The sequence below is a fragment of the Rattus norvegicus genome, chromosome 10, assembly GCF_021556685.1.
Source record: "Rattus norvegicus strain SHRSP/BbbUtx chromosome 10, alternate assembly SHRSP_T2T, whole genome shotgun sequence".
Lineage (NCBI taxonomy): Eukaryota > Metazoa > Chordata > Mammalia > Rodentia > Muridae > Rattus > Rattus norvegicus.
Genome location: NC_141543.1, coordinates 53,149,879 through 53,424,528, shown reverse-complemented (window position 1 = coordinate 53,424,528; position 274,650 = coordinate 53,149,879). Strand labels below are relative to the sequence as shown.

General features: G+C 45.8%; 8 protein-coding genes, 2 long non-coding RNA genes, 5 other non-coding genes and 3 pseudogenes across 32 annotated transcripts; 7 read left to right on the top strand and 11 right to left on the bottom strand.

Annotated features, from left to right (window-relative positions):
* The first annotated feature begins 15,443 nt into the window (after positions 1 to 15,443).
* Zfp286a (zinc finger protein 286A) lies at positions 15,444 to 26,153 on the top strand. 5 transcript variants are annotated; one of them, XM_087573625.1, is made up of 6 exons: positions 15,444 to 15,498; positions 15,785 to 15,950; positions 16,865 to 16,936; positions 19,546 to 19,656; positions 20,759 to 20,851; positions 23,676 to 26,153. In XM_087573625.1, exons 2-6 carry the CDS (start codon positions 15,896 to 15,898, stop codon positions 24,887 to 24,889), a joined length of 1,545 nt encoding a protein of 514 aa, XP_087429751.1. In that variant the 5' UTR covers positions 15,444 to 15,498; positions 15,785 to 15,895; the 3' UTR covers positions 24,890 to 26,153.
* A 2,198-nt stretch (positions 26,154 to 28,351) lies between these two features.
* LOC120095403 (small nucleolar RNA SNORA67) lies at positions 28,352 to 28,485 on the bottom strand (annotated as a pseudogene).
* Positions 28,486 to 41,466: 12,981 nt separating this feature from the next.
* Positions 41,467 to 41,572, top strand: LOC120095502 (U6 spliceosomal RNA). Its single transcript, XR_015632523.1, has one exon. It is a non-coding gene; the product is annotated as a U6 spliceosomal RNA (small nuclear RNA).
* Positions 41,573 to 45,056: 3,484 nt separating this feature from the next.
* Positions 45,057 to 45,128, top strand: Trnaw-cca3 (transfer RNA tryptophan (anticodon CCA) 3). The gene has a single exon. It is a non-coding gene; the product is annotated as a tRNA-Trp (tRNA).
* A 15,921-nt stretch (positions 45,129 to 61,049) lies between these two features.
* On the top strand, positions 61,050 to 79,431 carry Zfp287 (zinc finger protein 287). Of its 6 annotated transcripts, XR_015630557.1 has the most exons (7): positions 61,050 to 61,278; positions 62,315 to 62,894; positions 63,545 to 63,636; positions 65,750 to 65,876; positions 66,237 to 66,323; positions 74,763 to 77,352; positions 78,173 to 79,431. XR_015630557.1 is itself a non-coding variant. In XM_087571820.1 (6 exons), the coding sequence occupies exons 2-6, from the start codon at positions 62,492 to 62,494 to the stop codon at positions 76,364 to 76,366; spliced, it is 2,313 nt and encodes a 770-aa protein (XP_087427946.1). In that variant the 5' UTR covers positions 61,050 to 61,278; positions 62,315 to 62,491; the 3' UTR covers positions 76,367 to 79,431.
* Positions 79,432 to 116,278: 36,847 nt separating this feature from the next.
* Mmgt2 (membrane magnesium transporter 2) lies at positions 116,279 to 133,412 on the bottom strand. Its single transcript, NM_001013967.2, is given in 3 exon segments — positions 116,279 to 118,048; positions 119,555 to 119,737; positions 133,286 to 133,412. A coding segment is annotated over 1 exon segment (375 nt). The 5' UTR covers positions 117,873 to 118,048; positions 119,555 to 119,737; positions 133,286 to 133,412; the 3' UTR covers positions 116,279 to 117,497.
* Positions 133,413 to 133,556: 144 nt separating this feature from the next.
* On the top strand, positions 133,557 to 178,209 carry Lrrc75a (leucine rich repeat containing 75A). The gene is given in 4 exon segments (NM_001398992.1): positions 133,557 to 133,935; positions 163,426 to 163,554; positions 173,684 to 173,799; positions 176,792 to 178,209. Coding segments are annotated over 4 exon segments (1,017 nt in total). The 5' UTR covers positions 133,557 to 133,689; the 3' UTR covers positions 177,318 to 178,209.
* Positions 178,210 to 178,280: 71 nt separating this feature from the next.
* On the bottom strand, positions 178,281 to 180,205 carry LOC148002909 (uncharacterized). The gene is made up of 5 exons (XR_015631704.1): positions 180,059 to 180,205; positions 179,811 to 179,855; positions 179,272 to 179,320; positions 178,617 to 178,678; positions 178,281 to 178,423 (listed from the first exon to the last, which is right to left on the bottom strand). It is a non-coding gene; the product is annotated as an uncharacterized LOC148002909 (long non-coding RNA).
* Snord65 (small nucleolar RNA, C/D box 65) lies at positions 178,493 to 178,564 on the bottom strand. The gene has a single exon (XR_015632494.1). It is a non-coding gene; the product is annotated as a small nucleolar RNA SNORD65 (small nucleolar RNA).
* Positions 179,396 to 179,467, bottom strand: Snord49a (small nucleolar RNA, C/D box 49A). Its single transcript, XR_015632466.1, has one exon. It is a non-coding gene; the product is annotated as a small nucleolar RNA SNORD49 (small nucleolar RNA).
* Snord49b (small nucleolar RNA, C/D box 49B) lies at positions 179,939 to 180,009 on the bottom strand. Its single transcript, XR_015632465.1, has one exon. It is a non-coding gene; the product is annotated as a small nucleolar RNA SNORD49 (small nucleolar RNA).
* A 2,482-nt stretch (positions 180,206 to 182,687) lies between the features above and the next one.
* Positions 182,688 to 203,973, bottom strand: Trpv2 (transient receptor potential cation channel, subfamily V, member 2). 3 transcript variants are annotated; one of them, NM_017207.3, is given in 15 exon segments: positions 182,688 to 182,885; positions 184,543 to 184,622; positions 185,467 to 185,594; positions 186,988 to 187,316; positions 188,082 to 188,148; positions 189,556 to 189,721; positions 190,285 to 190,355; positions 191,983 to 192,081; positions 192,650 to 192,805; positions 193,050 to 193,223; positions 195,155 to 195,453; positions 196,596 to 196,886; positions 198,506 to 198,639; positions 200,984 to 201,306; positions 203,684 to 203,973. In NM_017207.3, coding segments are annotated over 14 exon segments (2,286 nt in total). In that variant the 5' UTR covers positions 201,187 to 201,306; positions 203,684 to 203,973; the 3' UTR covers positions 182,688 to 182,796.
* Positions 203,974 to 204,684: 711 nt separating this feature from the next.
* LOC120095429 (small nucleolar RNA SNORA29) lies at positions 204,685 to 204,814 on the bottom strand (annotated as a pseudogene).
* An 11,878-nt stretch (positions 204,815 to 216,692) lies between these two features.
* LOC120095326 (thymosin beta-4-like) lies at positions 216,693 to 216,898 on the bottom strand. Its single transcript, XM_087574976.1, has one exon. It carries the CDS (start codon positions 216,862 to 216,864, stop codon positions 216,730 to 216,732), a length of 135 nt encoding a protein of 44 aa, XP_087431102.1. The 5' UTR covers positions 216,865 to 216,898; the 3' UTR covers positions 216,693 to 216,729.
* Positions 216,899 to 227,018: 10,120 nt separating this feature from the next.
* Ubb (ubiquitin B) lies at positions 227,019 to 228,724 on the bottom strand. 2 transcript variants are annotated; one of them, NM_138895.3, is given in 2 exon segments: positions 227,019 to 228,091; positions 228,632 to 228,724. In NM_138895.3, a coding segment is annotated over 1 exon segment (918 nt). In that variant the 5' UTR covers positions 228,086 to 228,091; positions 228,632 to 228,724; the 3' UTR covers positions 227,019 to 227,167.
* A 495-nt stretch (positions 228,725 to 229,219) lies between these two features.
* Cenpv (centromere protein V) lies at positions 229,220 to 261,689 on the top strand. 6 transcript variants are annotated; one of them, XR_015630938.1, is made up of 6 exons: positions 247,756 to 248,129; positions 250,528 to 250,626; positions 252,618 to 252,796; positions 252,889 to 252,958; positions 259,271 to 259,385; positions 261,350 to 261,689. XR_015630938.1 is itself a non-coding variant. In XM_087573799.1 (5 exons), the coding sequence occupies exons 1-5, from the start codon at positions 230,164 to 230,166 to the stop codon at positions 261,472 to 261,474; spliced, it is 435 nt and encodes a 144-aa protein (XP_087429925.1). In that variant the 5' UTR covers positions 229,220 to 230,163; the 3' UTR covers positions 261,475 to 261,689.
* Positions 239,201 to 239,803, bottom strand: Tmed4-ps1 (transmembrane p24 trafficking protein 4, pseudogene 1; annotated as a pseudogene).
* Positions 253,043 to 256,514, top strand: LOC148002908 (uncharacterized). The gene is made up of 2 exons (XR_015631703.1): positions 253,043 to 254,653; positions 254,772 to 256,514. It is a non-coding gene; the product is annotated as an uncharacterized LOC148002908 (long non-coding RNA).
* Positions 261,690 to 274,650: the final 12,961 nt, after the last annotated feature.

Genomic DNA, 274,650 nt, shown 5'->3' with positions numbered 1-274,650 from the left:
GCACACATTACAGAAACAGTGGGTAGAAAATCTAGAGTTAGCAGTGTGAAGTGACCAGAGTCCCTATCCCAGTAACGCTAGCTGTGTGACCTTGCCGTGTTCATCCTAGTTGTGTGTGCACCCATACATCATTTTGTTCATCTGCCAAATGGGAATACAGTTTTCACTGTAACCTCCTTACACTGGGGTTTGTGAGAAAACGACAATGAAGACATTAAAATGCTGAATGAATTCATAGGCTCATAACATTATGGTCATAATCCCAGCAGAACTTGAAGAGCTGAAGCCTTCTTCAAGTGAGAAGCAGATCAAAGATTGGTCACTTGCCTCTCACATTTACTGAAACTCTAATTCTCCAGGTCACAGAAACCTGTGAAAATAATCAAGATCGCATGTACCATAAATACTCATGCTTCATGGCTTCTCTCCCCACATACTAAGGCAACCAACCAAGAATGAGGTAGGGTAGAACTGTTACATGAATTATTAGGGTTAAAATCTTGGCCCTGACAGCCCTAACAAACTAGTTAAGGCACTTAGACAAGGTTTCCTCCTGGTTAACTTTCTCCTCCTGTCAAAATTAGAGCCAGCCCGCCTGTCTGAGAAAATTCTGCCTAAGAAACTTAGGTTCCAAGAGTGAGCTTTGTGTGTTTTCTTATGCGCAGGTTTTTGTAACAATGTTTATCTTTAACATCCTGTAGACTGCAACAATTCACACAAGATGCTCTCAGAACAGCTTCCTTAAGCAATGGCACCACTGCCAACAAGCTATGAGGAGTCAGCCTTCTTATCTACAAGGCCAAGGACCTGTGTATCTAAGCAATATACGAGCTGCCCCCCCCCTTTTATCCATAAAACTTCCTTTCACCTGGACTTCGTTGAATGTGCCCACAGATTACTATGGTATAAGCGTTGTCCTCAAAGTGTTATTTGTGAGACCAGAAAATAAGAAAAATATTCCTTGAAGGTTAGGGGTTCTGCTTGCAGTTGAGATTGCTAAGAATAGCTTCCTATTTGACCTCGGTTGGTTCTTGCGAGTTTTCTATGTGTAAGTAAAAAGTTCCTATTTGTCCTATGCAGGCTATGGTTCCTGTTTGGAACTAAAGAATAAATCTCCTGTTTGCCCTGTGGTAAGGCCTTGCAAATTAAGGTTTCTGTTTGTAATGAAAAATAAGTTTCTGTTTCTCAGATCTGGTATAAACTGCTTGGGATCCCATTCACATGATGCAATCCTCGCTTACCTTTGTTCTTTCTTCTCCTTTGTATCTTTTTAACAATACATAATGGCCAACTGCTTCATCCCTGTCAACATCTTATCACTCATATAAATGGGACCTCAAGAAGCCATCAGGGGCGCTGCTCTCTCAAATCCTGACTTAGGATAAGGCAGCTGAATCACCAGCCCCAGTTGCACCCCAAAATGCAGCTTGCTTTAATTGGACAAATGTGGGGGGGGGGTTCTCTTCAAATTCTCAGGTTTAACATATTCCCAGATAAATACCATTCATTATCTTGGATAATTCCTTTGACTGGTATTTAAGTTGATCTTTTTATTTCTTCAGCCTTTGCATTTGAATCACAGATAGCCCAAAACATCCTAATAAGGAATAACTGTGCAAAGCCCACATTCTGAGAGTAACCAAGTTCTTTTGCCATAAAATCTTTACCTGAAGCTTCACCCCTGTAGTGTCATTTGTCTTATTCAGGAGGAAGTGGCATATGCCAGGAAGCCCAGGTCATAAAGCTTGTACAAACACGCCTGCATTTCCACCCAGTGGCTCCTCAGCACATGGCCCTCTCCACTTAGACACAGTTTCTGCTGGTCCCATTCGATGATCCTTCGTACCCAGCCCCACCTCTCCTTCATGCCTGGCTTTCAAAGTTTTCTGCCTCCCTCGCTGGACTAAATCCTTCTTATTCACTTTGGAAAAAATGATTCAGGCTTCCTGTCCTCTGGTGTGACATTCTGAACAGGTTCCAGCACTGGAAATATAACCCGCTCTGTTCTGTGTCCCTGTAACCTCTCAGGGAATGGTAATTGACCTTACTATGGCTACGTTGGTTGTAACTGCCATCTTGTCCACTAGGCGACCCTGGCAGGCTGTCTAAAGCCTTTAAGATAAATGGAGCTATTGTTAGCTGAGCTTTTCCTGCTGGCTACTGTACCTACTTTCTTAACTGATAGTTGATGTGTTAGCAGTTTTTCAAAGAAAGCCACGGTACACTTCAGTTGCCCATAGGCCCCTTTTGTCTTCATATGCCATTTACTTGCCTCGGGTGTGGAGATCTCTTGTATTTCTAAGATATACTTTGGACCACAGATCTTATAAACTGTATTTCATGCAGTGCTGGGCTTGGTTCTTCTTGAGGCAGCAGAGGGGGAAGACCGTCAGCAGAGGGTAAGACTTTGTCTTACGAGATACTTAGGGTTGCTGTTTAGTAAGTTTACTTATCTAAGTCTAAGTTACTATGTTACTGTAGCTGATGTACTTATCTATGTCTAAGTCACTGTGCTCTGCTACTGTAACTAACCCGCCTTCTGTGTTCCTCTGAGGCCAGAAACTGCAGCCTTTGGCACTTAGCACTTCATTCTAAAACAGCAGGAGATAAAGTAGAGGATTAATTGCTGGAACCTTTTCCCTTTTGTCCCTATGCCTCTTGTTTGTCAGGCTAGGGGGAAGTTTGGAGCAATAAACTTCTATTGAACCAAGAGAAGTGAATAGTGCTTGCAGAAGGAAAGTTTTACATAGGCAAATATGCATAAACTTATATACGTTCATATATGGATTTGTGGATGCATATTTATCATTTCTACTCAATCAATTGGGTCCAGCTTACATTCATGCTCACAATTACATTCTTACACATACACATGCATATATTCTCACAATTACACACTTACACACACATCCATACTTACACATGCATATGGAGCAAAGGACCGGTACAGAAAGAACTCACTCATTCTGGATGAAAAATGAGCTCCAATCTTCATTGCATAGTGAAAGAAAAAGCTTCTACCCTTTTAACGCTAAATGAATTAAACCCAAGTTTATAAGAAACAAGACATGTTCCTTTTAATAAGACTAAGCCTGCCTTGCTATTAAGAAATGACCTGTTCTGTCCCATGATAAGGAAAAGCCTGCCTGCTCCTTCTGCTTTCTTCAGCTTCTTCTTTTTTCCTCTTTCCTTCTGCATTCTGCACATTGCTCTCTTATGTTACCTATAATCTCTAAGTTATTCCACTCTGCATTTCTTCTCAGCCCAGATCTTTTTAGCTCAGTTCTCCTTAGCTCAATTCACCTTCGCTCAGTCCTCTCCAGCTCAGTCCTCTTGTATATCTTCTCAACACTTAAACATCTTTCAGAATACATGATCACATGTTACAAAGTTCATCACAATTCACATAAAAAGTCAAATCATCAAATTGAAATAGAAGTTTACAATAGAGAATGTTTACATGCATATCCATCAGGAATAATTATCTGGCTAAACATCCATCACCTGTCATAGCTCCACAGGTTCACTGAAGGTTTAAAACCATAACTAAGTTATTAGTGAAGTTTTGTATAGATAAACCCAGTCAATATTTTATCCTCTGTCCTAGCACCTATAATAAATTGTTAGTTCTCTTTTTATAACCTTTGGTTAATTGTTTTACAACCTCTTGGAATGTGCTCTGAGTAGGAGAAAGTCTGGTTACTATCTAAGAGCAATTAACTGGTGACACCTGGGAGACTGGCAGAGTTCTCGCTGCAGTTTTGACTATCAGAAAAAGACTTAATAGCAATCCCAATGTAAAAGAGCTTAATAAGCACTGATATAATTTTAGGAATTCTTATAAGATCATTATTGGTTGGGTAATGGTGGTAGAGCTCAGTGGTAGAGCGCTTGCCTAGCAAGTGCAAGGTCCTGGGTTCAGTCCCCAGCTCCAAAAAAAGAAAAAAAAAGAAAAGAAAAGAAAAGAAAAAATCATTATTAAGACTTAAGAATTCATCTATTTGTCTTTATAGCATCACTACGAGACAGTACATCTTTGTAGATCTGTAGAGATCTGCTCCAAAGGGGTGTGCTATTACTTAATGATTGTTGTATGTGTTTAATAATAACAGGAAAAGCATTTTATTAGCAGAAATCTTTCCTAAAACGAATCCCTTACAACCTTGCTTAATAAGGGCAAACCTGTCGCAGATTATATAATAATCTGAGGCTGGCCATCTCAGGATGATCACCTGTTATTAGCTTGTCCCAGTATGACTCCCTACAGTATAGTTCCGGATTTATCTCCATTTCCTTCAATCTGCTGGCCCCTTTGCCTTTGGGAGGTGATTCTTACACTCTATGCAGAGAGTGTTAGCTGCTAAGGGAGGCAGACACCTTTAGGGATAGACTGACTACTTTATTATCAGCTAAAAGTTCATGAGGAAAAAAAAATAAGCATGCCCCAGGCACTCCTGTCCCCGGGATTTGAACCTTTCAAACCTCAGCTCCATGACCTTGAACTAAGCAGCATGCCCCAAGTCTGCTACCACCTTCCTAAATCATGACCTGAGGCTGAGTGGGCTCAGCAATGATGGCAGGGTCCCTCAATGTCTTATGTCTAGACTTGTGGATACTCATGCAAACAACTTTGGGGACCCAAATAAACGTATTATAATTCACATTAGGCCAAGCCCACTATAAAGACCCTCACCCCATCCTTGTGATTATGAAAGGATAGCTATTGTTACACCCAACACACACACGCACACGCACATGTGCACGAATGCACTCCAGTGTCAACCCAAGACATCCAATGTGGTAGTCACATCAGCCAAAGATGGTGGTGCCCACATGGAGGACGCCAACCGAAACTGGCAGCACCCATGAAGAGGCACTGGATTGACCAAGCACCACCTCTTCCCTAGACTTTCTCATGCTGCTAGCACTCTCCTCACCCATCTCCACATCTTCCTTCCTTCCTCCCTCCCTCCCTTCCTCTCCTCCTCTCACATTTCTTGGGGCACACAGTAATGGCTGACTAGGTTCAGAGACATGGAAGGTAGTAAGCTGGCATCTCAGAGACACATCTGTACTCCACCATAGGTTCCTAGTAGTAGGGAGAGGCTGCATTTGCCCCATGAACAGAAGCACCAAGATAGTGAAGGCCATAAGGGCCCCATGTCTAGTAGTTTTGTGGGTTTCTCTTGACTAGGGCCCCAAGACTCACTCCCAACCCTCTGGAGCCAACATCCAGTGGAGAATGGGATTCAGAATTTGAGGGGTTCTGCCTCCACGGGCCTAGGGGCCTAGAACAGGGACATAGGCAATAGGGCAGCCTGAGGGGTACCTGGGCCCTGCAATGGGAAACGTGGGCTGGGTAATGATGGTCTGCCCTTCCCAGCATTCATAGTTGATTCTGCTCTGCACTTCCTGACTGCCATCAAGTGTAATCAACATTTCCTTCTGGGTCCTAATGTCCTGGATGCTCCCATACTCTTCTTGCTCCTTTTCTATAGATTGTCTTATCCTGGAGATATGGATTTAACATCAACAGGTAGTCAGATGTTCTTCTGAGCAGAGGGGAAGAGATCCTTTGCAATTTAACTCAGATGGCAATTGGGATAGACTTGGGCCATTTGGGTACGGCAGCTCTTCTCCAAACCTAGTGACTCAGGCCCTTTAGAAATTCTGATGAGAAGAACCTTCCTTCCCTGAGGCAGAAGAAATGGCATCAGAGATCCCAAAACAAGGACTTCCAACCCAGTGTTTTGAGACTTGGACCCAGGAGAGACAACCTGGGTGATTGGTTTAAGTTCTAGCTGTAGGATGAGTGTGGGTCCAAAAGGGCTGGGAGGCTCAAATAAGGGTTTCTGCTTTTCAGGGTATGTTCAGGTCCTTCACCCACAAGGCTTGCAACAGGTCTTCCTGGGAACTCTGCCCATGGGTGAGAGGGATGCCTTTGGATGTCTTCCCACGACAGAGACTCTTGATTTCCTGTCTCTCCCTTTAGGATTCCCACAGGTAATTCACCATTAGTCCCTTTGAACACCCCACTATGCCTGGGAAGTTAACACTGTGCCAAGCATAAACAGTAGAGTGGTGGAGGGTCTCGTTGCAGGGATAAAACACTGTATCAAGAAAACTGTTGATAATGACAAAATCGGGGAGGTTAGTCAAAGAATAAGCTTTAGCCTAGGGATCTAGAGAAAAGTAACCCAGTATTTTTGGCTATAACATAAGTTGGGTAGTGGTAAAAGAGTGGAATGCTCTAACGCTGTCCTGGACCTATTTTGTAGAGGGGGAAAAAGTGGTCTGTGGTGGTTTATATTCTGGCCGTCATGGCCCACCACTAGGATGGGGGATTAGGCCAATGAAGATCAAAGGAGACACCTCTGATTTCCTCCCTGACCTCAGCTTGTATCAAACCCCATATCCCAAATATCTTTCCCACTCCCTAGAACCCTAACCTACCTTCTATATTCTCTCAATCACACCAAATCCTTCAGAGAGATGCACATAGAGGCAGAAGTTGACCTTGGATGTCTTCCCTAGTCACTTTCCATTTCAGTCTACTGAGACTCGGACCCTCACAGAACCCAGAGCTCTCCAATCCTGCCTCAGCCTCCCAGGTGCTGGACTACAGGTGAGCTGCCAAGCCCACCCAGCTTTGCGTGTGTGCTGAGGTCCAAACCCAGGCCCTCATGCTTGAGCAGCAAGTGTGTCTCATCTCCAGCGCCTAACTCCAGCTTTTGCTAGCCCTGAGTACTTGCTTCTCCACTAAGGAGAAAAGGGGTGGCTAGGAGGAAAGTGGAAAACATGCATACAGTCTCCTGGTCATGTGACCAGAGCACAAACCCTCCCACATATGTAACCCACTGACAAGGACTGTCACCCAACAGGGACAGGCATAAGAAGATAAAGGAGAGGCTCCTCACAGGGTTGGAAAACTTCTAACAAAATAGTACAAATTCTGTGGCCATTTCATTTTATACAGCTTTTATTGTAAACTAAACATACTAATCTTTACATGTCTAATTCAAGGTGTGGGGTACGCGTGTACGTGTGTTCATACGAGTGTAAGTATCTTAGGATGACTTGACTTACAGTTGTAACATGAGGATTGAGGGCTATTGCCTTCTCTTCCTGTGCTCTCCTCTTTTTAAAAAAAATGTAAAAATTAAGGAATAAGTTTTTCAAGGCTCTTATTCCAGCCAATTTATAAACAAAGAAGGTGGCATGGCCATTTAAAGTCCAAGCTGTTGCTGTCGGCTCAGCTGCCCTTGTGGTGGTCAGGTTAGGTGCTGTGTCTTTGAGATTTACGCTTTCTACTTTGATTCTGTTAAGTCTTTGGAAGTCCAGTTTTAGAATTAAAGATTGATTAATGGTGCCAAGCAATAATCAGATTATCAGTGTAACTTTAAAACTGATAAATGACGATCTCAAATTCACAAAAGCTTTTCATTTCATTTTATTTTAATTTTTTAAAATTTTGTGTGTATGTGTTTCCCCTGTCCACCCCATCCATGCAGTGCCCACAGAGCCCTGAAGAGGGAGCCAGATACTCTGGAACTGAAGTTCTAGACCATTGTTTGCAGCCATGTGCTAGGACTCAAATCAGACGCTTTGCAATATCAAATCAATAAGTGCTCTTAACCACTGAGCCATCTCTCCAGCCCCTAAAATCTATACATATATATGACTCTATGGATATATGTGGTCTACATGTGCTTATGTTTGTAGATTGTTTACATGGCACCAAATTGGCTTAAAAATCAATTGCCACATGCATTGAAATGGTTAATTAATTTTAGTTTATAGTGTAGCCAGAGTTTTAAGACTAAAGTCCTGGAATCTGATAGCCCCAGGTCCATCTCCAGGGTACTTGTATGCATTTTAAATTTAAAACAGAAATGTTTAAGACAGAAGATGAGCAGAATATAGAATTGGGCAATCTTGGTCAGGGTGTTGTCTGGTTAATCCTTGTCTCAGTTCTGGGTCTGAAACATGGTCCAAGAAATTTCTATCACTTGAGAAGATGAACTGGTTCTCAGGAAGTCACTATTCTTGTTCCAGGGCATGGTTGTGCAGGTACAAATCATTGTTTTTATCTCTCCTAGTATCCAAAACAATTCAGTTAAGATAATGACTCATTTCTGCACTTCACTTGCAAAGAGAGACAGAGCTCAGGGAGAAGAGATGGCGCAGAATGAAGCCAGTGATGACTTTCATCCTGCCCTTTGGTTGTACCCAAAGGAAAAATAAGTGCTTTTTAACAAAAATATGTCTAAGAAATGTCATCATAGCACGTAAATACCAGATGGTTAGTAGTTGGTTTAAAGTATCAGTAAGGGGCAGGGAGGGAAGGAAGGAATGAGAGAGAGACAGAGACAGAGACAGAGAGACAAAGACAGAGACAGACAGAGAGTGCTACTACCATGCTTTGCTGGATTCTGGACACAGTTCCTGTGTTTTCATTGGAATGTGGTTATTTTAATAAAAAGAGATGCTTTCTAATTACAAATAAGACAAAAGGAAACATCAAGTAAAAAAAGCAGACAAAATTATTGGTTTGGAATATTTTGATACAAAAGATTCAAGAAGGGCAATGAGAAATCACTTTAGATGGTAGCTTTGTCCTTAAAACAAAGGATTGTTACTAAATGGGAATAATAGAAAAAAAAAAAGAAACCCAGAATGTGTAAGCACATTTACAGAGGTCCAGATAAGTCACAGAGAAGATCTGTGAAAGGTAAAATTTACAGATATATGCATATGATCACATTTACTACAATTAAAAGTCATTATTTTTTCCTATGACCACATATTTATAGTTAGATATCTATTTCATCAGCCAGTTTGCTCCTGATAATAGGGTCAAGCTGCAAACTGCAACTTTTAGAGTTCCTGACAACAGAGATAAAACAAAGATAATTCAAAAGACCCGTGGGGAATGATATAAACCCAGAACAAGACCCACTTATATCCTTAGTTCTGGAAAACTTGTTTCCTCAGGTAGATTATAACCACCTCAGAGAATCCTCAAGCTGAAGGAAGAGAATTCTAAACAGACAATGCTTGTCACGTCTCTGGGAAGCCAGGAAACTAGAAATGAACTGCTCAAGGTAAGGCCAAAAGGAACAGGGCTTCCCCTCTACAAAGAATCACCATAAGGAATGATGTTGCACTTCTGAAGAGAAAATATGTCTCTGCTCCCTTGATTGCCTTTGAAGATTGATGCTCTAGCAAGCTGAGCAGAGAAGGCCATCAGGGCACTTCAGGCAACTCTTGACATGATGTAATATGAACGAAAAATGCTAATTTCTTTATAATGTTGGAACTTCATTTCCTGCTCTGACTGATAGCCTGCAGCCCCTTACAAAATAAGGAAGTACAGTAAGCAGTGTGGACAGCAATGTGCTAAAACGTAAGATGCTATTGTATCAACCCCAGACTTGGGAAGCGCCCACACCTGGCTCAAACACAAAGCATAACCCTGGGAGTCCTTACCCAAAAGATACTAATTCAGTCATGTACGTCTTTGGGGGAGTCATTAATCCTTTCCGAGGATAGTGTCCCCAGTCCTTAATCACCTTCCACTATTTCCCTACTAAAAAGCTCCACTGTCCCTGAAAAAGCTTAACACTAGGGGGGTTACTCCAGCCTTGGGGGACACCATAACACCATGAGGAGGAGCATCATTTATGTCTACTGCTGTGTTGGGACTCCTCCTCTGTGGTGTACATGTCACTGAGTGATTTTTCCATTTTTTGTTTTGTTTTGTTTTGTTTTTAGTTCATGAAAATTCAACCCTCCAACTCCCAAACTCCCTGCCCAAAGAGCTTGAACCTCTCCAGACTTTTGTGTTCTCGTTTGTAAATAAAAGGCTACATGTTTGAAGTCCCTTTGCTTCTATGGTTGGACATGATGCCCTGTAGACTATTGTGATATGAGAATTGTCCGTATCAAGGATTATTCTGTATACAATTAAATTGGTGTTACTGGAATCGATTCCTAGAGCCATACACAGGAACCTTCTACGGATGACTCCAGATAAGCTGGTCATACTGTGATACAAATGCACACAGCCACTTGCCCCCCAGAATGTTTTATAAAAGTGTTGCTGGTTCCAGTCCAGCACTTCGACTGGGGGCAGGAGGTGGGAGTTTCTGGGACAGGCTGCCAGTTTCCACCCTAACTCCTAAAAAGAAATAGCTACAAGTTCAGCTTCCAGGAAAGAGAAAAGAAAGCAACAGAATAGGAAGAGGAAAGACAGGAAACAAGTAGGCAGCTATTTGAAGAAAAATGGACAAGTTTAAGAGTTTAACCCCATATTTTGATGTCTGGCCATCAACAGCATCCAAGTTTTCATCCTTTTCTTCCCATTTCTCCTACCAGAAGTCGGATGCTTAAGAAAACCCAAGCCTGAAGCTGCAGCCCAGTGACATATACGTGGACAAGGCTCTAAGGTCGATCCTTGCAGTGCCCAGATAAATAATAAGTAAACGCTGGCAGGAAACATAAATCCTCAAGCCTGTCCATGATGCGCTCTCAGCCTGCCCCTACGCCAGCCACTAAAAGCACACACCCAAACCTACTCTTCGTTCCTGGCATTCTGGGACAGTTTATGTATCCACACTCTCCTTAGAAGTCCTCTGTACAGGCAAACAATAAACTTTCCAATTCTCTTGGTGTGTAGCGTCACTAGTCCTGCTGTTTGGTTTATTGGGGATGGGGGTTTTCTCCTCTTTTTTGAAGCTTACACAAAATGGAACAAAGTAAAGCCACTATAGCTGACCACGGGATGAGATGTGCTGTAGGGAATGACTATGTATTCAGACAACGATCTACAGGAAGGTAGTGTTGGGACAAATGATTAGCCATAAGCATCAGCTCTGGCTGGAAACAGCATAATCTCCAGCAGCACACAAAGCTCAATTCTGGACAAGTGCAATTCTTTGGCTTATTCTTGAGCACTGGGGGGAGAACGATGCCTGGTAACACCAGTCATTTTCAGGTACAGATTTAAAAGATGCACATATACACACCGGAAAAGATTGATGCTTAGGGTCATTTGACTATCCCAGAGTTCAGGGGTTTTTTTCATTTGGATATGTGACATCCTGGATGCTAATACTTTGCAGGGGAAAGTGGGGCCACCCCAAAATAAAAAAGCATCACAATTACAACCACTTAGGATAGGAATCTTTCATATTTAACTAAATAAAGTCTGAATGCATTCTTGTATACTTAGGGTGATTCTCTGTGGTGTGAAGTCTGCGATAGACTTAGGACTGAACTACACGTGCACGCTCTGCCACACTCGTGACCGTGGGAAGGTTTCTCTCCAGTGCGGATGCTCTGGTGCACAGTAAGATAACCACCTCTACTGAAGGCCTGCCAGCACTCCCAGCACCGAAGAGTTTCTGCCCAGTCTGAACACGCTGATGTTGAGAACAGGATGAACTCTAGCTGGAGGTTTTCCCACAATCTTTACACCTCTCAGGTTTCTCCCCAGTGTGGACTTTGCCATGTTTTTATGTGAGTTGAGCTCTGACTGGAGATTTTACCACGCTCTTTGCATTTGTAGGGTTTCTCTCCAGTATGAGTCCTGGGGTGTTGAATCGGGGCTTATTGGTCACTCAAGGTTTTTACACAGTCATTACAAATAGAAGGGTTTCTCTTCTATCCGGTGTGGATTCTCTGATGTTGGTAGAGGTGTGACCTCTGCCTAAAGACCTGTTTCACTCATTGCGTGTGTGGGATTTCTCTGCTGTGTGAACAATCGATGGACGATAAAGGAGGAACTGTGATTGAAGGTTTTCCCACGTTCACAGCATTCACGCTGTGATTTTACGTTGGAATTAGTCTTTCCAATGCAACCCAACTGGTGTTCAGTATGCCATGGATGAATTGTGACCTATAAAGGAAGAGTCATTACCAGAAGTTTTTCTATATTTGCCACACTGGGAAAGTGTCCCTTCATTTGGACTCTGTTCATCAGTGAGGAGTGTATTCTGAACTATAGTTCTTTCATGCAGATTATATTCTTCCTCATTGTGAATATTTTGTGAATCCCAGCTACAGACTTTTCTACATTGATAGGACTTCTCTCTAATGTCGGTTTTCTGAGGCTGTGTGTAGTGGCCGTTAAGGCCTTCACATGATTCTATTGCAATTTTTTTCCTCTAATGAACTAGAGCAGTGCTTCTCAACTTGTGGGTCGTGACCATCAGAAAACACTTATTTCTGATGGTCTTAAGAACCCCAGCCATAAGTTTATTTTGCTACTATTTCATAACTGTGATTTTGCTACTAAGCAGTATCTGTTCCTAATATTGAACATGAGCTGAATAGTCATTAAATGTCTTACCACATTACAATATTTTATTACATTACACTGAATAACTTTTTCATTTGTATTCTTTTTATCTTTTTAATACACCTTGCTTGTAGGACAGAGTCAGACTTCACACCAACATGTCTGCCAGATCTGGGATGTGTGGCTTACTGTCCACTACAGAAGGTCTCTCTTTAAAAAAAGTGTTTCCTGAGTCTCTTAGGTTCCTTGTTTGGTTACTGAAAGGTAATCATGTCCCCCGGCCTGTGACACTGGGGGTCCCTGCATCAGCCTTTCTCTCTTTCTCCATATCTATTCCTTCACAGGATTTTTTTTTTCAGACAAGATAGTGCCTTCTTTGATGTCAACTCTCCATTCTCCAGATCTGTGGGGAAAGAAGTAAAACAACGTCCCCTGTGCCAGGAAGAAACCGCTGGCAAGGAGAGGAGATGACAGTGCTTTCAATATTATTAGTCACAAAAATAAGGCAGTCAAAAGGTCCTTTATGACAGGCACTGTTATATGTTAAGATTAAACAACAAAATATATACATGTATTCTTTTCAAATCTATAGCCTATTGGAGAACATGAATATTAACCGGATAATTTCAACATGATGGATCTACAAGGTGCTGGGGAGATTCCAACTGGTGACTGAACAGATGGGACATGGGCATGGTGCTTGTTTGTACCCTCTGATCCCCTGCAGATTTCCCTGGATTTTAATATCCAGCCCCTCCTCCCTTATGTTAACTTTACCACACCTGAGGTCATGCTTTAGAAATTGCCTCTTCTCTCCTACTCCCACAGTCTCCCAAAAACTTGCCTTGACTAGTCCTTAGGTTGCCACCCAAGTCAATTATATTATTTTCCCTTGTTACCATGAATGTTGTACATTTTCCAGAGATTGACTATAGCTTCCAAACATTTGCACGCGCGCACGCGCGCGCACACACACACACACACACACACACGCACAAATATATACACACACATGCTCGTATACATGCATACATACATGCATACAAGGCTTAAAGGGAGTAAACATTCAAGAGACTGCAAAATGTGTTAAGATGGACAGAGTAATATATCTATAAATAGTATTTCATCTTTATTACATAAACCACATGTGACACACTGTCTTAGGGTTTCTATTGCTGCGACCAAACACAAGGACCAAAAAGCAAGTTGGGGAGGAAAGGGTTTGTCTGTTTGTTTGTTTTGCTTACACTTCCATATCACTATTCATCATCAAAGGAAATCAACACTGGAACTCCAACAAGGCAGGAACCTAGAGGCAGGAGCTTATGCAGAGACCATGGAGGAGTGATGTTTACTGACTTACTCAGCCTGCTTCCTTGTAGAATCCAGGACCACAAGCCCAGGGATGGAACACCCACAATGGGCTGGGCCCTCCCCCATCAATCACTAATTAAGAAAGGACTAAATTTAATATTCTCTGGAAGGAGTGGTCAAAGGGCTTGTGAATTTGGAAACCTTCCTGTAACCACTTGAGGAACATCCCAGGACATTCCTCCTGTCCCCAGATAACCTCCGTGGTATTAGACAAATTAGTGGGTTTTCAAGCTGAACCCCAAATTCCAGACATAGGTAGCTGTTGAAAAGGGCCTAAGTCTTGATAGCTGGTGGGTTTATGAGGCCCTAATCATGGGATTTGGATGGGAAGGCTTCCTCAAAATTGTGCAACCTCTCAGCTTTCATCCGTACCAGCAGCCAAGGACAAATAGCCCTCCTTGCCTCAGCCACAATACATCCCTTGTTCATGCTCCAAAGAAGTAAACGGAGTTGTAAGGAATTTTTGACAATAATCCCAACAGAGGACAGATTCTAAGAGAAAAGTCAGGGTTTGGGATTTTTCAGAGAAAGGGAGTTAAGAGTTTTACAGCTATACAGATCTAAAGTGGAAAAGGAGACATTGATTACCAAGGGCCATCGCCTCCCTCTGAGTCTCTCTCTCCCAAGGGAAAGACAGAGGCTGGATCTAACTCGTCTGGAGCACAGTGAGACCTCCAGTAGGAAGCCACTGGGGATGAAGGAAGTGGAGGAAATGGGATGTCTTCATATGGAGGATCATATGACAGTCACAGAGGGGGAAATGGTGGAGCAGGAAGGAAGATAGAGCATGAAGGCGCAAGGACAGACATGCGGAAGAGGGTACAGAGCATGGTGGAAACAGAGAAATGAACGAATTAGAGAGTTGAACGTAACAATAGGATCTGGTGATTAGGTGGTGAGACGAGTATATTCTGGTTCTGTCTTATGTAAATGATGCAAATGCACACACTGAAGTGAGGCTCTTTGGACACTGGGAGTTTAAAGTGGCTGGGCTGTTTCCACAATTGGAGTAACCTAACTACAGTCCCTTGAGAATCCACCTTTTTTTTTTTTTTTTTGTAAGATTTATTCATTTATTTATGTATAAGTACACTGTAGCTGTCTTCAGATACACCAGAAGAGGGCATCGGATCTCTTTACAGATGGTTATGAGCCACCATGTGGTTCCTGGGAATTGAACTCAGAACCTCTGGAAGAGTAGTCGGGTGCTCTTAACCGCTGAGCCATCTCTCCAGCCCGAGTCCAACTTTTTTGACAAATGAACTTTTTTTTCCTTGCAAAGAAGTTACAGCTTAAGTGTGTGGAAACTGGCTCGTTATTTTCAGCTCTGCTCACACAATTTTACAATTGCAAAATAGATTGAACACAAGACAATTGGGCTGAATGGGAGTACTTACTACCTGGATCTTGATCTACAAATACAACTTTTCCATAGTTTGAAGACAAAGGATGATTTGGGGGAAGGACAAAACCATGGCTAAAAGCCATATACTCATGCCTATGGTAAAGAATTTGGGGCTGAAGCTACATAGGCGCAATTGTGCAGACAAAGGTGCAGAGAAAGACACTGTGTCACACACGTCCCAACCTTCCGGTACTGCGGGACACCACCCACGATGCACCCCTTTTCTCTCGCGAGAGGGAGGGATCCTGCTGTACCGCTGAGCCACTCTTGGTCCCCACCTGCCAAGAAACGGGGGTCTGGCAACGCGCAGTTGCTTCTGGGAGTTGTAGTTCCTAGCCTTGCCCCGCAGAATGTCACGCATGCGCGACTCAGAGCTAACCCGAGAAGTTCGTAGCCTTTGTCAGGCCTGGGATGGGAGGTGAGTTGCTTGGTGGGATGCTGCGGTCCTCCGTTTACCTCTAGGGTGATCCAGTGGTCGTTCTCTGCCAGGTGGGACTGGAGTTCGTAGTTCTTGAGCTTCGTCCCCTTCCCTCCCCGCCCCACGCGCCATCCGGGATCCCAGTGCAGACTGGAGAGCTCGACGGATCTGCAGGGGTTGTCTGCGCCCGCTGCCTCTCTGGCACTCAGTTCCCTAGAGGACAGCTCCAGGGGCCAGGAACAGACTGGTGAGGACTCAGATTCTGGATGCTTTCCCTGGTTTCCAGGTCCCACGTGATCTGAGAGACGCTCTCCACAGAGCCCAAGAGGGAAGAAGTCCTTCGAGGCTCCGTGGACTGCTGACTGCGCGAACCAGAGAAGAGCAGAACCTTGGGGACATGGAAAAGGTGGTGACCATGGAGACGGATTTGGCTGAAGTGCCCCAGAAAAGAGGTAAAATTGCTGATGGGTTGGTGTGCATCATGGAAGAGTGGAATTCTTCTTTTAAAGGGAAAACCCGCCGTTGTCGTGGGTTAAGTGGAAAAGACCGAGACTTGTCAACGCTGTCTTGATGGGTGGGCTCTGAGAATTACAGGGCTTACGGTGGGGGGTCAGTCCCCATTCCACTCAAGTGTGCTTCACAGTGGACCCACCAATGAGGACATTGTCACAACGTAGTCACAAGTTCTTCCAAATTACTGTCCCATCCTTGTTTCCATCGTAGATACAATAACTCAGCTTTGTAGTTGACAAATATATATTTTTTTTCCATCAGTATCCCACTTTATCCATAGTTACTGTGTGGGGTGTTTCAATACAGATCACTCATAACCTCCTTCACAGGTACAGAAGTTAGGAGCTGACTTCAGTACTAGGAGACCAGTGGATCTTGAACTTCAGTCTGTAACATACTGTGTCAAATTCCCTCGAGGGGTATTTTTCAGGTTGCTAGATGTCACCTCAAACTCAACCAGTCAGAATTTGGAAGTGAGAACTAGCACTCTCCCTCTTAAGGAAGCTTTAAAAAGATTTAAAAAACAAAACAAAAACCAAAGGGGGGAAAAAAACCACTGAGTCTACTTTAGGTAGATTATAATGGGAGCTTACTTATTCTAGTTGGCAGACCAGAGACTTTTGCTTGTGGGGGTGCATCATGAGTGGAGGAATTGAACTCAAACCCAGAGGAGCAACGTGCCTGAGCCTATTTTACAGTACTGGAAAGTAGCAGTTTGTTTTGGATTCCCTGAAGTCTTTGTTAACAGGGAGCACATCTGGTGTGATGAAGAGGTTTAGATTATAATCTGAGTAGAGAGACAGGTCTAGACCCAGTCACTACCACTTTCTCGCCCTTAGCACTCTCTTCCCAGGATTCTCTCCTTTCCCAAGAGAAGAGTGCAGAAGGAGACGTGGCTGCTCTGAGACTCACAGCCAGACCCCAGGTAAGTCTCCATGAATTACTGAGATCAAATCCCACCTTGTGTCTTAGAGCGCAGACGCACTCCCTTTTTGATGTGGCATTTCTTTGTCCACAGAGCCCATCTAGAGACCTGAGTTCTAATTCTAAGAAACTAATGGACTCAGTAGGAAATATTTTCTACTTACCCATAGTACCTCTCTTCTCCATCTAGTATTTCTTGTCTCTCTCCAGGCAGGTAAGCCACATTTCTCTTCTTTCCCCGACTCTGCTAAATTCTGTATTTGGTCATATGGAAAGCTATTTTAATATAAACTTCTCAAAACGTGCATTTCTCTAAGCAGCACACATGTGTCTGTCAGTAGGAACTTAAGAGAACAACTTAAATGATGACGAGATGAGAATGATATTAACACTCAGTTAAAACTTGGATATGGAATGGTCGGTGGCTTACTAATTACAGAGTTCATACTGCATTCTGCAGCCCAAAGATCCCTCGTCAGCCTCTTCTCGATAGAATGTTTGTAAAAATGACTTTTGGAATTTCTCAACTGCCCTGTGAGTCTTGCAGACTTTATTAACCCAAGAGGCTTGCATGCCATCTGAAGATACCCATTTTACGATGGCTTGTGCAAACAGATGACCAGACTAACTGAAAGTCCAGGTTTGTCTGGGTAAAGGATTCAGACAGTAACATGGAGAGCTAGCATGTCCATCTTGTCAACCTTTTTCTAAAACTCTGTGAGTGTTGCCCTTAGTCGTTTGTTTGTTTGTTTGTTTGTTTGTTTGTTTGTTTGTTTGCACCATCATCAAATGAATGTAGACTTACATCACTCAGGTTTTTTTTTTCTTTTTTTTTTTTTTTTTTTTTTTTTCGGAGCTGGGGACCGAACCCAGGGCCCTGCACTTGCTAGGCAAGCGCTCTACCACTGAGCTAAATCCCCAGCCCCTTACATCACTCAGGTTAAAGGTTAGGTGTTCTGCTGCCAAGATTAATTCTAGCAGCATATAAAGGCCATTTTCTACACCATTTGGTGTCGGTCAGGAGCAGTTGTTCACGGAGTATAGCTGTGCACACGCCTGTAGACACATTCCACCTGTGGCTCCAAGATGGATTCAGTTCTCCCTGATGCCTCCGGGCTTGAGTTGCCCAGCACAGAGGGACAGAACAATCAGGGTGCAGATACCAAAGAAGAGCGAGTAATCTACTACTGCTTTCTTCTATTCCTATGTGGAAATTTACTAAAATCTGCTCTGTTGGGTTTATGCAAATGTTTCCTGAGTGTTTAAACAGAAGGTGCTTTATGTCCAAGTAGACATTTGTTACTTTGTTTCAGCAAACTGGGAATTTTGTTCCCATTCCCTATGGCTTTACTTAACCGGGTGCTTCAGTCCCAGCATGTATAAAACCAACCCCTTTGGTTGTTGTCCTTGTTGCTGTTATTGCTGCTGCTGCTGTTGTTGTTGTTACAGAGATCTACCCTTACCGCATTTTCCTCATGAGCACTTTTGAACTACATCCGTAACCTTAATCAGCATATCACATATTTCTAATTTAATGGCCCTTTACGTTGAATTAATTACAAATTTCAGAGTATTTGCTGCTCACCGCCAGTTCTTTCATTCTATGACCGCTCCGTCGTTAACCCCTGTGTTGTAATTCTCTTGAAGACAATGCCATGGGGTTTTTTATTTGTTTATTAAGGACTTATAGGGGAACTATGCAGACATTCTCTTTGTTTCTCACTACGTATACCTTAAATTTTTTTACATGAAACTGGTAGTTTCTCAGTGATGCAAACATAGTCTTATTTCACATTGAGTCTCACCTGGTACTCAGTGAAAGTGCATAGACGATTGGGGATCTAAACACTATTAGAAAACCTACCACTTCCCTTGTTGAGTGTATCTTGGCTTTCTGCTTTATGTCCATTAGGAACAGAATGAAAAGAAGGAGTATTGTAGGTATTAGTCAGGGTTCCCTAGAAGAACAGATCTGATAGAATGAATCTACATAAAGGAGATTTACTAGAGTGGCTGAGAGACTGTGGTTCAGCTAGTCTGGCCGCAGCTGTCTCCTGACAGAAAGTCCAAGAATCCAGTAGTTGTCCAGTCTGTGAGGATAGACTCATGGTCTGAACGGCTGGTCTTCAGTATATGTCAGGATCCCAAAGAGGTAGGCTCTGGTACCAGTGAAGGAATGCCGCGGCAGCCGGATACTTAGCTTGCCAGTGAGAATGAGAGTAAGTAGGCAAAAGCGAAAGCTTGCATTTCTTTTTTTTTTTTTTTTTTTTTTTTTGGTTCTTTTTTTCGGAGCTGGGGACCGAACCCAGGGCCTTGCGCTTCCTAGGCAAGCGCTCTACCACTGAGCTAAATTCCCAACCCCAAAGCTTGCATTTCTTATGTCTTTTATATCATCTGCCACGAGAAAGTGTGGTCCAGAGTTAGGGGCGTCTACTCATGTGAAGAGATATGGATTTAAGGTGGAGTTTCCTGTCTCAAATCCCTCACAGGGTGCCCAGCTGCTTGGATTTGCAGTTAATTCCTGATGTAGTCAAGTTGACAACCAAGAACAGCCACCACAGGTGTCAACTAAAGGATGATGGAAATAAAGTATATTTGTGTCTTAGGAAGCCGTGACATTCAAGGACGTGGCCATGGACTTCACACCTGAGGAATGGGGGAAACTGGATCCTGTACACAGGGACGTGATGCTGGAGAACTACAGGAACCTGGTCTCACTTTGTAAGAACAGCTTCTTCCCACGGCTCTGAAATCCACTCATGGGGCTGTCATTAACGTCATTGAGTGTGAATTGCAGTAATAAGCCATCACTTGTCATTCAGTAGTGTTAAAGTATTTCTTTTTAGCATAGAGGAAGGAGATGTTTCACTTCGCTGGATGCTGAGGACTGGCTCTGAGCCTTGCGTGTACCAAGCATACACGCTGAGCTGCATCCCCCTCCCATTCTGTTCTAGATTCTTGGCAAAATGTTTAGATTTCTGTGAATCAAGGTTCAGATAACCACCTAATGTACACCAGCTTCAGGGGAGGGACTTGGGGAAGCAAAGGTGTCATTGGAATTTGGGGTATTCATTGTTCATAGTCAATTGGCTTCTCTGTGCCCTGTCTTAATTATTAACTAGCGTCCTCCTAGGTGGCCGAGGTGGCCCTCAGCGCTCCGGGCATAGCTTATTCCTGCAGGTAGAGAGCTGAACAAATGAAGGAGACACTTTCATTTTGAAAATTCAACAAATAGGCATATACCCATCAGAGACACAGGTCAGAAAGAGGGAGTGCTTGTGGCCCGTTTCGTATCCTGAGTGTACATCACTCTGTGCGTGCATGCGTGCGAGTGTACGTGCACTTTATTTGAGGGTGGAAGAGACTATGGTGGCTTCTGTCAAACCCTCATGTAATAAATCCTTCAAGAGATTCTAGTAATTGGAAAAGAAAGGGGGAAAAATTAGAAGACAAAAAGCGGCACTCGCAGTCACAGATTGGGGAAGCCACTGAAGACCTCTATAATTCATACTCTTTCCTGAAGCGAAGATTGATCTGCAGTGCTGTTCTATAATCGTCCCCTTGGACAGTAAGGAGACTGAAAGGCTTGTCTTCCTTTACAACACACAAATTCGTCCTTACAAACTCCATTGAGCCTTGCACCAGTCTTAGACTCTTGCAGATATTTTGAGTCCCAATGAGAGGTCCTTCCTCTCTCACCCCAGATGGCCTTCCAACATCCTGTCTTCTCTGTAATGGAAGGGCATGGGTCTGAATTCCAGGAGAGATCTGTGTGTCTCGTTCATTTTCCTCTCTTCCTTCCCTTTCCTTCTTAATAATCAAGGGCTTCCCATTTCCAAACCTGATGACTGCGATTCGGAAGATGGGAAAGAACTGTTGAAGCTCGAGAGAAAGTCTCCCAAGTGCAGCGACTCAGGTAGGTGAAGTAAATGGGGCTTCGGATGCGTCAGGAGTGAACAAGTGGTGCTTATCAGAGCTTAAGCGATCATTAGAAAAGCCTGTGCACTTTGATGGCCAAAATACTTGAAATTCTGGTGCTTTTACACATATGTCAAAATAAAATAACCATCACCAAAATTAAATGTTTTCTTTCACTCTCCGCTCCTTTCCTTTTTCTTTCTTCTTTTTTTTTTTTGCAACAGTAAAATACATAAAAGCATTATGTTTCTATGAATTTTTACAAGTTGGACACATTCACGTAACTACTGCCTAAATCAAGAAAGCACTCGTCTCCTGAGAAGCACTGGGTGTTCAAGTGTTCAATCACCTCTCCCCAAGGGTGACCTTGGTTCAGCTGGTAATACCGATGGTTAGCTCTGATGTCTGCTGAGCCTTATTTAAATGGAATCACTGTGTGTTCTCAGAGTCCGGCTTCCTTCCTGAACTTTCCCGTCAAGCTGCAGCCATGTTACGGCACGTTGCTAAGATGAGCTCACTCTCCATGCCTCCTGCCTTTTCAGTATCCCAGTTTCCCCATTCTCCAGCAGACAGGCATTTGGAGAGTGTGCACTATTGATTATATGGACACTGCTTCTATATACATTCTTCCACATGCCTTTTGATGGACGTGTGTGTGTGTGTGTGTGTGTGTGTGTGTGTGTGCGCGCGCGCGCGCGCACAAAATGTAGACATTACCAAAGAGATTTATGAAATCTTTCCAAATATCCTTCTGCTGAGAGAAGTTGCAACTTGTAGTTTTTCCACTTGTTTATCAACAATTAATACTAACTGTGTTTATTTTAGCCATCCCTACGGATATATTATGTCTTTTACTTTTTAAGAAATTAAAATTTTAGGGATTCAGACAAAGGCCTCATTCTCCCATTCTCTAGAAGTAACCTCTTTGTCTCGAAGTTGGTGTGAGTCACTCTTTTATTTGCATGTACAGGTATATGCATGCACACGCATATATACATTAACATGTATATTTTATTGTTACAGTTTTTTCTGTGATCATCTTTAAGCTCTACCATTTCACTTTGTTATCAATCTATATTAATATGTAATGAATTGTACATTTTTTTCCTTTCAAACAAGGCAGAGTGTGGAGGAAGAGTATGAGTAAGCTGGACGGTTTGTTCTTACCTTCTGGCCATTAGCAGAGCTCATGACTGTCTTTTATTACTTGGGTTCCTCTTGAGGACTGACCTTAAAGTAGATGACTGGAAGATGGGCCTCAAAGTGCCCCCTACCTGTTTATTGAGCACCAGTTGACTCAGTCACTCATGTCCGTCTTGTAAAGAAGCACCACTTCTTATTCATTTGTGTTCTCCGAGTGCTAGGTCTGAACCGTGTGAGCATTCGTGATTATTGCCGACTCAGGGTTTCCTGATCTGTTGGAGCTGATTTAGACCCCAGTGCTTGAGAGTGGTGAAGTTACAAAACGAGGAGGAATAGAGTCTTCCAGATTGTAGTATATTTAATAGCCCCAAAGTTAGTATATTAAACTTTCAAACTTCAAAGTCAGAGTTACTGATATTTTTCACTCCTAGGGTTGGAACCCAAAGCCTTGTACAGGCGCGGCAAGCACTCTGCCCTTGAGCTCATCCCTCGCTCTTACCGATTTTCTAAGATTTCATTTCAGGGGCCGGAGAGATGGCTCAGAAGTTAAGGATACAAAATGTTCTTGTTGAAGACCTGAGTTTCTCAACACCCACGTCAGGCAGCTTACAACTGCCTACGACTCCAGGGGATCGAAGGCCTCTGGCCACTGTAGGCATCTGACTCACACATACATACCTGCACATAGACACAGATACACACATACATGCACACAGAGACACACAATTAGAATAATATTTTAAAAACATTTTGCTTTACATGTATGAGTGTGGGCCTGGAGAGAGTATTGGATCCCCTAGAACTGAAATTGCAGAGTGTTCTGAACCTTCCTGTGGATCCTGGGGATTGAACCTGGGTCCTCTACCATAGCAGCAAGTGCCCTTAACCACTGAGCCATCTCTGCAGCCCAGCTCTTACTATTTTACGTTTACCTGTTGTGAATTGTTTTGTCTTACCAGTATCAGAAAGATAGATAATCTGAATTTTATTAGGAAAGAATTTTATCAGAAAGATAATCTGAATTTTATTAGGAAAGACTCCAGTTTCATCATGCGGTTATTTATTTTTGTAAATGGCGTGCAGTGTGCCTTTTCCGTGCTCAGAGTCTATAACCCAACATCACTTACTGAGCGATCTTTTGCCAGTGGTTTGTGATGCTACCTTTAGGTGAGCCCAGTTCCCTTATAGATATTTGAATTTCTTCCTAGGCGTATTTGTCCATATTTCAGCACCATACTATTTTAATTACTATACTATTATAGTATTATACTATTATACTACATCTTAGTAAATTCTGCATACTTAGCAATACATATATGTATGTCATTTCCTTGGTATTTACTATAGCAGCAGAAGACATTCTATACAATGTGATTTTCCCATCCAGCTCTAATGTACTCACTGCCTGCTCCTTTGCTGACACTTTTGTTTCACCCCCTTCCCTCCTATGTTCGATTTCTGATCGCCTTTCCCCCCTCCGATTCTTCTGACTAGAGCCTTTTCATCTTCATACTTACTTCCCTCGATTTCTTCCCGTTTTTGACAACCCATCCAATAAGAGTGTCAGATCTGCTAACCCCACAAAGGTTTACTTTCATCTCCGCTGTTACCTGCTGTAGGACTGTGTTACTGTTAAGCACAGAAAACAAAGAGCATTTGCATTTGCAATGTCTTTTCAGACGTGGAAACCAGACCCGAGAGCAAGGAGTCAACCTCAGTGCTAGACTTTCCCAAAGAAGAATCAGACAAACGGACACAAAAAACTGCTTTCGACCCCCATGTGGAAACTGCTCTTGAGAGTGAGCATTGGTTGGAGCCGCAGCAAGGGAATCGGGAGAAGCACCCAAGACAAGCGTCCACTCACCCGAACTCCCTCCCTGAAGAAGGAGATAGTGAATGTGATGTATATTGGAGAAATTTCAGTCAGAAACCTTGCCTTATGACTGATGACAGAGATCTGGAAGGATCCTGTGACTTCCACACGCTTGAGGAAAGACTGAAGCAGAAATCAAAGTTCATGAAAAAGCAGAGACCTTATAAAGACAAAAAGCCTCATAAATGTGATGACTGTGGTGAACTCTTCACTTACCATTCAGTACTGATCCGACACCAGAGAGTCCACACTGGAGAGAAACCCTATTCCTGCAGTGAGTGCGGGAAGTCCTTTAGCCACAGAGCCAATTTAACTAAACACCAGAGAACCCACACCAGAGTTCTCTTCGAGTGTGGTGAGTGCAAGAAAACCTTCATAGAAAGTTCAGCCCTCGCGGTACACCAGAGAATTCACATCGGGGAGAGACCTTATGAATGCGGCGAGTGCGGGAAAGGCTTTAACCGAAGTACACACCTTGCCCAACATCAGCTGATTCACACTGGTGTGAAGCCTTACGAGTGTAACGAGTGCGACAAAGCCTTCATTCATTCATCAGCTCTCATTAAGCATCAAAGAACTCATACTGGAGAGAAGCCCTATAAATGTCAAGAGTGTGGGAAAGCCTTCAGCCACTGCTCGTCTCTTACGAAGCACCAGAGAGTTCACACGGGAGAGAAGCCATATGAGTGTAGCGAGTGTGGGAAGACTTTTAGTCAGAGCACTCACCTTGTTCAGCACCAGAGAATTCACACTGGGGAGAAGCCCTACGAGTGCCACGAATGTGGGAAAACATTCAGCCGGAGCTCAAATTTTGCGAAGCATCAAAGAATTCACGTTGGAAAGAAACCCTATAAGTGTGGAGAATGCGGGAAAGCCTTCATTCATTCATCAGCTCTTATTCAACACCAGAGAACTCACACTGGAGAGAAGCCTTTTAGGTGTAATGAGTGTGGGAAAAGCTTCAAGTGCAGCTCATCCCTCATCCGACATCAAAGAACCCACACTGAAGAGCAGTCCTGAAGAGGTGCCGAGTGTTACGGGAAAGTTGGCTACGTCGCTGGGTTTAATATTTGAATGTTGAAATAGAAGGACCACAATGTGACCCTGGGGAGTGTCTGTGTGTATGATTTCCCTTGTCCGGTATATAACTTTAGAACAGCAGATGAAGAATCCCTTATACTCATTGGCTTGATAATAGTGAAAAGCCCTGGCTATAATTCTCAAAATGTTTCTTCTCGGTTTTCCAAATGCCCAATTTTAAATTCAAGAAATGCTTGGGAGACGGTAATACTGTGAACATCACGAAATCTAGTTTCCCTGTGCTTAGTCACAGCAGGGTATGCTGAAGCCTTCCCTTTAGTAAGGAAATCTTTTCTTTTGTAGATTAGGCTTGAGACACACATTCTTATCCTCAGGAAGATACACAGTTGTTACTCTCAATGCAAAGACAGACAAACCTACCACATCATTTCCTTCAAACTAAATGAAGGTGGAGAGATGAGAACAGCTTAGGATTCCATCCCCCACCAAGAGCGTCTAATTTGATGGATATAGATTCTAGGTTGGGTGTACATGAACTGTATTGGTCACTGATTCACATAAATGGCATTGTTATCCTTTTGTTTGGAAAATTCTCCGGTTCCTTGGGATCTACCCTACAGTACCTAGCAGATCAGAGTCTCCCCTTTCCTTTTGTGTGCCAAAGTCCTCTTTTCTCATCTTTGTCACTCATGGAGCTCTTGGCTTTTGGTAAGCAGGTCATCAAGGAGAGTTCCTTCTGATACATTATTAAGCTTCTGGTGCACTATCCTCTGTGACTTTTAGAAAGTCCTCTGGGTGTGTTGCAGTTTGACCATGTGAAAAGTTGATGGGGGTCAATGTATTATTTGGTTTAGGGTCCCAGGCAAGAGAATGCTGAGGTGACTGTGTGGTACCCCGGCTTCCTCTCCAGCATAGAAAGAAGCTCTCAGGGCAGCCCTGACGTGACCTGCCCAAGGATAAACATCTTTTTCTCCGACCTATCTGGCCTTCATGCTTACATTATTTTATTACTCTTATCATCCATACATTAGTTGGTCTTTACCCCTGGCCTCTTAAGTAAACATGCCATGAAATCATAATGACCTATTACTGTAATTTACAGATGTGACCAAAAGCCATTGAGAAGATGGGAAACACAAAAACAAAGTAACTATGAGTAAAACAACACACAGTGCCAGGTTTTTAATTATTCTATTCTGTATTGTAGGTTATATATATAAGAATAAAATTATAGGAAAAGTAATCACAGGTTTTTAGCTTTTTGCCTTCCTATACCATTCTAATTTATGTTCCTGCCCTCTGTCTGTTGCTGTGAAGAGACACTCTGACCATGGCAGCTCTTATACAGGAAAACATTTAATTGGGTCTGGCTTACATTTCAGAGGTTTAGTCCATTTTCGTCATGGCGGGAAGCATAGCTGCATGCAGGCAGACATGGTGCTGAAGGAGCTGAGAGTGCTATATCTGGGTATATAGCAGGAAAAGTGAGCAAGCCATTAGGCTTGGCTCGAGCTTCTGAAATCTCAAAGCCCATTCCCTAGTGATACACTTCCTCCCAACAAGGCCACACCTATTCCAACAAGCCTACACTTCCTAATAATGCCACTCCCTATGAGTCTAGTGGGGCCATTTTCATTGAGACCACCCCACCCCCCGTTGTTCATTTCGGTAGACTGAGTTCTATGACTAAAGCGAGCCAGGGAGCTGGCTTAAAGAAGCAGTGGTCATGCAAAGCACTGCCTGATGGGTGGATGGAGTGTGAATTCAGGAGTGATGGAAATCACGGGAAATAAGAATAAAGGGACTCTTCATAAAGACCTTTTGGAATGAACAGAAACTCACTTAAGTCAAGTGGAAAGGCTTAGGATCTGTCTTAGTCGGGGTTTCTACTGCTGTGGTGAAACACCATGCCCAAAAGCAAGTAGGGGAAGAAAGGGTTTAATTAGCTTATACTGCTACGTCATAGTCTATCACTGGAGGAAATCAAGACAAGGAACTCAGAACAGGAACCTGGAGGCAGGAGCTGATGCAGGGAATATGGAGGGACGCTACTCACTGGCTTGTTTGCCATGTCTTGCTCAGCCTGCTTTCTTACAGACACCAGGACCACCTGCCCAGTGATGGCCACCGCCCACAATGAGTTGGACCCTTCACCATCAATCACTAATTCAGAAAATGCTATACAGCTGGATCTTCATGGAGGCATTTTCTCCATTGAGGTTCCCTCCTTTTAGACAACTCTAACTTGTGTCAATTTGACAAAACTAGCCAGTACAGGGTTTGAAGTCTGACTAGGAGAATGGCTGAGCCAGGGAGAGCTGATCAACCCTTTCATTACTTTAGTTGGCATGTTTAAGAGCAGGATTTGACAAACACGGCATGGGATTCTTGACCAAGTCTGGCCATCACCTATTTGTATAAATTGTACTGGAGCCCAACTGCACTGAGCGTTTACATCAAAATTGAGTAGCTACTTAGAGATCGTGTCTGCTGTATCCAATTTTATAAACATGTAGCTTGAGGACAACAGATCTGTACCTCATGACCCAAGAGAAAATTCTAACTCAGGCTTGAAACTTTGAGCTAGAGATCAAGGCACCAGGATGTTTAGGTGTGATGGGGGACTACTTCCTTTTTAACAGAACGTACCTCATCCACACAGGTTGAGGTAAGAGCTATAGTCTCTCCAGATGCTTCTAAACACAGTGATCCCTGTCATGAGAAGTCTACAGGCTTGATCTGATCACCTCCCAAATACCAACATCCCAGTGATAAAAGTTTCAAGTTTTTGACTTTTGAAAGGACATATTTGGTGCATTACAGATCATCTCCTAACTCCTGTAATATTTGCTGTTTAGCCTTGTGATAGATCACCCGTGTCAAGGAGACAGGAAGAAGGATAAAACCATAAGAAATCAGATGGAGTAGAGAAGTTGTAATGAACTTTCCCTTCACTAGGGAATGAACCCAGTCTACCCTCTTAGGCCAGATTGATAAGCAGGGTGGAGCAAATGAATTCACTGCAAATACCCAGGAGCTCAATAGTCCCTCTCAATCTACTTAATTTTTTTTCTTTTTGCCTCAAAATCAAGATGTTCATCCCTTGACTCCCTTCCCTCCCCCTCCAGCTGATCCTCAGTGCCCCCATGACTGAAGCCTGTGCTAGGGCCAGATAGTAGGACAGATCCTCAAATGAAGTCAGCAACATGGAAATGTAGAAAGTCTCAATGTCTCAAAGAGTCCTCTGTCCTCTTCTGTCACCATGTTATTAGCCACACACACCAACCAACTCAACCTATTCTGTGGACATAGTTTTCCCTGTCGGTGGGAAGGTCCGTAAGTGATGCTAAGGAGACCTGCTGCCCAGCATTGCCTCTGGCCTAGGTCAAGACAGAGAATATAGTTATCAAAGGACACTACCTATCCTGACTAAGTAGGCATACATGAAGGCAGCCAAAGGAAGGCAAAGGAAACAAGTATTCCTCGTTCACCAGTGACCTCAGGCCTTTCTCCAACTTGCTATAATCCTGAAAGGGACACACCATCATCCCTTTGGAGAGAGAATCACCTTGGACAATCTACTTGATTTTTAAGGTTACAGGATATTGGGAACAGTAGAATGGGAAAATTTGAGAAATGACATGCTGAAGTATTCCTGGCCTTAGAATGTTAACCGTATATCTCTAAGAGAATTTTGTCAGTTAAGACCATTTTAGTATCCTCAAAGCTTAGACAGAACAATTCAACTGGAGGCTAGAAATCTTATGAAATAAGACCAATGCGAGTTTTTCAGAGTTGAGTCTGATTTCTCCCACCCCCACTTAGCAAATATATGTTCTCAAAAAACTACATTATGTAAAAAGTAAGGTGGCAATGCCTACAAAGGACCTGACACACATTAAGCAACCCAACCACCCATGGCCTCCCATGTGCTCATGTGTGCTCTCAAACATTTATTCACTCAAACCACATTTATGATGTTTTTAAAATACATACTTTAATGAAGCAGCTATACATCCTTCAGAAAGAATTACTTATATACTTCTTACCAGCCTCGGTTTACAGACATCGATATGACAGTGCTGTTCTCTGGCCCCTCCTACATTTTTGCTTCCACTCTCACTCCCCTCGAGACGCTGCAGAAACTGCCGTTTTCCTCCTGAATATCATTGAGCAGGATCCACCTTACGGTTTGAGACTAGAATCTGCAGCTTAATTCACCCCAAGGGATTTGCTTTAAGTTAGTTCCTTGTGGAACTCCAGCCCTTTGTATTTCACTATTTGTCCTTTTTTTTTATGTCTTATACTCAACATAATTACATGTTTGTATTTGAATATGAATTTTGGTAGTTTTAATTATTTCCTATGAACTGAATTTGACTGCTCTAATGGCCTGTCAATAAAGATGTGTGTGTGTGTGTGTGTGTGTGTGTAATTTTAAAATATTGCACATAAGCTTCTGAATACACACAACACACACACACATAATGAGTATGCTTTTAAATGTTAAGAAAGGACTGAGCATGGCAATGCATGCCTTTAATCTCAGCACTCAGGAGGCAGAGGCAAGCGGATCTCTGTGTTCAAGGACAGCCTGGTCTACAGAGTTCCAAACAGCCAGTGCTACAGAGAAACCCTGTCCTGAAAATAACAAAAATAGTAAATAATAAAATGTAAAGAAAGACCAACACTTGTATATCATTCAGGAAACCATTACACTTGCAACTGTTTATCTGAACTTCGCAACTTCTGGAGGCGTCAGCTCGGAATATCCCTCAACAGCCCGCATATCTGTGAGACGATCAGAGGGTAAGGGGGAGGAGTTTCTACCAAGTATTACTTGATTCCTCGGACCAGATACAGTACCGCTCACTTAGGATGGGTAACAGGGAAAGGAGAAGGATGTCTGGAAACCCAGCACAAGTGGGTGTTAGATGGTAAGATGATCTAGGGGATTGTCTGATGGCCCAGTCTGTAAAGTACCACACAAGCATGAAGACCGAAGTCAGTCCCCAGCACTTGGGTACATAAAAAGTCAAGTGGGTTGGGTCGGGGAGCACCCCATAGAAACAGGAGGAGGGAGGAGAAATAGGAGATTTCCAGAAAGGGGATAATACTTGAATAAAGAAAATATTTATTTACTTGAATAAAGTAAATAAAGAAAATATTCAATAAAAAAAAAAGCCCAGTGTGACGATAAGCACCTATAGTCTCCATGCTGGGGAGGTGGAGGTAGAGCAGGGGATTCCTGGAGTTTGTTGGACAGCCAGTCTAGGCACATCAGGGGACTCCATGTTCAGTGAGAGACCCTATCTCAGAAAACAAGGTGGAGAATGACTGAGGAAGACACTTGATGTCGTTCTTTGGCCTCCACACAAATGTGGATATGTACCTACACTGGTGTGCGCGCGCGCGCGCACACACACACACACACACACACACACATAAATTTTAGTGATTTTTTTTTAAATCACATTTTATTTGGGGAAGCCAATATCACCCTAGCTTTCCAGTCTCCTAATCTTTTAAGGGACACAGGTAAAGGGCACTTGTAGTGGGTTTGTTCTAATGCTGCTTATATTCTTATGTTAATTTGGGTCCCCAGAATAGAGCCACTTGTAAGAAAATGAGGGACCCCCCCCCCGCCCCCGTCCCTCAGTTGCTTCTGATTGGTAAAGTTGCCAACAGCCAATGGCTGGGCAGGGCAGAGGCGGGACTTTTAGGATTCCTAGGCTAGGGACTGAGAGAGAGGGAGAAGGAAATCTGCCAGGCCTGTAGGAGAGAGAGAGAGGAGAGATGCTACACCAGAAAAGGTGCAGAACAGGGAGGCATAACTGCCATGTAGAAGCAGGGAGAGTGCAGCCCAAGAGGGCTGCCCAACTGGATCCTGGATCCTGGGCAGCTACGGTAAAATACAGAATGTAGTGATGACCCTGGGTTATCTGAGGGAGGTGGATTAGCCACGTGGAGGTTAAGAAGTGGTCCATAGGAAGCCCAATCCAGGCCCAGTCTCTCCCTCCCTCTCCCTCTCCCTCTCCCTCTCCCTCTCCCTCTCCCTCTCCCTCTCCCTCTCCCTCTCCCTCTCCCTCTCCCTCTCCCTCTCCCTCTCCCTCCCTCCCTCCCTCCCTCCCTCCCTCCCTTCCTCCTGCCTTTGGATCCGGATGCAGAACTCTCAGCTACTCTCCAGCACCATGTCTGTCTGCATGACACCATGCTCTCTGCCATGATGACAATGGACCAAAGATCTGAACCCGCGAAGATCCTGTTGTCACTGGAAGTCAATCATCTGCTAGATGCGTCTATTGAGCCGTTTTCTAAATAATAAGACAGGGAACCCAGCCTAAATCATGCCTGGAAATCAAGTGAGAGTCCACTAATTACCAAATGGATGCTTGCGTGGGAAAGAGAGACAGAGGTCTGAAAAGAGACTCAGAAAGCCCGAAGGCTCCACAGAAGTCCAGAAGACATTCCCAGGCTGCACACCACACCGCATGAAGAGGCCCCATCTGTGATAATCTCCTTTCACTGTATGCTGAGCACTTGGCGTGTGTTACTGCATCTAATGTGCATAAGCACTCTGACAGCAAGGCCTCATTAGTCTGATCTTAAACCACAGACCTAAGACTCCAAGCATTTATCCTGTCTTGTCAAGGTCACACACCAGGCATATTTGTCTGCCTCAACTCTTCTCGTTGAAGGTACCATGGAGGTGCCCCAGTGACACACTTGTTCTTCTAGACCTCCATCAAACACTATCCCACTAGTGGTGGCTTCTTTTCAAGAAGAAGAAGAAGAGGAAGAGGAGGAGGAGGAGGAGAAAGAAGAGGAGGAGGAGAAGGGAGAGGAGGAGGAGGAGGAGAAAGAAGAGGAGGAGGAGAAGGGAGAGGAGGAGGAGGAGGGAGAGGAGGAGGAGGAGGAGGAGGAGGAGGAGGAAGAAGAAGAAGAAGAAGAAGAAGAAGAAGAAGAAGAAGAAGAAGAAGAAGAAGAAGAAGAGGTCCATATAGACTGTGTGTGTGTGTGTGTGTGTGTGTGTGTGTGTGTGTGTGTGTGTGTGTGTCTTTTATTTGGGAACCCAGAACACTGGGGCAGTAGCGGGAACCTGCTGCCGGGTTTTGTTTAATTCGTTTAATTCTACAGCACTGCCTTTTCTCCTGCAGTTAACACAGGGACTCCTGTCAAACCCATAGTTGCTACTGCAGTCAACTTTCCTGATGAACATTAAGTCCAAATGGATCCACCAGGAAAACTACCATAAAATCAAACCAACAGAAAGGGAGTTGGGGAGACTACAAACTGGAAGATGTATGCCCTCCAACACTTGTGTAAAACACAGGAAGGAACAAAAGCCACACAGGACTCAGCCAGCATTCTCTGGAAAAATAAGGAACTTTCAGGATGCAGAGCCTTGCTGGATGACATACAATAGTGGGACAGCCTTTGAGAGTTTATAGTGTGAACCACTTCCTCTTCACTCTCTTGGCTTTCTGTGCAGTGCAAACTGTAAGCAGCCAGTTGCCTGCTCTGGCTACCTCAACCATACCTTCCTTACCATAATAGACTCCCTCTCTGGAACTGTAAGCCAAAATAAACCCTTCCACAAGTCACTTTTGGTCCTGGTATTTTATCACAGCAGCTGCTGCCATGATAAAGTCTCTTTGGCCAACTCCTACTGGGGTTGTCAACCTCTGGTATTGGATTTTTACCCAACCACTTTTATGGGTAAGAAGTCCCCTTTCTACCCATACAGAGTATGACCTTTAACCGTTATCTGCTGTCTTTATTGCTCCCTACCCCCACCCCAGATGTTTTTACATCTTTAAGACACTCAAAGGTTAACACATAAAGAAGCCTTTTTATAGAGAGCTGGCAAGATCTCTGCAGGCTCACCATAATCAATTATCCATTATCCATTATCAAGTATCAGCTGACCTTGGGCAGTAACAGAGATAGTAAAAAAAGAAACATTAGCAAGGTTCAATGCAGGACGAAAATATCCCATCACTTTATCACCTGTTGTATCAAAAGAGCAAAGTCAGGTATAGTGGCACCGTTGGTGATCTTACCTCATCCAGCCCTCCATAAATCACAAGTATTTTCCTTTTCTCCACCTGGCTTCATCCTTGTATGCTTTTGTTCCTATGGACTCAGTGTGCCCTTTCCCACCTCAGATAGTCTCTGAGCTGGCATGACTAAAGCCTAAAGATTACATTCTAGCTTGCGTGCCTGCTACTGGGGCCAGCTTCCTAGTTCTGAAAGGCTTCAGGTTAGCTCTGCGGTGCTCATTTTTCCGTGGACCACACCTGCTTGCTGAAAGTGCCCCAGGAGAGCCAAACAATCCCATCCTTCGTACCCTCCCAGGACAGGATTGACCATCTTTTAACCTGTGTTGCTTGATCAGCTATGTCCTCTGTGAACGCCTCAGGTTTTAAAACTTCCAGAAGCTCAAAAGCACATCATTCATTCGGCTTTCTGGTTTTTCTCTGAGCTCCAAGGTGACACAAATCTTACTGTATTTGCCATTGAGTAACCCAGACAGGCCCCTTTTCTCATTTTGCCCTTCCCTTAACTTCTCTAAATTGCTTTATTGTTTTTATAAGTTCAATTTAGAAGTCAGTCTAGGTCACTTAGATCCACCAAAGCCTATCCTACAACAGAAAGATTGTATCCCATCATATGGCTTAGCAAAGCCAATGAAACCACAGACTAAGTCCAAGGTCTCTGATGAATCAACCTCTGAAATCCCTGGTAAACACACAAATCCATGCACAAATGAAGTTTTCCCAGCACCATTTGTTATAGATGCTATCTTTCCTCCAATTGTATCTATGATCTAGCATAGAGAAAGGCCCATGAGCTGTGATATATATATATATATATATATATATATATATATATATATATATATCAAGGTATTTGGACAGAATGTTCTATAGATGTCTGATAGGTTCAGTTGATCTATGATGTCATTGAATTCCCATATTTCTCAGTTTAGGATAGTAGAGTCTTGTAATCACCTACTACTATTGTTCTGGGTCAATCTGTGACAGCTGGTCGTATTTATTTTATAAAGCTGAGTGCAGCTGTGCTTGTGGCATACAGGGTTAGAGTAGTAATGTCCTCTTGGTGAGTTGTCCCTAATCAGTATGAGCTGATTGTTGTCTTTTCTCACTAACTTTTGTTTGAAGGCTGTTTTGAAAGCCATTAGAACAACTGCTCCTCCTTATATCCCTGTGCCATGTGCTTGGAATATCTTTCCATCCTTCCACCCTAAGGTGGTCATTCTCTTTTACGGCAAAGAACATTTATTAGAAGCAACAAATGCATGGTTCCTGCTTTTTGACCCAATCCCAAGTCTGTGTCTTTTTAATTGTGGAATTTAGACCATTTTACAGTTGTTGTCTCTGAGATCTTGAAAACATCCTTGCAGGCCCTGATTTCTTTTAAAGTTTGTGTTGATCAATCTACTGCTATTCTGATGGGCCTACCTCTGTGTGTGACTTAATGTTTCTTTATTGCCATTTTAAATACATCTTCTCGGGCTGGAGAGATGGCTCAGTGGTTAAGAGCACTGACTGCTCTTCCAGAGGTCCTGAGTTCAAATCCCAGCAACCACATGGTGGCTTGCAACCATCTATAAACTAAATACATCTTCTCTGTCTGGTATATTCAGTGTTTTAGTTTAATATGTTGTAAGGAGGTTCTTTTCTGGTGTTGTCCACTTGGTGTCATAAATGACTTCTGTGTCTGGATTGAGATCTCTTTGCCTAACCATAATATTAATATGGTTCTTTTGAGAATGTTTATTTTTATGTTTTTAGAATAAGAGTCTTCTTCTACAACCCTTCCCCTAATCATTAACTATAACTCTGAGTATGCTCCACTCATTGCTTAATCCCCCAACACACTCAGCTGCTTGTCCCCCAACAGTTATTGAGGCTAAAGGGACTGACTGACATTGATGAGGTACAGCACTCACACGGTGGTAATGCCCAGCAGCTGTGGTTGCTCCAGCAGTTAAGATCTTACTCAGGGAATATAACATAGCATATACACTCACCAGGTGGCCTGGACGTCCGGACTGAGGAACTATTTTCTGAACTATGCACTTCAACTCTACCCCAACTAAGTCCTGCATGGATATTGCAAATGCTTTAACTGAGGAAACGTGGCTGATGATAGACTTTAAAAGAAATAAATCAAGGTGGGAAGAGTAGATGGGAGGGGAAGCGCATAAAGACACAATATGACTACATTGGGAAAAGGTACAAAAGTCTAGTGACACCCGCACCCCAAGATCATCTTCAGGATCCTGGCTCTGTTTAAGTTTAAACAGAGAATGGTCCTGGTTGTAGTCCCTGAGCGGTGTGCCAAAATGGCAGCACCTGTGAAAACAGTCGCAACTCCTCTCCTGCCTCACCCTGTAGCTATCACAGGAGCTGCCCAGGTGGTGGCACCTCCTCTCCAGCTCCTCCTAACAGCTCAGCAGTGTGGCCTGTGACCAGGAAGATCCTTCCTCCTAACACTTGGGCCCAATGCAGGAAAGGAAGGGGGAATGAAAAAAAAGCTACCAATCCCTGAACAGAAAAACCCACCAATCCCTGAGCTTCCCAAACTCAGGACTTGAAATCCTACCAATCCACAATCTGAAAGTCTCTACCACAAAAAGCTCTGTCCCCCACCCCAGCTGTTCAAGCCTTGTTTTTTGTTCAACTCCATGCTGTCCACTCCCAAGAGCAGAGGCAGCCACCCCTGGATTTGTCCCTCTTCTCCCTGGACTCATCCTTCCAATAAATCTCTATCGTGAGATTTGCTGTCTGGTGACACTCTCTTATCAGAAGACACCAAGAAGCAATGAAGAGAGTAAGGGAAGAATGGGGAAAGTGGAGCAAGGCTGAGACTCCTGAGCCGGGGTTATCCTCTCCTGGGAGCTGCATTGCCTCTGCTGAGGAGGCTTCCTCTCAGAGCTGTGTGGTTCCTGGGCCGGATGTCTCAGGATGCCCTTTCACTGGGATACCTTTTCCCCTCAGAGCTATGTGGCTCCTGGGCTTCTGAGTTCCAGGATACCCTTCCATCGGGGCAGGAATACTTAAAACATTGGCCAAGGTGTGGTCCTGCCCATTATCAAAGATCCAGTCTCTTGTAGATGGTGGATGGGTATGTTGTCAGAAGTGAGTGAAATCTCTTTCCTGGATGTAAGTTTCCCTGCTAGCTGGCACCAGACCCCTTGAGCATAATTTCATTCCTGTCAGAAAAATTAAGGAACCAAAAAATGACAGTGTAGATAGTAGGTATCGCCAATTTTTCGATCAAGACGTTCAACAACTCTTCTGGCTTCTGAGACTTTAAGTTATAGGTGGCCTCTCTGCTGTCTGGGTGCCTTTTCCTAAGGTCACTTCTGTGGTCTTGCCTAGTGCTAGACCCGATCGGCCGTGTCCTTTAGACACACATTTTCTAATGTGGTTGTATTTCTTAGATCGCACAGAAGGTTGATAATCATCAGTAAACTAATTGTTCTTAATCTCGAGGATGGTTGAGTGAAGATTCTCGGTGCTGAAGTGCGCGGGTTGCGCAGGTGCACTTGTCTGCCCGCCAGGGCGGCCTTGCAGTGCGGTTGTCGGTTGGGTTTCCGCCCTGCTCAACGAGCGCCCTCTGCGGGGCACGCAGCGGCCGCCAGGTACTTCTGCCTGGGTGCAGGCTGGGTGCGAGTTCCCTTCGTGGGAGCCGGCTCTGGCTGCACGCAGGGCTTGGCCAATCGCGAGCTAGCTTAGCAGATCCGCCCACCACAGAGGCGAGCCTACCGGGCCACCGAAACTGAATGCTGTAGGTTTCACCTGAACCCTCCAGTAAGTAAAACGGAGCTTCGGAGCTGCAGCGCTGCCAAGACCCCAGCACTGCCAGGCCAGAGCCGCGTCGGAGAGGAGGGTGGATAATCCAAGACCAATCTCACCCGAGATGGCTTAGCCTAAGAGCTGCGCTGCATTCCTTCACCGGGCTGGCTGGTTTTAAGACATTTGTCATTCCCTGGCACGATCGTGGAAAAGAATAATGCGCATTGGTTGGAATAATGTGTAGTGATTGGGACACGCTGGACTGGTCCCAGGTACTGTACGTTCTCAGACAGAGCGCGCACCCATCCTTGGTTATTTTTAAATCCGCTGACATGAACCACAAGCGAGGTTTCTCCTTAAGTCTGTTGATAAATGTGCAGTAAATGGAAGAAACGCTTGTAGTTTCTAAAAGGGTTTACCTAATACCCTAATACTATATGTTGGGGACACAAAGGGTAGATGTTCAATCAAACTCAGGTAGGCGAAGACAGAGTGCAGACCTGCAACATTCCAGTTCTCCAGGATTACTGAAGTGTAGTTTTAGTCCATCCGCCTTGTTTGTACAATCTTTAACCCAGCTGTGCCATTTTTTTCCTGGGAACTTCAGCACACAAACAGGCTGGACACTGTCTAGCTGTGTGGCTCGTGCCTCGGTTAAAAGGGGAATAAGATGCTTGCTGTAAGGTGATTAGCACTGGCCACTTATTTTTGCTCTGAGTCAGCTTTAGAGAACTTCTAAAAATTTTGTATATTGGAACAATAATGCCCACCAGATTAATGTAAAGATTAAATGAGAATGTATTTTCAAAGTTGTGTGTGCAATGTCAGACCTACCAGCAGTGGCTACATTTAATAATCTTATGAACCCCAGATCTCCAGGGGGGAAAAAGTTGGATCTGATGTGGCAGGGGCTCTCCCTGTGTCCCCTCAGAGGTCCTCCTGTGACCCCTCACAGAGGTCCCTTGTGTCCCCTCGGAGGTCCTCCTGTGACCCCTCAAGGGAGTCCTGTGTCAGGGTTCCAGCTTGGTAGGTCTGAAGTTCCTAAGGTGGGACTGATTTGCACTGTTTCTCTTCCCTTCATGCCTCCGGGCAGGACAGCCACCCTTTCAGAAAGCAGATCACAGAAGCAAAGATGGCTGCTGTGAGGTTTGCACTTGGACCCCTGGTAAGTCAGGGTCTGCTGGTTCCGGTCTGCTGTGTTGGCTGGAGGGCATGGCTACTATCTGGAATCTTGAAGCTTCTCTGCCTCACCCACACTCAGTTGGAGAATGAGACCAGAGTCAAACTTTTTGACCCATAAAAAATGGGGTCATCACAACAAAAATTATAAAAGGGTGTACTATATGTTGGGGACACAAAGGTCCACGTACCCACAGAGCACTAGGGAACCAGGAATGTTAAACACACTGGGACGTCTCCTCAATGGAGGAGATTAAAACCTGTTTTCCCACCCAGAAGTCTTGGAGTGGTTATTGTCGACATCTGGTGACCTTTTTGCTATTTGTGGTGACCTGATTTCTCCATGTTCTAATAATCAAAATGTATGGTGTTTTCAACAATGGGGTCTTACTGTCAAGTTTTTTGGGGCAACCAAGAGCAGTGGCAATAGCATACATTGTTAGGAGGGTGTCTCCAGGGCCCTCAGACAACAACTCAAAGAGATACCTCACACCTGGCACAGGGATTCTTATTAGCAACCTGTTCAAGGAGCATTGTCCCCTATGTAGGATAATTCTAGTTAAACTCATCTCAGTGCATATGTATAAATATATGTATATATTTACATAGATGCATATGAAGATATATGCATATATATACATACATAGAGAAAGATGTTATAAAATGGAAGGTTTTTATATGTAGCTTGTTTTTCTTTTTTTTTTTTAATTTTTTTTTTTCCGGAGCTGGGGACCGATCCCAGGGCCTTGCGCTTCCTAGGCAAGCGCTCTACCACTGAGCCAAATCCCCAACCCCGCTTGTTTTTTGAGATAGGGTCTCTCACTGAATCTGTAGCTAAACAACTGGGTTGGTTGGCTTGCTAGTGAGCCCTAGGGACCCTCTTATCTCTGCCTCACTGTCCCAGCACTGGGACTGCACACAGGCCATCTTCTTTACATGGACTCTGGGGATCAGAACTCAAGTTTCCATTCTCACACAGCAACTACTTAATCCTTGAGCCTCCTTGGCCTTTGAATGTTTTTTCTTAAGTGTGTGTGTGTGTGTGTGTGTGTGTGTGTGTGTGTGTGTGTGTTTTCCTGCATGTATGTTTATGCACATTGAATGTCAGCACCTCAAGAAGGGTGGAAGAGAGTATTGAATTCCCCTGGAACTGGAGTTACATATGGTTGTAAGCTTCCTTGTGGGCTGTAGGTCCTCTGGAAAAGCAACTGTAAATGTAACTTTTATTCCCATGATATCATCCATCTGCTAACCTAGGTCTAGTCCTGGAAGCTTCTAGCCTCTGTACCATCTTATGTAGGCTTAGAATGTTTTCAGCCTCTGAGACTCACTGCTGAATAAACTCATCCTTTCTTGTTCTTTCTGAACTCTGTGGGCTGGTTTAACAAAAGATCCACCAGAGAGGAGCTCAGCTAACAGAGAACAGTGAAGCATTCAAACAGTGCCCAAGAAGAAACTTGTGAGCTGTGTTGAATAACTATAGGGAAATTGTTGGTAGAAACGGATTAGATTCCCTACACTGAATTAAAAGTTCTAAATATGAATGTTAGAATTTAATTGTATTCTTAGAAGTTCTAAGAAAAGTCACACTAGATTAAAAATAGACAACTGAAAAAGAGTTCCTCCATGGTTCATACTTCATACAGACTAAAGTCTTTATATATTTCACCTGTGTTTCGATGGGTTCGCCTTTTCTTACAAATCTAGAGTTGCCTCGTGTATTTTTTTCTGTATGGCTCTTTTGTTGTGTGTAGCAAATGTTTCTCTTAATTTAACATTAGTTTTTATATTTTCTTTTTTTATCATATGGAAATTTATTTTCAATTTTAAAAAGTTAAATTTACATTGGCTGTACCTTTGACTCCATGAAATCTCAATTATACAATATTAAATATATTTTCAAAAGAGAACAAAGAGAGATACAAAACATCAGAGATATGTAACAATAAAATAAATAGTTATGAACAAATTCTAGTCAAGTTATATTTGTATTTTCATGTAGTAAAGTCACAACATTTTAATTTTTATAGTGAAATATTTTATCTTCTTAGGCTCATGACTTTTTTTATTAGATGGGCTACTGTCGGCGCCAGCACCGACACGGTACCGAGAATCGGGCGAAAGCCTGAGGGATGAAAGAAGCACACACACACAGGTTATTCGTGTCAAGCCAGAAGAGGAAGAGAGCTTCTGGTTTCTTTATTGACCAAACTATATATCCAAAGAACACCACTTAGCAGGTATCTGTCAAGCACAGTGGGGAACCCTGGCTGAGACTTCAAAACAAAGGACCGACTATGTGGCCTGAATAAATTAGGGAAATAACCAGGAAGGCCAGCCTAATTCTGACTCAGGTGAGAAGTACCTGGCCAGACTGCTCCCAGTAGGGGACAAAAGGCTTCCACATGCAAGGGCAGGGCTCAGCAGGGGTCAAACCTTGCTAGAGACCCAGAAGGGTCTTGTTCAGGCTGACAACATTTTGTGAATGTAAACTTCTTGTGCCGAAAATATCAGGGAGAGGCTTTTGATGCTACAATCTAAGACTAAGGCCAGACAGTGACAAAGCAACCAGGCCCAAATCCAATACGGCTCCCACAGGCTACCTTTGGTCCCTAAGTGATACATAATCTAAATTTTGTTTGGAAATGTTTGATAACTTAGTGTTTACATTTAAGTCTTTAACGCATCTAGACTGAATGTCTCCTAAATGGGATTCCATATGACTGTGGCCTATGAGAAGATTTTAACCTAATTAGCAGTCAGGGGAAGTGCAAATATAAGCTAATGAACTGCAACTTCTGCTTCTAGAGTTGGCAAAACTTGGCCTTTCTTTGGGGGTAGGCTTTAGGGAAGCCATGTGCTCTTACTTAAAGACTGTGCAGCATACGCTTCCACTAGCAACCCAGCAATTACGGTCTAGTTAAATTACCCATTCTCACCTGGGACCCTGATCCTTAGAAATAAAGCATCACCAGGCTTAAGATTACAAATAGGTAAAGATCTTTGTTGTTGAACCATTGTTTTGGTAAGGCAGAAAAGAAGTCAGAATTAGAAGTGGCCAATTAAAAGGATAATTCAGAACAGTAGAAGTAACTTTTAATATACAGATAGGCTAACTTCAAGATTTCCCCCCTAATTTTTATGAATAATGTCTTGTTATAATAAATGTATGCACAAATTTAATTTTGGTTAAATTATCACATGTACTCACACAAGTGATTACATGAAAACATATGCAGAAGAAGGCATGTCAGGCCATAAGTATTAGTGACCTTGAGGGGAGACAGAAAAGGAGAAAGGACCAACAAACAGGTGAAGGGACTATAAACATAGGAAAACGTGAATGCCGCAAACATAACACGTATGTTATAAACTAACCGTGATGTTGGTACTTCTGTGAATTTTTGAGACAGATGAATGGTCTTTAAAACCTTAGTGGTTACAGAGTAACCCGACTGTAAGGTATTACTTAACTTTTCTGTGGTTTTCTGCACCTTTAAAGTGCTCTCTGCAATGAACATGTGATGTTTACATAAGAAAACAACTCTCGTGCTGGCTTCGGCAGCACATATACTAAAACTGGAACGATACAGAGAAGACCAGCATGGCCCCTGCGCAAGGATGACACGAAATTCGTGAAGCGCTCCTTATTTTTGAAGGCAGAGATATGGCAAACAGGAATGGCGATTTGGGGTACATGGGGTGTTCAGCAAAGACCAAAGATGAAGTGAGAGAGGTTTTTGAGGTGGCCACGCAAGCTAGATGCAGGAAGAGAAAGTCTGAGCGCCTCATCTTGAAAAGCCTCGTGACACGCAGCCTCACGCGGTTAATTTGAAGTGCTCTTTATTAATCTTAGTGTGTGATAACTGGCCTTTTCATGTATCTGTAATTTACCTAAGACGACAAATGAGAAGTCATCTTGCTACTAGTATTTAGAAGCCAATCCTGATTATTAATAATATCCAACCTGTCTGACCAGCCAGGGTCCTTCCATCACTGCTCTAACACCCTCTCTGCACTCCACCTGACACCAGGTGCTAATTCAAAGAATTTTAACTTCTTCCTTCTTTCTAGAAAGAGAAACAGTTGGTAACTTTCGTGAACTAGGCTGTAACTACTTTATAACTAACATGTCTGTCAGCTGCAAGGAACTCTGGTGAGTCGCTACCTCAGAGCTTTACTCCTTAACAGATTCCATTGGCAGAGCCCTGGGGTGAGCACCCAGTGTTTGGAAACTTGATCAGCCAGAAAGGCCCAAGTTCACGCAGCTGTGACAGAGTTACAGTTCTGAACAGGTAAGACTGATTATTAGCAAACACAAGGCACAGCCTCTCCCAGGGAAGGAAGGGTCTGCAAAAGAGAGAGAGGTGAACAGCATTCTTACAGGAGTTGGCAAAGGGCTTGGGTAAGGGAGGTTGATACAGCAGTAAAGGGGACCTTAGTCCAGATCTAGCAAAGTTTGTTCAGAGATGTTCCAGCAGTCAGTAATTATGAAACACACACCTGTTTGCACACATAATCATTCACATCTGCACACGCACATGTTAAAGTATGATATACATACACACAAGCATGTAGCTAAGGAAAGCCAAGTATCTCACTGTCAAAGAGAAATCATAGTCCAGGAAAAACGGAATCAAGCTGCACTGTAATGAGGACACCTCATACCCAGATACACCGTAATCCATCAACCGGAAACAGCATTCTCTGGAGAAATGGAGTGCAAATAATGTGCCATAGGGCTGGGGCAGGGAGAGCACAGAATGAGATTGGAAGGTCCTGTCCTATTAGCAAGTGTCAACCGGTTAGAGGAGCCCTTCCCAGACGCCACTGCGTTGCCTGCTGACTGACAGCACTGTGCCTCCCACTCCTGACCAGCAAAGCAGGAGAGGTAGCGTAGGAACTCTGGGGGCCATTGCTTGAGCAAAGTAGACTCCTGCAAGCCAACCCAGGCAAAGCACCCAGGAACAAGTGGCTTTAAAAGCTGCTTGCACGGGGGTTGGGGATTTAGCTCAGTGGTAGAGCGCTTGCCTAGCAAGCGCAAGGCCCTGGGTTCAGTCCTCAGCTCCAAAAAAAAGAAAAAAAAAAAGCTGCTTGCACAAATGCACCCTTCGCCTACAGAAGGAATCAGCATTGGGGGCCAGGCACTGTGGCAGTCCTTGAAATGAGATGGTCCCACATGTCCACTAAACTTTGGTTCACAGTCTGGCCTTCCACTGTCCACTGTGAGAGGCCACTCAAGACTTGAAAGTCACTTTTTCTTCCAGAGTGCCGCCAGTGGTGCCATGTGGGAGGCAAGGAAGGCCAGATCCATTGGCCTTTTGGAAGACACTTTCTGTTGTTAATGTGTTACAACTTAAACACTTTCTGTTAAATGTGTTACAAGCATGGCATAGGGCATCCTCCTGTGTGGGAAAACTGCTTTAGAGTCTATTCCAATGGGAAACATTTTGCACACACAATCCAAAAACTTCTATTCTTCTTCACTCTCATTGGTAGTTCTGAATATTAGGGTATGTCTCCTGACAGGATCAAAAACTACTAACATACGTATATACAATTTCAAGTGGAAAAATTGGAGGCAGGAATCAAGTACGGGTTGCTTTGCATTTTCCTTTGTCTGTGCAAGTCAGTGTTTTACTGAGCCAACTTTAACAGCTCAACTTTAAGACCATTGTAAACAAACCTTCCTGGACTACCAGCATTTACATCAGAAAAGGGAAATAAAGTTTCTTATGGGCAGCAGCAAGCAGGTGTTTGTGGCATTTTAACCACACAGTGAACTCCATCTGCTGGCTGCTTTTCTGGATTGTCTACAAGTGAGCACAGTTGCTAATGTCTGTCTTTCCTGCATTGAGATGATGAGATTTTACTGCTGTGGCATCAGAAATGCAGAAGATACTCACCCCTAAGAAGAAGAATGTTCAGGATTGGGGTAAGCTTTTGTATCCGTCTCTGTTGCCAAAGGGAATACATTAGTAGATGTTAATGAGAAGAGACAGCATGTAGTTAAAGGCAGATTAAACTGTGTTGAGGTGTACTTGGGTTAAATGCTCAAAGACTAAATCGCTTACTGTGCAGGAAACTTAAAGTGTAACTTTAGAATAGAAAAGGATATCAAGAACACAAAACACATCGAGAACGTTTTTTAGGCAGAAGGTTGTAGTGTATCAGAAGTACAAGGGCCCACCTGAAGGATTTATAATGGCTGAAGTTAAAAACATTTTAACAACAAAACAAAGAACAACATTATATAAATTAACAATATCCATGTGTCTGTATGGTGCAAACAAATAATTAAGTACATGTGTAAATAAGAAAAACCAGCTTTCTCTCAAAGGAGTAATACAACAGGAAGTGTAGATGAAAATCACCATTAGTCAAACGTGGATACTGCGATCAGTGGCTGCAAGGGTGAGAAGAAATATGTATGCATGGTTGGTAGTATGCCTCATCCCTGGGCATATTGTTTTATTATTTTAAAAGGAAGAATAGCTTTACAATGAAGAAACTCGTCGGCCCTCTTATAGATCTAAGTATAGAACCTATTAACAGCGTGCAGCCGCTTCCCCTTGGATGCTGAAAAGGGCGCCATTCCGTTAAGGGATGAGGAGGGGACGGTGTGAAGAAAAAGAGACGGATAGTAAACCTCCCGAAGATTAAAAGTGAGCTGCGTATCACATAAAACCACCGCGTTTATGGGTGCACCTGTGATGATAAACCAGCAGGTCCGGAGAAGAGGCAGCGCCTGGCGCCTGGCGGGCAAGGCTCTGGCTGACTGCAGGGCTGGCTCCGCCCCTTCATCTGGCTGCTGGCGTCGGAACCCTATGGGCGGTGTGTGTGGTTGCTAGTTTTTATGATGCTAGCCTTTCCCATGATGTCCAATTTTCAATACGTGTAAGTTTTATAGTTAGAGAAGGAAGGGGGGGAGGAATGCACAATTCCGTTCTTGAGCATGTGAGTATGACCTAGGGGTGGGTTTTTCTTCCTCCCCGCCCTGGGGACAGGACCCGCCTGAGGGCTGGGCTCGCCCGCTACGTAGCTTTGGGAACTCCGCGCGCCAACGGTCCAGGAGAAGGAGCAGAGGAAGTTGCCAGGATGCTGGAGCCTTAGAAAATCAAAATTCATTCTGTATCAGCGACCTCGTGGCGCAATGGTAGCGCGTCTGACTCCAGATCAGAAGGTTGCGTGTTCAAATCACGTCGGGGTCATGAATACCTGTTTTCCCATGTGAGCTAGAAGGGCCAAAGCCCTGGCATTTTCAAATATACAGACATGACTTACCCAATTCTTCTCTATGCTGACAAGAAACTCGGCCATTTATATGAAAATCGCCCCAGCATTGAGATCAGAAATTAAGCAAAGAGCCAAATCAATCAGATGATCAAATGGAAGCTGGAAATGTAAGCTCGCTGTAGTTTATACCAGCGTGCTTGTATAAGAATATTTAAATATGTAGAGGAACAATAGAATGAAGAATTCCGTTTTAAACCCTCAGAGTTTTGTTTGGTTGGCTGATTAATTTTGATCCAGGTGTTGGAGACTTCGCTACAGGACTTCACACTCCATTTTTAAGCCGAGGTTGGGGTGACCAAAAATTTTCGCTGAAGTCCTTTGCTCACACACTTCAAGCTCTGGAGGACAGCAGAGACTTAAAACCCAGGAATGAGAGAAATTAAAATTCTTATAAATGAATTGTTTCACTCAGCTGGTTTAGGAAGGTTTTCCGGAATATTTCGAATGCTGCTGGTTTCTTTTACCGTTCTAAGTAGCAGAATTTAAATGGATTCTAAGCCATGGTCTCCCTGATGAAGACAGGAAATGCCTGGACACTCATTCATAGCTCCTTCTTGTTTAACTCACTGCCCAACACGAACTCTAAAGTCATTAGATTCTTCAACCTTTCAAATTTTTATAGTCAAGGAATCTCTTTTTTAGCATTATATCCTAAGAATCAATTCTGTGAAAACACTTTATTTTAAATGTCTACTGTTCAAGGTTGTAAATTGATAAACGTTCCCCTTCCCATATGAATAAATAAGGTTTTAAAAGATCTACCTGTCAGGTAATACTCTATCCTTGCAACATCCTTATCATTACAAAGGCAGAATTTGCTGGGAACTTCTGTGTGTGAGTGCGTGTGGGCACGCGTGTGTGTAGATTTTTCAGTGATCAATTTTAAACACTAACTCATCTTATTTAAAATTAGCAAGAATTTGTCTTCCCATTATACAAAGATCAAAATAATCATACTTTTTATAAAAACCAATGCAAAAGTGTTTTTCTGAAAAAGAAAAAAGGGGAAGAAAAAGAAAACAATTTTTTTAGTGTGTGTGTGTGTGTGTGTGTGTGTGTGTGTACTGACACAAATTAGTGAGCTTCATCACAATAAGGGGTTAACTTCATTAAAAAACAACGACAACAGCAATAATGTATTTAGTCATAGCCACGGAGGCTAAAAGTCCAAACCGTATAGTAGGAGCTTTGAGAAAGGCTCCAAGGCCTGCGATAGAATCCTATGTGGGAGAAAGAGTCCAGTCTTGAGCACTAAGATCAGAGAGAGAGCAAGAGAGACAGGCTTACTCCTTTCATGACAACTATCCAGGGCTTGTAGGACAATTTCCCATCTCCAGTGACTAGTGAACCTCATCATGGCCACTTCTAAGGTGCTGCCCCCTCGGAACACACCAAGCAGAGGAAGAGGTACCCCAGGCAGGAACACTTTTCAAATGACTCCCTCATATCTCTGAGTCAGTGCAGCCACCTCAGCAGGTGTCCATTTAGTGGATAGTCTTATATTTCTTTGTTACAAAGGATCTTTACCTTCCAGATTTTCTTGAAGAAAAAAAGCTAATGAGTATTTCCAAGTCTTAAGGTTTGGAACATGGTCTGTAGAGGGCCAACTTGCAGTCTGGCACCGCCCTCTAGTGGCTACATGAGAAAAATGACATGAACCCTGGGTGTGCCAATCGCTTTAATAATAAACAGAGCCAGCATATGGGTCCATCTTATCCAGGCCTGTAAGATTCGATGATTTAGAAATGTCTTCTAGAAGAAGCTTCTGTTTGTGCACATCACACTCTGAAAGATGGGGCTGCTTCCAAAGTAGTCTATCAGAGTGAACATTTAAGAACCGGAGTCAAGGCCTGGATCACATGATTGGCAGAGCCTGAGCCCAGAAACTCTTGAGATTGCCTGTGTGTGATCATGCTTTGTAATGCTTGTCGCATTCTGCTCTAGGCAGGCGATAAACCAATCTCCCAGGTGCAAGGTATCCCTGGAGCCACTCGTGCCGCTAGCAGGAGGCTACAGCCCACTGTTCTGTTTTTCCAGAAAAAGCTCAAAAAAAAAAAAAAAGAAAATCAAAATAAACAAGCAAAAGGCAGAAGGAAGGAAGGAAGAAACAAACAAAGAAACAAATAAAAGCCACAAACACATAGCACTGAGCTCATTTTGTGTTAGCCAGTTAATTTCTCCTGGGCACAGTACCCAGTGATGCTTCCCTGAAGAATACTGGTTGTCCCTTTGCCAGTGGATGTTGATTGTATATAACTTCCCAGCTAAAAAGTGAGTCCTGTCAATGTCTCCCTCTCCATGCTAGCACATGGTCTAGCTTGAACCTGTGTGTGCTGTCTTTGTGAGCTCATATGTGCATCGGCCCTGCTGTATCGGGAAAGATTGTTACGCTGTCTTGCTCTCCGACCAGAGGATGCCTGGAGATCTGCCCTGGCTGCATTGAGATAGAGGATCCAGAGGAAGGAACCGCCACAATCCCATGCCGCCTGACGCACGCTGAACGAGGGATTGATTAGGAGACTGCCTGTGAGCCCCTCTGCAACTTGCTTCTGAGTCAGGTACCCCGTGTGCGTGTGTGTTGTGGAGTGATGCTTGTCATCGTAGTGAATAAACTTTGAGATTGAAGTTTCTGGACTGCCTCTCCTTCCCAGCCTTAAGCTGGGCATGACTGGCGTAGTCGACAGGATTCCACCTTCAAGGTGGGATCCCAAGAAGGAAACTGGACCCTCTAAGAACCATGCTAGTCCTGATTATTTTAAATTCCACCAAATTGGCAGCAAGCCTCTGGTCGTACAAAATTAATCGCAGCCCAGGAACAGAGCTAGGCAGAGCTCTAAGGGAGGTAGTGAAAGAAAGGACCACCCCACCACCCCCAAAGCCAAGTGCTGCTGAAGCTAGGAAGAACCAAGGGGAGGGATCCCATCACTAGACCACACCACCTTAATGCCAACTGCTCCCTACTTAGTAGGAAGAGCAGAAGGAAACCCACGAGAGACTGGCTTGTGGGCCAAACACCTGCTGAGAAGGGCGGATAGATTATTGGAAAAAGTAATAAGAAACCCACTCCAAATTAACTTCGGGTAGAGTATAAAAAAATAAACTATTGGGGGTTGGGAATTTAGCTCAGTGGTAGAGCGCTTGCCTAGCAAGTGCAAGGCCCTGGGTTCAGTCCCCAGCTCCGAAAAAAAAGAAAAAAAAATAAACTATTAAAGTGCACATATATTAACACCAGAATGAAGAAACTATTTAGTGGCTTCAAAGTCATGAAAGTGAGCCCAGATGCCACGGATCCCACAGAGAGGAAATGGCTTGGAACAAAGAATAAGGTCAAAGGAAAGCTGGGTTGAAGAAAGTGAAGATTGGGGCGCCTCTAACAAATCCACAAGGAGTAGACCACTGCTAGGGCATGCAGCTGGTAAAGAAGTTCCTGCTGTACTGAGGAGAACCATATTGTTCATCGTTACAGACTAATGTGCAAAGAGCTGACCGCTCAGGTAAGAATGGGGGTGAACAATCCCTTTAAAGATGCTCTCCTAACCCAGGGCCCAGGCAAGCCAGCCACATCCCCCCCAGTGACATCTCCCAAGGTTAACACACCTACAAGATTCACAGGACTTGGTAACAATGAGGAGGAGCAGCTCGAGCAACAAATAGAAATGAGGCCATGCACTCCTCAAGAACTAAGTCAGTTGAGACAAGAGCGTGCCCGGAATGGAATGAAGGCTGCATCCCATATGATAAAGCTCTGGGGGAAAGGTGCAGACTCAGTCATGCTGTCAGAATTAGAGATGAGGAAAATTGAGGACACAGTAGAGAATCCAGCAGTGCGTGAACTTTAGAGTAAGTCCTGGACACTGCTTGAGGCTCTGTATTGCGTCTCCTGGGCTGGATAACGGCACTGGAGGTAACTTCCATCGTTAGACCTTACGCAATTTGAAGCAGCAGCAAAATGGAACACTTTCCAAGAGGCCCTTCAGCTAGTGAGAAAACTAGGAGTACTGTGGTTCATACATGATGAAGTAGCTATACCACAGGCTGCCGCATTTACACCACAATTCAAAAGAATTTTCATTAAGGAGGTACCACCACACGTGAGAATTAATTTGGCAGGACCACTTCAAAGTTGCAGAACCGTCTCTAAGGTAATTGGATACAGGGAGTTAGACCAAGAAAAAGTAGTAACACTAAATATAAGGAGAAAGCCATTTAAATTAAGGAGAACAGCCAGATTTTTCACACCACTCACAAACATTAGACCCTTTGGCAGAAAACCTGGAATGCCGTTTATAACCAGAGCCCCACAGAGGTGTACAGCAAATAGGAATTTTGGAAGGAAGAAATGTAAGCCTTTTTTAGGGAACAGAGGGCCACCACAAAGGTGGCCACCAGTACGAAGAAACGGTCAGTGCCCAATTTTGAGAGAGCAAACACATATATCTTTTAACAGGAATCAAGTCAGGTGCCAATAAGACTATATATTACGTTGCCCCTAAGAATTAAGAATAAAACGATGTTAGATGGCTAATTGACACAGGCAATAATGTTAATATATAATAATATATTATATATTATAATAGCTTACTCTCTGCCCCTTCTTTCCCCCTCCCTCTCTCTCTCTATCTCTCTCTCTCTCTCTCTCTGCCTCCACTCCCTTCCCAACTCCTCTTTCCATGCCCTAAATAAACTATTCTATACTAATATATAAACACTATTATGCACGGGGTGGCAGGAGAATCCATAGTACCAGTATATAAGATAGAATTAATGGTGTCTGACAAAATAATTCCCTTGGGTTTTGCATGTTGCAGTGCACCAGAAAGTATTTTAGGCTTCCCAACAATTTTTAAATTTTTTCCTGATTTTCTAATTTTAAAAAGATTGCCAAAGTAAAACGTAATCTAGCAGAAGTAAAAATAGAACCTATAAGACTACCAACAAGTAGACCCTCGTTTATGCCACAATACCTAACTCAGGAGGAAGTGGGGAAATATCCAAAGCCGTTGAAACCCTACTAAAGGAAGGAGTGATTAAACCAACTCAGTTTCCATTTCAACAGTCCAATCTGGCCAGTTTTAAAACCAAATGGTAAATGAGGAATGGCAGTAGGTTATAGGAGAATTAATGAATCGTCCTCTAAACTACCAGGACGATTACCAGATGTAGAAGATATTTTCATGAGAATTAAGAAACCAGCACTGGTGTGGAGAGATGGCTCAGTGGTTTAGAGCACTGACTGCTTTTCCAGAGGTCCTGAGTTCAATTCCCAGCAACCACATGGTGGCTCACAGCCATCCGTAATGGGCTCTGATGCCCTCTTCTGGTGTGTCTGAAGACAGCTACAGTGTACTCACATACATATAAAATAAATAAATATTTAAAAAGAAAAGAAAGAAAGCACCACCAAAATGGCTGGCAGCTATAGATCTGTCAGACATGTTCCTTGGCATACCCCTGCATCCGCAAAGCAGAGGATACATCACATTCACTTGGCAAGGAAGACAGTGCCAAGTTTTTTAGACTACACAAGGACACATAAACAACCTAATAATTGCCCATAATGTTCTCAGACAGTCACTGGATAAGGTCATGCCAGTACCTAACTGTACTATATATGTGTTATGTTGATGACCTTTCAATAATAAGACAAGAAAAGGAAAAAACAGTAGACCAAACCAAAGTATCGAGAGATGATGGTTGGTCTGTCAATAGGGATAAGGATCGGGACCAGTTACAAAGGTCATGATCTTGGGTATAATGTGGTCCACTACAAGACTAGAAATACCTACAGAAGTCATAAGTAAATTAGAACAGCTTAAAACACCAACTAATCAAACAGAGGTAGAACATCTCATAGGACAATTTTGATGTTGGAGACAACACCCACCATGCTTATGACTCATTCTGCAACCTTTGTAGAATATTACGAGGAAAGTAAACTATTTTATTTGGGATAAACCCCAAGAACAAGCTGTGAAAACAGTGCTAGAATATATAAAGGAATACTCTAAGCTACAATACATCCAACCAGATGATCTAGTATATCATGGTTTAAATATGCTTAGCCCAGGGAGTGGCACTATTTGGAGGTGTGGCCTTGATGGAATGGATGTGTCACTGTGGACGTAGGCTTTAAGACCCTCATTCTAGTCTCCCATTAGCAGCCTTCAGATGAAGGTGTTGAATTCTCAGCTCCTCCTGCACCATGCCTGCCTGGATGCTGCCACACTCTTGCCTTGATGATAATGGACTGAACCTCTGAACCTGTAAGCCAGCCCCAATTAAATGTTGTCCTTATAAGAGTTGCCTTGGTCATGGGGTCTGTTCGTAGCAGTAAAACCATAACTTAGACTTAGTATCTTTAGACATAGTGTACGTAAAACAGTATGGACACTGGAATATCTTTCCCCCAAAAAATGGTAGAGAATGGCCAGTAGGCTTCTGTTGTAAAAGCTTCCCATGATCGGAAAACGAATTCTCTCTATTTGAGAAAATAATTTGAACAGCATGCAAGGTCTTAAAATTTTTGCCACAACATGCTGCAGAACAAGCAAGTAATACTCAGGACCACCATCCTGATCCTAGACTGGATCAAGGCACCAGAGGAAGCATGGGCTGGTCTACCCATGGAAGGGAAAGTCCTACAGTGGAAATGGTATTCAGTGGAGCTCCTTCACTCTGGTACCCCGTCTGCAAAGGGGTCAGTGCCAAAGGCATCAGAGTTGATGCTTCAGACTGACGGCCCTATGACTCCACATGGATTAGCAATCATCCCAAGTGCCTCCCCAGAAACAAGCACCACCATGACACTGGGGACAGGGGATTACCAGCCTTCCCTGGTTAATGCCTGGTTTATGGATGGTTTCACAACCAGTAAAAAGAGCAAGGTCTGACGATGTAGAATCAACCATACAGCCCACAACCACAATAAATCCTCACAAACCAATGGATGGGACATACTGCTTGAATATACCTGTTCAACCCTCGCCCCTGTTATCGGGGATGCTGCCTTTGTCCAAGCTGTGTGGAAACAGATGCCCCAAATGCTTGAAAGCAAAATTAGATGAAACCTTTAAGATAGGAATGGAGCATAACAGATTGGCTAGGTGTAGCAGAATTCCCTAATTTACCCTGATATGGCAACCTAACGCCATACAATGAACCATCCTGGGACTACGCTATTAGAACTAAAAAATTCACCGACCTAAAACAAGGGTGGGAAACAATGACATGGGGCATACATTATAGACAGCCATGAGGGCTTACTGATCCCAGCCAGGGACAGCAGTGACACCCCGGAGAAAACCCAATCTTGCACATATAGTATACTACAACACGTATGTGCTACCTGGTAAGGAGTAGGAGACAACACGGCAAAGACACAGACCCCCAGTAGAGCTTATAGTTGTCTGAGCAAAACTTCAATAGCACAGAAAAGTTCGGATGAAACATTAAGAACAAAATAAGGGGGGCTGGGGATTTAGCTCAGTGGTAGAGCACTTGCCTAGGAAGCACAAGGCCCTGGGTTCGGTCCCCAGCTCCGAAAAAAAGAACCAAAAAAAAAAAAAAAAAGAACAAAATAAGGCCTTCAGCGATATCATATAATTGATAAATAGAATATCTCAGTACTATCTGGATACCAATAAGGGCGATACCATTCAAGCTTGATACTTACAATAAAACTGACACATAGAGAATAGCAAACATAGCAGGATCCTAGCAAAGCGTTACCCTTCTATAGGAGGACTTAATGGGCAATCACATAGTCCTCATGCTTGCTGATGAGCACCAAGGTAATGAGACCTTTTGGGACACAGGTAATAGAATGAAGTCCTATAGTGAGTTGAGATCAATCTGTGATATAGTACTAGACACCCAAAGGCTAGATTTCCCAATACCGTGGGACATTAAAGTAAATGATAGTACAAAAACTATACCAGACAAAAATGTTACCATATTTCCAGAGACACAGCAAATACCAGCCTTCAGATTTTCAGGGTGGACACAGGTGCAATATGTTAAACCACATATTATCCTACAAAACGTACAAATGGTAGGCACACCACGGGAATTAAAGGATTAGAGATTATTGTACTCCATTCCAGCGATACAGAATCAGACAGTGCAATGGCGGAAAACTTGGGATTTAGATACGAAGGGTGTTTCAAAAATTAAACATGATAGCTTATCATATTATTTTCATTATTAACTCCCCAATCCACAATATAAAGAATGGATGATGTTGGATTGGACAGCCCACAAACCTAAGGCAAACCTAAGTGTAAAAAACCCACAAACCTAAGTGTAAAAAAAATATGATTGGGGAACCATGGGATATAATTTATTATTTTCCCATGACCAGGAAATTGTGACACAATTCAGAACACTCAAATATACCATGTATGGTAGACAGAGGTAACATAAAATGTAATTATACTTTGCAGATCAAATTTAAAAGAACCCACTATCCTACAGGATAAATTATTCCACCACCAGGTAAACCAAAACTGAAACAGCTCCGTTTATTGAACCAGACACGGCATTGCCAGCACAAGTCATCCTCTTGCCAAGAATTAGGCCCATCCAGTTAAAAATTAATTTAGTGACACCACGATGGCCCAAAACATATTGATCGGATAGATTTTCTTATGAGCTACAATATTTCACACTGAATAAATTTGGAATAAACCCCCCTACAAGCATTAGCAGTGGGAGCTTTTGTGGCTGGAGCAATCCTAGGAGGATGAAGGAGTGTAGCAGCGGCCATTGTTCAACGTATTAAAGCGAACTCTATCATATAAAAAAAAAATCAATGCAGACACAGTCAAAGCATTACATGCAGCATGGCAGCCAACTGATGCATTACACATGATAGTTAATGCCATGGAAACTGAGACACTGGTATTCCAGGAAGCATACAGCCAGGAATACAATACGAGCTTAAATCTCATTACTGCTAATCATAACCTGATTATGTGCCAAATTTATAAATCTAACGTAGGAAGTATAACTAGAGAGTTAGACGTGTTGCTTACAACAGGAATGGACAGACGAGCCCCGGAATTTCAAACTATTCTGGGCCCTGAAAGAATGTCTTGGGGTTGGGGATTTAGCTCAGCGGTAGAGCACTTGCCTAGCAAGCGCAAGGCCCTGGGTTCGGTCCCCAGCTCCGAAAAAAAGAAAAAGAAAAAAAAAAGAATGTCTTGCTGTGCTGAAGGCCTGTGCAAACTAAACTTAGCACAAATGTATTCAGATGACGCACATGGATACATGAGTAAAATAACCACAACCTTATGTAGTGTATAAAACACCATATACGCAGGAGGAAACCTGGGTAATAACAAACGGCCACTTTTTTTCATATGGATACATGTTAATAACACACCAACACACATCCCCTTGGAATAAACTTACAGACTAGGACCCGACACATTTTTATCTCCACGTGTACTCATAAGAAAAATGGAAGAAACAGCGTTGGCATATTCCACTGCGCCTCAGACTGTACAAACCCTGGGTGACTATAAATTCTTGGTATGCACCAATAATGAAACTATAGCTAGATGCAGTTATTTAAGTGAAACAACCATGCGTGGTAATCACGTAGAATGGAATATAACTAGAGGGTGATATCTGGTGCTTAATTGTTCACAGACGGTAGTATACGGTCAGACAAGAATAACCATAGTAAACCACCAATGAAAATATTACTTCTCATCTGATGCACAATTTGACTTAGAATTGAAGAAAGACCACATGGATAAATTTCTTAAAATCGTTAGAGGAATTGATGAGATAGAAGAGTACAGTGAGAAACAACTACGGAGCATACAGCAAACACTCCTGAACCAAGAAAAATTATTGGTGCATAAGACAGCAGAATTACACACTACTGGCCTACCCAGAGCAAACACCTACATTCATAGAGACTGGAATAAGGAATTGAAAAGGTACGGCATATGGGACCAGTTAGCTAGAATTGTTCATTTTGATGTTGTCTGTTACCCTGTACATAATTGGGTTCATTAGTAGAAAGATATTAGCCCAAAAGATCAGGATACCCAAGAAACAACTCACAGACCATATGAAGCTCAAAAAGAAGGAAGAACAAAATGTGTATGCTTCAGTCCTTCTTAGAAGGGAGAACAAGGGCTGGAGAGATGGCTCAGCGGTTAAGAGCACCCAACTGCTCTTCCAGAGGTCATGAGCTCAATTCCCAGCAACCACATGGTGGCTCACAACCATCTGTAAAGAGATCCGATTCTCTCTTCTGGTATATCTGAAGACAGCTACAGTGTACTTATATATAATAAAAATGAATAAATCTTTAAAAAAAAAAGAAGGGAGAACAAAATACTCATGGGAGGAAACACAGGGACAGAAAGTGGATCAGGGACTGAAGGAAAGGTCATCCAGAGATTGCCCCACCTGGGGATCCATCCCATATGCAGCCACCAAACCCAGTCACTATTGCTGATACCAAGAAGGGCAAGCTTAGAGGAGTTTGATAAGACACAGAAAAGACCTCCCATATTCGTGGGTTGAAAGAATTAATACTGTGAAAATGACCATCCTAACGAAATCAACCAACAGACTTAAAGCAACATCCATCAAAATTCCAGGGCCATACTCCACAAAAACAGAAAAGGCAGTCTTAAAATTCATATAGAGTATCACATGTGGTGGTGATACACCTTTAATCCCAGCACTCAGGAATCAGAGGCAGGGGGATCTCTATGAGATCCAAGACAGACAGCTTGGTCTACACAGCAAGTTCCAGGATATCCAGAGCTACATGGTGAGACCCCATTTTAAAAAAGAAAATCATTTGGAAACAACACCCTGAACAGTAAGGAAAATGCTAGCAGTATCATGCTATCTGATTGTGAGCTAACTGCAAAGCCATAGCAGAAACAGCACAGGATTAACACAGCAACAGACAGGTAGGCCCATGTACTAGAACAGAGCATGCAGGTACAAGTCCACACAGCTACAGACACGCGATTTTCTTTAAATTAAAATATAGTTAAAACATTTCCCCCCTTCCTTTCCTCACTCCAACCCCTCTCCTTTCACTCCCCACTCCCTTCCAAATACATGGCCTTTTTTTTCCTAATTGCAGTTGTTACTCTGCTTGCACTCATGTGTGTGTGTGTGTGTGTGTGTGTGTGTGTGTGTGTGTGTGTGTGTGTGTGTGTGAATCCTGCTGAGTTCTTGTAGTGTTGCTTGTATGTATATGTTCCAAGGTTAACTGCTTGGTATTTGATCACCAATGAAAGGGGCCCATCCCTGGGTAAGACTAATTCCTCCCTAAGCATTCCCTAACTGTATTTTCGTTGTTGTTGTTGTTGTTGTTGTTGTTGTTGTTGTTGTTGTTGTTGTTTGGGGCTTTGGGGTTTTTTGTTTTTGTTTTGTTTTATCAAAGGTGAGAACCCATGAAATTTCTTTGTTCTAGACGTGTCCATTGGTGCTGTCCTTTTTTCCGGCCTTGTATAAGCAGCAAGTTTGCTGAAACACTGTGTGAAGCTTCTCACCCAGATTTCCTGATCTCTGTTCCATCAGTCTTTCCACTGCCTCTTGCTGTAAGGTTCCCTGAGCCCAGGGTTAGGAGTTGTGTTGAACACGAATCCACGAGGGGCTGGGTTCCCTATAACCAATTGTTCTCTGCATTTTAATCAGTTGTGGTTTTCTGTAATGATTCATCTATTCCAAAAAGAAGCCTCTTTGGCTGGGGTGAGAGCTATGCTTATCTGTATGTATCAGAATAAGTATTTAAAGCCGGGTATGGTAGTGCACCTCTTCAATCCTAGTACTGAGGAGGCACAGGCAGGCAGATCTCTCAGTTTGAGACCAGCCTGGTCTGCAAAACAAGTTCCAGGGCTACACAGAGAAACCCTGTCTCCAAAAACAAACAAACAAACAAACAAACAAAATACAAACCTTTAATTACATTTTTTTTAAAAAGAGTAAGTATTTAGTTTGCAGTTAGGCATTATAATTGGACAACAGTTGCACAAAAAATTAAGGCTAACAATCCACAAATGGGGTCTTATGAAAGTAAAAGACTTTCTGTACAGCAAAAGGAAACTGTTGAGCGAAAAGAATAGGGGAAAATTCTCACCACCTGATAGAAGAGTCGTTCACAGAATATCAAAGAACTCAAGAAACTAAACATCAAAAAAGCAACCAACCTAATCATAAAATTAACTACTGAATTGAACAGAGATTTTCCTCCCCAAAGAAAGAAATACAATTTCCTAACAAATATTTGAAAATGCCTAGATCCTTAATCATTATGAAAATACAAATTATAGCTACTCTGAGCTTCTGTCTCACCCCAATCAGAATGGCTATAATCAATATAAACTAAAGACACATTAGTGAGGCTGTGGATAAAGAGGAGTATCTTTGATTGTTAGTCATATTGGCTAGTCTTATGCCAACCTGACACATGAACTAGCTATCTGAAGGAGGGAACCTCTATTGAGAAAATGCCTCCATAACATCCAGCCATAGGGCATTTTCTTAATTAGGGATTGTTGGTGGAGGGTTCATTGTGGGTGGCTCCATCCCTTGGCTGGTGGTTCTGGGTTCTATAAAAAAAGCAGGCTGGGGGGGGGTTGAGGATTTAGCTCAGAGGTAGAGGGCTTGCCTAGCAAGCACAAGGCCCTGGGTTCGGTCCCCAGCTCTGAAAAAAGAAAAAAAAAAAAAAAGCAGGCTGAGCAAGTCATGGAGAGCAAGTCACTAAGCAGCATCCCTCCATGGCCTCTGCATCAGGTCCTGACATCAGGTTCCTGCTCTGTTTGACTTCCTGTCCTGACTTCTTTTGATGATGAACAGCAATATGGAAGTGTGTAAGTCAAACAAACCCTCTCTTCTCCAATGTGCTTTTTGGTCGTGGTGTTTCGTCTCAGTAATAGTAACCCTAACTAAGACAGTTGGAGCATAAACTGGTGCAACAACTGCAAAAATCACCATAGAGTTTTCTCAAAAAGACCTCTCATCCTCACAGATCAGCAGAATTAATATTGTGGGAGTGGTCATATTACCAAAACTAATCTACAAATGAAACGCAATCACCATTGAAATGCCAATGACATTCTCCACAGGAACGGGGGTGGGGGGTAATCATAAAATTCAAATGGAAATGCAAAGACAATGGATATCTGTCTTGGTTAGGGTCTTATTGCTGTGAACAGACACCATGACCAATGTAAGTTTTATAAAGGACAACATTTCATTGGGGCTGGCTTACAGGTTCAGAGGTTCAGTCCAGTATCATCAAGGCAGGAGCATAGCAGCATTGCAGCATCCAGGCAGGCATGGTGCAGGAGGAGCTGAGTTCTACATCTTCACCCAAAGGAAGCCAGGAACAGACTGAGCATCCTTGGGCAGCTAAGAGGAGGGTCTCTAAGCCCACCCCCACAGTGACACACTTCCTCTAATAAGGCCACACCCTCTAATAGTGCCACTCCCTTGGCCAAGCATATGCAAACCATCACAATAGCCAAATCAGTTTTAAGTAGAAATACATGGAATTATCACATTACCTGGCTTCAAAATATGCTACAGAGCCATAGTGACAAGACAAAAAAAAAAGGAACATCAATGAAATCAATGAAGCATAACAGTGGGTCACAGGCTATTTATTGACATGCTATTCAATAAATGGTGCTGGCAAAACTAGATACTTGTCTTCAGAAGAATAAAATTAGATCACAAATCAAATAATCAGCTCAAATGGAATCAAAGACCCTAGCTTAAAATCGAAACTGCTAAAGGAAAATATAGGAGAAACACTTTAGGATATGGGTTTATGCAAGAAATTTCTGAATAGCACAGGAATTAGGCTCAGAAATTGACAAACTAGTCCTCAACATTCCTAATACTGTGACACTTTAATACAGTTCCTCGCATTGTGGTGACCCCCTGACCATACAATTATTTTCATTATTACTTCATAACTGTAATTTTGCTACTGTTGTGAATCGTGATGTAAATATCTGTGTTTTCCAATGGCCTTAAGCAAACTCTTGTGAAAGGGTCATTCAACCTCCAAAATGTCATGATTCACACAGGTTGAGAACCACTAGTCTGGACTATACAGAGCTGTGCAGAAATTAAACACCAAAGCAGTGAATGGGCCAGTGAACTGGATTCTCAATAGAAGACGTAAAAATGACCAATAACCATATTTAATGTGTTTGACTTCCTTCGCCGTCAGAAAAACACTGCTTTGAGATTCTATCTCACTCCAGTCAGATCAGACTAGCTATCAGAAGAAAACAAATGCCATCGAATGCTTTTAAGGTTGCAGAGAAAGAGGCTATCTTATCCGTGATTAGTGAGCGTGTAATGTGCTTCAGGCACTATGGAAATCAACAAAAAGGCTTATCAAAAAAAAGGGGGGGTTGGGGATTTAGCTCAGTGGTAGAGTGCTTGCCTAGGAAGCGCAAGGCCCTGGGTTCGGTCCCCAGCTCCGAAAAAAGAAACAAAAAAACAAACAAACAAACAAAAAAAGGTAGATCTTCCATATGACCTAGCTATACCGTTCCTGGGCATACAACTAAAGACATCTCTACATTTTACTATGCACGTGCTTGTACATCTGTATCTATTGTAACTCTTTTCACAAATGCAAGGACAATGAGTCAGCTTAATGTCTATCCGCTGAAACTGGAGTTACAGTCTTTGAGTCATCGTGTGGGTGCTGGGAACTGAAACCAGGTCCTTTACATGAATCATAAGCACTAAGCCATTTCTCCATCCTGCTTCCCTACCACTGTGTAGCCCGTACTAGCTTTGAACTGGTTGTGTAGACCAGGCTGGCCTCAAATTCAGAGACCCACCTCTCTCCTACTTTTGTGTTTGGTTTTGGTGACCCAGTGAGTCTAACCTGTATTGTTTTCATGTGCATGAATAGGGAAAGAAATTGGTATTTCGAGGAGGGAGGGAGCCCACACAGAAATGCTAAAAATTAAAACTTCAGGGGTTGGGGATTTAGCTCAGTGGTAGAGCACTTGCCTAGCAAACGCAAAGCCCTGGGTTCGGTCCCCAGCTCCGAAAAAAAAATAAAAATTTTTAAAAATCCAGTCAATAGAACAGGAAAACAGTGGAAACATCACCAAGAGACATCTCAGCCAGGCAGAAGAAAGAATATCAAGGATGGGGGACAAGGTTAACTACTGTATTTTAATAAATTCAATAAGGACTTTTTAAATGAGTATTACAATGTCCAAGAAGTCCGGGATGCCATCAAAAAAAAAAAGAAAAAAAGAAAAAGAAAAAAGAAAAAAACAAACCAAAGAATCCACAGAACAGAAGGAACTGAGAGAAATGCTAAAGACAGAGAATTTGTCTATTAGGTTAATCTGGAGGTCTCAGTGTCGGACTCTTGAGGCGACAATTAGAGCCATTAAGAATTTATGCTTTGGGTTGGGGATTTAGCTCAGTGGTAGAGCGCTTGCCTAGGAAGCGCAAGGCCCTGGGTTCGGTCCCCAGCTCCGGAAAAAAAAAATAAATAACAGACCAAATTTAAAAAAAAAAAATTATGCTCTACAGTCCACTTAGAAAAAGCACTGTGGGTTTTCCTCCCTGCAAGCTACTTGCTTGATGCCTATCTCTGTGTTTTAAGAAACCTGCTTTACTCTCCAAGTGTTTCCCTGCCCTGGGAAACTTTCAAGTTCAGGTCAAAACCTTGCAGCTAACAAGCAAGTCATGGTGATGGGTGGAGGAGGTTGCCATAGAGACGGGTCCAGGGCCTGGGGCTGGGACCGGAAGGCTCGGGTTCGGTTTCCCATTGGCTCTACGGACGCGCAGCGTTCTCCACTAGCACATGCGCAGTGGCGCCGAGGCGAGGTCTCAGCGAAGCCCAAGAGCTGGGGGTTCCGGCCGGGCCTCTGGGGACCGGGCTGGAAGAAGCGTGTCCTGGAGGCTCTGGGCTCCTCTCATGGAGGGAAGCGGTGAAGCTGAGCCCCTTGTGCAGCTCTGAGTCGAATCTGCCACGGAGGCGCCCGACACGCCGCCGCCATTGTTGCCCGGGCTGCGCCGACGGGGCCCGAGGGACAGGTACGATGTCCAAGCTCGAGTGTTCACGGGGAGGCCGGCCCAACTCTGGACGAGGCTAGGAAGGGGAGGCGGCTGGAGGCAAGGCGGGCGCATCTCCTCGAGGCTTGCATGACAGTGAATGAGCTGGGCTGGGAGTTGGAGCTCCGGACAAGTAACGTTCGGGTTCTTCTCTGGGTTGGGATACTTGTGGGGTTGGCTTTGAGGAGGGATGGTGCCTTACACTTGAGGAGGCTCCGGAGACGGCCTCCAATCAGGCTTGTCTTCTCTGTTCTGAGAGTAGAGCAGACTATGCAAGGCAGGTAAATAGATCGTCTTGGCCCCACCCCTATGAGGTTGTTTGGAAACCTCGTTTGTCCTAATAATAATCACAGATTTGCTCTATTGCTGAGAACATCCGGAATATAGTGAAGCATTTCTTTCTGCAAAGTAATTAGTTTTTAACAAGTTAGAAATTAACCATTCTGATCACAATTCCTTAAATTATTGCATCCGACACCACCGTCAATAAACACATATATACATATATTCTCTCTCTCTCTCTCTCTCTCTCTCTCTCTCTCTCTCTCTGTGTGTGTGTGTGTGTGTCTGTGTCTGTGTCTGTGTCTGTGTCTGTGTCTGTGTCTGTGTCTCCTTTTCTCTCCCAAGGATGAATGTATTCTAAGTCCAAGGATAGAGGGAAGACCAGAGTAAATCCTGTGTGTCTATCCTGCCCTCTGAGGAGTCTGCTTCTGTGTGTATGGGGAGTAGCAGAGTACACCAATAATTCTTGAGCTGATGGCCCCTTCTTGTGCTGAGTAGTTTCATGTCACCTCTGCACAAGCTATGGTCGTCTTATAGAGGAAATGCCTCTATAAGGCTGAGCTGCTTCCTGCCTCCGGGATCCTGCCCTGTTAGAGTTCATGTCCTGACTTCCTTTGATGATGAACTGTGATGTGGAAGCACAAGCCACACAAACCCTTTCCTCCCCAAGTTGCTTTGCTCAAGCTGTTTCATTTCAGCAGTAGGAACCCTGACTGAGACAATTCTTGTGTTTCAGGGTCCCGCTCATCCTTGCAGGTTCCGGACTCAGAATTTGTTACGAGGTACTAACTTTGTCGTGATTCCATTCTCGACCTGGCCACAGCAGCCCTTGGGGAAAAAATTGTCGTGACTGTCACATGAGACTTCAAGAAGTTGGCTCAGTACTGTCAGATTGGTTCTCCTGTCTGCAGCAATGTTAGCCTCAAGAAAGAAGGTGGCAAATTCTTCACGCTCACAAGTCCTTCTAATGTGGAAGCCAGACAAGATTCAAAACGGACCCTGCAATGCTGAGAAGCAAATCCTCACCTCGAGACTCTTGCGTGACGCTGAAACCTGTCGACAGAATTTTAGAAATTTTCCATACCCAGATGTGGCAGGTCCTCGGAAAGCATTGAGCCAGCTCCGAGAGCTCTGCCTGAAGTGGCTGAGACCTGAAGTTCATTCCAAGGAACAAATTCTGGAGTTGCTGGTGCTGGAGCAGTTTCTAAGCATCTTGCCTGGGGAGGTTAGGACTTGGGTAAATTCTCAGTACCCAGAGAACAGCGAGGAAGTGGTGGCTTTGGTGGAGGATCTGGCACAGATTCTAGAAGAGGAAGGTGAGCGTTGTGCCCCAGAGAGGGGTAGGATCCCGGGTGGTTAGAGAAGACACCTAGCACCTCTGTGAAACTGGGGAAAATAAAGGTCAGCAGGCAATGAACTTGAACATGAGGTCCGTCCTGCATGTGTCCCCTTCCAAGGCACTTGGGGCCACTGTACTTAAAGAGGTTTGCACCGTTATGTCAATAATCCATTGGCATTATGAATCAGGTTTTACAAATATATAATTCCAAAATAGCAGAAAGTTTCCAAAGAGCATTCATGTATCGGGACAACTCACAACTTTGAATCAGACATTTAGCCAGCAGAGGATACACACACACACACACACACACACACACACACACACACACACACACACACACACATCTCCTAGCAGTGCTTGTACAAGGTTCAGGTTTCAATCCCAGCACCACCAAAACAGACAAAAATAGTGGAGAAGTATGGCTTTTCTGCACATAGTGCCGGGACAGGCTTGGTTTTGAAATCTGCATTAATAAGATAGACCAAGTCGTTGGCCTTTTCTCTGACACTGAAGTATTAGTGAAGTTTTCAGTGTCTTTGGCCTTCTCAAGTTAAGGAAGTATAGATGTCTGGTAAAGTGTGTCCTAGACCATGCAAACAGACTAATCACCCTTGTCTTCCCCAGCTCCTCAGAATTCTGCCCTTCCCCAAGAAATCCCAGAGGAAGACCCCAAACATGCTCTCGAGACAGGGTGGCTCAATGACTTGGTGACCAAAGTGAGTTTGACTTTTCTTTTGTGGTTTTAAAGTTGCTTCTTAGTGTATGAAGACATTTTGTCCTGGGCCTATAACTGCTAAGCCCGAAAAAGCCCCATTCAGAACCTAGACCTCTGTTTCCCTCAGTAAGCACGTGCACCTCCCTTGTCCTCACTGTGACTTTAGTCAGCAGTATTGTGTGAAGGCTGAGACTGGCCTCACACCAGATGGGATCTGGGTTTAGGTTCTTGGTTAGCAATTCTCTGCTATTGAATCTGTGGTTTGAGACAAGATTTTTAACCACTCCTGGCCTAAGTTACTCAATGCCAGAAAGTAAACTTGCCCTTTCAGATTGTAGACACTAAATATGAGAGACCCTAGATTATCGTAGTGGCTGCTAATATTTTTCTCCACTGAAAAGTAAAGGTCATATATTCTGTGATCTGTTGTTTGGTAGTCTCTTGTTTTAAGGAATAACAACTCAAGCAACATTAAGAGGAAGATTTGCTGGGAAGATATATGGACACAGATACAAATATAGATACAGATTCAGATATAGATATCCTCGAAGTTGGAAAGCCTCCGGTACCCAAACCATTATTTCTTTATAGATGATATAAAGATGTTTGCTTGGAAAATGAGAAAATCAAGGGAAAATGTGTTAGAAATTTAGAAATGGACTGCTATAGAAAATAACATACAAAATATATCCCATGTAAAGACCATGTGAAAAAACAAAAGATTGTTTAGCCAGTATCATACATGCACACACACTCAAAAGAGAATCTTAAGATAGGTAGACCTAAGTATGGATTTTATAGCGCTTTGATGTCCTTTGTCATTTTATGGGACATAAAAAAGGCCTTGAATAATTGCAAAGCTGTCATCTCCCTGAACTTAATATGATTTGACTCTCTCTACTTTTATTCAGCTGGGCAGGGCTAAGGCAGTAGTGTCATGAGTTCAAGGCCAACATGAGCTACACACTAAAACCTTGACTCAAAAATATGTAATGTTTTTTTAATATTACAACTGGGAAAAGGAGCATGCCAGAGTAACGAAGGTGCACAGCTTTAATCCCAGCACTGGGGAACCAGAAGCAGGCAGAGCTCCATGAGTTCAAGGTCAGCCTGCTCTACTCAGTGAGACACAGTAACCTTTCCAGTAAATGTGTCTACAGATGCAGCAATATAAGAATATAAGGAATATAAGAGAACAGGAATGAAAAGGGTGGACTCTGCATTTTGCTGTAGAGCATGTAGAGTTTTAACTATAGCTGAATTTACTCTCCAGGCTAAGTCACCTCTGTCATCCAGCTCTCGGCCTTGCTCCTGTTCTTGAGAGATGGCTTAGTAGGCAGAGTGCTTACCACACAAGCATGAGGACCTGAGTTTGGATTCCCAGAACCCACGTAAAGCTAGACATGATAATATACATCCATAAACCCAGAGCTCCTATGGCCAAGATTGGACGTAAAGACAGGAGAATTCCTGGAAGTTCACAGGCCAGCTAGCAAACAAGACACCCTGTCTCAAAGAAGGTAGACTAGCTGGCTGACACTTTAGATTACCTTCTGACCTACATATACATCCTGACATAGGCATAATCCAACCTCCATCCCATCCCATCCCCCCCTCTCTCTTTCACACACACACACACACACACACACACACACACACACACACACACACACAAAACACAACACATCTATTAGACACATTCTACTAGACAAGTGTTCTACCATTGAGGTATGCCCTAGCCCTTTTCTTCTTTAAGATGGAGCCGCCAAATGCACGTGCTGGTATCAACTGAAAACAATACATTCTACCTTATTTTTAAATGTCCCTTTAAGGACATTTGGTTGGTTGGTTAAGACAAGGTCTCAAAAAAAAAAAAAACAAACAAACAAAAAACAAACAAACAAACAAAAAAAGACAAGGTCTCAGACTGGCCTGGAACTTGGGCTCTCCTATCCCAGACTGTTGAATGCTGGTATTACAGTGTGGGCCACCACACCAAGCAGGATGAGACTTAGATTCTGTGACCTCCATCAGCACAGGCACACAGTCAGTGTCACCACTGTCTCTGCCCTCAATAGTTCCTCACTTGAGTTAAGTTATGTTTGATATTTTAGGAATCAGTGACATTCAATGACGTGGCTGTGGACATCACCCAAGAGGACTGGGAACTGATGCGCCCTGTTGAGAAGGAACTGTATAAGACTGTGACGTTACAGAACTATTGGAACATGGTTTCTCTGGGTAAGAGCCACACCTCTTCTCACCAAAGGCTTGGCACAGTGTGCCCCTGCCCCTCCTTACTGAACATTAGGTTAGGCTCCCGGAGAACTAGCCTGAAAACGCAGTCTAAAGATAGAAGTCTTCAGGCACAAAAATGGTCGTGTCTACTGTTCCCCAAAAGAAAGGCTTGCTGGGCGGGCCCGTGTGCAGCACGGTACCCAGCAGTGCTGCACTGCCACTGAGTGCTGCCTCACACCTAGTGCTCCTGGTAGGTCACGTCCACCAGCTGTTGTCTCCCCACAGAGGTGCAAGCGGAAATCAGGTAATGAAGACTCCTAGCTCCTTACATCAGGATAAACTCCTTCTGTTCCTCCTAACCAGGACTGACCGTGTACAGGCCAACTGTGATTCCCATCTTAGAAGAGCCATGGATGGTGATAAAAGAAATTGTAGAAGGCCCTAGTCCAGGTGAGAAGAAAAGCCAGCGCATGACTTTACACTTAAGAATCTGTGTCCTCGGTATGTTGACATTTGGTTTCTAAGCACGGCAAAGTGACTGTAAGAGCCTCCAGCGGGTCCAGGGCTCAGAGCTGGAGCGTCTTGTGGGCGTCTTCAGTAAAGGTGCCAAGCTTTTTCATGCCTTTCTCAGTGTCTACACATTTTACTCTCAAAGATTCCTGCATTCGAACTCTAAAAACTTCTCTAGTGTTTCACTGTACCATCCCCTTCCCTCAGTATATAATTGTGTATTAGTCAAGATTCTCCAAAGGATCATAACTGATTGATTTTATATTAGAGTGGCTTACAGGCTTTGGTCTGAGTAGTCCAACAATGGCTGTCTCCTGGCAGAAAGGCCACAAGAACCCCATAGTTGTTCAGTACATGACATGGGTGTCTCAGCATCCCGTATGGTATTGGAGTTGCAGAGAGTTTCTAGAAAGCTGTCGTCTTCCGTGTATATTGGAATCCTGAATAATTTGGTTCTAGTACCAGCAAAGACTGCCTCAGCAGCAGGATAGGTAAACGTGTCGTGAGAGAAAGGGCAAGCAAGCAAAGAGCAGTGTCTTTTAGTGGGCTGCTACCAGGAGGCGTAGCTCAGATTGAGGGTGGCTCTTCTCACTTCAATGGCCCAAGCAAAAAACTCCCTCGTAGACACATATGGCTGCTACGTTTTAGTCGATTCCAGGTGTAGTCAGGTTGACATCCAATCAGCCATCATAGAAAGCAAGTATAGACAGTCACAAAAACATGTCAGACCCCCTTGGCATTTTAGTTTCTTTTACTCTTTTGACCAAAAAACCCCATTGTCTATGTGTAGACAAAGTGTCACACTGCATACAACACTTGGTCCCTCTGTCTCCCCAGAAACACTGGCCGTTAATTACGCCCATGTCTACTGCTGTTAGAGCTGCAAGATAAGCAGAAGTCGGTCTACACCTTGAACACCTGCTGACCTCTAGCACAGAACCCAGGTTTTTAAATACTGGTTTATATTTGCAGAATAAAAACCTGGTTTGGTCCTACAGAAGTGTCTCTGGCATTGTGCTTCTTTATACAGAACAGGAGTTTTCATATAAAGTCAGGATAAAAATCTTTTCAAGACTGAGCATATAACTCACAGAGGAACACCTCCCAGCATGCACAGGAACCTGAGCTTGATCCACAGCAGGGAAAAAGAATTAAAAAGGACTGTGTTGGGGTTGGGGATTTAGCTCAGTGGTAGAGCGCTTGCCTAGCAAGCGCAAGGCCCTGGGTTCAGTCCTCAGCTCCGGAAAAAAAAAAAAAAGAGCAAAAAGGACTGTGTTTTTTCACAAAACATCACATCTTGAGCCACGTTGAAGGTGGACGTGGTGGCATACACCCATAATTCCAGCACTTACAAATCTAAGCAAGAAAATAGCAAGTCCACAGCCATCCTGGGTGAACAGCGAAATCCTGTCTGAAAAAACCTTCTTTTAAAAGTGTTCCCCCAGCACTTAGGACGCAGAGGCAGGCAGATCTCTGAGTTCAAGCCCAGCCTGGTCTACAGAGTGAGTTCCAGGACAACCAGGGCTACGTGGAGAAACCGTGTCTCAAAAACAAAAACCAAGTATGTCGAGAGAAGTTTCATTTTCTTGCCTCTTTTTGTTCTCCCATTCTCATCTCCTTCACAGTAACTTTTCAAAAGACTTCAGACCTGTAGACCAGGCAGACGCTTAGTGCGTGGACCGCCAATCCATCTGGAGCCATGAGTTGTTAGTGCTCATTTGAGCATCTCAAGGATGCCCTCTCTGATATTTTTCCAGCCCCGTAGCCTCATCCACCTGCTAGCTCCCGTCTCTAGTCCCTTCTGATGTGAAACTGTCGCCAGGTTCCTTTCCTTACTAGCTGGTTCCTCCAGCCCTTCTTTCCTGTTGGTCAGTCGGTCGTTCAGTCGTTCAGCTTACTGAGGACCAGGTGTCCTTTGGTGCTTTCCCACACGCTTGACTTTGGTGGCTCATCCCATACCCTGCCTCTCCTTCTCTCCTGTGCCCTTCCACCCTCGGTGTAGTCTGTGACTCTCCCCACCTCATGGGCTCCTCTCTAATCCCCTGGCCATCGCTCATATCGAATGTGAGGCATGTCTCACAACTAGAAGCTAAGGGGCAGCAAAATGGCACCATAAAGCTGCTTTCCACACAAACCTGCTGGCCTGACCCTAGGAACCCTAAAGATGGAAGGAGGTAACAAACTCCCCAAAATTGTCCCCCTACCTCCACACATACCCACATACACACATCACACATGCATGAACACACACGGTTTATTTTCTAATGAAAAGGAAAGCAGTTAGAAGCTGGGAGCCAAGCATGAGAGAAAGCTCTATCAGAAGTGTCTGTCTGTCTGAGCCTGGGTTACCTCACTTAGTATGTCTTCAGACCCATCCATTGCCCTACAAATTGGTGGAATTCCATGGGGTACCACACCGTCATTACCCATCATGTGTCAGTGAGCATCTAGGCTGACTCCATTGCTGGTGTAAGAGGAGTGGTGAGTGTGGATAAGCAAGTCGTAGGCTCCTGCGAGTAGGGGCTCCAGAACAGTAAGCTGGGCCATGCGACACACCGCTTAGTTTTCTGAGAAATCTCCATACTGGTTTCCATTATGCATAGACCTGTTCTTTCCTTTTTTTCTCTTATTTGGTCTTTTATGATAATATTTTAAGGGTCCAAGATAGTCTTGTTTACAGAGTAACACCAATTTCTCCCCTTCCCCACAAATAGATTTAATTTAAACTGTTTGTTGCTAATTTGACTATTTATTTGTTGGTTGTTTGAGACAGAGTCTCACTATGTAGTTCTACCTGGCCTCAAATTCACTATGTAAACCTGTTTGGCCTGCAACTCAGAAATCCACCTGCCCCACCCTCTGCCTCCCAAATGCCAGGATTGAAAGTGTGTACCACTACAAATGGTCTCACATTAAACATCTTTCTCACAGTATATCCAAGTCCGTGCCACTTTCCGTGTATTTCTTTAGCCACTCCATATTAACCATTGCTGTCTTTGGTGACAGTCAGTTTGGCGAATATAATGTGTGGGCTAAGGGTGTGGGGTTTTTTCCTGTAATAATTTGTTATTTTGTCTTTTTTTTCCCCCGGAGCTGGGGACCGAACCCAGGGCCTTGCGCTTGCTAGGCAAGCGCTCTACCACTGAGCTAAATCCCCAACCCCCTGTAATAATTTGTGATGTTTGATCCCCAAGGCCACATGACTGTTGCATTCCCTGTGTTGTGCTGGATGCACAGGGTTTCCTAACTCATTCATTTCTTCTGTGTGATTAATAACATTCTTGTGTAAAGTCTGCCTCTCTTTCTTTCTATCATGTTTCTACGTGTGAACCATCATCAACTAAACAAATTTTTAAAAATTCAAGGTATTATTAGTCTGTTATGTCATTGTTGTTAGTTTCTTTTAGGTTTTTTGTTTCTGTTTTTGTTTTTGACGTTCAGTTGTTCCAAGTTTCTATAGACCCACTAGTCTCTGAGTGTGTCCTGCTTCTGGCACAGAACATTCTTTATGCTTACCATAGACTTGGAATGTCTCCCAGAGCCCTAACTCATTTTAATGAAGAATAGTCTTGGAAATCAGGATCCACGCAGTGCGAGCCAGGAACTCTCTAGGTATCATTGTTTCCACACCTGGCTAGTGGGCAGCAATGGGGAACATGTAAGTAGGAAGCTTTCCGGGGCGGCCATAGTGGCAGGGTGGCAGTGGTGGTGGCATTTCTCAAGACGGGGTTTCTCTGTGTAGCCGTTGCTCTCCTGGAACTATGTAGATCAGGCTGGCCTCGAACTCAGAAATCCACCTGCCTTCATCTCCTGAGTGCTGGGCCTTCCTGTTTTTTTGGAAGTCATGAGTTCATTCATACTAATCTAATTTAAATTATATAATGAGAACAAATAGGTATTCCCATTCTGCTTTGTATTGTTTTTATCTTAAACAGTATCTAAGCTGGTTCACACCTCAGTGCATTTACTCCTTTGCTCTGTTCCACACTCCACAGGTACTTTTAGAATTCTTAGATGTCAGTGCTGCTATCGGTGACAGACTGCTAGAAAGCTTACTGTTACATTGAAGTCTTTTTCACATTGTCCTTACACTATATTCCCACTTTATAAATTTGAGTATATAAAAACACTAGCATAGTTCAGAAATTAGAACTATGTAAAAATATAAGCTCTGATGTTTTCTAGTCCCTGCAGATAACTCTATTCATTTGTTTCTGGGTTTTCTTTCTTGTGTTTCTTTTTATATAATAAGTAATAATAACAATAACAATAATAATTATTTAACATATTTTTTAATCTCCTTTTCTACACAAAGAACATTTCATATCACTCTTGCAATTATATTATGCAAGACACCAACTGAACAATAATGACAAAATTCTGCAGGGCTTCACTTGTTTAAAAAGGTTCGCTGTCATCACAGATTCTAAGGAAAAGCTAATTTTCCCATAATCATAGCATTTAATTGGTAGAGCTTTAATTGGCTCACTGGAAACATCATGTGAAGTAATGAAATAAGGCTCAACTGAAGTCAGGACGGTCTCTGGAAGATATGATCAGTTGAACCACTTGAACGACTTCATAGCATGGGGGCGTTTAGACTATTTAGAGGGTCAGATTAGGCTGTAAAGTAAAGGGGCCATTTGCAGGTATGTATGAGACATTTTTCGGAAGCAGAAAGACCAGGAAAGGCCACTTTCTTTTAAGTTTTCTGTTTCTTGCCAGTTCTTACTCAGTGCCTAATGGCCTCTGCACAGAGCTCCTGTCAGCTCCCTTTCTGTTGGGCCCAGCTTTGTCCTCAGCCCCTGGGCTGCTTGCACTCTCAGAGTGGCTGCTTCAACTCCTCGGCTATGGAGTAGGCATCTCAAGTAGATGACACTTCACCTCTGGTGTCCTCTCATCTCCTGCTGTCACCTAAGTTTGGCAAATGCTGAGGGTTTTGCTGTCTTGCCAGCTCAGAGATGACCCTTTGGTTAGGGTCAGTCATTAGAATAGAGCCAGGTGTGATAGCACAGCCCTTCAATCCCAGCCCTCTGGAGGCAGAGGCAGGAGGATCTCTGTGAGTTCAAGGTTAGCCTGGTTCATGTAGCTAGTTCAGGCCAGCCAATGTTACATAGAGAGACCTGTCTAAAAGTAAATACATAAAGGGTATTTTATACATAATAGATTTGTTCTTTAGTGAACATTACTCTGTCATAACTTTTTTGTTTTGTTTTTGTTTTTCAAGACAGTGTTTTTTTCTGTAGCCTTGGCTGTCCTAGAACTGAACTCACTCTGTAGACTAGGCTGTCCTTGAATTCACAGAAATCCACCTGTCTCCATCTCCTAAGTGCTAGGATTAAAGGTGTGTGCTGCCATGTTCAGGGTGAAACTTTTTTAATGTGTATGGTTGTTTTGCCTACATGTATGCGTACTATGTGTCTCTGGCATCTGCATAGGTCAGAAGACGGGGTCAGGTCCTCTGGAACAGTTAAGGGTGGTTGTAAGCCATCACACAGCTGCTAAGAAACTCTGCCACGGCAACAAGTGCTCTTACTGCCGAGCTGATTATCCAGCCCCTGTTAGAACTCCTGTAGTTGATGTTTGCATAGGGCCTAGCCATTCTGGGAGCTCAATTCAGGTCACACCATCTCTACTGCGGCTTCTGTTACTTGAATCAACACTGATATCTGAACTGCTAGACTACTATTTGACCTTATTAAGCAATAGACAGCACTTCTAAGCAACCATTCTGGATAATTATATAAACATGCTTAAGCCTTGATTGTGGCCTCAGTTCCTGAATTTCTAATAGACTGATTTGCTTAAATGTATTTGTATTATAATAGTACACCAGTGGACTTTTGCTTTGAGTTAATTATAACTTGTGGTATAATTCACTGTGTGTGTATATATGTCTACATGTGTGTGTCTGTGTGTGTATCTGTGGGTCTGTGTGTATCTGTGTATGTGACTGGGTGGGCCTGTGTTTATATCTGTGTGGGCCTGTGTGTGTGTCTGTGTGTATCTGTGTATGTGACTGGGTGTATCTGTGTTTATATCTGTGTGGGCCTGTGTGTGTGTCTGTATATGTGTCTGTGTCTATGTATATGTCTGTGTGTATCTGTGTTTATATCTGTGTGGGCCTGTGTGTGTGTCTGTGTGTACATGCATGTGTGTATTTTCTGAGTACTTTCTAGTTTTTTGTAGACACTGACACCTGATTACACAGAGTTAGACTGAGCTGCTAGGGCCAGTTGCCCCTTTTTGTTTATATATGTAACTGATGAATCCACTCTTGTTTTGTTCTTTTTGGAGAAAGATAACATCCTAATTTGAAGGTTACCTTTTAAATTTTTTTCCTCTATCAAAAAAACACTTCTAGCACTAAAAAGTGGGAAACTAAGAACCAACTTATTGAAAGTTAGAAAAAGCCTTCTCCCACCTGTCTTCATGCCAGTCGTGATGGCTGTTCTCATTGTTCTTAGACATGCTCTGCTGCCAACTGTCATTTTTGCAATTTAATAAAAGTAATGAAAATTATTTGTAAATTCCAGCAGCGTAAGGAAGCAAATTAAATATGTGTCTCCTCCCCTCATTGATTTTGGGCCCACAACATTTGCGTGTGTTATGATAACGTGTGGCGTGTCTTTACAGAGATAAGTTCTCGATCCCTCTGTGCGATTGCACCTGCTTCATTCGCTTACTGTGCCTGTACAGCTTTCCCTCTGTGTGTCTCGGCCTCCCTTACTTCACAAGGCACCGTGTACCCTGCGTGCTCTGCTCCACCCGGACCGGACCTGACTCAGAAGCACCATTTTCCTTTTCAGTGGCCACATACTGTCCTGTGGAATTGACAGACTTGTACAGTTATTATGCCTTGACCTGCATGGTGTCTGAACCATCCAGTGCCTTCTTCTATATTAAAAATTATTCATCATAGTATATGACCAAGACATAAGTTACATGTTTCCCACCTGGCCTCACAGGGCTATATTGATTAACTTGTTTTAAATCATTATATTGGAAATATGGCAGGAGCAGGTATCAATAAATGCATACTTGAGGGCCTCACAGTCAGGCTTTGAGTTAGAGATCTGTTTGTATTTTGTATAAACAAGTCATTACCATTTTCCAAGTTCATTTGACTGCCCACAAAATCCAGAGTCTTGGGCCATTTTCTGAAGGAAATGTGAGGAAGATTTAACCTATTTCCAGAGTTTACATCTAAGTTGAAACTATAAGAAACACACAAAGTTGTGGAATAACTATATAAGACCAAGTTCTATGGTTGTGTAAGTTGGAGGGTTTCAAGAGTGCTGATAATCAGCCGTGTGGCCTTTAAGGGAGACAAGTTAATCTTTCATCCATTCCCCCTCTATTTAGATTGTAGGAAGGAATGCTGTGCAGGACAAAGTGAACCACCAGCATCTCTTTCAATGGGTAGAAAACGCCGTAGGAACAGACAGTCTGGGTTAGCGTGTCATCTACAGACCACACATAGCTTTGAACTCTAACTTAAACCCAATATGAGGTATAAAGGAGATACAGAAAGATAAGGCTAGATCATTTGGAGCTCGTCAAAGGGAGGTATTTTGAACTTTCTTTTGGGGGGAGAGGGTTCTTTTTAGTCTTTATGTTCCTCGTCCTCCCGGTTTAGTGAGGAACAAAGTAACTTTCAGTGCTTTATAAAATAAATCATTCAGCTTCACTGTCAAACTCAAGTAAGTTTAGGGTGGGAACCAATAATTTCAACTGATTTCCAGGGTGATGGTAAAATTTACACTGCTGGTCCAGAGACACTGGATTCAAGAACCGTTGTTTAAAGGCTGCTGGTCAGTTGAGAGTAGAACCACTCCATGAGGTTACTTTAAGAATATTACATGATAGCCTGGCATAGTGGCTATATTCCCAGCACTCAGGAGGCTGAAGCAGGCGGATTCTATGAGTTCAAGGCCAGCCAGGCCTACAGAGTGAGTTCCAGAACAGCCAAAGCTGCAGAGAGACCCTTACTCAAAAGGAAAACAATTATTATTATTATTATTATTATTATTATTATTATTATTATTAATTGTGAATATAGATTGAAAGAGAAAACAATAAAGTAGCATGCCTACTTTATGAGACCATTGTATATATAAATTATTCCATGTTCCCCAAGTTCTCTTAACACAGTCACTTGCCTCCCCTATGTACTGTATATACCTTGATGACTAGGAAGAGCCCTCCATTTTCAGTGATTTATCTCCTCCTTTTCTAAGCATTCATTTTCCTTTCCTAAAATTTAAGGACCATAAAATGAAGTTACCAGAACTATAAACTTTAGATATTATTTTATTCATATTGTTTCCTTTTTTAAACAGAATGGGACTTTTAATATCTTTTTTTTTCTAATTTCAGAATGGGAAACTAAAGCTCAAGCATGTAGTCCATTAAAGGATTTTCCTAAACTCAAACAAGATGGAACCCAAACCATAAAACTGGAAGAATCCTGTGACTGTGAAGACGGCTTAGAGAGGCAGCCAGCGTATGCCTTAGAGAGGCAGCCAGCGTATGCCTTCAGGAAGATTCACATAGATGAAGATGACTTCAGTTTGAAGTCAGAGCTTTCACAAGAAGACCCTACAGAAGAATGTCTTAGTAAATATGACCTATATAGAGATAATTTTGAAAAGCACACCAACCTAATTATACAGTTTGATACGCAGTCAGATAGTAAAACTTTACTGTATAATGAGAGCAAGCCAACATTCACTAATGTCTCATCTGGTGGTGGTGTCCATGGGAAAATACTTCCCGGGGATAAGCCTTATTCCTGTAATGTCTGTGGAAAGAAATTTAGAAAATACCCATCACTCCTGGCACACCGAAATAACCATGCCAAAGACAAATCTTATGAATGTGAAGAATGTGGTAAAGAATTTAAGCATCTCTCATCCCTCATTGCACATCAGAGAATGCACACCGGAGAAAAACCATACGAATGCCACCAGTGTGGGAAAGCCTTCAGTCAGCGTGCACACCTGACGATCCACCAGAGAATTCATACTGGAGAAAAGCCCTACAAGTGTAACGACTGTGGGAAAGACTTCAGTCAGCGTGCACACCTCACTATCCATCAGAGGACACACACTGGGGAGAAACCATATAAATGTTTGGAGTGCAGTAAAACCTTTAGCCATAGTTCATCCCTGATTAATCATCAGAGAGTTCATACTGGAGAAAAACCGTATATATGCAATGAGTGTGGGAAGACTTTCAGTCAGAGTACGCACCTCCTCCAACATCAAAAAATTCACACTGGGAAAAAGCCGTATAAGTGCAATGAGTGTTGGAAAGTGTTCAGCCAGAGCACTTACCTTATTCGCCATCAGCGAATCCATTCTGGAGAGAAGTGTTACAAATGCACTGAATGTGGGAAGGCCTTCGCCCACTCCTCAACCCTCATCCAACATCAGACCACTCACACTGGAGAGAAATCCTATATCTGCAACGTGTGTGGGAAAGCCTTCAGCCAAAGCGCTAACCTTACCCAGCATCATAGAACACACACTGGAGAGAAGCCGTACAAATGTAGCGTGTGTGGGAAAGCCTTCAGCCAGAGTGTGCACCTCACTCAGCACCAGAGGATTCACAATGGAGAAAAGCCCTTCAAATGTAATACCTGCGGGAAAGCATACAGACAAGGTGCCAATCTGACCCAGCATCAACGAGTCCACACTGGAGAGAAGCCCTACAAGTGTCACCACTGTGGGAAAGCCTTTATCTACTCCTCATCACTTAATCAACATCGAAGAACTCATACTGGAGAGAGACCCTATAAGTGCACTCACTGTAACAAAGATTTTAGCCAGAGAACATGCCTTATTCAACACCAGAGGATTCACACAGGAGAAAGGCCCTATGGATGCCGTATATGTGGGAAAAGCTTCACCCAGAGTACAAATCTTATTCAGCACCAACGGGTTCATATGGGCGCCAGACATCGCAATGGACAGATATGACTTAGTTTATGTTTAAAACTTGATTGCTTAAATTTCATTGTGTGCTGAGTCAAAATACCCAAAAGAAATCTGAAGAAGTGCAATATGCTTGATACTACAGGATCAGAAAGTACCAGAATTAGTAAAATTGCTCTCGTCCACTTAGGTTTAGTGTGAGATTTAAAGCTCCAGAACTTGAATTCATTCCACAAAGAAATACTAGGAAAGGACAATTTGTAACCTGTGATTCTTCAACTCTTAGTATTTTTCAAGTATGTTTTATTGAGGCCTTAGGAGTATGACTTGGTCTTTCAAGTGATCTCACACTAGAGAGTAATCCTGACATAGGAAAGAGGGTAGATGCTTCAAGGCCTTTGCTTCATCCTGGCTTTGAAGCCTCAAAATGAGTAAACTGTCCCAATTTTTGTTCCCTCTTTTCCCATTGCAACTTCCATGAGAAGCAGTAAAGCTTGAGGAAAAGAAAGACCTGAAAAGCTCTTAAAAGATTTCCGTGTGACCACTGCAATCTGATAAGATAGAGGATCAGTATATCCAAAACACTAGACGTGTACAAACTCACGCAGACACAGGTTAAACACCCCAGCCTCAAGTCATCTTTAGTACAACTTCATTTTCACATCCAGTGTCACCTCGAAGGAAGAAGGACAGGCATGGTGTTCCCTTTTGTCCCACCTGACTTAAGTTGACAAGTTTCCCATGGTTCTTACTGTACCAAGCTATTTCTTCCATTGAAACACACTTCTTGAGAGCCCACTGTGCTCAGAACACAGACTTCTTTTTTATTATCGTTTATAGTTTTTTAATGTAGGAGTCTGCATATCAGATCCCTTTATAGATATGGTCACGAGCCACTATGTTGGTGCTGGGAATTGAACTCAGGACCTCTAGAAAAGCAGCCAGTACTCTTAACCACTGAGCCACCTCATCAGCCTGACACAGCCTCCTTGACTGAACCATTTCATTTAACAAAGATCTTTAAAGAGAAGGTAAGGACACGCTTTAACTATTTTGCCATGGAACAGTGTAACCCACCTAAATGGGTTGGCAAATGCTACGGTAAGGCCAGGTGTAGAGGGCAGTGAGCATGGGCTGCACAAACAATTTGAGAATGAATGAGGGATGCAAAGGAGACCTGAGCCAGTGCAGAGGTGGCGAGGGAAAGCCAGGGCCGGGAGGAGGGAGGAGGGGAGCACACAGATAGCTCATGTGACATGAAATATAATTGTACCCACTTTATCCAAGAAACAACTGTGGTGAAAAACAGAAAATTAGACTGTTTATAAGAAGCTAAAAAGAAAAGTATTTTCAGGAATAATTAGAAACCTGGTACTCCATACATGGAAGTAAAATTTAAAAATTACACTTAACATGTTAGGAAAGTGTTTCATTGGAAAAAGCCTTGGTGAAAAAATGATCATTAATCAGGAATGAAACAGTAACTAAGTTCGTGGGTCATAAACAGCATAAAAGGAAGACAGACAGGAACCAATTTTTTTAATTGCTGGGGTTTTTTCGCAAACAGTAATTACAAAGTGTAATTACAGTTTAATTACTTTACTATTGTATTTACTACCCATAGTGCTGTGCTCTCAGAATATTTAGCTGAGCTTCATCTTGCCTGTTCTTGTTCCTCCAGTGCCTTGCATAAGATCAATATATGTTGGTTGAATTGACAGCGAATTCTATACATTAGAGTCTCGTAGTTAAGGTAGCAACACAGGCATGGAGAGAACATGGGTGGGACTGAAGGTAACCTGTGTGTCCATGTATCACGTCTAACAAGCACTGTTTACTGTGAAACGACAGCTCAAGAAGGAGACTGAGAGGCGGTGGACGCTGTTGCCCGAGGAAAGCTCCCTGAGCTACAGGAGAGGAAACGAGTTCTGGTACCATAGATACCCAAACACCACAACGGGCTGAAGAAAAGGCCTCATCTATCCTTGTGGGAGTGTTTTCTTAAGGAAATTGTCACTTTCTCCTTCCTGATATTAGTTATCTTGACTTCGTAGTGTTCACAAATACTGGTTACAAACATACTCAGATTAGGCTCACTCCACAGTTTTGTTAAGAATAACAAACGTGTTTGCTAGATGACTTGATATTGCTTCATGCCTTGATAACTAACACTTCTTTCCGCTGGGATGAATGTGGTTTGGTACAGGCCAGAGGGTGGTACTTTGTTTCCTACCTGTGTGCATTTTATGTAAATAATGCATTTATAAAGTCTTCCACTGTACACAGAGTCAAGTACGGCTCCTAAAAAAAAATAGAATAACAATGCAGAATCCTGTCTCCATGCCTTTCCCCATTTCAAAGTCGTCTGGTCTACGAGCGAGTCACGGGTCTTTAGCAAATATTTCCTACAGCTTTTTCTAGGAGCATTGCTAACTATGTGAGTGTTTAAAGTCATCAGATCAACGGTATGCGCCACCTGTATTCTAAAGTTAATGTTTGCAATATTGAAAAGTAACCTGAGACACCTCACTCTAAAACATCTCATAAAAATGCCATTCCCCTACCATAGTGCCTCAAAGAAAATGGGCAGTCCTTCCTAACATCTAACTACTAGTCCATTTCCTGATCTCCCTGTTGAGCCAATCAGTGTCTGCGTGTCCTCTGTTTGGTGGGCTTCCTGTGCCTAGAACAGACCCTCCCATTTTTCTGTTGTTTTCAGGGTGTGCTGGTCGTCACATTCAGGAGTGAGCTGAGAGTTCATACATGGCTTGCATGTGCTGAAGTAAATGTCCTGAAGCTTCTAGGAAATCGAAGTTGAGGCCAAAGGCTCAAGTTAAACATCCTTAACCATGGCATTTCACGGTTGCATTTCCTCCTGCATCCCAGAACTCAGTCAGGCCAACAGGCTGCTGCTGACGTGACATTTGACTGTTGAAGTGGTGACCACCAGATTGTCCCAGTGCAATTCCTCCTGTTGTGGTTGTCTGTCTGTGGACTGACACTTGGGCAGTGTGGCTGACTTCTTTACCCACTGTTTTGTGTCTAGTCACATTGTTACCTGACAGCCTCTTCATTAAAGCCTACAAAACAAGTGATTTTTCTACTCCTCAGACATTTGCTGAGCAGTATTCTGTAAGGGAGATGTCCCTTCATTAGCTGGGAATGCATTAGAAGCAAGCTTGTGCTTAGCTCCTTTCCACTAACTAACCGGTTTAGACGTTGTCTGTGTAATCTACTGTGAGTCTGTGCATTAGTCCCTTACAACCACCATCTCTGTGAACCCTCCTGGCCTTGCATTCCCAGTCTCTGGGCGATTTCTCGCCTTCTCCCACATGGTACCTCAAGCTCATCCTACACTTGCATTGCCCTAAACTCAGATAGAAACAGCTCTTCTCAAACTCCCTCCCCCCTTTTTTTTTCTTTTCTTTTTTTCGGAGCTGAGGACTGAACTCAGGGCTGGCCCCTTTTTATAAGCAGCTATGTAGAAACAAGATCTGGGCACTAACACACACTCCATGCAACTGGAGTGGCATTAACAAGCGTTTCCAACCAACTTTATAAAAAAAAAAATCCTGTCTTCACACATTTCCTCAGTTACACAGTATCCAGGTAATAAGAAATGCAGTTTTACCAAAGGGGTAACTGGAACAAAGCACCGGGTCTTAAACATCAAAGTAACTGAACAAATGTGCACAGGAAAAGGAAGAAGTAGGACCAGGAAAGGGCTGGTGCAGGGTCAGTTCAGGGGAATGCAGTTTGTCAGTTAATCTGGCAGTGGGTTAAGCATAGGGCAGTTATGAAAGCAAGCAGGTGGCTAAGGCCACACTGTATCAACTGCATCTCAATCGCTTTATAAGCTATAACGCCTTCCCTCACTTTTAGTTGTTCTGGTTTGAACCAAGGGCCTCACAGGTTAAGCTAATGCTCTACCACTGAGCTACACCATCAGATCCCCCCTCCTCTGTGTGTGTGTGTGTGTGTGTGTGTGTGTGATGTGTGTGATTAATTCGTGTATATGTTGATATGTATGCATGGGTATGCAGGCCAAAGTTCAGTGTTGAATGTTTCTTTCAATCATTCTCCACCTTATTTTTTTTTTTTTTTTGCTTTTTTTTTATATACATATGGGTATTTTGTTTGCTTGTACATCTGTGCACTGTATTCGTGCAGCCCTTGCAGCGGCCAGAAGAGGGCATCAGATTCCCGGGGAACTGGAGTTACAGATGCTTGTCAGCCACTATGTGGGTTCTGGGAATGGAACCTAGATCCTCTGGAAGCACAGCCAGTACTCTTAACCGCTAAACCATCTCTCCGACCCTCCACCCTATTTATTGAGTCTGTGTCTTTCCACAGAGTCCCTTGACAGGCCGGACAGCAAGCCCCATATTCACATGTATCTAACTCCTCAGCACAGGGTTCCAGCATGAGCCAGTGCTCTGCCTGAGGGGGTGAACCCAGGTCCTCGAGGCTGCCCAGCCGGCCCTCTCCTCAGCCCTGCATCACAATTCTTAAGTTCATTCTCTGAGGATCTGTTGAATGCAAACACAAGCCGTGTTCTGTCTGTCTGAGACAGGGTCTCTCTATATAGCCCAGATTGGAATTTATTGTCCCCCTGCATCAGCCTCCACAGGCTAAAATTATTGCTGTGTGCCAACAGGTTTAAGCAATCATTTTTGTTTCGGTTACTGAGTTAATACTTAAACCTTTAAGTTGTGCTGATTCGTTTGTGTTTGTTCTTGTGTCTGCTCCATCCCTGTAAGTGGAATTTGCATTCTCTGTATTGCTCTTGGCAGGGATCTATATTTCACAATGTCCGCTTATCCCATCAAACCCTAGAACATTAAAAACACCAGGCATGTGCACTTGGTGATACATAGAAAGGGAAGGAAGGGAAAGGTGACTCCACATGTTCAAGTGCCGTTTTATAGGTCCGATTATGTTATCTTGTGCCAAGTTGACCTGAAACTAGCGAGGGCAGGTACTTTCAGGATAGAGTATCAGCCATACAATTTATGATATGAAGTACTTCACAATTAAAGCACACACACACACACACACACACACACCTCTCTCTCACACACACACACACACACACACACACACACACACATTTCCTCTTGGACTATATGATGACTCTCAGAATCGGTAAAGGTATCTCTGTACCCACAGAGGGGAACTGCTTAGAACATTTTATGGTGAAGAGAACAGTGTTAACTTTGTGAAAACTAGGAGCCAAAAAAGCAAAGGTCCAATCCTCCTGAGACCTAGATGCTAAGACAAGGGCTAGTCACTTCTCCCCTGGAGTGGAGACAGAGCTGTAGAGAACTAGGAAGGGGAAAGGCCACTCAGGCCTGCCTTGAGGTGTTCGGTGCTGAAGTGGAAGGCCAGGGGAGCTTGGACATAGTTCTATTCTCGCCATGTCCAGAGAGGCAGGCTGTAAACCTTTGTTCCTTTTGACATCCGCTTCCCAGAAGTGCCTCATTCCACTTCCTGTCAAGCTTTGGCAAACTTTTGCTAGATGGCAGATTAGGCTAAAACGATTTTTACATAAATAGCTCATGATAAAAGAGAAGTGTGTGGAGCTCGACTATGAATTCAAGGCCAGCCCTATCTACATAGTGAGGAGTCCCAGGCCAGCCAAGGCCACTAGGGAGACCCTGGAGAGAAGCGGGGGGGGGGGGGGGGGGGGGGAGGAACTTTAGTGTCAATGATTGGCACACAATCACGCCCATTTGTTTAACTGGTGCCTGTGCTTGCATTTGCGCTCTAACTGAATCACCCCGTAGAGGCCACAGCACTGAGTGTGTACTTTCCAGCTCCTTACACCTTCAGCAACCGTCTACACCATTAGGTGGGTATTTCTATAAGCTAAACCAAATCACTAAGTAATGAAAGGGCAGCACTACTAGACAAGGACAAGAGCAGACATGATGATGATAGGAAACGGAAATGAGTTATTCCGGAGAGCTATGATACATGGAAGAGAGAAGTGCCCAGGAATTGCCCTGAAGCTCAGCTGAAGACCACACAGGTTGCAGTGCTGCAGAGAGCTCTGGACATGCACCACAGTCTGTCTTGAGTCAGGGATGCTGCCTGCTGGGAAAGAGGTGGAGAACAGGAGTGGTCTCCCTTTCGAGTGGCTGCAGTTCACCGTGTCTGCCAGCCTTGCAAAAGTTAACTGTGGGCTCAAGTGTCACTGTGTGGACACACGGTCTTGACGTTCTTTCCTCCTCCTAACTCAGTCCTTCAAGGTCTACACGGAAGGCAGCTTCTCGAATGTGAGCCCTTTTGCTATCTTTTTGTGTGTGTGTGTGTGTGTGTGTGCCCTCTACCTTTTTCCAGCCAGGTCCCCCTCACCCACCCATGGAAACTGCCTCCTGTCGAACGCTGGGAGATGACTACCAATCCTCACTTCCAAAGTCACTCAAAACCTCTGAGCTAGAGACTCCCTTCCCCAACATCTCAACAGGCAAGGATAGTTAAGGCCCTTACAGACCCTGACCACCCAGCCTCGGGCTGCAAGGGCTGCTGGGACACTGGGAGGCGGAGTTCTGGGAAATGTGGTCCAATCTGCGTGGTGCCCCTGTCCAAAGCCCCTCAACCTCTATCCAGCCAATCAGGACGCTGGCCCTGGGGGAACCCTGTGTCCGCTTGAGTTAGTGCCAACCACAAATTTAACAGCAGACTGTAATTCCAGCATTTGGAAGGCCGGGGCAGGAGTATTGAAGTGAGTTCAAGGCCAAGTAAGAGTATGGAATAAGACCCTTTCTCAAAAGCCTGGGGAATAGATCAGCAGTTAAGAGCACGCACTAGGGGCTGGGGATTTAGCTCAGTGGTAGAGCGCTTACCTAGGAAGCGCAAGGCCCTGGGTTCGGTCCCCAGCTCCGAAAAAAAGAACCAAAAAAAAAAAAAAAAAAAAAAAAAAGAGCACGCACTGGTTACTTTTCCAGAAGACTCCAGTTTGATTCCCAGACTGTACATGGTAACTCACAACTACTTGTAATTCCAGTTCCAGGGCATCCATCGTCCCCTTCTGGCTTCACTCGAGGTGAGCAGCAACATGCAACAAAACACACATATAGACGGAAAAATAAGAAAATTTTTTTAAATTATGAGAAATGATCAAGCTAAGTAAAGCATTTTCAGCCCAAGCAGCAGGCTAGCGTTTAAGTCTCCAGTAACCACATAAATGCCAAGTGGACCTGGCCAGTGGAGATGGGAAAACTAGCTAGCCAGACTACCTTTCAACTAGCTGTGACCTAGGTTGAGAGACCCTGCCTCAATGAACAAGGTGCAGAGTCACCCAGGAAGACTCCCAACATCTATCACACAAGCACACATCAATGCACACACCACACACGCACACCTAAAAGAATTTAGTGTGGTGTGATGGTTTGTATGTGCTCGGCCCATGGAGTGACACGATTAGGTGTGGCCCTGTTGGAGTTGGTGTGTCACTGTGGGTTTGAGCTATAAGACCCTCATCCTGTATTCTGCTAGCAGCCTTCAGATGAAGATGTTGAACTCTCAGCTCCTCCTGCACCATGCCTGCCTGGATGCTGCCATGTTCCCACCTTGATGATAATGAACTGAACCTCTGAACCTGTAAACCAGCCCCAATTGAATGCTGTCCTTATAAAAGTTGCCTTGGTCATGGTGTATGTTCACAGCAGTAAAACCCTAACTAACTAAGACATGTGGAGAACCTGCTTTTTACTAAGATCCTCTCAGGAGCTAACAGAAGAGGGGGTCCTTGCTGACCTTCTTGCACAGTCACATTGAGCTAGCTGAGAAGCCCATCTCACAGGGACAAAGGTTCCCTTGATCAGATCTTTAACTGGACCAGAGATGATGTAATGAGAGCCCAAACCCTACTCCATCTTGGGACCAGCCTCCGAGAGAGAGAGAGAGAGAGAGAGAGAGAGAGAGAGAGAGAGAGAGAGAGAGCGAGCGAGCCTGAGAACTTGACCTGCAGCAGGAAGAACCCTATGTCTTGTCCTTGGCCAGAGTCACTCCCTAGTTACTTCCTAGCAACAGTTAATCAAAGATGAGTCTGATTGTTTCAGATGGACTTTCAGACCATTTGTGATTGTATACAATCTTGCTTCCGAGCACCCACCTGTCTGCTTATAGTCATCCTATTAAGTGCTTGCCAGACACCTTCTCCCTCACCCCCTCACTTGCTCCTATTTTCCTATAACAACTTGTCCTACGGAGGGTTCAAGGCTGCCCTACCTTCCCTTCCCTGTGTCAGGGAAGGCTTCCTGCTGTGGTAGGGTTGGGTTGGAGGAGAGCCAGAGCCCTAGCTTGTAATAAAGAGACACTAATTGGGGGGGGGGACTTTTATCTCAGGTTAGTTGGGTTCTCAGTATGATGGGTGCCAATTTGTTGTAGTAAATCTCTAACCCCAATAAGCCTGTGCAAAACCCACACAACCTCAGTTATAATATTTATAAGCTGTGCGCCTAGATTGGGCAGGTCTACCGCTACACTGCTCTATTCCTCAGTTGTGAGACCCCTTGCTACTTGTGGCTTTTCCAGGCCCTGTGGTCCTGTTCCATCTTCCTTCCACTTCTTTTTCTTCCGGCCTTCCTCCTCTTGGTCCCTTACCCTTCCTCTACTCTATGAAACCTCCAGCCCCACCTTTTCCATCTACTGTCCAATCACAGGCTCTAGCCTTTATTTGACCAGTTAACATGGGGAGACGATGGTTCATGTGAAATCACCTGAGTACATGATCCACTCCTAGTCAGGGCAGCACCTCCTAAGGAAGCAAAATTAACATCAGAATATAAACAGCACCAGGGCAACCCGTAACATGCTATTACATTGGAAGCAGCTCCTTGGTGGTCTCTTGGGGTCCACGAATGCTTCCTGGCACAACATTAGCAGTAGCTACTGCCATCTATTCCGGCTCTCCTCAGAAGATTGAAACAGCTTTCCCATGACCTCAAACATGAGCACAGAGCCACCCATTTAGACTAACTTCTGAAGTTCTAGTCTCAGCCAGACACTTGACACACAGCTTTGATCCCAGCCCTTGGAAGGAAGTGTGAGTTTGATGTCAGCCTGGTCTGCAGAGCAAGCTCCAGAACAGCCTGAGCCACAAAGTACAACTATCTTTAAAAACAAGCTAAAACCAGGTTACTGTATCCTGCAAAACTCTCAATTAACATAGATGGAGAAACCAAGATATTCCATGACAAAACCAAATTTATACAATATCTTTCTACAAATCCAGCACTACAAAGGATAATAAATGGTAAAGCCCAACATAAGGAGGCAAGCTACACCCTAGAAAAAGCAAGAAACTAATCGTCTTGACAACAAAACAAAGAGAAGAAAAGCACACAAACATAACCTCACATCCAAATATGAATATAACAGGAAGCAATAATCACTATTCCTTAATATCTCTCAACATCAATGGCCTCAACTCCCCAATAAAAAGACATAGATTAACAAACTGGATATGCAACAAGGACCCTGCATTCTGCTGCCTACAGGAAACACACCTCAGAGACAAAGACAGACACTACCTCAGAGTGAAAGGCTGGAAAACAACTTTCCAAGCAAATGGTCAGAAGAAGCAAGCTGGAGTAGCCATTCTAATATAAAATAAAATCAATTTTCAACTAAAAGTCATCAAAAAAGATAAGGAAGGACACTTCATATTCATCAAAGGAAAAATCCACCAAGATGAACTCTCAATCCTAAATATCTATGCCCCAAATACAAGGGCACCTACATACATAAAAGAAACCTTACTAAAGCTCAAAACACACATTGCACCTCACACAATAATAGTAGGAGATTTCAACACCCCACTCTCATCAATGGACAGATCATGGAAACAGAAATTAAACAGAGACGTAGACAGACTAAGAGAAGTCATGAGCCAAATGGACTTAACAGATATTTATAGAACATTCTATCCTAAAGCAAAAAGATATAATTGGTCAAAAAAACGGGCCTCAACAGGTACAGAAAGATAGAAATAATCCCATGCGTGCTATCAGACCATCACGGCCTAAAGCTGGTCTTCAATAACAGTAAGGGAAGAATGCCCACATATACATGGAAATTGAACAATGCTCTACTCAATGATAACCTGGTCAAGGAAGAATTAAAGAAAGAAATTAAAGACTTTTTAGAATTTAATGAAAATGAAGGTACAACATACCCAAACTTATGGGACACAATGAAAGCTGTGCTAAGAGGAAAACTCATAGCTCTGAGTGCCTGCAGAAAGAAACAGGAGAGAGCATATGTCACCTGCTTGACAACACACCTAAAAGCTCTAGAACAAAAAGAAGCAAATACACCCAGGAGGAGTAGAAGGCAGGAAATAATCAAACTCAGAGCTGAAATCAACCAAGCAGAAACAAAAAGGACCATAGAAAGAATCAACAGAACCAAAGGTTGGTTCTTTGTGAAAATCAACAAGATAGATAAACCCTTAGCCAGACTAACGAGAGGACACAGAGAGTGTGTCCAAATTAACAAAATCAGAAATGAAAAGGGAGGGGCTGGGGATTTAGCTCAGTGGTAGAGCGCTTACCTAGGAAGCGCAAGGCCCTGGGTTCGGTCCCCAGCTCCGAAAAAAAGAACCAAAAAAAAAAAAAAAAAGAAATGAAAAGGGAGACATAACTACAGATTCAGAGGAAATTCAAAAAATCATCAGATCTTACTATAAAAGCCTATATTCAACAAAACTTGAAAATCTGCAGGAAATGGACAATTTCCTAGACAGATACCAGGTACCAAAGTTAAATCAGGAACAGATAAACCAGTTAAACAACCCCATAACTCCTAAGGAAATAGAAGCAGTCATTAAAGGTCTCCCACCCAAAAAGAGCCCAGGTCCAGACGGGTTTAGTGCAGAATTCTATCAGACCTTCATAGAAGACCTCATACCAATATTATCCAAACTATTCCACAAAATTGAAACAGATGGAGCACTACTGAATTCCTTCTATGAAGCCACAATTACTCTTATACCTAAACCACACAAAGACCCAACAAAGAAAGAGAACTTCAGACCAATTTCCCTTATGAATATCGACGCAAAAATACTCAATAAAATTCTGGCAAACCGAATCCAAGAGCACATCAAAACAATCATCCACCATGACCAAGTAGGCTTCATCCCAGGCATGCAGGGATGGTTTAATATACGGAAAACCATCAACGTGATCCATTATATAAACAAACTGAAAGAACAAAACCACATGATCATTTCATTAGATGCTGAGAAAGCATTTGACAAAATTCAACACCCCTTCATGAAAAAAGTCCTGGAAAGAATAGGAATTCAAGGCCCATACCTAAACATAGTAAAAGCCATATACAGCAAACCAGTTGCTAACATTAAACTAAATGGAGAGAAACTTGAAGCAATCCCACTAAAATCAGGGACTAGACAAGGCTGCCCACTCTCTCCCTACTTATTCAATATAGTTCTTGAAGTTCTAGCCAGAGCAATCAGACAACAAAAGGAGGTCAAGGGGATACAGATCGGAAAAGAAGAAGTCAAAATATCACTATTTGCAGATGATATGATAGTATATTTAAGTGATCCCAAAAGTTCCACCAGAGAACTACTAGAGCTGATAAACAACTTCAGCAAAGTGACTGGGTATAAAATTAACTCAAATAAATCAGTAGCCTTCCTCTACACAAAAGAGAAACAAGCCGAGAAAGAAATTAGGGAAACGACACCCTTCATTATAGATCCAAATAATATAAAGTACCTCAGTGTGACTTTAACCAAGCAAGTAAAAGATCTGTACAATAAGAACTTCAAGACTCTGAAGAAAGAAATTGAAGAAGACCTCAGAAGATGGAAAGATCTCCCATGCTCATGGATTGGCAGGATTAATATAGTAAAAATGGCCATTTTACCAAAAGCGATCTACAGATTCAATGCAATGCCCATCAAAATACCAATCCAATTCTTCAAAGAGTTAGACAGAACAATTTGCAAATTCATCTGGAATAACAAAAAACCCAGGATAGCTAAAACTATCCTCAACAATAAAAGGACTTCAGGGGGAATCACTATCCCTGAACTCAAGCAGTATTACAGAGCAATAGTGATAAAAACTGCATGGTATTGGTACAGAGACAGACAGATAGACCAGTGAAACAGAATTGAAGACCCAGAAATGAACCCACACACCTATGGGCACTTGATTTTTGACAAAGGAGCCAAAACCATCAAATGGAAAAAAGATAGCATTTTCAGCAAATGGTGCTGGTTCAACTGGAGGTCAACATGTAGAAGAATGCAGATCGATCCATGCTTATCACCCGGTACAAAGCTTAAGTCCAAGTGGATCAAGGACCTCCACATCAAACCAGATACACTCAAACTAATAGAAGAAAAACTAGGGAAGCATCTGGAACACATGGGCACTGGAAAAAATTTCCTGAACAAAACACCAATGGCTTATGCTCTAAGATCAAGAATCGACAAATGGGATCTCATAAAACTGCAAAGCTTCTGTAAGGCAAAGGACACTGTGGTTAGGACAAAATGGCAACCAACAGATTGGGAAAAGATCTTTACCAATCCTACAACAGATAGAGGCCTTATATCCAAAATATACAAAGAACTCAAGAAGTTAGACCGCAGGGAGACAAATAACCCTATTAAAAATGGGGTTCAGAGTTAAACAAAGAATTCACAGCTGAGGAATGCCGAATGGCTGAGAAACACCTAAAGAAATGTTCAACATCTTTAGTCATAAGGGAAATGCAAATCAAAACAACCCTGAGATTTCACCTCTCACCAGTGAGAATGACTAAGATCAAAAACTCAGGTGACAGCAAATGCTGGCGAGGATGCGGAGAAAGAGGAACACTCCTCCATTGTTGGTGGAATTGCAGACTGGTACAACCATTCTGGAAATCAGTCTGGAGGTTCCTCAGAAAATTGGACATTGAACTACCTGAGGATCCAGCTATACCTCTCTTGGGCATATACCCAAAAGATGCCCCAACATATAAAAAAAACACGTGCTCCACTATGTTCATAGCAGCCTTATTTATAATAGCCAGAGCTGGAAAGAACCCAGATGCCCTTCAACAGAGGAATGGATACAGAAAATGTGGTACATCTACACAATGGAATATTACTCAGCTATCAAAAACAATGACTTTATGAAATCCGTAGGCAAATGGTTGGAACTGGAAAATATCATCCTGAGTGAGGTAACCCAATCACAGAAAAACACACATGGTATGTACTCATTGATAAGTGACTATTAGCCCAAATGCTTGAATTACCCTAGATGCCTAGAACAAATGAAACTCAAGACAGATGATCAAAATGTGAATGCTTCACTCCTTCTTTAAAAGGGGAACAAGAATACCCTTGGCAGGGAATAGAGAGGCAAAGATTAAAACAGACACAGAAGGAACACCCATTCAGAGCCTGCCCCACATGTGGCCCATACATATACAGCCATCCAATTAGACAAGATGGATGAAGCAAAGAAGTGCAGGCCGACAGGAGCCGGATGTAGATCGCTCCTGAGAGACACAGCCAGAATACAGCAAATACAGAGGCGAATGCCAGCAGCAAACCACTGAACTGAGAACAGGACCCCCGTTGAAGGAATCAGAGAAGGGACTGGAAGAGCTTGAAGGAGCTCGAGACCCCTTATGAACAACAATGCCAAGCAACCAGAGCTTCCAGGGACTAAGCCACTACCTAAAGACTATACATGGACTGACCCTGGACTCTGACCTCATAGGTAGCAATGAATATTCTAGTAAGATCACCAGTGGAAGGGGAAGCCCTTGGTCCTGCTAAGGCTGAACCCCCAGTGAACGTGATTGTTGGGGGGAGGGCGGCAATGGGGGGAGGATGGGGAGGGGAACATTACAAAGAAGGGGAGGGGGAGGGATTAGGGGGATGTTTGCCCGGAAACCGGGAAAGGGAATAACATTCGAAATGTAAATAAGAAACACTCAAGTTAATAAAAAAATAAAAAAATAAAAAAATAAAAAAACAAGCAAAAACAAAAGTCAAAAAAAAAAAAAAACCCTCCAGCGTCTGCCAGCTACAGTTCGCTAGAGACATACACATCTCTCTTCATTACTCTGAAGCCATATCACATTTTATCTGTAATCATTTCAGAATAAAATTCTAAGACAGAGACTAAATGTCATTGACAGGGTCCAAAAGTTGCTCCACAAACTATACCAACGCTGGTCTCAGACCCAGGGCTGGCTTATTGAACACACACCCTAAGACTGATTGGACCAGGGACATAGTTCGGATAATTCTGATGGGTCCTACGTAAAGCTTTGTGGAACTTCTTAAGATTAACAAACCTTGGGCTGGAGAGATGGCTCAGTGGTTAAGAGCATTGACTGCTCTTCCAGAGGTCCTGAGTTCAATTCCCAGCAACCACATGGTGGCTCACAACATCTGTAAAGGGATCTGATGCCCTCTTCTGGTGTGTCTGAAGACAGCTACAGTGTACTAATAAATAAAATAAATTAATCTTTAAAAACAAAGATTAACAAACCTCATCCAGAACATAACAGGGGATGTGGTCAGCATGATCCTGCTGTGAGTCAAGTCACTTCTCTGCATCAGTGACTGGCAGGCATATTACAGCAACAATATGAAATAGCTGGCAGGCATGGTTCAAAATGGCCACAGCTATGCTGGGAGGCGGGGAGGCAGACCTCAACATCATATCTTAATTGCATCTTTTAAAATTAAAAATAACTTCCAGGATTAGGAATGTAGCTCAATTACTAGGGCACTTGCCTACATGAAGCAAGCTCTGGGCTCAGTCCCTGGTAGCCACCAGTAATCTCATGACTCCCTGAGGTACAGTCAGGGGGTTCAGAAGTTCAAGATCAAGGAAAGGGGGGCTGGAGAGATGGCTCAGTGGTTAAGAGCTCCGACTGCTCTTCCAGAGGTCCTGAGTTCAATTCCCAGCAACCACATGGTGGCTCACAACCATCTGTAATGGGATCCGAAACCTCTTCTGGTGTGTCTGAAGACAGCTACAGTGTACTCACATACGTAAAATAAAAAAAAAAATCTTTAAAAAAAAAAAAAAAAGATCAAGGAAAGGCCAGCCTGGTGTGTGTGTGTGTGTGTGTGTGTGTGTGTGTGTGTGTGTGTGTGTGTGTGTGTTTGAGAATACATATAAGAGAGAGAGAGAGAGAGAGAGAGAGAGAGAGAGAGAGAGAGAGAGAGAGAGAGAGAGATGTGAATTTCCCAGCTTGATTGTTTGTTTTGGTTCGGTTTTTCTGCCATTTTTTTTCTTTTACTCTGAATCCAAATAAGCTCTACACTTTAAAGGTAATTGATACACTTAAGTCTTTGTAAGTTCTAACATTTACTTGTTTTATTTCTTTCAGTAATTTTCTTTCGTTTAGAGCACATTTTTACATGGTGTTTGTTTGTTTGTTTGTTTGTTTTGACACAGGCGGGTACCACTGAGAGAAGAGACTTAATCCATTGGAGTTGATTCAATTAGAACTCTGCATATCCAGGCACTGAAGGTCCTTGTCCCCAGTTGGTTTTTGATTGATCAATAAAGATGCCCATGGCCAATGGTTGGGCACGGGGAAGGGCACTTAGAGCTGCATGGGCAAGGATGCAGAGAGGAATTGGACAGAGTCACCATGACTCTGGGTAGAAGGAGGGGACCCAGGAGCAGCGGGAGATAAAGCCAGGCAGCCGTGTGAGATTTCAGGTAAGTGCCATATCCGTGGTGTTAGTGTGAACTTTTGCTTATCTTTAGCAAGTGATAATTTTCTATGTGCAGTGGTGGTACATGCCTTTAATTCCAGTGAGGCAGAGGCAGGAGGATCTCTGAGATGGCCTGGTCTACAGAGCCAGTTCTAGGACAACCAGGGCTACACAGAGAAACCTTGTCTGGAAAAAATAATAAATCTATATCAAATAATTGTTTTTAAATTAACTTCTTTATGTTTATTTCTTTACTCTCAGTAAATTGTATGCATTTCCCATGAGTGCTTTGCCTGTATGTATGTCTGTGTATGATTTGTGTGCCTGAGTTACAGAGGGTTGCCCTTCACCATGTGGGTACTGGGAATTGCTGGGAATTGAACAGGGGTCTTCTGGAGAAGCAGTCAGTGCTCCTAACCACTGACCCATCTATTTCTTCAGTCCTTGTGTACATGCCTAGGGTCACAGAATTTCCTGAGTGGAAATTTTTTAAGAAGCCCTGAAATTAATAATGTCCCCCACATCCTAATTCCTGGTCTTGTAAATGTGGAACTTTTTGTTTTCTTTCTTTTTTATTTATTTATTTTTTTAATCCAAGTTGCTGGGCTTACAGTGGTGGTTGAATTGTGAGTCCCATGCATGCCAAGCAAGCACTCTTATTTTAAGGGAATTGATGGGGGGAGGTGCTTAGAGATCTCGAGATAGGAAAATTCACCCTGCATTACCTGTGAGTGCTAAGTGAAACTGCAAATGCTTGGAAGAGACAAACAGGGGACAATTTAGCAGAAGAAAAGGTGACTTGAGCTCTGAGACCACACACTCTAGTCACAGAGGAATACCAGCCACCAAAATGGAAGGGACGTGTCTAGATTTTACCACTAGAGGGAGCAACAGCTCTGACATCTTCTGGCCTGGTAAATGGCTTCTATGAAGTTAGGTCCAGTTATCTTGCTCTTCGGTAGCTCGCCATTGTCAACTTTTATAATTTCCTCCCCGTATCTTAACAGAAGGAAATATAGACACATAGTCACTTTCTTGCTGCTTTTTCTTGGATAGCAAGTGACACACGATAGGCACATCTCTCCTTTTTTTTTTTTTTTAAATTCTAGAAAGACATTGTAAGGACAAAAGCAGAAATGTCACCACCTCAGCTGCTGTCCCTGACACCGAGACCAAGGTCTGGCATAGCCTAAATTTTCTGAATGATTTGGCATCATGATGATTGGTAAAATTGGTGGTAATACAGAAGAAACATAGCAAATTTTCTGAAACAGCGTAGTTCAGGCGCAGGTAGGAAGCCTGTAGAGGTCTTTGTTGTTGCTTCAACAGCTTCTCCCAGCAGAAGGGTGAGCAGTTACTGCCGGAGGGGAACGCAGAGCTAAGGAGTTGAGTTCAGCACATCCCCTGCAGCGCTGGGAATCACCTTGTGCAAGGAATTTGAGAAGAGTTAAGATACTGTGGAAGAGAAAGAAAAGAAAGTCCTTAAAACGAGCTGGAGAAACGACTCCACGATTACAAGTCTACGCTGCTCTTGCAGAGGGCCCAAGTTTGGTTCCCAGAGCCCACATCCTGTGCTCACTGCTGTAACTCCTGCTGCAGAAGATCTGACACTTCCAGCCTCTGTGGGCACCCACACTCGCATGCACAGAACCCATATGTAGATGACACACACATATATACCCAAGTAAGAAAACAAAAGTAGAATCTTTTTAAAACAAACCACAGTGAGAGCAGAGGGTGTGACTGGTGGGCTGAGCACCACCTGGCACATATGAGGCTTGGGTTCATCAGGACAGACTTGTGAGTAAGTCAGTGTCTGTTCCCTTCCAGTCACACACTGTCAGCCCACTCACCTGACACTGGTCCTTCAGTACAAGAGAATGTCCTAGAGTGAGACACTTTCATATAGCGTATAACGGAGACAGACAATAGATCTATCCTTTGACTCTGTGTGTGTGTGTGTGTGTGTGTCTGTGTGTGTGTATCTGTGTGTGTGTGTGTGTCTGTGTGTGTGTTGTGTGTGTGTGTCTGTGTGTGTCTGTGTCTGTGTGTGTGTCTGTGTGTGTGTCTGTGTGTATGTCTGTGTGTGTTGTGTGTGTGTCTGTGTGTCTGTGTGTGTATGTGTGTGTGTCTGTGTGTATGTGTGTGTCTGTGTGTGTGTCTGTGTGTATGTCTCTGTGTGTGTCTGTGTGTGTGTGTCTGTGTGTGTTGTGTGTGTCTGTGTGTCTGTGTGTGTCTGTGTGTGTGTTGTGTGTGTCTGTGTGCGTCTGTGTGTGTGTGTGTGTTGTTTGAGACACAGTCTCATTGTTCAACCCAGGCTAGCCTTCCCTTCATTTATAAGCATAAATTTCTTCCCTGTTTAGAAGTATTGTAATGTATTCAACCAATCCTTCTGTTAAAGACAACTGGAGAATTTCCAAAAGAAACCAACAAAGAAAAGAAAACAGAAGGCCCTGGGTTCGGTCCCCAGCTCGGAAAAAAAGAACCAAAAAAAAAAAAAAAAAAAAAAAAGAAAGAAAGAAAGAAAAGAAAACAGGCGGTGAGACATAGGAAACAAAGTAGCTTTGAACCCAAACACATCTATAATCCTATTAGATACATTTGTATCATTTCAGTGGCTTCCAATCCACCAGTTTAGCAGGAAGTTGAGGTGTATTTCTTGCAAACAGATTGTTTAAAAGCCAGTCTGCAGGGTGCGGTGGCTCCTGTCTACAGTCAAAGTCCAGGTCATCACTCCAGATGGCAATTTTCCTGCTCCAGCCTGTAAGCGTGTGGACTATAATACACTGAAACGAGGGAAACCAAGAACAAGAAAACAGAAAAGACTGCACTCAATCATCTCTTTTCCTGAAAGAGACAAGGGCTTGAGACGAACCTGTGAGACAGATATGATCTCTGGAAAAGCAGAGGAAGCACTTCTCACACACTAGTTGAAGCAGAGTTCAGGGGTCAGCTGGAGTTCGTGAGAACCACCAGGTGAACAGCCATTCCCCACACACAGCACTACAGAACACCAAGGCTGCTATTAGGGCCAAAGGCTCCCCGCACAGCAGCAAGTCGAGCAGAAGTGAGTACAGAGAGGACTAAGCATTCCATGCTCGGCAAAACTCATCCAAAATGTCTGAGCTCCACTGTGGCTACCAACACCCCAAATCCAATTCTTTGGATTTGAACTGGAATTGCAAACATCTTGACTCTACATCTTGATCCACAGGCATCAGAAAGAGACTGTGTGTCCCAATGGGTATAGCTTGAGTATATATGGCCTCAAAGCCTGCCTCCACAATGACACACTTCCTCCAATAGAGCCACATCTACTCCAACAAAGCCACACCTCCTAATAGTGCCACTCCTTTTTTTTTTTTTTTTTTTTTGGTTCTTTTTTTTTTTTTCGGAGCTGGGGACCAACCTAGGGCCTTGCGCTTCCTAGGCAAGCGCTCTACCACTGAGCTAAATCCCCAACCCCAGTACCACTCCTTATGGCTGAACATTCATTCAAATGCATGAGTCTATGGGGGCCATACCTATAGCCAGACTTTGGCTACTTAGTGGGTTCTTCTTTCTTCTATCCTTCTCCACTCTTATTCCACCCTTTCAAACCCTAGCAGTAGGAGATAAAGGGGAGAGAGAAAGAAATCCCCAAATAAAGTAGGGTAGGGAAAGGGGCGAAGCTATTGTTAGACTACTTCCTGCTGATTCCGGGCATTCACTTCTCTGTGTTGTTCTATGCACATGACCACTTAATAAACTGAAACCACACCAACCCTGCCTCTCAGGGCCCTAGCACGTATACAACCTCTGAAGAGTTCCCAGAATTCCAAACATCACACACTCATGGAAACTATCTGCAACTAACAAAACCACACCCCTGTTAAAGCACGAGGCAAATCATGATCAGCGGCTGCGGACAGTCTGAAGAGACTCCATACCTGACACCTGAGGTTAAAGCAAAGAATATCATATAATATTTCTGTGTTTTTAAAGAAACCAAAACTTCCACTACACATATTCATCCAAACTACCACAACTACTAAAATTTTTCTTATGAAGCCAGTATAATCTGGATGTCAAAACAAAATAAAGACACAATGACAAAAAGAAAACTACAGGGGTTGGGGATTTAGCTCAGTGGTAGAGCGCTTACCTAGGAAGCACAAGGCCCTGGGTTCGGTCCCCAGCTCCGAAAAAAAGAACCAAAAAAAAAAAAAAAGAAAAGAAAAAGAAAAAAAAAACTACAGACCAATCTCCCTGATGAACGTAGATGCAAAAGTTGTTGATTATTTTTGCTCTGGTCTATATGGAAGGGAAAGTCTTGTTCACTTGTTTATTCGCTTGTTTGACTGGTTCCCTTACTGAGGATTGAACCAAAGTCATCATGCATGTGAGGTAAGCAATCTACCCCTAATCTAGAGCTTCAGTCCTACAGGCCAACATTCTAAACAAAATACTTAAAAGTCAAATTCAAGATACATCAAAGGTGCTTGAGAGATGGCTCTGCGGTTAAGAGCACTGGTGGCTCTCATTCCTGAGTTCAATTCCCAGGACCCACATGGCAGTTTACAACCATCTGTAACTCCAGTTACAGGACACCTGATGCCCTCCTCCAGCTACTAGAAACATCAGGCACACATGTGGTACACAGACATACATGCAGGCAAACATTGATAAACCTAAAATAAGCTTTAAAAGAATATGTCAGGGCTGGAGAGATGGCTCAGCGGTTAAGAGCACTGACTGCTCTTCCAGAGGTCCTGAATTCAATTCCCAGCAACCACATGGTGGCTCACAACCACCTGTAAAGAGATCTGATGCCCTCTTCTGGTGTGTCTGAAGACAGCTACAGTGTACTTATATATAATAAATAAATAAATCTCAAAAAAAAAAAAGTCAAAAAAGCATTCACCGAGGTCATATTGACTTTTTTTCCAGAGATGCAGGGATGATTCTCTGCAGTAAATATAACACTATATAAATGGACTCAAGGACAAAACTTTCTTTCTTTTTTTTTTTTTTTTTGGTTCTTTTTTTCGGAGCTGGGGACCGAACCCAGGGCCTTGCGCTTCCTAGGCAAGGGCTCTACCACTGAGCTAAATCCCCAACTCCAGGACAAAACTTTCATGATCATCTCAATAGAAGCAGAAAGTGCTTTTGATAAAATCCAGCATCCCCTCATCATAAAATCCTTGAAAACACAGACGATAAACGGTAAAGGCGATATGTGATAAACTTACAGGCAGCACCTAAGTGAGGCAGGGGAGCATTTCCACCATAGAAAAGACAAGGGTGTCCACTGTCTCCACTCTCCTTCAATACTGCACAGGAAGTCTTAGCTACAACAAGAAGAAGGAGAAGCAAACAGAGGAGGCACAGGTAAAAAGTATCCTTACTTACAGATTACAGAATCTATGTATAGTAGACATAAAACTTATATTCTATATTTATTGAAAAAGACTTTCCTAAAAACCCCTTGGTCTTGACAAACACAGCCAAGTGGTAGGATTCAAAACTAACGCAAGAAAGTCATAGCCAGGGCTCAAGGAAAGAGCACTATCTGCTCTTCCAGAGGTCCTAAGTCCAATTTCCAGAAACCACATGGTGTCTCACAACCATCTATACTGGGATCTGATGCCCTTTTCTGGCATGTGGGCATACAAACAGATTTAGCAATCATGCCTAAACTAAATAAAATCATTTTTAAAAGAAAAGACATCATGGCCATCCTATAAACCAATAATAAATACGCTGAGAAAGAAATCATAGAAACTCCCATTCACCGCATGCACCCTTAGTGTAAGAGAGCCCTTTGAAGTAAACCTAACAAAGGTAATAAAAAGACTTCTATACTGAGAACTTCAAAGCAAGAGAGAAATTGAAGAAGACACTATAGGGTGGAAAGACCTCCCATGCTCGCAGATCAGATGGGAAGAAACAATATTATAGCAGTCTATAGATCAGCCCAATCCTAACCAAAATTCCAACCTTGTTCTTCCCAAAAAATAGAAAAAAAAATCTTAGAATTCATTTAGAAGCACAAAAGACCTTGACTAGCTAGTTAAAGAATATGAAGCAAGGGGTGGAGAGGGAATAAAAGGGCTGGTGGTATCACCATGCTTAATTTCAGGTTATACTGACAGCCCTCGGAACCAAGCACATGGTGCTGGCTCAGTGGCAGACATGTCGATTGATGGGATGGAATCTAAGATCCAGATATAAACCCCACGCAGCCGCAGCCACCTGAATTTTCTTCAAATGCGCACTGGAGAAGGGCATTCTTAAATGGCGCTGGGAAACCAGAGGATCACCAGAATGAGTCCAGGGCCTTACCCCTCACACTAAACAAAACTCAACCTCAAATAGATCAAAACGTTAACATAAGACTTGAAACTCAGAAACCACTAAAGGAAAAAAGTAAACAAAACACATCTGATGTCGGCATGGGCAAGGCATATATATATTCTGAATAGGATGGCAGTCAGTCAGGAAACAAGGCCAGGAGTTGACAAATGGGACCTAATAAAATTAAATTGGTTCTATATGGCAAAGGAAACCAGTAATCAAAGTAAGACGCAGTCTGCAGGAGTTAACAGCTCTCTCTCTCTCTCTCTCTCTCTCTCTCTCTCTCTCTCTTTCTCTCTCTCTCTCTCTCTCTCTCTCTCTCTCTCTCTCTCTCTCTCTCTCTCTCTCTCTCTCTCTCTCTCTCTCTCTCTCTCTCCAGGAGTTAATAGCACTGACCACTCTTGTAGAGGACCTGAATTTAGTTCCCAACACCACGTTAGGCAGCTCACAAGCACCCTTAACTCCACCTCCAGGAGACCTGATGCCCTCTGACCTCTGCAGGAGACTTCACTCACACACGCAAACCCACACACAGGCACACACACACCCATATAATTAGAATTTTTTTAAACCTAAAGAAAGAAAAACTAAGTAACAAGTAAATAAATAACCCGGTAAAAACTGGTTTACAGAACTAAACCAAGAGTTCTCAGATGTACAGATGACCAGTTCATATTTGTTAAAGGGTTCAACATCCACAGCCATCAGGGGGACTCAATTAAAATTATTTTAGAATTCTGTTTCACCCTGTGACCCAGCTATTATACCCCTGGCATCTACTCAAAGGACTCTGTGTCCTACTTGCACATCAATATTTATTACTGTTCTATTCACAGTAGCGAGGAAATGAAATTGGCCTAGATGTCCATCAACAGACGGGTGGAAAATGGAAAAGTGGTACGTACACACAATGGAATTTTATTCAGCCATAAATAAAAATGAAACACAGTTTCGTGGACCTGGAAAATATTTTATTAAGTGAGATAACCGGGACCTAGAAAGACAAATGTCACAGGTTCTCATATATAAGCCCAGCTTCTCTGTTTTGTGTGTTTCTCTGCGACCAGGAAAGTGTGCAGAGGCGAGACTATCAGAAAGGTGATGAGGGGAAGAGGAGCTTCTGGGAGACTCTCTTAGAACACGTCATATGAGGGGGAAAGGAACAGTATTGGGAGCAGGAAGGGTAGGGGTTGGCCAAAGCTAAGAATATGTGTGAAAAGCAAAGATATTTAAGATAATTAAAAAATAAAAATTGAAGATACTTGAACACAGGCACCAGACATGAATGGATAATGTCACTCCTGGAAGTCATAGGGTTATTAAATGAAAATCTCAATCCAAGCATGGGTTACCTCCCTTTTAGAGATACGTCCAGATCCAGAGAGATCCATGAGGTCCCCAAACAATATAGGCTATTGCCACTGCTGCTGCTTAAACTGTAAAATTCGATGGTAAACCTCTATTGTTGAAGAGGCCATGTGCTCCTACCACAAGACACAGAGAAGCCAAGCTGGAAAGAAGAGCAAAGCTCCCTCCATGCTGGCTACCTTTCATAGCTGCAGGAGGTACCGTGCCGTCTTCTGGTGGGGAATGTTATCAATGATCTTATTCAGTTGCATACCCTGAGTGTTACATTATGACCTGCTAGGCAGAAGGTGGGTGCAATAGTGAGATGACTGTTTGTGGGGTAACCCACTGCTCTTGGATTGGATACGAATGAAGCCCACTCCTGGGGACAGAATTTATGTTTTGAACTGTAAACTTGGTCAAAAGCCTATGGCTGAGAAGAACCTAGGTTCCAGTGGGAAAGTTACTGTTGCATTGCTAAATAAATATGATGTACATCTCAGATTGCCTTCTAAATATTTGAGGTGATGCTTATAGAGGAAGTAAATGAATGGGGAAAATTAAAGAAAGAGGGGTATTCTGACTAAACTGTCTTAGCTACTGTTCTATTGCTATAAAGTGATACTATATTAGTCAGAGTTCTCTAGAGGAGCAGAATTGATAGAATGAAGGGGAGACCTATTATATGTATAAGGGGTATTTATTAGAATGGCTTATAGTCTGTGGTCTAGCTAGTCCAACAATGGCAGTCTACCAACAGAAAGTCCAAAACTCTAGTAGTTGGGGTTGGGGATTTAGCTCAGTGGTAGAGCGCTTGCCTAGCAAGCACAAGGCCCTGGGTTCGGTCCCCAGCTCCGAAAAAAGAAAAGGAAAAAAAAAATCTAGTAGTTGTTCAATCCATGACACTAGATGTCTTCTCTTCCATATATGCCAGAATACTGAAGAAACAGGCTCTAAGGCCAGTGTAGGAATGAACTTACTAGGGAGAGTGAGGGCAAACAGGCAAAGAGCAAAATCTTCCATTTTCCATGACTCTGCCACCAGAAACTGTGGCCTACATTTAAGGTGTATCTTCCCACCTCAAAGGATCCAGCTTCAAGGATTCAACCAACTTCAAATAATTCAACCAAGAAAAATCCCTCACGGGTATACCCATCTACTTGGGCTTTTTAATTAATTCCAGAAGTCATCAAGTTGACAACCAAGAATAACCATCACAGACACCATGACCAAAACAACTCATAAAAGATAGCATTTAATTGGAAGTTTGCTTACAGTTTTAGGGGAGTATTCCACAATTCTTATGTCAGGAAGCAAAAAGGCATGGTGTTAGAGCAGTATTTGAGAGCTTTACATCCTGATCTCTATGCAAAAGGCAGGGGAGAGAGAGAGAGAGAGAGAGAGAGAGAGAGAGAGAGAGAGAGAGAGAGAGAGAGAGAGAGAGAGAACCAATTACACGCCTCCAATGAGGCCTTATCTACTCCAAAAAGGTCACACCTCCTAATCCTTCCCAAACAGTACCATTAACTAGGGACCAAACATTCAAAAATATAAGCCTTTGAGGGCCATTCTCTTTCAAACCATCACTCTGACCCAAGATGATTTTTGTTGAAGACAGGCGAGGGTAGCCAAACATCATCGCTTGAAGGGAACTTGATTAACTGTCAAGAGTGATCACATATAAAGAAGTTATAGCTCAGTGGCAAAGTGCCGGTCAGGCATAGGCCCAGGGTTCCACCTCAAGCACCACACACACCAAAAAGAGTAGGAAGGCAGTTCTTGCTAAAGTGGCAGGGTTCTTGATAAAACTGGATTTACAGGGAAGTGTATAAATGGGTCTTGGAGCTTCAGTGCCTAAAGTCTCAACAAAAACAGAGCATTTGTCAAAGGAATTCTGTTGTCACTGCTAATCTTCATCACCACCATTGTCTTAGCCATTGTTCCTTTAAACTCCTTGCCCTTTAAACTTTTGAACCTGGTTTCTCCTATGAAAAGCCTACCCTGAAAGCAGACGGGCACTGCAATTAGGCATCCGAGTCCTTTGTGCAGTCCTGGACGTCTAGCATTAAAGTGTGCATTCAGTAAACTCTTGCTTAACTGAAACCAGTGTTTGTTTTAAGTGGCAATTCTTGAACCCCAACAGTAGCACATGCCCAACTGAGCTACCTCTGCTAAGACATGGTTGGCATGGGATAAATTCATACCCCCCAAAAAGACACAGTTGCAGTCCTAATCTCCTTGGGACCTGTGAATGAGATCTTGAGAAAGAGGGGCTTTGCAGATGCAACAGTTAAAAGAGGTTTTCTTGATTTCAGTAAGCTTCTACCCAGTACTGTGCCATCTCAAGATCAGGAGGATGGGGACAGAGACCATAAGACAAGGTCACACAGGAAAGCAGAGCTCAGGGTACTGTGCCAACAAAGGGACTCGCAGGCCCACTGGCAACCACTGGAAACCAGAGAGAGCAGAGGGAAGAAGGGCACCTCAGGGCCCCTGGAGGAAGCAGTTTTGCCATCTTCACCAAGAAGAAACTGTCTGTGGTTCTACCATACTAATGCAATCGTTAGTAAAACTGGGGAGCAAAACAGAGTTAACAGCCCATAGCTGTTACATTACACGTACCTTCTCACCCACAGCAAGATTAATGCCATTTAAGGAAAGCCATTTTAATGAGAGGGAATATAGCCTTCATAGACTTAGTTAATGGGACTCCTAATGGTAGAGCTGAAATTGCACCAACTCTTGACTATTATGTAGCCTATTTTAAGTGTGTGTGTGTGTGTGTGTGTGTGTGTGTGTGTGCCTGTGTGTGTCCCAGCCTGTATTTGTAATAGTTGACTGTTTAAGTGGAGAAATCAGAAGTAAATATGACAAATGTTAACCTCCACTAGCATGTGTGACAGGCGTGTAGGTGTTGTATTTTCTGTAGGTTTTGGCATGAGTGAAATACTCTATAATCAAAATCATATTCAAGAGTCATTCAAACATAATAAAGAAGTGGCTCACCCAGTGTGAGTCTTTTAAGTCATTCTGTGGAATTTCTTCTGATAACAGTTTTCAGGTGATGTTCCTGCCAAAAGTCTGTAATGATTCATAATGAAACTCATTATTTTGTATGCTAACTAAGGGGGGGAAAAAGTAAAGGGAAAAAAAAGGCTGGGTATGGTGCTCATCCCTGTAGCTGTGGCACTTGAGAAGCTGAGACAAGAGGATGCCTTTTAAGTTTCAGGCCAGCCTGAGCCCTGTCTTCAAAAACAAAACAAAGCCAAAAATATGCAGTAGTTGATTTGATTCTCTCTCTCTCTCTCTCTCTCTCTCTCTCTCTCTCTCTCTCTCTCTCTCTCTGTGTGTGTGTGTGTGTGTGTGTGTGAGAGAGAGAGAGAGAGAGAGAGAGAGAGAGAGAGAGAGAGAGAGAGAGATCTTAAGAATACCATGCAGATGACTGTCCTCTGAGAGGCTCTACCAGCAGCTGATTGACACAGATGCAGATACTTAAAGCCAACCATTGGACTGAGGTTGGGGACTCCTATGCAAGAGGGGAAGGATTGAAGGAGCTGAAGGGGATGGCAACCCCATAGGAAGAACAACAGCATCAACTAACCTGGACCCCTGGGAGCTCCCAGAGACTAAGCTACCAACCAAAGAGCATACAGGGGCTGGTCCATGGCCTCCAGCACGTATGAAGCAGAGGACTGCCTTGTCTAGCCTCAGTGGGAGAGGATGAGCCTAATCCTATAGAGACTTAGTGCCCCAGGGAAGGGGAGTCCCGGGGGTAGGGAGAGCACCCTCTCAGAGCCAAAGGGGAGGGGGAATGGGATGAAGAACTGTGGGAGGGGGGACTGGGAGTGGGGCCAATGTGTGGAATGTAAATAAATAAAATAATTTTTTTTTAAAAAAAGGATACCCATGCGGAGTTTCCAGAAGGCTCACCCTGCTGACATTATCATTCCCTGTAAGAGGTCTCATGCACACCCACCACTCCCCAGCCCTCCCTCCCCGAGCTGTGAGCCGCCGATCTGCTTTCTGTCTGTGGGTTTAGCTGGTCTGTGATGTTTCCCGTGAACGGAGTCACACAGACAAGCCTCTGTGAACAGCTTCTCTGAATGATCGTTTTAGGGGTTCACCCACTCTGTGATGCCCACCGGCGTCTCCTTTCTTTTTACTGCGTGTGTTGACGTGCAACACTCTGCCCGTTCGTCAAGGAGCTTCTGGGCTCTTTCTGCCTTTTGACCTTTATGAATTGTACGCTATGAAAGGTCACGGTCGATTTGCTTTTGTTCCTGCTCTGACACTGTTTGACTCTCTGGCTACAGGGAAGCTGACTCCCTCTGATATATATTTCTTCACACGTTAAGAAATAAAAAACAGGCCTTCTTCTCAGAAGTTCTACGAGTAGGAAATGAAACAGCATATGTTCCTCTGGAATAGTATGACAGGTCCTCAAAAGATGGAATATAGACTTGCCACATGTAGTGATTTCGATGTGAAACGTCTTCCAAAAGGTGGATGTATTTCAGGTGTGGCTACTGGCTGATGGGGCTCTGGGGAGGTGATTGTACTACAAGGATTCTGATTTTGTCCATGAGTGAACACAGGGTATCACCCTGTGGGTTCTCAGGCTGCATGCATTCCCAGAGAGCCAGAGCCCATCGCATACTGCAATATTAAAAGGTTGGACATCTAATCTAGCTAGTAATGGGATCAGAAATTGATCAGTATTGGGAGATGGTGGAAACTACTGGCTCCAGCAAACCGTGGATTAAAACCTCTGAAAATGACCCAAAATAAATCTTTCCAGTTTTAAATGGTTCTAAAAGTTATTTGTCGCGGCAACAAAAATACTAACACGGGGTTGGGGATTTAGCTCAGTGGTAGAGGGCTTGCCTAGGAAGCACAAGGCCCTGGGTTCAGTTCCCAGCTCCGAAAAAAAGAACCAAAAAAAAAAAAAAAAAAAAAAAAAAACTAACACGCCGTACAACGACCTCACGATTCCACGTCTGCGTATACACCCAGGAGACTGCGAGCAGTCACTGAAGCAGATACCTACAAATGCATGTTACAGAAGCATTACTAACCTCAGCCACAATGAGGAAACAGTAGTGGATGCAGGAATAAACAAAACGGAACACATACGAAGAACGGAATACTATTCAGTCGTGTAAAAGAAAGCCATTCCGATCCATGAGTTTTAACGACACTACGCTAAACGAAATAAGCTAGCCGCAGAAGGATGAACAAGGTACACTCAGGAATCAAGTCACAGAAACAGAAATAAAAAGTGACTGCCAGAGGCTAGGGAAAGAGAAGACCAGGGAGTTACCGTTTGAAGGGCGGGGTTTCAGTAGGTACTGCAGTTTAGATCTGAAGTGTCACCCAAAGGCTCATGTGTTAAAGGCTTGGTATTAGTGTGGAGTGTTATTAGGAAGTAGAGGAGCCTGTAAGAGGTAGAGACAAGTGGGAAGAAATTAGGTCACTTGAGATATGTCCTCGAAGGGAATGTTGGGAGGTTACCGCTTCCCTCCTGCGTGCCACGGTGCTCTGCCTCGCTTCCGTGGAATGCTCTCCTCTGACCGTAACAGTTTTGCCATCTCCATCAGAGCAGCTGTGGCTGCTCAGAAGACCCTCCCCAGATCAGATCTGTTACCTTCCCTCAAGAGACGAGGGGAGAGGAGAGTCATCAGACTCCCATCAGAGACTGTAGCCGTTCCCGGATGCTCACACTCTGGGCTGTACCAGACTTGGGAAGTGCTAGTGTACACGGAGAGTGGAGGGTTAATTGAAGGGGAGACTATGTGGGAGTCATTATCCATGCTAGGACGGGATGTTTTAGTAATATGGCTGTTCCAGAGTCTCCCACACTCCGGTAAGTAACTCCTCACCCATGATTCTACACTCCAAATAAACTCATCGATTCACCAAGGTAGACCTGGATAGAGTCATCCCTTTGGTTGGTCATTGGTGCCTTGTCTGGGGTCAAAAAAAAATGTGTTTATGTCTCACCGGGAAGAGTTCCTACAACAAACACCTCAAGCCCAGAAGTAGCACAGTGAACAGAGTATGGGCTCTAACCACCTCTGAAACCATGAGCCCCATAAATCTTCCTTCCCAAGCTACACAGAACAGAGGACGCATCTTCAGAGTGGGCTTTGATGTTTGTTTGTTTGTTTGTTTGTTTGTTTTGCTTTGTTTTGTTTTCAAGACAGGATTTCTCTGTGTAGCCCCACCACCTGGCTCCAGAGTGAGTCTTTAGAGTCACCTCATCTATGATGTCACAAGTTAGCAAGAGCTCACTCTTTGTGACTGCACTTGTCCCCCTCATCTGAGGGGGCTATCTTCCAACCCCAGTTGGAGTTCAAACCTATGCACCCTCTGCTTTTAGCACGCACACACACACACACACACACACACACAAACACACACACACACACATGGCATACCGTTTAGTTTGCAGACTAGACCCAGGAAGAGATTACCAAGGACAAGATAGAGGGACTATATAAAATTGTCAGCATCCCTAGTGTCGCACTTTGAAGACATTATTGAGTAAAGCAGAGGTAGGTTGAATGCCAACCAGCATGTGAGACCATGGCAGTCACTCTGACGACAGGGATGGCTACCAGCATGTGTACAGACAGACACTGGGCAAAGGGATGTTTCTTGTCCTGAGTGGGCTAGAGCAGGACAGAGCCAAATTCATCATAAGATCCAGAATAAGGCACAATTAGACAATGCTTATTTCTAGAATTTTCCATGTAAGACATTGACCCAAGTGAGGAGAAAAGTCTGCAAATTCTGAATCTTTACATTTCCAAAGGCCAGCCCTCTGAGGGCATTTGCAGCTGCTGACACGGCTGGAGAAGTGTGACGCTCTTCTCGCAGGTGCCAAGACTCACGCAGATTTCTGTGCAACGCTGATTAGGAAACTGACGCCAGAGTGCTGCCCAGGGTTAGGCCTCAGCACAGAGTGGCACTGCACTTGCTGCTTTCCTCTTTCCTCCCCTGAAAACACTCTTTTCTCCTGGGTCTCCTGCCCACTGGGTCTGTCACAGTCCTCCTATCCATCCACAAGATGGCAGGAGAGGGACGCCAAACAAATCCTCCGCCCACCAGGCACTGCACAGTCCACAGTCTCAACACAGAAGTGTCCTAACTTCCTGTTTAACTGTGTTTTTGGACTCTGAAGAGAGTGGCTCAAGCAGCTCATATCCAGTTGAAGGCTCCTCTATGATGGACACCTCAGGGTTATTTCCTGAGGTACAATTAGGGCAACGCCAATGTGAAGGGCAAAGCAGAGAGAGATCTTGGGAAGGGGAGAAGTGGGGCTGAGCAGATGTTCTGGACCGAACTTACCTGCAGCTTTGCAGACCACTGTGGCAGAGGTGACAATCCCCCTTTACATGCTCCATGACCCCACCTTGTGATCTGTCTCCTCAAGACTACTGGGCATCTAGGCTTGGTGGAACACCTCTGTGATTCCAGCACTCGCAATATAGAAGCAGAAGGATCCGGAGTACAAGGCCATCCTTGGCTACATAGCAAGTTCACAGCTAGCCTGGGCTACATAAGACTTTTTTTTTTAAAGGTGATAGTGGTGATAATGATATGACCAGTAGGTAGGAGAGGCTAGATCCAACAAGGCAGCCAGCCCATGACATGCTACAAAGGCTCTCCAACCTTTTTACTGGGCCCCCTGGGGACGTTTGAAAACAGACACACCAGATAGAAAGCACACAGACAGAGCTCGGATTGTGAAATGTGGGGAGACACAGGTATGGAGAAGGCACCATTCTGGTGAATTCTAGTAATGACTTACTTCTCCTTGATGTGTAGAGATTTTGCAAAGCACTTTCCCATGTGTATTCTACTGTGAAACAGCATCACCAAGGCCGGGCACAAGGAATGGACTGGGCCAAAGTCCCCAGATTCCGTCCTCTCTGAGGACACTGGTGCACAGGTGCCTGCCTGCCTGAATCACCAGATACGAAATACTTGCCCTTGAGGGTCTGATTTCCACCCTGCAGGACCTCTCTGAGTCCTGGCAACTTGACTCCTCCCTGTCACTCTCATGACTTCTTACTGTATCTATTACTCTGGTTACTAAGCTTCGCAGGCTTGACTCTTCGGGTCTTCCAGCACCTGTGCAAACAATTTCTTATATTAAATATTTAATTTTGAGGGAGAAATAAAGAGGGATGGGGGTGGGGCGAGGCACAGCTCCCTGGCTGGTTAAAGCTGGAATGAAAACTAGCAGATGGTGGCTCCTGCCTCCCAGCTACTCACTTCCTACCAGTGAGGGCTTTAGAAAGGAGCCGGTAGGATTTTCCCCAGCTCCCCCTTGCCCCTGTCAAACTCCCCGCTCCATCATTTACCAGCAGTGTGACCATAGGAACATGATTTGACCCATGCAGGCTTTGAGTTTAGGTTGTACCTATATTTCAAGGTGGTTATAAGAACAGAATGAGGCTGTCTGTGCCCAGGACTCCCCACAAACACAGTATTGTATAAATGACAGAATTTAAGGCCACACATAATATGTAATGGTCAGGAGAGCCATTTATTTTTAAATGGGCAAAGCTTGGGTTAGACAGATGGATCAAGCAGTTAAGAGCACTGGCTCACTTTCTTGTTCCTGTTCTTGCCTTCCCTTTCCCTCTCCCCATTCCCTCTTCCCCTCTCTCCACGTGCTCATGGCCCGCCTCTACTTCTCTTTCTTCCTCCTCCTCCTCTTCTTCCTCCTCTTCCTCCTCCTCCTCCTCCTCCTCTTCTTCTTCTTCTTCTTCTTCTTCTTCTTCTTCTTCTTCTTCTTCTTCTCTCTCTCTCTCTCTCTCTCTCTCTCTCTCTCTCTCTCTCTGCCTTTCTCTGCCTCTACTAACCTCTTGCCTCCCCTCCCCATGCCCTGAATAAACTCTATTCTATACTTAAAAAAAAAAAAAAAGAGCATTGGCTCCTCTCCCAGAGGACCTGGGTTCAGTTCCCAGTCCCCACATGACAAAGTGTGAAGGGATCAGACACGTTCTTCTGTTGTCCACAGGCATCAGGCATGTACATATGCAGGCAAAACACCAATAAACATAAAATAAAATAAACAACGTGAAAATAAAGTTTAAAAAATAATAGTCAAAGGGCGAGGTGAGGTGGTGCACACCTTAATCTGACTGTGCAGGAGGCAGAGGCTGCTGGGTCTTTTGTGGGCTGTAATATACCTAGTGAATCCCTCTCTGAAAAACAAAAATTAAAGCAACCAAAGGATTTGAATAAACATTTCTCCAAAGAAGAAACACAAGTGAACAGTGCGTGTGAGCAGGTCTGGGGAGATGGCATCACTGGTAACCAGCTTAACTGTATGCAAGCATGGGAACAGAGCTCCACCTCCAGCACCCGAGATCATGGGGTGGTTTAAGGTGGGTATGGGGTTGTGGTAACATGGCAGTATACATCTGTGATCCCAGAACCAGGAGGCAAGAAGGAGGATTTCTTAGACTTTCTAGCCAATTAATCAATCAGTAAGCTTGTGGTTCAGGAAAGGCACTGTCTGTCTCAGAGAAATAAGATGTGACGTAACCAAGCCCAACGCTCAGCCCATACCTCTAGTTTCCACATAGATGCACACACATGTGCACACACAAGAAAGTCAGAGACAGACAGACGGACAGACATGCAGATGACAGACAGAGAGAGAGGCTCTCTGAGAGGCTTGACATCACTTCTCATTAGGGAAATTGGAGTTAAAACCACAATGAAAAGCTGCTTCATCCTTACTTGCACAGCTGCCATTAAAAATGCAGAGGACTTGGAACTGTCAGTGGCTAAAGCACGCTCTGTGCAAGCATGAGGGCTGGAGCTTGAATTTCTAGAATACACACCAAACCCATCAGGTTCGCTGGCTACTGCAATCACAGCACGTGGAGGCAAAGACGGGGGACCCCCAAGCAAGCTGGTTAAATAAACTAGTCAGTTCAAGCAGCTCAGATCCCTGCAGGAATACACCACACCACACCAAACACACACACACACACACACACACACATCACACACACACCACACCACAAACACGCCACACACACACACACACACACACCACACACACAAACCACACACACACACAAACCACACACACACACCACACACACAAACCACACACACACAAACCACACACTCACTCATACACACACCATACACACATACCACACCACACACACACCACACTCACTCAATAAACATACCACACACTCACTCATACACACCACACACACACACAAACCACACACACACACCACACACACACAAACCACACACACACTCATACACACATCACACCACACCAAACACACACACACACCACACATACAAACCACACACACACCACACCAAACACACACAGCACACATACATACCACACACCACACACACACCACACCACACCAAACCAAACACACACACCCACACCACACATACACACACACACTCATACACACACCACACACACATACCACACACCACACCACACACACACCACACTCACTCAATAAACATACCACACACTCACTCATACACACCACACCACACACACACACTCATACACACCACACACACACACACACATACACACAGGCAAAACAATAAAGTAAAAGAAAAAAGAAAGAGAAGTTGTGAGCTCAGCATGTGAGTGGCTGAGTTCCATCCCTAGCAGAGGAAGGAGAGGAGGAGGAGGAGCAAGGGTGTGGGACCCTGAACATCATTGGCAGGTTTGGGAAGGAGTGCACCACTGGGGAAAACACTTTGGAGTTCCTGAATTAAGGATAGTTATACAGCTGGGCCATGGTGGTGCGTGCCTTTAATTCCATCGGGTGGGGCCAGGGTGGGGCTGGGGGGCATCTCTGAGTTCAAAGGCAGCCTGGTCTAAGTTCTAAGACAGCCAGAGCTACACAGAGAAACCCTGTTTCAAAACAAAAAACAAAACAAATAATATATGAATACGGTATTGTTTTAATCCCAGGTATGAAATTAGAGGTGGCGTCACAGAAGGTGACAATGATTTGCCTCATGCACTAGCAGGGGTGTGTCTTTACCCAGCTACAGAGAGTTTGGAATTCTAGGAACCTTTCAGAGAGGATAAATGTCAGCACCCCAAGAGGGGCCAGGGTCTCTCTGAGGGGCTGCTTCCCTCCCTCCTGCTCCTGCTTCCTGATGCTGTGGCTTGTCAAGTGGTCATGAGCAAACAGATGGGAAGAAGAAATTGGAGATCTTTTTTTTTTTTTAAAGATTTATTTATTTATTATATATAAGTACACTGTAGCTGTCTTCAGATACACCAGAAGAGGGCATCGGATCTCTTTACAGATGGTTGTGAGCCACCATGTGGTTGCTGGGAATTGAACTCAGGACCTCTGGAAGAGCAGTCGGGTGCTCTTAACCGCTGAGCCATCTCTCCAGCCCCCGAAATTGGAGATCTTAAAGATGAAGTTTGGACTTGCCCCTAGGAACCTGAGTCTCCTGCCCCAGTCGGCAGGTAGTAAAAGGTCTGTGGCCCCTTTCTCCCCGTTCCTCTCTACCCTTCCTTCTCTCCTACCTAGTGTTGGGAGTTGGAAAGATTAGGGTGGAATAAGGGCCGGAGGGGTGGTAGATAAGTGAACCCAATAGAATAACTAAAAAACAAAACAAAACAAAAGCAAACGAACAGACAAAAACCCACACCAACACAAACTTGTCTCAAAACAAAGGATGTAGACCATACCATAGCAGTCTCAGTTCTGAATTTTTATCCAAGAATTAAAACAAGGTACCCACTCCATTCTTGGAGCCCACAGCAGTGCCTTTACCAGGTTTCTCTTTCTATATCCTCAGTTACTTTAAAACTAAGGAAATCCTGTCGTACGCTACATGGATGAAGCTTGGGGACACTATGCTAAGAAAAATAAGCCAATTATGGGACAGGGACTGCACTCCCAGAAAGCATGCAAAACAGCCAACCCCACTCACCCCTACCCCCTACCCTGCTTCCCTCCCAAGAGCCTAAACTGCACAGGAATCGGGAGGGAAAGAAATCCTCCTTTCCTTCTACCAAGCTTCCTCTTGTTCATGGTTTATTTATTGATTAAATGTCTGCTGGGGATCAGTTGTATGCTAAGCCACAGGGTTGCCTCTGGGAACAGCAGCGGTTAGACAGGCAGACCCGGGCTCTCCAGTCATTTACTTCCTAGTTAACAAAGTGACTTCAGAAAGTGTAGATGCCAGGCAGAGGGTAAACAGATCTTCCCGAATCAAAGGAAATTTAAAGTGAGAAGTACCAAGCCGGGAGCAACGGTAACTGGGTAGATGAAACGCGTAGAAAACCCCAGAGACAGAAGACAGCTCACTGTCTAAGGAATAAACGTCAGCATGGACTGAGAAGAGGTACAATGGAGAACAGACAGAGATACAGCTATAACAGACAGTGCAGGGCTTTGTAGGCATGAGGAAAGTGTAGTTAACAAACTGGATTGTCTTGTGAGAAAATGTCAGCTCTGAACACCAGAATGTCAGTGAAGGACAGGATTGGACATCCCCAGGTTCTCGATCAAGGTTTGTAATTTGCCACCTGCAAGCCCTAATCCAAGGGTTTTCAGTTAGGCCTGCGCTCGATCACCTAGTCTCATATAACAGACTCCTGGGCCATCCCAGGTAGATTAGGTAAATCTGGGCGGGGCCCAGAATCTGCACATCACATTCATGCCAAGACACTGCTGACGTTGACAATCTTCCACCACACATCTGAGATTCTTTCCCAGCGTACTTTCTGTCCTGGTAGGCACGGTCATCAAATGAGAGAAAATGTGTCTGGGAAAGCCTGGTGTGGGCACGCTAGGGAGGGGGCGGATGGTATCTTCCTGCGTCGTCCCGGCTGACCTAGAACTCACTAGGCAGACCGGGCTGGCCTCGCATCCTCCTCCAGCCTTTGCTTTCTGAGTGCTGGGATTACAGTCGCCACTGCACCTGCTAGGAAAGCCTTTTATGAAAAGAAAAAGACAAACGCACGGAATCACCGACTTGGGAATGTTCACCAAGCACCCCTCCCATCTGTTTCCTTCGTCGTTTATAAGAAACGTTCTCGTCTAAGAGGAGCAGCTGTCTGCTCCGGAACAATGGCGATTTTGCTTCATTTATCCTAACTCGGATTCTTTGGACACGCGAGCAGCTGCTAACACACCACGCTCCGGCAAATGCTATCTTTCCCTGCCTCGGAGAAGCATTCAGTCACCTCTAATGTTCTTTTCACCAGTAGCGCTTGATGCGGTCTTCGAGGACCCGTGGTTATTTTTGTCAACCATCATCTCATCCCACTCTTCCCAAACAAAGCGCTCCTCTGACTCATCCGGGGAACCCAGAGACATATGACGCTTGTTCAGCTGGTATCCTGCCATTCAGGGGGAGAGCATTAACATTCTCTTGCGCTCAGTTGGAAAAAGAAAACAGCGACAACAGCATAGATTCCTAGGCTGCTCGAAACTCGAGAGTCTGGAATATACATGTATGGTAAATGCTTGGGATGTGTGTTATTTATATTCACCCACGAACACTGGGGGACTATCTGTTCCAGGTAACTTTAGGGTCTAGACACAGCAGTGTACAAAACAGAGCCTCCTTTCATGGGTTTGCTTACGTCCACTCTGGGAACATACAGCAGTAATTGTCTCATTGAGGTGTTTTGCTTTCTGTAGTCTCAGTCACCTAGTGTTAACTGCAGTCCAAAAGAAATGCTAAAGATTCTAGAATCAAACCACGGGGTAAGTTTTAAACTCCATGCCGTTCTGAACATCATGGGAAGCTAGTCCTGGCATCGTGTGAATCGTCCCATTAAGCATCCATGTGGTGTATGCTCTCCACCCGCTAAACACTTAGTGTCTTGGTTATCAGACCGAAAAGTAAATTATCTAACGGACTCGGTACTTTACAGACGTCTACTCTGGGTCATGCATACGTGCCCTGCCCAAGGAGGAACCAGCAGTGTATTCTGAAAGTGTACTTGTGCTGCCAGAAGGAGCAGTCACGTGGTGGTAAAGGGGATTATGGGTAGGAGTACCATAAAGCCTGAAGTAGGCAGGCTAATTAGGATTCCAACTGTGGGTGTCTATCTCCAGGCTCATTAAGGGGAAGATGTTAGGGACTGAATCCAGACCCAGGCAATTTATATGTTTAGGAGTACCAACATGTGGCCTTTCTCTGTTCCCCTTTCCTTTATATTTAGGAAGCCTATGTCACGTCTGCCCCACCATCTATTTCAGAAACATGTAGTGTGAAGTCTAGTCTCACAGGTACACAGTTGGAGAGAAACTTTGACTCAGGAAGATTCATGCTTGGAGTTTATCCAACACATGATCTAGATGAGATATGGGACTTCCAGTTGATGTAGGAAAAAGTTGGGACAACAGTGGCTGTAGGAATGTCTGTCTGTCTGTCTGTCTCTCACACACACACACAGCACAGCCTTCATCTCCTCCCTTAGCTGGACAGTCCTTTTAGTTACTACCATTCCCACTGCCAAGTGTGTGTGTGTGTGTGTGTGTGTGTGTGTGTGTGTGTGTGTGTGTGTGTATCACAAGGGGGAATATTATTATTACAGGTTAAATAGTGGTCCTCCAAAAGTTGCATGTTGAAGTCCAATCCCTAAAACCTCCGTCAGACTGTATCATTAAAGAAGTAATCATGATATCGTGGTGTCATCAGTATAGATGGAATCCTATGGAGAGGACAATTCTACACAAATACACAAAGTGGGGGCTATGTGAAGACACAGGGAGAAGATGAGAAAATATCCACCTACAAGCTAAGAAGAGATCTTGACTCCTGGTCTCTGGAATTATAGAAAATTAATTCCTGGGGCTGGAGAGGTGTCTCAGCGGTTAAGAGCACTGATTGCTCTTCCAAAGGTCCTGAGTTCAATTCCCAGCAACCACATGGTGGCTCACAACCATCTATAATCAGATCCAATACCCTCTTCTGGTGTGTCTGAAGACAGCAACTGTGTACTCATACATAAAATAAATAAAAATCTTTAAAAAAATTAATTCCTATTTTTTTCTGTCTGTGGCAACCCTAATAAACCAATACAGAATGTTCTGGTTTCATTTCTGCTGCTGTGAGAAAACACCCTGACAAAAAGCAACACAGAGAGAAAGGGTTTACTTGGCTCACAATATCAGCCACAGCCCACTGCAACAGTAGAAGTTAGGCACATCACACCACCTCCCCGAAGCAGAGATAAATATACCCATGCTGCCTGCTTTCTCTACCCTCTTCCTGTCTTATATCATTCAGGATCTGCTGCCTAGGAAATGGAGTCACCTATAGTGGGCTGTTTTTCTCCACATCAATTAACAGTCAGGACAATCCCCCATAGACAAGTCTGATAAAGGCAATTCGACTGGATTCTCTTCCCGGGCTATTCTAATTCGTGGCAAGTTGACATTTAAAACTACCCATTGCAAGAGGCATTCTGTGAAATGCTTGACATTGCTGGGTACACGGAGTACCTACATGTGTTCTGGAGGCATGGCGTAGATTGTGCGAGGGATGGAGAAGAGGTCATAGAAGTAGGAAGGAGCCTGGCTCTGAAGGCCCTCCAGTGATGAGGATTCGGGCTTAACCTTGTATCATGGTATTGAGGCGTTGAAAGTCTGAAGGCAAGAGTATGACCCTGCTGTGCAATAGGAAGAGTATTCTAAAGTAGACTGGTAGTAACTTAAAAGGACTGTAAGCTAAGGGGATGAGGGCTGTCCCAGTAACACAGGTGATGTCTATGAGATGTCAAATGATACAGCTGTGTACTAAAGCCAGGATTGCCTGGATGGAGACACAGAGACTATAGATGACAGGTCTTAGCTCCTGTCATCTTTGGATGAACTTCCTGAGAACTTTGGATGAAGTTCAAGAAAATCCCAGGCAAGGGAAACAAAAGTGAGTAAAGTACTCTCTAACAGAAAAGTAAGTAAGGCGGTCTCTTAGAATGAGAAGACAGCCAGAGACAAGTCAGAAGGGCTGTGTGCGCTCAACATGCTGGAGGAAGGGGTCTCTGGACAGGTGATGTCAAAAGAGGAAGGGATCCAGTACAGGGCTTCCCTTACTACCTCATGGAAGCCAAGGTGGGAAATTTCAGACGGGAAGGAGCAGAAACAGTAGTGAAAGCTTCAGACCAGTCAACAGGGAGTCCTAAAACGTTAGGTTCAGAGTCTTTCTTGATAAGTATGTATGAAAAAAACACAAGTATGGTGGTGTACATCATTAATCCCAGTACTTGAGACAGAGGCAAGCAGATGTCTGTGAGTACAAGGCCAGTCTGCTATATATATCAAGTTCCATATCAAGTTCCAGGTCTGACTGCCTCTCTTTTCCTCCCTCTTTCTGGTGTGTGTCTATGTGTGTATCTATGTTCTCTGTCTGTCTGTCTGTCTGTCTGTCTGTCTGTCACACACACACACCTCTGCCCCTTCCCCGATAACTCACAAGCAAGGACACATCAAGCACTATGACAGGAAAGAAGGACACCACAAGGAACCAAGACAAACACAATCACCTCAGGGAGACGACATTCTTGTAAAAGTAGACCATAAGGACAAGTAAACAAACCAGACAGACTCAGCCAACTGCTAACCAAAGATATCTGGGGGAAATTCCATCTGTAGCAAACATATGCAAGCATCTTCTTATCATTACTCCCCAAACAATGCAGTACAGCATCTCTTTACACAGGATTTACATGGTACTAGGTGTCATGCGTAATCTAGAGATGACGGGAAGTATATGGAGGGTGGGCATAGCTTCTATGGAAATACCATGTCATTTTCTAAAAGCTACTTGAGCATCCGAGGATTTTAGGTTTCTGTGCATGGTTGTAGAGTCAATCCTCTGTAGATACCAGGGGACCGTTTTACATAAACACATCCCCCTCCTTGGTTCTTGTCCTCTGACAAACTTAATACCTTTGCAAATGCCAGAATCTCATATGGATCCACAGCAAGAGAAGTGGGCATATAATCAGCCACAGCAAGCGACATGTGGAACTGGCCACAGGGGTAGTTAGATTGGCAGGGGCAAGGCTCCCTCCACCTCTCATGTGCACTGTTCTGGGAATGCTAGCCTTGCCCCTCTTCACCCAGCATGGAAAATCATCACCACCTTTAAGCTTATAGCTCACAGCGGCCTTCAGATCATCAGTCTGAGCGCCTGAAGGAACCTGTGGTGAAGAGACATTCCTCTTAATGAAGAATCAAATCACACATTGTGAAAACCTTCTTCAAGTTCCTTCAGGACTGTAGTCAGTGAGCAGAGCCCAGGAGAGCCCACATGCAAGCTCAGTTTCAAAGGCTCAGAATGCACGAAGAGCTCACGTTTGGGTTTAGGCGACAGAGCCAGGGAGAGGTCGATGTCTCAGTTCAAGCATGCAAAAGTGCACGTCTTCCTTACTGAGGCTTTCATGTTCCATTCAGCCCCTTGACGGACGGACGGGATGGGGTCCACCTGCAGTGTCTGTTTTACTTGGGCTGAGATTCCAGTGTTTGCCTCACCCAGAATCAAACCCACAGTTAATGAGCTTTCTACAGCTGCAGGAGAGTCCCTGACATAAATACCTTTTCTTTTGTTTTTTAATTATAGATTTTTTTTAAATTAAGTCTGAAATATCAGTACAAATACTGATGTGTAGGGGGTGTTTTACAGCCCAAATCCCAGTACTTAATTCTGCTACTTAATTTGTAAAAAAAAAAAAGCTGAACGGTGCAGTGATGATTTGCGATTTCAAAACTTCAACCGTATGTCATCGGAAGATGGCACGTTGAGGTTTGAAGAACGAGTTGTATCCGAAGGCTGGAGAAGACTGGAACCAGAATGTTGAAACACATAAAAAGACGGGCGATTCCTTAAGGTGTCAAATGTCACATTCTTTAGTTCTGAAGTGGCATCCCGGTCTCTAAAGTCCCCTGCAGTATGAACTACGCCATAACAGGTAAGGGCAAAGGCCAAAAGTGTCTGAAGAACTATATCGGTCGGCAGCGGCTCATACTTCATTTCTGCCAGCCTCGTGTGAGAACGATGCTGTGCAGCCGAAAAGGCAGCATGGGCGAGGGCGGAGAGACCAACGCCCACCAGCACCTTCCACAGCCACGCCACCATGTTTCCGAGGAAGTGGCAGCCCCAGAGCTAGCCTTCCACACCGGGGGTAAATGTGTTAGGAGGAAGGGCTTGTCCTGGCTCACAGTCTCATCTGGCCTCGTTGCTTTGGGCCTGTAGCAGCACAGGCCATCATGGTGGGAGCACTTAGCAGAACAGGGGTGTTCAGCTCACGGCCTCTGGGAAGCAAAGAGAAAGAGAGAGAGAGGATCAGAACAAAGCCCAATGACTTAACTTACCCACTAGTCCCTCCTCTGTTCCTCCTGTATATTACAGACAGCATCTCATGGTATAGCCCAGGTTGACCTCACACTTGTGGCAATCCTCTTGTCTCAGCTTCCTTGGTATTGAGATTACAGATATTACACCACCACATCCTGCTGGTCCTATCTCTTGGCTGCAACCAAACCTCTAACACATGTGTCTTGGAGGAAATACTGCAGACCCAACTGCAGCACAGAAATAGCCAGAAACAATGTTTAGCCATATCTCTGGATATCCTGTGGCTCAATCAAGTTGAACAACCTGATGATGTAACTGAATCACACAGAGCAGGGACAGGCACTACTCAGTGGTAAGCTTGGAATCAACCGTAGGCTAAACTCAGAAACAAAAATAACTAGCATGCAATCCCTTCTTCTTTTCTTTTCTTTCCTTCCTTCCTTCCTTCCTTCCTTTCTTTCTTCCTTCCTTTCTTTCTTTCTTTCTTTCTTTCTTTCTTTCTTTCTTTCTTTCTTTCTTTCTTTCTTTCTTTCTTTCAGACAGAGACAGGGTTTCTCTGTATCCCTGGCTGTCCCGGACCTCAGTCTGTAGCCCAGGCTGGCCTGGATGCCTGGATGTCAGAGATCTGCCTGTCTCTGTCTCCTGAGTATTAGGATTAAAAGTTCTCTCTGCTTTCTTTTTTTTTTTTTTTTTTTGGTTCTTTTTTTCAGAGCTGGGGACCAAACCCAGGGCCTTGCGCTTCCTAGGTAAGCGCTCTACCAGAGCTAAATCCCCAGGCCCTCTCTCTGCTTTCTAAGGCTCCTTGTGTCAACACAAGTCAGAGAGAATCTACATATTTACTTATAGATTTGGGAGCAACTTATTCACTGAGATGAGATAAGCTTTTATGATATCTGTTGACTCAAACGTGAAAGCTCACACCTTAACCTCAGTACCTATGATTGATTCCTAGCACCTATGATACCTTACAACTCTAGTTCCAGGGGATCCAACACCCTCTTCCTGCCTCTGAGTGCACCAGGCATGCATGTGCTACATAGACACACATGCAAGAAAGTTAGAACAAGGGCTAGAGAGATGGCTCAGTGGTTAAGAACACCGACTGCTCCTCCAGAGGTCCTGAGTTCGAATCCCAGCAACCACAAAGTGGCTCACAACCGTCTGTAAATGAGATCTGATGTCCTCTTTTGGTGTGTCTGAAGATAGCTACAGTTTACTCACATATAATAAATAAATAAATCTTTTAAAAAGAAGAAAGAAAGCCAGAACAAAAGAAACTCAAATAAACTCCAGTTTCCTCCTCAAGGACAAGACACTCATGTTGTGCACAGGCATGCATACAGGCAAAACACCCATACACATAAAACAAATAATAAACTATGTGGCCAGGGATTTTTTGTTTGTTTGGTTTTTGTTTTCAAGACAGGGTCTCTCTGTGTAGTTCTGGCTGTCCTTGAACTCACTTTGTAGAGAAGATGACCTTGAACTCAGAGATCTGCCTGCTTCTGCCTCCCAAGCGCTTTGCCACCGATGCTTGGCTTGTTTTTAGCAGATTCAGTAGCACACATGTGTAGTCCCAGCACTCCTGTGGCAAGATGGAAGGCAGACACAGAACTGCCTGCCTGTAAGCTCAAAGGCCAGCTAGCCTAGAATACACAAAAGGGTAAAGAAATGAGACCCCCCGCCTCAACCAAGTGGAAGGAGAGAATGAGCTCCCAACAGTTGTCCTTTGGCCTCCACATGCATGCTGTGTGGCACACACACATATACATTTCACACACAGACACACAGACACACACACAGACACACACACACACACACACACACACACACACACACACGCATACACACAGAGTAATAACAAAAGCTAAAACTTTTTAAGATGCCACCTATGTTTCCAGTGGATGGGTAGCTCTCCCATATGGTGACTCAGGGATCCAAGGCTGCAACCCTGGCTCTCCCAGATCCTAGTCGTCTTACCCTGCCAGCAGAAAGGGAAAGGGAATCCTTAGAGGGGAGTAGCACACTTCACTCTAGATTATGGACCACTGGTAAGAACCAGTCACAGGGTCATGCCGCAAAGGAGGCTCAGGTACACACTGGTCAGGAACTGTAACCCCAATGCTTATAACAGCAGATTACTGGGGTGGACAGACAGTTCAACTTTCTGAGAACTGGGTGGCAGGCACCTGGGTGCTCAGATTCTAGTTCTGTGTTGGATTCTTTTTCTCTTCTCTTTATTTTTTTTCCTTTGTTTTGCCTGTCTATATGTATGAGAACCTCAGGCAGGCCTGGCGCCCATGGGAGGCAGAAGATGGTGTCAGATATCCTGGAACTACAGTGGTGGTTGGCCTTGAGCCACCATGTGGGAGCTGGGAACCGAACCTGGATCCTTTGAAAGAGCAACACATACCCTTAACTGTGTATCTGACTGTCCAGCTCCCACATCAAGGTTCTTTACATTTTGACACCATTGCCATGTTAGACTACATAAGTTCTCTTCAGAGAGAGAAGTCTGTGTAGTGCAGAGTAGGGTTTTCAACACTGCCTCTGGCTTCTACCCATCTGATGCCAGTAGAACTCCAGCCCCAGTCCTGACAGTAATAAATGTCTCTTCAGCCGGGCATGGTGGCACACACCTTTAATTCCCACACTTGGGAGGCAGAGGCAGGTGAATTTCTGTGAGTTCATGGCCAGCCTGGTTTACATAGTGAGTTCCAGGACAGCCTGGGGGCTGTCATAACAACGTGCATAAATAAATAAATGTAACAAACTGTTAAACAATATCTCTAAGCATTAGAAAATGTAGCCAGAGTTACAGGTTGTGAGTCATTTGTGGGTCCCAGGATTAGACCTGAGACCTCTGCATCCACACCAGGGGCTCTAACAGCTGAACCATCTCTCCGGCCCCACAACTGGTATTTCACAACCTCACGTAGATTGTTCTCTACAAACAGGCCTGAAAACTCCAGGTTTATGACTTTTTCACTTGCTGTTTAGTTTGGAAACTACGATGGCTGTTCTTGGTTGTCAACGTGACTACATTTGGAATAAACTACCATCCACAAATGGAGGGCACACTTTTGACTTGGATCTTGAAGCAGGACGACAACACATTATCTTAATCTGGATCGACATATGCCTTTCTTTAATCCAGGCCTTGAAGCACACCATTAATCTGGGCCATACTTTCTGACGGAGGCCCATATAAAGACACCTGCTTGCACTTACCTGCCAGCACATCTATGGGAGCCTACTTCTTCAGGATTCCAGCTTATACAGAAACCCAGCTGAAAACACCCAGCCTTGTAGGACTGGGCTGCTACTACACTCTCGGACTTCCCACTCGTAGCTGGCCATTGTTGGGTTAGTTGGTCTGCAGCCTGTAAATCGTTCCTATAAATTCCCTTTAGAAAGATAGATGATAGATGGATAGATAGATAGTTCCAGACAAGAAATAAACGGTTAGCCTACCTGTCAGCTGGATAGCGAATGTAATGAAATAGCATGTTTGACCTCTTCATGCAAAACTCTGAGGATTGCAGTTCAGTTTTGCTCACTGACAGAATATCGGAGGTGCCAACTTGAGGACCCAGAGAGAACTTCATGATGTGTCCCCAAGCTCATAGCTGAGCTATTTCCAGACTAGGAGAATAATTTCCACACCGCACTCACTGCTTGGCAAAGCCAGATGAACTCGCAAAGAAACACTCTGCATCCTTTGCAATTCAGTGTGAGCATGTGACAACTACAGAAGTGACCCAAAGTAATGCATACTATTCCTCCCTAAGGCTTCTAAGAGTTCTCTTCCTCCCGACTGGAACTAAGACTCTTTTGTTTGCTCATTTTGTTTTGTTTGACCATGCTGGCTTGTCTGTAAAGATTAGTCTTTCTGGGCTGTTACAGGTTCCAAGAAATTTCAATGCGGAAACAAGATTTTTTTTTTTTTATAATTTGCCCTAATGTAAGACAATATTTGTGGGCACCTAAGCAACTCTTCTTCTTTTTGAGGGTGATGAGACAGACTCTTAAGAAGGCTATTATTGGGGGTTGGGGATTTAGCTCAGCGGTAGAGCGCTTGCCTAGCAGGCGCAAGGCCCTGAGTTCGGTCCCCAGCTGGGGGGGGGGGGGGGGGAAGAAGGCTATTATTTCCAGGAAATGGACTAACTGTGATGGTTCCTTTGTGCCTGTTAAAAACAGGAAGTAGTAACATCAAGTACTCAGTACATCAATAGTTTGCTTTATCTCCTAAGCACCTAACAGCCGGTGTTGCTTTGCTAAACAGCTTCCCTGGCTGTCGCCATGGGGGATTCCTTCACACTCCAAGGAAAACTTGGAGCACAGTTCCTGGGCTTGGCTTGTAGTCCCAGTGAACTCTAGCTTTGCAGACTGCTGTGGATATGAAGTATTAGTTTCTACATTCAGAAAAACATACAAGGCTCTAGAAACGAAGTAAAGGTGGTTATTGGAAAATAACTTGATTGCGCTGAAACGCACAGCGTGATCAATCAATAAAGATTCATTTGAAACACGACTGGAAAAGAAGAGAATACAGCTCCTTTAGTTTCCCAGCAATGAGGATTCACATGTAAATTCTAAGTGTTCCTGCTGAGCGGAGCAATCTGGATCTGAATAAGCGAATTTAAAAGGATTTTTGTTTTTAACCTCGTGTATAGATGTGTCTGTGTATGTGGGTATAGTGCCTGCCTCCACGGAAGAGGGCATCCAATTCCCCAGGCACTGGAGTTACAGATGGGTGCTGGGAACCAACCGGGGTTGGGGGGCTCTGCAAGAGAACCAAGCCCTTAACTGCTGAGCCTTCTCTCCTGCCCAACTGCTTTTTCCACAATGCCCTGTGTGTTAACCTCTACAAACAGGCCTGAGAACACCAGCCTTTATTCCTTTCTTTCACTTACTAGTTAGTTCAGAAGCAATGAACAGATAGAATAGGAGGAGGAAGAGGAGGAAGAGGAGGAGGAGAAGGAAGAAGAAGAGGAGGAGGAAGAGGAGGAAGAGGAGGAGGAAGAGGAGGAGGAAGAGGAAGAGGAGGAGGAGGAGGAAGAGGAGGAGGAAGAGGAAGAGGAGGAGGAGGAGGAAGAAGAGGAGGAAGAGGAGGAGGAAGAGGAGGAGGAAGAGGAGGAGGAAGAGGAGGAGGAAGAGGAGGAAGAGGAGGAGGAGAAGCACAGCACTCTTCACAACAGTAAAACCCATAAACATACAGAATGGCCATCAGTGACATATTGGAGCAGTAAGCCAAGGTATAAGCTCATTGCACAAAGTAAAGGATTTACGGTGGTCTCCACAAGACAGAGTTCTACTGACACACTAACTAGTACAGGGAAAAAGTAGTTCCACAAAAAAATTCGTACAGCAAGATGAATTTTTACCAAGTTAAAAATAACCCAAAGCGGGGTTGGGGATTTAGCTCAGTGGTAGAGCGCTTGCCTAGGAAGCGCAAGGCCCTGGGTTCGGTCCCCAGCTCCGGGGGGGGGGGGGGGGGGGGGAACCCAAAGCAAGAATAGACACCCTGTAGAAACGTACACAGAACACAACTGCCTAAGGGATGCAGAAGCCCAGCGTTCAAGGCCTGCCTGAGTCACAGAGGAGGTCAAGGCCAGTCAGAGCAATTTAGTAAAACACTATGTCAAAATAAAAGTGTAAACCGGAGCCTGGGGATATAAGGCAGTGACAGAGCACCTGCCCGGAAAGCACTGGGCCTTCCATTTGACCCAGCACCGTAAACAACCACCAAAACAGTAGACGTGGAAAAGAAGTGAAGGTCAGACAAAGCAAGATCAGGCTAGTTTCAAGCTGCGAGTGTTGGAAATTCTCCATGTAAGTAAATTTAAAATGATATAAAAGGGAAAGCAACGATGGATAAACGCCAGATTCGGGACATGGGCTACTTAAGCAGTAGGAGGCAGGATCTCCGGTTGGAGGAGAAACCTGCAAGTTCATGTCATTTCCTGTGTCAAGTCTTAGTTCTCCATTACTGTTACAAAGGCCTGGTAATCAACTTACAAAGGTGAAAGGTTTTGGGGGCCCCACAGATTGGAGGTTGAGGCTCCAGCCCACGGTCACACAGTTCTACTGCCTTTTTTTGTCTACATTTATTTTATGTGTGGTGGTGTTTTGCCTGCATGCATGTCTGTGCACCACTTGCATGCCTGGTGTCCTCAAAAGAGGGTGTCAGATCCCTTGAGATTGGAGTTATAGACAGTTGTGGGCTGCCACGTGAGTGCTGGGACTCTAACTGGGGTCCTTTATAAGATCGTCCAGTGCTCTTAACCACTGACCCATCGCTCCAGCCCCTCCATTGCTTTTGAGTCTATGACAGGGCAGCAACATCATGGCAAGAGTAGAGGAAGCTGCTCATGGCAGCAGGGAAATGAAAGGAAGCATAAGCAAAGGGTAAACCCTTGAAGGACACGCCCACGATGACCTAATGCTTCCCCTGCAGGCCTTACCTCTTACAGGTCCCAGCAGATCCTAAGAAAACTAAGCCTGGACCAAACCTTTCCCAGGCATCCCAGGTCCAAATCATACCATCCCAGATGTGCTGCAGCTTGGCTTTGCTTTGGATGATGAGTTTGTGAACTCCTATTATACAACAAACTAGAGAAAGAGATTAAGGCAGGCCATGCATGGAGCAATGAAAACCCAATTAGAGACCAGAAAGGAAAACATGAAATCATGGTTCATGGCCCTTGGCTGCACTAGGTAGACAGATCAGGATGTGTGCCTCTGATGCTGGAGACTTAGCTGCTAGCTCTCCTGTCCTTCCCTAGGTTGCCCTCCCTGGAAGGCCATTTCTCTCAATAGCATCTCTGACTCTCGGTGTGTACACCGACCAGCAGAGGTCTGTGGTGGTCTCGGGCTTCTAGACTCCTGATGAAGAGAGGCACTGGATACTTAGGATGTCACATGAGGGCTGGATTATATGGCCCAGACTTCAGGCTAACCAACAGGGGTTTATATCTGTGCCTGACATATGCCTGCTTTTAGAGACTGCGGTGGTTAATATCAACTGTCAACTTGCCAGGATCTAAACTCATCTAGCAGACAAACCTCTAGCCATGTCTCTGAGAAGTTTCTAGACTGGGTTAACAAGGGCTGGAAGATCCATCCTGAATGTGAGTGGCACCATTCCATCGCCAAGGACCTAGACTGAATACAATGAAGAAAATTTTTTTAAAGTTTTGCCAGCCAGTTGTGGTGCACCTTTAATCCCAGCAATTTGGGAGGCAGAGGCAGGTGAATCTCTGAGTTTGAGGCCAGCCTGGTCTACAAAGGAAGTTCTACAACAGCCAGAGCTACACAGAGAAACCCTGTCTCGAATAATCAAAAAATTAAAACAATATGTATTTTTGAGCATGGGGGACAGGGTCTCTATTATATAGCTCTGGCTAACCTGGAACCTAGAGAGATTCATCTGTCTCTGCCTCCCCAGTATAGGGATTAAAGGCATAAACTATCATGCCCAGCCAAAAATATAAGAAAAAAATAAAATATGGATAAATTAAGTGAAGTGCCAACATCTATCTTTCTCTCTGTTTCCTGACTGCAGGTGGGATGTGACTGGCTACCTTGTGCTGCTGTGACTTTGCCACCACAACAGACTATACACTCCTGAACAGTAGGCCAAATAACAGCTTCCCTCATCAGATTGCCTGTGACAGGTACTTTGTCAGAGCAAGGAGAAAAACAATAGATAAAGGAACCCTAAAGCATTTTGCCCAAATGGGATAGAGAAATAACTAACTGGATTACTGTGGATACCACCAAAAGACAAGTCTTCCTTTGGAGAGAAAAATGAACCTGTCAAAGAAAAAAAGTTCTTCAATACCTGGGAAAGCAGCACAAAGAAAACCTTGTTCAAAATCATGTCCCCAAATTAGGGACATCTACAACACACTTCTCAGGGCTTAATCCTGGCTGCACCACAGACAGGAAACATATAGCTATGGGTGAGGGTAAGATCAGTGGGTGGAAAATTACCAAGAGGAAATAGGAAAAGTAAGAGGGCATCTGGCTAAACTGACCTGACAGGATTCCTACTGAAGACAAGCCAGCTTGAACAAGCACCACCCTCAGCAGGCTTGGTGCAGAATAAAAACGCTGCTCGTGGGAGCAATCAGATAGTGAAGCCGAGGGTTCTGGCTAAACGGCCTTGGCAGAGTTCTTCGCTAACACTAGATCTCACAAGGAAATACACAGACGGGTCTAGGAGAGAGTCCACATTAAAGAGACTGACTAGCCTTTGATCAAGCAAAAGAGTGTTGTCAAGTAAGAAACAGAAAAGTCCTTTGTTGTATGTGGCAGAGGCACTGATGTCCCCCAAAGGTCAGCACTAAATTCTTCTCAGTCCGCAAATGGTCATGAGACCGAGGAAAGAAAAACTCACACTAGTTTTCTCTCACACCCGGCTCTAGTGGGGTCACAGAGCTGAGGTGAGTGGGAGCCTTAGCATCCATAACAACTCCTCCTCGATGCAAATGCCCTGAGTCACTTCTTCGGTGCTGTGAGCAGCATTTGTTCTTGCTGTGGTCAGCTGCCACAAACAACAGCAGTGGGAGGGGGGGAGGTTTGCTCTGCACACAGTTCCAGTCAGTCTCAGTGCATCGCGGAAGGGAAGGCAGGGCAGAACGTGTCGGTCGTGGCAGCAAGACCACATGGAGGAAGTTCGAGATGGCTAACCCTCATTATCAACTTGACTGGATTCACAATTACCCAGGAATCCTAGATGGGATAAAAAGAAAGAAACAAGAAAGTGGGCTGGGCATGAGCATGCCTCCCGTCAGCCACCTGACACTCCAATCGCCACACCTTCCCTTCCGCTGTCAGGTGTCACGGCAACAAGACAATAACACACAGCTCTCTGAAGCAGGGCAGACCAGAAAGCAATGTTTCATTCAGTGACTTATTGAGCTCTCCCAGCGTTTCAGGTTCCGTACTATGCAGGCGCTGATGGATAACAGCCTCCACTCACGACGGCTCTATCCTATAACATCTCGTATAGGCAGAGGCACTTCAGTATACTCAGGATGGACAGCTGAGCTTAGCTAGTAGGAGGCCAAGGGATCCAAGCAGCCATCCCAGAGAAAGTGACAGCAAGTGAAGCCTAAAAGAGAAAGAGGAATGAAGGATGTCTGAGGAAGAATGCCGTGTGCAAACAGAAGCACCAGAAATGCTATTGTCCCCTGTAGAGTCACCCAAAGGTGGGCATGGATGCCTCGCATGAAGGTGACACCTAAGTCTTAGGGGATGGCAGAATCTCTGCTAAGGAGGAAAGGACAGTGGCCTGTGGGAAGACCTGTACGTAAATGAGTGACAAGAGCAAACAAGAAGACAGCAGGACAGTTCCTTAGCATTAACAATGTCACACTTAGTAGCCAGTTGTGAGGTGACAGAAAAGCCTGAAGAAGGGAGAGTGTTATCATTTGAACTTTAAATGTCTCCTAAGGTCCCCTGCTGAGCTTGGTCTCTGGGTAACACTATTGGAAGGCAGTAAAACACTAAGAGGTGGGCCCTACTGGGAAGTCGTAAGGTCACCGAGGTCACAGCCCTTGAATGGACCTGGAGAACACTGACCGCTTCCTCTTTCACCTCTCAGACTCAAAGTGAACAAAGGGAACAAAGGGAGTCCCTGCATGCATTTCCCACCATTGCTACCCAGCACCAAAGCAGTGGGCTAAAAGCTCCCTGATCACAGACGGAAAACCTGTAACAGGAATCTACCTCATGTGTCAACCAGCACCTAAAACCCCATCACTTGTGAGGCTGACCCAGGCCTGCAAGTTTGTGTCCAGGGTGAGCTACTTACTGAGACACTGTCTGGAAGGGAGAAAAGAATCCCATTTAAAATAAAAACAGGGGCTGGAGAGATGGCTCAGCGGTTAAGAGCACTGACTGCTCCTCCAGAGGTCCTGAGTTCAATTCCCAGTGACCCCATGGTGGCTCACAACTATCTGTAATGGGACCTGATGTATTCTTCTGGTGTGTCTGAAGACAGGGACAGTGTACTTATATATAATAAACAAATACATCTTTAAAAATAAAATTAAAATAAAATTAAAACAGGACCCGAAAAGAAGGCTCAGCAGAGAGTGCATACAGCTTTGGCAAAAGACACAGTTTGGCTCCCAGCAACCACCTCCATGGCTCAAGAACACCTTTAACTCCAGCTCCAGGGAATCTGATGTCCTCTTCTGGTCTCTAAAGGTACCTGCATTTGGGTGTACATACCTGTACACAGATACACACACATACATGCAAATGATAAAAATTGTGGGTTGATGTCTCCATGCAGGTGAGGGCAGGCACAAGATAAGGCAAGGCTTGTGAATGGGCTGTGAAAAAGAAAGACAGGTGCAGAATTTTTGAGAGGAGAGAGACAGAAGAAGGAGGGTGAAGAACATAGACAGAGGAGGAGAAGGACGACCCAAATAGCCACAGGTAGCTATGAATATCTTATAAGGGATGGATTATTACAGGAAAATTTGTCTTATCTAGGTGGGCAGTTTATATCAATATCAATTGTCTCTGAGTTTATTGTGTGGAAGTTTTATAGGGTGAAAACTTACTGATATAAATCTGATTGATAAATTACAAGCGTCTAGAGCTCTGATTTTTACCGGGCGACTGAGAATTATGACTATAACCACAAGCGGCGGATGGCAGCATGGGACTGGCATGGCAGCAACCCGCCAAGGGAACTTATCGAGTTGGGAGGAGATGTTTCAAGAGCTCCAGGCCAGAGAGTCAGCAGAGATGGGAAAACCCTGCTGATGCCAGGTGGCCCCACAGTGCCGGCACTAGCATGAGATGGTGTTCCGATTTTTTAATATTTCCCACTACAAAAAAATAAAATAAATCTTTATTAATCATAAATAAATAAAACCATGAGCCCAAATAAACGTTTTTCTTTATAAGTTGATTCTCTCAGATACTTGCTCTAGTAAAGGAAAGCTGGCTAGCAGAGAGGAGAGAAGAAAAAGAAGAGTGTCAAATGGACAGACCCAAGGCGATCGCTGTGTACCAGAGACCTATTTTAAAATGAAGACAGAATGGTATGAAGTCCTAACAACGCAGGCTTTCCATTCACAGACCTAAGTTCAACTCCCCGGCTCTGCCCTTCGCTGTCCGTGAGACCCTGGGCAAATCACTTAACCGGGCAAAGCTTCCATTTCTTCACCAAATCAGGACCATAGGCAAAGCAAATCTCACAGCCGCTGAAAGGAAGGAATGGCAGAATATGTGGAAACGATGCAGCCCAAAACACAGCATATGGAGAGCCGGAGAACCAGACAGCAGAAGGGAGCCACCGGCCTTGATGCCGGTGTTAGCAGACTCCATTAGCCAGGTGCCGGTGCCAAAGGAGATGATCCAATGCACACTCGCTCCAGAGTCCCTGGCCTGTCCCTGACAGTGAGCAGAGACCTGAGTGCTCCGGAAGAGGATATACTCACTGGAGGAAGGTGACACTGTTAAAAGCTATTCCTCAGGGAGCCTGCCACACTCTCACTTCTTGTGGATGGAAAGACCCTGCCCCTTGTTACCTGAGCCTCTTCTCAGTGTTGTGCTTCTAACAAGTACACTTGAAGGATGGCAGTTTATGGCTCCTTCTATAAAGCTGTAGATTCTCTCCTCCCAAGCTCCATGTTTCTCAGCTATGACACAAACCATCTGCATGTGGAGCATCCATCTGGGCCCTCACACTGCCCCTGCAGGCTTGGAGGCAAGAACTTATGCAAACATGCCGATGTTCCTCCTATTTCCTCTGCCAGAGCAGTGAAGTCCTGGTCTCTACTCTCAATGTCTCTGCTGATAACCACGAGCCAAGGGCAGGTCAGTAATTAGCTCATAAACTAAAAAGACCCAGAGCCATCAATGTGTGCACGGTATGGAAGCCACGAGTGTAAGCCACGACATAGCCTACAATGAGGATTCAGACATCACTGCCCACAAGTAAAGGACAGGGGTAAGCTCTAACGAACTTGAGAAGAAAAGGCGCACAGGACTCTAGGCTCCGTCTCCGGCACAGAATAGGAAGGCCACAGAATAGTCCCTTTTCAGTCTTCCTCTAAATTCCCCACACTGTCCTGGAATTCCCTATGTAGCTTCAAACCTGCTATCCTCCTGCCTCAACCTCCCAAGAGCTGGAATTCCAGGGGCACAACATCATGTCAGACTAGAAGAAAGCAGTTTGAACCCAAACCAAGAAGGCAGCAGGATCTGGTGCTGCGTCTGAGTAAGAAGACGGAAAGTAGCCACTGAATTTAGCAACTAGGTCACTGGCAAGACACATTTCAGTGATGTGGTGTGGCGGGAAGCCAAACTGTAGTGGAAGGAGAATGGATGGAGGTAGAGAAGTTGTAACAATAAATACGAGGCATTTGTTAGAAGCTTAGCTGAAGCAGGGTGCTGGCGGCACACACCTTTAATCCCGGCTCTTGGGAGGCAGAGGCAGGGGGTTCCCTGATTTGAGGCCAACCTGGTCTACAGAGCTAGTTCAAGGACAGCCAAGGCTACACAGAGAAACCTTGCCTTAAACAAACAGAAAAGCTCTGCTGAAATGGAAGTAAGGGGGTGGAGCATTGGTAGCAGGAGCAGGTCGGGGCAAACTCAACCCCCCACTTGTTTTTTGTTTTTTGTTTTTGTTTGTTTGTTTGGTTGGTTGGTTGGTTGGTTTGGTTTGGTTTTTCTGAGACAGGGTTTCTCTGTGTAATAGCTCTGGTTGTCCTCCACTCACTTTGTAGACCTGGCAGGCCTCGAAGTCACAAAAAAAAAAAATGCCTGCCTCTGTCTCTCGAATGCGAAGATTAAAATGCCACCACACTCGGCTTTTCAATTCATCTCTTAATAAATGGAGAAGATCTGAATGGCCGCTACTGAGAGCAAGCCTAGAAAGAGAAAAATTGGGAAGATAAAAATAACAGAAGGATGGATTCAAAGGAAGAATGACCTCGGATCCCCAGTGGGACTGCATCCACGCCATCATACATCCTCAAGCAGGTCAACTTGCTGGCTCGGGTTTGGGGTCTGTCTCTAGGTGGGTGGCATCCATTCCCCCTTGAAAGGGGACCCATCAGCAGAGATCCTTCACAACTACTTTTCAGGCCAGAAATGAGACCCAGGGATATTTCCTGAACCAGATTCTCAAGACCCCAATAAGTGTCCTCTGTATACAAAGGCCAAGCAGTTTTGAATGGAGTGCTAAACGGTAAAGCCAGAGCAGTGTTTTCCAAGAACATCTGAGAGTGGGCTGCAGAAAAGGAACGTGGGGAAACTTAAGGCCTCATCCTCAAGGCACTTAGGGTTGACAAAGAAGACACATTTGGGAAGAAGGAAAAGAATTCTCATTTGTACCAGCACCTCTACTTGGAGCTCATCTATTGGTAAGAATCCCTGGGTGGCCCAACTTGTCAGGCTCCTGAACCCTCTTCCCAGGCCATCGCTGTGTGTCCTTGTAGAATCCGGTTCCAGCAAAGAGTCAGTTTTCTCAAGTCAGTTTAGGAAGAACTATTCCGGGTGACGGTCACCTGCAATGTCTGATGAGGTTTCTCATCCTCTACCGGCCTGCAGGGCTGTTGACTCGCTCTGTCTTCGGCAATTCGGTTAGGCCAGGTTAGCCAGAACCTCCTTATACGGATGTGGTGCTTCCACTACGTCATTTCCCATCCATCAACACCCACCCAGCTGCTTCACTATAAACTCAGAACCAAGCTAAGCCTCCCTTCCCTGGTGCCAAACCCTGCTGAGGATGGTCCTGAATAACAAGTGTTACTACAAGTTTTTTTTTTTCAAAAAGTATCCACTGGGCTAAGAGACAGCTCAATTGGTAAAGTGCTTGTCTGGGCAAGCAGGACCTGAGTACGACCCATTTTTTAAAAAGAATTAAACTCTAAATTAATTTAAAGATTTAAATTTATAAAATATTTTAATTTTTTTTAAAAAAAGAAAAATTGTCACACACCCCTTTAATCCCAGCACTTGAGAGTCAGAGTCAGGTGAATCTGAGAATTCAAGGCCAGCCTAGTCTAATGTAAAAAGTTCCAGGTTAGCCAGGGATACATAATGTGACCTATCTTTAAAGAAAAAAAAAAAAAAGTTGTGTGGTAGTATCACCTAATAATCCTAGGCTAGGAAAATGGAAGAAAAATAGGTGGATTCCTGGAGTTCACTGTCCAGCCAAACTAGCTTGCTTGGGGAGTTCCAGACAGGGAGAAACTTTGTTAAACAAACAAACAAACAAACAAAAAAAGGACCTGGGTAAACACAGACTCACAGTCTTCACCTTCCAACTCTTGACATAATGTTACTATGTTACTATTCTAACCTGCCAGGAGGAGCCAGGAATCTGGAAGCCCAAGGCTACTTTCCAGATAACGGATCAGCAGGTGGTAGACTCCAGCTCCCTGGCCTAAAGCAGGTCTAGGGACCAAGAAAGAAAGAAAGGGGGGGGGGGAGAGAAAGAGAGAGAGAGAGAGAGAGAGAGAGAGAGAGAGAGAGAGAGAGAGAGAGAGAGAGAGAGAGAGGAGAAGAAGAAAAGGAGGAGGGGGAGGAGGGGGAGGAAGAGGGGGAGAGGAGAGAAGAGAAAAAAAAAAAACTGTGCCCCTCCTACAGCTAAGAACAGAGCATATAGGCCTCCAAAGTGCCTTATCCAAGCACCATGGGCTCCCAGGGGATTGGCAGAAGAAACCGGAGAAGGCAACAGGAATGTCCAACCAGAAGTCACATTTCCGCTTTGTAGTAGTAGCAGGAAAACCTTTTAGCAGGGTCGAAGAACGAGAATGCAAAGTTCACAAAATTAGAGTGTCCAGGTCTGGGTTCGTTCACTAACTACTATCACCTACCTGAAAGCCACTGGGGCTCCAAGAAACGAGCATCGGAACCACCCAAAACACTAGCCAAATGCACATTTCCAGGCCCTGAGAAGAGGCTTCTTCAGTGGGCATGGAGCCAGGCCTGAGATACTGAGCTTTCAATCAGCACCTCAGACAATCTGGGGTACTGATTCTCTGAAGAGGTCACTCTTAAGAAACTAGACTCTAGGGCGAACAAGACCTCCAAGTTCCAAAGTTTCCCCACCTCGGTCGGTGCACGCGCCGACCTCCTCCCACCACCCTAACCGCGGGGCCTCACCCACACGCGCAGTCATGAAAGCAACGGGGAACTCGGTTGGACTCACCGACCTTTGCCAGGGCGCTGCGGGCCCCAAAAGACGCAGCACGGTGTCCGGCAGGGGGCGCTCCACCCGGGACAAAGCAGGGCGGGGGCGCTGGGTACCCCCTAGCCCAGAGACGCGCGGCGGGAAGGAACGGACGCGGGAGAGGGAGGGAGACACGCGGCGGCGCGGGGGCGGGGCGGCCGGCGGGGCGGGGCGGGGCCGACGGGCTGGCGACGAGCGCCGGGAGAGCGCGCCCGGGCAGCGAGGAGGGAGGAGCGTGGGGAGCGCGGGCCGCAGCCGCCCCCGCCCCGCGCCCGCGCCCGCGCCTCCCGCGCGCAACAGTTCCCCCAAAGTTGCAGCCGGGGAGGCGCGAAGCCGGCGGGGGACGCGGCCTTGGCCCGGCGCGCGCAGCCCCAGGCGGGCGGCGGCATGGGCACTCGGCAGACCAAGGGCAGCCTGGCGGAGAGAGCCAGCCCGGGCGCGGCGCCCGGCCCCCGCCGCGAACGACCCGACTTCTGGGCGTCGCTGCTGCTGCGCGCCGGGGACAAGGCGGGGCGCGCGGGCGGTGGGCTACCCCCCTACCACCGGCGCGTCGGCATGGTCCAGGAGCTGCTGCGGATGGTGCGCCAGGGCCGGCGGGAGGAGGCGGGGACGCTGCTGCAGCACCTGCGCCAGGTGAGCGCGGGGAGGGGGTGTGGGGGGCGCGGCGGCTCCCGGAGCGCCCCGCCCCTATGAGGGGGGTGACAGGAGACCGCCGGGAGGCACCGCCCAGGGTCCCCCTTTCGCGGGGATGGAGCGGTGTGGCAGCAGGTGCCTCTTCGTTCCTGCTGAATTTGGGGCCTCAGGCTGGGGTGAGGAAGGCTGACCCGGCGGGGCTGGTGAAGGGGACCTGTTGGACCATTGTCCCTGCTCCTCTCCTCCACAAGTCCCCCAGGGATAATTGATGAGAGAGGATACAGAGATGCATGCATGGTTTTGGCCAGGGTTCTCTTCTTCCTTTCAGCTCACAACCTATCACCCTCTCCCAAGGGTCCCCAGGGAATGTGCAGTTAGTTATCTGCTAAAAGCCAGCTTCTGAGGTATGTCCCTAAGACCCCTAAGATTTCAGTCCCTAGGTCATTTGCCACCAGGAGATATTGCTTATTGTGGTTTCATCTCTCCTAACTTTGGCTGGACCTGGCCGTGAGACCCCTTCAGAAGTCTTGGTTAGAACGAAGCTAGTCTTGGTTTCTTGGCCAGCAGGAACAGAGGCCGCCTGTACTCCACCATCCTCAGCCTAGTCCTGACCTACTGATTAGGGGCAAACTACAGATCTGGTTAGTTCCCTCTCGGTTTTTGTTTTCCTCTCTCTTTTTCTTTTGGGGAAAGTGGCAGCCTGTACAGGGTCTTGCTGAGTGCTCTGCAGAACGGCGATCAGATTGGTTCTGTCCGGCTTTGTGGCACAGACTTGCACAGACCTTGTATTCTTGGAGGACCCCTGTAGATAAGCAGTGTGCTGCAAATGGGGGAGGGAAAACCTCGGCTGACCTTTGTGCGTTCTTCCCATTACTGATAGAAGAAGCTGTAGGGACAACTTCCTGGGAGGAGCTTCCACCATCTAATTGGATCCACATCTCCCTGGATTCTGTACTGTGGCTTCCCTCACGCCCTATGTTTCTCTGGAGTTTGTTCCTAAGGTGTACACTGCAAAAGAGAGAGAAGTAGAGACTTGGGAAGGTATGAGACTTCCACCTTTGCATGTAGTTTTCCTGACAACATCCACAGTGATCCCCTGGAGGCTGCTGCATCCTCAGATACCTTCCCTGGGTTGAATCGTCAAAAAAAGATGTCATTCTACACCACGTAACTTTAGTGATGTGTAGTTCTCTGTCGTTTGAAAATTAGAAGCCAACCTTGTATGGCCTCCATGGTAACTCTTGTTGCTTTCACACACAAAATGGATTTTCCAGACCATCATAAGCTGGTCTGTGCAATAGTCAGTAAGAGGGTTGTACCGATCACATGATGTTTCCCCAGTCCTGGGGGTGCTGCTCTGAAGAACACCAAAGCAAGGAAGAAACTGACAAGCCCTTATTGAGGGGTGGGGAGAAAATTAAGGCAGCATTGGCAAGCAAGCACCAGTTAGAAGCCCACTGGTGAAGGTCGAGGGTCTTGGGGAGGAGGCCGATGTTAGGGGTATCTGGTATAATTACACACTGTATTGTGGAGCCTGAACCTCTCCCTTTAGGGTCTTCTGCTTGTGTGTCTTTGGCGCTCGCTCGCTCTCTCTCTCTCTCTCTCTCTCTCTCTCTCTCTCTCTCTCTGGCGCCTCTCCAACCACAGAGGCAGGGTTAATCAGACTTACCCCTTTTCTGGGGCTCCCTGACCCTGTGGCTGATGATGAGTGAGGGCTGTGGACCTGGAGAGCTGCCCTGTGTTGCCTGTAATGTGAGGGTCAGAGCCCTTCCAGGAAATGGTCATTGGCCCTAGGCATGTGGGAGTGGGGCTCAGAGATGTCCAAATGTCTGTGACAAATGAAAAGGGTGTTTTCTAGGACCCTGAAACCAACCAGCGGAATGTCTAGCCAGAATTGTGCTGCAGTCTGAGTGGTTCTCCCCCAAGATACTATTTCCATCTTACTTTCCTCCTGGCAGGAACCCGGGCAGTTTGGCCACCCCCACTCACATAGTACTTTCTCCTGTATTTGATAACATTTGGTACTAAGTGTTTGGATTTTGGTTTTTTGAAGCAAGGTCCTGTATGTCCCACTGCATAGCCGATGATGATGACCTTGAACTTCTGATCTTCCAGCCTCCACGCCCAAAGTGCCAGAATTACAAGCATGGGCCACCACACCCAGCTTATTTGGTGCGGGAGATCAAGCTCTGGGCCTTGTGCATGCCAGGCAAACATTCTTTCAACTGAGCTACTCCACAGCTGGTGACACTGGATTTCTATGTGTTCAGAGGGAATACAGGGTTAAAGGAAGCACTGACCCATAACTCCTATGCTCCTGAAGGAATTGAGTCCTTCATCTCTCTGAGGCTCTGAAAGAGCCTCACACTCTCCTCAGACAAATGCACCTGATCTTGCAAAGAATTTCCAGAGAGATACACAGAGCTTGTGTGAGTGCTACCCATACAGCCCAAGTTTAAAGTCAATGCTCCTCTCTCCTACCTCCATTTCTCCTGCTTTGTGTTTTGCATATAGAAATAGTTCAGACTCATGTGTGGCAGTTCATGGTAAGCTGATGTATTATGGCCGTTGTTGCCACTTGTAAGATTTGGGGAATGTTTTCTTGCTTGGAGACTCTCAGCTTATCACTTGTGGAAAGGCCTTATACACAGTTCAGAGTGTGCAGGCAAGATGCCAGGCAGTTGCCTTGAAGGATCACAGAGCCATCTTCTTGTCTTTAGGAACAGTATAAAGTGAGCGAGGCCTGGGACCAAGCATCAAATCTGGGTGGCTTGCCTTTGGTCCTCAGTGTGCTGTGACCTTGGGCCCAGTGGTAACCTCTCTGAGTTGTGTTTCTTCATTTCCCAAAGGGGCATCCTGGGTACTGAGCAGAGCAAATGCTATCAAGAGTGTGAAATTTTGTTGGCACTGCCAATCAAGATGTGTTTTCATGGCAACCAGGAGAATCTGGCCTACTTTTGGTATAGCTGGGTTAGGGACAAGATCGTGGCCTTTCTCTCCAGGCCTAAACCAAGGAGTCCCTGGTTCAGAAACAGTTCAAAACAGATGCTCATAAGCATAAGAGAACTCATTCCTTGACTCTTACCCCATCACACCCTCACCTAGGCCTTCTGCTTCCCCATGCAGCTTAGGTTTGGGGGCTCAGACTTGCTGTTTTAGGAGTCCTGGGGATGGAATGGTCTGACAAAGAAAGTGCTGGGCTGTGTGGCATCGTTGCTGCCTCCATCCAGCGGTCTTTCTTCAGACCCCCAAATTTCAGACTGTGTCGTTGTCCCGCTCCATGGAATAGAGGAATGAGAAACAGGCATACTCCCAGACAAGGTGACCCATCTCTGAGTTCACCAACATCCCTGCTGTGTTAGTCAGCTGTTCCTATGACAGAATGCCTGACGTACAACTTGTGAGCGAGGCTCTGTTCGAGCTCACAGCCTCAAAGGTTTCAGGTAGTGGTTATTTGGGCCTGTGGTAGGGAGTACATGGCTGAGGAAGTTGCTTGCCTCATAGTGGCTGGGAAACAGAGAGGAAGGAGCCAGGGACCCAAGATATCTTAAGCTCTCCACTACCCAAGAGCACCACGTGTTAGAGACTCATGGTCTTTGAGGGAACCTCATCCTAACTCTACTACCTGCAGAATCCAGTTAGTCTGGTTTACTACTGGTGTGGTGTATCCCTGATAGGTAGAGCTGTTCTGCCTACCTCCTTCTGCCTGACTGATCTCAGCGTGGCCTGGATTTGTGGTTCTAGGTGCTGTCTAGAAGGGTAGACCTGTCTTCTTATACTTGAAAGCAGAAACTGCAAAGGCAAGAACCAAATACATGGGCATTAGGGTGCTACACATATCACTGTCCCAAGAGGAGCCAGAAATGTCCTGGAGACCCCCTGTTGACTGATGGGTCTCCTGCCAAAGACAGACAAGCACAGTGACATTTGAAGGTCACCTTTTCCCTCCCAAGAGAATCTGTGGGCGAGCCGATGGGAAGGTCACCACACACTGAGCAGGCAGGTCCCCAGTGTCACCTCTTAATTCTTCCTCCACCTGGAACACATCTTGTTTCCACAAACATTCTTTACCTTCAGCAGGCCACCTTCCTGAGCGCACCAGCCCATGCTCAGGCATCTGGTTAGCACGTCAGTCCCGCCATGGTGCAAGGTCTTATCAGTCACTCATAGCTTCCCCACATGACCTTTGGTTTGTCAGACAAGGTCATGCGCTTCCTGAGAATAGAGACCCACCATTACCAGTGTGCATGGTACAGCATTGAGAACCTGCTAAGAGTTCTTGCTAAGTCTCTGTGCTATCGTAGTATGTGTATAGACTGTCAACATGCCAACTCAGGAAGCATTCGGATGCCCTGTTTCAGCCCCACAGCCGACTTATCAGGCTGCCAGTATGGCTGTGAGATCCTGTGCATTTGCTTTTAGGTTTCTGGGCATGCCAGTTTTCAGGAAGTCCCTGATGGCCACAAGCTTGATTGTGCCTGGCACCCTGCCAGGCTGAGGTGTTCTTGGAGAGAGGAGTGGCATGGTGCCTAGCCTTGGCACCACAGGATCCTATTGGGCAGGTGTAGTCTGGGGCCTCTGCTGAGGTGGCAGGAGGAGAGCCAAGCCTGATGGGAGAATTGGGCCTCCCCATTCCTAGTCGGCTCCTGCAGAATCGCATGCACTCCCTCCACAAAGAAACCTTAGTTCTTGAGCTCTGGCAATCTGTCTGGGCTGCGTACAAGCATTTCCACTGATAAAGGTGAAGAGGCTTCTGATGTCAGGACTGCTTTCATCCCCTCCACAGCTGCCAGGGACACTAGCCAGGGACACAGCAACCTCTGTGGAGGCCAAACTAACCACAGGGCCTAGAGTAGGCTAGTCTCTGACTTTGCTGTCTGGGGGGCGGGGGGGGGGGCGTTCCTCTTTTTGGAACAAATTTTGGAGATTGCCAAAAGCTGTTTTTAAATCTCTTCTGAGCTTTTGTGCTGTCCCGGCCTCTGCCTCTGATGTGCGGGGAGGTGCAGTCTAACTGCCCTTCTTCCCCCACCCCCAGCCCACCCCCATCCCCAGCATCAGGGCATTTCTGTGTGTCCCATCCTGGGACTAAAGCCATCTAAACTGGGTACCTTGACACATAGTTGGGACATGAAATCCCTGAGGTCTTGTTTGTTTGTTTGTTTGTTTGTTTGTTTGTTTGTTTGTTGAGGCACAGTTTCTTTATGTAGCTCTGGCTTTCCTGGAACTTAATATGTAGACCAGGATGGCCTTGAGATCACAGAGACCCACCTGCCTTTGCTGAGATCATAGGCATGCGCCACCATGCCTGGCCTGTAAATGGTTTTAAATACCTCAGGCACATGTCCCCTCCATGGTATGCTCTCTTGTGAGTCTGCTGAGATTGGCTCAAATTTCTCAATTATTTCCACTCTGAACCCTGGGCAGGGTAGCCTCCTGATGTTTGGGTTCCAATAGCTGCTCCCCATAATCCATTACCTCCAGTAAATAAGAGGCTTCTCATCAGCTGACTAGTATCTCTACACTGTCCCCATCAGAATGTACAAAGGTGGGTCAGCATTGGAAGAGACCCCTCCCCTAAATAGAGATGTTCAGACAGCCACCTGACTCACCTTCCCCACCAGGAACAGCATCAAAAGTTTTCTATGAGAAAACACATGTGCACACAAGGATATTCCCAGACACATATCTGGTGATTGTTGGTCCTTGCTATAGATTTTTCTGGCTTTTTTTTTTCTTGCCAGTTGTATTAGTTCCTTCAGACTGATAGAACAAAGTGCCAAAGGCTAGGTCCAAGATCTAGGCTCCAGCAGGTTCAGCATCTGGTGTGGGCCCTCGCTATGACTCTGGCTCTGAGTGCCCTCATGTACACAGGATGGAAAGCTTCTCTGGGGATTCCTTTTTAAGGACACTGATTCCAGGGTCCTTGTAACATCAGGTTGGGCTGAAACCCCAGCAAGGAGGTTAGGGCTTCAGTGAAGGGGAGGAGACATCAGCTGCCCCAACTCCTTCCTGCTCTATCTCCTCCCCCCCACTCCCACCCCCGCATCTCCCCCTGGAAAGTACTGGAGCAGGAAGGATCCAGTCATCCACATCAGCGGACCTCACCATTACTCAAGGAGTTGAGTGTTCAAAATGAGGACGAGACCTTGGTGTGCTGAACAAGGGCGGGACCCCTTCTGACAGCGCCTGCTTTTGTCCCCACCCCACCCACCCTGGCTCTGAGTGGTGCCCACGTGGCTCTCTGGGAGCATTTCCCAGCTTCACTTTTTCTTCTTCTTTTTTTTTTTCTTTCTTACTTTTTTTTTTTTTTTTAACTTTTATTAGCTCAGACTCCTGGCTGCTGCAACCATATGGAGTTCTGCCGACAGCTGCTGCTCAAAGGGATGTGGCATTTTGATGTTTCTAATTTTATCTAACCAGGATAGACATAGGAGTCCAGCTGAGACTAGGGAGTACCCAAGTGTGTTTTCCTGCAGAGGCAGACAGACTCACTTTGCGCCTGAGGCCCATGTACTAAGATCCTGTGTTACACACCTAACTTCCAAATTCATGATGATAGTATATGGGGGAGGTGGTCTTTGGCAAGTGATTAAGATAAGATAAACTCATGAAGGTGGGGTTCCTTTGATAGGACAGGTGGCTTGAGCTGACATACACTTGCCCTGTATCACCACTGAGCTTCTCTACTCTGTTACAGAATAGCAAGGAAGCCTTCTCCAAATGCTATGCTGTGCCCTTGGATATCTGACCTCCAGATCTGTGAGCTAAATAAACTTGAAACTTTGTTTCCTATAAATTACCAGCCTTGGACATTTTGTAGCAGAAAGCAGATTTAAAAACACCATGCGCACCTGCTGAACTGCCCCTCACCCTGTGTCTCCTCCAAGTCCCTCTCCATCTTCCTACTCCTTGTGGCTTTGCTTTGAGTCCCTGAGTCTGTCCATCTTTTGTATCTCTGATTCCCCTGGTAAAAAGCAGACTCTTAAAAACTTCTCTTCCGGCAAGGTGCAGAGGCATATGCCTTTTCAAACACTGTTGGTGAGGTATTATTGATAGGATTCAGAGTTTGAGATCAGCCTGGACTACATAAACCTCTTTTAAAACTAAGACAAATGGGTTGAGGATTTAGCTCAGTGGTAGAGTGCAAGGCCCTGGGTTTGGTCCTCAACTCCAGGGCGGGGGGAGGGAGGGGGGCGGGGAAGACAAATGTCAGTCTCTTGTTAGTCTGAGTTTTGTGGGCTTCCTGCTATACCCCGACCAACTCTACCCACAGAAAGATGGATGTGAAGCCATGAGAATGAGTAAGGGGTCTAGACCAGCTCATTTCAGTAGTCTAGATGTAAGCACCTGCCTAGGCAGGGAGAGCAGGCACTAGAGATCCACTCTGTGGGTTTTTAGTCCACCATATTCATTCATTCAAGCTCTATCTTTTTTTCTCTTCTTAAACCAGGGTGTCTCGTGTAGCCTAGGCCAGCCCTGACTCTATAGAGCCAGAGATGACCTTAGACTTCTTGTCCTCCTGTGTCCGTCTCCTAAGTGCTGGGATTACTGGCATAGCCACCATACCCTGTTCATGCAGTGCTAGGGATCCAAGCCAGGGCTTCATATATGCTAGACAAGCACTCTTCCAATTGAACTGCATCCCGGCCCCTTTTAAATTCTTTAAATTGTTGGCTTATGTTGTTTTCTTTAGTCAGTATCTCACTATGTGGCCCAGGCTGGCTTCAAGCTTGTAACCATCCTGCCTCAGCCTCCCAAATGCTGGGATTATAGTTGTGTGTGTGCCACCATGGTCCTTAAAAAAAAAAAAAAGTGGAATTAATACATAGTTATTTATAGTGTAACTAGTAGACTTTAAAGTATGTCCCCAAAAAGCAGCATTCTGCCATGATGGAAAATAAGAAACTATAGATGAGCAAAAAGGAAAAGACCAATTGAATGCATATATTCAGTGTTCTTCAAAGGGCAGCTAGCTGCAGGTATGGGGACACAGCATGCAATCTGTGGGGAAAGGCCCCAGCAACAATTGTGCCCTGCTTCACAGAGGGTGGCCGGGATCCAAGAGCTCACCATGTCAGGCATGTGTTCCGCTAAGCAGTGTGTTGGCCATAGCTGGGACTTGGAGCCTGCTTCTCTGAGCCAGGGTGCTCATTTCAGAATGGACAGAGGAGCAGAAATAACCACAGTGGCTGGTGGGCAATCAGTGATATATGGCTACTCAGATTTCAGCCCCTGGCTTGCTTCTGAGTGAGAGTGGCCCAGGGGTCTGCACAGCTACACTGGCCACCGAATACTCCCTGCCTCCCCATGGGGCTTGTGAGTGGTCACAGACACTCAGGCACAGCATCAGGGAACCAGGTCACCTGCCACTTCCTGAATAGGACTTTGTCTCACCTGCTCTGCTGGGCCCTCCAAGCTACGCAGCACTCAGACCTGTTCCTTTCTGCCCTCTGGGTCCTCTGACCTGTGACTTTTCTCCACTCCACAACTGGGGTCTCCATGGAGAACCACCACAGCCACAGGCTGCCCATGGAGGTTCATCAGACACCCCTCTTGGACCAAGGGACACAGGCCCTCAAAGATAGAACCTCAAAGAGAAACTGCCCTCCCTGAAAATCTCTCCCCATTAAAGCTTGCTGACTGGGAGAAATCTGTATTCATACAGCCTGGGGAGGTAGGGCCTGTGACACACACACACACACATACACACACATGCACGCACGTATGCACGCACTCTTCCTTCTAAGTTCACCCATGTAGCTTGTGCCTCTTGGAGCCTAGCCTTGAGCCTTAGGTTGTCTCCTGGGCAGAGCAGTATTCCCCCCTCCCCCAAGTGCTCTGGGTAGGTGCCTAGCACCAAGACTTAAACAATCTAGATTCCCACCCTGGACCTCGCCAGCCCAGAACTTCTCTTGATAGTCACAGCATAGCTATAGCCTCCGCCATATCTCCTCACTAGTATATGAGTGAACACAGCTGGCCTGGCACCAGGTAGGTGCTGGCTCAGGGCACTTCTGATGGGTTCCTTGACCACCTTACCCTACTCTGATTATGGTCCCAGCTCCTGGATCCAACCAAGTCCTTCCCCTCTCACTGGAGGAAGTGGATGGTGGATGGGAAGGAACTCCCACAGTTCCATGGGTGAGATCTTCTGGAATGAGTTTAGATGTTTAGTGGAGGCACAAATGACCCAGGGATGAGTTGTAGTGTGTCACGTGGGACTGAGCCAGGACTGGGTCTCCCAAGCTGCAGCAGTGGCTGAAGCCTGTGTCTGCTCCAGTTACTAATGCAGCATTTTCCCAGGCTCCCTGGGTTGGGGCAAGTAGGTTCCCTCCTTATGGGCAGGGTGAAGGAGTTCCTAGGTCCCAGAGGCCTGGCTGTTTTGTGGCAGGAGCAGGAGGGAGGTAAGGGCTGAATGACAGGGAGCACCACTTGCAGAACATCATTTCTTAACCTAAGATAGGAAAACAGTGAGGGCTGAAGTGATGGACTGACACTGGATGGCTCATCTCCTCCGTTAGAGCTTAACTGCGCCTCTGCTCCTGGCAGCCCAGCAAGACCCAGAACTTAGAGTACTAAAGCCATTTGGTGTGTGAGGCCAGGTCACCTGTCACCTGGATTTCCTTCACTGGCTGCCTTCAACTCATTCAGCACCAACATGGCTCAGCCCCAGTCAGGTACCTGTGCCCAGCGTGCCCTACACAGCTGTTTTAGAAGCAGCCGTGGTAAGAGGGTAGAAGTTCAGATATTTATGAGCTGAGGCTGATCGGCCACTCCTTCTATCAAGTCCTTCAGCACAGCCTCTCAGATCACCTAAAGCAAGGAACAGGGCAGTGAGGCAGCACCCAGAACCTGACTCATTCTTAACCAGCGCTTGCTATCATCCTCTTGATCCCGCTAGAGCAGTGGGTCTCAGCCTTCCTAATGCTACAACCCATTAGCAGTCCTTCACATTGTGGTGACCCCCAGCCATATAATTATGTTCGTTACTACTTTATAGCTGTAATTTCGCTGCTCTTATAAATGACAAATATCTGATATATAGACTATCTGATATTCGACCCCTGTAAAGGGGTCACTCAACTCCCTAAGGGGCTATGACCCACAGGTTGAGAACTGCTGTTCTAGGATGTTCCAGTTCAACAGTCCAACCTATTAAGAAACATCAAAATCAGAGACTCCCTGAGTGGATCTGGACTCCATCTGGGGTACCCAGGGCCCAAGCAAAGATACGGTGTCCGTCCCTACTAAGCTCTCACAGACTGCCAGGGTCCGTGAACCCCCTCCCTGTTTTCCAAGCTGACTGCATTTATGTCTCCCCCAAGCAGTTCTAAGAAACTGCAGTCCAGGTGTGTCCCGTGCAATGTATTTAATCCCAGTTCCTCCAGACTCAGTAATCGCAGTCAATTTAGTTTTTCTAGGTTGCGCCAGTCCACTGAGCTTTTATTATCCCCAGCTGCTAACTTCAGCTGTGCCCCCCACACCCCTCCCAGAGCTGAGCCTCAGAGTAGAAGCAGTGGTGGACAGCACACTTGCCCGGTGGTTTCCAGGAAGCTTCGGGGACACCGAATGAGTGGGACATGAAAACGCAGACGCAAAACCATCCAAGTTACCTTTTCCAGGAATTCCTACCCCTCAAGACATGGCTTTTGCTGCTTGGAAACTAGCCCAATCAAGCAGGGCAAGCGTCTCAGAGTAGAAATGGTTTGGATGGAGTAGGACATTTCAAAGGGAAGTTGCTTCATGAGCCAAAAGAGGAGACTCTTGGGAATGGGTCCACAGGAGGAAGGGGCGAGCCTGGAGAGGAAAGAGAAGGCATTAGGATGGAATTTCAGACAGTTTTCCAGACATAGACTTTGTCTCTCTGTCTCTCTGTCTCTGTCTCTGTCTCTCTGTCTCTGTCTCTCTCTCTCTCTCTGTGTCTCTCTCTCTCTCTCTCTCTTTCTCTCTCTCTCTCGTGCGCACGTGTTTCTGTGTGTGTGCTATCAGTTAAACTCAAGAACCTGTTTCTTGCTAATTACATACCACCACTGAACTCCACCTACAGCCACTAACATTGTAGAAAACTCAAAAGCCCATCCAGGAAAGCAAAGGACCAGGCAGGACAACCTTCACAGCAGATGTGGAACAGAGAGCCCTGGGGCAGGTTCTGCCTGCAGTGCTCATGTTGGAAGATGTCCACTGTGGGAAGTGCTGTGGGCAGGGTCAAGGACACTGACTGAGCCCCGGACTCCTGGTAGTCCTGTGGTTTTGGCCTCTCCCCTTACCCATCTCTTTCCCTTCCACCTCACTCACTTCTCCGCCACACCACCCCCAGTGTCCATGGAAGTTGTGGACACACTTAGGAGCCTCCCAGAAACCAAAGATCACTCCCATCCTCAAGAGACATGACTGTCTCCTCCTTGTAGCCTTGAAAGCTTACTGCTCCCTTGCTGCTGCTGCTGCTACTACTACTACTACTGCTGCTGTTACTGTGTGGGGATGATTCCTCCTGGCTCAGGGAGGGGCATCCCATGGCTCCTGCTCAGAAGCACTTAGAAGGGTACCATGTCGTTACCCACCCTTCCCACTGTCCAGTGTGACAGACAGCTGAGCTCCACCTCAGGCATAGCCTCACCCTCAGCCAGCTTAGGGTTCTAGGGGATCCTTCCTTCTTTCTGGAGCTGGGAGTGAGCTGGATTCCAGCTGAGTTCCTCATCCATTCTGAGTCATCCTCAGGCCCAGAAGGAGGACAGCAAGAGGTCTGAGACCAAACACTAGAGATTTGGCCTTGGTTTTGGCCTTGCCTCTAATGTAGAGATTTAAAGTGATAAGACCCTCCTTTCACCGAGGTGCTAATTTTGTGTGTTCCCTGGGCTAGACCATGACACCCAATGTTTGGTCAGCCATTAGTCTAGATGTGGCTGGAGGTATTTTTTAAATGCAACGAATGTGTAAATCTTGGTGTTTTAAAAAGAACATTGTCTTTCTGCAGTATGGGTGGGCTGTGTTGGTTGGTTGAGAAAAGATGTAAGCCTTTCCCCCCCCCACTCCCCTCCGCCCCCCAGAAAGACAGATTCTGCCTCCAATCCTCCTGTAGCAGCAAAAACAAGACAGCGATGCCAGGTCTTGGGTAGGCCTCCAGCCTGTCCTCCTGCTCCGCAGATTTCAGAGTTGCCAGCCCCCACAATCACATGACCCAAGTCCTTAAAATAAACCAAGTTCTCTCTCCCTCTCTCCCCCCTCTACACACACACACACATGCATCTATTGGTTGTTTCTCTGGAGAACTCAGTCTAATATAAGTAACTCCCAAGGGCTGGTGTCCAGGAGAGGTGGAGTTAGAAACTTCTGGGGACTCTGGGTTCCTTCTGTCCTCTTCCTCACTGAGTCAACCTTGCAGACCTCAGTTTCTCACTCTGATAAATGGGCTGTTCCTGGGAAGGCTCCCTTGCAGAGGAGCCAGCGGGGTCCTCCAAGTCATCCCTCTGCCTCTTCCTTGAGTCCCTTGGTGATGGAACATACCTTTCCTCTAAATGGGACAGACTTTACCATGGGGAGGGATAATGGACTTGAATGGGTTTGTCGGAGGTATAAACAGCTGATTTTAGTATTTCCCAAGAGGAAATGCAAAATGCCAAGAATTCGGGGAATTCAGGAGCCTAGGGACCTCTGGGACTCCTGCCCCTACCTCTCCTCCCCCTCCCCGCCACCCCCCATTTTCTACAGAATCTCAGTTGTAGAAGAGACTCTGGGAAAGCAAAGGACTCTGGGGAATCAGTTGGGAGATACTGTGGATGCTATGTGTGTCAGAATCAGAAAGCACGGGAGGGCCGGGAGACCCAGCCGCAGAGAGAGCCCTGCACACAGAAGGTCTCCTCTGTCCTAACACCAAGAGAAAGAGAAAATCCAGAGAGCTAGAATGTCTGAAGAACGAGGAGGGAGGGGGATTGGTTGAATTCTTTGTGCTCTCTGCTCTCTCTTGCTTCCTGCCACTGGGCCCCTCCCTTTCAAAGAATGACTAAGGAACCAACCCGGAACTGGGTCTCACTGGGTCTCACTGGGTCTCACGTCTGCCCATCCTGATCCATATCTAGAGGGGAGCCATGACCCTGGGGGAATTCATCCAGTCCTCTGTTTTTCTAAAGAGATAACATCCTTTTGTAGTCAGTGCTGTGGTTTCTTGGGGTTATAATTAAGTTACACTTGGCAGTAGCTGGGTACCTGTTTCCAGAGGGGGCCTGGGCTTTTTTTTTTTTAATTTATTTATTTAATTTTAGATGTATGAATGTTTTGCTTGCATGCATGTTTGTGTATCCCGTATGTACCTGGTGCCCTTGTAGGTCAGAAGAGGGTGAAGAATTCCTTGGAACTGGAATTGAGTATAGTTGTGAGCCAACACTGGTGCCAGGAATCAAACCCAACAAGGTCCCTTAGTCACCAGTCCAACTCTCCAAGCCCCAGACTGTGTCTTTTGTTTCTCACCTTCACCTAATTGTGTGTACGTGTCTGGGTGCATGCAGGCCGCAGTGAGTGCCTAGAGCTCAGAGGGTAGCGTGAGTCAGTTCTCCCCCTGCATCATGGAATTATAATTCTGGTTGTCTGTCAGTTGCCTGTAAGTCCCTTTACTTGCAGAGCTATCTCTCCAGCCGAAGGTGCCACTCTGCCTGATAATTGGCTGTAAGAACCCATAAGGCTCAGCAGGAACCTGGGGGTGATAACCTATCCCTGAAAGAACTGGAGCCATGATGAAGGACCAGAGAACCCCACCTTTGCTCCTGCACCTCGGCCATACTGGGGAAGTTGGGCAGGGGCTGTGGGCCCTCTTGCAGGAGTTCCCTACCTTGATTTCTACATAGTAGCCACCCTAGCAGCAGCCTGGCATGGGTCTGCTGGATGCTGATGGACATCTTCTGGGTACCAGGCTCTGTAGTAGACACCAAGCAAGAAGACTGTCCTCAAGAGGAACTGCAGAGACTGAAACCAGGGCTGGGTGATGCCACACTGGAAGGAGGCCTCATCCTGAAACCCTGAAACAGGGCTGTTCACACACTGGGAGTTTCTCTAGGTAGAGGGGACTGTGGTGTGTGTGTGTGTGTGTGTGTGTGTGTGTGTGTGTGTGTGTGTGTGTTTTATGGTATCTATTACCTTTGCAGCTTTGCTATGGTGATCCCCAAACCTGAGTAGTGTGCCTCCTGCTCTTATTCTGACAGCACTCCCACCTCCATGTGGCCTCATGTAATGTGCATGACTTTGCCGCTGGTGTTATGGGGAGGAATGCTTGAGGGTATATGCACACGCGGGCTCCTTGCCCACACAGCCAATAAAACACATCACTGAGAGGTTTTGTTGTGCAGAATCCTAGAGTTACATGCACCTCAACAATACCGGGCGGATCACTCCACCTAGCCCCAACTGCAGTCAGGAGTGAGATGGTTCAGCGAGAAAAGACGTTTACCACACAAGACTGGCAACCTTTAGTTTGATCCCAGGTGGAAGCAGATAACTGACTCACAGAACTCTCCTCTGACTCTTACCTACTGCATCGCCACACATACATCTGCACACACACACACACACACACACACACACACACACACACACACACACACACCATGCATGTATATAGTTTTTTGGGTTTTTTTTTCTTTTTTTTTTTTTTCGGAGCTGGGGACCGAACCCAGGACCTTTCGCTTGCTAGGCAAGCGCTCTACCACTGAGCCAAATCCCCAGCCCCTGGTTTTTTTTTTTAAAGAGGTGGGGGGTACATGGTAAGTTCAGATATGGTGGTACACTAAGGAGATGGGACAGAATAATGAAGATTCCAGGCTAGCCTGGGCTACATAGTGAGTCTTTAAGAAAGGATAAACACTAGATAGGGCTGAGGTTGCTGCTGGTGTACTGTAGCATCCTGTTTTGCAGAGATGTTTTCGTAAGTAGGACTACGCACTAAAATAGCAATAAAAACAGACTCTCGCACATCCATTACACATGGAAGGCCAAAGAAGTCGGGCCCACCCACCCAGAATCTGCACCATGTGACTTGAGCTTCTAGCCTCCACGTTAGAAACTCTCCAGGGAGAGTTAAAAGGAACCAGCCAAGACTGTGAAGTCATTCTGACCCAAGCCTAGGTAACTTAGAATAAATTTTGTTCACCATAAAATGAAATTCCCAAGTGCATCATGTCTGCCGTTTTTCCTTTAAAGTCTCTTTTTTTTATTTGTGTGTGTCAATATGTGTATGTGTGGTGATGTGGGGTAGGGTCGTGTATCACAGAGTTGGGGAGGGGGTCAGTATTTCACAGCCTGTGTGGAAGTCAGAGGATAACGTTATGGAGTCTATGATTTTTCCTCCACCTTTACATGGGTTTCAGGAGTTGAAGTTAGTCACCAGGCCTGCACAGCATCTTTACAACCCTGACTCATCATGCCAGCCCTTCTTTCTCTTTCTTCCTTTCTGCTTTTCAGGGTGAACCTCTTTTTTTTTTTTTTTTTTTTTTTTTTGGTTCTTTTTTTCGGAGCTGGGGACCGAACCCAGGGCCTTGCGCTTCCTAGGTAAGCGCTCTACCACTGAGCTAAATCCCCAGCCCCCAGGGTGAACCTCTTGTGTAACCCACGCTGTACTCAAACTCACTATGCCACCAAAGCTGGCCCTGAACTCCAGAACTTGCCTCCTAATTGCTAAGATTAGGTATGAGGCACCATTCCCAACTGCATTTGTGCCCTGCCCCTCACTTTTTGAGTATGCAGTGTATGAAAAGCAAAGTGTTAAACTGAGCATGCTCACATGTCCTTTGTCTACGGGTGATGAGGAATGGGTGTGTTTCACTAAGAGCCCCTGGGTGCACTTGCTTAGGGAGAAACTGCTTTGAATGGTCCCCAGTTTGCAATAAACCTCCCCGTGCTGCCTGGTTTTGCTTGAGACAGGGTCTCTGTAGCCCTGGCTGGTCTCCAACTCAAACAAATCTGCCTGCCTCTGCCCTGCCTGCACCTCGAGGTTGCTGGATTAAAGGCCTGTAACACCACACCTGGCCTCTTTACCATATTATAATGGGTACAGGAGAATTTGAAATGGGAGGGAAGAATAAATATGTTCAAAATACATGGTATATATTATGTGATATTCTCAAAAAACAAATACTGTTTAAAAGATGTGCTTAAGCCAGGCATGGTAGCACACACTTTTAATCTCAGCACCCAGCAGGGGAAGTGGATCTCTGTCAGTTTGAGGCCAGTGTGGTCTACAGATTAAGTTCCAGGACATCCAGGGCTCTGTTTGCACAGAGAAACCCTATCTCAAGAAAAAAATAAAAGATAACAGACTGAAGAGATGTGGGGTGTGTGTGTGTGTGTGTGTGTGTGTATGTATTAGAGTGAATACATAAACCAGTGACTTACTTGTTAACGTCAGATATTAAATGCCCTACCTAATTATGTGAACTGTCCTTTCTTATGCCTGACTGTGCAGCGAACGTGTGGACACCAGATCACTACAGCCCAGTGATGCTGTGCTCTAGAATGCCATGGTGTCTGTGGTGCCACTAAGCAGTAGGAGCTTCTGCACTCTTTTGTAATCCTCTGGGACTGCTATTGTGTTCCTGGTTCTCCCGTTAAGGAATTACGAAGCTTGTGTCTACATTTATAATCAGCATGCTGCAATGGAAAACCTGTGGTTCCTTGGGCTCTTATTCATTTATTATTTTCCTTCCTGACTTTTTGAAATGGAGTTTCTCTGTGTAGTCCTGGCTGTTCTGGAACTTGCTCTATAGGTCAGGCCTCACAGACTCAGAGATCCGCCTACCTCTGCCTCCTGAGTACTGGTATTAAGGTGTGTGGTAGTATGCGTCTGTTTCCTTAAGCTTTCAAATGTAACTCACCAACTTCATGCAGCCTTCGCAGTTGCATTCCAGGGCAAGGAGATTATAACTTAGGCAACTGGTCCTCTGCAAAGATCTTTTTCTTCTGTAAGCACTCCAAACAGAACCCCGCTGTTGACGTGCTTACACACTTCACATCAGACCTTCACCCCGGGTCTACTAGAATGTTTGAAGTGACCTTTTTCCTAAGTTCAATGTATCCAGTTCCTTTTTGTTAACATAATTTTTATTTTTTCTAGATCTATTTATTTTATATGTGTGAGTGTTTATGTACACGGACAGCTGCATACAGTGTGCATGCAGTGTCCAGGAAGGCCAGAAGAGGGCATTGGATCCCCTGGAACTGAAGTTACAGACTATTTTGTGCTGCAGCATGGGTGCTGGGAATCTGGTTCTCTGTAAGAACAGCCAGTGCACTTAACCACTAGATCGTTCCTCCTACTCCCAGTTTTCTCAAGTGTATCAATACCCATCCTAAAAGGGCAGGACTTTGCTAGATTCCTAACCTATTCTTAAATATCAGCAAAGTCAACTTCTAAATATGCTCTCTGTGAAGTTCTCTGAAGACACTTCAAAGCTGCTGCTGTAAGTTTAATTGAATCTCCCTTCAGTGTTCGGCTTAAAAGCATAAGACCAAATGCAATTAGTCATTTTTTATTACTTTTTGTGTGTTTACATGTGTTGGGATGTATGAGTATATATACACATGTATGTCCGTGAGTCCTACCCCGAGTATCTCTTCTGTCCTTCTGCCATGCAGGTCATCAGTCTTGGTCCTAACCCAGAACTAGAACCAGGACCACACACACTCAAGCACGCATACGGGTGAAGAGATGATGCAGGAGCACTGGTTGTTCCATTCCCAGCACCCACATGCATGGAGGCTCACAGCCATCAGATTCTACCCCATTTTTTGGTCTCTGGGGCACTGCACACATGTGGTACACGGACATACATACATGCAAAATACCCATGCACATAAAATAATAAAATAAACTTTTATAAAATCATAAACAGTAAATAAATTTACCATCTGAAGTTCTTTTGAGATAGAACCTCACTAAGTAACCCAGGCTGGCCTCAAACTCACAGAGATCCTCCTGCCTCCACCTCCCAAGTGCTGGGGTTAATGGTGTGAGCCACCACGCCCAGCTAATGCGATTTTTAGGTTTTTTTCTCCCCCACTTGTTGGTATTTTTTCCAGGGCTGAGAATAAGGCTCAGGGACTCATGTGCTAAGCAATCATGCTATCTCTGAACGTCTCACACCCACTGGGGATGCGTCTGTGGGTTTTTGTAATTTTTTTTTATACGTATGAGTGTTTTGTCTGTGTGTATGTGTACCACCTGCGAGCTTGGTACCCTCAAGGACCAGAAGGTGTCAGATCCTCTCATACTGGAGTTATAGATGGTTGTGAACCACCATCTTGTTGCTGGGATCTGAAAAATCTGGCTGTTCTGCAAGAGCAGCAAGTGTTGTTAACAACTGGTACATTTCTGGTTTAATTTTTCTTATTCTATTTTATGTGGATTGGTGTTTTGCATGCATGTATGCCTATGCACCATATGCATGCCCAGTGCCTGCGGAGGCCAGAAAAGGCCTTCAGATCCCCTGGGGCTGCAGTTATAGACGATTTTGAGCTGCCATGTTGGTGCTGAGAATCAGGCTCAGATCCTCAGGAAGGGCAGCCAATGCTCTTGGCTACTGAGCCATCTCTTCAGCCCATCTCCTTGGTTCTAAATACAATTTCTCATACTGAGCTGGGGACCATCTTTGGGGACTACCACTTGCCCACCCTACTGTGTGAACTGGTAACAGAAGACCCAGGACTGGGGAAAAGGGAAGCAGAGTGCTGAGTAAGCAGAACCAGCCCTCATGACCCTCAGTGACCTCAGCTGGTGTCAGCAGTGGCACAGGAGTCCTGTCCCCTTTCGCCTATTGAAGCCTTGAGAAAATTGTCACCCCTGTCTCAAGCTACTGTGCTAGATTCCTAAGGCTGCTGGAACAAATTACTACCAACTGGGTGGCCTCAGACAACGGGATTTTGTTCTTCCCTCCTTTCAGCTTCAAGGGGTTGCCACCACATCCCTCCCAGCTCTGCCTGTTTTCCCATCATCTCTGTCTCTTCCGAGGACACCCGGGGTTGGATTTGGGAAACCCAGATAAACAAAGGTGGCATCTTCTGAGGTCCCTAAATTAGTGTCATCTACAAAGACCTTTTCCCACAAATGGTCACCTTTTGGTTTCTGGGCACAAGAGCATGAGGATGTCTTGGGGTGGGGTAGGGGTCACCATTCAGCATCCATGTGTGTTTCTCACATTGGATGTGTGCATATGGTCCAAGCCTCCCTCTCTCCCTCCCTTCCTCCCTCCCCTGTGACAGTTTAAAGCTACCCTTCCTCTCATACTATTGTCTTCTGAGGAAGCTCTGCTCGGCTCTTCAGCTCCAACACATCCTGGCTTCTCTCTCGGGAGACTTCCTGGAGCAGTTTCCCAACAGCACCTGACATTTCCCTCCCCTCCCCTCCCCCGGGATTCCCCTGGAAGGAGATAGGACTTCAGGCACCAGCTGCAGCCCGGTGTTTCCCTGACAGATCCCCTCCTTTGAGAAATATGCCCGGGTTGCCCCCTGAGCCTGGAGAGACTGCCTCACTGCTTCGTGTTTGTCCTCTGGACGTTAATTAATTTCCTTCTGGGGGTCTGCGCATGATTACAAACTCATTCTGCAGCTTGCACTGACAAGGACCATCCCTCCATCCACCATCTCCATCGGGGCTGTTTACCTTTCCAGTTAGTATTCAGAGGGCAGCCTCCCTCCTCTCCCCGCTGTGTTGATGAAGAAACTGTGGAGTCACGCTTGGAGGAGAGAGGAGGAGAGAGGCAGCCGCCAGATCACTCCCTGCTGGGAAGGTCTATGAGAGAAAAGGGGGGTTGGGGCTTTAAATAGAAAGTGCCTAGCAGTCCCCTCTGTGGCTTTCCCTGCAGCTTTCTCTGTACACACCTCAGTAGACATCCTCCCACCCCCCAAAAAAGGACCAGCAGTGAGAACACTGCAAACAAAGACAGAGATGGACAGTTTGGGAGAAACCCCCTCTAGGCGTCGTGGAGCTGGCCCTAGAAGGAAGGGAGCTAGGCTTCCTGAAGAAGTGGGAAGCCACTTTCTCCCACAGACTGACAAGTCAACCCCAGGTTAGGGATTGGCCTTGGAATCACGATTTGGGGGTGCTCTCCACTCCCTGGCCCATGCTTATGTTTATATCCCTTCGGAGAGAGCACCTCAAGATCTCACGCAGGAAAGGGGTGACCAGGAAGTGTGACAGCTGTTCACACAGGGTCAGCATAGTACTGGCAGTGTCCTTGCAGGACTGTCATAAAGGTCTTGAACCTGCAGGCATGTTATAATGTCTGAGGACCTGCAGGCATTTATTATAACGTCTGAGGACCTGCAGGCATATTGTAATGGCCACAGACCCAGTCTCTCTTGCCCTTACTGGTGTAGAGATCTGGGTTGTCCCTTTTCTATTGCAGAGTCACAACAGCCAATGCCTAGTCTTCTCCAGGGTTGGTCTCAGCCAGCAAGGGCTGTAACCCTGGGAGAAGGCCATTCTGAGGGGCTCAGGTGTCCCCAGATATCACCTTCAGAAGTGAGGGGAAGTGGAGGGGAAATGGGATAACTGTCATGGAACCTGATCCTCATCTCTGAAATTGAACTGCAGGATCACAAAGAAATGAACTCAGTGGGAAAGGGGCAAAAGGCCCCGGAAGAGGCCAAGAGGGGGAGGGGCCGAGTGAGATGATAAGGAGGAGTAATGAGCCAGCGGGGCATAAGAAAGAAACTGGAACCCTGGCTGGCTCTGTCCTTCCCAGCAACAGTGCCCGTGGAAATGACCACAGAATGTGAGATCAGAGGAAGGTGCTGAGACCACGCACTACTAAAAATTATCTAGGAAATATAAACATAGAGACATTGAGAGCCAACATCAGTTTCTCCCCAGAAGGCAGAAGCTTGATTTTAAAAAGGAAAAAAAAAATGTAAATAGGTAGAAAGATCCCAAGCTTTCTCTGCCAGCGATTAGGAAGAAATATATTCCTCACTGGGCACAGAGTAGCAAAAAAACTTTAATGGCCAACCAAGCATAGTGGCACACAACTTCAACCCAGTTGCTTAAGAAGCTGAGGCAGGGGAGTTGGGGATTTAGCTCAGTGATAGAGCGCTTGCCTAGCAAGCGCAAGGCCCTGGGTTCGGTCCCCAGCTCTGGAAAAAAAAAAAAAAAAAAAAAGAAGCTGAGGCAGGAGGACTGTTTAAGCCCAGGAGTTCAGGACCAGGAGGCACAACATATTAAGGCCTTGTCTGTTAAGGGGAAATAAACGTCGTATAGGAAAGCCAGATATACATGCACTTTCTTCTTCTGCCTCAGGATGATGTGCATGCTTTTGTTTGTTTGCTTGTTTGTTTTCAGTAGGGGAGGTTTCAAGACAGAGTTTCTCTATGCAGCCTCAGCTGTCCTGGGTCTCATGCTGTAGACCAGGCTGGCTTCAAACTCAGAGACCCGCCTGCCTCGGCCTCTCACGGGCTGGGAGGAAAGGCGTGAGCTGCTGCCACAGCAGCCACCAGCTTTGATGGTGTGTGTGTTTGCTGATCTGGGTCTCACAAAACACACACAATGTAAAATTTGCCAGCATAATTCCTTTAGTGCTTTGGTGTGGTGCTGAGGACAACACTGGCTGCCACACACATGGGCCTGCGACCGTGCAGCCAGTCTCCAGAGCTCATCTTGCAAAGCTGAAACCCGGCATCTGTTAACGCAGTAGTCCCACAGTCCCCTGCCCTGTTCCTGGGCAACCATTGTTCTGTTGTCTCTGTGTGTTTAACTGCTGAAGGGACTTCAAACAAACGGGTCATACAGGATTTGCCCTTCCTTGGCTAGCTTATTGCATTCAAATTAATGTCCTTACGATTCTTCCTGTTTGGCGCTTGTTAGAACTCCCTCCTTTATTAAGGCTGAAGTACTGTTTCCTTCATCCGTTCATCTGTCCAGCACTTTGGGCTGCTTCCAGCCTTTTGTTGTTGTTGTCGTTTTAAATTAAGTTGTTTTAAATTTTATATGTATGAGTGTTTTTACCTACATGTGTGCCTTGAGAGTCTGGAAAAGGAGACTAGACCTCCCCCCCCCCCCCAGAACTGGATTTAAAATGGCTTTGAGCCACCGTGTGGGTGCTGGGAAGGGAACCTGGGTCCTCGGCAAGAACCACGAGTTCTCTTGTCTCTACCTTGACGAGTGTTCAATGTCTCCCTGAGACCCCGCTTTCAATTCTCTTTTCTTGTTTCTGGATCTTATGGTAATCCTGCGTTTACTTTTTTTTTTAGAAATTGCCATTCCATTTTCTGCAGTGGCCACATCAGTGTATTCTTTCCTACCAGCGATACAAGAATGCTCCTGTCTCTATCCCTCCACCCAGTGCTTGTTATTTCTGGGGGGCTTTTGGAGGGCAGGGCCTTTTGGGTCTAGAATTGGATCGGGCCAAGGAAGGCAAAGTGGAGAACTGAGTGGCAGAGGGGCTGGGAGGTGGGGTTAGGGGAGGCAACACATGGTGGTAAGAAGCTATGGGGCAGGTGTGGGAAGTTTCTAGAAATGGCAGGTCATCATGAATGGGCTGCCTATTTGATAACTGAGAGTCATGACGACACCAACTATGGTGTGGCCTCCCAGGAAACACCTGGGATTTAGTGTGAAGCTCAGGCCTATAGGAGCCTAGTATTGGGGAAAACACTGGAGAAACAGGACTTGGACAGCCTCAGGTGTCTGCCTTATTGAGTGCCCAAGGGGCAGCCTAGTACCTGACTTTCTGAAGTTTCTGTTGAGTCTGATTATCTTCAGGTGTAAAAGAATTTTCATCGTCTGTGTCAGGAAAGAACCCTTCTCCCTATTCTGAGGGGAACAGGTGCCGCCAGGTAACTGAATGCAAGATACGGGGTGAGGGTACCATTCTCACGGGACAGGAAGCAAAAGGCAGAGGCGAGTGTGCAAGCCCAGTGCAGAGTTCTGGGTGCCTGTGCATGCAGACCTGAGTATACAACCTCAGATTTGACCAGCGAGTTCACATTTAAGGCAGCCATAAAACAATACTAGAAGCTGGGTGATGGCTTGGTTAAAATACCTGCCCCATAGACATTGAGTTCAGGTCCCCAGAAACCCCCTGTCTTACTTTCCTATTGCCGTGACAAAACATAATGACAAAGGCAACTTATAAAGTGTTTAATTTGGGATTAGTTCCATGACCATCACGGTAAGGAGCACGGCAGCAGGCAGGCCTGGCACTGGAGCAGTAGCTGAGAGCTTAGATCATAACCTACAAGCATGAGGCACAGAAAGCTAACTGGATATGGCCTGGGCTTTTGAAACCTCAAAGTCCACCTGCCAATGACACACATCCTCCAACGAGGCCACACCTCCTGATCCTTCCCAAACAGTTTCACCAGCTGGGAACCAAGTATCCAAACATGTGAGCCTATAGTAGCCATTCTCATTCAGGCCACCGCAGACACACATTTGTAAGGTAGGCATGGCAGCCCACAGGCAATTCCAGCCTCAGGTAGCAGACACAAATCCCAAGATTAGCCATATCAGCAAGCTCTGGGTTTGATTGAGAGAGCCTGCTTCAGCGTGCAGGCAGAAGAGAAAGGCGATTCCTAACATCAACCTTAGGCCGTGTGCGTGCACCCATACACACACCAAAACATTCACATGGGTCTGCATAGTCTGCATACTGTACACACACACACAAAATGACTACAACAGTATCAGTAATAGCAGTAACCCAGATCCGAAACCCCCAGTTATAGTAAGGAAGGCTGCCAAAGGAGTACGCTAGCCCAGACAAACGTTGACCTTAAAGAGCTTCTTAATGTTTTTGTCACAGACGGGAATGAATTCATTCTCTCCAGCACGGGTTGTTACAGAGTGGGTCAGTGCCTTTTCTGCACATGTTCATGCTGTGCGGTGACGTCTACAGTGTCACAGCCCAGCATGAGATCTTCACCAAATGTGCCCACCCTGCATTGAACTTCCCAATCTCTAGACTTATGAGCTAAATATAAACCTCTTTGTACGTTCCACAGTCTCAGATATTGTGTTACGGCAACGAAAATGGAAGATGATAGTTTCCTTGTCCCAGTGGTGAGAGCTCTCTGGTGGAAAGTCTAGGGCCCAGTCCCTTGGGTTGATAATGTTTTTTCTTCTAGACACCAGCTGTGGGCATGGATTTCCCTTGAACCCCCAATACCACAACATAATCTGTGCCCACATAGACCGGGCACTTCGTTGACGAGTTGGGTGTAGTAGTAATAGGCAAAGCTAGCCGTATGTCCTGAGAAGTTTTTCCCCAGGGCTCCCTACTTCCTGCTTCCCTCTTTGTCTCTTCCTCCCGGAATAACACACTTTCCTGTTGCAGCAGTTTCTGAATAGTTTAGGTAATTCTCAAATTAATTGAGGGCTTCAAAGAGATTTCCCTTGAGATTCTATCTTGTGCTAGTAATAGTATTAGAAACTAAAACAAAGAGACTTAATGGGGCTGGAGAGATGGATAAGAGTACTTGCTGTTCTTGCAGAGGCCCTAGGATCGGTTCCCAGCATCCACATGGCAGCTCATAACCATCTGTAACTCCAGTTCCTGGGAATGCAGCGCCCTCTTCTGGTTTCCCTGGTGCCAGGCGCGCGCGCGCGCGCACACACACACACACACACACACACACACACACACACACACAGTGCACTTGCATTCAGGCAAGCACTCATTCACATAAAATGAAAATAAGTAAATGTTGGAGGCGGGGATGGGGTGGGGTGTTCTGTTTTGTCTTTTATTTCTTGAAGACAGGGTTTCTTTCTGTATCCCTGGCCTGGATCTCACGCAGTAGACCGGATGTTAGAATAAAGGGTGTGTGAGCCATCATGCTTGGCTAAGTAAATCAATCTTTCTTTCTTTCTTTCTTTCTTTCTTTCTTTCCTTCTTTCTTTCCTTCTTTCTTTCTTTTTCTTAAGGATGAGGGTCTCTAAAGTGCTTACTTATTAACTTAACATTAGTAACAATAAGGGAGAGGGAAATGTTGCTAGAAAGATCTGCAGTTACAGAAGATAACAAAAGGAGAAGGAAGTCCAGAATACATAGAGGCAGAAAGTAGATATGATTGCCTGGTGCTGAGAGTGGAGACTTGGGAGTGGGGTTGTGGTCACAGGTTTTTGGTAATGAAAATGTTCTAAAATTTATCATGGTGGTTATACTAAGCTTCGCTTTATGGCTTGTTTTGTTGTTGTTGTTGTTGGTGGTGGTGGTGGTTTTGGTTTGTTTGTTTGTTTGTTTGTTTGTTTTGTGCTGAGGATTGAACCCAGGACGTCACACAAGCAGAGTACTAGGGAGGCCAGAGGCGGGCGCTGATTCCTTGGCTACTCTCCCACTGAGCTATACCTCAGCCCCACACTGTGTCCTATAGATAAATAAATTGTGTATGGATTACATCTCAAAAAAGCTGGATGGTTCTTGGTTTGGTTTGGTTTGGTTTGGTTTTATAACAAATTTTTATAACAAGTTTACGTATGAGGGAAATAGATTTTTACAAAAGTAACTGAATTTTCCAAAGGGAAATAAAGACGTAAGAAGACAGGCTGTTTCCTGTTGTGAATGTCTGCTACCCTGCTTTCCCGCAACAGCCGGTTTCCAGGCCTGTGGCAGCTGCTTTCAAGCTGTCACAGCAGGTTGTTTGGGGCTGGGCTCTATACAGAAAGCCCAATGTGACACAAGTAAATGCCCCCCCCAAGAGGCCCTTGAAGAGCCTCAGATTTCTCAAAGGCCCCAGGCTCCTCCCATGGTCTTCAGAAGACTCCCCTTTGGAATATGCTGTTCCAACTTTCAGTATAGATCTATATTTGCCCTTTGGAAACCCATACCCTTGGCCCTGGGCCCATCATTGCTTGTCCCATTGCAAAATGTCCCCAAACCTGCTTCTCGGACCTTGTGCCCTATGGAGCTCCACCTCCTCGAGATGGCCTGTGTGCCTGTCACCTTTAGGCACAGCATTTCAAGTCAGGAAGCAGTTAGCGGCTTGGGGCAAGCCCAGCTACCCCCTCCTGGTGGGGCTCCCACCAGCCGTGACTCAGTACAGTTTGATAGGCTCGCCCAGACTGTCTGAGGAGCAGCCATCTGTGCACACGGTTCCCAGAGATGTGCTGTTCAGTGCCACGGTAAGCGAGATGAGATCCTCCTGGGTGCCTCACTGTTGCAAGGCGTGTAGGGACCACATCTGGATTTGGTTCTTCCAGTCCCCTCGCAGCACTGTTACCCTCATGCCTACAGTCAGGGGAGCTGGCTTCCCCAGGGCTCTGGCAAAAGTTGCAGCCACCTGGGGACACCCTGAGGAGCTAGTTAGCTCTCCTCCCTCACATCTAGTTTATGGATCAGTGATACAAAAGTCCCCAGTGAGCTAAAAGGAAGAGACATACTAAAGACACCCAGATCCTATGGCATGCCCTGAAGTAACACAAGTGTCCTTGGACGCCATCCAGGCCGGAAATCAAGCAAGCAATAAAGTATAGCAGGCTTTGCCCAGCCCCAGGCTGGTGTTTCCTACTGTAGCCTTTGGACCTTTGGGAGTCCAGAGTCTGCGGACCAGCTAAAGGTCTTCAGGAAGGTAATGCCCTGTGACTCAATTACTCAACCCCTCCCTTCCAGTGGAGACATCTTTCTTCCACCCTTTCCAACTCTATGATGCCAGTGAGACTGGAGAGACAGCCAGTCAGCCATGGGGCTCCTGAGTTGAAGGGTAAAGGAGAAAACTAAGGGTGGCTCTGGAGAGGGTGCAGTCTGCACCCAGTCAGACCTGCCCGGTCTCCAGTGGTATTTCTTTGTCTTTCTAAGACTATGATGGCCCCACACGACCTGGAATGTGGTGGGGGGGTGTAGAAATGGGACACAGTGTGGCTAGACAAAGGACAAGAAGCCCACCTGCCCTCTCCCTGGTTTTCAACTCTTCTTTGCCAGTATTTGATTGTTTATTCATTTGTTTGAGACCAAGAGCCGCTCTGCCTCCCTCTCGTCCCCCAGTAACACCTTGGAGCACAATTTAATAACTTTCATAGTTGACCTGCCATTTCACAGTCAAGAAAAAAACACATCCCAAGGGAGAGGGGTCCCCCACCCACAGACCTATAGTAAGCCAAGGGGACTGCAGAGTCCTGAGAAATCAGGTATGAGTCACCCCCAAGGACAGATGAACCCAGGTGAGGGACAGAGGCTAGCATTAAATCAACAGCCAAAGGGAAGCAGGACAGATGAAAAAAGGAAAACCCTTAGCTGTCCATGGCCTATACGCCCAGTGGTTGGGAAGCCAAGGTGGGAGGGTTGCAAGTTCGAGGCCAGCCTAGGCTGCACCGTAAAAGAGAAAAAGGAAAAGAAAGACCCCATATTCCTCAACTCCTTCCCATAGCCATGAGTCTAGCCTTGAGCCCTGGGAATAACTCCCATGCTTCCCAACCCTATTCTCGGCCTTCCTATCCCCCAAGAAGGGAGCCTTGACCTATAAGCAGAGGTCTGGCTGTGATATTCAATGCTAGCCTAGAGCCCTTTGACCACATGGCCTTCTGATGCTCTTGTAATTGAGGCCTTCCAGCATCCTTATGCCCCAGTCAGAGTGAGGTCTGTCTTCCTCATTCCTAACACAACCTCCTGACCACAGGGCCAACTTGGAGTTCATATGTCAAGGTCCCTGTCCTGTCCCATCCCTGTGTTTTCTGAACAGTTAATGGCTTTTAGTATATTTTCAGATGGGTCTACGGTTCAGAGGTACTGCATGGTATGGTAGGGAAGAAATGAGGAGCCAACAGGGTGGGGAGGGGCTCTGAGGGAGCCATAGAAGCTTTGCCCATGTTGCTTAGTTTGGTTTCGCTCACCGATGGCTGATGCTAAGGTCACTGTCTCCATTTTAGAGAGGGCACAGGCTTGCAGCTGTTGTGTAAATTGCCTGAGGGGCTGCATCGTGCCTGAGGGGCTGCATCGTGCCTGAGGGGTTGAACAACAGAGGACAGAGGGCAAAGCAAGGGTTACAGTTGCTTCAGAAGTCCCTGTGCTCGGCCACACTACATCATGTGTCACTGGATGACAAGCAAACTGAGTGACAGGGACCACAGCACATAGCACTGAGTTTGCCTCTGAGGCTGTTGCCTGCTCAGTGGAAGGCAGAACTCTCCAAACTGGCGCCTAACGGTGGTAGATAGCTCTCTGTGAACTTTCCCACAGGAGATGGAACTTGGTACCCTGACCCCTCCATGTCTGTGGGGGCAGAAGCCCGTTCTTTTCTCTCAGAGGTGTAAGTACCAAAACCCAGGGCCCCTTTCTGAGCTGCATTCATCACTGGCTAGGCTACCCCTAGAACTAGGTGAGGGCTGATCAATCCTTGCAAGACAGAGCTAGAACTGAGGCCTGGGTGTACACACACACGCACGCACGCATGCAGGCACGCACACAGACAATAATGCCAACAGTTTAAGAAGTCAGCCTCCGTCTCTTCATCTGCAGATCCAGAGTAGCAGTGTAGTACCTACCCCACAGCTCGCACCACACCCACCTGCCTCTCATGTGGGATCCAAACTCCACTTGCAAGCATTTTACCTGCTGCGGTATCGCCCCAGTTCCCAATCTCTGGTTTTATGGGCAATATAAAAGTCGGGGTAGAGAACAAAGAGCACAGTCTACTGGGATAGACGGGAAGAAGCTAGGCAAGGTCTATTGTACTTTGGAAATAAAAATGTCCTCTCTGCAGTGTGTAGAGGGGACCTCTCTGGAATGAAGCCATAGCTTACTCGGGAGAAATGGGAGAAGTGCTTTTGCAACCTGCTTCTGCTGTCCCCTCAAATGCCACACTACCCTATATGGGGGAAGTGTTCCCTAAACCCTGCCCCCCCCCAAAAAAAACCTTGTAGCTCCTCAAACCAGTGGAACACCTGCTTTAATGGTTGCTACATCCTAGCCCATTCCACAGTGCTTACTGATGCACCTCCTTCCCCTTCCCTTTGGGTCCACTTGATATACTGAGTTCCTATGGTAACGCGCGCGCGCGCGCGCGCGCGCGCGCGCACACACACACACACACACACACAGGTGCACACCTCTTGCACCTCCCTCTTTACCCTCTGGAGCAAAGGAGCACTGAGCTTGGGCAATCTGAAAAAAAGAACAGTTCCACTACATTCAGAAGAAGAAAATAGAAGTAAAGATCAGTAAACTGTCCTGTCTGGAGGCAAAGCAATGTTTCTGTGTGTTCCAAACTGACTGCCCCATGACACAGGGAACTAAGGCTGGCCACTGCGGCTTCGTCAGAAGGCTGGTTGGGACATTGTTTTGGGGAGAGGTTCACAAACCAGGGCTTGCATGAACGGTGGGAGACTAGGTGTCTGCCGTCTAGGTCTCTTGCACCTCAGCTGGTGACAGAAGAGGCAGGGCTTGCCTTCGTCCCCTAAGGGATGTCCTCTAGACCCTTCCTTGCATGGGCTCTTGGGGGAACTGAGCGGCTGCCAGAGGCTGCAGTCACTCTTCTGGGCGCTCTGGATGGCACTTGACTTCTCAGTGTTCCCTTCTCTTTCAGGACCTGGGCATGGAGTCAACCTCCCTGGATGATGTGCTGTATCGCTACGCCAGCTTCCGGAACCTGGTGGACCCCATCACACATGACCTCATCATCAGTCTGGCACGCTACATCCACTGCCCCAAGCCGGTAGGCAGTTGTGGTCTGAAGCGCCCAAGTCCTGGGGTGTGTGGCGGGCCCCTTGCTGGACAGCACAGACCCGAGCATGGTCGCTAAGGAGTTGGAGTTGTGCTCAGGGGAAAAGATGCTTCCAGGGTGGACCCTATCTGTGGCTGCTTCTGGGACCTCTCTGGCTCCTGGAGCTGCCTAGTGCCAAGATTTAGAGAGGAGGGAGAGTGGCCAGAGTCAACAGAAGACAGGCGAAGGGGCTGAGTGAAGTAGAAGACAGAAAGTAAGAAACTCAGTCATGAGGGTTGGTGGAGCTGGCCGGTGGCAGGAGCCACAGGGAACTAAGTATAGTAGAAGCTGGAACCCTGGGGAACAGGACTAGAAACGTAGAGCCAGCCCTGCAGGTGGCTTACCCCTGCCTTTCTAGGATGGGAAGTGAATTTCCTAAAGGTGATCGGGGTGACAGGTAATAGAGCTGTCAACAGTAAACAATGGGTGAAATATTGCTTTCATGTGCATTTGAGTTGAGGAAAGCAGTTACTGAAGTAGGCTGTGCCCCTCATGAGGTCGTGAGGTCGGCAGAGGTGACAAGGCCCACTCTGCCAACCCGGGGCTAGGCAAGACAGGAAGTGCTAACTGCCTCACCAGGCCCAGGGATACAGTCCTGGCTAGGTGAACCTAGAGCTCTTTAACTTGTCCTTCCCTTCCACCTAGGTGGGGCTGGGGGGCCATATCAGTCTGTGTTACTCAGGGCTGCTACACAAAACACCTCCTCGCCCCGGCCTTCCTGCTCCCAGCCTGAGGGCTTCTAGGCAGAAAATAATTTCTGACATTTGGCTGGAAGTGCAAGGTTGGGGTGTCTGATGGGAGCCCTGTTCTCCATCTCAGATTTCTGCCTTCTCCTGTGCCCTTACGTGGTGGCCGTGCTCTAGACCCCTCTTAGAACAACTCTGATGAAAACTGCACCCTCACAACCCGGCCATCTCCCGAAGGCCCCACCTTGGTGGCTAGGGTTCCAACATTGGGTGGGAGTGAAGCACAAGCCTTCGGTGTTCTGCGTGGTGTCCCTTTCCTATACCACCTGCTTACCAGAGCTTCATTTCCACAACCCCAAATGGGCATCAAAGGCATCTCCCTCTGCTGAGAGCTACGTGAGATTGCTCATGAGAGGCACCTGCATGGGCCCATGGCCGCCTCTGCACAGAAGCTGATGTCGTAGCTGCTTTATGGCACACTTTCTACGGAAAGAGCCGAGCAGTGTCAGGAAGCAACAGCAGGTAAGATATGGTCTCCATAGGCCCAGTCTCAAAACCAGCGAGCTTGCTCTCCGACCAGGATTTCCAAAGCAAGCAGAGTGGGCCCTGTTCGAGGGCCAGCCTCGAGTCTCTAGGGCTCTCCCAGGAGTGGGTGAGAAAGAATCTCCAAACTGGTAAAGGGTAGCAGTGAATAGTTAAGCGCTCTATGCTCCTGCCCAAGAGCTCTGATTCACAAATGAATGGTACACATACGCCAGCTTAATTTTTGATATGCCTTACTAGTTCAGTGGCTGAGCCACTCCTGAACCTCCCCGAGGCTAGCACACACTCCCCTCGGTATTCCCTAGGACGCTTTCCAAATCTATATTTTATCTTTGCTGCCCCAGACCCAAGCGGGCCAGTCCCTGGGGCCTCTTCCCTGACTCTCACATGTCGGCAGGCTCTTAATTCTGATCTCTCTACTTCCCTGTCACAGTGTGGTCTGTCCCACACCCCCCTCATGGCGGAATTCCCTCTTCCTCCCCCCTGCATTTTTTCTTTGTTTCTTTGTTTCTTTTCTTTTTTTTTTTTTTTTAAGATTTACTTATTTTATGCATATGCATATACTGAGTTGTCTTCAGACAGGCCAGAAGAGGGCATCAGATCTCATTACAGATGGTTGTGAGCCACCATGTGGATGCTGAGATTTGAACCTGGGACCTCTGGAAGAACAGTCAGTGCTCTTAACAACTGAGCCATCTCTCCAGCCCAAATTATCCTTTTTTTTACTTGATAGTTACTTTCCCATCTACCCACTAGAATAGAGACTATAAGTCTTTTATCCCAGTACTCGGGAATAGAGCAGAGTCAGATCTCTACAAGTTCAAAGCCAACCTAGTCTACATAGCAAGTTCCAAGCCAGTCAGAGCTACACAGTGAGACCCTGTCTTTAAAAAAAAAAAAGGACTAAGGATTTTCCATCCATCTTGTTCATAGTTATATCTTATAACAGGAAGCAGCATGTCCCGTGTGAATTTGTGTATATGGGCATGTGTGTGTGTGTGCATGCGCACACACATGCATGGGGGCAGTAAGATGTAAGTATGTATCCAAATGCATGCATGCACCTGTGCGCATGTGCTGTGGAGATCAAAGGACAGCCCCAGGTGCCTGCTGTGCCTCAGATGTCTTCTACCTTTTATTTGAAACGAGGTCCCTTAATGGCCTGAAGTATATTAGACTTGCTGCTTCCACCTCCCCTGTCACCACAGCTAGAATTACAGTCAGGTTCCATGACAGTGGTCCTCTGACCGCCCACACAAATGTCCTCACACATATGCACGTACCTAAAAACTAACTTAAAATATATAAAGGAAACCAAAAAGCAAGGATTTGTTCTTAAACAGTCTCCACAGGTTCAGGAATCCAAGGCTGAAAGCCTCGTGTACACTACAGGGTTGGTGGCCAAAGTCCCCAGTTTGTTGCCGTATGGGTGTCTCCGTAGGATTGCTCGAGTGTCCCATATCACCGAGCTAGCCAGGATACCTGTCCTAGAAATCATTCCTGCCCTTTCTGTTCTCTTGATAAATCATGGAGGAGACTACACAAAGAGGGAGGGCGGCCAGGAGCAAAGAACAAGCCGGTCTGGGAGGCTCCCACACACACTGAATGAGAGGATATTGAACTTTTGCTCCTCCTGCCCCTATATCTTTGCCATGTTTCTCCCATTATCTGAGCCCAACTAGAAACAAGGAACAAGAGAAACCAATGATGTACTCTTCAGAGCAGTCCTATGATGAGAGAAGGGTAGAAAATGGACTTGGGGGGCTGGAGAGCTGGCTCAGCGGTTAAGAGCATTGACTGCTATTCCAGAGGTCCTGAGCTCAAATCCCAGCAACCACATGGTGGCTCACAACCACCTGTAATGGGATCCGATGCCCTCTTCTGGTGTGTCTCATACCTACAGTGTACTCATAAATAAAATATATAATTCTAAAAAAAAGAAAGAAAGAAAGAAAATGAACTTGGGGGAGCAGTTGGGTCAGTAAGCAAAGAAAAACAAGCCATCTGTCTAAATGGTTACCTGTTACTTTATTGGGTTCTTCTGTCTACCACCCTTCCAACCTTGATTCTACTCTGATCCCTTCCAACACCCAACACTAGATAGGAGAGAAGGAAGGCTAGAGGGGAAGGGGGTTCTAGACTTCTGTAGGATACTTCCTGCTGATTAGGGGTTTCTTGGGGCAAGTCCAGTCTTTGTCATCAGAATATCTCCAGCTTTTGGTCAAACTGTAAGAGCAACTGGGAGCAACACCTTCCTTGGAGCGTTCCTGCTTCTCTTGGAGCTCTGGCATTTACACCCCCGCCAGAGTCCCTAGAATTAAAACTCTCTAAAGCTGGCAAAGATCACACACCTGCTAGTGCATGAGGCAAACCATAATCACCTGCTGTGAAGCAGCCGCATATCCCATACCTGGGATTGAAACAAAAATATATTCACATTAACATAACTGTTTTTTTATAAGAAACCAAAACTCTTACTACACTATCCAGTGTATAAAGTGGAGCCGTCAGAAACTGATTAATGAATGAGTAGATTTATGAATGAAAGAAGCCTTTGAGTGGAGGACAAGGTTGTCGGAGGCCTAGATGCTGTTATAGAGGTGCTTGCAAAATGAAGGTGGCAGATGGCACCTGACGGTTGAGAGACAGGAAAGGCTGTAGGTTGGCCATGAGTCCTGAGTCTCTTTCCAACAGATCGTGGAGAAGTCCCTCAATCAAGCCCTCCCCCCAGTGCTTGAGGACAGTATCACCGAGGTCTAGAGAGACTGCAGTGCCCCAAATCCTAGCAATTGTGCCAAGCTCCCACCCCTTCCTTTGCCTCCCCTGTCCATTGGTGTGAGCAAGAGTTGCTAGGAGTCTACCCCACAATCCGACAGTGAACCTCGTGCATTGCTAACTGAAACTAGCAGACACCCACACAGTCCAGTGTCTCGTGGATCCAAAGGCAGTTGGGCATTACAGAGGCATGAGAACTACGGAGCAAGCATGCTGTGTAAATCCACCTCCACTCTGCCCCATTATATCCCATTTCCTGTCACCCCACATGGCAGGGAATATGACTACCCATGGCCCCTGTTTACTTGTCAAGGTTCCAGTCCCTGGAAGGTGTCTCATTCTCTAGTCCAGCTTCCAGGAAGAGGCAGACCTGCTGGTGTACTGAGACAGTTTCTGGACCCGCTGCCAGGAGCTTAGGGGGATCTGGTCACACAATGGTAGGTGAGCGGGACCATGGGGAGAAGTAGGAAGTTCCCAAGGAAAGTGCTAGGCCCAGGGCATGCAGACATAAGTAATGGTCAGTGCTTGCTGTCACAGAGACCCCAGGGTTGCACAAGTCGTGGCTGTTTCACACCTGGGAGACAGCTAGGACTCTGACACTAAAACAATTCCCTTCTATGCTGGGTCCTTGCCACCACCAACTGCCACCACCCTATACTCACACACACAAACCTACATACACACTTTCCTCCTATGGGCCAGCTCCACTCAATCCTATTGTCTGCTGGAAGAAGGTTTTGAAGAGCCTGAAAAAAGAAGGAGTTGGGGAAAGGATAAAGGCACCTTGAGTGAATAGGCAGAGGGCCAGGTTTCTAACGAGGGAAGAGAAGTGGGAGTGGTAGGACTGTGTGCATTCATAGGCATCCAAGGGAAGGCATAACGATTTCTAGATGTTCAGTAAGGGCAGGAGGTGTGGCTGGTGTTAGCTGCCATCTGAGGCCACGGTGGATCCCAAGCACAAAAAAACAACAAAAGACCCATGGTGAATTTAGTTCAGGCAAGCAGAGGGGCACTCATCTCTGTGGTGTGCTCTTTACAGTTACTCTCAACTCTAATTGGTGTGCTCAGCTATTGTTCCTGTTTAGCCAATGAGAAGACCGAGATTCTCTCTCTGGTAGCAGGAGCAGCCTCGCCTTGTGCTCCTCTGCCCCCTAGTGGCCGACGCTTTGTACTGCCAGTCCTCTTTATGCCTTTGTTCTCTTAAGAACATTTCGCGGCCTGAGCCTCTCCAGCTTGGACCGCTGAGTGGGAGGGCATGTTCCTAGGTATTCAGAAACCCAGAGAAGTGATTGGAGGAGGAGCCAGAGCAGAGGAGCGCAGTTGTGGGTTTTGGGTCAGCTTCTTCTGGAAACTGGCAACAGTTCTGTCCCAGAGCATCCCAAAACGATGCTAGGCGGTAACTCTGATCCCATCCACTGGCCCTTTTTGTCCTTAAGTCCCCTGAGCTTCTCCGCCGTGGCAGCACAAAGGAATCAGTTTTCCGGCAGTAATAGGAGGAGGAAGAGGTGACTGAGAGGTTGAGGAACAGTCAGGACAAAGTGAGAGAATGGGAGAGAAAACAGACAAAATATCGCGGGTTTCCCTGAGTGGCGTATCTTGAAAGCGGAAGGCTCTTCAAGCAACCAAGGGATCGGCAAGTGGGAAGAGGGACAGAGGAGAGCAGTAGGAGAGAGAATGTGAATACGAGATAATAATATGTGTATGAAAATGTCATAATGAAACCTATTATTTTGTACACTAACTAAAAATAAAGTCAATCCGCTGCCAGAGGACCTGCCTACTCACCACCAGTGTGGGTTTTTAAGGTTCCCTGGGATTCCAAGGTGGGAAATGAACTCTAGATGTGCCTTCTCTATCCCATCCTCACATTTCCATTCTTTGGCTCCAGAGTCAGGTGTCGCCATCACCAGTGCCTACCCCTGCTCCTCACCCCAGCCAAGCCTGTACTGGGAAAGACCCTCAATGTCCACACAGTGACCACCATAGTGTCTTTAGCCACCCTCTTCCAGGTGCTTCACTCACACCTGTCTCAGTGTCTTCTCTGACTACTTGCCCAGTCTTCTATCCACGTCCCTCAACTTATTCCATAGCCAGGGAGTTCAACCAGATCCTGAGGAAGCCCAGCTGCAGGTCCATGGACTTCGAGGTCAGCATGTTCAACAGGAGCCAGTCACTCCCCACCCTGCTTTTCCTCTGGAGCCCCTGTCGATGTGATAAGTCCTGTGACTTAAGGCGGATCAACTTAAGAGAGAAAGGGTTTATTCTGACTCACAATTCAAAGGGATATTCCAGGGGGGGCTGGAGAGATGGCTCAGTGGTTAAGAGCACTGACTGCTCTTCCAGGAGTCCTGAGTTCAAATCCCAGCAACCATATGGTGGCTCACAGTCATCTGTAATGAGATCTGATGATCTCTTCTGGTGTGTCTGAGGACTACCACAGTGTACTTATATCGAATAAATAAATTAATTAATTTTAAAAAAGAAAAGGGACAGTCCGTCATGTGGGGATACCAAGGCGGCAGGAGTGTGAAGTAACTATCACATTACATAACCAGAGACACATGCGTGCCTCTGCTGGGCTGAATAATGCCTCTCCCCACTTAGCTTACATAGCTCCACAGCATGCTCAGCAGCCCATCCCCCACACGATGCCAGATTCTGTCACACTGACAGTTAACAACCCCTGGCTTTCTAGACAATACCTTCCCAATACCTTCATCCACATTCTGCCCACACCTTCTCTGACCTGTATGTGACCTCTGTTGCTTTCAGTCCCTTCTATAGGCATTGGCCCTAGGTCACCCTCTCAACCTCCAGTCCTCCCACTCCATCTAAGACACTCCTAGGATATAACCTCGCCCACCAGTGCTCTCTACCAACTCCCTCGCCACCCCCGGCAATGTGTCCTCTGGCCTGTGTCACTGTATCCACTGTGCGTGACTAGGCTAAGGAAGAATCCAAGTCTGGGAATCTGCTGTCTACTCCAGGGTTTGGTGAGGTTGCCTGGAGTGGACATTCCAGATTGTCAGTCAGGATGAAGCAACCGGGAGCAGCAAGGCTGTGAGGAACTGGAAGGTGTCTTCCAGAGCAGTCCCTTCAGTCTCAGGCCGCCCCAAGGTGCTTAGATGCCTCATGTCTTCAGATCTCCAGTCGCAGGCTTCCTCCTCCCCTGTCCACATCAGAGTTTCTTCTCTTACCATTCTGTCAGCCCCAGCTCCCCAATTCTCAGCTCCCTCCTCTGTATAGTGATGGGCTTAGTGTCTAGCTTAGTGTCTGTGCACTAATCCAGGTAACAGATAGGAAGTTTGGGACAAGTGGTAACATGGAGGTAGCCCCCAGGCCAGCCAGATTCAGATGCTCTCTCTCTCTCTCTCTCTCTCTCTCTCTCTCTCTCTTCCCTCCCCCTCCTTCTCTTCCTCCCTCCCTCCTTCCTTCCTTTCTTTGTTCTTCTGAGACTCTGAGACAGCTCTGGTGCACTTAGGACCCAAACATGTCCAGAGGGAAGATCCGTGTGAGGATGCAGGAGAAAAAACCTTTACAGAAGGCTAGGAGAGGCTGCACCTGGGCCTTCTGACCTCTACAACAGCGAGAACATTAATTTCCACCACTTAAGTCGCTGGACTATACCCTGGGTTAACTGCAGTGGAAAGATTTAATAGAGAGACAACAACTCCATTTCTAGGAGAATTCAGCACAGCCCTGTGTTAGGTCTGAGCTGGGTGGAGAAGTGTGAGTCCCAGCCCAGGAATGGGTGACAAGAATCAGCGTTCAATTATGATGACCATTGGCAGTCTGCCAGTGGAGAAGCAGCCTATGAAATCATTTGGACTTGTGTGGCTGACCTTTGCTACTTTGTGGGTTCTTCTTTTTCTCCCCTTTATCCCCCTCTGGTTTCACCCGTATCGCTAGATAAGAAAGAAGGACAGAGGGGAGAGATAGATTCCTGAATCTAATTCCTTTCCTTTTGATTCTTCTTTGAACGTAACTATTTAAAAAAAAAATAATACAGCCAACCCCCCTTAACAACAAACAACCCCGCCTCTGAAAAGTTCCCAGAATCCCAACGTCACACAATCTCAGAAACTGTCTGCAACCATGCTTCCACTAGAGCACGAGACAAATCTTAGCTACCGCAAAGCAGCCCCATATCCCCACACTTGGGATTAAAACAAAAACATTCTTATAATACTTCTGTGGGTTTTTTTTTTTTTTTAATTCCAGAATTCTCACTGCAGACTTGGGATCAGATTGTGCAATTCCATGTCTTGGTTTTCCGTGTGACCTCTCTGTTCCTTCGGCTCTCACCTGTGAAGGAGGAGGGAGGGCAGCACTGGTCACATGGGCAGGTGTGGAGGATTAACTGAGTCCCTACTACTCAGCTGCTTTGCCTGGAACCCAGAGCACAGTAAGATTGCCATGAATACACTCTGTAGCTGTGAACTCCAGGAATTCAACCAGTCACAGGAAAACCAGGCCTTTAATCCAAGCACTCAGGAGGCAGAGGCAGAAAGATCTCCATGAATTTGAGATCAGCTGGTCATATAGTAACATAATTCCAGTACAACCAGGAGAGACTCTTCCCATAAAAGAATTATGTCAGTCCTGAATGTGGACAGACTTCTACACAGAGAGCCCCTGTCTAAGAAGAGGAGGAGGAGGAGCAAAGAAAAAAGGGAAACAATATATAATTGTTGAAGGGACACAGTTCAGGCCATGGTACTCAGGGTCACAAACTCAAGATGTTGATGAAAGAGGGCTGGAGATGGCTGGAGAGATGGCTCAGTGGTTAAGAGCACTGACTGCTCTTCCAGAGGTCCTGAGTTCAAATCCCAGCAACCACATGGTGTGGTTCACAACCATCTGTAATGAGATCTGATGACCTCTTCTGGTGTGTTTGAAGACAGCTATGGTGTACTTATATATAATAAATAAATCTTTTTAAAAAAAAATTCCAGGGACTAAGCCACTACCCATGGACTGACCCTGGGCTCCAACTGCATAGATAGCAATGAATAGCCTAGTAAGAGCACCAATGGAAGGGGAAGCCCTTGGTCCTGCCAAGGCTGAACCCCCAGTGAACATGATTGTTTGTTGGGGGGAGGGTGGTAATGGGGGGATGGGGAGGGGAACACCCACATAGAAGGGGAGGAGGAGAGGTTAGGGGGATGTTGGCCCGGAAACCGGGAAAGGGAATAACAATTGAAATGTAAATAAGAAATATCCAAGTTAATAAAGATGGAGAAAAAAAAAAAAACAAAAAAACAGAGGGCTGGAGAGACCCCTCAGCAATTAAGAGCACTGGCTGCTCTTGAGAGGACACTGGTTCGATTCCCAGCACCTATATAGTAGCTCACAATCTTCTGTAACTCCAGTTCCAGAGACTGATGCCCCTTCCTGGCCTCTGTATGCACTGTATATTTATAGTACATAGACATACATACAAGGAAAACATCTACACCTGTGAAAAAACTTAAATGCTGATGAAGCAAACAGGTGGTGTAGGTAGACAGATTGCACTGGCCCTCTCAGATTTCTATTTTCTCACTTTGGGGAAAGACATAAGTAAAAATAATATACTTTATTACGTGAAATACAAGAGTCTTTTTCATGACCATAGCCCTGCTCCTTAGTAAGCACTCAAAGATATGTTGTGTGAGTAAAAAGAATGATTGTGGATACTGTGAGTGGGCAGGGGCAGTACAACGTCTTGCTCAACAGACCTGTTCCAGCCAGTCATGGTCAGACCTCCCTCCGTCCAGACTTTTTATATAAAGGTCAGGTTTTCCAATGATAGCAACCAATTCATAAGGCAGATGCCCAGAGAGTAGCTCAGCAGTAGAATGCTTGCTTAGCATGTCTGAAGCCCTGGGTTCGATTCTCAGCACATAGGACTCACACATGCACACGTGCGTGCATGCACACACAGATAGCTTGCACCTGCTACTCACCGGGAGCAGCTGAGCAGTCCTGTCTTGTGCTGAGCTCCCAGAGAGCCAGCGAGTCTGGAGTGAGGTTCAGGGGACCTCCAAGTCCTCCATGGAGACCTCACAGTCCTGTGCCTGTGGTTGTCTCTACAGGAAGGTGATGCAATGGGTGCCATGGAGAAGCTGTGCCGGCAGCTGACTTACCACCTTAGCCCTCATTCACAGTGGAGGAGACACCGAGGGCTGGTGAAGAGGAAGCCACAGGCCTGGTGAGTGGCAGTTCCCGTAGGCTGCCCTGCCCCAACCCTGCTGACCCTTCCAGGGGCACTGGGCTGAGGGAAGGGCCAGAGGTTGTGTCAATAAACCCAGCTTACAGGAGGTAAGATCATGCTGGATTTAAGAACCAAGAAAGTAACTTGGTCATTCTAAGTACATGAGAGATGGTGAAAGGGCATCCCCAGGGTGGGAGCTGGGAGGTATGGCCCCCAGATGGGCAGGTGGGAATGCGACACATGGAATTTCTAGTTCCTGGTGTTCCTAGTACTCTGGGATGGAAGCCAGGCATGATGGTGTACCTCTGTAATCCTATACTTTGGAAGCTAAGGCAAGAACCTTGTCTCAAGTGTGGCCATCAAAATCCACTTCCAGAAAGTTCTCTGGGATTATTTCCTTCCGGGGGATCCGGAGTCTAGCCTTGTCTGAGCCATACATCAGTGAAGACCCTCCAGAGTTTTATAGTCCCTAAAGACAAGAGGCTTGAGACACAATATACACACAGTACTTATGTGTATTGCTTCTCCTGGTAGGAAGCAAGCGAACCCGGGCTGAGTCAGACTTCCTGAAAGGGGGAACACCTCAGTCATCAAGACAGTTCCCCCATAGACATATCCATAAGTCAATCTGAACTGGACAATTATTGAGGCTTTCTTCCCGAGTGAGTCTAGATTGTTCCAAGTTGACAGTTAAAACTAAGCCTCGGGGTTGGGGATTTAGCTCAGTGGTAGAGCGCTTGCCTAGGAAGCGCAAGGCCCTGGGTTCGGTCCCCAGCTCCGAAAAAAAGAACCAAAAAAAAAAAAAAAAAAAACTAAGCCTCATGGGGCTGGAGAGATGGCTCAGCAGTTTAAGGTACTGGCTGCTCTTGCAAGTGACTGGGGTTCAGATTCTCTGGCACCCACATGAAGGTTCACAACTCCAGAGATCTAACCCTGTTCTGGCCTCCTCCAGCAACAGACAGGCACATAGTGCACAGATAATTAGGTGTCTATATAGTGATGTATGCACGTGAGTGCAGGTGCCCTCTGAGTCTAGAACAGCAGTCATGATCATAGCAGCAGCAAAATTAGTTATGAAGTAGCAATGAAATTTTAGGGTTGGGGCGGTCACCAACATGAGGCACTGTATTAAAGGATTGCACTGATATGGAGGTGTCAGATCCCCCTGAAGCTAGAGTTGCAAACTGTTGTGAGCTGCCTGACATGGATACTGGGACCAAACTCAGAGTCTCTGCAAGAGCATTATGTGTTCTTAACTGCTAAGCTAACTCTCCAGTTCTCCCTCTCTATTATTGCTTTGGTTTTGTTGTTGTTGTTGTCTTGGGGGTTGGGGGGGTTTGGGGAAAAGGGTAGGGTTTTTTTTGTTTTGTTTTGTTTTGTTTTTTGAGACAGAGTCTCACTGTGTAGCACTGGCTGTCCTCAAACTCATGAAGTAGACCAGGCTGGCCTTGAACTCAGAGACCCATTTGCCTTCCAAGAGCTAAAATTAAACATCTACCACTACTCTGAGCTTTAGGGTTTTTGTTAGTTTTTGTTTATTTGTTTGAGACAAGGTCTTTGCTATGTAGCCTTGGCTGACCTGTAACTCACTATGCAAACCAGACAGGCCTCGAATTCATAAGAGATCCATCTGCCTCTGCCTCCCCAGTGCCGAGATCATAGCCGTGCACCACCATGCCCTGCTTTTTGAGATTTTGTTTTCTTAGATGCACTATGTAAGTCAGGTTAGCTTTAACATCACAATGCCCCTGCCTCTGCTTCTTTCCAAGTGCTAGGATTGCAGGTATGAGCTGCCATGGCCAGCTAGGTCTCCAGTCTGCCAGTGCCCACATGCAGGTTCAATCTGTTCTCCATTTGGGAACTGTTTTTTTTTTTTTAATTTATTTATTCACTTATTATATATAAGTACACTGTAGCTGTCTTCAGATACACCAGAAGAGGGAATTGGATCTGTTTACAGATGATTGTGAGCCACCATGTGGTTGCTGGGAATTGAACTCAGGACCTCTGAAAGAGCAGTCGGGTGCTCTTAACCGCAGAGCCATCTCTCCAGCCCCGGGAACTGTTTCTTTCAACCTGCTCATTCCTCTCAGATGGCTTCTCCTCGTACTTGAATGGAATTAAGACAGGCACCGACTGCTGTGACCAACCCCTGCCTCCAGTGACTGTGACTTTTAAGCATAAACACACTCTTGCAGCAAGTTTAGCTGCAAGAGACTCAGAGCTTGCTTACAACTCAGAGAATGAGAGTGCGAAACTCCAATGGGAGTGGAGGTTGGGGACACACCTATCACCAGACCAAATGGTCTGGGCTCCAGAATAAGGCAAGGGGCAGCCAATGGCAGGGAGAGGAAGGAGCTGAAAGCATCAAGCATCGAGCCTCCAGCAGCTGTGTGGCTCCGGAAGCCCTCTCACCAGCCTGCTGTCTTCAACTCTTGGAGGTGGACCAGATTGTAGAAGCTCAGCCCAAGTGATTAACAAGAACAGCAACAAGAACAAGAACAGCTCCTATAGGGAGCATTGCTGTATCTTTGTGCTTAGTGTTCCTCATATCCTATGATGATGGTAGCTCCATTTTTTTTTTAAGACAAGCACAGACCGTAATTAACTAGCTAGAGAGTACAGGGTAGGAAACTGCAGGCATCATATAAAAGCATAGGCTTAGGGGTTGGGGATTTAGCTCAGTGGTAGAGCACTCAAGGCCCTCCCTGGGTTCGGTCCCCAGCTCCGAGAAAAAAAAAAAAAGCATAGACTTGAAGAGCTACTAGAATGGCAGCCTCAAACCCCCAGCTCTGTCCACTCTGCTCAACCTGAAGCAGCTACTTGGGGATTTGCAACAAAACAGGACTCCCCTGGTCTCTGCATCCTGAGAGGGAATAGAAGAAATGAGGTCTCAGGTCACAGTTAAGCAGCTCTGTGCTGATAGTCACTATTGCCCCCAGGAAAGGCCTACCCGGCTTGCTTAACCTGTTCATTCCTTTTCTTTCAGCCTTAAGGCCCTCCTTTCTGGGAATCCTCCAGACAACATGGTGGATCTGTCAGGCATTCCACTGACTTCACGGGACCTGGAACGGGTGACCAGCTATCTTCAGCGCTGCGGAGAACAGGTGGACAGTGTGGAGCTGGGCTTCACGGGCCTGACAGATGACATGGTCCTGCAGCTACTGCCAGCACTCAGTACCCTGCCTCGTCTCACCACACTAGCCCTCAATGGCAACCGACTGACCCGGGCTCTGCTGAGGGACCTCACTGACACCCTGAAGGACCCCAGCAAGTTCCCCAATGTCACATGGATTGACCTGGGCAACAATGTGGACATCTTCTCACTACCCCAGCCCTTCCTGCTAAGCCTTCGGAAGCGCTCTCCAAAACAGGGCCACCTACCAACCATCCTAGAGCTAGGTGAGGGGCCAGGTACTGGGGAAGAAGCCAGGGAAAGTCAGCAGGACCCTATAGGGAGCCCTGTGACACCTGCCAGGGGCCATGAGAGTCAAGAGACTGTGATTCAGACATGATATGGAAAAAGGGGTTCTAAGCAGGAAATCCTGGATGGCTAAGGCAGGTTAGGGGTCCCTTCTATCAGGAGAACACCTGACAAGCCTACCCAGCTCTCACCAGGATGAAATCAGAGTACTAACCGTTTGTCCTCAAACCCAACTCCCAGTACTTGCTCAAGGGGTTCTGATGTTTCCATTCAGCTGTCCTAGAACAGTGAGTGCATCTGGACCAAAAGTTATCAGGCCCACTTACAATTAAGGCAGGTAACATAGGAACCTATTCCAAGACTCTTGGAACGTCTACTTTCCTATTCCCAGGGCCTTCTTGAAGGTAGTGTTTCAGGATACCAAGTGTGGAAAGCCCAGTTCAAGCTGTAGTGGCAATCTTACTGTGTAGGGCTATACCTTGCCTGGTTTCCTTACCCATCAACCAGTACAACTTTTCTACCAGCTGTTTCAGGCCCTTCTCCCATAATCTAGTCCTCCCTGTATTGGCTTTTCAAACTTATTTACCAAGGCTCCAGACCAGTTAAGTCCTAGTTAGCAAAGAGGGAGAACTGGGGGTTCCTAGCACTCAAACACTCCTAGTCCCTAACAGTGAGCAACTGCTCATCCACTTAAACCCATGAACTATTATCAATATCTGAACTCAGTTACGGGAAAGCACAGCCTTACAGGCCAGGTTAGCAAACTAGTTTATAGGATCTGGACAAGATGGTGTCTTGGCATGGTACTGCACAAATGCAGCCAAGGACAGGAATTGAGTGTGGGTGCCTTACATGCTTTGGAACCTTTAAGTCTTGGGTTGTGAGAACAGCCTAGACTGACTAGAAGTTTACAATGCTAAAGCTGGACTGTTTAACACCTGACACTCGACTTTACTCTGCAAATACATGTTTTTAAGGACCAAGACCAAAGACTACGCTTCATTACATGTAGTGCTCTTTACAGCTTAAAAGAACTCACCCAACACACTGGCAATCAGTCTTATAAACAAAACTTTATTAAATGGTACAGAAGATCCTGTGGGAGACAGGACCACCAACCGTGCCTGTCCAGAACAAAAGTTGGCTGACCCACACCTTGCTTTTGGGGTGATGGCTGGAGACTCCTGGGAATGTAGCCTGCAAAAACAACTCAATTTCAGAATCACTCCTACATGGACTAATAGCATTCTCAACATTTAGAGATATCTTCAGAAAACCATAGGCTCACCACTAGCAATCTGCCGGTAATTCCAGCTATTTAAGGTGATATCATCATTTGATATCTTTGTTTCAGAGTAATGACAGCTAATCACTGTACAGACCAACTCACCTCAGCTGCTGTCAACACCATCTGCAGTCCCCCAGTGCGTTCTCAAACTTGAAAGGGACACCCTAAGACAGATTGCAGAAACAGGACATTATTTCTAATGGCAGCCTCTCAAAAGTCTGGTTTTCCTAGTGTTTCTCTTGGATTTCTCTTTGTAGCCCTGGCTCACTACTGTAAACCAGGTTTGGCCTAAACTCTGCCTGCCTCTTCTTCCCAAGAAACCCACAGTTCTTAGCACATCCTAGACCTTACAAGGAGATTTCCCAAGTTACTAAAAGACAATTGGAACGAGCCAGTGAGTTGGTGCTGGCCAAACCAGCCCATGTGGGCTCAATTGTAAGAACACATTAAGTTTTAAGACCCAAGTTAATGGACTGGAAGGTTTATGAGCTCTTCCACAAGACCTGGTTTGGTTCCCAAGACTCATAGTGGCTCACAACCACCAAAGTCCAGTATCTTTTCCAGCACCCACAAAAACGAAATGGCCCTGGAGTTCAGAGCTATGCACTCTACCTTGCCTTACTTAACCCCTTCTCCCCATCAACTACAACCAGTACTGAGTACAGGTAGGTAAGATTGATTGGTGCTCATACATTAATACTAGCTCAAATCAGGGCAACATGTCTGAACCAACTAAAATCCCACGTTGAAAGCTTACCTCATGGGAGGCCATGGCTGCTGGCAATCTTCCACCCTAACTTCCCAACCTAGAAAGCACAGCAGTTGTTAAAGTCCAGACCAAGTTAATCCTAAACACCAGCCACTAGCGTGGGCTTGACCGCAGTCAGTCGGGGAGAAGTTATCGTCAGTTATCGACTCTGACGGCACTTCCTACTGGTGTCCTCATCACAGCAGTCAAGCTTTCCACTGTCCCACTCCAACTGGTAGGTCAGTTAAGTGGAAGCCCTTCTTAAATTATGCACATGTCCACGTGGGTGGGGAAGTGTGAATGAAGTCTCCCTTGGCCAGAACATGTTGGAGTCCCTGGAGCTAGACCCTCTTGGCTATGAACCCCATCTGATACAAAATAAAATGCCTCTTAACAGCTGAGCCACCTCCAGCCCCAGGAGAAGCGTAGCTAGGAATACTTCTGCATAAAACAGGAGTTCAAGTGCAACCCTTATTTTAGGGCTGTCCCTGGAACGTACTATACAGTAGCACAACTTAAGCCACTTCGATGGTTCCAGAAACTCTTACCTCATGGTGGGATAGTGCTCCTATTCCACGATGTCAACGTCCTGTCTGAAAGGTTAGGAAAAATAAGAATCAAGAGACAATTCTAACACTCATGTTCAGCACTGGGTCGCCAAGGATTGAACGACTGCAGTCAGCTAAATAGGGATGTCGTCAGTTGTCGTTTCGGACGGCACTTCCTATTTCTAGTTTCATCAGTGCAGTCGATACCCGCCCACGAGCGGCGCCCCGTGATGGAGACCTCGACTTACCAGGCTCCCCTAGATCTGCGCAGCGCCCAGGGCGGTGCTGGGAGACCGGGCCCGGGCTCAGCATGGCTGCGGCCCGCCGAGTGCAGGCCATGGCGAAAGTACCAGCTACAGGAAGATGAGGAACATGATCCCATGATGGCCGCAGAGAAAGAGCAACGCGTGAGCGTCCTATTCTTAAGGGCTTGGAACAGACCACTCCTCACACGAGAGGGGGGAAAAGGCTCACGGGAACTTCCAGCGCACCTAAGCAGGCCCGCCTCTCTACCCAGGTCTCCCCCGTTCTGTTGAGCGAGTGGTCTCCACCGCCCCGGGAATTCTGGGTAGCAAAGAGTGCAGTGAATTCCAGTGCGCCTGCGTGGTGGTTTAATCGCGGAATCGGCCCCTTTTCAGCGGTTTTCCGTTTGTGAATTCACAGTCCTTTGTAAACGCGTGTAGTTTGTAAACGTGTAATCAGACCTGACAGTGCAGGCCTATAATCGTAATCGATTAGGGACCCTGAGGCAGGAATTCGAGTTCAGCCTGGGCAATTTAGCCCCTTTCTCTAATAAATTTTAAAATAAACGAAATATAGCGGGCCAGTATAATCTAGCTGGGTGGTGGAGAGCCTGCTGTGTAAACATGCATTTAATCCTCAGGACCAGGGAGTGGAGGGTAAAACATTGGCTTATCGAGCTAACATACCCGAAACCGCTTTCAAAGACAATAAGCAACAGTAGCGGGTGCAAAGTGTAGTGGTTGGGTCCGTCTGCACCCCGTTACCGTTTTAACAACCACGGAACTACTCAAGACCCTCTGCAGACGGCCGTCATCACATTCCTTAGTGAAATATAGAATCAAGAAGAGCTCGATCCATTTCCATTACCCCCTACTCTTTCCACTTCTGACTGGAGAGACTTGCATCGGGCTTATCTCGTGGTTAATAGAAAACTGCTGGTGCTATCTATCCCTTCAGTATATGAGCATGTTTGGGTTTCTCTTAGGGGTTGGGAATGCAGTGTTTTTCTAGCAAACATGAAGTTCTGAGCTCCATCCCCAGCACTTCATAAACCGGGTGTTATGGCAAACTCCCAAGCTCTGGGTATGTGGAGACAGAATCAGAAGTTCAAGGTCATCTTCAATTATGAGGTCAGCCTGGGACACGTAAACCTGTATGTAATCCTAGCACTCAGAAGACTATAGTAGGCTTCTTGAGAGTTCAAGACCAACGGGCCTACAGAATGAAATCCTGTCTCAAAACCTCAATGGAAAGTCTGTTGAGCTAAGTACATACTACCTGCTGGGTTCTACCCAGCAACACACCCCTGCTTGCATGCACTTTGTATGCAAATGAACTGAGGAGGCAACTCATTTTGACAGAACTATAAAGGTGATCATGAGACTGCAACCTAGGTGCTCCAAGGAATAAACAGGATTTTAATGCAGGGAGGGAAGTCCAGGCCAAAGCATTCTTAAAGTGAATGAGATAGTTTCTTTCTGAACCAAATATGCTTGACCATGGTCAGGAACACAGATTCATGTTTCCCCAAATACTATGTTCCACATTGGAAGTGTCTTTGTTTTATTTTGGTTTTGTTGTTGCTGTTTTCGAGACAGGGTCTCTCTGTGTAGCACTGGCTGTCCCGGAACTTGATCGGTAGACCAGGCTGACCTCCAACCCGGGAGAGCTGCCTGCCTCTGCCTCTGAGTGCTGGGATTACAGGTATGTGCCTGGTTTGTTACACAGCAAGGAAAGTCATTTGGTGGGGACCTCAATTGGCAAGTTTCAGTAAAGAGGGGCACTCTGTTGTGGGTTTCAGGTGCTACCCAGTGACATTTTTAGCTTTGGATTTGTGGAAACTAGTGGTCTGTTAAGAATAGTAGTGTAAGGTTTTCGTAGTCACAAGGATGTTAACTAGGGAGCAAGGGATATGGATGGCTTCAAAGGGACTAAAAGTAGCCCTAGATAATTTAGCCCTGGCTTGAAAGCTAATTTCAAACTTGAGTCATTTGGCCTTGAATCTTTAATTGAGGTGCAGCTCTCCCTTGCTCTCCCCCTTCTGGGAGTTTCAAGTCCCAGAAACATCTAGCAAACGCCAAGTCAAAGAGTCAAATATGAGGGTCTTCAGGCTTCGTGAATAATTAAGAAAAAATACTAAGGGCTTTTCATCAAACTCCCCTGAAAGCAAAAGTGTACAGGGTGGAGTGAGTCTGGAATTCATGGGCAAAAAAAAAAAAAAAAAGCACAAGTCTGAGGATAATGCTCTCAGGCCCAGAGAGTCCAGAGGTGGACTTGCTTGTCTTAGGTTAAGAAGGTCCTCTGGCTTTCCTGCAAAGAGTGGTAAAGAAGAGGAGACTGTGATCCAAGAGGTGGGACAGTGGCTTCATTTGCCTTGTGGAAGAGGACTGGAGTAGACTGAGGTGTGACTGACTGGTGAGGGTTCCTAAGAAGACTAGCCCCTGACCCAGGTTGGCTCTTAGAGACACATGCAAATACTACTAGAGGCAAAGTTCCAGTAACTCTTTTTTTTTTTTTTCTTTTTTTCGGAGCTGGGGACCGAACCCAGGGCCTTGCGCTTCCTAGGCAAGCGCTCTACCACTGAGCTAAATCCCCAACCCCCCGTAACTCTTTTAAATAATACTTGTAGAAGACTTGGTTATGCAAAAAAAATATTTATATTTCCACCAAAATTCAGTAGCCTCTGGTGTGGCTGGGAAGATTCCCTACTCCATCCTGCCAGCCTGCTGCTGCATCTGGGCCATCAGGGGGACTGGAGGACCTGAAGGGGCAGATGGTCTTCCTCTGAGGCACTGTTCTTCCCCGGTTTAGAGGTTGGGTTCTTTTTATTACCTGTGAACAGAGCAAGGATCACTGCAGCTTTGCCCTCCGTGCATCCCCTGGAAGGAGGTGCCAGAGAAACAAAGCGGGCCACAACCTTGAGAGCCCACCATGCTGTGGGTATGCCAGCAAATCCTGGAGCCCCACCTCCCTGCCTTCCTCCTCCCAGAATCTCCTGACCCCTTCCATGGGCCACTCAGGGGTCTCCCCACAGAAACCCAAAGGTCCACAGAGTTGACAGGCTCTGTCAGAAACCAGAAGCTCTGAGGCACACTGAAGAACAGGGAGAGCAGGTCAGGAAGCTCAGAGGAGAGAGGCGACCCACCCTTCTCAGGGTTGGGGGTGAATATGGACACCCTGGGAAGAGCAGAGCCCAGAGATGCAAAGAATAAAGAGCACAGCGATGGGAATGGCTATTGTGTTGATGGAACTCTCGAGGAATGAGTCAAACATCTCTGGACCTTGACAACAGCATGAGGACAGGGAAGATTATGGCCCCTCTGGAGCTGCGTAGCATAGGCCCTGTGTAGGTAGACCTTGGCTACATCATCCATGGAGTGGTACAGGTCTGAAGCAGAAAATGTTGTCTGAAGGCTGGGGTAGATGCTGAGACGCCTTGTGGGTAGAGGTACAAGGGTAAGGGGATGCCCGAGAGGTCAAGGATCAGCACCATATAGGAGGAATGGGCAGAGGTCCCACATCTAGGTGTGAAGGTTGGAACTACATGCACGCCACCTGCTAGGACAGCCCCAAGGCTGTTTCCAACGAAGCCAGTGTGGCTAGCTCGCAGCAGGATTGGGATTTGGGTATTGAACACTTGGACCAGATGAGCACCCAAATGACTCACCATCCTGGCATTTCGTGATAGAAAAGGTAGAGAGGAAACCTTGATGTGAGGATAGGAGGCAGGGAATCAGCAGGCTTGGGGGCAGCAAGATGCCAGGAGAGCCTCCATGCAACAGATCACAGGTAACTCGAGAGGGTATTAGAGAGAGGGTTGAGGTATTTGACAGGAGACATTTGGCAAGAAAGAGAAGGGACTATTGAAGGGAAATGCATGGGAGCTGTGGAAAGCATCCCTAGGATGGGAGACAGGAGTTGGTTTTGGTGGAGGTAGCAAGGTAGAGACAGGAAATCTGTTACAGGGCTCGAACAGAACAGTCAAAGGCCACAGAGACTTACAGGAAGTGGCTTCTACTGGGGCTTAAGGGGGTGGGGCTTAGGTTAGATAGGCTGGCCTGTCAATGGTGGCCCAGAGAGATGCCACCTGTGCTGTAGACTGGGACAGGATCCGGGAGTTCAGAAGCATACTTACTAACTTGTTCCCTTGCTGGGAACCCAAACCCAGCCCAGGCCTGTACAAAGGATGCAACTGATAACCAGGGCAGGGGAGAAGACAGCAGAGAGGTCAGAATGAGGCAGAAGCACTGACTTGCAGAGTACTGAGAACTAAGGTTCTTTCCCCAGACAAGCCAGCAGAGCAGGCTTGGGCTAGAGAGAGACCCAGACACCAATTCCTGTAGGAGGAGCAGGTGTGGGCGCAGCTGCAAAGCAATCACAGAACCTGGCTCTGAGTCCCACCAGGACTTCCAAAGGCTGTTTTGCCAGCAAGCCCACAGCACATGCTCACAAGAACCAGGGCAAGGGCTCCAGCCCCAAGGCCACTCACCAGTGATGCCTGGCCCTGATGGATCCTCAGATAAGGTGGGAAGAGTCTTCTCCCAAGCAGCCCAATTTACTTCCTCCACCCTGAGGGTGACAAAACAGCTCTGGAGTTCAGGGAAGCTAGCAACAGACCTGCATGCTTTCCCCGGGGGAGGAAACACCTCCTTCTGCCCAGGGGACTGTACAGATAATGAGGAAGATGGGGTTTTACCCCCCTTTTCCTGCCCTTCCCTAACAAGGCACTGGTCCACCCACACCTCACAAGCTCCGGCCCTGTGACCCTTCATTATAACCCCTAAGGCCAGGTGTCCCTGTGGAGGAAGCGGCCCCCTCCTCCCCAGCTGTTTCCATCGTCTGGGTTTCCCAAAGCAACGGGAGGAGAGGAAGTGAGATTGGTTGTATCTTTGTGCTTCAGCTCCTGGGCTCTTTTATGGCCACTTGTTATGAGTAAAGCCCCCCATCTTCTCCTCTGCTCAGCTGCTGCCCGCAAAGTTGTCTGCTGTGACTGGACTTCCCTCTCGTGGCAATCCCATCCTCTCTGAACATTGAAAAGCTTGGTTTCCATGGAAGGGGATAGAGCTTCAGGGTCAGACTGGAAGATCTAGGGATAAGGGTATCCAACACGACCCCAGAACACTGGCTTCTTGGTCAGAGGGGAAGTCAGAAACCACCAGGGAGGGGGCCTTAAGTTTGTACCACTATCCCAGTGGATGGCAGGGCCAGGGTGTGGGGTTTGGTTGTTTCTTAGATCCAGCATCCCTGACCTTACTAGCCCAGATAGAGTAATCTGGCTTTCCTCAGCTTTACCTCTCCCACCACACCTGGCTTCTGCAGACACTCAGGAGCACAAAGCTATCCTGAGTCAGCCAGCCCCGACCCCTACCCTTCCCCCCATCCAGCCCCCACACTGTCCTGCCCACCTACTCACCTGAAGCACCAGCGCTCATCAGGGGTACCATCCCCCCTGGTGCCGACTTTCAGCAGCCTCCCTTCACGATGTTTCTTCCTCCGGCACCACCAGTAACCATTCTCCATCTCCAAGACAGAGATGGCTTTCTGGGGACAAAGGACACATCAAACAGTAGCCTGGGACTCTGCTTGGAGGGAGAAGGGCCCAGGGCAAGGGGAAAAGAAGATGCCCTCACTGAACTTTATGGTATATATGCCAAGGACACAAGCAGGGAGCTAGCTGCAATGTTTTTTGTTTTCTGTAGGACATGAGGTTCCAATCCTCTCAGAATCTCAGTTTTTCCATCTGGTAACTAAGAGAAAAACACCTCAGGTGATGTTTGGGAAGTCAATAAGTAAGGGGCTCTCCATAGTGCCTTGTGCTTATGCACTCCAGACTATATCACCTCACCCCACCTCCCCAATGCTCCTCCCCACACACACACCAGGACATCCCAAACCCTCTTGGGGGAGGAACTGATAACTGAAATCTGGTTCCCTAATTGTTTCTTGATCATGTCAATAAGTGATTGGCAGAAGCCAATCATTGGGTGAAGGATCCGGTAGGATTTCAGTGACAGAGGATTGGGGATTCGGACCAGGCTATGGAGCCAATAGGAAGTAGCAGACTTGTAACTCTCGGACTGATAGTTTGTAGCCTCTGCAGGTTTTGGAGGCTAAAGAGGATGGGGCAGAAGTTCTTCCCCCACCCCCACTTCCACCCCTAACACCCTCCCCACCTTGGCTGGTTTTAAAATACTGTCTGGTGTTTTTCATCCCCAGCAAGTCAGGTGGGCAGAAGAAAGGGCACAGACAAGTGTGCATTTTAAAATTACACACAAGACCCCACTTGAGGATCAAGGCGGAAATGGCCCCAAGGACAGCAATAACTTAGCAGCAGAGTTCAGCCTCCAGGGCACGGGCTCTCCCTGGCTAAAACCTACACACCCTTTCTCCGGCCAAGTAAGACACACACAGTTCTGTGCTGCGGTGAAGGGGTATATCAGACCCCCGCAAGCTGTCTTGCCTCCTCCCATATCAGTCTATACTTTACACACATGGATCTCAGGAGGGGCCTTTTTCTTGTTCTCTGCTAGGTTTATGGTGCATACCTCTACCAGTAATAGGCATTCAAGACACTATTGACATTCAACCATGGTAATCCCCACACTCACAAAACAGAGGCAGTGGGATTGCTGGGAGTTAGAGGCCAGTTGGTGATACATAGTGAGACTCTCGTCTCGATAATAATGCCAAGGGATCCTGGTAACTGGCTCAGAAAGAACACCTACTATGTTCCAGGTACTGTCCTGGATACTTCATACTCCTGAGCTAATCTGATCCTCACGACAACCCTTATGAAGGAATGAATGGCTACACCCTATTGGCTACAACCAGCCAGGAGGTTGGTCCTGCCGGGCTGAGTCCATGTGACTGGATGTTGGGGTGGGGTTGACTCAGTGGGGTCCCAAGGGTGAGGGGTGGCACTCACTGGCCGTACCTGCAACTTCCAGATGCTCCAGCTGTTGTCAGCAACGTGGTTGACAGTTTCGCTCATGAGAGCAATGAGCATGTTGAGCAGCAGGACGTAGGTGAGAAGGACGTAGGCCAACAGCAACAGCAGGACCACCCCACGAAAACGCAGCTGTTCCTGGAAAGCCAGCTCCCCCATACCAATGGTGAACTTGAACAGCTCTAGGGAGGCATCCAGAATGCTCCGATATGGAGCTGGCTCCTCCTCCTGGCCCACCGTGGGCTGTTCCGTCACTGTGGAGTTGTTATCTTCAGGGGCTTTGGGACTTCGGGCCTCTCTGCTCAAGCTTACTAGGGCTGTAGGTAAATGAGAAAGGGGGTCTTAGTCTGGGAGTCTGTAGGGTGGGTGGGTGGGGCAAGAAAGGAGTATTTGGACTGTCAGGATGACTCCGTGGTTAATGGTGGGTGGTGCTGTTGCAAGCATGAGGACCTGTGTTTGAATCTCCAGCACCCATGCAAAAAGCTGAGCAGACGGCTGGCAAAAATGGTTCATCAGGTAAAGGGGTTTGCTTCCAAATCTGAAGACCTGAATTTGGTGCCCAAGTTCCACTTGACGGAAGAAGACAGCCACGTCTTATAAGTTGTCTTCTAACCTACACACACACACACACATACACACACACACACACACACACACACACACACACACACACACACATAAATGTAATTTTAAAATTCTAAAGCCTCATGTGTCTAAAACCCCAGCACTGCAGGGCAGAAACAGGCAGATCCCTAGAGCTCACCAGCCATGCTAGTCAAAAAGCAGTGAGCTTTCCGTTCAGTGAGAGACACTACTGTCTCCAGGCAAGACAGAGAGCACTAGCAAAAGACACCCAGCGTCCTGCTCATGCCTCTCTGCATCCACGCACATTCACAGACTCACATTCACACACAATCAAGCACTGCACACAAACGCACACGCAAAGTCTTAAAAGGTCTTTACCGGGTTGGGGATTTAGCTCAGTGGTAGAGCGCTTGCCTAGCAAGCGCAAGGCCCTGGGTTCGGTCCCCAGCTCCGGAAAAAAAGAAAAGAAAAGAAAAGAAAAGAAAAAAGGTCTTTACCTACAGCAAAGCCGAAAAGGAAGACCAGGTAGACCAGCAGGAAACGGAGCAGGTCTCGAAGGATGACCTGGAACATATAAGGATGATCTGGAACTTTCCAAGGGGAAGCCTGGGCGAACGGCCCATGCATTCCAACTCTAGCCCCCATCTGTAAGGTTCCCTTGCACACATACCCCTCCTACAGACTGTGTGTACAAGCACAGGTCATTCTGAGCAGAAGGTGCCTTTTAAAAATCTACCTCCGGCTCATCGGGGGAAAGTACTTGCCCAAATGCATGAGGGTCTGACTTTGACCCTATCCTGTGAGCCATCTCTCCAGTCCCTATTTTACAAGAATTTTTTTTTTAAACACCAGACACCCATCCTGTCTGCCTTCTCCCTCCCCCATACTTGGCCTCTCTGCTTCTTGTCCCCTGGCTGTCTCAAGTACCCTGCTCCCCTAAACCCCTACTCCTAAAGCTCCCCCTTCCCACCCTGGCTTGTCCTGCCTCTTTGCCTTCACTTTTATTACTCCCTCTGAAAAGGATGCTCCTTCCTCCACTCAAAGACGGCTAACTCATTCTTCCAGGTCACCACTAAGGGACTGTCAGGTCTAGTTCAGTGGTAGTGTCCTTGACTAGCTTGTATGGGGGAGGTGGGGGCCTTCCAGGTTCCACCTTCTATACTGCCTAAAAAACAAAAAACCTTAAAAACCCTTTCGTCAAGCCCTGTGTGGTGGTGCATGTTTTTAATCCCAGTACTCAGTAGGCAGAGGCAGGCAGATCTTTGAGTTCAAGGCCAACCTGGTCTACAGAGTACATTCCAGGACAGCCAGGGCTACACAGAAAAACCCCGTCTCAACAAAACAACCCTCTTGAGATAGGATTTTGTTTGCCATCCCCTGTAAACTACCATCTGCCCCAGTCACTATCTATAACACTGTCCTGAGTGTCTCCTCTGTAGGGTTTTGTATTCAGAACCATCCTGGGCTGTTTCCTAAGCACTTTCGTTCCCCACGTTGGGATGTCAGCTTCAGAAGAGCAACAATGTGTCTGTTTTGTTCTCCACTGTGTTCTCAACACTTTGAAAAGAGCCTGGACCACAGTGGATGCTCCTAAACACTGGTGAAATCAATGGGTTCCGGCTCATGCAAACGCCCCCATGTCCCAAAGCTCAGACAAGCGGTTAAGTGAATGAGTATAGTATCTGCTCCTTTATGAACGATGCACCTGTTCCTAGGTGGACACCTGCCCACAAATGCATGCGTATGCATTCGCACGTGCATGAAGATGTCCAGGTATGTGCACGCCCACACCTGCAGTTATGGAGGGCAAGTGTCTGGGGGAAATGATACACGGGCAAACATCTCATGCTCTCTTCTACTCAGGACAGCTGTAGAGGATAGGTCCTGACTCATGAGGCCAAAAGGAATCTCGTGGGAGGTGTGTCCAGCCCTCCCTTGTCTGGCTGTACCTGGTCCTCCCCCATCTCTTACCTTCTGGATCATGACACTGTAGATGCCTGTGTGCTGAAAGCCCCGTGTGTAGTAAAGCAGGTTCAGCCAGCCCAGCACTAGGGATAACACTAGCAGGGGTAGGTACCATTCAGTCTCCATGAAGCGCAGCACCTGGGACAGCACTGTGAGCAGAGCCTGAAGGAGACTGGACCGGGACAAGATCTGCATCAACTTTCAGGTCACTTGGCAATATCCCCCCCCCAACTCTTTTTTTTTCTTTTTTCTTTTTTTTTCTTTTTCGGAGCTGGGGACCGAACCCAGGGCCTTGCGCTTGCTAGGCAAGCACTCTACCACTGAGCTAAATCCCCAACCCCCCCCCCAACTCTTATGAGACTGCACCAACCACCACTGACTGCTTCCACCACTTCAGATGGACTCCCTATGTCTGAAGCTCCGCCTCGCCTCCATCCTGAGTATGTTACTTATTTCTTCTCTGGGCTTCCTACTTGTAATAATGATACCTGACTCAGAGAGTGTCTTCAAACACTAAGACACTATGTGGAATGAGGCTCTACATGGATGGGAACATGAAAGGGGCCAAGTTATCGAGCAGCCAGGATTCCCAGGTCTGGCATGCATTCCCATCCTTGCCCCTAGAACAACTTGGGGCCCTGTGTACTGGCCTCAACAACCAGCTTGGCACACTCTGCTGCACCTGCCACACTCAGTCCTCGGAGACAGTATAAGAAAGGAATGAGACTCACGTACAAGAGGATTTCAAAGTAGCTGTCCATGAATGAGATCCAGATGAACAGGCGCCGCCGCCAAAAGTACCACAGCTGTGGAGGAGAGAGGTCAGGGCGTGTGTGTGTGTGTGTGTGTGTGTGTGTGTGTGTGTGTGTGTGAGAGAGAGAGAGAGTGTGAGTGTGTGTGTAAGTGTGTGTATGTGTGTATATGTGTGTGAGTGTGTATGTGTGTGAGTGTGTGAGTGTGTATGTGTGTGAGTGTGTGAGTGTGTATGTGTGTGAGTGTGTGTGAGTGTGTGTGTATATGAGTATGTGTGTGTGAGTGTGTGAGTGTGTGTATGAGCATGTGTGTAGTGTGTATTGTGTGAGTGTGTGTATGTGTGTGAGTGTGTGTGTGAGTGTGTATATGAGTATGTGTGTGAGTGTGTGTGAGTGTGTGTGTATGAGCATGTGTGTAGTGTGTATTGTGTGAGTGTGTATGTGTGTGAGTGTGTGTGAGTGTGTGTATGTGTGAGTGTGTGTATGTGTGTGTATATGTGTGAGTGTGTGTGTGAGTGTGTATGTGAGTGTATGTGTATGTTTGAGTGTGTGTGTGAGTGTGTATGTGAGTGTATGTGTATGTATGAGTGTGTGTGTGTGTGTGTGTGTGTGTGTGTGTGTAACTTGCTCTTCAGCTCCGAGTGCAGACAGGCTGCCCCTGTGACCTGTGACCTGGATTCCAGCTCCCCCACTTGCTTCCTGCTATGGAAACCAGGCCTACACCATCTCAGGGGCTAGAACTGTAGCCTTCCTGCCCTTGCCCCCTCCCCACCTCCCACCTCTTCCCCTGTCCCCCCTCAATTTGTAGCTTGTACCAGCTAGTTTTATGTCAGCTTGACACAAGCCAGAGTCATATGAGAGGAGGGAGCTTCAAGTGAGAAAATGACTCTGTAAGATGGGACTGTAGGCAAGCCTATAGGGCATTTTCTTAGTTAGTGACTGATGAGGGAGGACCCAGTCCATTGTGGATGGAACCGCCCCTGGGCTGATGGTCCTGGGTTCTATTTTGAAAAGTAGGCTAACAAGCCATGAGGAGCAAGCCAGGCACTAGTGAGCCCTTCTAAAAGCTGAGATAACTTTTGATTCTCTTTCCAAACGCAGAGCCCAGAAGTGTACAGTGCATACACCTCTAGTTCAGGCTACGTGGGAGGTTGAAAGGAAGATCACTTGAACTCAGGAATTCAAAGCCAGGTTGGACATCATGGGGCCTCCTGACCCCCCTGGATCCAGACGGAGTGCCTGCATACTGCACTCAGAATAGAGGAAATGGTTCTTTGTCTTCACCTCTCCCTGACCTTCCAGGTATCATCCTGTGCTTCAGCCAATCCTACTGTGGTACCACATTCTGCCCTCTCTAAGAAGATCCCTGTATCTTGGCATCTAGCCTGCCTACTGCAGGTCTGCTGCCAGGTTGAGATGTCTTGCTATGGGATTTGGACTGGACCCCACCTACTAATAGCTTTCTATACTCCCCAAGTGAAGAATAGCCCAGCCAGCTGAAGGATCTGGGGCGGGGACCCCAGACTTGATTTCTATGGGTACAGAGCCTGTACTGCCAGAAGCACAGACGACATCCACCACTCTACAGGTACCCCAGAAATCACAGCAGTAAGTGTGCCAGGGCCCCAGAAGGGAAGGCCTGGGAGCTACATGAGGTGGAGGAAAAGGAAAGAGTCCTTACCTGGCCCAGTAAGAGGTAAATACCCCCAAGCAGGATCAGAATGTGGCCCAGCAGCAGCATGGATTCCCCAAAAGTCGCTTTTGATGAGGGGATGGCTGGCTGAAGAGGGAAACACTCCCATAAGGCCTGGAGTCTTGGCTCCCATCCCTAGTAGCTAGGTGCCAAAGAGCCTCAGATGAGAAATGATTCTGAGCCTGTGCTACGGAGAGGCCCCTCTGAGTCGCAGTGGGGAACAGTCCTGATTCCAGTCCCTTAGAAGCACATGGGTATTAACGTTGGACTTGGGGCCAGATTTCTTAGGTTTAGGTCATCTTACCACTGAGAGATTCTATTGCCTTAGGTAACTTAATCTTTCTGTGCCTCTCCCTTAGCTCCTAAGTGAACCCGGGGTGGCAGTCCTTCATTCCAGAGGCTGGGAGGAGTGGTCATTATTTAACACAAGCTGACTACTTAGACTAGTAACTCACGTCGGGCAAGCATTCAGTAAGAATTCATTCCCACTGCTGTCCCCATTACCCTAGGGGACTGCTCCCAGAAGAGCTCTGGGTACATCCCTCGGGCTGCCTAAGCCTCAGTGTCCTCTTTGGTAGGATGGTGCTCCTTGTCCCTTCTCACTCCAGGGTTCCTTCAAGCACATTCGCCCAGGCCGACCCCACCCAACTCTTGCCTGATCCAGGGAAGGCTGGTGGTAGGCAACGACGGTGAAGATGAACATGTAGACCAAGTAGCAGGCAAAGTTGAAGAAGAATCTTGAGACGAGCCGATCCCATTTCTCCTGCAGAAGCTTGTTCAGTGGTTCTAAAACCACCATGCGGTGCCGGTTCTGGGGTGGGAGGGGAGCACAGTATAGGAAGGACCCAGATGGATAGATGGTGTGACAAGCACCCTCTTCATGGCCCACTCCATAGGAGCACCAAGGGGAATGGAGAAGAGTGAAAGGGGAACAGGTTCCCAGACTCAGGATCCCTAAAAGGTGCCTCCCATGCGTCTTCATCCCAGCAGTTGTACTAGGAAGTGATGGAGGGTTTGCCCTTAGTCAGAATCCCTAGGCAGACCTGAGGACTCACCAGGCTCTTGCAATGAAAAGCGATGATCTCCAGCACCGAGTTCTTTTCCCAGCTGTCCACAGAGGACAGGTCGTACAGCGATACCCGCACAGGACCGTAACACCACTCAGTAAACTTTCGGGAAAGGGGCTGGTACGGTCCTGAGAATTCCCGCTGCAGAATGTGCCTGAAAATCTGAAGGGCAGTCACATAAGCATACCTGCTAGTCACCCTGCCTGCATTAATACCGAGTCAGGGCTGGGGAACACTGAGCCCCTGCAGAGCACACAGAGCCTACCATGTTTCAGCACTTACAACCAAGCGTGAACTGTCAGGTTTACAGACGCACAGGCTGACAGGCAGGCTGACCCTTTCTTCCCCCATGGATTCCCTCCCTGTGTTCCTCAGATACCACAGAGATCCCAGCTGGGGACTGAGGCCATTTGAGATCAGAGATCCCCAGTTATGCCTGAGTGTGCACATCTGTGGTCAGGGGGCAGAACGTTTAACAGACTAGAAAGGGATCCCTACTCCAAAACAGGTGAAGAAGTCTTTGATTTCACACCAGAGAAATGAGGGCAAGGAGGGTACAGACTGGGAAGCAACTTACACAGCCCATAGAGCCATGCCTCTGGATGTTTGCTTGTTGCCTGCCTGTTTAAAATGTGTGTATGAGTGTTTCAACTACATGTATGTCTTTCTGGGCATCACATATGTACAGTGCCCATGGAAAACACAAGCGAGTATCAGATCCCCTGAGACAGACTGTTGGGAGTGGCTCTGTATCTTCCATGAATCCAATTATGGTCTTCTCGGTGAGCAGCCAGTGCTCTCAACCACTGAGCATCTCTGCAGCCTCAGCCAGGCCTTCAGACAACAAAGGTGCTCCAGCAAGAGCACCAGGAGCTGAGAGCAGGAAATAGTAATTAAAACTGTTGCTTATGGGCTGGAGAGATGGCTCAGAGGTTAAGCGCAGTGCCTGCTCTTCCAGAGGTCCTGAGTTCAATTCCCAGCAACCACATGGTGGCTCACAGCCATCTGTAATGAGATCTGATGCCCTCTTCTGGTGTGTCTGAAGACAGCTACTGTGTACTCATATACATAAAATAAATAAATCTTCAAAAACAAACAAAAAAACTGTTGCTTATAACCCAGGCAGTGGTGGCGCACACCTTTAATCCCAGCACTAGGGAAGCAGAGGCAGACGGATCTCTGTGAGTTCCAGGCCTGCCTGGACAACACAGTGCACTCCAGGACAACCAAAGCTACACAGAGAAACCCCATCTTGAAAAAACAAAAACAAAACCCTTTAATTATGTTTATTTTATCTTGACTTTTAAAATGTCACCTCATTCTAAACACTGGCAATACACAACTACAGTCTACACCCATGAAACAGCTTTAAAAAATAAAACTTAGGGGTGGGGATTTAGCTCAGTGGTAGAGCGCTTACCTAGCAAGCGCAAGGCCCTGGGTTCGGTCCCCAGCTCCGAAAAAAAGAAAAAAGAAAGGAAAAAAAAATAAAACATAGATAAATAAAACTTGCAAGGCACTCAGGAGGGGAAAAAAACGGGGAGTTGGGTAATACTTACTCTTTCTGCCAAAAGCACTTTCAAGCAAATCAGTTTTAAACATTAAAAAGAAAACTGCAGGGGCTGGCGATGTGACTCGGTGGCTAAAAGCACTTGCTACTCTTGCAGAGGACTCTGGATCGGTTCCCAGCATCCACATAGTGGTTCACAACCATCCATAACTCCAGTTCAAGGGGATCCAACACCCTCTTCTGATCTCCCCAGGCACCATGCACACTCATGGTGCACATACATGCATGCAAGCAAATCACTCGTGCACATAAAGTAAATAAATCCAAGGCAATTGTCAAGTAAATTAAAAATAAATTTTTAATCACTCAGTCAAACAAGACAAAACAAAAAGAATTGAATGTGAGAAAAGAGTGTGAGGGGATGAGATTGACAGTGAAGGGAGGGAGACAATGAAGGGTCCAGGGTGAGAGGGACCAGGATGAGAGGGATCAGGATACGTTATGTCCATGTATATGTGTTTGCATTATGTGTGTACCTGAGTCCCATTGCAGCCAAGAGAGGCAGGATAGGGATGGTACTCACCTCGATTTTGCCTTCCTTGGCGGCTAGTTTCAGGGGTGTGAGGCCTTGGTGGTTGGAGATTTCCTCAAGCTGCACAGTGGGGCAGAGGCGCGCCCCCATTTGTAGAAGCCCGTCGTACATGTGGATCACCAGGGCACTGTTCTCAGGCGAGTTATCTGCAATCATTACCAGAGCATGCAGGACTGTGTTGCCCAGGGAGTCGGTGGCCTCCAGGCTGGCCGGCTGGTGTGGGTTCTCCAGGAGGTAGGTCACCACATCCCACTGCTTGGTGCACGCAGCCAGAGAAAGAGGTAGCTCTCCTGTGGACCAAGAGGGCAGCTTGAGCCTCTACCTCTACCTCACTACTCTTCCTGCTCCTCAGGCAGAAAGCCAGCTCTCCCTGAGGTACATCAGAAAGAATAAGAGGCAGCCAACCAGACCTCCCCTCCTCTCCTTGCCTCTTGTCTTTAATAGAGCAGACTCACTACGCCTTAATTCAAATTCTGCTTGATCAGGTTAGTTTTGATTTGCTGGAGGATTACTGTTGTTGTTGTTTTGTTTAGTTGTGTGGTGGTGGTAATGTTTTCATTTATTTATTTGTTTTTGAGGATTTGGGGAAGGGTGTTAAAAGTGGAACCCAGAGGGATAAGGCAATAGCTCATTTAATAAAGTGACGGACACAGCAGGGCACAGTGGTGCATGCCTTTAGAGGCAGGTGGATCTCTGAGTTCAAGGACAGCCTGCGCTACAAACCAAGTTCCAGGGCATTCAGGGCTATACAGAAAAACCCATGTCTTGAAAAAAAAAAAGCAAACACAAAACAAAAACAAAAACAAGAACAGAGAGAGAGAGAGAGAGAGAGAGAGAGAGAGAGAGAGAGAGATACAAGAAAGCAACGTCTGGCCTCACACTCACTGGCACACGGATGAACAAGTGTTAATATATACCATACACACTTAAGTTTATAAAGCTGAGGGAGCTGGAGAGATGGCTCAGTGGTTAAGAGCACTGGATGCTCTTCCAGAGGTCCTGAGTTCGATTCCCAGCAACCACACAGTAGCTCACAACCATCGATAATGGGATCAATCCAATATCCTCTTTCTGGTGTGTCAGGGACAGTGTACTCATATACATAAAATAGAGAAAGCGTAAAGAAAAAGTTGAACCCAGGACCTTCTGCATGCTAACTACATGTTCCACTCCAGAGCTATACCCTAAGTCTGCCTGCTGAGTCTTAGCAAGATCCAATTCTTGCAGCCTATCTTCTCCCTGTCTGGACTTGGGGACATGCTGAGCTTCCCTGGCCAATAGAGAATTAAGCATCTCTTTAAACAAGTTGTGAAGGTGGTAAGAAGCAGGCAGACTGGGGTTAAGTGCCAGCCCTGCCCATCACTAACCATGTGACCTTTGACAAAGTTGTACCCACTCTGTGCCTCAGCATAGCTAAGAAAAGCTTCCTCACCAAAATAGAAACAAGTTCCTTGGTGCTTTTGGAAGAAGCGGCCACAGGCTCGGAGGTGAACATCCGCTCCATTCTCTACCAGCAGCTTCACGCACTGCAGGCTCCTCTTCTCTATGGCGATGTGCAGCGCACTGTGGCCTTGGTAGAACTCATCGGTGCACTGGGCATTGACGAGGGGCTTGGGATTGCCGGAATCCTTGTCAATCTGCAGCAGCGGCATGATGCAGGCATTGACCCCATCCTGAAGGTTCAGCACAGCCTTCATCAGGCACGTCTTTCCAGTGGAGCCTTCTGTAAGGAGAGAGGGGAAGGCAGGGGCAATGCTCAAAGAAAGGCTGGCCCATCTGCCATTTTGTACAGCTTCAGAGTACCCCATGGGAGGCTGAGAAGACATGGTTGCTCTATGCGGCTGGTGGGAACACAACTTTGTTGTAAGATATTAAGGCTCCAGAGTACAGGGCTTAAAACACCAGCAGGCTTGACTATAATTTCTGCCTTAACACCAAGATTCTAAGGCATAATTCAATATGTGTGTAACGTTTTCTCTGTGTCTTTTTGTTGTCCTCGTTGTACTGTTGATGCAGGGTCTTGCTTTATAGTTCTGGCTGGCCTCGACTCCTAAAGACCCACCTGTCTCTGCCTCCCAACTGCTAGGACTAAAGGCAGGTGCCAGCACACACAACCCTGTAACATTCAGTATCTGTACATGAATACCCAGGGCAGGGCTAAGGGTATTGGGTTTGGTCTCCAGCACCACACAAAGCCAGTAATGGTAGCACATGCTTGTAATCCCAGCACTGGGAGGTTGGAAGCAAGATCAGAAAAATCAAGGTCACCCTCAGCCTCATAGCTGAGGTCAGCCTGGGCTACATGAGCCTTGTTTAGTAAAAAAAAAAAATAAAAATAAAAAAAATTTAAAAATCCAGGGCAGAATTTCCAAGTGTCTCCCTCACTTAATGACTCCGACTCCTTCAATAAATGACTCAGCCTCTCTTAACCTATTTCCTTTTTGACAAAAGGAAATAGTCTGGGGTTATTTTGAACTCGAGAATAACGTTAACGAAGTGCTCAGCTCACAGAGGGCGAAGCACTGCAGCAAGCCGAGGTCCTAAGCCACAATCCAAGCAGTCATACACGGGCGTTGGTGGATTAAATGGCGGCCAGTTTACACCCAGGAGAGCACCTGTGCCACCTAGGTGTGGCAGCACATGCCCTGCAGCATTCAGGAGGATAAGGTAGGAGACTAAGTCGAGGCTAGCCTGAGCTACATAGTGAGATCTCCATCTCTAAAACCAAATACATTAAAAAAAAATTACGATGTATCCAGTGGAGAGGGAGGTAGCATATTATAAATTATTGAATGTGACAACACTTTACATATTTAATCTCTTGGACAAATCTGAAAAGATGCCAAGCCATCACCAGGAGCCCAGGATGACAGGCTGTTTCTCCTTGGCCTTACATATTTCTTTATCCTTTGAATCTTCTAGAGGGCACATTTTTTTTCTTCGTTTTTTGGTTTATTTTATTTTATTATATTTTTTTTGAGACAGGGTTTCTCTGTATACCAACCCTGGCTGTCCTGGAACTCACTTTCTTTGTAGGTCAGGCTGGCCTGGGACTCACAGAGATCCGCCTGCCTCTGCCTCCTGAGTGCTGGAATTAAAGGCGAGTGCCACCACGCCCCAACCTCTTTTTTAGATCATTTTTATTTTATAGTGTGTGAAGTCCCATGAAGGCTAGAAAAGGGGGATCAGATCTCCTGGAACTGCTTTTCCAGACAGTTGTTAGCTCTCATGTGGGTGCTGGGAATCTAATCCGGGTCCTCCAGAAGAGCAGTCAGTGCTCTCAATCACTGAGCCATCTCTCCAGCCCCTCTGATTCTGAGCACAAAGGACACCAAAGGCTACCTGTGTATGCAGAGTCAGTGAGGTACTTGCTGTTCCAGCGCAGGTATTCTAGCAGTCCAGTCAGTTCCTCGGGGACACCCCGGGAGACCACCCTGAAGAGTCGGTCACGGTCAAACCGATCTGGCTCCTGCTGGCTGTGGAAAATGTGTTTTGTGACTCATGTTGGAGAGTGAACACAGTCTCAACTGCACAAAGTCTTGTCGTGCATGGGAGCACTGTCTGTCACTCCTATGTCCTCAGTTTACACTCTTTCAAGGGCTTCTCTCTCCTAGGCCTCCAAAAGCTCTGAGCTCCTGGCGAGAGGAAGAAACTCACTAGGACTTTAATCTGCTGTGACACTGTAGCTCTGCTCATCCCAGGCAATTGTCAGCATCAAGGGCATCATCCTTCAAAGAACTAATTATCCCACAGGGGTCTTTTCAGCTCTCACACCTTACAGTGGCCCTTGCATGGGTCTGGACAGGGTCGTGTGAGAACTAAAGGCTGCATGTGTCACTGACTTCGAAGACAAAGTGGAAACAGGGATGGAGGGGATGGGGGTGTATAGTTCAGCAGTAAAGTGCTTGCCTAGTGTGCATAAGGCCCTGGGATTCAGCCCAGCAGCAGTGAAAAGGTTAAGAAAAGCTTTTCACCCCTCTTCTCAGAGATCATTCCTGGAAAGGTGTCTACACCGTTAATCTGCACTCCAGGCCTACAGGTAGTGAAGCACCCTTCTCTCCATTAGGTACACAAGTAAAACAATTTACCCAAAGTCACACAGAGCAGAACTGGAGCCACCATGGGGGCTGCCTACTATCAGGTCCCATCTCAACCCCAAGACAGGTGTCTAAACCAGGCAAGAAGTTCCCCAGAGATAGGCTATCACCCTTGCCCAGCACCAATGTCATCTCCTGACCACGGTTTTACTGAGAAGCCACACTTCTGGGAAATGTCTTCTGTAGAGTCCAGAAGAGGCCTCTTGTGGCTACTCATACAATCTGGTACTGTCTTGTGATAGGGAGCAGTTGTCTAGTGAAGTGGTGCTATCTCCCTCACAAGTCACTTAACCGACCTCTCTCAGTCTATTTTCCTCTTTGAAAGATGGAAATATTCAAGGGTTGTTATAGGGACCCAAGAAAATATCATAAAACAAAGTACTCTAGCCCATATACTAGGTCCGGTACACAGCACTCTGGGTCCCTAATGAGTCTAGGTAACCTGGCCGCTGGAACTATGAAAAGAAGATATGAAGGGAGAGAGGGCAACTTAAGAGAAGATGGCTCCTTTATGATGTTGGGACTCTCAGGTCCCAGCTTAACATCTGTGAAAAGCTGGGCATGTTAGCACATGCCTGTAATCCCTCCACTCATGAGGCTGAAGCAGGAGGATCACCCCACATTGGAGGCTAGCCTAGGCTATATAGCAAGACTTGGTCTTGAAACAAGAAAGCAAACAAGCAAATCTCCTGTGGAATGAGCTGACCTCATAACGGATGGGTGACTAACAGGGTCATTCACACTTGAAGATATGCATACAGTCATGGTGCATTTAAAGCCAGCCCTCATAGGTGCAACAGTACACAGGTATGTGTCTGTGTGTGTGTCTGTGTCATTCCAGCTAGACGAACGTCATTCATCCGGTTAGCCCTATGGCCAGAGACTAGGAAGGGCTCTGCCAAAACCTGAGTTTTGTCTGCTTGGACGATGTGGCCATTTGGACCCTGCTCCCTGCCACTAGGGCAACAATCATGGCCTTGGAATAGGGAAGCAAAGTAAGGCACAGACTGGGTTCTAAGGGTATCATGGAGCCCATTCTATCACCATTACTACCCAAGTACTCACGGATGTCTCCCGTGCACCTGTCTGTGCTGTCACCGAACTTAGCCACTGTTCTCTGACACAAACAACAGTGTGCCAAGGCTAACGGCGGCCATATCTCAGGGATGAGAAGGGAGAAATGGGCCAGCCCATGAGGATTCTGGGAAGCCAGGTTCAGTACCCTAGCTGAACTAGAAGATGCCCCCAAACTCACTTCCTGAATTGGTAGCTGTAACACAGGAAACTCAAACTGCAGATGACTATACGAGGAAGCCCACTGTCCTCGATTCTCAGGGTCTACATTGCCTGAGTGACTGACTAGGTTAACCTTGGAGTAAAGCAGGGATTTCCAAACGTCTCTGTCTCTCTCTCCCTGGATGTGCTGTGGATCCTGCTACGGCCACCAGCTACCACTGGGACCAAAATGGGTGAGACTCAAAACAGCAAGAAGTGGGATTTGATTGTTGGCTGCACACTTGGTACTGGATGTAAATGTCTCTACCAAAAGCATAATCTTGGCAGAGGGCCAAGAATGGAGAGCATTCTGGGAGAAGTTACCCTAGAGAGCAGACTGAGGGACTTTAGAGCTAGGCTATAAGGAAGAGACACTTAGGACAGATTGGCCACTGAGTGACTTGGAGTGCTGTGTGGGAGCTTGTCCCATCTCCATCTGCTGCCTTACCTGGGAGCAGAAGTGTTTTTAGGAGGTCTCTTTATGAAGTTGAGGTTCACTTTGATCTGAGGGGAGGAATTCCGGTCCTCCCTCTGGAATGGTGACTCCATGGGGGGCGGTTCCTGCTTCCCCTTGTTCACCTCAGCATTGCCCTCTTCATCTCCATCGGAAGTCTCCAGCCTGAAAGCTGGGGGGCTGGAGGCTGAAGTCATCCTGAGAGAGGAGGATGCTCCTTACAGCTGAAACCTCTGTAGAGATGGAGATGTTAAGGTTCCTCTCTCATACCGCAGGGGCAGGCCTGGCTGGGACCTGGAGAAGGTGATGGAGAGGGGCTAAAGTGTAGTAAATAGAGTGAGTCTTTACCATGTACCAAGTGCTGACTTCTATACCCAGCAAAGCATGAGCCACCCGTAGCAATCCAAGGCAAGGTGCTGCAGAGATGGCTGAGTGGTTAAGAGCACTGATGACTCTTCCAGAGAATCAGAGTTCAAGGCCCAGCACTGCATGGTGCCTCACAACCCTCTGTAATTCCAGTTCCAGGGGATCCATGTGTTCTGTGGGTATCAGGCACACACGTGGTGCACACCCATATCCAGAAAATAAGTAATAAATTGATAAAATATTCTTTAGAAAGATGTAGGAGCTGGAGGATCAGAAGTTCAAGGTCATCCTCTCCTCCACAGAGTTTGAAAGTAGCCTGGGATACTCTCTCTCAAAAAAACAAAGAAGGAAAGGGGAATAAGGAAAGAGCTGGGTCAGCAAACGGCTTGTCACACAACCAGGAGGAGTTGAAGGATCTGGGCACCCACATAAAAAGTCACAAGTCATGGTATATCTTTAATTTCAGAGAAGAAAGGCAGACAGAGTCAAGAGGCTTGCTGGCTAGCCAATCCAGCTGAGTTCAGTGAGAGAACCTAGCTCAAAAAACAAAGCTGAGAACGACGCGAACACTCCACATCTACTTCTGGCATCCACACACACCCAGAACCATACCTACATACACAGAAAATTTAAAAAATTAAAAATTAAAGACAGCTATGCCTGGTGGTACACGTCTTTATTTCTTCTAAATGCCTTTTTCTTTAAATTTGAACTTTAGATTTATTTATTTGTTACTTATATGAGTACACTATAGCTGTCTTCAGACACACAAGAAGAGGGAATAGGATCCCATTACAGATGGTTGTGAGTCACCACGTGGTTGCTGGGAATTGGACTCAGGACCTCTGGATGAGCAGACAGTGCTCTTAACTGCTGAGCCATCTCTATAGCCCAGTACATGCTTTTAAACCCAGCGTTCAGGAGGCAGAGGCCAGCCAGGTCTACATAGAGAGTTCCAAGACCAAGGCTGCAAAATGAAACCCTGTCTCAAAATAAAACAAAGCAAAACAAACAAACAAAAAACCCAACCAACCAAACAAACAAACAAACAAAAACAGGAGTGGGGTCACGGGACGGGGTGTAGGAGAAGAGGAAGCAGTCAGCCTTCCAATAGGGAAAATCAGCCATGAGGCCGCATGAGGATGCGCTGGGAAGCAGGGACCTGACAGGGTTTTCACTTTGCTATTATCTCACAGGAACTCAGGACTGTCTTTAGTTTACCCCTGGTGGATTTCTGATGTTTAACAAGACTCAAACCCTACTTAGGGAAAAGAATGTTTGTGTTCACAACCCCACCCTTTCTCTACCTGATATTAACCCCAGTGCCTAAAGGTTCAGACAGATAAAAGTTCAATTGTTGGGCCAGGGCAGGCCAAGGGCAACCCTTATTGTAGAGAGGGAGAGATCCAGGGAACCACTGGCCTATCAAGTCCTTCCTTTTGCTGCCAGAACAACCTCGGGTTGGAAAAGAGAAGTGAGATTCCACCGTTTGTGTCATCTGGGTCCTCTTCAGTTCTCGGAGCCCGATCATGTTTCCAGTCTGACTCCCATCTGAAGGCGTAAGATGCCACCCCTGGAGGGGCTTTAGAGGTAGCAAGGAGGTAGCAAGCGTTATCTGACTTCCCACCTCAGACTCCATACTGGGTCTGAGGTTAACTGACAGCTAATCTCGGCCTTATCGGATAGAAACTGCAACCACAGCCTCCATTGTGTGGCCAGGGCTGGGACCTGGTTAACGCTGGGGAGCCTCTGTCTTCCCCAGAGTTCAGAAACGGAAGGAACGAATGACTTACAGCCCGGTCATGAGACAGTGGGGGCTAGGAGAAAGAGGTAGGGGGCAGGTTGGCAAAAGGAAAAGACAGAAAACAGGACTAAGAAAGGAAGTAGCAGCGTGGTCTGAGCCCGCTCTCAATTTGTTACAGGATCCCAGTACTCAGAGAACTGGGTAGGGCGTTTTCCACAATAGCCAGGGGACCTGTGACTACCTCCGCTAGTATTTGTGAGCCTTCGCCTTTCTGCCCATGTTAGTAGGACATGGGCATCCTCCTTTTGCACAGTCTAGCTTCTATCCTCAAGCAAATCCTGCCCGATGCTGCCTCTGACATCATTCCCAGCCCCCAGCAGCAACAACTGTCTTCCCAGCGACTGCCTACCTTATCTCCTGGGAACCTCTTTCTGGCAGTAGAAGAGGCCTGGAGGTTCAGGGAGCCAGAGCCAAGCAGACCCTTATTCCAGGATGGAGATGCCAGGAGAGCAACCCAATCGTTCACTGTCATTGATTTCCAGATGCAACCCCCTAGGACATCCTGAAATTGCCCTTCGACTTACCCCGCAGGCTGAAGCCAAGGTGTAGCGGCGGCAAACTGCAGGCTAGGATCACCGAGCCTAGCGGGGCTCTCCGGCAGCGGGGACTGAGAGAGGAAGTGCGGCCCGGAGGGGTGCGGCTCAACGCTGACAGTAATGGGGCTGTGGGAACCTCCGCGGCCCGCTCCGAGCTTTCTCTGCGTCGTCCACCCTCCACCTGTTCGTCTCACACAGTGGACAGAGCAGGTTTAACGCCGACCTGTCAAAGACCAGTGACTGGCCACCCGGCTGATCTTCAGGACCAGTGGCCACACCCTGCTTTCGGGAGACACGCCCTTCTCCTGCGGCGCACTTCCACCCATACTCGTAGCCCCTGGGGCAGTCAGAGGCAATTCCAGGGTGCTGGGACCTTGGCTTGGGTGGAAACTGGCATGGCCCTACAACACTGACACCCACCCCTCCTGATTCTTAACGCCGTGTGCCCTCCCCCAGCCATGTGGTTCATCACTGTCTAACCCATAATCAAGAGAGAGAAGAGTGTGATAGCCCCAGGAGGAGAAGAGGTTCGGTCTAACATTTGCCCCAAAGAATGCAGCCCAACCCATCCAGCCATATTTCCATCTAAGGAAGATTCACTCAGCATCCTGACCCCAGGGATCCCCCTAGGCTCCTGTATCCATTTATAAGGGCACTTCCAGAAACAGCCAGCAGGTGGGGATCGGTGGCCAACAGGAATGGCTGAAATTGTACAGCCCTGGTGCCGCCGTGGAGAACAAGGACCAGTTCTCCCTCTCTTTCTCACTGGAAGACCTCTGCCCTTGCTCCACATTCAAAATTCTGTCTGGTTCAAAGCACTAATTTCTCTCCCCTGAGAATGTTCTCCCAAACCCGTCGCCCTGCTTCTGCGCTGCTACACTCATACGTCACACACCATTCTTATACCAACTAAGGTGGTCTGCTAAAAATATAAACCAGGGGCCAGCGTTTAGCTTTCTTTTTTCTTTTTTTTTCTTTCTTTTTTTTTCTTTTCACTCTCCAACCATTTCATATAGAGGGAGGGCACGGAAAAGCCCTCTCCCTTCAGATCATGGCACCTTTAATTTATCCCATAAGCATAGCATTTAGCTTTAATGGTGGATTTAATGGCATGTGTAAGGCCTTGTGTTTGACCCTCCAGTATCAGTAATCAAAGAAGAACTCAATAACAATAGATAAATAAATAAATAAATAAATGTATGTCACTCCACTCCTCTGCTCCAAGCCACTTTTCATAGCACTAAAAATAAAACTCAAACTTCACACAACAACCGCATGCAGTCCAGAGGCCTGCCCCAGCCACTCCACCTTCCCCCTGTCACACTCTAAACCTGTACCATCCAGTATGGCAGTCACCAGCCACGGCAGCTATTCAGATTTTAGTTTGGTTTACACTTTTGTCTGAGGCAAGGACTTGATACGAGACCAACTGTGACAATCCTCCTGCTTCTCTCTTCACAGTCCTGGCATTACAGCTGTGTGCCTCCATGGTCGGTCATCTTTCAGATGAGTCAAGTGTAAGACAAAACTCAACAAATACCAACTGGCCTGGCCCTAGATGCTGAATACCCTTCACTCTTTCCAATATGTCTTGTCTTCTCTGTAGTACAATCTGTCTTACCTGCAACACACTCACACACACACTTACACACACTCACACTCACACACACACACACTCACACACATATACACACACTCACACATATACACACACACTCACACACACATACACACATACACACACTCACACACATACACACACATACCACATACACACACATACACACACTCATACACACATATACACACTCACTCACACACACATACACACACTCACACACATACCACATACCACATACACACACATACACACACTTATACTCACACACTCACATACACACACACACACACACACACAAATGCACACAGCAGCATATACATAGACCTTAGTTCTAAGCAATTTCAACTTGTGTTTGTGTTTCTTTGTTGGTTTTACAGTGCTTGAACGTGGGCACGCCAGGCCAGCCTCTGCCACAGCTTCCTGCTCTATTTTCTCTGTTTAAATACCACTTCCTCTCAGTAGGACTAGACCTAAACTGGGGGGAGGGATCCTAGAAAATGTGCTCCTATAACACCTGCCTTGCCCCTAGCAGAGGCTGATTTGTACTGTATTCCCTGCTCCCATAATAACGTACTTAGCAACCCGTTGTTGTAAAATGTGCTTAGGACTCGAAGTGTAGTTTAACGCCAGAACATCCATTTAGCTGTGCAAGGCCCCAAGATGTGACTCCTTGCAGCAGGAACCAAGCCACGTATATGCGTTTAAGCAATCAACTTTATAAATATTCAAATCTATGCTTAAAAATCTCATTTAACGGGCTGGAGAGATGGCTCAGTGATTAGGAACACTGGCTGCACTTCCAGAGGTCCTGAGTTCAGTTCCCAGCAACCACATGGTGGCTCACAACCATGTGTAATGTGTTCCAATGCCTTCTTCTGGTGTGTCTGAAGACAGTGACAGCGTACCCACATATGTAAAATAAATAAATAAATCTTAAAAAAAATCTCATTTAACAAACTCTGTCTTGTTAAAGCAGTTGCTTCATATACACTTGTCCTGAAATTATTTTCTGTGGCAAAGGTAAGGATCCAGTTTCGCCTGAGTGAGGTGAAGCCTCTGAAAGAGAATTTTTGAGGCAACGGAGGGCAGAGGAATGAGATGTAGAATTTTTTTTTCTTTTCTTTTTTTCGGAGCTGGGGACCGAACCCAGGGCCTTGCACTTGCTAGGCAAGTGCTCTACCACTGAGCTAAGTCCCCAACCCCAGAATTTTTTTAAAGAACTATTTATTTATTATATATAAGTACACTGTAGCCGTCTTCAAACACACAAGAAGAGGGCATCGGATCCCATTACAGATGGTTGTGAGCCACCATGTGGTTGCTGGGTTTGAACTCAGGCAGTCAGTGCTCTTAACCACTGAGCCATCTTTCCAGCCCCGATATAGATTTTTTTTTATTCTTAATGCTGTGATTTTACATTTAAAATAATAAACCAGTAAGATGGCTCAGCAGGAAAGGGTTTTTTAAAGATTCATGCTGTTTCCAGTGTTCCATTTCTGCCTCCTCCTTGCTGATCAAGATATAAACACTCAGTTGTTCCTGCCTCCATGCCTTTGCCACGCCATCATGGACTGTAACTCTCTGAAAACGTAAGCTCAAACTAAACACTTTCTTTCATAAATTGCCTGTAACTCTGACCTGATACCTTCTTCTGGATTCCGTGGGTACCTGCACTCTAACATGCCCTGACACAAACCAAAACATGGTCACAGACACATGATTATAAATAAAAATAAGGGACTAAGGAGATAGCTCAGGGGTTAAGAGCACTGACTGCTCTTACAGAAGACCCAAGTTTGATTCCCAGCACACCCATGAAGGCTCATAGCTGTCTGTAACTCCAATTCAAGGAGATCTGACAGTTTCTGGTCTCTGCATGCACCAGATGTCCATTCATTCACACAAAATAAAAATAAATATTAAAATTAAGGGGGGGGAGTGCTGGAGAGATGGCTCAGTGGTTAAGAGCACTGACTGCTCTTCCAGAGGTCCTGAGTTCAATTCCCAGCAACCACATGGTGGCTTACAACCATCTGTAATGGGATCCAATGCCCTCTTCTGGTGTGTCTGAAGAGAGCACCAGTGTACTCATAGACATAAGTAAATAATTATCACCATCATCATCATTTTCATCATCATCATCCTCTGGGCTTTATTCATCCCAGCCTTGGAAGGCAGAGGTAGGCAGATCTCTGTGAGTTTGAGGCCAGCCTGGTCTGCAAAGCAAGTTCCAGGACAGCCAGGGTTGTTATACCGAGAGACCTTGGCTTGAAAAACAAAACAATGACAAATCCATTGGCAAGGATGCGGAGCTTGGGGCCAGGGGGGGAATGATAAGAATATACTGACTATTTCTCTGGAAGATTAAAAATAGACTTAAGATGTGGCCCAGAAATTCTAGCCTTAACCATGTACTTAAAAGACGTGGACTGTGACAGCATAGACCTTGTACATAAATGCTACAACAGCAGCACTACTCAGAAAAAGAGGAGACTCTCAGGGATGGGAAGAACAAGGGGCCCTCATGTTGGAATCTGCCTAGAGCAGAGTCAAGAATCCCAGATTGATGTGCTAGGGAGAGAGTTCAGTTAAGAGAGTTTGTTACTCTTGTGGAGGACCCAGGTTTGGTTTCCAGCACTTGTACAGTGCCTCAAACCATCCATAGCTCCAATCCCAGGAGAACTGAGGTCTTCTTCTTCCCATTTGCTTATGGCACACATACATTCAGGCAACACACACACACACACACACACACACACACACACACACACACACACATCTAGCTCAAGAAATAGAGAGTTTTCTGTTTCTTTCTGAGTTGAGACAGGGTTTCTCCATGTCTCCACATAGCCCTGGCTGGCTTGGAACTTCATATGCAGATCAGGCTAGCCTTGTGCCCACATGTATCTACTTGCTTCTGCCTCCAGAGTGCTGGGATTAAAGGCATGTACTGCTATATTCAGCATGAAACAATATTTCTCTTATAAAGGGATATTTTCAAATGAGAGTTTAAAAATAGTAGTGAATCTCACTTAAGGCCAAGTATACATGGCCTTTCTCTTTTCCCAGTAATAAATATGTAATTTTCTAGGAATTGCACAAGAAACCTTGGTTGTAATAAAAGGCATGCCATAACTCTTTTGTGCAACCCTTATGACCCATGATTTTGTCTTAGCAGATTGGAATTCAAGGCTCCTCTGTAGTTACTCTGCAATCTTAGTTACTGAAAAGGGGGAAAGAGAACTGGGTATGGTGGTACATGCCTTGAGCTGTAGCACTTAGGAGGCAGAAGCAGTTGGATCTCTGTGCTAGAGGTCAGCCTGGTCTACAGAAAGAGTTTCAGGATAGCCGGGAATACACAGAGAAACCCTGCCTTGATAAAAAAAAAAAAGAAAGAAAGGAAAGAGAGAAAAAATAAAGAAAAGAAATAGGAGAAAGAGGATTGGGGATTTAGCTCAGTGGTAGATTGCTTGCCTAGCAAGCACAAGGCCCTGGGTTTGGTCCCCAGCTCCGGGGGAAAAAAAAAAAAGAAATAGGGGATTCTTTAGAAACCTGTTAACCAACGTCATTCCAAAATCCCACATACATGCTAAGATACTTAAGTGTGACCTCCTTAGAGAAGTCTTTACCCATTCTTTTGGGTGTCCATAACTCTTTCTAGGAGTGCCTCTCTGTTAACAATTGCATTTAAATTTGTATTTTTAAAAATTACTTTAGCCAGTTATAGTAGCATATGCCTTTAATCCCAGCATGCTGGAGACAGAGGCAATGAATCTCTGTGAGTTCAAGGCCAGCCTGGTTTACATGGTGAGTTACAGTGCAGCCAGGGCTACATAGGAGACCCTAGCCCCAAAACAAACAAACAAACACCAAAACCTCAACAACAAAGAACTTTAGTGAACTCTAATTCTTGCTTTGTATTCTCTTGACTTAAAATTATTTTCTGTTGTGAAACCAAGGATCCAGCTGCACCCAAGTGGAGGTCTATGAAAGAGAACTCTTTGGGCTGTTGAGGCTAGAGAACGGGCTTTCATTCGGCTGCCCTAACAGTGACACAAGCAACCCAAATGTCTGTCAGTTGGTGAATGAGTACATAAAATTGGTAGATCCACACAACTGACCAATATTTAGCCATTAAAAAAAATGAATGAAGTGGAGCTGGAGGGATGGCTCAGTGGTTAGGAGCGCCAGCTGTTCTTCCAGAGGTCCTGACTTCAAATCCCAGCAACCACAGGGTGGCTCACAACCATCTGTAATGGGGTCTGATGCCCTCTTCTGGTGTGCTGAAGACAGCTACAGTTTACTTATGTATATTAAATCTTTTTTAAAAAATGAAGTACCAATACATTTTATAACATGAACTTTTAAAACTTAGGCTACATAAAAGTGCCAGTCAAAACATCACAGATTACAAAACTTTCCTTTGACTGTTTTCCAGTGCTGGAGCCTGAACACTGACACATGACAGGCAGGGGATCTTGGTGGTGATCTTGGCTTCCTGACTCTGTGAATCATATTCTTTTCCCTAGTGAGCTGTGTAGCAATTTTATCTTTTTTTTTTTTCTAACCCCGGGGGCTGGAGAGATGACTCAGCAGGAAACAGAGCTTGCTACTCTTGCCAAGGAACCAGTTTGATCCCAGCACTGAAGGTAAGCTCACAACTGTCTGCAACTTTAATCCCAGGGGACTGACACTCTCTTTTGATCTCTGAGGGTACCAGAGCACAAGGTGCATATACACACAGGCAGGCAAAACACTTATACGCATAAAAATAAACAAATCTTAAAAAACAAAACAGGGGGAAGAGAAATGATACAGAGAAGCGAGACTTCCTCAAAGCCCTCCTTGGACTTAGGTTTCCAAAAGTTACAATATACCTTGCTTAATCCTGTGGCTGAGCATGAAGCCAATTGGTGGCACGAGCATCCGCAGACAGTCTCTGAGATGACATCTTGTCCTGAGCCCCAGGGCTTTGTGGACATGCCTGGACAGGGCCCTTTGGGGACCTTCAGGTGTTCCCAACACCCCACTCAGGGCCTTGCCACAGCAGACTATAACCCCCTGCCCATTCCCCAGAACAGGGCCCAGGGCATGGCTCCCCACCCACTTCCAGCCCCGAGACACTTGTGGACCAGATCCTGGAGTCTGTGGACTCAGACTCCTAAGGGATATTCATTGACTTTGGGCAGGGAATTCGCTCCAGTGTGTCTGACTTTGAGGCAACATGTGGCTGGCCGAGTGTTGTGTATTGGCCTGAAGTTAGTTCATGTTTTTACTGCCCCTGTGTGTTTGCATGTCTTGTATGTGTGCGTGAGAGACTTGTTACTCTTTCCTAACCTTACCAGCCCCCTTTCACTGCCTCAAGTCACTTCGTACTCCCCGTCTGTTGGAAAACCCATCCACCACCACCACCATCCCCTGCTCACCCAAGGGCTGATTGGGACACCCACTCAGCACCATCCAGATACATACTCAACCATCTGGAGGATGGGGTCACCATGTGCCCTCCTGCCTGTCCCACCTTTGGTGCCTACAACTTACCCAGGAAAATGTGAACCAGTAGGCTCACCTGCCACAGCCACTCCAGTGGAGTCTGCGTGACAGGAAGCTCTTATGCTTCGTTTCTATCCAGAACAGAGGCATGTGCCTGGAATGGCTTGGCCTCCTGGAGGTCCCTGGCAGTCTGCCTACAAATAGATGATGACCAGGGTCTATGCTTGTGGTGGAGGTGCCTTCTGTGTTCTAGCCTTGGTGATCTTAGCAACTTTAAGCCTGTCAACAATATCTGGTTTTAAGAACATAGCAGGGGCTGGGGATTTAGCTCAGTGGTAGAGCGCTTACCAGGAAGCGCAAGGCCCTGGGTTCGGTCCCGGAGCCCGAAAAAAAAAAAAAAAAAGAACCAAAAAAAAAAAAAAAAAAAGAACATAGCAGTGTGGGAAGACGGTCATGTACCTTTAGATGTCTCAGGAACTGAAAGTTCCGAGAAGGAAACGTCTCACGCCATCATGATCCTGATGAACTCAACGGCTGCGATGAATTCAACTGCTGCACCCGTAGGTTCCCAGCAAATAGGAGAGAAATTAATTACAGTTACTAACAACATGGCTGTTCCAGAAAAGGCTTTCCCCCGTTTTTGGGAAAGTTTTGTTTAGCATGATTCAAAACAGTAATGATTCTTTTAGAAAGATCATAGACAAGTTCCAACAAGTTGAACAAACTTATCAAGAGTTAACTATGGTTACAAAAGTTTCCTTATTATTCTGAGAGGCCATAAATATAGAGTTTAAACTTTATTATGACAAAGGTAAATGATGAATGCATACCTGGTCCCCACAAGTCTGGCAGTATAACTGCAGTTTTTTAAACTATTGTTTGCAGTTGAGAAATGTTTCCTAAACTGTATGTTTAGCTTTCCTCTTTGCGGCGGGCATTTGGTGAGGTGATGAATAAGAGCTGGATGACTGCCAATTATGATGTACCTGTTCTAACTGCTTAAATCTATGCCAAGAAGTAAAGCTTTTCGCAGCAGCACACACCTCAAGTTTGTGTCTGTCTGTCGCACTGAATCCCTTCTCTACCTGAAATCCAAGCCTTGGTCCCTCTGCTGACACACTCCCCTGGGTGGTCTGGGGCACTCATCTATGCCAGCCCAGCTTGGCCTTCATAGTGACAGGACTCAAGCCACAGACCAACCTGTCTGCCTGCTTCCCTCTGCCCTCAGTGACCACAAAACAGGAAGGCATGAAATAAAGTTACAGCTCTAGACTGAAATGCTTTTTCTGTCTCCAAGTAAAGAAAATCCCTCCTCCTTTCTCAGCGCTGGCTGGTATAGCTCAGTACTTGCTGACAAGTATGGGAAACTCATAACGCAGCACCCCCACTCTGCAAAATACAAACGTCTCAGGCTAGCTTCAGTCTACATTCTTTTATGCCTTATTTCATCTCATGTGTTGTTGCTTTTTGTAAATGTTTCTTTTATATTTGAATCTATTTTCACATAGATTGGTTGGTTGGTTGCTTTTGGTTTATCAAGACAAGGTTGTCTTGGAGCTCGCTCTGTAGACCAGGTTGGCCTTGAACTCACAGAGTTCCACCTGCCTCTGCCTCCTGAGTTCTGGAATCAAAGGGGTGAGCCATCACCACCCGGCCTTTACATAAGTTCTTTATTCCGTTTTTTAATTTTACTTTGTGCATATGTGTGGTTTGCCTACGTGCATAGTTGTGCACCCCTTGGGTGCAGCAGTTCCCCCGGAAGTAGAATCACAGACAGGAGAGCTATTCTGTGGTTGCTGGAAATCAAACTGAGGTTCCCCTGGAAGAGCAGCCAGTGCTCTTGACCACTGAGTCATTTCTCCGGCCCCATAGATCACTATTTAAAAAAACAAAACAAAACAGTGTGAATGCTCATACAAACGTATAGTATGGGGCTGGGGATTTAGCTCAGTGGTAGAGCGCTTACCTAGGAAGCGCAAGGTCCTGGGTTCGGTCCCCAGCTCCGAAAAAAAGAACAAAAAATAAAAATAAAAATAAAACAACAACAACAACAACAAAAAGTGTAGTATACGTATCTTCTGGAGAGGGAAGCAAGGTCAGAGACAAAAGGCAACTTCTTTATAGCAGTGTTTCCTAATCTGTTTGAAATCACTGTCATTGGATTTATGTGGGAGGGAGGATGTCACTGGGCCTTAGAAGAAGGAAAAGTGGGGCCTCTGAGAGTCCTAAGGAGGAGGGGTAACAAGCCAGGACCTGGACTTACTGACTTTAATTTTCTTTGCACCAATCCCCAAACTTGCTTAGAGCCAGAGACGAGGCCATGTCTACAGACCAGATGGAGCTTGCTGAAGCTGAGTGTCTAATACTGACAAAAAAATAAAAAGGAAAGAAACCAACTTCCTTAAACAACACTGAACAGGCTTCTGGGAGCGAGGGTGGTAAGAGTACGGGTGGAAGGAGAGGTTTAAAACAACTGATTCACAGAAAGGACACACTTAAAGGGTCTGTCTTCAAGACCAAAGATCCCTTGTGGAGAAAGAGAGCAAAGTCTACCCGACTAAGGATGAAATGCAGGGCCTGGGAGAATCCATACTCTCACAGAAAGTGGACTGCTCCTTCCTGCCTCTCCCTAGGGAACCTCTACACAGAGAGGCCTGGATGTGTGCCTCTCTCTCTCTCTCTCTCTCTCTCTCTCTCTCTCTCTCTCTCTCTCTCTCTCTCTCAGGACCCAGAATAGCCACAGGCAGGCCCCAGGCTAACTTTGAGAGCCCAGATACAAGCCCTGACCTCTCATGGGAATTTTTATCCTAGTCACTGCCCAGAAATGGACATCTGGTTTTAGCATGAGAAGGTCAAGACAGGAAGTCATTTGTTTCCTGGTCTGGGTGACAGCAACAGATCAAACCAGGCAGGAATCTGATTAGTGGCAAAGAGGGAACAGAGAGACTCCCACAGGTAAAAGAATGATTCGGGGCAGAATGGTAAAGGACAGGCTCAGGCAGCTCAATCGGAGCCAAAGATGCATCCGACTGAGTCAGAAAGATGACTACAACCCAGGAAACGGCTAAGCCAAGGACGGACCTGGGAAAGCCAAAGGCAGGTCGACAGCCCCACCTTACTGCACCTAGCCACTCAAAATACACTTGCAGCCCACTTCCTCACCCTGCACCCATTTTCCCAGGTCCCTCCCACTCCGTACCCTCCCCATCCCTCCTCCACATCCCTTCCTCTGCCCACTCCCACTCTCCCATCTTCTCCCGCACTCCCCTAGCCCTTCACTCTGCCTCAGCACACACACCCCCCTCCCGATTTTCCTGCCAAACCCTTCCCACCCATTCCAGCCTAGACCTTCCGCTACCCTCCAGCATCCTGCCCCTTTCCTACGCCATCCTTCCCGGCCCACACTTGGATCTCTGCTCTAAGAAGTCAAGGTCTTTGTTAGAAAGGTCTGCCTTCGGACCTCCCTCCTGTTCCACTCCCACCTCCCCAACAAGTCTTAGGGCAGGACCTCAGCGTGAGGGAGCTGGTGGGAGCTGAGTGGAGGGGACCGTGTAGCATCTCCCTCTGGTTTTACAGAGCTCAGGAGTTTCTTGGGAACAAGGTCCTGGGAGTACCTTGCACATTAGAGGGACACACGCAGGGAAGTAGATCCTGTTGTTAGCTCATTAGATGGGAGGCAACAAAAACCTGTTTGTAAGTGGCAGCTAGAGCTGAACCCAGTGGTCTGATCAGTTTCTGCGGACTAGGTGAGAGCTGCTGGAACTTTCGATTTGCAATCCGGTTTTGCCTGAGAGGGAATTTTTTTCCCCCAAGCAAGGTCTCTCTCTATGTAGTTCTAGTTGTCCTGGAGTTTTCTTTTTTTCTTTTTTCTTTTTTTTCTTTTTTTCAGAGCTGGGGACCGAACCCAGGGCCTTGCGCTTGCTAGGCAAGTGCTCTACCACTGAGCTAAATCCCCAACCCTGTCCTGGAGTTTTCTATGTAGACCAAGCTGGCCTCTCGAACTCACAGTCTCCTGACTCTGTTTCCTGAGGGCTAAGATCCAATAGGTGTATCACCACACCTGGCTGCCTGAGAAACTTTTATGTGGCCCTAGATATTTAGATATATGAAATTAATATATAAATAAAACCCTTGCTAGTGTAAATCAAAGAATTTTTAAACAGTTCATCTATTCAATTGTATACCACTTTAAATTAATTAATTAATTTATTAATTAATTTATATTTGGTTTTTCGAGACAGGGTTTTTTTTTTTTTTTTTTTTTTTTGGTTCTTTTTTTCGGAGCTGGGGACCGAACCCAGGGCCTTGCGCTTCCTAGGTAAGCGCTCTACCACTGAGCTAAATCCCCAGCCCCGAGACAGGGTTTCTTAGTGTAAGCAGCCCTGGCTCTACTGGACTTTGTAGACGAGGCTGGCTTCAAACTCACAGAGATCTGCCTGCCTCTGCTTTCCAGGTGCTGGGACTAAAGGCCTGAGCCACCGTACCCGAGTCGTAGACTACTTATTAGAGCTGACAGTTAATCACATATCAAGGTGGAAGTGCTTGCTTATTTCTGCAAAAAGAACTAAATCTTAGCTGGGTTTTTGATGCTGCAGGACGTGAGGCATTTTCAACTTTATTCAGAGCTGATCGATATTTTGATATTATATGATTTGTCAAAGCTAAGAACATGGCTTCCCATAAAAATAGAGCACACAATGATAAAAAGACATTTTAAAGCCATTTCAGAAATTGTTGGAAGTTCGAATTCCAAGTCAAAATTCATTTGATGATTTTAAAATGAAGCATAAAGTCAGCAGAGGCCAGGAATGGAGGAGAGTTGGCTTGCTGACGCTCTCAAAATAATGAGGGCGGGGCAGCTCAGTTGGTAATGGTTTTGCCTGGCAGTCATGAAACCCTGATTCAATCCCCATCAGAGCCGTAAAACCAGATATGGTGGGACATACATCATCTCAGCTACTCCAAACGGGAGGTAAGAAGACAGAAAACTCAAGACTTACCTGGGCTACAGAGTAATTTCAATGCCAGCCTGGGTAGTTTAGTGAGACTATTGAAAAACAAAACGCTGCCAAAGACCTAGACCCTCACTCCTCGTTTCTCTATTAATCAGAGTCCTCTAAAGAAATGGAGCCGGTAGAGAGAATATATACATATTAAAATGGGATCTATTAGCTTGGCTTACATGGTGTTGTCTAGATAGCCCAACAAAGGCTGCCATACACTGCTGAGGCCAAGAATTCTGTAGTGATTCATTTCTTTTCTTTTTTTTTTCTTTCAGGTTTTAAAACTTTATTTGAGGGGTGGAGAGATGATGGCTCAGTGGTTAAGAGCACTGACTGCTCTTCCAGAGGCTGAGTTCAAATCCCAACACCCACATGGTAACTCACAACCATCTGTAATGAGATCTGATGCCCTCTTCTGGTGTGTCTGAAGACAGTTATAGTGTACTTATAAATAAATAAATAAATAAATCTAAAAAACTTTATTTGCATATTAAAAATTGTGCATTCCAATAATTAAAATCGTTTGAACAGCAACAACCAAAAAAAAAAAAAAAAAAAACCAAAACAACAAAAAACAAAAAACCCGCACTCTGATTGAACTGTTTTTTATATCCTGCAGGACATCTTGGGCCGTCTTTGTTTTACTCTCTATTCTACCGTCTCCCACCCAGCTTTTTCCTTCACCAACATGCAAGTTCTTTTCCCTCTCTGCCAGCCAGACCAGCAGGTGGGCGGGAGAGGCGGGGTAGGGGGGGGGCCCTTCCTGGTCAGTAGTTCTGCTTCTTTGATGTGAAAGGGGCAGCACAGTCATTTAAACTTGATCCCACCTCTTTGCATCTTACGAAGTTAAACAGCTAAAAGCAGTAACATAAGAAGGCTCACGGAATGTACAGTGCATATCGGCAGCGCTTGCCTCATTACGATTCGCCAGCTTGCTTCTCTTGTCCAATGGTTTCTTTTGAAGGCAAAGGATTTTTCTCTTGCGTTTCTGTCTTCTTCAACTTCGACTTATTGAATTTCTCGATCTCAACCATATCGGGTTTGTCAGACATGGTTGCTGGAAGGAGCTGAGCGAGCTGGGTGAACAAGGAGAGTCCGATCTGCTCAGAGACCGCTGCCGACTAGTGACTCATTTCTTTCTTTTTTTTTCTTTTTTTTTTTTTTACATGACACTGTGAATGTGTGTAACTGATGTCTATAAGAGCATGGGGGGTTGGGGATTTAGCTCAGTGGTAGAGCGCTTGCCTAGCAAGCGCAAGGCCCTGGGTTCGGTCCCCAGCTCTGGAAAAAAGAAAAAGAAAGAAAGAAAAAAAAAAGAGCATGGGCATGTGCACTATGGCACCCGTGTGCAGGTCGGAGGACAATCAGGGGTACGTAGGAAGATGGTATCTTTTTTTCTATTTTTCGGAGCTGGGGACCGAACCCAGGGCCTTGCGTTTGCTAGGCAAGCGCTCTACCACTGGGCTAAATCCCCAGCCCTAGTGACTCATTTCTTAAGGCTGGATGTCTCAGGAGTCCCAGTCTGATAGTGCCGGAGCCTGAAGAATGACGGAAAAGTGGCTGGTTTTCAGTCTGTGTACGCATCCTAAATAAACTGGTTCTAATATTGGCAAAGGAATGCCTCACCTAAGAGTAGATGAACTTGTCATCCAGAGTGAGTGCCAGCAGGCAACAAAACAAACAAACAAACAAACAAAACAAACAAACAACAACAAAACCAAAACCAGTTTCTTTCTTCCATGTCCTTTTATCTGGGCTACAGACAGAAGGTGCCACCCTCGTCAGAGGCAGGGGCAGAGGCAGAGGCAGAGGCAGGGGCAGGGGCAGGGGCAGGGGCAGAGGCAGCGGCAGAGTTTGAGACCAGCCTGGTCTGTATAGTTAGTTTCAGGACAGCCTCTGCCTTAAAAAAAAAAAATCGGGGTTGGGGATTTAGCTCAGTGGTAGAGTGCTTGCCTAGCAAGCACAAGGCCCTGGGTTCAGTCCCCAGCTCCGAAAAAAAAATCAGCCATCACCACCAACAAAAATCCTTAGTAAGCTTCTTATTTATTTTATTCCTAAGAACACCATGATTGGTTAGCCACTGGTTAGACCATTATAAACCCTGCTTTGCCTGTACTACCCATTACCATAATAGCTACATTCACCTTGCCCTTGGGTTTTCAGTGCTGCCAGTGGCTCTGATACTACAGTGCCCAGTCAAGCCTACCACATCTAATTCAATCGAGTAAGCAGGAGCATTTCCAACCCTAGGGTCTGGCAGTCTGGCGACTCCCTCGCCATCCTAATAGCACCTTACCTTTTATGGTTGATCTGGGTGCTGGGGACCAATGTGCTGGAAGCTGAACCTTCATTCTCTACAGGAGTGGATTGGACTCTTTTTTTTTTTTTTTTTTTGGTTCTTTTTTTCGGAGCTGGGGACCGAACCCAAGGCCTTGTGCTGGATTGGACTCTTAACTGCTAAACTTCTTGTCCAGCGTCTTCTTCATTCCTCCTTTTGTTTTTGTTTGTTTTGTTTTTGAGACAGTAACTCAGCCAGTGGATTTTATGGGGAAGGAGGTGGGGAACCAAGGGAGTCAATTATTCTGATGCTCCGTATTCCCCCCAATAAGGTAATTGATCACACCTTAAAATTTATTTTCTTGCCTGGTCTACAGAGTGAGATCCAGGACAGCCAAGGCTACACAGAAAAAGCTCTGTCTTGAAAAACAAACAAAACTTTCTTTTTTCTTTTGTTTGATTTATCATCGCCATCATCACCACCACCATTTTTGGGTGTATGTGCATGAACACACACAAATGATGGGGCAGGGGCATGTGTGTGGAGGTCAGAGGATAACTTTGTGGAGTCAGTTCTCTTCGGCCCTCATGCAGGTACCTGGGATCAAAAGCACCTTTATCCACTGCGCCATCTGGTGACCCTGTTACTTTTGAAGTCGTTCTTTTTCTGTCACCCTTGTGAGGCCTGTGATGTCTGTAACTTTGTTGTTGTCATTCCTTGCACACTTCCCTCATTTTGGGATCAAGCACTTGCAACAATGTGTGTTCGAGTCTGCTGGTAATTTACCTTGTATTCCTCCAGGGCCATCTGGGTAGGGAGGGGGTTAACTCAGAAAAAAAAAAAAAAAAAAAAAAAACCAATCATTTAGAGTCCCTGTGCGCTAAGCAAGTAATAGCATCTGCTCTTGGATTCTTTTTTATGACTTGGCATGCAAATATGTCTCTCTCTCTCTCTTTTTTTTTTTTTTTTTTTTTTTTTTTTTGGAGCTGGGGACCGAACCCAGGGCCTTGCGCTTGCTAGGCAAGCACTCTACCACTAAGCCAAATCCCCAACCCCGCAAATATGTCTTTTTAAAAGTTAATTTTGGGGGTTGCGGATTTAGCTCAGTGGTAGAGCGCTTGCCTAGCAAGCGCAAGGCCCTGGGTTCGGTCCCCAGTTCCGGAAAAAAAAGAAAAAAAAAAAAAAAGAATACGGATAGGATATGTACATATCCAAAGCCGAGTGAAGTCCCAGGTAACTAAACTATCCCCCATGCTTGCCTGCCTCACCTCTGCTTCTATCATGTTTTTTCATCTAGAAAAGGTTTTTACTTTCAAATTGGCTGTGGTGGTGCATGCCTTTAACCCTTTAATCACTCAGGAGGCAGAGGCAGGTGGATCTCTGGGAGTTTGAGGCCACCCTGGTCTACAGCGTGAGTTCCAGTGCAACCAGAAGTGTGTGTGTTTGTGTGTGTGTGTGTGTGTGTAATTTGTGTGCATGTGTGTGTAATTTGTGTATACATGTGTGTAATTTGTGTGTATGTGTGCCCTCACACGCGTGTGCATTTGTAAGCGAGTACACCTACAGAGGCCAAAGGAGGATGTCGGAGTCTCTGGAGCAGAAGTTACAGGCCATTGTGAATCTCTAGAAGGCCAGAAGGTTAGTTTTAGGACCAATACTGGGGTCCTCTGGCAGAGCAGAAAGTTCTCTGAACTGCTGAGTCATTTCTCCAGCCAACCCCTGCACACATATAATTCTTATTCGGAAAATATATAGTTATAATTTTTTTCTTTAGAAAGTGACAATGCTCTTGATAACCCTTGCTAGTTGGAAATTCATTTCCGGCAGGGGGCTGTGTTCAGTCAGACAAGTTTCTGTTTCCTCAAAACTAGGGGTGGGGGGTGAGGTAGAGAGGGAGGGGCCTGAAAAACACTTCCCCCAAATCAGATTTTCACATTTTGCTTTCCAGAGAGCAAGAACATTAGGACTCACCCCTAAAAAGTAATAGGGCCCCTGATTATTTGGAGCGGGAGGTAATGTCAGCAAGCGCTGAAAGACAGGTGATGCCTGTGTTTTCTCTACATAACCCAATCCCAGGACTGCAGGGCAGCCCTGGTTCCAAGCCAAATGTGCCGGAGCAGATCCCAGTCACTGAATATGTGGAGGATAGAAGCTGGTATTCTGTTCCAGAGTCATGGGGCAGAACCCCACCACTCCATGTTACCTTCCTAAGTCAATGCAGGATCTTCCTTCAGAAGGCTGGACCCGACCCAGGGTCTGTACTCCTTGTGCTAATGTGTCTGGTACGTCTCTACTCTGTAACTAAGCACATTTCCTGAGAAGCCGGTGGTAAGAAAGACCAATTTTATTTTTACAAATGTGAGCCACGGAGCAAGACTCAGCATAACGTGTTCATCTACTCAGCAAGTATTTGGTATCCAATTTCCAGTGGGAAGTGAGCGCCCCACATCGGGCCGTTAGCCTCCCTGCGTGCTGTGGGGTCTCCTGAGACACTGCACTCATCTGCAGTGTCCTGCTTTATTGTACATCTGTAGGCTCAGGGTCTTGGTTTTTTTTTTTTTTTGTTTTGTTTTGTTTTTTTGGTTCTTTTTTTCCCGAACCCAGGGCCTTGCGCTTCCTAGGTAAGCGCTCTACCACTGAGCTAAATCCCCAACCGTCTTGTTTTATTATATATTTCCATATTAGAAGACCTGTATCAGGAACCACTCACTTCAACCCAGTAAACAGAGTTTGGGGCTTCTTTGTGCTCCTCTAAATGAAAGTAGAGAGGACAGTTTACAGAGAAACAGAATTATCTTGGGTGCATGAAATCCATCTTTCAGTAAAATTGGCTTAGAGGAATTCAGCACATTACTGGAAACTAAAAAATAGTCTCACCCTGAGGCCTTGTGGTTTTGTAGCAGTAAGAAAAAACAGTCGGGCACCAACTACATGGCAGGAGCCAAGGCCCAGAGAGGCAAAGCAGGTGAGATGTGCCTCTGTTCTGACCTCCTCAGACTCTTCAGGCATGCTCCTCAGATACTCTCTCTCCCCCTACCCCTCTCCTTCGTCCTCGTCCCCTTCCCCTCCCCTTCTCCCTCTCCCTCTCTCCAGGGCTGAAGAGTTGACTCAGAAGTTAAGAACTCTTACTGCTCTTATAGAAGACCTGGGTTCCATTTCTAGCACCTACCTCAGGTGACTCAGAGCTGCAACTCCAGTTCCAGGTGTATCTGATGCCCTCTGAGGGAACACACACACACACACACACACACACACACACACACACACACACACACACAGAGACAGACAGCACATAAACTCATGCAGGCATACACACACACATATAAATAGAAAAAGCTTTACAACCACTATTATCGTCTCTGTGTGTGACACACGTGGACATGAGAGTGTAAGAGTGCACACACAAGCTTGCATATGCTTGCCGCATGTACAAGGAAAGGTTAGAGAACAACTTCAGAACTCGTCTTTCCTTCAATCATGGATTCCAGGCTTGAATTCAGCTTCTCAGGATTATATAGCCAGGGCTTTTAGAGCTGTTTTTACTAGCTAAACCAAGTGAGCTTTTGTTTGTTTTTTGTTGTTCTTGGTTTTGTTTTGTTGGGGTTTTTTGTTTGTTTTTTGTTGAGACAGTCTCAAGTATCTTGGGTTGGCCATAAACTCTGCTCTTTTTTTTTTTTTTTTTTTTTTTTTTTTTTGAGATGGGGTCTCTCTATGTAGTTATGGCTGTCCTGGAACTCACTCTGCAAGCTGGCCTCAAACTCAGTGATCTAACTACTTCTACCTATATAGCTCTTGGAACTAAAGTGTTCACTACTATGCCCAGCTTGACTTCAAACTTCTAACCCTGCCTCTCCCTCCAAATTGGTAAGGTTGTAGGCAAGTAGAACTGTACACAGTTTATTCAGAACTTGAAGCTGAATCCAGTGCTTTGTGCATGTCAGCACTCTACCAAATGAGTGAAAGCCTCGGCCTGTACCACCTCTTATTTTTAATTTGGAGATAGTCTCACTAAAGTACTCAAGACTGGCCTTGAACTCAGGAAGGCTTTGAACTTCAAATTCTCCTACCTCACCCTCCCAAATAAATAGGATTATAAGTCTGCTCCTCCAGGCCTGGCTTTGAAAACAAAATCGGGGCTGGGGATTTAGCTCAGTGGTAGAGCGCTTACCTAGGAAGCGCAAGGCCCTGGGTTCGGTCCCCAGCTCCGAAAAAAAGAACCAAAAAAAAAAAGAAAACAAAATCATCTTTCTAGCCCTGGCTGTTGTGGAACTCACTTTGTAGACCAAATTGGCCTCAAACTCAGAGATCTGCCTGCCTTTGCCTCCTGAATGCTGGGATCAAGGCCATCACATCCGGGCTCCCTTTAAGGTTTTAATTGACATAGTAATTTTAACGTATTTCTTGGGTTCTGTGTGACCTTTTCATACAGAGGTGCTGCTCTGGCCAGGTAACTGGCAGAACTTCCACTTTAGGTGTGACCATTTTGTGTTGGGAGTATTAATTATTTTACTAGCTACTTTGAAATATTTAAGTATTGTCAATTATAGTTACCCTATAAGTGAGTCTTCCTAACCTACTTCAGCCCTAGTTCCCACTAGTTCTCAGCCTTCCTAATCCTGCAACCCTTTGATACTGTTCCTCATGTTATGGTGACCCCCCAAACCATAAAATTATTATTATTATTTTTTTTGGTTCTTTTTTTCGGAGCTGGGGACCGAACCCAGGGCCTTGCGCTTCCTAGGCAAGCGCTCTACCACTGAGCTAAATCCCCAACCCCATCATAAAATTATTTTTATGGTACTTCATTAACTGTAATTTTGCTACTGTTGTGAATTGTAATGTAAATATGTTTTCCAATGGTCTTAGGTGACCCCTGTGTCATTCAACACCCTCTAACCCAGTGGTCAAAACCTACAAGTTGAGAACCAAGATACACTAGTCAATCTCTCTCTACTGAAAGCTCTTGCTTTTCTTTTTCTCTGCCAGGCCTTGAATTTGCTACACCTGCCTCTGCCTCCTGCGTGTGGGGGAATAAAGTTATGTACTACCGCATTCAGCCATGTCCTGGTTTCTCTAAGCTTCCTGGCTATGTGCCTTCTCCCTTCTCAAGGTCTTGGCTACTGTGGGAACAGGAGTCATGCATACTGTTCCAGTAAATTGTGTTGCCTGCTTCCAAGAAAAGCCCAGGAGTGAGAGGAGTGAGGCTGATCTAAAAATCAATTAAAAAAAGTTAATCTGTACTAACTTGTTAGCTGTAAAGGAGCAGGCCAGCTTCTGAGGAGATACCTCAGGCTAGAGTACACGGTGGTGCATGCTGGCTTATTCACATAAGACCTGAATTTGATCCCCAGTAGAAGTGGAAGGTCTTCACATGCACACATACAAAACAATTAAAAAGTTTAAAAAGGGGGCTGGAGAGATGGCTCAGTGGTTAAGAGCCCCCGACTGCTCTTCCAGAGGTCATGAGTTCAATTCCCAGCAACCACATGGTGGCTCACAACCATCTGTAAAGAGATCCGATGCCCTCTTCTGGTGTGTCTGAAGACAGCTACAGTGTACTTACATATAATAAATAAATAAATCTTAAAAAAAAAAAAAAGTTTAAAAAGAGCCCAGAGGGGCTGGGGATTTAGCTCAGTGGTAGAGCGCTTACCTAGGAAGCGCAAGGCCCTGGGTTCGGTCCCCAGCTCCGAAAAAAAAAAAAAAAGAACCAAAAAAAAAAAAAAAAAAAAAAGAGCCCAGAGTCGTGTGTGATAGAACGCTTCTGTAATACTAGCAGTTGGGAGGTAGATGCAGAACAAGGCCCCCATCTCAAAAACCAAACCCATTCTTTCTCCTCAAAAATAAAAACAACTATGGAGTCCCGAGTTATGGTGTGGTGTCATACTTTGCTACACAGGGCATTTGAGGTCAACCTGGACTATATGAGACTTTGCCTCAAATAATTAAAAAGGCAGAGGGGTTGGGGGTTTGGCTCAGTGGTAGAGTGCTTGCCTAGGAAGCGCAAGGTCCTGGGTTCGGTCCCCAGCCCCGGGAAAAAAAAAAGAAAAAAAAAAAAAGGCTGGGGATAGCTCAAGTGGTATTGAGCTTGTTTTGTGTACACGACCTATGTTTGATCCCCAGCAAAACACACATGCACACACAAAGTGGAGGAAGGAGGGGAAGCAGTGAGAGAGAAGCAACCCCTTTATTGAATTCCTTAGAGGGGAAACATGAGGTTATGACTGAGGGTACCAGCTTGTTCTGTAAACTCTACAATTTTAAAGTAGATGATGTGTCATGCAAATTGTTCTCCATAGTAACCACCATGACTATGAGGGGAACTGATGCCCGTCCCCCTAAGGTCTCTGTGTAGCTCTGGCTATCCTTGGTCTCACTTTGTAGGTTAGGTTGGCTTCAAACTCAAAAAGATACACTTGTCTGCCTTTGCCTCCCAAATACTGGGATTAAAGACATATGTTACTATGACAGCTCCCATGTTTGAATGTGTTTTAGAGACAAGGTCTCACTATGGAACTCTGGCTGGTCCAAGTTTACTGGGCTAGCCTCACTCGGATCTAACTGCATGTGCTTCAGTGCTGGGATTAAAGACATGCAACACCGAGATGAGCCCATATATTCTTTTGCATCTAGTCTAAGGTTTGAACTAATGCTGTTTCTAGCAGTTAGAGAATGTGAAAGAGGCGTGGTTCCCAGGCTTTTAAAATTATGCTTATTCATATGTGTTTGTTAAAATACACTATGTGGGGGTTGGGGATTTAGCTCAGTGGTAGAGCACTTGCCTAGCAACCGCAAGGCCCTGGGTTCGGTCCCCAGCTCCGAAAAAAAGAAAAAAAAAAGAATATACTATGTGGGTCCTACAAAAGAGCTCAGCTTAGCCTGGAGCAAGATTGCCTCAGCCTTCAGGGTGCTGGGGGTTGCAGGTATGTACCACCATGCCAGCTTCAAAAAATCTTATCAACTCTCCTCTTTCTACAATGATTTCATAGCAAAGGTCCTAGACACATTTCCCCACAAAGCTGTACAGGCATTTCTTCCAAAATCAAGAGAATCTGGGACCACAAAATACACATGCATTTTTCTTAATTCAGTGTGGAGTAATCGAAGTCAACAGCCTTGCTTTACCCTGACCTTCAGTCATAGGTGGATCCTGTCTTTGCCTGGAGTACCAGAATAGGTGTCTCATACTTCATTCAACAAACATAAAAGCATTAATAGCAAACATACCTTTCTGTGTTCAAATCCCAATTTTGTATGCAAAGTTCATTGAGGCCTGCAAGGTTTTTAAAAAAATTCAGAGATATGTGTGGGTGGCTGGGTGACACAGATCTTTAATCTCAGCACTCAGGAAGCAGATGCAGGTGAACCTGAGTCCATAGGGCATCTTGGCAACTCCAGGATAGCTAGGACTACATAGAAAGACCATCCCCCCCACCCCACCCCCCCAAAAAATCCTAAGCAAGCAGGAACAAGTGGATCTCTTGAGTTTGAGGCTAGCCTGAACAATAATGTGCACACTAACCAAGGATAATTCATTTGACAAAATAAAATCCATCAAACCACTTGCAGTGGCAATTTATGCAAGGAGGCAGAGGTAGGGTTAGAAATTCAAAGCAGGGACTACAGAGATGGCTCACTGCTCTCCCAGAAGTCCTAAGTTCAAATTCCAGCAACCACATGGTAGCTCACAACCATCTGTAATGAGATCTGGTGTGTTGGAAGACAGGTAGTGTACTTATAAATTAAAAAAACAAAAAGACCATTGATCCCCAAATTCATGTTACACCCAGTAAATGAGAACAGAAGTCTCCCACGCACCTTTAAAACTCAAGTTGGTTTACTGCTGAAATGCATACTCTTATACACAAAGGAGTTCACATAGCAAGCTATCATTTTAACAATGAGATTGTAATCTCATATCAATTTCTCTTGGGGAGTGACTATACATACAGCCTTGGAATTCAGTGTAGACAAGGAAGTGAGTGCAGTGCTGCCTCGCTGGCTTTTTTTAACTGCAGTTCTTAGGACATTAACTACAATTAAGAAATTTGCCAGAGAGCTGGAGAGATGGCTCAGCAGTTAAGAGCACTGACTGCTCTTTCAGAGGTCCTGAGTTCAATTCCCAGTAACCACATGGTGGCTCACAACCACCTGTAATGGGATCTGATGCCCTCTTCTGGTGTGTCCGGAAGACAGCTACAGTGGACTCATATACATTAATCTTTAAAAAAAAAAAAGGAATTTGCCAGGTTCCAGCTTTTGGTGAACCCCTAAAATATAGTCTAAGTCACATTTGAAAATGATAGCTAAAGCTAAAAATTTTGGGATTAAGGGGATGCAAACCGGGGTTGGGGATTTAGTTCAGTGGTAGAGCGCTTGCCTAGGAAGCTCAAGGCCCTGGGTTCGGTACCCAGCTGGGGGGGGGGGGGGGGGGGGAGGGATGCAAACCTTCCAATGACAGCTGTTCACTGTAAAGGCTTTTGTCTTACCACTTCTCCAAGTAGGGGTCTTCTTCCTACTCAAAGGTACCACACAACCAGCATTAGGAAATCCAAACCTGCAAGTATCTTACCCAAGCCATGCACTTCAGTGTAATCCAGAGGCCCTAAACTGCCAACAATTTTAAAGAGTACTTAAACACTCAACCAAAACTTTAGTTTGGCTTTTTTCCTCTAACAGAGTCGTTGATGCAGTTCAACCAATATCTTTGCTTTCTCCTAATGTATGAAGGTTGTATGGCAAGCCCCCACCCCTTCTGTGGCAAATTGCCATTACCAATTTGCCATTTACTTTAAAAATTTCCATCTCACCTAAGTGTAAGCTGTAAGTGATCCAAATTTGTCAATACCTAGGTTAAATCATGCCCAAAACAATCAGTTAAGAGCCCCACCACCCAAGTCACCACAGAATTTCACAAGTGACACCGTATATGCTTACCATGCAACAAAACCTTTATTAACATTTTTAACAGAGGTTCAGCTATTACTGAAACTTGTAATTTCTAAACTTAAATTGGGGCAAATGGCTAGAGTGCAGAGTAATGCCATCAGTGCCCGCCGGGAATGCAGACTGAAGAATTAATAGCCACCCCTCAGGCGGAGGACCAGGTGCAGGGTTGACTCTTTCTGGATGTTGTAATCAGAGAGGGTGCGGCCATCTTCCAGCTGCTTGCCGGCAAAGATGAGCCTCTGCTGGTCAGGGGGGATGCCCTCTTTATCCTGGATCTTGGCCTTCACGTTCTCGATGGTGTCACTGGGCTCCACCTCCAGGGTGATGGTCTTGCCGGTCAGGGTCTTCACGAAGATCTGCATGCCGCCCCTCAGGCGGAGGACCAGGTGCAGGGTTGACTCCTTCTGGATGTTGTAATCAGAGAGGGTGCGGCCATCTTCCAGCTGCTTGCCGGCAAAGATGAGCCTCTGCTGGTCAGGGGGGATGCCCTCTTTATCCTGGATCTTGGCCTTCACGTTCTCGATGGTGTCACTGGGCTCCACCTCTAGGGTGATGGTCTTGCCGGTCAGGGTCTTCACGAAGATCTGCATGCCGCCCCTCAGGCGGAGGACAAGGTGCAGGGTTGACTCTTTCTGGATGTTGTAATCAGAGAGGGTGCGGCCATCTTCCAGCTGCTTGCCGGCAAAGATGAGCCTCTGCTGGTCAGGGGGGATGCCCTCTTTATCCTGGATCTTGGCCTTCACGTTCTCGATGGTGTCACTGGGCTCCACCTCCAGGGTGATGGTCTTGCCGGTCAGGGTCTTCACGAAGATCTGCATGCCGCCCCTCAGGCGGAGGACCAGGTGCAGGGTTGACTCTTTCTGGATGTTGTAGTCAGAGAGGGTGCGGCCATCTTCCAGCTGCTTGCCGGCAAAGATGAGCCTCTGCTGGTCAGGGGGGATGCCCTCTTTATCCTGGATCTTGGCCTTCACGTTCTCGATGGTGTCACTGGGCTCCACCTCTAGGGTGATGGTCTTGCCGGTCAGGGTCTTCACGAAGATTTGCATTTTGACCTTGAATTTAAAAGAAAAAAAAATGTAAAGGCCTATTAAAAATTTTGATTCCCAGAAGAAAAAAAACCCTCTACTGTAAACTCCTCCCATTTTCGTCACAACACAAAATCTGTTTTGTCATGGTTTCAAACTGCTAAGGTATTTCAAAACACCAAACTGGCATTCATCAACTGCGGGACGTCCAAGTTTGCTAACAATAGGCATGATAAATTGAAAATAAAAAATATCCAAACCAGAAGCCTATAATAAAGATTCGCGTATAAACCTTGCCAAAGCCACAAGTACCTCTTTTCTGCCTTCCCCCACTGAAATAACCACGATGGACTCTCCATCGGTTAAGCGTCCGTTAAGCTCCCTGGCGCGCGCGCCAGGGCCACCCCCGCTCCGCGCACGCGACCAAGGCCCACTCTTCCCGGAAGGCCCGTTGCCGCGTCACGTCTCCTCGCTCTCCCCTCCCCCACCCCAAGAAAATAATTCCTCTTGGCGCCACGTAAGCCCCCTTCCTAACCCTTCCCGGATTCAAACGCGGCAGACAAGTACCTGTTAACGAATGCGATGAAGGAACAAACCGCCCAGCGCGTCGAAACACCCTCACAGAAAGACCTCGGAACCGGACAAAGCCTCTCGTCACTGAGCGCCGGGGCCGCGCGAGCCCCTATTTATGCAGCGTCTGTTGCGTGACTGCTCACTCCTACGTATCCGTCGTCTTCCTGCGCCACCGAAAGTAGTTCCGCGGGCCCCACCTCCCGCAGACCAATTAGGCTTTTCAGCTGAGCTCTGGATTCCTCAGAACCGAAGCAAAGAACACTACTAAATGAGAGGCCCGGGATTCCCGGCGACCCGTCTCCTCTTATACGAAAAAAAATGAAAAAACCATCAAGCGGATGAATCCAAGGTAAAGGGCCCTCCCTCGAAAGCTCTGGAAACTTCCTTGCGGCACCAGCCCTGATTGGTGAGGAGACAAAGATGAGGCCGGCGCTGATTGGTGGAGGTCGCGGGCCGCTCGATTGTTGCTGGGCTAGGCTCTCGGGCAGTTTAACGTCGACGTTGCTAAGTAACCGAGTGCGCATGTGCAGCCTCTGGTCTTCGCAAAATACTGACGGGTCCTGCTTGCGGTGGGGGAGGGGCGTCTTCTCTTCCCGCGTCCCCGAACCCTATGTCCCGAGTTCCCTGTGGTCCTCTCGCACCCCTCGCCCGGCGGGTTTACGTCACAGGGTGAATTGCGACCCCACTCTACTTGCACTGGCTGGACGCTAGCTTCGCCCTCGCCCTCCAGTGTGGACACTGATGCTTCCGCAGCCAGTGTTTTTAGTTGCTTTGTCTTGTTGCTAGCCGCCCACAGGCCCGATGTGGGTGGGAGTGGGGTGACAGCGGGGCTGGAAGCTGAGGATTTAGCTAGAGACCCAGCCCAGAGCCCCCGCGGGCCTTGCAGATTCTCTGCCTTCTCGACAATCCACAAACAAAGGAAGGAAAGAGGAGAAATGCCTATTAGACTCTGTACCCTGGGTTCACCCACCTCTCCCATCCGGGTGCCTATTGTGCAAAGGAAGGGAAAGGGCCAGTTAATCCTAGAACCTAAGGACTAGGTTCAGAGGTCTTGGGTGTGGTTGTTTTTCCCTCGTCGAGATAAACACGGAAGGAGCAGAGCTGCTCGGATTGCCTTGTCATTCGGAGTCACGAGGGTGGCCATGAAAATAACCTTGAAAACAGCTTCGTTTGCACAGGCTACCGACTTCCGTACTGTACAGTCTAGAAATGTTAGCAAATTACATAAATTTCACTTCAAAAAGGTTTACGACTTTTATCATAGAACTGAAGGAAACCTTAGGAACATATCTGGTTTGCCTAGCATGAACCAAAAGCCCCAATTTGATTCCCCAGCCCAAAGTCTGCTTTTTTAGAATAAGAAGCAGGTAGAATTTTATTTGAAGTGAATTGAAATTTAGAAAATATCTACTTTGGATAGTATTTTATTTTTATTGGGCTGCATGAGTTGGACCTTGTTTCAACAAGCAGAGTATGTCCCCGAGTCAGACATTTTGAAGCACAGCTTGAACTAGAATGCAGATCTTATGACTGATGTGATGACCTCATTGGGGTAAGTTCCAGCAATTGCCAGAACTGGTTATTGCTTCCTTTTCTTTTCAAAGTAGATTGTTGGCTTGAACACAGTAATGTTTCAAAAGAATGGCATCTGGATCCCTCCTGCAGTGGACAAGATAGATTTTTTTTTTCATAGCGTAGTTTTTGTTGTTTGTGCTGTGTTGTACCCCAGCCCCACCTCATCGAGACTGGGTATCACTAGCCCTGGTTGGCCTGGAACTACTATGTAAACCATGAGCTCACAGAGATCCTATTCTGAGTGCTGGAATTAAAGATATGAACCATCATGCCTAGCATGGTGTAAACAGAGGGTTTTTTTTTTTGTTTTTTGTTTGTTTGTTTGTTTTTGTACACTGTAGCTGTCTTCAGACACACCAGAAGAGGGCATCAGATCCCATTACAGATGGTTGTGAGCCATGTGGTTGCTGGGATTTGAGCTCAGGACCTCTGGAAGAGCAGTCAGTGCTCTTAACCTCTGAGCCAACAACCCAGCCCTGTAAACAGTTTTAAAGTATTGTATGTCTATGAGTGTTTTCCTTGTGTATGTGTATATCTATACATTACCTGTGTACCTGGTACCTGAGAGCTCAGAGGAGGGAATCAGACACCCTAGAACTATACAGACTGTGTGAGTACTCATGTGGTACTTGGGAATTGAGCAGCTAATGCTCATAACTGCTGAGCAGTTTCTCCAACCCTCTATACACAAATTAAAAAAAAAAAAAAAGGACAGTGTAAAATTTGAGATTAGAAATCTAGTGAGTTAGCACTGTGTTCAACAATGTTTCTCCAATTAAAAAAGAACCGTTTTCCATTTTTGTTCATCTAAAAAAAAAAAAAGATTGTGTCATCTTTAGGCCCTAAAACCCACAAAAAGACCAGAGAGAGACAGAGACAGAGACAGAGACAGAGACAGACAGACAGACAGATAGACTGTGTGTGTGTGTGTGTGTGTGTGTGTGTGTGTGTGTGTGTGTGTGTGACTCTATAGATCAGGCTGGCCTCCCACCTCAGAGATCCCCACAGCCTCTGCCTCCGGAGTGCTGAAACTAAATGCATGTGAGAAATGTTTGTTGGCTGGGCAGTAGTGACATATGCCTTTATTCCATAACTAGGGAGTCAGAGGCAGAAGCAGAGGCAAGTGGGCCTCTGAGTTTGAGACAGGGGGCTGGATGAGAGCCAGGAATGCATAGAGAATACATCCTGCCTCAAAAACAAAAATAAGGAAGAAAGGAAAGGAAAGAAAAGGAAAAGACTTATTTATTGAAATAGGGTCTCATGTAGTTCAGGCTGGCCTTGAACTCAATCTGTAGCCCAGGCTGCCCTCACACTCATGATCTAAGTGCTGGCATTCCAGGCGTGTACCACCTGTATTTGCAGGAAAGAAGGTATTCTGAGTCCTTCCATTAGGGCTTCACACAGTAGACCCCAAGAAACTGGAATTTACTGAGGAACCTCATGCTAAGAGAAGGAAAAGGCTTAAAAGCCTGGTCCTTGCCTTATAGGAATTTCTCTCTTAGGAAGAGATTTCACCCAGGTCTGACAACTTGTCAGATCATCTTGAAGAAGAAACTGGAGTCCAAACAGTGATGACTGTGAAGACCACACTTTGATCACAGCTGCTTAGTTATGCATATGACTCTTATCCTTAAAATATTTTCTCATTTGTAATTATGTGTATATGTGTGGTTACATGCCTGTAAGTACAGATGTCTGCAGAAGCTGGAAGAGGGTGTTAGTTACCCCTGAAGCTGTAGTTATCCCTGAAGTGTAGTTATCCCTGAAGTGTAGTTACCCCTGAAGCTGTATTGCTGTGATAGGCCTAACATGCTTTTGTTTGGAAGAATGTGGATTTTGGGACTTTGGATTTGGAAAGCAGTGGAATGCTTTAAATGGGGTTTAATGGGCTATCTTAGTAGAAATGTGAAAGTCTTTGTAACTGAAGAGTAATTTGAAGTGTTCGGATCTGGCCCAAGATGATTCAGTGAAGAATTTCAGTATGTGGCCTAGAGACTGTTTTTGTGGTATTTTGGGGAAAATGTGGCTGCTTTTTGCCATTGTCCAAAGAGTGTGCCTGAAGTTAAGGTGAAGAGATTTAGATTAAATGCTTTGAAAAAGGAAGTCTCAAAGCTGTTTGGTATAAATTCTGTTGTGTGGTTACTAAAGTTCACTATTATGAAGATCATTTTAATGAAAAAAAAAAAGAAAGTTGAAAAAGGAAAAATACAAAATATATGGTTCAAATATTAAAGGAACACCAGGAAGTGAAATGAAGCTGAATCCTGTGTTCAAGGATATTAAATTGAATTAAGGAAGTAATGACATTGGGGCAAGATCCCACCCTGCTAAGTTAGCTCCAGGCAACTTAGTACAAACCTTTAATTTCATGAGACAAAGACCAGCAGATCTGAGTTCAAGACCAGCCTAGAACAGAACAAGTTCTAAGTGAAGAAAAGTTTAAATCCAGGGGTGGTGGTACAGACCTTTAATGACCAGGAGACAGTCATACAGATCTTTAAATTCAAGGTCAATGTACAGAGAAAGATCCAGGACAGCCAAGCTTAGGCAGTGAAGGAGTTAGAAAAGAGGCGGCTGGTGATAATGTAATTGAACAAGGGGACAATGTTCCAGCTCCTGCAAGCAACAGAACTCAACAGCTTTGTCCATGTGTCTCTGGCTTTCTACTCAAGAGGAGGAGGAGACTACTGGGACAGTTGGTGCTGGTAAGAAATTAGTGGTTATTAAGAAAGAGACCAGCATGACTAGGTGAAATCCTCTGGGAAGTGTTTTCTGAGAACACAAAAAAAGCTGTGTTCAAGAGACAGTCAAGGTTGTACCTCATGCTGCAGCTGTATTGGGTAATGTGTAAGAGTCACCCAGGTGATACTGGTTTTGAAGACATGAAGGCGTGGAGAAGAACAGTTGAGGCTTGGGACTGTGAGGGGCCATGGAAGGCAATTGGTGAAAGAGAGTACAGCCTCAGTTGTAGTTGACAATCCAGGACTCAAGGGGTAAGGCAAGGAGCTGAGGCTTGGCACCATGAAGAGAGCCTATTGGTGAAGCCTAGATGCAACGGAAGACCCCAGTGTATTGGAGACGCCAGTACCATGGGATGATCACCAGGAACAACAATAGCAGTGTAGTGTGGAAAGTTAAACTGCTCCAGAGGACAGAGCTGGAGAAGTGAAGCCAGCCCTTTGGAGAAAGACGTTTGTTGCAGTCAACAAAGATGAAAAAGGAGGTGGAGATCTGAAGACTGTTTTTACATCAGCCATGGAGATGCAGAGTATGGAGTTTGCTTTGGGGATTACAGTTAAGTGATTGGATGGATCTCAGAAGAGACTTTGAACTTTAGGCTTTTAACATTGTTGATACTGCTATAGACTGTGGGAACTTTGGAAGTTGGACTAAATGTACTTTTTTATTATGCTATGTCTAAGTATGGGCTCCTTAGACTCATGTGTTTAAACAAGCTTATGGAGGCCAGGGAGTGGAATGAGATGGTTTGCATATGCTTGGTCCGGGGAGTGGCACTATTAGAAGGTGTGGTCTTGTTGGAGGAAGTGTGTCACTTTGGGGGTGGGCTTGGAGACCCTCCTCCTAGCTGCCTGGGGATGCTTAATCTGTTCCTGGCTTCCTTCGGGTGAAGATGTAGAGCTCAGCTCCTCCTGCACCATGCCTGCCTGGATGCTGCCACCTTGATGATAATGGACTGAACTTCTGAAGCCAGCCCCAATTAAATGTTGTCTTTTATAAAACTTGCGTTGGTCTTGGTGTCTGTTCACAGCAATAAAACCGTAACTAAGACACCCCTGAAGCTGTAGTTACCCCTGAAGCTGTAGTTACCCCTGGAACTATAGTTACCCCTGAAGCTGTAGTTCAGGTTTTATGAACTGCCTCATGTGGGTGCTGTGAGCCAAACTCAGGTTCTCTGCAAGAGCATCAACTGCTCTTCTTACCTGCACAGCCCCTTAATTTAAATCTAAGCCTCGTTGGTTCTTTGAAGATAGACTTGAGGGGGAAGGCACTGTATGTCTTTATTTGGTCCTCTTACCAGTAGCACCACATTGGGTAAATCTCCTGGTTTTGTTTTGTTTTGTTTTGTTTTGTTTTTTATTAGTTGTCTGATTGGCCTTTTGAAGACAGGTGGCTGAGCCTAACTTTGGCCCAGACTTTGACTGTAACTTTTCAGGTTTGTGGTAATATTTAAAATATAATATTAAGGGGCAGGAGAGATGGCTCAAGAATTGAACCCTCACTACTCTTGCAGAGGATTTCAGTTTGGTTCCCAGCACCCATATCAGGTGGTCCCCTCTCTGTGTGGGCACCCGTGTGCACTGGTCTATGTATCTGTTTAACATGGTTAGGAGACAGAATTTACTACAAGTCAGAAATTTTAAAAGTAAGTGTAGTCAGTCACTCACGCCTGTTAATCCCAGTACTTGCAGAGCTGGGACAGAAGGATTGCTAAGAGTTTGAGGCCAGCCTAGACAACATAGTGAGTTCTAGGCTACCCTACACTACAAAGTATGGCCCTGTCTCAAAAAATAAACAAATCATTAAGAAGGTCTGATGTAACTCAGTTGGTAGAGTGCTTGCCTAGTAGGCCCGAAAGAATCCTCAGCATATAAACCGTGTTGAGGTCATCCTCAGCTACATAGGATGACCAGAAATTGAAGGTCATTCTGGCTACCTAGTGAGTGAGTCTAAGGGCAGACTGGGATACATTAGACTGTCTCAAAATTTAAAAAGGTAGAAATTTTTATATCAAATATCCAAATAAACATAGAACAAAATTCTATAATCTCTCTCTCATCTCACTATATAACCCTGGTTAGCCTAGATGTCAATATATAGACCAGGCTGGCTTCAAACTCATAGAGATCCACCTTCCTCTACCTCTCAAATCCTAAGATTAAAGCTATGCACCACCATGGCCCAAGAATGTAAGGCGCTCTTGCTTTTCTCACAGAGAACTAGGATTCGGTGCAATTCTTAACACTTACATGGGGCGGCTCATACTCTCTGGTAACTCCAGCTCTAGGGGATCTGTCACTCTCTTCTGGCTTCTGCAAGCACCCATACATAAGTGCATAGACAAACACATACATTGTTAAGATAAACATTTTTTCTTTCAGTTGTAAGATACAGTATACATAAAATTACCATTTTAAGCATATTATTTTCATGAAGTAGTTTCACTATGTTGTCCACGCAGGCACACAGTCCTGAACTCACAGTCCTGCTGCAGCCTCTTACTGGGATTATAGGAATCCAACTTCATGCCTCCTTTTTCCCCTTCTTTTTACTTTTTGGAAAATTTAAAGATTACATTTATTTGTGTGTATGTGAAGTAGAAACTTAAGGGCTCTTTGGAAAGTCGTTTGGGTGGTGTTTTGCTGGGACAAGCACATGAAGGAGTGTTTTTCTAAAGTGGACACAGGTGAAGGACTAAGGCAGACTGTGGAGGACCATTTAGATGAAGAAGACACAGGAGAGAGGATGATCTGCTAAAGCAAACTCGTGAACGGACACCTGATGAGGGATTCTTTGCTAACAACACCCATTTATCAGTCTGCCTTACATTGAGTAGTTGAGCTGCCTGCATTTTTCAGGACTTCATAGAGAGAAACACACCATAAACTTAAGATGGTGTGTTGCAGTTTCTCAGGCTCGGGCTGATTGGCTGAGTGATGTCAGCTGAGACAGACACACGTGCTGAGGCAAGACCCACAGGACTGGTGATATTTGGAGGGTATAAATAGGACTCCACAGACAGTGCTGGAGGCGGGGCTAGGCTTGCTTATAGAGCTAGCTGTGCAACGCTCATGGGTCTCCCATCTTCCCTGATCTTTGCTTCTTTGAGAGAGAGAGACACAGCTGAGAACTTCTCCTGGGGTTCCTCCCTGGTCCCTCCAACTGACGAAAGCCAAGGCTGAGGACTGGCTGTCTCTGCTAGGTAGTGCCACCTCCTGATGCATGTTTACTATCCTGACTCTAGTGAACTGGACTGCTGGTGTACCTGTGAAGTGTTTGCTAGTGGATCGAGCTGCCACTACTGACCTGTGAACTGAACTGCCGATTTCCAGACAGCACAGACAGGAGTTGCTCCAAAGAACCTTTCTAAACAGGTCCACTCTCCCTACCCCACCCCCTGTATCCTTTCTTTTCCTTATCCTTTCTTTACCTCTGGTGAGCAGTGGGCTACAAGAGAGGTTAACATGTTTTAAGAACCATCATTAAAAATAGGTTTTTTAAAAAATTAAAGTACATGCCATAATGGATGAAGGTCTTTCCTTCCACTATGTGGGTTCCAGAAATCAAATCAGTTCATCAAGTTCAGTGTCAAGCCCTTTGACCATGGAGCCATCTGGCTAGCTACATTGTTTTCTTTTAGACATTTGAGATGCAAATCTATTGTATTAAATATGTTCATATCATTGTATAATCATCCCCACTATCTGGCTTCTGGACTGTTCTCATCTTAAATACTGAAACTGAAGTAACACCAGCTGCCCCTTCCCATACCCATAGTTCTCACACAGCCCTAACACAGCCACAAACAACCCTGACACAAGCCCCACACAGCCCTCACACAGCCCTCACACAGTCCTCACACAGCCACAAACAACCCTGACACAAGCCCCACACAGCCCTCACACAGCCCCTACACGACACCACACAGCCCTCACATGACACCCACACAGCCCCCACACAGCCCTCACACAGCCACAAACAACCCTGACACAAGCCCCACACAGCCCTCATACAGCCCTCACACAGCCCTTACACAGCCCCTACATGACCCCCACACAGCTCTCACATAGCACCCATGAGTACTACCCTACTTTGATCTCTATGGACTTAACTATTTTAAGACAAAAATGTCACTTTCTATTTTTTTAAAAGTACATTTTTTGTTTGCTTGCTTGTTTTGTGTTTTGAGACAGGATTTCTCTGTGTACCCCTGACTGTCCTGGAATTCACTCTGTAGAGTGAGCTGGCTGTGAACTCAGAGCCTGCCTGCCTCTGTCTCCAAAATACTGGGATTAAAGAACAGCCCAATGCTCTGCTGTTGTTTTACAGGTGTGGCTGTGTTGCTTGTTTTTTTTTTTTTTTTTTTTTTTTTTTGGTTCTTTTTTTCCCGGAGCTGGGGACCGAACCCAGGGCCTTGCGCTTCCTAAGCAAGCGCTCTACCACTGAGCTAAATCCCCAACCCATGTGTTGCTTGTATGGATGTCTGTGCACTATATATTGTAGTATCAAGGGACAGAAGAGGGTGTTGGAGCTCCTAGGACTGGAGTTATAGACAGTTATGAGTCATTGTGTGGGTACTAAGAACTGAACCTGGGTCCTCTCGGCCAGCGGCCAGTGCTCTCTAACACTGAGCCATCGGGGCTGGGGATTTATTTAGCTCAGTGGTAGAGCGCTTGCCTAGGAAGCACAAGGCCCTGGGTTCGGTCCCCAGCTCCGAAAAAAAAGACCCCAAAAAAAAAAAAAAAAGACTGAGCCATCATCTCTCCAGCTCCTTTTTTTTTTTTTTTTTTTTAATGAATGGACTTTAATTTATTATTAACTATTACTAGCATTATTTTGATTTTTTTTTTTTTTTGGTTCTTTTTTTCAGAGCTGGGGACCGAACCCAGGGCCTTGCGCTTCCTAGGCAAGTGCTCTACCACTGAGCTAAATCCCCAACCCCTATTTTGATTTTTTTTTTTTTTTTTTGGTTCTTTTTTTCAGAGCTGGGGACCGAACCCCCGGGCCTTGCGCTTCCTAGGTAAGCGCTCTACCACTGAGCTAAGTCCCCAGCCCCCTATTTTGATATTTTTAAGGCAGTGTTTCTCTGTATAGTCCTAGCTGTCCTGGAACTCACTTTGTAGGCCAGGCTGGCCTTAAACTCACATAGATCCACCTGCCACTGACTTCTGAGTGCTGGGTTCATAGGTTGTGCCCCCATAGCACAACTTATATGGACTTTTTTTTCCCAGACATAGTTAACTACGTTTTATTTCGTTGGGGAAAAAAGTCTGCATAAAGAACCGAACTCTGGTTCCCTTGAGGAAAATGTTGATGTCAGGTGTGGTGGCCTCTTTAATCACAGCAGCTGATAGGTATGCATACACGGTGGGTCTGAGACTGGTTGAGTCTATATACAGAGTTGAAAGGAAAAAAAAGAACCTTCAAAACATTTACCACTGCTTGAGTGAAACCTGAGGACCTTCTGACAGGGATCTGCTTTCTGGCCGCAGATTGCCAAAGGAACCAGTGCATAGCCTTTATTAAAACTGTGTGAATAAGGGGCTGGGGATTTGGCTCACAGCCATCTGTAATGGGATCCGGTGCCTTCTTCTGGTGTGTCTGAAGACAGTGACAGTGTACGCACATACATGAAATAAATAAATCTTTAAAAAAAAAAAACTGTGTGAATAAGTGGAATGGATAAGGCCTGGACTGGTGTTTTTGGCTAGTTTCAGGCAGTAATGATTCAATCAGGAAGGAAAATATATAATTTATCCAAAAATAGTTCTAAAATATAGAAAGGCATCTCCATCCTTCAGGACCCCAAACTGTCCCTCATTTGCATTCACAAAGCCGTTGGGAGAACTCAGGCTGACCCAGGAGCACTGAGGCAGGGTCACCTCCATGGCCATGCCAGTTGCTTACTGAACAAGCAGACACACAGAAAACAGAAGTGCATTTGGTCATCTCTTTGAAAACAGAGGAGAATCACCAGAGGCAAAAGAAATGACTTGATCTTGGGTTAATTCCAACTTCTCCCAAACCACAAGGCAGGTTTTGAAAGCTTAGACCAATGTCTGCTTCTTGGGAAGCAGGGTCAAAGGTAGCTGATCTGAATGGCTTAATGCCACGATACCAATGACACATTGTTTTTCATTTTTCCTCCTCAAAATCTAGGTGGACAAGGGGCTGGCTGGGAAAATTATCAAATGATTGAGGTGAAAGGGAAAGGTTACAGGGCAAGATCCCTACACCAGCTTCTTGGCCTTAGAGCCAGATGCCAGTGAGGATGACGATGATGGTCTGGGTGATGGACCACCACAGGACCCTCTGCTTGGTGCTCTCACTGGTCAGACGGAAGCGTTCTTCTCTGATAATCCTGCTCCTTCTGGATCTGTTCCACCTGGTCAAGCAGCTGGCAAGCTCGAAGCTGTAGCTCTGTTAACTTATCCTTAGCAGCCATCTCAGGGTAGTTGTTGGCTCCCCAACCTGGATGTCCAAGTGTACACGCAGTTTGCCTCCAGCGAAGAGAGCCATCCTGGTGGAGTTGGAGTGCAGATAAATCTGATGGTCACCGGGTGTGTGGGAAGTGAATGTGAAACGGCCCTCGGAGCTGTATTGCCGGGACAGTACAACCTTGCTGTCTGGGTCCTTCACCTCCACATGCATGCCCGGGGGGGGGGGCAGGAAGACCTCTTTCTGCTTGTCCCACATCTGAGTTCGATAGTTGCCAATGACCATGGTCTCGTCGGGTATTTCCTCGATGAACCAGCACTTCTCAGTCTCGCCGATGTGGAAATAGAGCCCACCGGCACCCGCAGCGCACACAGTAAGCACCAGCAGCACCATCCCCTGCCTCAGTCAGACCTGACACCTGCCATCGAGCCTCAACCTTGCACATTTTATATGGACTTTTTTTTTCTTTTTTTTTGGAGCTGGAGACCGAACCCAGGGCCTTACTCTTGCTAGTCAAGCACTCTACCACTGAGCTAAATCCCCAACCCCTTATATGGACTTTTTATATTGTAAATCTTTTGTCATATACCATATGCAATTATAAGACATTTTCTTATTCATTTATTTAAAATCCAGGACATTTTTTAAGGTTTTATTTTTAAATTAAGTGTCTCAGAGGTGCCAGCAGAGGCCAGAGGTTTCATATCCTCTGGAGCTAGAATTACAGGCAGTTGTGGATCACTGACATGCGTGCTGGAAACTGTACTAGGTTGGCAGTACCAGCTCTTAACTGCTCTTCAGCTCTGGGACAAAATTTTTTATGTAAAATTTGCATAAGCAGATCTTTTCTTTCAACCTAGGCTGACTTTGAACTCGTTGTGTAGCCTCTTCCTCCAGACTGCTGAGATTATAAGCAAATGTTGTCATGCCCAGTTTTATATGGTGCTGAGGGTCATATCCAAGGCTTCTTGTATGCCAGGCGAGCATACCAACTGATCTGTGCCTGCTTTAGCATTGTTTCTGAATTGTATGATGCACTGGCATTAAGTACAGAACTATCTAAAGATTTGTGAGCACACTGTAGCTGTCTTCAGACACACCAGAAGAGGGCATCTGATCCCATTTCAGATGGTTGTGAGTCACCACGGTGGGAGCTGGGAATTGGACTCAGGACCTCTGGAAGAACAGTCAGTGCTCTTAACCACTGAGCCATCTCTCCAGCCCTAAGTATAGAACTTTTAAGTGAGATGGTGGTGGCTCATTCCTTTAGGAGGCAGAGGCAGGTGGAACTCTGTTTGAGGCTGATCTGGTTTACATAGAGAGCTACAGAACAACCAGAGCTTCATAATGAGGCCCTATCTCAAAACAAGAAAAAAACAGGAACTCTGAAGCCATTAAATAACTCCCTATTCCCTTTCCTTCAACCTCTAGTAACCTGTCTTTTATATTCTGTTTCTAAGAATTTGAATCCAGGCAGAATCTAGTGTTTTTTCTGGTAGGGAATGTTTCGACTGGCTACAGAGGTAGATCGATTTCCCATTGTCAAATAGGGCTCTTCCATTTAGAAGACAGCCTGTGTTAAATAGAAGCTATAATCTGACAAACTCACGGGTGCTATTAAAAGGGGAAGACGTGGGGTTGGGGATTTAGCTCAGTGGTAGAGCGCTTGCCTAGGAAGCGCAAGGCCCCGGGTTCGGTCCCCAGCACCCCAGCTCCGGAAAAAAAAAAAAAAACCAAAAAAAAAAAAAAAAAAAAAAAGGGGGGAAGACGTCCAGAAACGGTGCAGAGAGGAAACATGAGAACTTAGCGGGTGGTGGCGGTGCACACTCTTTTTTTTTTTTTTTTTTTTTTTTTGGTTCTTTTTTTTCCGGAGCTGGGGACGAACCCAGGGCCTTGCGCTTCCTAGGTAAGCGCTCTACCACTGAGCTAAATCCCCAGCCCTGGCGGTGCACACTCTTAGTCCCAGCCTCAGGAAGAAGAGGCAGGTGAGTGTCTGCATTCAAGGACAGCCTTGCTACAGAGTGAGTTCTAGAAAAGCCAGGACTACACAGAGAAACAAAGAAATGAAGAGAACATGAGATGCTGTGACCAGTCACTGAGCTCAGTCTGTGTTTTTGATTTGGTTTGGTTTGGTTTCAGTACTGGAGATTGAACTCTGGCCTCAGATATTCCGAATGCTAAGTAAGGACCCTATTGCTGCTATATCCCCAGCTTTATTTTTACATAAACAGTTATTTTAGTTATTATTTGTGTACACGTGTATTAGAGAGATGAGAGACAGACATGAATGTATGAATGTGAGCACACCAATGCCATGGATCACATGGGGAAGTCAGAAGACATCTTGGTTCTCTTCTTCCACAATGAGTTCCAGGCCTTGAACTTGTATGGCAAGCACTTCAGCCTTCTGAGTCATCTGGCTGGCCCATTTTTTACTTTTTATTTTGAGACAGAATCTCAGGGTCTTGCTCTACACGCTAGGCTGGCCTTAAACTTGTGGTCCTTCTGCCTCAGCCTCCCTAGTAGCTGGGATGACAGATCTGTGCCACCATATTTAACAAATTTATTCTTTTTCTGTGGTTTTATTTTCTTTGTTTTCTATTGTATAAGTGCAAATTTGTTTTCTGTTTTCTTTATCAGGTTTTAAGGTATTCATCTTGTTGACACCATTAAAAAAATCCTGGAAAAATTCCTGTGCTCCATGCATGAAAGGAGAAGTATATAGATTCTCACACTGAAGGAAGAGGCCAGTTTTGTGGAGGAAAGCAGATAAAAGTAGTGTGGGAAGTCTTGTTTGCTGCACTAAAAGCCAGAAGAGAGAAACTGACAAAAAAAAATATGTATCCCCAAACAAAATCTCATCACATTTTGGGCAAAAGAAAGGCAATTCTAAAATCAAGAGCTCAGAACATTTATCAGCCATGACTCTAGCTAAGGTCATTGTATAATCAATTGATAGATACTTGTGTCAGAAAACTGATATTGTGATTTCCTATCTAAGTGGGTAAGTAGTTCAGTGATTGCGCAGACGCAGCCTTACGCAGGCTCTGGTTTTTTTTTTTTTGTTTTTTTTTTTTTTTTGGTTCTTTTTTTGGAGCTGGGGACCGAACCCAGGGCCTTGCGCTTCCTAGGCAAGCGCTCTACCACTGAGCTAAATCCCCAACCCCTCAGACTCTGTTTTAACAGTGTCATAACTTACAGATGAGATGAAAACTGTTTTCTGTGAAGCGTCAGGAGTGAGTCAAATGGCATGCTTACAGGACCTGGGCATGGCTCAATGGGAAAGTAAGAAAACACAATGTCTGTGCATGTGTTATGTACATATGCGTGTGAGCACCTGTGTGTGCAGAAGCCAGAGGAAAAATGCCTGCTGTTCTGCTGAGACATCTCTTACTGAACCTGGAGCTAGGCTGCTACAGTGAGCTCCAGAGTCCTCCTGTGTCTGTACCCCTGCCCTACACTGCCCCTACCACTGGGTCACAGGTGTGCACAGCCACAGAGCTTTTTACGTGGGTGCTGGGGATTTGAATTTAGGGGGAACTTTATCTGACTTTATTAGTAGGGATTTAAAGCTAGAGGTCTTAGTATGAGGATTGGCAAAGTAACAGCAGTGGGTAGAATGGAAGGTTAAGGTGGACCACAGGTGATGGACCCGTTGGTCTTTGACACACCATATGAGGGGGCTGGAGAGGTGGCTGGGAGATTAGGAGCACTTGTTCTTGCAGGGGACCCACCTGTATGATGGATCATGACCATTCATGCTATAATTAACTCCAGTCTAGGGGGTTGGACACCCTCTTCTCACTTCTGTGAGCACCGGCATGCAAACAGGGTACATAAGTGTAAGCAAAGCACTCATGCACATAGACCAAAAATAAACTTGAGATAGACAATAGAAGTATGAGAACTAGGGGTGGGGATTTAGCTCAGTGGTAGAGCACTTGCCTAGCAAGCGCAAGGCCCTGGGTTCGGGCCTCAGCTCTGAAAAAAAAAAAAAAAAAAAAGAGAAGTATGAGAACTAAACTGAAATATTTACAAGAAAACATTCATGACCTTTTAGATAGGCAGAATTCTGTGTAAACTAAAAAATACCATGAAAGAATTTACAAGTAGAACTTCCTCAAAATAATTTCCACTCATCAAAAGGTGGTGTTAAGGAAGTGGGAAGACAAGCTCCAGTGGGGAATTCATGGGTGTATGCAGAGACACAGAATTGTGTATCACACTGTGCTGGTTTGGTTGTTTTTGATCAACAAACCAGAGTCACCAGGGAAGAGGGAACCTTAGTTGAGAAAATGCCTCCATCAGATTGGTGGGTGGACAAGTGAAGCAGTCTGAATGAGAGTGGCTCCCACTTACTTTGAACATGTGGTCCTCGGTTGTTTGGAAAGGATTAGATGTGTGGCCTTGCTAGAGGAGGTATGCTACTAGGGATGGGCACTGAAGTTTCAAAAGCCTGGACCAGTCTCTTCTCTTCTCTTCTCTTCTCTTCTCTTCTCTTCTCTTCTCTTCTCTTCTCTTCTCTTTCTTCTCTTCTCTTCTCTTTTCTCTCTCTCTCTCTCTCTCTCTCTCTCTCTCTCTCTCTCTCTCTCTCTCTCTGCCTGCTGCTTTTGAACCAGATGTGACCTCTCAGCTACTGCTGCCGTGCTCCCTGCTGTGAAGGTCATAGACTTTAACTCTCGAAACCACAAACCCCCAATAAACTAGTATAAATTGCCTTGGCCATTCTGTCTTACCACACCAATAGAAAAGTAACTAAGACAATAAGTCTGTAAGGCATTTTCTTTATTCACAGTTGATATGAGAGGGCCCACCCCATTGTGGGCAGTGCAGCCCTCGGCAGATAGTCCTAGGTTGTATAAAAAAGGGAACCCAAGAGAGTCATTCATCCATGGTCTCCACTTCAGTTCTTTTTTTTTTTAAATTTATTTTTTTTAAGATTTTATTTTATTGTATATGAGTACACTGTAGCTGCCTTCAGACACACCAGAAGAGGGCATCAGATCTCATTACAGATGGTTGTGAGCCACCATGTGGTTGCTGGGATTTGAACTCAGGACCTCAGGAAGAGCAGTCAGTGCTCTTAACCACTGAGCCATCTCTCCAGCCCTCCGCTTCAGTTCTTATTTCCAGGCCTTGAATCCCTTCTCTGACTTTCCGCAATGATGGACTGTAAGCTGTAAGACGAGATAAACATTTTCCACCCCAAGTTTCTTTTGGTCATGGCGTTTATCACAGCAAGAGAAAGCGACCTAAGACATAAACCTGACTTAAAAATGGACTGTCTTTTAAGAACGATTTATTTTCGTGTCTGTGGGTATGTGCATGCATGGGTGTAGGTGCCAAGAAGTTGGGGAGACATTAGATCCTCAAGTTAACAGTCAGTTGTGAGCTGCCCAACATACATGTTGGTAACCCAGCCAGAGCCCTTTACAAGAGCAGTGCCAACTCTTCAGGCCAAAAGGGATTCTCAGACAGAAACTGACAAATGTTCAACAGACACATGAAAAGGTAGCATTGCTACAGGATGAAGGAATGCGAAACAAGAGAAAGGGATGCCATCACAGCCACAGGAAAGCGCGGCGTGAAGACCAGCAGTGTGAGTTCTGTAAGGTGCAGAGCAACTGCAGTCCTCACACAGTGCGGGCAGAATACAAAACGGGCCAGCCCGGTTAAAAACTTAAAGAGAATGGTGCTAGTAGTCCTAGCATTTGTTGACAGGTAGAGGCAGGTTGAGTTGAAGAGAACACTGACAACATCAGACTTTGTCATTACACAGTTAACCTCTGAAGCAGAAATTCCACTTTGAATGTTTGGAGAGAAATTGGTCTACAAAAAGACTTGGATAAAAATGTTATCACCTTTGCACAAGTTAGAAACAAGTCGAGTATTCATTAAGAGAATAAATGTAAGGGGATCAGGGGATAGCCTGCATGAAGCCCTGAGTTTGGATTCCTAGCACCCATATAAAAGTGGGCACTGGGGTCACAAGTCTGTAGCTCCACCAGTGTGGTGCTGCTAGGGAGAGCCATCTTGAGTTCAGCAACCTTCCAGTGTAGCCAGAGTGTGAGTTCCCGTTTCAGTAAGGAATCCTATCTCAAAATGAAGGTGGAGAATTACAGAGGAAAGACACCCACCATTGGATTGGACTCCCTCTCCTCTCCTCTCCTCTCCTCTCCTCTCCTCTCCTCTCCTCTCCTCTCCTCTCCTCTCCTCTCCTCTCCTCCTCTCCTCCTCTCTTCTCTCTCCTCTCTTCTCTCTCTCCACACACACACACATACACACACACACACACAAAGAATAAATGGTGACATTCATATGTTAATTTTCTCCCCCACTGCTTCGACACAACCAAAAACAACTTGGGAAGGAGCAACTCCCAGTGACATTCATTGAGACAAGTCAGAGCAGAAACTGACTCAGAAGCCATGAAGGAACACTGCTTACTAGCTTGCTCCCATGGCTTGCTCAGCCTGCTCTCTTAGAGTCCAGGACTACCTGCCCAGGGGTGACAGTGCCCAATCCCCGATCAATCATGAATCAAGGAAATGACCTACAGACTTAGTTACCCACTAATCTGATGGAGGCATTTTTCTTTTCAGTTAAGGTTCCCTCTCTGATGACCCTTGCTTGTGTCACATGAACAAAAGCCAATCCACACAGATCATATTGACATCAATAGATAGATAGATAGATAGATTAGATGATAGATGATAGATAGATAGATAGATAGATAGATAGATAGTGTCAATGGTTTCCAAGATGTTGAACAGTATTAGATTTAACAGCGTACATGCTATTTTTGAAATGCATTCAAAGATAGGCTAAAGTATGGTGGATCACACCTGTGATTCTAGCACTCGGGAGGTTGAGGCTGGGGAATTGTTAACAGGTTTGAAACCAGCCTTAGCCACTTAGTGAGTCTAGGGCTAGATTAAGCTACAGAGTGAAGCCCTGACTCAAACAAGCAGGGCAGCCCAGTAAGAGTGCATGTGGCCAGACGGCCTATATTGGTGGAAGGGGAGAACTGATGGTGTGAACTCGAACCTCTCCTGAATCTTTATTACATTTTAAAAAATATGTGTATCAGGAGGCAGAGGCAGGTAGTGAGTTCAAGATGAACTTGAGCTGCAGTGAGTTCCAGGTCAGCCTGGGCTACACCATTAGACCTGGTCTCTAAATAAATACACAAGACAAAAGTAATTCACAGTGATAAAAAGTCAAAACAGTGGTCACTTGTTTTCTTTCTGGAGATATTCTAGTGTGCTAGGATGTGCCACATCTGAGTTGGTGGATGCAAATCTGTTCTAAATAGGGGTTGGGGATTTAGCTCAGTGGTAGAGCACTCGCCTAGCAAGCACAAGGCCCTGGGTTCGGTCCTCAGCTTAAAAAAAAAAAAAAAAAAGATACGGGGCACTTTGCTCTATGTAAACTATAACACAAAGGAAATATCAAAACGAACTGTATCTAGGAAGTTTCAATTATTGAGGACTTTGTGTTGAAACTTAGTGAAGATTTATAAATTAATTAAACTGTATTTGGGGAAACAGTATTTTCATTGTTAAAAAGACAATAAATGGATTCTATATTCTAATAAACTTACAAATCAACAGAAACAGAAATAAGAGAGTTGAAAAAGAAAAGTGAGTAAAAGGAAATGTTTCTTTAAAAGCGTGGGAACAACTAGGAGAGTTTGAAGACTATCTGGGATGCCCAGTGGGTGGTTCTTGTGATTTTTTTTTTTTTTTTGTCTTTAAACTTCAGTACCTTATTCTGCAAAAGCATATGATTGGAATATAATCCAGGATCCATTCATCTGCTTAGAATTGAAAACAAAATCTGAGGCTGGGAATGTGGCTCAGTGGTAGAGCGTTTGCACAAGGCTCTGTGTTCTCTCAGTTCTGCAAAACCACAAAAAAACCTGTTGACCATTGATCAAACTGATTCCAGCTGACATTTATGCTTCAAGTAGCAGGTGTCCGACAATGTACATACGTTAGCTCGCATTAGGTACATGATGGCTTCCGCAAAGCTTAGGTAGTGTTACCACCTTGGATATCACTAAGTCACCAAGCTTGTCAGCGCTGATGTGGCTACGACTTCATGAACTGAGGCCTGACCCAGGTCCCCAGTTGCGAATGTGTGGTTGTTAGTGGAGACCGCCTTCGCTGATCGAAAGGGCCCCGCTACCTGCAAGCGCAGGTGGAGGAGTGATCTCATTAGACTCTCTAGGCACTAGGCCACACGGCCCAGGGTCTCTCGTTGGGTCCCGAGCTCCCGTGTTCCGTAGCGCCGCGCACCACCCCCGGGGCCTTCAGGTTGTCGGAGGCGGGGACGCGCATAGGCCGGCGGGAGCGCGCCGAGCTGAGAGGCCTGTGAGCCCAGCTGAGGGAGACATGCGGCGGACTCGCAGCGCGGTGGCCACTGACCCGCGGGAGCAGCGGCGCTCGGGGGCCTCCGGGGGCCTGAGCGGCGGCGAAAGCCGCGCGCGGCGCTACCAGAGCAGGACTAGGGCCGGGGGCGGGGGCGGGGCGGCCAGTTCGCAGCTGTCCTCAAAGCCGCGGCCCAAGCCACCGCCGCGGGCCCTGGCGGCGGCCGCGGAGGAGCCGCCGCCGGCGGACACCCCCGCCGCCTCGGTGTCGGCGTTCGACCTGGGGGAGCAGCGGGAGCGCTGGGAGACGTTCCAGAAGCGGCAACGGCTCAGCTTCGAGGGCGCCGCCAAGCTGCTGCTGGACACCTTGTGAGTATGTCGGGGGCGGCGGGCCGGCACAAGAGAGGTGCGCACGGGCGGCGGGACCCGAGGCTGAGTGCGGAGCCGTGGCGGGCTGCTCGGGACCGAGTCGGGCTGCGTGCGCGGGAGGGCCCCTCCGGGTTAAAAAACAGACATCCCTCGGTTTCCTAGCTACCAAGACTGTTTTACCCTATTTGCACGTGCTTTCGGGAAGTGTGTGGGAGGAAAAGTCGAAGTGGAGAATTTAGTGTCCTGGGGGTCGAAGGCCGGTTGTTCTGATCAGTTCTCCGGAGGAAGGGTGCAGGGTACGGTTATTGATCTTGGAGAGAAACGCGCAAAGCGATGTCCAGACCGACGCTTGCAGGGGGAATAGGGAGCTAAGGCTTTATGCTCTCATCCCGGGTCCGGGCTGGCAGGCTTTTCTTTGTGCTCCTCGGTCTGTGCTTCTGAAGTGCTTCTAGCTTCTTCGATGGCCTAAGGAGCGTCTCAGAGGTCCCTTATTGGGAAAAGAGCTGAAAACTACTCTGGCCAGATGCCTGCTCTTTGCCAAATGTGATGTGTGAACCCCTTCCTCCTTTACCCATTGTGCTCCGAGAAATACTGAGTACCCTAGTCATAGGGCTGTCGCTCGCAGATGAATTAAAAAGAACAATAAAAGACGAAGAAAAACTAATATCAACCTCAAAATTACTTAACAATCTGAACTACTTTTCATAACAAGATTGTTCTTTTGTCTTCGTTCCAGAAGAAGTTCTCTTGGTTTTGGTGCATCCTCTCAGAAACGGATTATTAGCTTTCTATGTTCATTTTATTCAGTTTTATCCTATTGTGCTATAAATTAAATGCTTTAAGACGTTAATTTAAAACAAAAATCAGTTAAAACTTAAACAATTAAGTATAACACTGAGTACCTGTTGTGTACTAGCTACTGGGAGATCTAAATGATACTATCTAAAACTCCGTAGAGCTTGGCACAGTAACACATGCCTATAATCCTAGCGTTCAGAAGGCTGAGGCGGAGGTGTACAGAGATCAAGGGCAGCCTGGGCTACAGAGATAGATCCTTTCTCCGAAGAAAGAAAGGAAAACAAACAAAGCCAGTAAGAAGGTGGTCCAAGTGCATAAACCCCGGGGCTTGGAAGGTGGAGGCAGGAAGATCTACAAGTTCAAGGTTATCCTTGTTCAGATAGTTAATTTGAGGCCAGCTTGAGCATCAGTGACACCCTGCCTCAAAAGGAAACAAGCCCCAATCCTTAGACGCACAAAGCAAAAATTTGAGGTAATATTTTCCCCTGAAACAAACTGATAATGATCTTTAAAAAGATACTAAAAATGTCGGCACGAACAGCGGAGTTTCACTCACCAGATTTGCACGCTGTATGCTTGCTTACGTTTACTTTATGTCCTCTAAGCTAACTTTTGTACAAAAAAAATGTATGTTATATACACTAACATTTGGTTCAAATATCGCATAGAAAAAAAGGAATGTATAGCAAATACAGGCTCTCAGTGAGGTGATCCCAGGGGACCTCTCACTGTGTTACTAAACTGTTTGGATTTTTTTTTTTTTTTACAATAAACATTGTATATGGAAGAAGAAAATGAGATGTTGACTTGTTAGAGAAGCCTGGGAGAGCTTTCAGTCTTGCCTTAATCAGATGGCAAACTGAAGCCGGTGTGAGCTGTTTTCCCTGCCGTGGTGATTCAGACATTCACGTTTATTCTTGACAAGAACTTTTAGTCTTTTGGGGAAGGGGCTTCATGATGTTCTTTGAATCTTACTGTTCAGTTATGGGGCTGGCTCCACCTGTATACAGTTGTGTGGAAAGTCATGTACTTGAGAAGCAGGAGAGAGTGAATGGAGTTAGAGACGCCTCTGTTGTCCCCTCAGAAGACAAGTGGGTGACCTGTCGTTTTCATAGCCACTATACCATCTTTATTACAGTCAAAACTGAATATTAATTGGCCTGTTTGCCTAGTGGCTGCTTAAGGGCTGGTAAGGTTTATTCTTGGTCCTTAGCTCGTAATTTTTTTTTTTTTTGGTTCTTTTTTTCGGAGCTGGGGACCGAACCCAATTTTTTTTTTTTAAAAAAACAACTAATCAGTTGACATAAATAAAAATGTTCGGGGTGGAGGCAAATATGAACCAGGCTTCTCTCCCATCCTCATATTTACTGAATTCTGGGAATATTTTATTTTGCAGCCATAAAACTCAAGACAGTTCACAGTGAAAATACTGAACCTCTTTTATGAAATGCACCTGGTTGTCCTATAAAAAAAAAAAAAAAAGACTTTTGTTCCAGCCTCGATTTATTTTAAGAACAAAAAGACAACGTGAAGGAGCCAGGCCAGAAAGCCCCTGCTTGTCTGTTAGAAATTTTTATGCTCTAGTTTTTATTTCATTTAGTGAGTACCAGGGCCTGGTGAAGCACACAGGAGGCTGCCACTGTGGAGCAGTTCGTTTTGAAGTTTGGGCTTCGGCAGACTTACACATCTTTGACTGCAAGTGAGTACTTTATCCTCCCAAATTGGCTTAGAAGACTTGAAGAGCGAAAGGGCTGGCTGTTTCAGGCCAATCTGGGGAGTTGGGGTACAGATGGCAACAGTGTTGGCCGTGAGCTGATAGCTGTCCCATCTGAGGACACAAAGGTTCATTCTTCTGTTCTTTGCCTTGTGTACGACTTGGAATTTGCAGTGATAACTTATAAACATGTATTATATGTTACTCATTTAGTTTGTAGATCAGAGGACAACTTGAGATGGAGTCTGTTCTCTTCAGGCTGCTCGCAGTACTTTTCCCTGTCAAGTCATCTCAGTGGGGGAAGGCCAGACATTCTGAGTTAGAGCAACACCCACCGTTTGTGTGTATAAGGGAGACTTACACAGTAGCACAATTCAGGTGACAGAAAGCAGGCAGGGCTTCTAGGGCTCAGGCCTCCAACTGATCCCACTGATTTAGGGGCGATTAGAAGAGGTGGATCAGGCTGGCTGTAATCCCTGTGGGTTGCTGGAAATCACCAGCAGCAGAATCACCTTGAGCAGAATCTTCTTAGTCTCTCAGTGAAGCTAAGTAGAAGTAATCTGGCAGACCATTTACACCGGAAGCTTTCCGGGTACTGATTCTCTCTGTTCTTGGCATGGGGCCCATGGTACCACCCCAACAGTGGAGGGCCTGCTGCTTTTATTTATTTATTTTTTTTAAATTGTCTTTATGTATGAGTACACTGTCGCTGTCTTCAGACACACCAGAAGAAGGCTTCAGATCCCATTACAGATGGTTGTGAGCCACCATGTGGTTGCTGGGAATTGAACTCAGACCCTCTGGAAGAGTAATCAGTTTTCTTAACCACTGAACCATCTCTTCAGCTCCTGAAGGGCAACTTCTTAGCATCTTCCTTGGCATTATAATAGAGCAGGAACAGCCTTCTGGACTGGCTACGGACATGTACTTAATTATTCAAGAGGGTCCAGTCCTCTTTCCTCTAATGGTAGCTAAATCTTACATGAATAATAACTACTATAAATATTATTATATAATATATATAATACACTTCTCAAGTGTAGACCTGGCTAGGCTACTCATCAAGTGCAGATTTGGAAAGAAGCTTTATGGCATAATTTCTTGGAGAATTCTATACTAGGAATATTAAAGTGTAAATTAGGGCTGGAGGTAGAGCATTTGCCTAATATGTACAAAGCTGGGTTTGATCCCCACTACTGCATAAACTTGGCATGATTATATGCCTGTAATGCTGGGGGGAGGTAGAGGCAGGAGGATCAGAAGTTCAGGGTTGTCCTCCGCTACATCAGTATTTGTGACCAGCTTGTGTACATGAGACCCTTCTCTGAAAATAAGCAAGCAAGCAAGCAAGCAAAGAAGTTCAAGGCCACCTTCAACTCTGTAGTAAGTGTGAAGCCAGCCTGGGGATACGTGAGACCTTGTCTCAAAAAATAAAATAATGTTACATTTTTAACATGACTCCTCTATCTCAAAGAACAGAGTAAAGTTACATTTTTTAAAAACTTACTTTATGCATGTGGATATTTTGCATGCATGTATATCTGCACCACGTACCCCCAGAATTCAGAGGAGGGTGTTTGATACCTTGGATCTGTGAGCTACCAGGTAGATACTGGGAATGGAGCCAGAGTCTACTGTTGCTCTTAACTGCTGAGCCATCTCTAGTCCCAAAGCTAAATTTCTTAATAAAGGTGGAGGTGGATTTTAGTAGAGTATAATGCCTGCTTAGTATGCATGATACCCCGGGTTCAGTAGAGAAATAAAAACAGACGAAAATAGTGGGTTGAAAAAAACAGATGTTGACTCATTTCCAGTTTGATATTTATGGTATTTCTTGGAGCTTGATTTTCTTATGAACTAGAGGAAACCTAAAGTTCTTTCCTTGGTTCTGATGTGCCCAAAAAAGAGGCACAAGAGTATAGCAGTGTCTGAAATTCATTTTCTGAGTGTCTTTTAAGTCCACTGTTTCTCTTCAGGGTCGGGAGGGGGAGGGCAGCAGAAATGAGGTCCAGGATTGCTGAATGCTGTGTGGTCTTCCCTGCTGGCTCTGTCACCAGTAGGCTTCACTGCCATGAAGAGCCGAGGCTTCAGGTGGCCTGTCCAGCTGCCTAAGTCCTCTCCCCTGGATGGTGCTGAGAAGGCTGTCCCACTTGAGGTCAGCTGGTTCTGCAGGCATTGGGCTGGGCTGCTCGGGCGTGTGGACAATGCAGATGACGACTCACGATCCGGCCCTTGCTCTCTCCATAGCTGTAGCATTTGCAAGAAGAAGCAGAATAGACACTTCATTGTTCCAGCTTCTCGCTTCAAACTCCTGAAGGTTAGTGCTTAGGAGGAGGGTAGAACTCATATCTAAGGATCTCGAGCCCCGCCCCGTCGGTTTAGCCTGCTCTCTCTGTACAGTGTGAGGGACAGAGAGCTCAGCAGAACGTTTTAAGGGCTTTGAGATCCCTCAAACTCACAGTCCTCTTACCCAAGCCTCCCAAGTGCTGGGATCACGGAGTTGTGCACCATTCCTAGTTGGTTATTTTTCAGGGCCTGAACAACGTCGCTTATAGCTTTGGACACTGAGTGCTGTCTCTAGCCCACAGGTGTACTTTAACTGACTTAGCTGTATTGTTTTTAACTTTTTCACCTGAATGTTTTATTGATTAGTGGGTAGGCACATGGTGCAGCACACACGTGGACCGGTTCTCTGGTCTACAGGGACTTCAGGCATCAGACTCAAATCACAGTTTCTGTGGTAATCACCCTCACCTGTGGAGGCATCTCACTAGTCCCCGTTTACTTTCTGAATTGATACATTGTTTTGAGACAGCTTGGCCAGCCTTGAATTCCTGACCTTCCTGCTTCTGCCCCTAGAGGGCTGGGCTCACAGACATGCACCACTGTGCGGATCTTCCTTTTGTTTCCCAGAGATTATTTGATATCATGGTAGAAACATTTTCAAATTCAGAAAGCCAGAAGAATAAAAATAATTTTGAAAGTTAAAAAGTTATCTGAGGGGTTGGGGATTTGGCTCAGTGGTAGAGCGCTTGCCTAGCAAGCACAAGGCCCTGGGTTCGGTCCCCAGCTCCGAAAAAAAAAGAACAGAAAAAAAAAAGTTATCTGAATAACCTGTATTACTTTTGGAAAAAAAAATATGAGAAATAAAATCATTCAAAGGTAATCACTGCTGGTTTTGACACACTTTTTAATGCATTATTCTTCCTCTCCTCCCCTCACCCCCTCCCTGACTGAGTCTCATGTGTCCCAGGCTGACCTTGAACTCCTGATCCTCCTGCCTCCATCTAAGTGCTGGAGTTAAAGGGCTGTGCCACCATGCGCAGCTTCTGCAGTGCTGGAGGTTGAACCCAGGGCTTCATGAATGCTAGGCAAGCCCTGAAGTAACTGAGCTGTGTTTCTAGTCCTGTCCATATTATTTTTATATAGATATATGTCTAAGCATCTAAGTCATCTGAGTCATTTCACATTTATTTATATATTTTAAATATGGGATCCTGCTCTGTGGGGCTTCTTCTGGGCTTCTAAGAGACACTCCTGCCTCAGTCTCCTAAGTACCTACAACTCCACGTGCCTGTGACCTTGTTGGTTTGATTGTCATATATTTTTATCAGAATATTATGCTAGTTGTGGTGGTGCACTCTGGTAGGATTTGCTGAAGGAGACAGAGGCAGGAGGATCATGAGTTCAAGGCCAGCCTGGGCTACACATTTTGGGGGCTGGAGAGATGGCTCACCAGTTAGGAGCACTGCTCTTCCAGATGGTGGTTCACAACCATCTGTAATGGGATCTGATACCCTCTTCTGGTCTGTCTAAAGACAGCTAAAGTGTACTTATATATAATAAATAAATTTTTTTAAAAATTACATAAGCCAATTTGTTGGCTGTTTTTTTAACTTCACACAAGGTAGAGTTACTAGAGAGAAGGGATCCTCAATTGAGAAAATGGCAGGGCTAGGCTCACAACCAAAAATATAACAGAAAACGGCTCAGTAAGATTGAGCTATAGGGGGTTGGGGATTTAGCTCAGCGGTAGAGTGCTTGCCTAGCAAGCACAAGGCCCTGGGTTCGGTTCCCAGCTCTGAAAAAAAGAAAAAAAAAAAAAAAGATTGGTAAAGATTGAGCTATAGGCAGGTTCTCAGGGTATTTTTTTTTTTAAAACAACTTTAACATTTTTGTAAAGATTTATTTATTCATTTATTCTATATGAATACATTGTAGCTGTCTTCAGACACACCAGAAGCGGGCATCAGATCTCATTACAGATGGTTGTAAGCCACCCTGTATGTGGTTGCTGGGATTTGAACTCAGGACCTCTGGAAGAGCAGTCAGTGCTCTTAACCGCTGAGCCACCTCTCCAGCCCCTCAGGGTATTTTCTTAATTAGCGATTGATGTGAGAGGGCCGAGTCCTTTGTGTGTGCAGCCAATTTGAGCAACAGCCATACCCTGTCTCAAAAAAAAAAAAAAAAAAAAAAAAAAAAAAAAAAAAAAAAGTGGTGGTTGGGGAAGCAAATCGCTATTCTGGCCAGGTGTGGTGGTGCATGCCTTTATTCCCAGCATGTGGGAAGGATCTCAGCTGGCCAGGGCCAAACGAAGAAATCTGTGTAGAAAAAAGAAAACAAAAACAGAAAAGCTGTTCTGTTTATAAAGGGTCAATTTCTAGTTGAAAAAAATCATAGTTTTTTCGTTCTCTTTTTAAAAATCAGTGTGAGTGTCTGCTAGGCAAGCACTGTGTCACAGAGCTACATCCCCAGGTGTTTTTAAGTTTAATCTCCTCACCGTGGACTTGTGCAAATCACCTCCCTCCCTCTCTCGCAAACCTCTTCCCTGGCTGGCTTACCCTATCACTCTTGGATTTGCACTCCTGGCTTGTGTTTCCTTTTAAGTTAAGAGCACTGGCTGCTCCTGTAAAGGACCCACATTTGATTTGCAGCACCACACAGCAGCTCACAATCATCTGTAACTCCTGTTCCAAGGGAATCTGACGCCTCCTTCTGATCTCTGAGGGCACTGCATGCACACGTGGAATAATACAATTTCTTCAATGAAATCAAGCCAGGAGTGCACTGCTGCAAATCCAAGAACTAGCGGGTCCCAGTGATATCCAACTCCTCTTGATCTCTGCGCCCACTAGTTTGATTCCATGGGCCTTGCTCCTTACCAGAATGCATGGCCTGCCATTATCAAAATTCACCACATGGAGCTAGGTGTCATGGTGCATGCCTTTATTTAGTCCCAGCATGGAGGAGGCAGAGGCAGATCTATAGTGAGTTTCAGGACAGCCAGGTCCACATCATCAGACTCTTGCTTGAAAAAAAAAAGAAAAAAGAAAAGTCTGCCACATGAGTCAGTCCTTGACTTCTTGCCAGGGAGAAAGCACCAACAACAAATCCAATGACCTTGCCATTTTTCTTTCTTTGGCCTGTGCTAGAAAATTTCACATCAGCTTTACACAAACTAGGATCACTGGAGAAGAGAGAACCTTCCTCTTAAGCCTCAATAAGATCCGTCTGTGGTTAGGCTTTGAAACACATGACTGTAGGGGCCAAACCTATTCAAACCACCACAAGGGTCTCACTGACGCCGGCAGTTCTGATGCACCCAGTATGGGTAAGAAGAGCCCTTGAAGCTATTGCTACAGGAGGTCCTTGTGTGCACACATAGCTCCAGTTCAGGAGACCTTAGGAAGCTCGGAGGCTTTCTTCCTGCAGTAGATGGCCTGTAACGGTCCAGGAGGAAATATGGGAGAAGTGTGAGAAGCACAGTGGTAATGAGTCTGGCTGCGGTTAACTCACTGGCCAAGAGCCTGAGTGTGAGCTGGGACCCAGTGTTCCTGACTTCCTAGAGGACAACAAACACACAAAATTAAAAATTAAAGCTTTAGGGACTGGAGAGAAGGTTAGAGCATCGGCCGCTCCTCCTGGAAACTTGGGTGCTGTAGTCCCAGGGGTCTGATACCCTCTTCTTACCTTCATGGAATCAGACATACACTAGATGCATAAGCATACATGCAGTCAGAACACCCAAATACCTAAAATGTAATAGACAAATTTTATCTTTTTTTTGTTTTTGTTTTTGTTTTTTTTAATTTATTACGTATACCTCATACAGCTTTCTGCCTGCACGTATGCAACTACAGGCCAGAAGAGGGCACCAGACCTGATTATAGGTGGTTGTGAGCCACCATGTGGTTGCTGGGAATTGAACTCAGGACCTCTGGAAGAGCAGACAGTGCTCTTAACCTCTGAGCCATCTCTCTAGCCCGACAAATTTTAAAAAAATAAATAGGGCTGGAGAAATGGCTTAGTGGTTAAGAACACTGGGTGTTCTGCCAGAGGACTCAGGTTCAATTCCCAGCACCCACATGGCAGCTCACAACTGTCTGTAACTCCAGTTCTAGGAGATTTGACACCCTCATACAGGCATACATGTAGGCAAAACACCAATGCACATGAAATAAAAATAAACTTGAAAGACACTCAAAACTGTTAAATGTACCTTTTATGTATGTATGAGTCCGTGTGTATGTGCATGTATGTGTCTGCATGGCTGCATGTGTACATATGCAGAAGCCCACAGAGACCAGAAGAAAGCATTGGATCCCGGGAGCTGGGGTTATAAGAAGTTGTAAGGGTCCCCAGCTCCGAGAAAAAGAAAAAAAAAAAGTTGTAAGGTGTGTGAAAGTCTTTTCTGTGCCCTCCTGGAGACCTTTCTATTTACCAGAAGCTCCTGGTACTGTCGCTGGGTGGACACTCATCTGTTCCAACCTGACTGTGCTGATAGGACCTACTTCCCAGTCATGGAGCCCGTTACCTGCCATCTTGGCCTGGGCCATGGCCTTCTCCTCCTCCATGTCCTTACCACTGCCCTGTCCCACCTGAGACCCCCAGTCCTCTGAAAGAACAAGACATATTTTTAACCCTAGAACCATCTGGCCCCTCACTGTCATGATCACTGTTACTCTCTTTTGAGACAAGGCCTCATGCAGCCCAAGCTGGCCTGGAGCTAACTTGGGTGGATGTTGAATCTCTGATCCTCCTGTCTCCACCTCCCAGGTGCTCACACTACAGGCTCGCAGCACTACCACTGGCTGAGTGTGTCACTATATCTGCTTTTTAATGCCACGTTAACCACCACTGTGACTTTCTGAATTGTCCTTTCACGTGCACCGGTATTTTGCATGTACATATGTCTTCACTGTGAGTGTGTCAGATCCTCTGGAACTGGAGCCACAAACAACCATGAACTGTGTCGCCATGTGGGTGCTAGGTCCTTTGGAAAAGCAGCCAATGCTCCCAAGCCCTGAGCTATCCCTTCAGCCTCCACAATTTGTGATTTTTTAAATTATATTTTTATGTGTATGTATGCATTTTTATTAAGCACATCTACTTGCCAGTGCCCACAGAAGCCAGAGAGGTTGTTGGGCTGGTCACTCTTTTTTTTTTTTTTTTTAATATTTATTTATTATGTATACATACAGCTTTCTGCCTGCATGTATGCCTGCAGTCCAGAAGAGGGCATCAGATCTCAATACGGATGGTTATGAGCCACCATGTGGTTGCTGGGAATTGAACTCAGGACCTCTGGAAGAGCAGACAGTGCTCTTAACCTCTGAGCCATCTCTCCAGCCCCCGGGCTGGTCACTCTTATGTATGTGCATGTGTGCATGTACATGTGAGTGCAGGTGCCTGCGAAGGCACTGGCTCGCTGTGGAGCAGGAGTTACAGGCAGTTTTGAGCTGCCTGCAGTTGGTGCTGGGAACAGAACTCTTAGGTCTTCTACAAAAGCACAGTGTGCTCTAACTGCTGAGCCATCTGTCCAGCCTCACCAAGTAATGGAAAATATCTTGCTGTCGGTCATCCATGTAAGCATCATTTCATATGTTCTGTTCTTTCCCTCAGTTGTCCATTCTTATACTTTGTCTATTTTTTCATTCATGTTGTCCACTAAGAACACTTAACTGTGAGGCTGGAGAGATGGCCCGCTGGTTGGGAGCCCTGGATGTTTCTCCAAAGGAGCTGGGTTCGATTCCCAGCACCCACGTGGTAGCTCACAAATGTCTGCAACTCTAGTCCCAGGGGATCTGACATCCGCACACAGAAATGCATGCACTCAAAACACTAATCCACATGAAAGTAGATTATTAAAAAACCCTCAGGACTTAATGCCACATATAATGATCTGGGTCCTCCCACGTTTAAAAAAAAAAGGGAAGAAAACCCTTTGTCTATGACATGTAGCAAAGAGTTTTTTCCTAATTTATCCTTTATAATTCAAGTATAGTTAGTAATGCCCTTAAGATTTTTGGCCACTGTTTTTTGGAGACCTGGAGAGCCAGTCTCTCCGATCTTATGGGTCTTCTGTTTGAGTGCACATCAGGGAAGGCTGAGGATGGTTTGGTCAGTGTGCGGTTGGCATAAAGGTGCACAGACTGTCATGCTCCAGTGTGCACTTTCTGAGGAGTACAGAGGGGTCCCTGACTTCAAGAAGTTTCTGTCTTTTCCAGGAATCAGGAGCTGTCCCCGTAACCCAGAGATCTGTGCAAAAGGATATCCCCACTCATCTTTGAAAAGATTGACTTTTAATAACACGAAATGATCAATTGTCTTTTTGTCCCTGTTCTCCCAGGGTGCTGAGAGCATAACCACCTACACATTTAACACGCACAAAGCCCAGCACACCTTCTGTAAGAGATGCGGTGTCCAGAGCTTCTATACCCCACGCTCCAACCCTGGGGGCTTTGGTGAGTGAAGGGAGTGTCTACGGGCTTGGGACCTGAAGTGCCTAGGGTGCTTGTGGTTGGACAGATGGCACATATCAGAAGAACAAAGTTCCTTTGATGGGCTCTGGTCTAGTGTACCCTAGGGCTGTGGGGAGACCTGCAACACGTAGGGAAGGTCAGTGGGATGGGGCTGGAGAGAGGCTGGGTGTTTAAGACCAGAGGCTGATCTTCCAGAGAACCAGTGCTTGATTCCCAGTCTCTCTCTGTAACTCCAGTCTTGGGGATCTGTGGCTTCAGGGAGGGCACTGGAGCAGTGACGGTGTACAGGGAGGACGAGGCCAGAATGATGGCTCTTGCTGATATAACAAAAGTAAGGGCTGTGGCTGTCACTCAGTGGTAGAGTGAGCACTTGCCTGGCATGCATGATCCTCACCCTGTCTCTAAAGAGATAAATAAAAAAGTCTAATTTATTCCAAGAAGAAAAATAGTTCCCTACAATATCTACTGCACTGCATGGACTGTACACTTCACTTCATGTCATAATTAAAGGAGGAAGGAGGAGGAGCCAAGCGGTTGTGGTGGCAAACATCTTTGATTCTTGCACTTGGGAGGTAGAGGCAGGAGCATCTCTGTGAGTTCTAGGCCAGCCTGATCTACACAGTGACTTCCAGAACAGCCAGGAACACATAGTGGAACCCTGTCTTGAAAAAAGCAAGAAAACAAGTTGTGCTGGTGCCTAAGCCCAGCACTTGAGAGGTAAAGGGTCAAGTTCAAGGTCACCTTCAGCTATGTAACTACTGTATGGTTAGTCTAGGCTGGAGACTCCCCACTCCCCACCCCCCCCCCACCCCCGTCTCAAAAAGATGGGGGAGCCGGAGAGCCAGCTCAGTGGCTAAGCTCTCGGGTGATCTTGCAGAGGGCCTTGCTTTGGTTTCCAGCACCCAAAGGCGGCCTGTGACCATCTGGAATCTCAGGGGTCCGGTGCCCTTATTATTCTCTGCAGGCTCCAAGCGTGCATGGATGCATGCACGGTACACAGACACACGTGCAGGCAAAACACCCATACACAGAAGATAAGCACATGTATTTAAAGAGAAGTGAGAGGTGCTCTAGCGCCCTCTTCAGGCTCTGCTTGATCTGGAGGTAGGGTGGCTGCAACGCGCCCTTAGAATCAATGGAGACCGACTCTCCCTGTGTAATAGCCCCACCAAGTCCTGGGACCTTGGAGCAAGAAAGGGGTTTTTGTCGTTGTTCGTTTGTTGGGTAGTTTTATGTTTGTTTTGAGAATTGTCTTTTATTGTGTAGCCCAGGCTAGCCTCATGGCAGGCCTCCTGCTTCTGAGACCTGAGTGCTGAGATAATGGCATGTGACCTCATGGGTGATCAGGAGAAGGTTTTAATAGTGATGAAGTCCTGTTTTTTTTTTTTTTGTTTTTTTTTGTTTTTTTTTTTTTTGGTTCTTTTTTTTTCGGAGCTGGGGACCGAACCCAGAAGTCCTGTTTTAATAGTGATGAAGTCCTGTATAAATTGGCAAGTATTTCATTCTTTATCTAAACCCGAGAAAAGCCTGAGAATTTCTCATGCTGCCACTGAAAAGAGATCGTGCCGGGCCTGAACCTTCCTAATATGTTCCACATTAATGGTGCTGCCCCCCTTTGGACTAGGGACTGAAGACGGGGCCTGTACATCCTCGCAAGTGTTGTACCACTGAGCTAACGCCCATGCCTCAGTGTGGTTTCCATGCTGTGTAGCTTTGGTTGGCGTTCAGATCGTTCAGGGCATCAGAGCTTCAAGCGGCAGGCGAGGATCATAAACTGAAGGGTGAAGGTGTATGCTGACTAGAGCAATGCTAGTACATCAGCAGGCCACAAGTCATGCACGGGCAGCTCACCTGCGGGATAATGGTGCTTGCAGGTGAGGGCTTGTCTGACACTTTCTCTGGTCTTCCCACACTTGAACCCCTCTCTCTGTTCCGTTTGCTCCTAGGTATCGCACCCCACTGCCTGGATGAAGGCACTGTGCGCAGCGTGGTCACCGAGGAATTCAACGGCAGTGACTGGGAGCGAGCTATAAAGGAGCACAAGACCATCAAGAACATGTCTAAGGAGTGAGCAGGGCAGTAGCCCTGTGGGTTGCATGGGTGTGTGTCGCTGTGCAGGCCTGGGCTGCCATCTCCACTCCCCGTGTCCCTGCAGTTCGCTCCAGCCACCATTTCTTTAGGCAGCTCTGCCCCTAACCCAGGTTTCATGTAAACAGTTAACCTTCTCCCTTCCTACCAACTTTTATGTGATCTTTTAGAAAATAAACATTTCTGACATTAATGCTATTACTATGACATATTTCTTTGAACTTTGACTTTTGTTTCGGAGGCTTTATCACTCACAGAGACTAACATAGTGGGCACTGTCACGATGCCCGCACCACACCGAGAAGAGGCCAGACTCAAACAGCAGTCATAACCAGAAGACTGAATGGTCACGGTCTGTGTGAATTGTGAAGACGTGGACTCGGGTGCTGAGGGTACACAGGCGAGTCCAGGAGGACCTGGGAGGCTGCGACAGGAGTCGCTCTACTCCAGACATGCGCTTTCAGTTTCTTATCTATCCATGTATTTGATTATTTTTGTCACAATGAGCTCTTTGTTGGCAGTCTTTCTCTTCTTCCTCTCCCCTCCCCCCAGTAGTTTCATCTTGTAGCCCAGGCTGACCTGTGCATGCCTCAGCCTCCCGTGTGCTAGGTTATAAGCATGCACCACTGTGTCTGCCCACAGTTTTTAAGGTAAACCAGCTTCTTTGTTTATTTTGATTTCTGTTGTCAAGTGCTGTGGTTTGATGCTAGGGTCACATGCATGCCGGACGGTAGCCTTAACCACTTCTGTTCTCTCTGTGTGGTAAGACAGATGTAACGCAAAAGGTAGCATCTTTTTTTTTTTTTTTTTTTTTTTTTTTTTTGGTTCTTTTTTTTCGGAGCTGGGGACCGAACCCAGGGCCTTGCGCTTCCTAGGCAAGTGCTCTACCACTGAGCTAAATCCCCAGCCCCAAAAGGTAGCATCTTAACCGCACAGAGGAACACGGGTATGAACACACACCACACATACATATCCACAAAAATGAAGGACCATTGGTTGTTCACCAGCTGAGGTTTTAGTATCAGAAGTCTGACTTTTATTATAAAGGTAATTGAGGAACTGAAATCAGCTTTGGATAAGACAAAGCAGTCCATTTTACAAAATCTTTTTTTTTTTTTTTTTTTTTTTTTGTCTTTTTTTTCCGGAGCTGAGGACTGAACCCGGGGCCTTGCGCTTGCTAGGTAAGTGCTCTACCACTGAGCTAAATCCCCAACCCTCAAAATCTTTAATGTAATACTCATATTTACTGGATACTTAATGTTTTCCAAGAACTGTTTAATATAGTTGAATGAATAGCTCAGTCTTTTTTTTTTTTTTTTTTTCTTTTTTTCGGAGCTGGGGACCGAACCCAGGGCCTTGCGCTTCCTAGGTAAGCGCTCTACCACTGAGCTAAATCCCCAACCCCTAGCTCAGTCTTTTTAAAATTAGCAAAGATTGGTTTTGGGGTTTTTTGTTTCACTACAGCATTTAAAAAAATTAAGCTGGGTATGTTGGCTCATGCTTTCAATCCCAGCACTGGGGAGCAGAGGCAGGCAGATCTGAGTTTGAGGCCTAGTCTTCAGAGCGAGTTCTGGGACAGCCAGGGCTACAAGGAGAAACCCTGTTTTCAAAGGGGGCGGGGTCATTACTGCGCATCCCTGTGTGCTACAGCCTTAACCAATGTTTACTAAGGACTTGGGTGTGTCCAGTACTCCTCAGAGACGTTTGAGGGAAACCACAGGAGAGAAACATAAAGGGTCCGAGACACAGCCAATGAAAAGACTGCAGGGGAAGAGTCCCCAAAAGAGGTTACCTCAGAAGATGCCATACTTCACAACTCAGATGCTAGACACATGATAACTGAAGCCAGATCCCAGGAACTCTTGATGGGAAGAGAGAACCCACTCCTGAGAGTTGTTCTCGAACTTTCATATGTTGGTAGACTATTCATCAAACAGACAATCAGAGCCAGTCTTAGGGCTACACATGGGTTGTGTGGGTAGAAACCGGATTTTCAGAGTCCAAACTCGATGGTTGCCCATGTCTATCATCTCAGTATTCAGGAAGCAGAGGCAGGAGGATTGTGGCCATGCCAGTCCATGCCAGTCAGTCTAAAGAGCAAATTTCAGACAGTCCAGACTTCACAGTAAGACACAATATGTCTCAAAAATAAAGAAGAAGTGGTTCTTTGGAAAGTCAGTTGTGACGGATGGTGTTTTGCTGGGGCAGACACATGGTGTGTTTTCCTGAAGTGGACACAGGGATAGACTAACACAGACTCAGGAAGGAACGTTTAGCTGAAGCAGACACAGGTAAAAGGATGTTCTGCTAAAGCACATATGTGAAAGGACATGTGATGAAGGATTCTTTTTTGCCAACAACACACATGTGTTGGTCTGACTTACATTGCATAGTTGAGCTACATTTTGCTGGGACTCCATAGAGAGAAACGCGCCCAAAAAAATGTGATTGGCAAATTGATGTCAGCTGAGACAGAAGCCTGTGCCGAGGCAGGCCACGTGGTGAGGTAAGGCCGTGAAGGGCACGAGATGTTCGGAGGGTAAACAGGACTTGATGGACAGTGACAGAGGCTGAGTATGGCTTGCTTGCAGAGCTAGTTGTGCAACACTTGTGGATCATCCGCTGCTCTTACCTTTCCTGAGAGAGGCACAGCCAAGAACTCCTGGCATTCCTCCTGGTCCCTCCTGCTGACATGAGCCAAGGCTGAGGCCTGGCAGTCTCTGCCAGGTAGTGTCACCGCTGCTGTTTCGTGTTTGCTATCCCGACTACCAAACTGGACTGCTGGTTATTTGTGAAGTGTTTGCAAGTGGAGTGGATCGAGCTGCCGCTGTGGACCTGTAAACTGAGCTGTCGTTTTCCAGACAACACAGTCAGGAGTTGCTCCAAAGAACCTTCCTAAACAGGTCCGCTCCCCCACCCCCACCCCCTAGCCTCATATCCTGTCTTTTCCACTACCTATGGTGTGTGGTGGGTTAGAGGGGAAGTTAAAATGTTTAAGAACTATCACTAAAGATAGATGTTTAAAAAAATTAAGTTGCAGGAAGGGGCTTGAGAGAGGACTCAGTGATTACGAGCACTGGATGCGTTTCCAGAGGACCCAGGTTCAATCCCCAGCACCCACATGGCAACTCACACATGTCTGTAACTCCAGTTCCAGGGGATCTGACACACATGCAGACAAAACGCCAATAAACATAAAATAAAAAACAATAACAAAAAATACCTAAAATTCTAGACGTTCTGGACTTGAAAGTTTAAAAAAATTAAAGTTTTTAAATTTAATTTTCTAAGAAAGGTTTACTTTATGTATGAGTGCCCTACCTGCATGTACACCTGCATGCCAGAAGAGGGCATCAGATCCCATCACAGATGGTTGTGAGCCACCATGTAGGTGCTGGGATTTGAACTCAGGACCTCTTGGAAGAGTAGCTAGTGCTCTTAACCACTGAGCCATCTCTCCAGCCCCAACTACCAGATTCTTAGCCTTCCTGTTTCAAGGCAGCAATTGTTGGACTAGCCAGACTACAGACTATAAGCCACTCTAATAAATTAAACACACACACACACACACACACACACACACACACACACACACACACACACACAGAGCTACCTATTACAATTGTCTTTCTGATTTATGGTTATTGGATTTGTACTGTTTTACCTTTTTAGAGTATATTTTAGTTGTGAAAAAGTCAAGCTGGGCAGTGGTAGCGCACACCTTCAATCCCAGCACTTGAGAGGCAGAGGCGGGCTGGAGAGATGGCTCAGCAGTTAAGAGCACCCGACTGCTCTTCCAGAGGTCACGAGTTCAATTCCCACAACCACATGGTGGCTCACAACCATCTGTAAAGAGTTCTGATGCCCTCTTCTGGTGTATCTGAAGACAGCTACAGTGTACTTATATATAATAAATAAATAAATCTAAAAAAAAAAAAAAAAAAAGAGAGGCAGAGGCAGTAGAATCTCTGTGAATATGAGGCCAGCCTGGTCTACAGAATGTCTTCCAGGACAGCCAGGGCTACACAGAGAAACCCTGTCTTGAAAAGCCAAGGGGAAAAAAAAAAAACCTCATTAGGAAAGCCGTGTGCCATTGCAAATAACTCTGTTGTCAGCTGGCTCCAGGTCCTTGAAGAGCTCTTATTTTGAGCTGGATTTGTGGAAAGATATTGTGTGAATTTGGTTTTGTCATGGAATATCTTGGTTTCTCCATTTATGGTAATTGAGAGTTTTTTTTTTAAAGATTTATTTATTATATATAAGTACACTGTAGCTGTCTTCAGACACACCAGAAGAGGGCATCAGATCTCATTACAGATGGTTGTAAGCCACCATGTGGTTGCTGGGATTTGAACTCAGGACCTCTGGAAGAGCAGTCAGTGCTCTTAACCACTGAGCCATTCCTCCAGCCCGTAATTGAGAGTTTTGTTGGATATAGTAGTCTGGGCTGGCATTTGTGTTCTCTTAGGGTTTGTGTGACATCTGCCCAGGATCTTCTGGCTTTCATAGTCTCTGGTGAGAAGTCTGGTATAATGCTAATAGGTCTGCCTTTATATGTTACTTGACCTTTTCCCCTTAATGCTTTTAATATTCTTTCTTTGTTTAGTGCATTTGGTGTTTTGACTATTATGTGATGGGAGGAGTATCTTTTCTGGTCCAATCTACTTGGAGTTCTGTAGGCTTCTTGGTATGCTTATAGCATTTCTTTCTTTAGGTTAGGGAAGTTTTCTTCTATAATTTTGTTGAAGTTATTTCCTGGCCCTTTAAGTTGGGAGTCTTCACTCTCTTCTATACCTATTATCCTTAGGTTTGATCTTCTCATTGTGTCCTGGATTTCCTGGATGTTTTGGGTTAGGATCTTTTTGTGTTTTGCATTTTCTTTGATTGTTGTGTCAATGTTTTCTATGGTATCTTCTATCCCTGAGAGTCTCTCTTCTATCTCTTGTATTCTGTTGGTAATGCTTGTGTCTATGACTCCTGATCTCTTTCCTAGGTTTTTCTATCTCCAGGGTTGTCTCTCTTTGTGATTTCTTTATTGTTTCTATTTCCATTTTTAGATCCTGAATGGTTTTGTTCAATTCCTTCACCTGTTTGGTTGTGTTTATCTGTAATTTTTTAACGGATTTTTGTGTTTCCTCTTTAAGGGCTTCTACCTGTTTACCTGTGTTGTCCTGTATTTCTTAAGGGAGTTATTTATGTCCTTCTTAAAGTCCTCTTACATCATGATGAGATTTTAAATCAGAATCTTGCTTTTCTGGTGTGTTGGGATATCCAGGACTTGCTGTGGTGGGAGAACTGTGTTCTGATGATGCCAAGTAACTTGGTTTCTGTTGCTGACATTCTTGCACTTGCTTCTCTACATCCGGTTATCTCTGGTGTTAGTTGGTCTTGCTGTTTCTGATAGTGGCCTGACCTTTCTGTAAGTTGGTGTGTTAGCACTCCTGGGAGACCAGCTCTCTCCCTAGGGGATTTGGGTACTGAGAGCTGTGGCACAGGGTCAGCTCTGAGCACAGATGGAAACCGGAAGGATCCTGTCCCAGACTGCTTCTGGGTTCCTGTGCCTGAGGGCTCCCTCTGAGCAGAAGTGGTGGTCTCACCCATGCTGTGAGGTGTGTCAGCACTCCTGGGAGACCAGCTGTCTCCCGGGTGGGATCTGGGTACAGAGAGCTGTAGCACAGGGTCAGCTCAGGGTGCAGACGGAACCAGAAGCGCCCCACTCTGAGCTCTTATTCTGAAATGGTGGCTAAGTTTAAGCTCTTTCTTTCTTTTTTTTTTTTTTTTTTTTTTTTGGTTCTCCCCCCCCCCCCCCCCCCCGGAGCTGGGGACCGAACCCAGGGCCTTGCGCTTCCTAGGTGTTTAAGCTCTTTCTATAGTGTAGTATTGTGAGTGCATTCGATTGAAATTGGCTACCATGTTTAGGATTGCTCAGTTTCTGAGTGTTGTTGTTTTTTTGGTTTTTTTGTTTGTTTGTTTGTTTGTTTGTTTTTTTACTGTGTGAGCACCAAGGAGGAATCTGACTCTAGTTTAAGAGACACTTTGTCAACACTTGTCTGCCTGGGGCCCAAGCCCATATAGGCCTGGACTTATCTTCCTTTTTTTATCTCCCTTTCTCATGGCAGGAGCATCCCAACCTTGTGATCCTGAGTCCCCTGCACTTGTCTCTTACAGTCCCTCCTAAAGTCAAACAGCTCCTCAGTCACAGGAAGTCAGTGTCAGGACAAGGCAACCTGGAATTGTCCGTGGATGCTTGTCTTACATTTACTTTTCTATTGTTGTGGCAAAATACCATGGCCAAGAAACTTACAAAAGAAAGTATTTAATTGCCCTTATGACTCCAGAGGCATGGTTAAAGTCCGTGGCAGAGCAAAGGCCCAGTGGCAGACACTTCTTGATCTATAAGGCGACTGGGCTGGAGGTGATGGGGGACGGGGCCTGGTGTGAGCTTTTATCATCTCAAAGCCCCAGTGACACACCTCCCCCAACAGGGCCACACCTAAGCCCTCCCAAACAGTTCTTCCAAGTGGGGAATCAAATATTCTAACTGATGAGCCTTGGGGGTGCCATTTTCATTCAAACCACCGTGGTGCTCACTACCAAGGCTTTGAAAGGTCCTAAGACCCTAATTTCCATGTGGCAATGAAGTCTTATGAAACTGAACTGCTTGAGCCCTGTTTATCATTTGTGGCTGGGGTTTGTGGTATTCTAATATTGGCTTAGGAAATCATCTGCTTCCACTAAGCTTCCCCCGTGGTTGCCATGGGATGGTAAACACTTTTCCAGTGGTGAGTTCATCTATTCTGCCTTAGAAACGGCTTCTGCTTCCTTATGTTAACTTAGCATTTTCATATGCTCTCCCTCGCCCACTTCCCTCCCTCTCTCCCGTCTCTCTTACTTTCTCCCCTTTTCTCTTTTTCTGGAGCTGAGGACTGAACCCAGGGCCTTGTTCTTGCTAGGAAAGTGCTCTACCACTGAGCTCAATCACCAACTTCAGTTTATTTTATTTCATTCTCAAAGAAAATGCATCCTTTCAGCTATTTTTTGTTTTACCCATTTTTTTGAAATAAACTTTTTTTTTCTTTTCTTTTTTTCGGAGCTGGGGACTGAACCCAGGGCCTTGCGCTTGCTAGGCAAGTGCTCTACCACTGAGCTAAACCCCCAACCCCAATAAACTTTTTTTTTTTTAAAGAAAAATTTGTCTATTTTATGTATATGAGTACACTGTAGCTGTCTGCAGACACACCTGAAGAGGGCATCGGATCCCATTACAGATGGTTGTGAGCCACCATGTTGTTGGTGGGATTTGAACTCAGGACCTCTAGAAGAGCAGTCAGTGCTCTTAACCACTGAGCCATCTCTCTAGCCTCCGTGGTATCTATTGTATCGTCCATCTGTAAATAAGTTCTTCCTTTTGGTTTATGGTGTTGACTTTCTGAAGCTGAATCTGTGGTTCACTTGTTTTACACCATAGTATTCAAATGAAAGCGTGTAAAACTACGGATTACCTACAGATCCCACATATGTAAAGTTCTTATTTCTAGATAACATGTAATGTGTGCATGTGTGTCTGCAAGTGTGCATGATTCGGCGTTTTTTGTTTTTTGTTTTTTTTATTTCATATTTATTTACTTACTTATATGAGTGCTCTGTCTGCATGTGTGCTTGCATGACCAAAGGGCATTAGATCCCATTACAGATGGTTGTGAGTCACCATGTGGTTGCGGTTGCGGGGAATTGAACCCAGGTCCTCTGGAAAAGCAGCCAGTGCTCTTAACTGCTGAGCCATATGTCTAGCCCCAGCTTTGATTTTATTTTCTGTTTGAGCTGTTTTTTTTTTTTTTTTTTTTGGTTCTTTTTTTCCCCCCCGGAGCTGGGGACCGAACCCAGGGCCTTGCGCTTCCTAGGCAAGCGCTCTACCACTGAGCTAAATCCCCAACCCCTGAGCTGGGGTTTTGTTTTGGGGTGGTGGTGGTGGTTTTCTGAGACAGGGTCTTGTTATATACATGCTAGGCTGGCTTTGAACTTGCAGTCCTCCTACCTCAGGCTGTCTGTGCTGGGATTATAGGGTTGTGGCACCATACCTCATCATCTGATGTTCTTTGAGTATGGTGGCACACTGTGAACAGGGAAGTCCTATGTTGGGAACACTCATTAAGGATTTCTCTGTGGCCAATGAGTAATTGGTGTTTGTAAATAAGCATTCTGTCAAGTGGACTTTAATGTTCTTTTAATGTGGTTTTAATGATCTTAAAACCGTGTGTGTGGGTGTGAGTGTGGGTGTGGGTGTGAGTGTAGGTTTGTGTATATGAATTTAGGTGGCCAGAAGTTTGGGTCCCTTTGGGGGCCGTTGGTTGTGAGCTGACTGGCTGGTGCTTGGAGCCACACTCAAGGCCTCTGCAGGAGCAGTGGGCACTCAGCCTGGGAGCCATCACTCCAGCCCAGGGCTGGTGTTTCCAAGGGCTGTGTTGGAACTTGGCTGATTCATCAGGTTCTGGATGGGATGAGAGCTTCCAGCTATTATTGTTGTTTTGTTTTATTTTTTTGCTTCTTGAGACAGGGTCTCTGTCTTGAACTCACAAGCTCTTCCGCCTCTTCGAGATGCTGGGATTAAAAGGCGTGCGCTGCCATGCGCTGCCTTACTAGGTTTTGTTTGTTTTACAAAGGTATTTATTTCTAGGCATTGTTTCATGATCTGGATTCTGTGATATGGGTACATGTCTTCTCATGGTATTGAACCTGTTATGAAAATATGCATCTTTAGCTTGATGCTTTTATTTTGCCTCGAACAAGGTAGGTGGCTCGTGCTTTAATTTTTAGCCTTTGCCCTGTATGGATATAGTATGTCCTGGTGGAGAAATGCTTGACTTCCTTTTCTGCTACTCCCATTAAATTTATTGTAGTTTTGCATTTTAGATTTTCTTTTCCTCCTTTGTCTCTTGCTTTGAAGACTATTTGTTTATTTATAGCCCCAATCTCCTGAACTCCGGGCAGCCTCCCAGTCTGATGAGGCAGAGCTCAACCTTGAACTTCTTCCCATGCCCCTGCCTTTGCCTCTTGAGGGCTGGACCACAGGCCTGCAGCACCACATAGCCTGTCCATACAGTGCTGACATCAGACCCAGGACTCCATGCATCCTAGGCAACCACTCCTGAGCTCCCTCCCCAGCTGTTCGAAGGCTTCATGTCTCCCCTAGATACAATGCTCCCCCACTCCTAACAATCTCACCGAACACTGTTATTTGTCCCTCTGCACGGTAACACTTTACCCCCTCCCTCAGCTGCCTCGCTGCTCCAGAAGAGACCTTTAGAGTGCTTTTATCTCCCTCTCATTGTGACAACTGCAGAGCACTAATGAAGCAAATTGAAAGGCTGTCTGGTTATTGGACTTAAGCTTGGACTCTGCAGATCATAGCTACAACCCCAGGAGACAGTGCTTTCGAGAGTGTCGTGTGGTTCTGGCCTCAGCTGTTACTCATAGGGCGGATGAAGCCCTGGAAAGCCTCAATGGGGTGAATGGGAGTTTGTTTGTGTTTGGTTTGGTTTTTATAGAGGAGGTTTTGCCACGTAGCTCAGGGTGGCTTTAAATTCGAAATCCTTCTGCTTCAACATCCTGAGAGTGCATCACCATGCGGGCTCTCTTTATGTAGCCCTGGAACTTTGCTATGAAGACCAAGTTGGCCTATTTATCATCACATCACCATCATCACCACATCACCATCACATCACCATAACATCACATCACCATCATTATCAGTAGTAGTTTTCAAGTACTGATTTTTCAAGACAGGGTTTCTCTGTGTAGTCCTGGCTTTTCTGGAACTTACTCTGTAGACCAGCTTGGCCTTGAACTCACAGATATTTTGCCTGCCCCTGTCCCTCCCAAGTGCTGGATTAAAGGTGTGCGCTACACCGGCTGGCTTATTTTTTTTTTTTTTTTTAACAAATGAAAGCTGCTTGTGATTGGATAAGTTGTGATGAATTGACTTGTCCTGTTCTAATGATGGACATGGACTGTTATTGTCCCTCCCACCAGTGGCCTCATCCCCTTCTCAGGCTTTCCTCACTGATTATCAAGACACCTACCTCCTCTAGCACGACTTCTACTTCTCCGTTCTCCCCACTCTCCTCTCAGATAGATCTTGCACTTGCATTATTTTTAAAACAAAATCCCAAACATTCAATTTACCAAATGAAGACTCAGGAACCAGACACCGTGGTAAAAACGTGCTGGCACAGAGAGGCAGAGAAAGCATCTAATCGACCCTTCTACTCCAACGACATCCCAGAAGGAAAGGCTCCCTCTCCTTCCCCACGCCGTCCTAAATCCCTTTCAACTCAAAGACCCTCCTTTGTCTTTGCTGGGTTTCTTATATTTTTGGTTGTGAGCCTAGCTTTTAAAGGCTGAGCTATCTCTCCAGCCCTTTGCTGGGTTTCTTAAGCTTGCTGTCAACTGGTTGCTCACTGTCACTTGACCTACATCATTGACTTTATTTAGCTTTTGTTTCTATAGAAAGCCCTTGGGTTAGAGGTGTGTGTTAGGGCTGAGCCACACCTCAACAAGACCTGGTACCGAGAATCGGGCGAAAGCCTACGGGATGAAAGAAGCACACACATACAGGTTATTCATGTCAAGCCAGGAGAGGAAGAGAGAGAGACTCCTGTAGCTTTATTCACCACTTATATACCCAAGTTCCCCGGGTAATATCTGGGAAGCACAGTGGGAAACCCTGACTCGTGACTACCTGGCTCGTGACTACCTGGCTTCGGTAACAAAAGACCGACTTCGAGATCTGAATTAATTAGTGAGAAATCCCAGAAGACCAGCCTAAATCTCCAGGATAAAGGCTGAGGAAGTAAAAGGCAGAAGTAAATTGACCACCACCCAGGTGTGATCCTGGTGTATTGGTTCCACATGCATCAGCCAGGCTCAGCAGAGGTCACGCAGTGGAGACACCGGGTGTTTACTACTTGGTCTTTTCTTCCTGTTCCGTAAATACATGGGAGAGGCTCTTAGGAGTATGTGTGGCCAAGAGTTACAGAGCCACTTTGAGCTATCCAGGCCCAAATCCAATATGGCTCACTACACTGTTCACAATCTCAGAGTTTGCCATGTGATTAAATATCTATTATAGATCAATCCAATGATTCATCCATCCATTTATCTATCTATCCATCCATTCCTTTTTTTTTAAAAGATTTATTTATTTATTATATGTAAGTACACTGTAGCTGTCTTCAGACACACCAGAAGAGGGCATCGGATCCTATTACAGATGGTTGTGAGCCACCATGTGGTTGCTGGGATTTGAACTCAGGACCTCTGGAAGAGCAGTCAGTGCTCTTAACCGCTGAGCCATCTCTCCAGCCCCCATCCATTCCTTTTTTATTTATTCTTTGGGATGTAAGAAAGAACCAAAGTGAAGCCATTTTGAACATTTTGAATAGGGGCCAAATAATGTTTAAGTTTCCAAGACCTCCCTGGGTAACTGACATCCTGCTTGGCAGAAAGAGACTTATATGTAGGTAACTGACATCCCAGATGGCAAGTTGAGATGTGAATGCTAGCTAGGCAAGTCCCCTGCCACAGTTGAAAAGCCAGCCAATGGGAACAGGGTAAGTGTACCACAAAGACATAGTCCTAAGGAAGTCCTAAATCCTGATTGGTGGGAAAATGTAACTAACTTGGCACAGATGTTTGTGGTTTTCATGATTCACAACTCTGTAACGGGGCAGAGGGTGCTATAGTTCAGCTCCTGAGTCTGTTCTGTGGCCCTGATCCATCAGCAGTGGCCCGACCACAATAATAGTTTGTAAGCATTTGCCTTAAATGCTTGCTAAGATGAATGCTCAAAGATGCAGTCAGCTCCAGAGTCTGTGCTGTTGTTCCTGACCTGTTTCTGCCGTCCAACTCAAATAAAAATCTTGCTTTGCATGGACTCTTGGGCCAGCTTGGGTTGCTTTGGATTTTCAGACCCAACATTGAGACAGGATCTCATTATGTAGCCTTGGTGGCTTGAAAGTCTTAGGTAGACCTGGCTGGCCTTGAACTCACAGATATCCTCCCTGCCTCAGCCTTCCAAGTGCTGGAATTTCAGGTATGCACCGCCGTGCCCTATGCTACTGCAGACTCAGTCTGAACACTGCTGAGAGCATCCTGCTGTGTGAACCAGCTTTGGAGCGTTCATTACTATAAAGTCTCTTTGCTCCTGTGGTGACACCTCCCAGACTGGAATCGGCTCTTCAGCCTTCTCAAGGAAGGAGACTCCATTTGTTTGTATAAGGGGAAAATGATTGGGATATTTTTTGTTTTCTTTTTTTTTTCTTTTTTTTTTTTCCAGAGCTGGGGACTGAACCCAGGGTCTTGTGCTTGCTAGGCAAGCGCTCTACCACTGAGCTAAATCCCCAACCCCTTTTGTTTTCTTTTATGTGAGGGTGAGGATCCATCTCTCCTCCTCACCTGATTGTTTTCCTGAAGGAACCCCTGGAATTTTGACATCTGCTCCAGGACTCAGGGGCTGCTGCCTAGATTGATTATCGCATAGTCTGTCAACTGGCTGTTTGTGTCCCTGGGAAGAACCTTCATTTTGTGGGGGGAAAGGTCTCTCTGTGTAGTCCAAACTGTCCTGAAACTCCAGCTCTGTGAACTTAGATCATCCTACCCTGCCTCCCTAGTGCTCAGAAATTAAAATCTCTGGCCGCCATGCCTGCCTCCAGGGAGGGGCTGCATCTACCGGGAGAAAGACCTGTGTTAGGATAACTTGTAGGAAGGCACTTTCCTCTGGTTGTATGCTTACCCAGGACTACCTTTCACTGGAGCGTACCTTCACTTGCCAATGTCTGTGACTGCCCTGGGGGCTGCAAGAGCCACCGTCTCCCCGGTTCCTGTCCTTTGCTCTCTGAGCACCAAGAAGACATTAGATTCTGAGCTTTGCAGAACCCAGACTGAGCATGTTCAAGGTCATGCTGCCCATTCATGTCCTCTCTGCTGTGATGTCCAGAGTCCTACCTCTAAATTGTGGTGGTGACCTGTATTTGAGTGGACATGGGGTCATGGAGTGTGTGAGCAGTGAAAACTTCCTGCAGACATAGCGAATGAAAACTCACACTAACCAAAATTAACCGGCCCAACTTTTGTGCTGTGTGGCTTCTCTTCAACCTTGTTC

What these genes read in the sequence shown, in the direction of transcription:
- Zfp286a (XM_087573625.1), top strand. Translation starts at nt 15,896, where the DNA reads ATGGAAAAGGTGGTGACCATGGAGACGGATTTGGCTGAAGTGCCCCAG. An exon ending in CAGGAACCTGGTCTCACTTT is followed by an intron (nt 19,657 to 20,758) that starts GTAAGAACAGCT and finishes TTAATAATCAAG; the next exon opens with GGCTTCCCATTTCCAAACCT. An exon ending in TCCCAAGTGCAGCGACTCAG is followed by an intron (nt 20,852 to 23,675) that starts GTAGGTGAAGTA and finishes ATGTCTTTTCAG; the next exon opens with ACGTGGAAACCAGACCCGAG.
- Zfp287 (XM_087571820.1), top strand. Translation starts at nt 62,492, where the DNA reads ATGTTAGCCTCAAGAAAGAAGGTGGCAAATTCTTCACGCTCACAAGTC. An exon ending in ACAGATTCTAGAAGAGGAAG is followed by an intron (nt 62,895 to 63,544) that starts GTGAGCGTTGTG and finishes TGTCTTCCCCAG; the next exon opens with CTCCTCAGAATTCTGCCCTT. An exon ending in TCAATGACTTGGTGACCAAA is followed by an intron (nt 63,637 to 65,749) that starts GTGAGTTTGACT and finishes TTGATATTTTAG; the next exon opens with GAATCAGTGACATTCAATGA.
- LOC120095326 (XM_087574976.1), bottom strand. Translation starts at nt 216,864, where the DNA reads ATGTCTGACAAACCCGATATGGTTGAGATCGAGAAATTCAATAAGTCG.
- Cenpv (XM_087573797.1), top strand. Translation starts at nt 247,786, where the DNA reads ATGCGGCGGACTCGCAGCGCGGTGGCCACTGACCCGCGGGAGCAGCGG. An exon ending in AAGCTGCTGCTGGACACCTT is followed by an intron (nt 248,130 to 250,527) that starts GTGAGTATGTCG and finishes TATTTCATTTAG; the next exon opens with TGAGTACCAGGGCCTGGTGA. An exon ending in TTACACATCTTTGACTGCAA is followed by an intron (nt 250,627 to 252,888) that starts GTGAGTACTTTA and finishes CTCTCTCCATAG; the next exon opens with CTGTAGCATTTGCAAGAAGA.